At 45.1% G+C, this 228,232-nt stretch overlaps 4 protein-coding genes and 2 pseudogenes across 8 annotated transcripts; 3 read left to right on the forward strand and 3 right to left on the reverse strand.

Annotated features, from left to right (window-relative positions):
• Positions 1 to 11,973: 11,973 nt before the first annotated feature.
• On the reverse strand, positions 11,974 to 18,133 carry LOC309806794 (alpha-globin transcription factor CP2-like; annotated as a pseudogene). Its single transcript has 4 exons — positions 18,125 to 18,133; positions 15,052 to 15,128; positions 14,619 to 14,737; positions 11,974 to 13,085 (listed from the first exon to the last, which is right to left on the reverse strand). The product of its transcript is annotated as an alpha-globin transcription factor CP2-like (transcript).
• Positions 18,134 to 20,355: 2,222 nt separating this feature from the next.
• Positions 20,356 to 29,118, forward strand: AQP7 (aquaporin 7; the record flags this gene model as incomplete). Its single annotated transcript, XM_082628343.1, has 6 exons — positions 20,356 to 20,496; positions 27,052 to 27,175; positions 27,595 to 27,732; positions 27,942 to 28,060; positions 28,278 to 28,495; positions 28,849 to 29,118. The coding sequence occupies 6 exons, from the start codon at positions 20,356 to 20,358 to the stop codon at positions 29,099 to 29,101; spliced, it is 993 nt and encodes a 330-aa protein (XP_082484469.1). The 3' UTR covers positions 29,102 to 29,118.
• A 10,202-nt stretch (positions 29,119 to 39,320) lies between these two features.
• On the reverse strand, positions 39,321 to 118,728 carry NFX1 (nuclear transcription factor, X-box binding 1). 3 transcript variants are annotated; one of them, XM_082627943.1, is made up of 25 exons: positions 118,607 to 118,728; positions 114,070 to 115,035; positions 97,917 to 98,075; positions 96,736 to 96,813; positions 89,937 to 90,042; positions 86,873 to 86,944; positions 85,214 to 85,353; positions 79,906 to 80,005; positions 79,605 to 79,822; positions 74,126 to 74,223; positions 70,235 to 70,265; positions 64,540 to 64,622; positions 62,973 to 63,081; positions 58,735 to 58,854; positions 56,723 to 56,802; positions 53,066 to 53,296; positions 52,094 to 52,167; positions 51,203 to 51,304; positions 50,598 to 50,639; positions 45,097 to 45,195; positions 44,448 to 44,514; positions 43,202 to 43,347; positions 42,420 to 42,524; positions 41,082 to 41,190; positions 39,321 to 40,251 (listed from the first exon to the last, which is right to left on the reverse strand). In XM_082627943.1, the coding sequence occupies exons 1-24, from the start codon at positions 118,629 to 118,631 to the stop codon at positions 41,118 to 41,120; spliced, it is 3,324 nt and encodes a 1,107-aa protein (XP_082484069.1). In that variant the 5' UTR covers positions 118,632 to 118,728; the 3' UTR covers positions 39,321 to 40,251; positions 41,082 to 41,117. The 3 variants fall into 3 exon arrangements, with proteins under 3 accessions (XP_082484069.1, XP_082484070.1, XP_082484068.1); XM_082627944.1 differs by having other exon boundaries at positions 39,321 to 41,190; positions 64,540 to 64,619; XM_082627942.1 differs by having other exon boundaries at positions 39,321 to 41,190.
• Positions 60,639 to 62,370, forward strand: LOC309801787 (heterogeneous nuclear ribonucleoprotein A1-like; annotated as a pseudogene). The gene is made up of 2 exons: positions 60,639 to 60,712; positions 61,155 to 62,370. The product of its transcript is annotated as a heterogeneous nuclear ribonucleoprotein A1-like (transcript).
• An 8,804-nt stretch (positions 118,729 to 127,532) lies between the features above and the next one.
• Positions 127,533 to 141,499, reverse strand: CHMP5 (charged multivesicular body protein 5). Its single transcript, XM_082602226.1, has 8 exons — positions 141,185 to 141,499; positions 139,860 to 139,964; positions 138,175 to 138,221; positions 136,298 to 136,391; positions 136,074 to 136,145; positions 132,427 to 132,535; positions 130,467 to 130,579; positions 127,533 to 128,093 (listed from the first exon to the last, which is right to left on the reverse strand). Exons 1-8 carry the CDS (start codon positions 141,251 to 141,253, stop codon positions 128,043 to 128,045), a joined length of 660 nt encoding a protein of 219 aa, XP_082458352.1. The 5' UTR covers positions 141,254 to 141,499; the 3' UTR covers positions 127,533 to 128,042.
• Positions 141,500 to 141,535: 36 nt separating this feature from the next.
• Positions 141,536 to 160,611, forward strand: BAG1 (BAG cochaperone 1). Its single transcript, XM_082602128.1, has 7 exons — positions 141,536 to 142,100; positions 143,647 to 143,775; positions 145,615 to 145,697; positions 147,223 to 147,336; positions 156,854 to 156,961; positions 157,902 to 157,964; positions 158,466 to 160,611. Exons 1-7 carry the CDS (start codon positions 141,551 to 141,553, stop codon positions 158,520 to 158,522), a joined length of 1,104 nt encoding a protein of 367 aa, XP_082458254.1. The 5' UTR covers positions 141,536 to 141,550; the 3' UTR covers positions 158,523 to 160,611.
• Positions 160,612 to 228,232: the final 67,621 nt, after the last annotated feature.

A 228,232-nucleotide genomic window follows, 5' to 3' on the forward strand; every position in this document is an offset into this window, starting at 1 on the left:
TGGAGGAGGCATAGATAGGAGGCTTGGGTTTGGATGGGGAGAGGAAAGGGGATGGATCCTGCTGGATTCGTGGTTTTTCTCCTTGGGCTTCTGTATTTAACAGCAGAAGTCTGATGGGAGCCCTTGAGGCACAGTGACAGACAGCTAGCTCAGCTGCAGATATATATATATATATATATATATATATATATATATATATATTTGAAAGGACTAGAGGTGCCTTTCTGGCTGAGGGTGTGGGCAGGAGATAATAAGGGTGGAAGTGGAGTGTTACGGGGGTACTGTGGGTTGGTGGCAGGGCGGGCCCCACATGGGGTGTTGGTCCCTCAAGTTCACAGCCGTTAGCTTGGGACTTTGCATCCTGCTGGCTCAGCAGGTCCCACGGGTTGACAGGTGACTCACCCCTCACCTTCACATGACCGTGGTCCAGGTAGGGGCAGCAGGGGTATGTAGAATGGAACTGTGTATTCTTCCATATGGGGGTACACGCTGTGTTACATGCCTGAGTCTGAGATGTGTGCTCATATCTGACTGTGCCTACAGGCCATGTGGGATGTCCAAAGATGTGGGCCACAGGTGTGGAGGGCGTCCCACGAAGACTGAGGGGGTGGTGAACACATAGCTCTTCCGAGGGCACGTGTGCACGGGTTCAGGTGTCTCCCTGAAAGAGGGATGCGGCTTTGGAGCGTGGTGAGCCCTCAGAGAAGGAAGCCTGGGTGGGAGGCAGGTGAGGTATCTCCCTGATGATGCTCATCCTCCCCAAGGAAGGCTTGGCTGGACCAGCTGACAATGCCAGGCACTCTAAGCCCGTGCTGATGGCAGCGGCTTCCCTGAGCTTATCCCTTAAGCCCTCGGCTACAGGCCAGGATGGCTCCCCCATCCTAACCCTGAGAGGGCAGGCACGCTCCACAGACCACAGGCAGGCCAGGAGCAGTGAGTGTGGGCATCCAGCCAGAACTTCCTCTCACTCCCTCCGTGGGTGGGAAGGACATAAGGGTCCGAGTGGTGTCTGGTCTGCTGGGATATGGGGAGAGCATGGCGGCCCCAGGTTGCCCATGCCCCTGGTATGTGTGCTGGCACGCAGTGTGCGTGCGTAGCCACGTCTGGGTGTGCTGGCCCCTGACCGAGCACCCGGGGCTTGGTGCCGCCTTCCCATTGTGCTCCATGATCTGAGAGATGCTTGAAGTGGGGCAAAGAGCTTGGGCTAGGAGCCAGGAAGCCTGAGTTCTACCCCAAGCTCTCTTATTGACTTTGGAGAGGTCCCTTTACCCTCTCTGAGGCTCAAGTTTCCCTTTGTAAAATGTGGAGGGGCAGCAATCCCTGTGGTGTCACCTCACAGGCTGTTGGGTAACAGAATCTGACGGAGGTGTTGAAAAGTCAGGAAGGCTTGGTTCTGGGGGCTTCACAAGGGGAATGTTTGGTTGAAGGACTAGGGGTTGAAATCAGGGAACAACTTCCAGAGAACCTGCTCTCTTCCTTACAAGGGGTGTTCAAACCTCCTGGAGAAATGAGGTGTTTAGAGTTCTGGGGTTGAACTTCAAAACAACTTGACGTTACAAGCCAAGACCTGCCTGCAGTGAGGCTGGGAAAGTCTGTCCACCCATCCTTGCCCCTCCCAACCCGGCTTGCCTGTAGTGGGGTGAACAGCAGATTCCCCCAGACCGAGGTTGGGAACCAGCACACAGCTCTCCCTCTCTCATTCTCCCCCGCCACCGCCCCACTCCCAGCTTGCTGTCTTTCAGGCTCAAATGCCCTGAGTTCAGACTTCTCATCCTGGGGCTGTAGGCTTAGCCAGAGCAAACAGACAGCAAAAAGTCAACAAAACAAGAAAGGAAGCAGCACAGGTGATGTGGAACAGAAAACTTGGAGGCCACAGTGAAGGTGTGTGGGTTGAGCTGGATGGAGCCGTGCGTCCCTCCTAAGAGCAGGACCCTGGGACTAAGGCTGGCCCAGCCAGTCCCTCGTGGGGCGGGGCTCCTGGGGGGTGCCTCCTGTGGACTCTGGCCAAGGTGTCAGCTTAGGCTGCCAGCAGGGGTAGCTAGTGCCGTCTCATAAGTCTTGCAAAAAGGGTGTGATTGGGAGGGGGATGGGTTTCAACATCCCCTCCCCCTCAACCGCCCCCCTGAAGCCTAGGCTAGGTTGCCTCAGCTGCTGTGGAAAGCAGTTGAGAGGCTAACTGAGGGCCAGGGCTGCAGGTGGAGCAGGAATGGAACAGCCTGGAACTAGAGCCGGAGTGAGGACCTCCCGGCTGTACGCCCTGCCTGGCTGTTGGCCCCAGGGCTCAGGGTCTCGGAGCCATGAATTCCTGGGGATGCCCAAGACTTCCCCTCACCCCACCCCACCCACAGGCCTAGTTGCCCTTCCTGACAGCCTATTTCTCTCCCACTCGGGGCAGGCGGAGCTCAGTTCTCTTAACATACATTTATTGTGCACCTGCTCTGCACAACATCCTGTGCAGTCCAGGGCATCCCCAGGAGGCTGCCTGCTCAAGGCCCTGTCACCCCTGGACTTGACTGCCTGTTGACTGAGCTGGCAATTGCCAGGTGCCTGGGGCAAGCCCCGCCCCCAGACCCTGGGTTGGGTGGCGGCAACCGGGAAGTCAAGTCCAAGAGCTGAGCGGCCGAGCTGTAATGGGAAGCGCTGGAGACCAGATGCACCCAGCTGGCTGGAGCATCTTGAGATCTGGGCGGAAGTCCATGGGCTTTGGTTTTGCTGTCTGCCTGTGGAATGAGCACAGTATCCTTTCCTACCCCATCCCCAGGCCCCGCAGCCCTTCTAGCTTTGGCCCTGGAGTCAGGCAAGAGTCAATCAGGGCAGAAGGGATGGGGTGCAGGGTTCCTTTCCTCGAAGAGGCATCCTCTTGGGAGATTGGACTGACATATATACACTAATATGTATCAAATGGATAACTAGTAAGAAAAAAAAAAAGAGACGTCCTCTCCACCACAGAGTGTTTACTCCCTACCAGGCACTCACCACCAACTCATTCTCCCAAAACACTGCAAGGTGAGGATTAGTATTTCCATCATACAGATGAAGACACCCAATTGAATATCTTGCTCAAAGGTACCCAGCACCAATTAAGAAGACAAACTGGATTCAAGCTCAGGTCTGCTGGCTATAAAGTCTGAGTTAGGAACCACAGCTCACTACCTGGATGGGGGTAACCATTCCTGAACAGCCAAACCCCAAAACAGCCCCACACTCAGGCTCCCAGCCAGGAGATCCCTGGGGTTTTCACTGCTCCTTTCTGCTACCACCTCACTCTTTCGTCTTCTCATGAAGCATCCCTGATCTGGACTCCCTCTTTGCTCTGATTAACTCAGTACCTGAGATGCCACCATTATTAGACACATTTTAAAAAACAAATTTATTTATTTTATTTATTTTTGGCTATGTTGGATCTTCATTGCTGCACGTGGGCTTTCTATAGTTGTGGCGAGCGGGGGCTACTCTTCGTTGCGGTGCGCAGGTTTCTCATTGCGGTGGCTTCTCTTATTGTGGAGCACAGGCTCTAGGTGTGCGGACTTCAGTAGTTGTGGCACACGGGCTCAGTAGTTGTGGCTCATGCAGTCTAGAGCACAGGCTCAGTAGTTGTGGCACACAGGCTTACTTGCTCCACAGCATGTGGGATCTTCCCAGACCAGGGCTCGAACCCATGTCCCCTGCATTGGCAGGTGGATTCTTAACCACTGCGCCACCAGGGAAGCCCTGACTCTGTTTTCTTGTGGGTTAAGAAATTGCTGCTCAGAGCTTCTCCTTTAAAATGTTTTACTGTAGAAGGATTTTTGATATTGATTTAGGCAGAAATCAAAGGATGAAACCAGAAGGTGAATGGCTGATGGGGAACTTGACGGTGGTGGGATCAGGCTGCCACCCTCTGAACCCACTGACTGGTCAGCATCACTAAGCATGGGGCAACTAGACATTATGTGTCTCTGGATGAAGTACAGTAGGAAGCATACAGGACTGTCCACAAAGGATTCCCTACCCCCCAAATTGATCCTAAATAAAATTACACGATTAGAGCTAACTTCCTATATATTCTAAGAAATACAGGGGATGGAGGAAAATTTAAATGACACCACAAGGAAGCAAACACAAACCCAGAACTGTGACTTCCTATGGAACCACATTTACTCAACAGTGACAGTGACAGGAACAGAATGTGAACAGAACAGAAAGGGGAACTGGTCATGTTTAAGACAACATTTAACCCAGTGCAATGTGTTTGGATCCTGACTGGAACAAACCAACAAATGAAGATATTTGGAAACAATGTGAGTACTTGGTAATTCCATGGAATTGTTCATTTTGTTAGGCATGGGATTGTCATTATGTAAGTAAGTGTTCATAGATTTTAGAGATGAATACTGAAGAATGCAGGAGTGAAATGCTATAATGGCTCGAATTTGTTTTAAAATACTTCATAAGAAAAAAAAAAATCTGTGACACCAGAGTGTCAAAAGGTTGATGATTTTATTGGGTGAAGGTTATGTGGAGGTTTGTACACTACTTTGGTGCATGTTAGAAATTTTCATTTAAAAATGCTTTAAAGGGGTATGGAGCCTGCTTTCAGGCGTTGGGCTTGGGCATCTGAGCTGGCCTGACTGCTGAGAACTCATCTCTGCCCAGTCCACCGCCTCCATCTCAGCTCCTCTGACATCTGCGTAGCTGGTGGAAATCCTTGTTTGGAACTGAAACAGCGCATTGTCCCCAAGACGCGGCAGGCTCTCTGGGTCGGCCTAGGCAGACATAGGCAGCCCTTCATCCAACTCCACTCACTCTGTAATCAGTCAAGCCTTCCTGCCCTCCATCCTCGTCTCTCCTGCCATGGAAACCTGACCAAAGATGCCCAGTCTTTGGGCTGAGGGACATCAAGAGGAGAGCTCAGAGTTGTAGGCAGAGGAAGGCCTCTGGCACTGTTACGGATGGTGAGGGGGGAGATGAGGGCCGAGCTAGTGCCCCCAGCCAGACGAGATGGGAAGGGGCCCAGAAGGCAAGACCAGCTCTCTGGATACCCTCCTTGGTGTGGGACAGGGCAATGGAGGCACCTAGACCATCACCAGAGCTGAACAAGTTGTACTCTGTCTCGGGAGGGTCTCTCCCCCAACCTCTGCTGACTCTTCTAAATTCACTCAGCAACATGTCCTCATCTCCTTCCTGCAATTCCATCCAATTACAATGTCAACCACCATCATATTAAACCACCCCTTCTGCAGTCACTGCTGCTAATTCTGCACCGTGGGGAACAACATGCTGGGGTGGTCCTCCTCCCTGTATGCTCCATCCTTGTCTCTCCCATGCAGAGATGCATTAGGGAATCCTCAGGCCGGGCTAGGAGCCAGGACACCTGGGCTTGACTCACGCTGGACCTTCGGCTATACCGAGAGCAGAAGAGACTGTGTCTACCTGCTCAGTCCAATCTGGCTCAGCTGGTACTGCAGGGGAGCAGCCTGGGCATGAGAGGAACCTCCATTGATACTGGGAGAGGCCCGGGAACTGGGAAGGCCCCACCTCGCCTTGGGCCCCTGTGTTCCATCAAGCCTTCCTGGGCTCAATGCCTGTGGGTGCCAGGGCCCAAGTTCCTGCCCACACAGACCTCTGAACAGCCCCCTGGGCAATCACTGTGTGTCTGGGAAGCTGTAAGTCAAATCCCACCTTCCCGCATGCTAGCATGGTCATTTCAGAGCTGCTTTCCTGCTGAAGGGGGGCACCTTGTGAGCATTTCCTCGGGGTCGCTATTCCCTCTTTGTCCTCAGTGGAACATATATATGTGTGGAGAGGCCTCGAGATTTGGGCAGAGATGACAGGTGGGGAAGGTATCTCAGGGAGCAGCTGACCTTGCCCACCTGGAAGGAAGTAGGGAGACCGCTCCACTCGGGGAGCCGCCAGTGTGATTGGGGCGATGGCGTAGTCACATCACACCCCGGTAGCCAGGCCCTCTGGGCGTGCCTCCTTTTTCAGGCTGAGCAGGAGAGTGGAGAGAGAGTAGCTTGCCTGGGGTTGCTGAGATAGGCTCTCTGCCCACACTCAGCCCCCTGTTCCAGATCAGATAGGGCACGTTTCTGCAGTGAGTTGCCCGCTGACGGGCACCGTGCTGACGCAGACAGGAAAATATTAACCCAGAGGAATGGGCGCATGCTCGTGTGTGCACGACTCTGTGTGTTTGTGTGAGAGAGAGTGAGTCCACAGAGAGGTTTTCACATTCAAGACCAGACATAGACACGTACATATACACACACACCTACTCATTCACACATATGTTCACATACAGATATATACAAAGATACAAATGCTTCTCACACATGCAAATCTCTTCAGTGTCATCTCCCAACTTCTTCTGTCAATGAGACCCCCTCCTCTAGGAAGCCTTCCCTGATAGCTCCAGCTCATACTAAAAAGTGACAGGCCTGAGCTCTATGCCTGGTTTCTGATGCCAAATTAGGTAGCCTGATGAGGGCTTTAGAGAGGAGCAGGCGGGGTTTGAATTCTGGTTCCATGACTTATAGGATGTTTGTCCTTGGGCAAGTGGTGGTGCCTCCTGACCCTGTCTGCCTCAGTCTCTGTCCACTCTTCCCTGGAGGCCCACGTATGACTCTGAGAAGGAAGGATGAGAGCCTGGGCTCGGGGGAGGGTCTGGTCATTGGAGAGTGTCAGGGTTAAAGACCATCCTGGGTCCTGCCTGTGCCCCCAGCCCTCGCCAGCCCAGCCACCTAGCCCCCAGTTCTCCTAGCTTTGGTCCCTGGCCTCCTGGGCAGATCTGGATGTTCTAGTTCTGGGTCATCTTGGGTAAGTTGCTACCTTGCTCTGAATCTCAGTTTCCCTACTTGAGTTTGAAAGGGGACACTTACCTGGGTGAGGATTAAGGGTCTTTTCTTTTTTGAGCAGTCTGAGAATTTTCAAGGTGTCAGGTGATTTCAGAGAGACCAGGGTTTGTCGAGGTACAGGCACTGCTCTCCCACCCCGTTCCCTGCTCCTTCAACCAGAGCTTCTCATTTCTTACTGATTGATACCACAGTGCCTGAGTTATATGGACTCTGGCTCCACGCTTCCACTGCAGGGGGCATGGGTTCGATCCCTGGTTGGGGAACTAAGATCCCATATGTTGCGTGGCGTGGCCCAAAAAAAAGTTCTTAAAAAAAAAAAAGTCTGGAAAGTCCCAAGTGGAAAACAATTTGATTGAAAGCCAGTTTACATGATAAATAAGTTAATCAAATGGCATGTTAGTGGAAATAAATAGTTGAAATGATTCATTTTTTACACATTGATACTTTGGGGGGCATTTGAGGGAAGTTCAGAGAAGTTTTAGTGTATCTGGGCATTTTTCTTTATTCTGATTTTTTTAAATTTCTATTTGCATTTTTATTCCTAACTGGGTTTCAGACAATTGTGTCTACCCCATGTTATTCATAATAGAAGAGAGTTGGATACATTTAAAATTGGAGACATTCTGTGCTGTACAGCCACATATATGACATGGATGTGGACCTACTGGCATGGAAAAGATATTCTTAATGTTTGAGTGAAAAAAGTACTTTACAAAACTTTACAGAAGTTTCATTCTACTTATTGTTGACAAAGTGCGGGGTGGGGGAGGAGAATGTGTGTATGTGTATACATTAAAAAAAGGATTAGAAAGAAACCTACCAGAATTTTTGTAGTTGTTGTCATGGAGGGAAAATGCTCTTTTCGCTTATTTCTATTTTAGGTAATAGAAGAAGTAAAAGAAAAGAATCTGAGATTTTTTTCCCATTTTTTAAAACTTTCCACTCCAATGATGGACAATTATATCTGCTTGACTTGTTTGGCTATGTGTTCATAAACATTTAAATTTTCAGCTAGGTTGAACATTAATGTCCCCAGTCACTAGATCACATTAAAAGATTTTTAGTGTAGTGAGTAAGAAAGGGGAGGTTGATGAGCACTGGCTTATTTCCAACCTATTTACTAGCAAAAGTAGTGTATTGCAGGCAAAATTAAAATAAGAAAACTGAATGACTTCTGAAAGAGGGACCAAATGCCTAAAGATACATCAGAGTCTGCAAAAATTGCCCTGTAGCACACTAACATTACCAATTCATTTCAACTGATTTATCATTTCAACCAAATTAGTTTTTGAGTTAATGGTCTGCTGCTGCCTTTGTAAACCTTTTCCTGGATCCTTTCTGGATGCCAAAAGTAGTGGGGTGAGAGGACTGCATACCCTCCAACCCCATTTCACAGGTAGGGAAACAGAGGCTCAGGGGCAGGGACAGAGCCAGGGTTGGGCAGTGAATCTGATGCCCAGCTGGGACTCAAACCCAAGTAAACATGCAAGGCATCTGGCGGGGTCTTCACTGAAGCCAGAGCTAGGATATTTGGGTAAATTTGAATTTCAGAGAAACTATGGGTAATTTTTTGTTTGTTTGTTTTTCCTTTTTTGTTTGTAAATAATGGTTAATTTTTTTAGCATAAGTATGTCCCAAATATTGCATATATTGTTTCTCTGAAATTCAAATTCAAAACTGAACGTTGGGCTTCCCTGGTGGCGCAGTGGTTGAGAGTCCGCCTGCCGATGCAGGGGACACGGGTTCGTGCCCCGGTCCAGGAAGATCCCACATGCCGCGGAGCGGCTGGGCCCGTGAGCCATGGCCGCTGAGCCTGCGCGTCCGGAGCCTGTGCTCCGCAACAGGAGAGGCCACAACAGTGAGAGGTCTGCGTACCGCAAAAAAAAAACACAAAAAAACAAAAAACTGAACGTCTTGCGTTTTATTTGGCGCTCTACTCAGAGCCCACCCTGTGCAGACAGGACCCCGGGTATTCCCTGTCTGCCTGCACCATTCCCCTCGGCCCTGGAGATCCCCCCAGGCTCTGTCTAGACCCACCTCTGACCCTAGTGCCCAGCCTCGCTGACCCTCTTGCTTCCTGTCTTCTCTCCACGGTTGAACTTTCTGCCGCCTCAGCCTCCACTTCTTCAGCGCTGTGACTGTCCTCCATCCTGCCAGTTCACCAAGGCTGGCCTCTCCTCAGCACGCACCTCTGGGGCCACAGCCTCCCCAAGCTTCCAGTGTCCTCTTGGCAGCCTGGTGTCTGGGTTTCTATCTCCCTCCTCACCTGCTCCTTCTCAGTCACCCTCCTGTCCCCAGAATCCTGCCTCCATCCCTTGCCCCACACCCTCGTGCTTCCTGGCGAGCCCATCAACTCCTGTGGCGGATGCCCATGGGCTGACATCTGTTCTCTTCCTCCAGCCTGAGCCTGGGCCCAATCATGCCCCTGCCTGCTGGGTGCTCTGAGGCCTCAAGGACCCCAGACTGAATACTTCACTCTTCTCTTTGCTTAGCACCTTTCAAGGGCTCCTCAGGCCCTTGGGATAAAGTCTGCCTCTGTGTCCTGGCAGACAAAGTTCTTCATGGTCTGTCCCTGCCCGTTTCTCCAGCCCTCTGCAAACCGCTGACAGTCCCCAGAACATATTAGGTTTTCTCACAATCCCACTGGGCTTCAAATGACTTAAAATAACCACTACCGGGGCTTCCCTGGTGGCGCAGTGGTTAAGAATCCGCCTGCCAATGCAGGGGACACGGGTTTGAGCCCTAGCCCTGGAAGATCCCACATGCCGCAGAGCAACTAAGCCCGTGAGCCACAACTACCGAGCCCGTGTGCCACAACTACTGAGCCCACGAGCCACAACTACTGAGCCCACGAGCCACAGCTACTGAAGCCCGCTTGCCTAGAGCCTATGATCCGCAACAAGAGAAGCCACCACAATGAGAAGCCAGCGCACTGCAACAGAGTAATCCCCTCTCTCTGCAACCAAAGAAAAGCCCGCGTGCAGCAACGAAGCCCCAACGCAGCCAGAAATAAAATAAATAAAATAAAATAAAATAAAAACCAAAAAGACCACTACCACCCCATCCTCCCTCTCTCATTTTGGAGGACTCAGTGCCCATGTCATCTCTTCTGGAAGATTCTTGCCCACCTCCAGGCTGGCTTAGCTGTTCCATAGTCTTACACATGCACACACACAAGAGCACACAATCACAATCAGGAAGAACTAAAGTATATGGTAAGAATGCAAACAGGACGGGAATGAATTTCTTGTAAAGCTTATATAAAAGAACACTGCATGAGTAAAAGAGCTTTCTATGCCAAGAGAAGATGCAGAGAGGGGAAAGAGAAAGCAGAGGTTAGTCTAACTCATTAATAAATAGTTTGAGAAGGTCATTCAAGAACAGTGAATTTGGGGAGTTACAGATAATCCCTAGTTTTCACCACCTCAAATTCTGTGAGGGGCTTGCCTGGTGGCGCAGTGCTTGGGAGTCCGCCTGCCGATGCAGGGGACACGGGTTTGTGCCCCAGTCCGGGAAGATCCCACATGCCGCAGAGCGGCTGGGCCCGTGAGCCATGGCCGCTGAGCCTGCGCGTCCGGAGCCTGTGCTCCGCAACGGGAGAGGCCACAACAGTGAGAGGCCCGTGTACCGCAAAAAAAAAAAAAAAAAAATCTGTGAATCTGGTAACTGATGATGCTTTGAAAGTGTCTATGTTTTCATTTTTTTGTAGGTCTTGATTTGTTCATCATTTTTTAGGTGTGGTTTGTCCCTTTTGGTGTTAATTCCTCAGTTCTCGCTCAGTGTTACATCCAATTCACCAGAAGAGCCACAGTAAGAAACAATGGCAAGCACAGAGGACTGCAAGGGTGGCAGTCACGGATGGGAGTTAATAAGAGCTAGACGGCCTGGGTTTGCATTTCAGTGTCACTAGCTGCTAGCTGCCTGTTACTCAGCAAGCTCCTTGGCCACTCTCTGTCTCCATTTCCTCATCTTCAATTAGGGATCATTATTACCTACTTCATATAGGGCTATTAAGAGGATTTAAACAAGATAATCCACTTAAAGAATTTATCACACTGCCTGACACAACTAAATGTGCAATAAACGTTACCTAAAATTACTATTAGTCATAGAATTACAGGGGAATCAAAAGAAGAATTTTCTTCTTTCTCCATATTTCTCTTTAATGAGGTTTTCAGAGGCAAAAAAGATTGAGGATCTAGTCTTATGAATATAGATGTTTGCTTTTATGTTAGAAAAAAAAATTACATGGCTCCATATCACAAAATTTAACATCTTTCCATTAAACATCACACAATCCTCATCATCATTATGCCCTACACACACCCTAAGTGATGTGGAGTTTCTATTGATATTCAACAGCAATAGGGTCCAGAAATTTTAAATAAGAAATAGTTGCAGAAATGCATGTTGGGCAGTAATCTGTGGGTGCCCTAAGAGCTTGGGCCAACACAGATGCCTGGGATTCTGCCTCCAAGGCCTGGACCCGCCCACACACAGTCAGATGGGTCAGGTTCCTGCAGCCCTTCAAAGCTCCATTTGAGACCCCCTTCAAGAGGGGAGTTCCCAATAGGTGAAAGCAGCAGCAGCCACTGAGGATGGAATGCCCCACACCTACTTCAGTATGATATGATAGCTATCACTGGTTTCTTTCATTGTGTCCAGAATAAAACAGGCTTCTTCCTGAAAGTTCTGTATCATCTCATCACTAAAGAGCACATAGATTCCTGTGGGCCCCTGCTTGTGGACCTGGCTGATCTGACAAGGGGAAATGCTGAAAAGCTGAGCAGTTTTTTCTGTCAGTTCAACAGCTGTCAGTTCTTCTAGGTAGATGGCATGGTACACGAAGAAAGTACCATCTGAGTCTCCATCCTCATGCTTCTGCTGCTGTTGCCGCTGCTCCCTCAGCTGCAAGGATTCCTGACAAACATAAATGGTTAGCCTTGGGCGCATCATCCGGCCTTTTTTTTTTTTTTTTGCAGTACGCGGGCCTCTCACTGCTACGGCCTCTCCCGTTGAGGAGCACAGGCTCCGGACGCGCAGGCTCAGCAGCCATGGCTCACGGGCCCAGCCGCTCCGCAGCATGTGGGATCTTCCCGGACCGGGGCACGAACCCGTGTCCCCTGCATCGGCAGGCGGACTCTCAACCACTGCGCCACCAGGGAAGCCCCATCTGGCCTTTTAATGCATTAAAGTCTGATTCCATCTGCAGGGCCACAGATTTGAATCACGTCATCTCTAGTTAGTTTCAATAAATCTGCCCCTGAGAAGTTTGTAAAAAGCCTCGTGAATGTGGAAAAATGGTTTCCATGCAACCACTGCTGAAACTCCTGAGGTGTGCTTGTCGGCAAGAGGTTATCTGTGACTGGAGGGGGCAGCTCTGGCTGGTGACTTGGTGAACCATTTCCTTCCCCAAGAGAAAGACTGCTATGGGAACTGCTGAAGCCAGGTGATGGGGAATTATCATATTGATCTCGGGCCATGGAGAACGCTCTGTGAGTATAGCTGTCTCATAAGAAGGTTGATATTTCTCCTTCTCATGAGGTGTTCTTTTCTCCATTTTCTCCCTGTCTGTTTTTTGTTTTCTGTCTGCACCTTTGGGCTTGAAGACTTTGATCTGGCAGCTGGCTGAGTGTAAGTGCTTAGTATATTCCCCGTTCTCATCCTCCTTGAAGGTATTGATTTGTACTTGAAATGGCACTCTCTTCTCTCCACCATGTTTCCGCATAGTGAACTCTGTGCTAATACAATGCACCTGAATAAACACAGGTGCCCTCTTTGCAGGGTCCCACAGGAACTCCACTGTATTTAGTTGGTTTGGATTAGCTCTAGGATCGATTATACCCACAGACATTGGGATACCTACGTCAAGAATTCTATCTCCAGGTCAGTTCCACCTCCAGCCCTCCAGCTGCTGATGTTCAGTGTATTGTAGCCGTCTGTCATGGAACACGACACGGAATATACTCTTCACCAGCTTGCCTTTAATTTCTGGAAGTTCTCCAGGTTTCCTATTGTCTAGAATTCGGATTTCATAAGACTGGCCTTGATTGAGATATGTCAGGGTTTCATCATGGAGTTTCACTGCTGGAGAGGTGGCAGCACAAAGCACGTACTGAAAAGGGAGGATTTTATTCTCATTATCTGGAGGCAAACTTGACTCTTCTTGCTTAAAAATGGGCAATGCTAGGACTGTCACCTGCACTCCCACGCTGCTTTCGCACCTTTTCCCCCGCCCCTTTCTGTGGGAACCACCTGCTGATTATCTGTCTTGTCCCAAGACACAGGCAGGAGGGTGTCTGCTCTACCTCTGGGTCCTCAGCGTACAGCCCAGTAAATGAGCCCAGGGCTGGATCCTTGACTCCAACATGGATCCCATTTCCCTCCCTCACCAGCCTGATCCCAGCCCAATCCAGCTCTGCTCAAGTTCTGACCTCATCCAAGACCCCAGCTTCACTTTTGACTCTTACCTCGCCCTGGCCTCAACAGCACACAAAGGAAAGGAATAAAGGCAGGAGCCCCTCACTACCAGGGGTACATCTCTACCTCCCTGAAGAAGGACTCAGCGTCCTGAGCCCTCTTCGAGTCTGCAGAGGGGAGTGAGGGGCACAGCCTCAGCCAAGGTGCTGCAGCGGAAGAGTTCGTTCCTTCAGGATGGTCTCTGACTGGGCAGCCTACCTCTGTCTCTCCTTACAGAGGGACCTGCTTCGTAAGTAGGCTTGGGGACCCGGGCAAGTAGGGGTGGGAACCTGGGCAATGCAAGTTCCAGACCTGACCCGGTCTATTGGCACCCTCTAGAGGACAGTTCTATTACCAGAGCTGGCTTTGCAACTAGATCCTATACCACCTCTCCACAATGAGGGGCTGCAGGCCTCAGAAGCTTCTGGACCCACTGCCCACCATCCACGACTCCACCTGGCGGGTCTCCTTACATTCCGCAGACCAGCAACTCCTCCCTTGTTTCTCAGCACCAGGTCACCTGCTCAGATCCCAAACTGGCCCATCTTTGGAGGCTCAGCCATTCCCTGGCTCAGAAGTCCTCTCAGATGGCAGCTGGTGCCCTGGTTTGCTCCTGACCCCTCCTTGGTCACCCCACCTGCAGCCTCACATTCTGGTCCAGCTTGGCTCCTTGCCAGAGGCCTTGTTTGCTGTTCCCAAGGGAGGCGTCTTCCTGAGGGTGGGGCCTAGGGTTCCCCTTCCCCCACTCAGATGGGGGCTCCCAGAGCACGAGGCCCAGGCTCTTTCGCCTCCCCACCAGACTAAGAACCTCCAGAGAACCAGGCCTGGCTTTCTACCTCCCCTCTTAGACTGAGGTTTTCCTGCAAATATGGCTTATGTCTCTTCCTTCCCCTCAGACTGGGAGGCCCCTGAGTCCAGGGCATGAGTCTCCCCTTCTTCCTTCGGGACGGGCTCTTCCTTAGGTCTGACCCAGGGTCTTCTCCCCAACCCTTCCACCTGGCTGTGGATCTCCAGACTTTTCCACCTCCAATCCCCATTCTGTGCAGTTCTGCCCACAGCGGGGGCACTCAGGAGCCTCTGGAGCCTCTCCCAGGTCTGGGGCCCTGGGAGGGCTTCCTTTGGCTCTGGGCTGGACCCTTGGCTTGGAGCACAGGCCCTTCCTGTGGGACCTGAGGCCCAGAGCGCTCACCCGAGCTCCACCTCTGACCTCACAAAGGCTGCCTCAGAACCTGGTCTCCATGGCGCTGTTGGCAGGAGAAGGGATGCTATTTTGGGCAGTGCGTCCGGACTTGGCTCAAGTGACAGGGGCCAAACCCCTGCCCCACTGACCTCTTCCCTGGAACAGCAGAGCAGAGCAGTGCTCGGGCCACCCCAAGGAGGGCCGAGAGGCGGGCTCTAGCTTGGGGACGCAGGGACAGAGGAGCCCTCGCAGGGGCTGCAGCCAGAGCCTGAGACAGTCACGGAGGAACAAGTTCAAGACCTGCTGTGACTGAGAGGCCCCCAAGGCAGACGCTGGGAAGCATAAGGCACTTGGGCAGAGTGAGTCGGGTTCCAGGCAGGGCTGGGACAGGGGGCCTCCCCTGGGACCCAGGCCTGGGAGTGCCACTCCTGGGGACCACATGGGGAGGAGGTGACCATGGGACTGTCTGGGGAAGGAACCCCAGCTGGGAGTTGAAGGCCTGGATACCCATTCTGGTTTAGTCCTGAGTTGCTGCGTCATATGGGCGCATCACACTTCCTCTCTGGGCTTCAGTTTCCTCACCTGTAGATTGAATGCTGGGAGGCCCAGTGGTGCAGCAGAGACTGGGAGGATGTGTGGGACTGGGCTGCCAGCAGAGCCTGAGGGGGTGGGAGTCGGGGGGCGAGTAGAGACTGGCGACACGGGACCAAAGCAGAAGGGATGCAGATCAGAGTAATGGGTGGATTTCTGGCTTTGCTAGAGTGTTTCCTCCCTCTGGAGTCCCCTCCTTAGAGGCTGGGGCTAGAGGGTTTCTGCCATCGGGGCTAGGGATGTGAACTTAGGCTGCAGTTAGAGGGAAGCAGGCTAGAGAACAAGGGAGCATGCAGGATGGGGAAACTCCAGGGTTACCTTTGTGCTGTCATTTGTCAGGAAAATGGGGATTAAAAGGGGGGAATTTTCAGGAAAGGTGAGAGGGTAGATTTTGTTCTGAGGTGGGGGTTAGGACTAAATGAACTTTCAGGACCTCATCCTGTGTGTGTGTGAGGCAGACAAGGCCCTGGAAAGTCACAGTTTAAGTCAGCAGCAAGAGAGCTTGAGGTTAGACTGAAGACAATAATACCCGCATATGTGAGGGGTGGAGCTGCTGGGGGGGAGGCTGTGGGCATCTCCACTGTCCAAAGCTGGGCTGCAGACTTGGGAAGGTCAGGAGGACCTCTGCAGGGCCTGGTCCGGGGGCCACGAGTCCGGGGGCCAGCAGGGGTGAGGGGGTGGGGCTTCAGTGCCACTCCCCATTGGCTGAAGACACCGACCCCTCCTTCTCCCTCCCTGCCAGCTCGGCTGGGTTGAGGGGTTGGCACTGGCAGCAGCTGCCCCTGTGGCTTCTCCTCTGAGGGAGCTGAGGTCTGATGAGAATGAGGGGCGAAGTTCTGAGCCCCCCAGCCCTAGTGACCTCTCTCTGGCTCCACAGCATCTAAAAATCTCAAAGACAGAATATGACTCAGGCCGACAGGAAGAAGCGGTAAGCATCCCACCCATTCCCCTACCCCAGCCCTCCCGTCCTGCACCCAGCACACCCCCAGGGCCCTCCCTGCCCCTCTCTCAGCCTCTCCCTCACAGTAGCTGCCTCTCTCAGCCTCTCCCTCACAGTAGCTGATCCTCCCAGACTCCTTCCTTCCCACCCCGTACCAGCCCATGGGGCCCAGAAGAAGGATCTCTCCCACCTGTGCCCATAGCCAAGCATGGGCTGGGCCCTGGGCTGAGGGGAGGCTCAGAAAGACCCAGATGAGGGTCAAGGTGTTGGGCAGTGGGTTCCAGCTGCCCCTGTATAGGTTGTGCTCAATTGAACTGAACTCACCACCTCTTACCCGCTCAGGCTCAGGTCTCTTTGGGGTGAAATAAAAGCCAAAGTCCTTGCAATGGCCAAGGCCCTGCCTATCTAGTGCCCGTTTCCTCTCTGACCTTCCCCCACCCCACTCTCCCCTCCTTTCCTTTCCTTCAAACATGCTGAGTCCTTCAGTGGCCATCCCCCCTGCCTGAAACATTCTTTCCGCAGTTCCCCACAGGGCTCGCTCCCTCCCCTCCTCCCTGTCTTTTTTGTTTTTAAAATAAATTTATTTATTTATTTATTTATTGGCTGCGTTGGGTCTTCGTTGCTGTGCGCAGGCTTTCTCTAGTTGCCGCCAGCGGGGCTACTCTTCCTTGCGGTGCATGGGCTTCTCATTGCGGTGGCTTCTCTTATTGCGGAGCATGGGCTCTAGGTGCGCGGGCTTGAGTAGTTGCGGTGCACAGGCTCAGTAGTTGCGGCTCGTGGGCTCTAGAGCGCAGGATCAGTAGTTGTGGCACACGGGCTTAGTTGCCCCGCGGCATGTGGGATCTTCCCGGACCAGGGCTCAAACCCGTGTCCCCTGCACTGGCAGGCGGATTCTTAACCACTGCGCCACCAGGGAAGTCCCCTCCTCCCTGTCTTTGCTCAAATGGCACCTTCTCAGTGAAGCTCACACTGACTGCCCTACTCAGTCACTGCCCACCCCCTTTTCCTTGCTCCACCTTTTCCCGTAGGATGTACTACCTTCCACCACACAGATGACCTACTTAGGACGTTTCATCTCTGCCTGTCAGCTCCACATGAGCATGCATGTTGGTCTGCTTGTGTGCTCTTGGATAGAGAGCATGAATGGGTCCCTTCTGTGCCGATGACATCGCTGTCTCTGCCCAGGACTCTCGTAGGGCTTTAGACCCTTTTTCCAGAGACTCACTCGTTCTGCAGGCAGCTCAGTCCCAGCTGAAAACAGCCTTCTCCACTCCTCTCCCGCCACTTTCTGTGGTCTCAGCTCAGTCAAGGATCCCCTCCTCCTCTGACGCTCAAGCCAGAAGTCAAGGCCTTGTCCTTGATATTCTATCCCCCACGCCTCACATCTAACCACCAATCTGCTAAAATATGTAAGATATCCTCACTCCCACATCCCTACTCCCTCACAGCCACTTTAGGCCACCACTTGCCCATTCTTCAAGTCTCTTCAGGCCTTGCCTCCCACCCGGGGGCTTCTTGCTCTGACAGTGTTATCCATCTCCTCCACTGGATGAAGCCATCCAAGGGCAGAGACTGGATTTTTACTTTTACCCCTTGTGCCTGACTTATAAGTAGCTGCTCGACAAACATTTGTTAAATGGATAAATATTGGTTAGCCGGTTAAATGGTTGGCTTGAGGTTAGTTGGATAGTTTGCAGCTGGTTGGTTGATCAGATAATTAAATGAGCTGGTCAATAGGAGAATCAGTTAGTTGGTTAAGTTGCTAGGTTGATGAGTCGAAGGGTTGGTTGGTGGGTTGTTAGATATTTAGTTCCTTGGTTAGCACATATTACTTAGGTAATTACCTCATTGGCTGTTAGTTTCTTGGTTTGTAGGCTAGTTTTCTTAGATGCCCTTTATCATTCTATACCCTTCCTTGAGCTCTCTCATCTATGCCCATGGGTCAGATGACCATCTATGACATGGTGACCTCCAAATGGGTATCTCTAAACAAGACCACATGACCAGCAGCCTCCTACTGGTCACCACCACTTAGCTGTCTAGTGAGCTCCTCAAACTCGCCACACCCAGAAGGGGACCCCTCATTCTCCAGCCTAAGCCTGCAGCTTCTCTCATGTGCCTCACGCAGGCCATCGTGCTGCTCTAGCCAGAGCCTGGGGTCATCCCTGACACTTCCTTCTTCATTCTCCTCTCTAATAAGACACCAAGTCTGTCGGTTTGACTGTCTTCCTCTCACCACCGCCACTGCACCTTCTTGGCTCAGGCTGCCATCACCTCTCAGCCTGTCTGATTGCTCACCATGCCTCTACTCACGCTCCCTTATTCCTGCCTCCAAAGAGGAGACGGCGCTTCCGCTTAAATCCTCCACCCCACGGCCTTCTGGGGCGAGGTCAGACTCCCTAACGTGGGCCATGAGGCCATCTGCCCCTCTCTGCCCATCTCGTGCCACTCTCCCTTCTCTCTCTGCAGCCCATCCTTATAGAATTCCTCTATACATCACACACTGTCGTAGCTGCAAGCCTTTGTCCAAGCATTAGCCCAGAACCTTCCCCAGCCTCCTTTGATGCTCCTTCATCTGGCCGGTCTTGTATTCTCGACCTAAATTTCCCTTCCTCTGGGAGAGCCTCCTACTCCCTCCTCTGGGTCATCTGCTTCCTCCCTGCAACCCCACAGTACCCACTCTTCACTTGTGGCAACACTCCTTACACTTTTAAGTAACTGCTTAGTTAATTGTTCATCTTCCTAAGAGCAGAGACCATGCCAATGTTCTTTACTGCAGTCACTGAACACAGTAGGCATGCTAGGCATTCAATAAATCTCTGGTTCATTGGCTCCTTGGTGGTTGTCACTCACTGCGTCCTGCCTGCTTTGTGGTGAGGAGGAAGGGGCCAGGGTTCCAGAGCTCTCTTGGTGTCTGTGACTTCCTGCTTTGTCTACCGCTCCTCTGCCTCTGTGGTACCTTCCCAGGACTGTTCTTGAATTCCTGCTGTCTCAGGCTCTTCTTCAGGGCTGAGGAGGCATAGGGGCAAGGCGACCCTTATATGATGCCGCATGGGAGCTGCAGCTGGATGGGAGCCAGTGGACCGACCATCCAGGCAACTCTACCTCCCCCTCCATGTGCTCAGTCCTGGGTTTGTTTCCCTGAAGTAAGGAGACAGCAAGGACTAGGGTGGGTGAGAAATGAACATGGGGTCTCAGCCAGAAAAGTGGAAGGGGTTCTATCCATGCCTGGTTTACATTTCTCACTCCCTTACTCTCTGTTGCTGTGAGGCTGGGGAAAGTCAGCAAGCTGAGGCGGGGTGTGGGTGATGTTGCTGACCCCAGTGGGGTGAGGAAGGTGAGGGTCACTCAGCGTGGGAGGCGGGGGAGGGTCACCAGTCTGAACAAGCACTAAGGTTGCACTTACAGGCATCTGCACCCCACCTCCTCCTTACCCTCCGGACACCGTCTCCTTCCTCACACTCAAGTCCTATTCCCCCACCACCAACAGAAGATAGAGCCTCTAACTCACTTTTTCATCTGTCTATCCATCCAATCATGCACTTACTAAACAAACGTTTATCAAGCCTCTACCATGTGTCAGGCACTGTGGGAAGTTCTGGGGATCTAGTGGAGAGTAACAGATGAATTCTCAGTTTTCGTTCATTCGACAGTGTATATTGCACACCTACTATGTGCCCGGCACTGTGCTAGACAATGAGGAGACACCAGGGAGTAAGACAAAGTCCCTCCTTTCCTCTGTCCCTCCCGTTCATTCGTTCATTCATTCACTCACTCACAAGCATTCATTTGAGTTGACCTTGCTTCAGAGCCTGGTATATTCTGCCATCCCCGTCATCTCTGGCAGAACCTAGGGCATGCTTCAGTCCTCGGTGCTGTTTCTAGAGCCCGGGAGCAGACTTTGCCACAGCCTGTGCTGTTTGCAGAGCCTCACTGCTGCCAGCTCCTGCCTGATGCCTTACCTGTGTCCCCAGAGCTCTGGCCCCAGCAGACAGGCAGACAGACAGACAACTGAGCTCCACTCTCCTGCCTGCTCTCTCGCATCTGCTTCTCCCCTGAGGCTCTTTGGCAGCACAGATGGCGCTTACTGGCTTCCCAGCTGCCCCCTCTGCAACCTGGCCTCATTAGCGCGCCCTTCCCAATGGTCCAGTCCCCATCAGGAGGAAGAAGGGGCATGATCTGGATACCCCCAGTCCTTCTCCACATCCCTGGGACTCTCACATGCCTCTGACCCCAGCAGTACCAGCTGCCCTGGGCAAGAGGAGGTGTGTGGAGAAGCCACTGGGTTACCCATTAACTCAGCCATGAGTTGAAAACCCGATGGACTGTAAGCGCGCCTGATCTCATTTCTGCCCATGGGCTCGGGCTGCTGCTTCAGGTCCACCTGCATGTCCAAGATGGTCACATCGCCTGCAATAGCAAGGATGCAAACACTACTGCAGAAGGAGATGGTGCGTGAGTTCCTGGCTGAGTTCCTGAGCACGTTTGTCATGATGGTGAGTGGGTGGGTGGCACAGGGTGAGCAGGCTCTGAGGAAGGGGCCTCAGGAAGGTAGGGCTCAGTAAGTGCAATCCATGACGCCCTTCCCACCGCTGGGCCCTGAGCCACACTGTCCATTCCCTGGCCTCTGAGCTAAGAGCCTGAGGGAGAAGCATAGGAAAATAAGGAGAGAGCTCTGTCTTTCTCACCAAGCCTTTTTGGGAGAGAAAGGGCTCATGGTACGTGGGAGCAGAATGAAATCCTGGGCTGCTTGGGGATGGGTGGGTCAGGGGCATGCCTGGAAGTGAGGAGAAGGGAAACGAAGAGCAAAGAGATTGGAGAGGACATTGAAGCTTTGAGAATTAATCCTGAGGGCAATGGGGAGACATCGAAGGTTTTCAAGCAAGGGAATGATATGGCCAGATTTGGATCTTAGAAGGAAATTCCAGGCGCAGTGTGGAGCCTAAACCAAATGGGCAAAGCTGGAGGGAGGGGAACCGAAGAGTCTGTGGCAATGACCTAGGATAGAGATAGAGACGGTGTGAAGAAGAAAGCACACATCTGAGAGAGTTATGGAAGAGGGAACCTGCGAGCAACAGATGTGGGGTAAGTGCTTAGGGGGCCGTTCCGCGGAGCCTGCGGCCCAGCGCAGGGCAAGGCGTGAGGTCAGTTTTAATGTGACCAGGTGAGGTGCCGGGGAGAAATCTCGGGCGTGGTTGGATATAGAGGTCTAGAACTCTAGAGAGTGGCTTGGGCTGGGAGTAAAGAGTTAGACTACATCAGAATATGAACTGTGGTTATAAAAATTGTCCAGTGAGAATGTACAGAAAGAGAAAAAAACTGAGTTGAGGACAGAGCCTGAAGAATGAAGAGGAGCACACAAAGGGGCCTGAGAAGGAGTAGCCAGAGGGGTGAGAGGAGAAGGGGGGGACCAGGTTACAGAAGCAGCGGGGTCCACAAGGAGGGAGTGGTCAGCAGTGTGGGAGGCTGCAGACAGGCCAGAGAAGTGAGCGCTGACGCCTTCTTGTAGAGTATGGCAACCTGGAGGTTCCAGGGCACCTTGGTGAGGGCTCTTTTAGTGGATGATGGGACAGAAACCATATGCAAGTGGGATGTGGGTTTTCTTGGAAACTCCCTGTCCATCCACCTGCGTCGGCCCTGCCACTTATCCCATCCAGCCTCTGTTCTTAAGCTGTGGCCATGCTTGTTTGCACCTTACGAAGGCCCAGGTCCATGAAAAGAAGGGCTAGCCTCTGGGAAGGGAAGTGAAGGCGTCGGGAGCATGCCAGAGGCGGCAGGGGGCTGGGAGTTGGGAGGAGAGGATGAGTGTGGTTGTGTGTTCGTGTGTGTGTCTGTGCGTTGAGTCACGGTGTAGGAGACAGTGGGATCCACAGAGCCCAGGAGACTCTGGACACCTAGGTTCTTATCCTGATCATCATGCTGGCATCATCATGCCAGCTGGCCTTGGGCAGGTCTCTCTTTGGCTCAGAGCCTGTCTTCTCAGACATTATCAAGTGTGTTGAATCGGGCCTCCATGGGCTTTGGAGCTAGGTTTGAATTCCAGCTCTGCTATCTTCTAGCTCTGTGATCTTACATAAGCATCTTAACTGTTCAGAACTTTACTAATAGCGAGCTGGCCAACTGTGTGAAGAAGGTCAAGAGCCCGACACCCAGCGCACACATAGGACATACGTGTTGGTTGCTTGTCAAACTAACAAGTGCTCTCAGCTGCTCTCCCTTCCCTGCCACTCGCTGTCTTCCCCTTCTCCATTACCTGCCCTCCTGAGCTGTGACGACAGCATCTGGATCCACTCTTGCCTTAATCCAGGGCAAAGTAATTCATTTATGATAAGACATTCCAGCCCTGTGAGGGCTGTTAAACCTTGGAACTGTGGAGGCGGGAGGGTGCCTCCTCAGAGAGCTCTTAGGGAAAGCAAGCACTGACCACATGCATTCATGCCTGCCTACTGCCCACGTTTGCGTTTTTCTTCCTTTTATTGAGATTATTATTGAGCACCTACTGCATACCAGGCACTATAATGCTAAGCCCTTATGTGCAGCATCTTCCCAAATCCTCACAACAGCCCTGTAAGGGAGGTACTATTATTATCCCCATTTCACAGGTGGGGAGACTGAGGCTCCGTGAGACAAAGTCACTTGCCCAAGGTCACATTTTAAGTTAAGATGAAATCCAGTCCAGTCTAATATCCCTGTCTTGACCCTTCATCGCTATGCTCTGTCCCTTAGCTTAGCTGTGGATTTCTGACTGTCCCCCAGCTGAGGTAAGGCCCTCACTTTGGGTAGTTCAAGACCACTCTCCAGGCCTCGGTTTCCCTTGGGAGCAGAAACATTCGCCATTCAGTTGCTGTGAGGATCGAAGGGAAGTTACCCTTGTAAAAGAACTTTGTGAGGTTCATGCTCACAGAGGACATCGTGTTGTTGTTATTTTTAGGTGTCGGGCCTTTGTGCCAAGAAGTGGTGGCTTTTTCAGTTGATAGGAAGCTCAGTGAGTCATCAGCGCAAAGCTTTCCCCAGAAAAGCTAGAATGACCTTGGGCCCCATTTACTGCCGACAAGATAAGGGAAGCAGACTGTTCCACTCGGTTCCACTCTGTAACCTCCGGGGCTGTTGTCCTCCGGGCTGGGCCCATGGCTATTGGAGGGACCTGGACAGGCTGGGCCACGTTCACTGATCAGAGCGGGTGGGTGCTGGGCTATCAGGGCCCTGGAAAACCAGCTGTAGTTGTGAGTAGTAGGGCAGGGGTTGCAAACTCGTGCTGTGGGGGGCCATAAAGAGTCACCTGAGGATGGCGGAGATGGTGGCTAATGGCAGAGTGCTGACCTATGCGAAGATGTGGCTGCCACCACTCCAGCCGACCGTTGCCATGCCACGTAGAATGCGGGCCACTGTTGCAGAGCTTCTGATTTTGCAAGAGAAGCTGAAACTTCTGTGTTTGTGTCAAAACCAGGTTACCCAAACAAAACGTGTGCTGGACGGCTTAGGTCCAGGGGCTGCCAGTTGGCAACCTTGACACAGGAGATCACGTGGGGTTTATTCAATCATTCATTATTTTTAGTAAATGGTTTTGAGCTCCTACTTGGAAATGGGGACCCTTGGTCTTCAGACCCTCCATGCCTGCTCCAGCCCCTGCACCTCCTGACCCCCCAAGCCTGCCAGCCTGGCCTGGCCTGGCCTTGCTCCCCGCCCCCAGCGCTACTCAGACACTTTGCTCGTCCTTTCCTCTCTCCTTTATCTCCAGCCCCTCCCTCTCTCAACCTTAACACACTCAGGTCTCTCGACCTAAAACAGCAGAACACAGAACATCCCTTCATTTATCCCACTCGCTCTCCCTCCCTCCTCAGGTAGGTTCTCAAAGGCATGTCTACCCTGGTCCTTTCAACTGTTTACCACGCTTTCTGGAACCTGGTTTCATCAGACCCCATGGCCTGATGATAGAGTGCTCACCACGCTACTCATGACCACTGGATGGTCACACCCAAAGGGGTGCTTTCCAGGCCTTCTCACGCTTGACCCAGAGTCTGCACATGACTGTGTGGGCCACACCCTTCTTGGGAAACTCTGCTTCTCCCTGGGGTCCAGGGCACATTCTCTTTGTTCTTCCATTTCAACAACTGCTCCAGCTGGGGTTTCTAACGCCCACCCCTGAGGGCTGACATTCTGCCCTAGGTTCAGCCCTCAGATGCCCACTTACCCTGCGCCCTCTCCCGGGGGCCTTCATCCTGCCTGACGGCTTCAACTGCAGCCCTTGTGTCCACAGTTCTTCAGGTTTTCTTTTTTCAAAAACTCTAGAACTGTTCAAAGGAAATACAATATGAGCTACATATGTAATCTAAAATTTTCTAGTAGCCACATTAAAAAGGTGAAAAGTGACAGGTGAAATTAATTTTAATAGTTATTGTATTTAACCCGTATACCCAGAATGTTACCAGTTCAACATGTAATCAATATACAATTATGAATAAGATCTTCTACATTTTCCTTTTCCTACTAAGTCTTTGAAATCTGGTGTGTGCCTTACACATACAGTAGATCTCAATTTGGACTAGCCACATTTCAAGTACATAATAGCCACATGTGGCTCATGGCCATCATATTGGATGACATGGGTCTAGACTCTGATTTCCAGCAGTTTGGACATCTAGAGGTCCCTCAAAGACAACATATCCAAAACGCATAAACTTTTCAGAGGAGGTGCCGTCTGAATGTGGTCTTCTTAAAAGAATAATTAATTAATATTTTGGGCCGCATCGGGTCTTAGTTGAGGTGCGCGGGCTTCTCTCTAGTTGTGGTGCATGGGCTCCAGAGCGTGTGGGCTCTGTAGTTTCTGGTGTGCAGGCTCTCTAGTTGAGGCATGTGGGCTCAGTGGTCGTGGAGCGCGCGGGCTGAGTTGCCCCGTGGCATGTGGGATCTTAGTCCCCTGACCAGGGATTGAACCCGTGTTCCCTGCATTGGAAGGTGGATTCTTAACCACTGGACCACCAGGGAAGTCTCTGAACATGGTTTTAGAGTATCAATTTTTCAGGATCTAGGATCAGGTATTCCAGAGGGAGGGAGTGGCGTATGCAAAAACACAGAGGCATGAGAAAGCAAGGCATGCAGGGAGCAGTGTGCTTGTTTGCTCTGAGACTGGTATAGGTGACTGCTTACATTCAAAAACTGGCTTACCATGTGCAAGATGTGTACTTCGGACAAGCCACTCAACATCTCTTAGCCTCTGGTTGCCCATCTCTCAAATGGGGAGAATAATAGTACCTAATGCATAAGTTGGTTTAAGGGTTAAAGGAGGTGACAGACAGAACTTGCTGTCATATAGTAAGTGTTCAATAAATGGTAATTTTTCTTAATAATAGTAGTAATGCTATTATTAGTAATACTAGTGCTCAGCATAGAGAACACTGGAGCAGATAAGAAACTGAGAGGTAGAAGGCATGAAATCAAGGGTCTTAAATGGTGGCTTACTGACTTTGGACTTCATCCTAGAAATGGAAGGGAACCAGTGTACGTTTGCACAAAAGGCAGACATGGTCAGATTTTTGTGTTAGGTCACTCTGGCTGCAAGGAGGAGACTGAGTAAGATCTGGGAGAATGTAAACTGAGCTGATTGTGTGTGGGGGAGGAGGGAGAGGACATCCAAGTTTCTGGCTTGGCCAACTGGGATGGGGGAACATGGGATGAAGATCACATTTTCTGAGAGATGGTGAGCTTTCAAAATAGAGCTGGAGACGCTTGTGAAGCACCCCGGAGACTTCCAGTGGGTATCTGGAAATAGGGATCTGGCTCCCAGTTGGAGGTTTTGGGAATTAGTGCATCAGGCATATATGAAGCTCTAGCCCTGGTAAGAAAACGCAGGAGTGACTGGGGTGAGATATGAAAAGGGCCAGGGATAGAACCCTGGGGTCATCTGTATCTTATGAGGCAGATGAAGGAAGAAGAATGTGGGAAGGAGCTGTGGACCGGGGGAGGCTACAGAGGGAAAAGGAAAACCAGGAGAGGGAGATGTCATGGAAGCCAAAGAGGAGGTACTTTCCAGAAGCACAGTGTGGTTAAGGGGGTGAAAGTCAGCACAGTCAAGTGAGACGATGCCTGAAGGGAACTTTGGGCAATCTGGAGGTTGGAGCCCTTGGACAGAGCACTGGTGTCCGTGACAGTTGGAAGCAGAAGCCGGGCTGAGGAGGGAGGGCAAGGGAAGGGATAAAGGAGCCAGCCAGCGGGTCCTTCCTGGAGCCTGACTGACATGGGAGGGGGCGTCCAGGAGTCCACCGGTGGACAAGGAGGCCAGGCTGAGGTGGGAGGCTTCACTTTCAGGAAGGAAGAGACCCTAGCGTGTGGCAGCCAGTCAAGGGGAGTGCGGAGGATACAGGCCAGGGGAAGGTCTCTGCAGAAGGAGAGAGAAGTGGGAGCAGGGGCCAGAGCTGAAGGGGAGGTGAATATAGGGGCAGGTGGGTGTTGTTGAGTGAGGGCCTCCTTTTAGGTCTCTAACCTCCCTGTGAAGGGGGTCAGTGGGCTGTGTCACCTGCTGAAATCTGGTGCTGGGGGATGGGCAAGTTCAGGAGTGATGCCTGAGGGCAATGGGAATGAGGCTGGCTCCAGGGCTGAGTGTGTGGGGCTCTTGATGGTTGGAGGTTCCTGGCAGAGTCCAGATGTGAGGCTTGGAGATTCCTTGAAGAAACTCCCTTCAGGCTAGGCTGAAGTGTGAGAAGCTCTGAGGGGTCGAATCCACACCAGCCCTGCCCTCCCGGAAGCCCTGCCTCCTCCAGGCCCTTCAGGTGCGCCTGGAGTCTAGGGACCTGGACATGCCCGTGAGAGCCCCTCACTCCACTGCCCCACCCCGGCTCCTTGCACAGCCCTCACCCAGCTCTCACTGGTCATGTCTGAGCGGCCTTGGCAGGGGCAAGGGGGAGCGGTCACGAGGAGGGAAGTCTCTGGAGGAGGGGGGCGGGCAGAGGGTCCCCAAGGGCAATGCCGGGGAGGCCTAGCGCGGGAGGGGCGGAACGCCGCTGTGAGGTTGGGGTTGCTGGGTGGGCAGCTCCCTCAGAGGCCCTCTCCCACAGGTGTTTGGTCTCGGCTCCGTGGCCCACATGGTTCTAGGAGACAAGATGGGGAGCTACCTCGGTGTCAACTTGGGTTTTGGCTTTGGAGTCACCATGGGAGTGCACGTGGCAGGGAACATCTCCGGTGAGTGGGCTGGGCCCCGCCTGACAGGCACGGCCAGGTGTCCCCTGTGGGCTCCTGCTGCCCCCTTCCGGCCGTCCCCTTCTCCAAGTCAGCCAGCGCCTTGCCCTCACAGACCGCTTGGAGGGAGAACACCCTGAGCCCTTTTCCTCTGCCCAGATGCTTCACGAGCCCCCTTGATCCCTTGGTTTTACTAGCTGGGTCAACTTAGGGAAGCGATTGAACCTCTCCATCGCTCACTTTCCGTAACGGCTAAATGGAGATGGTGGTGCCTGCCTCGCCGGGTCCTTTTGAGGACTGAGTGACTAGCGCTCGTGGCTAGTCCACGAACGCTAGCTGTTATTATTGTTGCTCTTGTTGCTCTCAGTATTACTGATTATTGTTGTTTGTTTCTACGCCGACACACTTGACCCTCCCTGCAGGGGCCCATATGAACGCGGCCTTGACCTTCACCAACTGTGCACTAGGCCGCATGTCCTGGAAGAAGTTTCCCGTGTATGTTCTGGGCCAGTTCCTGGGTTCCTTCCTGGCTGCTGCCACCATCTACTGCCTCTTCTACAGTGAGTGTCCCGCCCTGGGTTGTCCATCTCTGGCTTCAGCCTCCTCCCCTGAAATATGGGTTGATCCAACCGAGTGTCCTAGCCTGTGAAAATGTCTGGGAGAGAAAAGTCTTGAAGGTGCTCCCTGCCCTCCATCCTACAACCTCATCTCTGAGACTGCAGTGGGGTTTGGCTGGGGGCAGGTTTATACTCAATCTGTGTTTCCACAGCCGCCATCATCGACTACTCGGGGGGAAGGCTGACAGTGACTGGTCCCACAGCCACTGCTAACATTTTTGCCACCTACCTTCCTGACCACATGACCTTGTGGAGGGGCTTCCTGGATGAGGTCAGTGGTCCAGAGTGGGTGCCTCTCCTCAAGCCCTCCCCAACTCAGGAGGGGGCCAGCAGGCAGTCCCTCATGGTGAAGAGGACAAGAACTCTGGATGGGGACTTGTCCTTGTGCCAGGACATGTTTCTGCCAGTGGGTTTGGGCTGGGGGCACTGCTGAGGCCCTATGGCCTGGTTAGGGGTCCCAGGTGGCTGCCACGGTGTCTGCTCCCCAGGTGTTAGTGACAGGGATGCTTCAGCTGTGTCTCTTAGCCATCACGGACAAGGGGAACAACCCAGCACTGGAAGGGACACAGGCCTTGGTGATTGGCATCCTTGTTGTCATCATTGGAGCGTCCATGGGCATGAACTCAGGATATGCCATCAACCCCTCCCGGGACTTGCCTCCACGCTTCTTCACCTTCATTGCTGGCTGGGGCACACAGGTCTTCAGGTACTGCCTTGTCCAACCCATTCCTGTGAGTCTTCCGTGGGTTCCCTACATGTGGAGGGGTGGAGTAGCCTGGGAGCATCCTGCAGAGCTCCCAGTGGCCTGGGGAGGCAAGAGTGGGTCCTGACTGTCCTCCAGACCCTGCTCCTGGACTGAATGTCAACCCTGCCCCAGACCCGCCTCTGTCCCTGAATCAGGCTGAAGCTGATAGGTGCCCCAGGCTCAGGGGCAACTCCCGCGCTAGGGTGGGGTTTCTCCTCTACTCTCAGGCCCTACTCTCTGTCTTGGCCTGAGGTAGACGCAGGTGCCATGCTGGGCATCGGCCCCCTAAGCAGGCCTCTGCCTCTTGCCTGCAGCACCAAGAACTGGTGGTGGGTGCCAGTGGTGGCCCCACCCCTGGGTGCCTACTTAGGTGCCATCATCTACTTGATCTTCATTGGCTCCAGCATCCAACGGGAGCCCCAGATACTGGAGACTCCCTCGACATGTGAAGACCACAGAACACCTGTGTTGCCCAGGACCATGTCTCACCCACCCGTGACCTCTTCCCTCACCCCTGTCTCTGTGTCCCCGACAACAGACCTTCAGTCCTCTCCCACCCTTAAGTGACTCCATCTGCCTAGAGCACCTCTAAGTAAGACTATTTGTGACCCCATCCCCATCCCAATAAAGAAAGCCTTGTCCCACAGTGGCACCCCCGGTTTCTGGGTGCCTCCTGTGGTTGGGCTTCCCTCCTGGATTCTTCTAGAAGCCCCAGGGTTATGCCGTAGCCCAAGGCTGAGCATAGAGCTGAGAGGCCTCTGACTCCTTCCGGCCCTGGGAGCTGGGTCGCCCCTGGGGAAGAAAGTGGAAGGGCCAACCTGTGGCCTCAGTAAGAACAGGATCAGATCGCAGGACACTGGACACAGAACAGTGGACTTTCAGGCACAGGGTAGGAGGAGATAGCTTGGGGGAAGGGACACCAGCTAGCAGGTGGGGGTCAGTTCTGGGTATACCTTGAGTGCCCTGGGATAGGACTCTACACTCTCCCTCAGTTCTGGCCAGTCCTTGGACCAGGCAAGCAAGTCCCAAGTGTGTAGGACAGAGTTTCTCAATCTTGTTTTCACTATCGCCCCCTCAGGAGCCTTTTAGACATTTTTTCCTTAATCACACAGTATTTTAATACCACAGATATACTGTATATCTGTTTATGTACTGTACATATATCTTTGCTTTATACAAAAAAAGTAAGATTAAAAAAATCTCTACCTTCCAAGGATCCATTTTTTCTCCCATGGGAGCAAAATCTCCGCCACCCTTGAAAACGCCTGATGAAGACTGAAAGGAGGTAAGAGACTGGGTTCCTCTTCCTTCTTCCTGAGGCCAGAGCTCTCCCACAGGAAGGAGCTCCAGAGTTGGAAAGGAAGATGTGGAGAGGAAAATCCTTCCAAAGGGCACAGGAAATGGTCTCGTGGGGTGCAGGGGGACAGGTGCAGAGGTTGGGTGGCGGTAGGGCAGTCAGAGTCCACTGACCCCGGGTCCCAGTGGAATCATCTGTGTTCTGGGACTCAGAAGGCAGCATCACCCATGGCTCCTGTCACTGCTCGTGCATTTAGCCTTCCAACAATCATGGAGGAGCTCCTGGGTGCAGGCCCTAGGGATGAGGCTGGGTCTCTGCCTTCGAGGGGGGCGGCCCCTACTGGGGACAGGCAATCACAAGGAAGGAACTAAGTGGTGAAGAGGAGGCTCGTAGCCCAGCCTCAGGAGGAGACAGAGAAGAATGGGGGCTGGGGGGTGTCCTTCCTGGGGCTGGTTGCCACACTTTAAGGTAGGAGGAGACAGCGGGCAGAGGAGGCTGAGCTTTCTTCTGGAAGTGTGGGCATGGCGAGATGAGGTTTAGAAAGCCCACCTGAGCTGCAGTGTGCAGGATGCTGGAAAACAGGGAGACTGGGACCTGCAAGGGAGTGTGGTATGAGGCTGCTCCAGAGGAGTGGCAGGGCAGCTAACAGGTCAGTGCTGGTGGGCGGAGAGGAGAGAAAGGATTCACCTAATACCAAAGAGGTAAAACCTGCAGAACCTGGGCTTGGACTGGAGGAAGGAGTGGGTGAGGAAGAGGCGGGGGCCAGGGCTCACTTCCAGTTTCTGGCTTGGGCCCAGGGTGTTAGAGATGTCCCCACTAAGCACGGGGCGTGGGAGAGGAACTGGTTTGAAGAGGAAGATGATAAGTTATATCGTGGACACATTGACTTTGAGGTGCCTATGGGACTTGGGCAAGAGGTGTGTAGTCTTGGGCAAGTTACTCAGCCTCTCTGGGCCTCGGTTTTCTCATTTGTAAAATGGGTCTAATAATATTACCTGCCATTTGTGTTGATGTGAATATTCAATGAAATAAAATATGTACAATGCTGAGGATAGTGCTCGGCACAGAGCAAGTGCTCAATAAACCATTATGCCTTTTGTGTGGTCTGGAGCTCAGAAGAGAGTTGAAGCAGAGATTGGGGAAACTGTGGTTTTGTGGATATAGCTGGGGCCGAGGAAGGGTGAAAGAAGGGTCAGTGAGCAGGGTCCTGGGAGCACAGCCAAGAGGCAGCTGTGAGGTGGAGTGGGCCTCTCAAGAGGTTTGGTTGACGAGGGGCACAAGCTGGGCGGTCAGGGGACACTGGAAACATCCCAGATGTCCATCAACAGAGGAACAGATACACTGCAGTCTAGTCACATATAGTGGAATACGATACATCAGTGAAAACTAAGGCACAACAGCTACCTGCAACAACACGGGGAAAGTTTGGAGGCATAAAAAGTGAGGGAGTACGACACCTTATACCATTAAAAAACAAGCAGGGGCTTCCCTGGTGGCACAGTGGTTGAGAGTCCGCCTGCCGATGCAGGGGACACGGGTTCGTGCCCCGGTCCGGGAAGATCCCACATGCCGTGGAGCGGCTGGGCCCATGAGCCATAGACGCTGAGCCTGCGCGTCCGGAGCCTGTGCTCCGCAACGGGAGAGGCCACAACAGTGAGAGGCCCGCGTGCCGCAAAAAACAAAACAAAACAAAACAAACAAAAACAAGCAAAAAGGAATATATTCTTTGGGTGTACGTATGTGATAAAACTACTTAAAAAAAAAAGAAGGGATGCTTCCTCCATGGAGACAGAGATGGCTGATAAGATGGGGAGGAACATGGGGGCAAAAGCTATTAATAATTTTCTAGTTCTGGAGTTCGGGTAAATTTTGGGGTTTATTATGTGATTGTGCTTATAACATACAACTGTGATATATATTCATTCGTAGGTGTCATGTATTCTAAAAGATGAAGAAGAAATAGCAGTAGCATGAAAACAGGTGGTGGGAAGAGTGACAGGTATGGGTCCCACTGAGATTAGGGGGCTGGGGGTGCAGGGGGGAAGGAGAGACTTGAGTGTGTCTGACATCCCACAGTGGGAGGAGCTGAGCCAGGGAACCAGGGCTGGGAGTGGCTAGGGAGGGGCCCACAGCTGGAAACTCCAGCCAGCTGCCTCCCTCCGTGACCTTGGATGGGTCTCTTCCCCTCTCAGCCTCAGTGATCCCGTGAACACAGGGTGGGTAACCACACTCATTCCTGGTGTTCCAGAGCAGTGTGACCCTAAGGCCTTAGTCACAGATGGGAGGGGCATATACAGGCCCCAGGGTTCTGGTTCCTACCCTCCTCTGCCCCACTGACCATGTCAGCCTTCTGGCATCCTCATGTTCCCGGGAGGTGGCTTTGGAGGCAGGCCAGACAGGGGGGGGTCTGTCCAGAACCCCTCCTACTGTCCACTGCTCTGCTACAGATCTATACTAGGCCCATTGCCCATAACCTCCTGCAGACGCTGGTCCCAGTGTCAGGCTCAGATGAACCCTGACCCTGGTCACAGAGCATTTCTGTGCACAGGGCACACACTTCTTTTGTTCTCTTGGCTGACTTTGGTTGACAGCCTACAAACGTGTCAGACACCATTCCAGAGCCGAGGATGTAAGCACAATTAAGATAGAAAATGTCCTTGTTTTCACAGAGCTGACATTCTGTGCAAAACATGTGGTGTGTTTGTGATACATACTAAGCAGAAAAAGCAGGAAAGGAGGATAGGAATTGTGTGTGGGAGTGAAGACTGGAGGGCTGAGGAGGTAAATGGGTAAAGAACTAAGGGGGTGAGGCAGTGAGCCATGTGGACATGTGGGGGACGAGCATGCCAGGCTGAGGGAATAGCCAGTGCAAGGAACCTGAGGTTTGAGCATGGAAGGACCATTGCTGGAATGGAAAGAGTGGGGGAGTGGAAGAAGACAAGGTCAGAGGAGTGGGGGGGTAGGGTGAACCCAGTCCAAGCCTGTGGAGAGGTGAGGCCAAGGCTTGGGGCAGAGGTGAGGGAGGTATCTGGAGGAGAGAGGGAGGTGCCACTGCAGGAGGGAAGGAAGAAGGGAGGGAGGGAGGGAGGGAGGGAAGGAAGGAGGGAAGGAGGGGAGGAAGGGAGGGAGGGAGGGAGGGAGGAGGTGGGGCAGGTGTCCTGGCAACTTACGGGTCCCTGATCTGAGTTCTGCTCACACACACAGTCCCTCCTGTAACCACTCCCTGGCTGGACTCAGGAGGGACATTTGTGCAGCTCAGGGGGCCAGGCTGGGATGTGAGCTATAGGGGCTCTGGCTCCTCTCCCACTCTCCTAGTCCCAGACCAGCATGGACTGGCTGTGTGACCCAGACAGGACCCTTCCCTTCTCTGGGCCTCAGTTTCCCTGTCTGTACAATGAGGCTTGGATCTGTTGGTGTCTGGGGAGCCTCCCAGCTCTGACTTCTTCCAGTGCTTCGAAGCCTCATGTCATGATCCCATTACTGTCCCCTGCCCCTATGCCAGCTGAGGCTGTGTTTGAGATGGGGACAAGAATGATCCCCCCAGGCCCAGGCCAAGCCCCTCCAGGGCTTTGCCGATGAAGGTTGGGTCCTCAGCTCGGTGGTCCTGGCCTTGGGAAGAGCCCCTAACTCCCTGTGCAGCCTGCTGCTCTCCCACTCAGGGCCTCCGAGGGACAGACACACACAGGCAGCACCTCGGTCTGGCTGGTCTCATTGTCCCTCCCTCAGATGAGGTCTTGCAGCCCCGAAGAGGTGGGAGAAGCCATCTCGGGCTGGACCTTGGTGTTGGCACCCTCAGAGGGAGAAGGCTGTGGCCACTCAGAGCCACGCAGCCTGAGCTCGGCTCTGCACGCACCCCTGTGCTTAACCCAGAGCGGGAATCGGTGTCACCCCACCCTCCCATGTGCTGCAGGGCTCATAACCATGGCACCCAAGAGCACAGACAATGAGGCCAGCTGGCCCGGATCCAAATATCCGCTCTACCCAACTCACTAGCTGTATGACCTTAGGCAGGACAGGAGAATAATAGCTCACAACCCCCAGGGCTGCTGGGATGGTGAAATGAGTTATGCCTGGCACATGGGGAGGGTGTGTGCTGTTATCACTCTACACCGTCTTGTGGTCCTCATGTCACCACGCCCACCTGACACCCAAGGAATCTGGGAGCTGGGGAGGCTGGCTCAGTAAGGGGTACAGAGTAGGGCGTCCAGTCCTTTGTTGATATGATCTCTGCCGAGTTTTGTTTGGTCTTTAAATTGTGAAATATATTCTGTAAACGTATGTATAAAACATACAGGTACAGGGCCTCCCTGGTGGCGCAGTGGTTGAGAGTCCGCCTGCCGATGCAGGGGATACGGGTTCGTGCCCCGGTCTGGGAGGATCCCATATGCCGCGGAGCGGCTGGGCCCGTGAGCCATGGCCGCTGGGCCTGCGCATCCGGAGCCTGTGCTCTGCAACGGGGGAGGCCACAACAGTGAGAGGCCCGCATACCGCAAAAAAAAAAAAAAAAAAAAAAAAACATACAGGTACAGTTAAAATAACAGTAAAACATTAAAAAACAAAACCAAAATCTCTAAATAAACAAAAAAGCCCAAACACTCAAGTGCCCCCTACCGAGCTCTGGCAGGTTATTGAACCTCTCTGGACCTCAGTTTCCTCATCTGCAAAATGGGGATCATGTGGCCCAGAGGAATGAGGTGCTTCAGGTTTCAGTTTTGCCATCAGCATTCCACTATGATGGAACAAGTTTACCAGAGTTCACGGTCTCCCCTTGGGTCTGTGTTCAGGAGCCGAGGTAGTGGGGGGAGGTGCTGGAGGGTGTGTGCAGGGGATGCTCTGGGCTCAGTTGGGGGCCTGAGTGAGTGATGGAGCTCAGAGGCTGAAAGATGAGACACACGGTTCAGAGCCAGGTACGCCCAGGCACAGAGATGAGGTTATAAATCTAGGGCTGAGACTTTGAGTCCTCCAGGGACCCAACAAAACCCTTGTTGGCTGATAAAGAGGATTCCTCAGATGAGGGTTCCAACAGGCCCCTAGAACAGCCCTGCCAGAGCCAGCAAGAATGTGTTCCTGCCCTCACTGCCCCACCACATCCCTCCACCTCTGTCCTGGCCTCTGGCCCCAGGTCAGGGGACATTAGACCGAAGATAAATTCCTAACGGAGGCCCAGTGCCAGGGCAGGGGAGACTGGATGGCGGAGACTGGTTGGAGACACAGGAGACAGTCTAGAGGTTGGATGTGCTGAATTAGAGGGACTTGTGGGACATCATGGGAAAGGCACGGGCCTGAGCTAGAGAAAGAGCTTTGAAGCCCAGGGTGGTAGCTGAAGGCTTGCAGTTGGATGAGGTGCCCAGGGAGAAACGATGGAGCCCTGGGGAGCACCCATGTTTTAGAGACGGCTGAAGAGGAGGAAGCAGCCAAGGCCCATGATCTCCCCAGGCTCCGGGAGCCCGAACATTCAGGGGCCTTAACTGACCTGTGCCTTGGGGCTGGTTCCTTCCCTCAGATGGTTCAGACGGTCAGGGCAAGTGAGGGAAGATCATGGCCTCCTGGGCAACGTGGAAAAAAGTCCTAGAGACCCTCACTCCACAGCACTTCCCCGTATCACTGAGTCTTGCAGCTTCAGGCCCCAGCTCTGGCTCTGGCAATTTCTGATTCCTGCCCTGTCCTCAGCTCCCTGCCCTCTGGATGACAGAGTGCCCAGGGCAAAATCCTTGGACCTCTTCTCTTTCACCCTCCCTCCCAAAATGATTTCACCAGCCTTTAAATACCACTATATGCCAACAGCTCCCCAAATGAGATTTCCAGCTCAATCCTGTCACCAGGCTTCAGACTCCCACAGACAACCGCCTACTGGACAGATTCTCATCCTGCAAGCCTGCTCCTCCCACACTCTCTCCTATCCCAGTAAATGGCAAATCCAATCTTCCCATTGCTCAGGCCCAAAACTTTGCAGTCATTTCTGCTCCTCTCACACTCCACATCCCAGCTGCCAGCAAATCCTATAGGTGTTATCTGCAAATTGTATCTAGAATCCAACCACCTCTCAGCATTACAGCAGTGGTCTTCTGACTGCTCTCCCAGCCTCTCGGCTTGCTCTGACTCAGCCCTACAGTCTAGTCTCAATACAGCAGCTGGGATGATCCTTTCCAAAAATGAGCCAGATCTTTATCATTCACTCCTCTACCCGAAGCCTTCCAATGACCTCAAGGCCCCTGCTCCTCTCTCCTTTATTCACCCCCTTTTGGCCTGGTGGCTTTGCTGTTCCTTGAAGGTACATGGCATTGTTTCTACCACTGAGCCTTCGCCATGGCTGCTCCCTCTGCCTGGGATGTTTTTCCTCCTGTGCCTATACTGTGTCTATCAATAAGCAGAGAAAAAACAGTATGAAAAAAAGAGATGAAAAGGTGACAAACTTAAAAGATATGGGTTATAAACTCATCTAAAAAGTTTTAAAGAGTGTTTCCCTGAGGCAAAGTGTAAGTACTTCCCTCGCCCCATTCCCAGGCTCCTGGTTTGGGGATACACACTGCCCCCTCGTGGCCACCGTAGGAAAAGGTCTCATCTTCCGGGGGTATTCTCTACACTGGGACATGGTATAGGCTTCCGGACTCCCACGTGTCCTGACCTGCTGGCCCACGCAGTCTTAGGGACTCCAGGATGAGCTCTGTGAGCTGCCACTTGCTCTGCCCGTGGAGTGGGAAAGACACAGGTTTTGGGGTCAGACCTGGTAGGAATTTCAGATCCCCAATTCACTGAGTGGTCTTGGGCAAGTGATCTAACTTCTCCAACCTTCAGTTTCCTCATCGGGAAAATAAGGATACATACTTTATGGGGCTTTGAGGAGTAAAAGAGATGAGCACAGTGCTTGGTGTATCAAAAGTGCTCAAAAGCTATTAGAAGCTATTCTTCTATTAGAAATTCTTGGGAAACTGTGGGTAGGTGAAGACCCCTGACTCCCTCACCCATGTGGCAGGCTTGGGGTAGGCGGGGGCAGGCAGGGGGTAGGGGGGGAGGTGACTGAACGCCCCAGCCCTTGCCAGAGCAGCTTGACTGTTCTGTTCCTTCCCTCCCTACACGCTGAGAGACAAGTCCTGGGACAGGCTCCAGAGGCTTGACCATGCTGAGATGCCACATGACACTGGGAGACCCTCCCTACCCACTACCCTCCCAAAGGCTCAGGGCAGGAGGCAGAAACTATCACCAAGCTGACAGGTGGGAAAATCAATGCCTGGACACTGGAAGCAAACTGCTCAGGTACAGAGCAAGCTGAGGCAGCCAATCGGGGGTCCTGGCAGTTCAGCCGGGTTCTCTGCAGCAGGGTCTCCCAAGAGGCTGTGTGCATGAAACCTGGGGCTGAGGGCAGCCTAATCCACTGGGAAGGACTCCAAGGGAACTGTGTGGGGAAGACAGCTCCCCCTTTCCTGAGGACGCAGCCCCTCCTGGCCTAGGTTGGGAAACCCAAGGCCTGGATTCCCGTTCCGGCCTGACACACAGCCCTTAGAGCCCTGTCCCTTCTGGCTGGGCCTTTCTAGTCTGGGGTTGGTCTGGCTTAGAGAATGCCCTGGGGATCTGTGAGCTCTCAAAGGCCATGGGAGACGGTATGGGACACCTGTGCTGAGGCCACATGGGGAGTTCGGGAGGTAGAACTTTCCCGATGGCTGTGGCAGGTGTGTGAGTGAGGGGACTGATGAAGAAGGCAGGTCTGTGAAGGGGAAGGAGCTCTGCCCTGGCTTGGCCATCTCTCCCCAGTTCTGGAAGAGGAGGCACACTGGTAGGTTTTCCTTAGAGAACAAGATCTCCAGGCTCTCAGGCATGAAGCAAGGCCGGCACCACATGGGAAGGACTCCCCCAGACCTAAACCTCAGGACCCGCTGTTTGAGACTCTGCACCTCCCCCACAAGACTGACATTCCTTCCTCCCCTCCCCTGGCCTCTTCCCCCACCTGGCCAGGCCCTGTCCAGGACAGGATCCAGAGCGGCTTCACAAAGACCCTGCAATTAGGAGGGCTGCTTTCATCTCCTTCCTGCACACAACCTTCCACCACACGCCAGACTGTACCACTGCTGAGAGGAGCCAGCCCTGCTAGACAAGCCAGAGGGAATGCCAGAGTTAAGAACTTGGCCTCTGGAAAGCTCTGGCCCCATGAAGAAACTCCTGGTGGAGGAGACTGTGGGGCTGGAGGGGTAGGAAGATACCACCAGATTCTTAGGGAGCAAAAGTAGGGTCCTGATGCCCACTGGCTCCCTCCATGTAAGGGGTGGAGGTGTCTTTCCCTTTAGGCCACACTAAATGTAATTTACTTTGACGGGTAAAATTTTGTCTAAGGCTGCTGCTTAGTGAAGAATCCACCAAACACATGAGAAACAGCTTCCCCTTGCTGAGGGGTCTGAGGTCCCTTTGGTGATCCAAGGGGGGCTAGCTCCCTGCTGAACCCGGCAGCCTAGCCTACCCCCTGGATCTCCTGAACCTCTTCCCTCTTTGCAGCACCAACTCCCACCACCCTCTTCCTCTCGCTTGGATCACTCTGGCAGCTCTTGGCTGGGTCTCTTGCCTCAAAGTTAGCCCTCCAATCCCTTTTACACACTCTGCCTGAGTGACAACTCTAGGAACAGGATGGGCAAACTAAGGTCATGGCCAAATCTAGCCTGTTTTTGAACAACCCACAAGCTAAGAATGTTTTTTTTTTTTTTTTAATTTCTAAAAGGTTGGAAAAAAATAATTATTTTGGGACATGTAAAAATTCTATGAAATTCTGATTTGGTGTCTATAAAGTGTTATTACAACAGAATCATGCTCATTCCCTCATGTACTGTCTGGGGCTGTGTTCACACGACAGTGGCAGAGTTGGGTAGCCACAAGAGAAAGTCTAAAGTATCTGGCCCTTTACAGAAAACCTTTGCCAACTCCTGTCCTAGGGCATCAATCCAGCCATGCTGCTCTCTGCTTAGGATCCTTCAGTGGCTCCCTGTGGCTCTCTACAAACTGACCCCCGTCTACCTCTCCAGCTTAACAACTGTCTAGTTGTCTGCCCACTCTGGACAACTAATCCTTCCTCAAACCTCCCACAAACCACAGCCCTGGGCGTGTCTCATGCCTTTTACCTTTACTCAGCATGCCTCTCTCCTCCAAATGGCAGTCTACCATCTCAAGACTCAGCTCAAATGCTTCCTTCTGTTTTTGTTCCCCATCCAGGGGTCCTTCCCCTAAGCATGAGGGCTAATCCGTTCGTAGCATGCCACAAAAAACTCCTGGTACAGCCCTTCAGCTTTTTTTTTTTGCGGTATGTGGGCCTCTCACTGTTGTGGCCCCTCCTGTTGCGGAGCACAGGCTCCGGACGCGCAGGCCCAGCGGCCACGGCCCACGGGCCCAGCCGCTCCGCGGCACGCGGGATCCTCCCAGACCGGGGCATGAACCTGTGTCCCCTGCATCGGCAGGCGGACTCCCAACCACTGCGCCACCAGGGAAGCCCCCTTCAGCTTTTAATAAACGACTAATGACCTATTTGTGCCAGTCCAAACAATTTCATTTTATTTGTTCAGGTATGTGTCCCCCACTGGATTACTAACTGTAAAAGAACAGGCCATGTCTGTTTCCCACAGCCCTAGCACATGCTGGCATGGGTAGGGACACAAGCATTCACCAGAAGTGGCCTGCTTAGCATTCTGATTTTTCACTTGGCTGGTATTATGGAGAAAGAAGATGCCTATATATTTTCTAGCTACTATAAACTTTCAGCACCTGTAACAGACCAGGCACCTCCATGTACATTATCTCATTTAATCCTCACAACCCTGGTGAGTTAGGTGGTATCTCCACTCCACCAAGCAGCAGCAAGCTGTTACGTGGCAGAGCTGGAATCTGAGATCAGGTCTCCTGCTTCCTGCTGATTTTGAGATGCTCTCAATGTACAGTTCACCCACTGAACTCACTGCTTGAAAGAAGTAACAGATGCTCATGAGCTTCCTGTTGGGTGTGGTGCCACTGACCCTCTGCTAAACGGGCTCAGATAGAGGTGGTGTGTAGCTCTCCGTCTCTTCCCTCCAGTCACCTGTTCCCATTGCTGTACATCATGTCCTTCAAGGCATATCATCTGGGTCAGGACCAAAGGGCAGCCCTGCTCTTCCTAGTAAAATTAAGTGCCAGGTTTGTGATGTCACTTCTCAATTCTCCTTCTGTTGCTCTGGGGCTTGTGGCTTGTTCTGGAGCAGAAGGAAGTTGTTGGAAGTCTGGCCTCCATGCTGGAGAAGTGCCAATGCAGAGAGTCAAACTAACGTAACTATGGATGTACCTGCCTTAAAAGGAGCCTGAAGAATGCTTCCAGTGGGCTGCTGACATAAGCCCTGCACTGTCCACATAGTTTTTTGAATATTCAGAGGTCCAGAGCTCAGAGACAGGGAAAGCCAATACGGCTGCTGCAGGCCTGGGAAAAAGCAACAGAGGAAAGGTAAGTGTCCCAGAGACTCTTTCTCAACCAGAGAGGAGTTAGGGCTGCACTGGTCAGTACACAGAGGCTGCAGTGTGAACCTGGTAGAAGGAGGAGCTTGCTCTATGTCCTCCACCACCACAATGGATAGGCTAACCTGTCTGTCACCACACAGGCTCAGCGATGTGCTATGAGAGGCCCTCCCCCGGACTCCAGAAGATGGAATTCTGTAAAGTCACCCGACCCCTCTCCTACGTCTGGAACTGATGGTATTGAGGACCACTAAAATAAATTCAGCTAGGTAGACCTACGAGAATTTTTGACAAAAGACTCAGTTAAGACAGCTGGGTTTAACCACATGTGTGATTCCAGCTGTGGTGTACCAATTCAGTGTTTGGTATTTTGGATTGAGAAGTTAGCCTTTGTCTTTCCAAAGATGGTGATCACTTCGGATTAAAAAAACGAGGTGCACCTGATGCTGCAGGCATTTTTAGGAGGAGGATGGATAACTGGGACAACTGAGACCATGACTAAGTGACATTTTCAGGCTAAAATTCTGGTTTGACTAAATCAAGCCCCATGTTCCCCCAACCATCAGAGCGATCACGGTGGTGGTGTGAGGAGCCTCTGCAAATACGACTGAATCACTAGTGACCGTCCAGTCAGAGACACACTGAAACACTTTAGACAGACAGAAGAGAGGACAAAGGGATTTCTGACACTCATGCTTTGGATGTATCAGTTCAAGACAGTATGTGAGCTCTGAGTCCACCAGGCAGTTGGGAACAAGCATGAATTATCTGCTGGCAAACGAGTCTCCACCCCACCTAATCATTCTTTTTTCTAAGTGCATCTTGATCGCCTCAGTCCTGGACATCAAAGTAGTCAATTACTGGCTCCTTGGCTATTTTCTGTAAATTACTGCTCCCAGGATTCCTGAAAAGCAAACACAGAATGATCAATCTTTTCTTGCTTGGGGGAAACAGACTCAGGTCTTGGAAAGTTCAGGATCAGCTGATTTACCATGTGTGAAGCTTTGATAAGACAGTGGGGTCCACATGAGCTGGTAACTGTTGCAATTTGGTGATGGGCACACAGGGGTTTATATTAATATATTATATTAATACCATTCTCTCTACTCTAAACATTTTCCACAATTAAGTCTTACCAAAAAAAAAAATACAGCAAGCAAATGAAAAAAAAAGATAGCATGTCATAAACAGGCCAGTAACTTTACGTCCCCCAGGTGGTACTGGACACAGCTGTGGAGTAACATGAGGAAAGGCAGCTTGTGCTGCTGGGAGTCCAGGCCGCCTGCTTCCAGGGCTAGAGCAGGGCTGGTGCTGGGGAGCTACACGGCCCCAGGTGCTCCTGGCTGAGGCTGTGCCCAATGGGCAACACCTAGTTGTCCCATCCAGTTCCAGGGGAACATAGATGGCTAGGATGCTCATGGTGACCTTGCAAACTTCCCTACCCAGAGGTTCTGTGTAGGAGGTACTGCTAGGCTTCTGTGTGGAAGGCCAGAACAGGAGGAGGGACCCCACTGTGTTTCCCAGCAACTTCCAGCAGTGTGGCCTTCTCACAGCAGGGCAGCTGGCCCCCTCCTGGGAAGGGAGAGGAAAGGAAGGAGGGATGAAGACCCCTCTCTGCTCCTGTCTGAGAAAACACTTGCCAGATTTGCTGCTTGCCAATGTGGTTTTCTTTTCTCCTTAAATCACGAACATATGCTTTTGTTGTAAAAATGCTTCAAACCATATATAAGCAGACAGAGCAAAACATGAAAGTTCCCCCCCTTCACTGTCAACTCCCCCCTAGAATCCCACTTCCATGTCCAGAGTAACTGTTGTGGACCACATGATGTTCCTAAATCATCTGGTGTGACAGACTGAATCCATTTCCCAGTGTCACCACCTACACTGTGGAAATTATGGCCAGTGACTGTGCTCCCTGGAGGGGAAGTGGGCATTATAAACATCAAACTTGGGACCCCTCTGGAATGAGCATATGTGTCTAATATCTCAGTCAAACCTTATGTATCTGAACACAGCACCCCAAAGCCAGGCCCAAGGAGGCCACCAATGGCTGGTGCAGCCCAGGGCAGTTCAGCCCCTGCTGGCTTCTCTGAACAGACAGGGCTCTTTGGAAAGCAGCTGAAGAATCCTTACTTGTCTGTCTGATGTCTATGATGAGGAATCGGTGGTGGAGGCCGTGACTGTGTCTCCTTTTCAACTACACCTGTCAGCGTGGTAGGAGGACAAATAGACTTCCCTCTGATAAAAGTAAGAACACAAAGTATTGAAAAGTTAGAACTGTCTGTGGAGAGAGGCAGACAGCTGGAAATCCAGTCTGAGACTTTCACTGTGACACTGTGGAGCACTCTCTGGTATGACCCGTCTCCTCTCAGGCACGGTCAACTTTGTTTAACCCTTGTCCCTTTCACCCACCTCTGCTGGGCCTGCTACCTGCTTCCTCTCATCTCACACTTGAGTTTTCTTTGTTGGGAGGTTCTTCCGACTCCCCCTGGTTCTGACAGTGATCTTAGGTCCTACTGTCCCCTCCTGGCCCACATGACCGCCTTGGTTTCCTCTAATGGCAAACACTGTTTACAGAAGATGCCTTGAGTCACAGGTCAGCATTCTTTCTGTTTCCATCATGCCAGGAGGACACAAGGGAAAAAGGGACAGATGTGATGGGCAGGTACCCACTCCAGGCCCTCAGGGTCTGATGTGGATTGTATCCTTTAGGTGTGTCTGGCCTGAGGACTGAGGCATGGGCTTTACTTTCTGGTCTGGACCTTTAGATCAGTCATAATGGCTGGCCCAGAGGCAGACTTTTCACCTCATCTTCCAAGGAAGGAAGTAAGGAAAGCAAATATTGACTAGCCCCGTTTCCCAGGTCCAGCTTGCTCCACTGAGCAGTTCCTTCTGTAATGGCAAGATTCACCCACCTGAACGCAGTGACCACGACGTTGCGCTTTGGTTCGCTGTCATAGCTCATGCTCTCCAGGCCGTACACTTGGGCCAGGTCGTGGATGATCCGGCGGTGGTCTCTGTTCATGGGAGGGAAGCAGTGGCTCTTCTTACTATTCTTTCCCTGTATTGAGGGAAAAGATGACTGATTGATAAAAATCATCTTGAAAACATGATATGTCCACAGAGGTCCTTCCCACCATCCCAGAACAGCCTGGGTCAATAAAGAGACAGTTGAGTTTTGGAGGCCCACAGCACACAGCATTTCACTGACTGCTAAGCAAGCGAGGCTGTGGGAGGATGAGGGCTGATGCACTTCCTTCATCTCCTCTGTGAGCCACATGGTAGCAGTTGGCCGGGGTTAGAGGAACAGAGGGCAAGTAAACTGAGACTTACACGGACAGTGCAATGGTTCCTCCCGTGGGGCCCGTAACTGGGGAGTGAGTGATGTTCCCAAGAAATGACTAAATAAATTGAAGACTTATAAACAAGAAAATCTCACTTCCTATAAAAAGTACATTCTACGCTAAAAATCATGAGTGTACAGATACAGACATGCAAGCACAGAAATACATTTGCTCAGGCTTCCTAGTTAGGAGGGGAACAATGGTCCCATTTTCTCCTCTGTGTTAGTATCCTGCTGGGAAGTGGGAATAGAAGGGAAGGGGATGACGGGATGGCGGGAAGGAAACCCATCTTACAAGATGTAGAGCTAAAGTAGCCACCTTGCCCTCACCCACAGGCCCCTGAATGAAGAGGGAGCCACCGAGGGGCTGGCTGCCTCCAGGACAGCTTCACTCTCTTGAAGGAGTCTGTGCCGCTACCCATTCAACTTTTCATCCTCGCCCAACCGTTTCTCTCCTGCCTTTGGGGCACTAAGAACCAGTGTGTCCCATTATACAACAGCCCTTCAGAGATCTGAGGACCGAGCATGTCTTCCTAAGTATCCCTACTGAACCTCTTTCGTCCAGAGTTTCTTCACCCATTCTTAGGCATGGAGCTAGGATTTTTATTTACATTTAATATTATTGCAGGTATCTTTTCTGAACCAGGACAGGGTTTCCATGGATGTTATAAATGGATGGGCTTTTGGGAAAGATAAGGATCCTCAAGGCAGCTGTGACTTTTTCCTATAACTACTTTATACCGACAGTGTTTCTGGGACTTGACATTTTTATCAAGCTGGCCTTAGAGACATGTACAGCTGGATGTTTTGACTTCAACCTTATTCACGGCCTCCACAAGGGCTTCCATTTCCTTCTCAATGTCACTGACAAACTTTAAGTCTTTCCTGTAATGAGAAATAACCACAGTTAATTTCATTTGTTTCTGATCTTCTGAGAATCCCTTCTACCCACCCTCTGCCTATAAAGTGCAGGCAGTGGACAATGTGGGCAGAAAACCTGCAGAGGTCAGGAACTGTCAGATAACAGAAGGTTGAATGTGATGGAACAAAGGAAGAGAAAGTAAGAAAACAAATATGAGAAAAGGGAAGATGGAAGGAGAACTAGCCACCAGAGGGCCAGGAGACTGGAGGAAAATAAGACTTTTTACCACCCAAGTGAGGACCACCCATGTGATTAAGACCTGGGCAGACAGAGGTGGAATGTAACCAGAGATCCTTCAATTCAGGGTAGTCCAGCCCTTGGGGGGCCCTAATTCCTACTACAGGGCCTGCGCGCACACACACACACACACACACTCTCTTTCTCCCAGTTTTGAGAGACCAAGAGAAGGATTTTTATTAAACATCATATAATCCCTTACAGATATATAAACTGGCTCAGTCACAGAGGACTGCATATTAGTTACTACATCTTAAAAGATCACTCTGGTAAGCCACAATTAAGAAAGTAGGTAACAACTTACATACCTAGCATCTTCTTTCAAACTGTCACTGAATTTTGACCCTGAAGAACGTACGTTGAAAGGATCAGAATCATCACTGATATGAAATGCCTCTGCTAACCGCCTGAAAGTGAGGGAGAAGTAAGTAAATGAAAGGAAAGGAGGGGGAAGAAAACTATCTCATAGCAACAGAGTGCCCCCCAGGTCCTAAGTTCTTTATACGTTAATGATCTCATTTCAATAAACCTAATTATTAAGGAGAATAAGAACAACTTGGGACAAGATATTGAACTGTCTTCAAAGAACAAAACAAATAAGACAGATCTAGATGGTTCTGAGCAAGCTGTAGGCTGACACTGGGGACTTAGATTGTAAGGTGAAGAGAAGGCTGAGGGAGGGAAAGCACTGGGGATGGTCAATGGGGGATGACTTCCTCTGAGGTTTCACCTAAACATCAGATACATAGACAGATAATATTAAAATTAATATCACTTTAGAAAATAAAGAATTGCATTTACAACATAAGCTCTGCATTATTTTTAATGTATTTCCTTTCAGATTTTTCCTCTGTAATTTTAAGTAGTTGCAATCAGTGTATATAAAACTTTGAATCTTTTTTCACCTTATTATTATGTGATTAGCATTTCTCATATTACTATTTGATTTTCACACTCCCTGTATTAATAGCTGCATAATCTTCTAATTATATATATCCCACAATTTACTTAAACAGTCCCCATTTAGGTTTCTTTTATTTTTTTTTCTTGTCTTGCTCTTTTTCTTTTTTCATTTTTTTTAAAATTTATTAAAAAAATTTTTTATATCCCATTTAGGTTTCTTCAACAGTTCTCCAGTTTCTCAATATTATAAGTAACACAATATCTCTGAAGAAAAAGCTTTTGAGATTCTTTTTCTGGAAAATGTTTCCAAGGTGTGAGATAACTGGGTTAAATGGTATGGACATCAGACCCTTGATCATCGTGGTCTAAGGGCTCCACAGCACTGCTTCTGTTTTGACCAGCAGTATGTGAGTTTCGTGGCACCTCACCAACATCCAGGTATGTATGTCGGTTTTTGTTTGTTTGTTTGTTTTTAAAGATAGATAAAATTGAGCTTAGCACTTAGTACAATTTTCTTTTACACAGAGATAGGGGTCTCTTATATGCTTCATGCCCATAAGAATTTGGTTTACTGTTGCTAGATTTTCTAATTTTTTAAGAGGTTTAATTTTCAAATTTTTAAGAGAATTGCTAGGGGGGAGATATTTCGATGTTTTGATTAGTTGGCCACTAATTCAAACACAAACACCAATAAAACATGTCTGTGGGATGAATATGGCCAGCCAGTTTTTCATTTTTGCAATGGAGCATATATTTGCAACTTTATTTTTTATTTATCTATTTTTTATTTTGGCTGTGCTGGGCCTTCGTTGCTGGCTTCTCTCTAGTTGCAGCGCACAGGCTCCAGAGCGTGCGGGCTCAGTAGCTGTGGTGCGTGGGCTCCAAAGCACACAGGCTCAGTAGTTGCAGTGCGTGGGCTTCTCTCTAGCTGCGGCATGTGGGTTTAGTTGCCCCACGGCGTGTGGGAATCTTAGTTCCCCGACCAGGGACTGAACCCATGTTCCCTGGACTGGAAGGCGGGTTCTTAACCACAGGACTACCAGGGAGGTCTCTATTTGCAAGTTTAGATGGCATTTTCCTTTTCAATTCACATTTTTTTTTCCTTAGGTCTGTGAGTATTTAAGAAAGAATCCTTACATAAAGGGTCATTATGTCATCATTCAAAGATCGAGGAGAAATTCAAAAGGCTTTCAGAAATAGCTAGTTCTAATTAATAACTGACATTTGCCAAGCATCTACTATGGTTTAGGCTTGTGCCAAGAGTTTTATGTATATCTTCCTTAATTTTAATGTATAATCCTCATAACAACTCAGGGAGGTAGGTACTATTATTGTCACCACTTCCCCAAATATTTAAGAAAATTAAGGCTTGGAGAGATAATGTGATTTGCCCATGGTCACATTGCTAATTGATTTGTGAAGCTAGGATTCAAATCTGGGCCATCTAAGCTAGAGCTCTGGCTGGCTCAACTACCATGCAATACTGTCTCAACTACACAAAGGTGCATTTCCATGTTTTTGAGACCTTCTGTGTATTCACCACAGCATTTCTGAATATTCAGGACTCTTAGTTCACATTTTGAAGTGGAGAACAATGTTACAGTCCTTAAGGGACAAGAGTTTTGAATAGCAGTTATTACAAAATTACCATAAGGGTCAAACCAAGGGAATTTGGGCAGTGCTATTAATCATCATATTACCTTCTATATATTTAGCCACCTAAAGAGGTATTGTTAACAACTGTTGAAGGTCAAACTTCTAGGGAAAACAAGACTGCACTTTGTCTGCATTTGTCTGTTTCTGCTTAACTTTTTATCTTGAAAAATTTTCAAAGAAAGGTAAGTTACAAGAATATCACAATGAACTCCTACATACTCTTCAGCTAAATTCTCCAAATGTTAGTATTTTCAGAGATATACCTTTAATCTTTGTTGGAACCAGAAAATTTGCCAGTCATTGAATAAATGCCCCTTAATCTGATAAGGAGTATACTCAAATAACTTACAGCAAACATCATACATAGTGGTGAAATACTTAAAACTTTCCCTATGAGACTGGAGATAAGTTAGAAATACCTATTATCACCACCCTTCATTCAACACTGTACTGGAGGACAGCCTTGGTGGCACAGTGGTTAAGAATCTGCCTGCCAATGCAGGGAACATAGGTTCGAGCCCTGGTCTGGGAAGATCCCACATGCCACGGAGGAACTAAGCCCGTGCGCCGCAACTACTGAGCCTGCGCTCTAGAGCCCCTGAGCCACAACTACTGAAGCCCACATGCCTAGAGCCCGTGCTCCGCAAGAGAAGCCACCACAATGAGAAGCCCGCGCACCGCAAGGAAGAGTAGCCCCCGCTCACCGCAACTAGAGAAAGCCTGTGCACAGCAATGAAGATCCAATGCGGCCAAAAAATAAATAAATAAAATTAATTAACAAACAAACAAACAAAAAACACTGTACTGGAGGCCTAGCCAGTGCAATAAGGCAAGAAAAAGATAAAAGTTAAGAATTAGAAAGAAATTAGAAGAGGACATGATTGTGTAATGCAAAATCTAAAAGAAGCTAAAGATAAACTACTAGAAATAAGTAATTTAGCAAGGTTGTGAATACAGGTCAACAAATATCAACTGTATTCCTATATGCCAGCAACAAGCAATTAGAGAATTAAATTTTAAAAGTGATACAAGAAAAAATACCAGTTATAATAGCATCAAAATACATCAAATAGCAAGGAACAAAATCTACTGAAAGATGTACAAAATCTATATAAAGAAAACTATAAAATATCATTGAGAGAAAACATGACTAAATAGAAGGATATACTTTGCTCATGGATTAGAGGCCTCAATATTATAAAGATCTCAAATCTCTCCAAACTGAACTATAAATTAAATACCAGCTCAATCAAAATCCCAGTAGTTTTTTTTTTGCAAATATTGATAAGCTATTTCTAAAATTTAAATGGACATGCAAATGGCCAAGAACAGCCAAGACAATCTTGGAGAAAGACCATGTTTGAAGAGACATGCTACCAGTTATAAAGGTACAGTAATTAAGATAATGTGATACAAGCGCAATGGAATAGAATGAGCTCAGAAATAACCCATACACAATATGAATACTTGATTTAAGACAAAGGTGGCACTGCAGAGCACTGGGAAAAGGATTTCTTGATAAATGATGTTGGTCAAATGAATATTTGTATGGAAAAAATGGAATCATGAACGCTCCTTATACCATGTTTAGAAAAAAAAAAATTGGTCCAGGTCAACTATAGATCTAAACGTGCAAAGTAAAATAAGGCTCCTAGATAATAACACAGAATATCATCACGACCTCAGGATAGGCAAATATTTCTTAAACAAGACATAAAAAGTACTATTCACTAAGGAAAAGACTGATAAACTGGACTACATTAAAATTAGAAACTTCCATTTATCAAGACACCAGTTAGAGAGTGAAAAGTAAAGGCACAGAGTGTGAGGAAAACAATATATAAAACAAAGGACTCATATCCAAAATATATACAGAATTCCTAGTAATCAATATGAAAAAGACAGATGATACAATTAAAAAAATAAGCAAAGACCTGAAGAGGTACTTCACAAAGAGGATATCCAAATGGCCAACAAACATATGAAAAGGTGCTCAACCTCACCAGTCATCAGACAAATATAAATTAGAAGCTCAATGATATCTAGTTATACATCTACAAAAATGGATTAAAATGAAAAAGACGGACAATTCCAAGGGCTGACACAAGCAGAGAGCAACGGAAAATATGACCCTACTCGTGGGAGCGTAACTGGTACAACCACTTTGGACACTGTTCGGCAGAATCAATTAAAGCTGAAAATATGCATACCCTATTAATCAGCAATTCTACTCCTGAGTTTATATCCAACAGAGATGAGTACATATATATAGCAAGGCAAGTATAAGGATATTCTTTTTTTTTTTTTTTTTGCGGTACGCGGGCCTCTCACTGTTGTGGCCTCTCCTGTTGCGGAGCACAGGCTCTGGACGCACAGGCTCAGTGGCCATGGCTCACGGACCCAGCTGCTTTGTGGCATGTGGGATTTTCCCGGACCGGGGCATGAACCCATGTCCTCTGCATCGGCAGGCGGACTCTCAACCACTGCGCCACCAGGGAAGCCCAAGGATATTCTTAAAAGAGCATTGTTTGTAATAGCCCAACACTGATAACAACACATATATCTATAAACTATAGAAAAGATAAATGATGATAAATTAATACAATACAATATCATGCCGAAAAGAAAATTAACAGAATGTTGCTACATGTAACAACAGGAATGAACGTCACAAATGTAATGAAAGAAACCAGACAAAAATAATACAAACAATATGATTTCATCATTTACATAAAGTCCAAAAGCAGACAAAAATAATCTAAACTGTTAGAAGTCAGGATAGAGGCTATATCTCAGTGGAGTGTAAGAGTGGGTTCTGGTAGTTTTCTATCTCTTGACCTTGGTGCTGATTATACCACTGTATTCCCTTTGTGATGACTCACTCATCACTATAGTTCTGATCTATATGAAGTATATTATACTTCAACGTAACAGTTCATTAAAAGAATTTTAAGTCTCTTGTCTCCATTGGAATCAGGAAGTCTGCCAGTCTCTGAATTAGTATGCTTTGGAGCATGTGATGTTTATACTTGCCTGAAACCACACAAGCTCATGTTTCAGAAATATGCTGAAATCACCTAACTGGTTTATCCTCAGACACTTCAATTCTTGATGATTGAATTTCTCCTGCTCCCCAACAGCAGCAAAAGACTCAGAGCAGGTGCTGAATGAATGCTTGAAGGGTTGCTCCCTCCCACTAATTTCACAGAGCTCAAGGACAATTAGATAAACAGCAGTTGAAACTACTTACTTTCTCCTTTCCAAGGCTGAACACTCCTCATCACACTCCAGCCTTGAGAAGCAAATGAAAAAAAAATTAAGTCAGGGTACAAGTTTCACAGCTCCTACTCAGCAATAAGTTCTTAGATGGTCAACCTGGAGACAGAACAGACTGGCCAAAACAATGGCTGGATGAGGTCCTTCTCAAGGACAGATGCGCAGGCCTCTGAGTTACGGGAGACTAGGAGTTCTGAGAAGGGCTTCAGAGTGTCCCCTGGCTGCTCAGCCCCCAAAATGTTCCCGGCGCCCCCGCGACAACCCCACCTCCCTCTCTCGACACAGCAAATCACTGTTCTCTGTTCTCCTGTGGGTTGGAATAGACACGTCAAGGTCTCTGCTTCCTCTGGCTACTGTCTGCAGTGAGGCCCAGAAAAGCCTCCTCTGGTCTTAGCTGTATCCCGAGTAGGACTCACTGCATTGGAGTGGGTGTGGTCTCTTAATATGAGATGTCTGTTGAACACCTACTGTGTGTGCAAGGCTTTCCTGTTGCAGAATGACACAAATGAATGGTCCCTACCCTTTGGAAATTAAGTCTAACAGGAGAAAGAAGGCAGAGCTACCCATCTAAAAAATTACCTGGCTTGGTGAATTTCCTTCTTAGTAATTAACTTGCTGATTTCCACTGAATCTCCAAGCTGCATGTCTGTTATTTTGGAGGCCATGGAAATAGCAGCTATTCTGAAGTATAAAAAAGAAAGGAAAGAAAGGCATTGCAGTTTCACAAGAACCTCCCCATACCAGGCACACAGAACACTTCTTTCAAGGCAAATCTACCACTCGACAATCTGTGTGGCCTTGGAAGCCCATCTATTATGAACTATCCACAAGTTTATGTGGTATCTCCTCGATTAGATGCTAAGCAGCTCCACAGGAAATGAGGTAATCCATTCCTCAGTACCCCCTTGAGCATCCGGGCCAATGCCAGGCACTCAGTGTGTATTCAAACACAGTCAATCTGATGTCTGCATACTCCTAAAGTCCCATCTCCATGGTGCATCTCTGCATCTATTCGTCCATCCATCCCTAAACACCTCCACTTCTGTACGGTGTGACCACACAGGTCCCAAGATTTCAGGAGGCTGCAAAGACAACTCACAAGAACAGTCAGAACCCCCCAGACCACAGCCAGAGTGCAGGACCTGGTCCAGGCTGTGCCCCAAGCGGTGGAATGCTGAAGCAATGCACGCAGCTTCAGGACATCTTCCCTTCTGATCTCATGGTGTCATAAGACCAGAAGGGAGAGAGAGAGGAAGGAGGAGGAGAGGAGAGAAACAAAAAGGTTATTTCACAGATTAAAGTTAGGGAAGGTAAGGTACATAAAGCAGTACTTTTTCTTTTAACCAGAAAAACTAGACTCAAGAAAATTTATTTTAAAAACCTTCCTTAAAAGTTGCAAAGGTCCTACAATAGACTCCTGTATACCCTTTATCTAGACCCACCAATTGTTAACATTTAAGTAGCACTAACCTTTGATAAGTACTGGATGCTTCAGAGCAAATCATGATTTCTTTTCTTCGTCCACATTCACACTGCAGCTCTATCTGAAATAAGATTAACATGTAGCAACTTTCAGCCCACGGTAAATATGTGAATGGGCAGGTTTCACTTTTAAAGCCTCTCTCAAATCAAACCACAGCAAGAGAATAGAGAGACAGTGAGTGGCTACCCTCCAAGATGGAGGAGCTAACCACATATGCAAACTGACAACGTGGTGCTTGACATGCTAGGAGGGAAATGTCCAGTCGACAGCGCCCCTTACTGGGAATGACTTCTGTCCTTAATCCTGCCTGAAGGGGCAGGCCTAGAATGAAGTTTTTACCACTGAACCAGAGGTGTAGACACTTGACCCAGGACCAGCCAAGGTCTAATCGACTCCACTTCATCCCTCTGCTTTCACCTCCTCGCGGAGGGGAGACACTGCTTAATCCCTTAGACCAGGTAAGCCCCTCACTCAAATGTTCTTGTGGCAGCCCCTACAAGGGGGTAACTACTCCTTCATGACATTACCACAGTCACAGTTAATTATCTGAGGAATTAATTAGTATCTGTCCCTCTAATTAAAGGAACCACGTGTCCACTGTTCACTGGTGGAGCCCCAGCACCTACCACAGCATTACATCTTACACAAAATAGACACTTATGTATTTGCTGAATAAGTGGAGGGGACAATCAGAGTCTCTCTTGAGAATCTGATCGAAGGGAGACAGAAACTGGTCAGGTGGCAGTGGGTACTTTCTGAATTAAAAGACCATCTCAAGCTTGGCAGATAGAAGTCTGTACAATTTACTCCATCCTTCTCTTGTTAACTTAACTTGCAGTTCCTTGCAACCAAAGACCCCTGGTAAGGATGTGTGCCCAGGTGCCACTGTAGGCAGTTCTGGACTCATCAGCAGCCCCAGAACCATAGTCAGTGCCCCACCAGGAGCCAGGATTACTCACCCTGGCTTTGCAAGCAGTCACAGGGCAGGGTGAGCTGAGGTGGCAAGATGCCATACATGGGTGGCCACAGTCAGCTCTGGAGATGGTGCAGGGCTGCTTGCAGACCTCATCCACAAGACACTCTCCTTTGTGACAGAGTCTCTGACACCTGTGCATCCCACACGGTAGCATGGCACCGCAGGGTAATCCGCAAGAGATATCAACCAGGTGACAAGGGATGTTGCTTCGTAACTAGGAGAGACAGAAGTAGCCAGATTCTCATCTCCATGCAGGATTTGGGGTGGATTTTTAACTTCTTACTTAAACATTTCTGAACTTTCAAAAAGAGCATGTTTTTAAAAAAATTATTTTTATCTGAAACAAAAATCAGGCTGTTTTTCAAAGTCTGAAAGGTTAGTTTGAAAAGAAAACAAACCTGAATCTTATTTAATAATGCTTGTTATGGGACTTCCCTGGTGGCGCAGTGGTTAAGAATCTGCCTGCCAATGCAGGGAATACGGGTTCGATCCCTGGTCCAGGAAGATCCCACATGCCGCGGAGCAACTAAGCCCGTGCGCCACAACTACTGAGCCTGCACTCTAGAGCCCACGTGCCACAACTACTGAAGCCCGCGCGCCTAGAGCCCGTGCTCCGCAATAAGAGAAGCCACCGCAGTGAGAAGCCCGCGTACCACAACGAAGAGTAGCCGCCGCTCGACACAACTAGAGAAAGCCTGCGCGCAGCAACAAAGACCCCATGCAGCAAAAAAAAAAAAAAAAAAAAAAAGCTTGTTATGATCTAAAAGGATTTGTTTTAGCAGCCGAGTGTGACTTGCAACATAAACTTCCCAAGGCGGGTAACAAGCATGTGAAACCAGATAACTAGGGAGTTTCTGAAAATTTTATGACTCACTGGGAGGATCAGGTGACCTTTTCCCTCTGCAAACAGCTAGGGCATTGAGTTCACAGAAATCCTGGGGGTGGGGGCACCCTTGGCTCATCGTTTCAAGACTGCTTGCAGGGCTGTTTTATGTAATTAATTACTCAACTCTCCTCACATCTCCCAACCCATGATCTCCACAGTTTTAGACAGCTCTGTCATTAAAAAAATTAAGAGGCAACAGGCCGTGGACCAACCAAATCATTTTTTTTTCTTGAGAAATTGCCTCCATTCAGGATTCTTCACTCCACGAAAAAGATGCTGGAATTTTATTCCTGTGGAACCAAAGGTTACTCTTACATATTCACTCAAATTCTTTTAAGAACCCTCAAAATGAGGAATATACTTCGACTCTGGTGACACATAACTTGTACTTTTGAAAAGAGGCCCACAAAGCCTAGGACGTACATGCTTTGGAATCAGTATTTTGGTAGAATGTAGTTCCCAGTCATTAAACACTCACCTACTCCACCACTGGGATAATTTGTGCACATGCTATGCTCTCTGTTGTCCCCTCCCCACATTACTTGCCTATCTTCTTACTGTCCTTTAGGATGTTACTTATGCTACTTCCTCCAGAAACACCTTTCCTGGGTAAGGGCCCCTTCTATCCCCTTCAGTACTCTGTACTTCCCACACTACTGTACATTTTTTTCCCAGTATTTATTTATTTATTTGGCTGTGCCAGGGCTTAGTTGCGGCATGCAAGATCTTTTAGTTGTGGCATGCATGATCTAGTTCCCCGACCAGGGATTGAACCCGAGCCCCCTGCATTGGTAGCACAGAGTCTTAACCACTGGACCACTAGGGAAGTCCCATACACTACTGTACTTATAATCGACTGTTTACACGTCTGCTTCCCACCTCAGAGTAAAGGCTCCACAAGGGCAGGGGCGGCACCTGTCTTGTTCATTTCTGAATCACCCAAACCTAGCCTGTTACCTAGTACATAGCAGGTACGCAGTAAGTATTTGTTGACTGAAATCCAGCAACACAAAGATGACACACGGACATCTTAGAATGGTTACTCTCAGAGGAAGTGAGATTTTTAGAGGAAGAATAAATACCAAGGATTATGACTTGAGAACCACTGACAGGAAATAAGTGGAGAAAAATATGTCCATCAAGATAAGAATACCGGGGCTTCCCTGGTGGCGCAGTGGTTGAGAGTCCGCCTGCCGATGCAGGGGACACAGGTTCGTGCCCTGGTCTGGGAGGATCCCACATGCCGCGGAGCGGCTGGGCCCGTGAGCCATGGCCGCTGAGCCTGCGTGTCCGGAGCCTGTGCTCCGCAACGGGAGAGGCCACAACAGTGAGAGGCCCGCGTATCGCAAAAAAAAAAAAAAAAAAAAAAAGATAAGAATACTGAAAGCATATTGTCATAGTTGTCAGGAGTTTCAAGAAATGTTGGCCAACATGTTACAAAGTAAAAAAAGCAGGTTACAAAACAGTATAACCTTCATAGAGTAGGGGAAAGAGTGTATCACACATGCCTGGAAGTCTATACACCAGGATGTTAAGAGTATTTCTTTCTGCATAGCAAAACTGTATTATCTTAATCGTCTACAATGAATATGCATTTTTAAAATAAACAAATCTTTTTAAAGTGTTTCAAAGTGTCTGTAGTCAGCGGTGCCAAATATAGCTTAGAAACTAAGAATAAGGATGAAAGTCCTTCATGGTAATGGCAGCGATTAGCCTGGAGGAAGGTGTATGGCCGATCAGTCAGGATGGAAAGCTGCTTAGGGAGTAGAGAGAAGGAATGGTGGCAACTGGTGGAGAGCCCACTCTCACTCTTGGGACATTCTCACTGTAACACCTTTCCCCAGACTAGCAACCCCTCCCCATGCTGGCTAACCTAGAAGTTGTCTCTGAACACGGCTCATGCTCTCAAGGCCAACTGGCTGAGTTTCATTTGATTGTAACCAGATTAAAAATGAGAGCAGGGACTTCCCTGGTGGTACAGTGGTTAAGAATCTGCCTGCCAATGCAGGGGACACGGCGGGTGTGAGCCCTGGTCCAGGAAGATCCCACATGCCGCGGGGCAACTAAGCCTGCGTGCCACAACTACTGAGCCTGCACTTTAGAGCCCACGAGCCACGACCACTGAGCCCGCACGCCACAACTACCGAAGCCCGTGAGCCTAGAGCCCATGTTCCGCAACAAGAGAAGCCCGCGCACCGCAACGAAGAGTAGCCCCTACTCTCACCGCAATTAGAGAAAGCCACCACAACGAGAAGCCCGCGCACAGCAATGAAGCAGCCAAATAAATAAATTTTTTTTAAAAAAATAAATAAAATAAAAATGAGAGCAGAATAGATTCAGAATGCTACCTACTGTATGATTCCATTTATGTGATATTCTGAAAAGGCAAAACTACAGGGGCAGACAACAGATCATTGGTTGCCAGGGCCTGGAGGTAAGGGGAGAGTAACTATGAAGTGGCCCAAAGGAATGTTTGGCGGTGAATGAATGCTCACATCTTGACTGTGGTGGTGGTTACGTGACTGTACAAATGCTTTTGTCAAAACTCATATACTTGTACACTAAGAAGGGTACATTTCATTTTATGCAAACTATACCTTAATGAAAAGAAAAAGAAAAGAAAAACAGTGGCAACAGCAAATCTCTGCTTCTTGGAGTATATTTATTTTGAGAAACAATGAGGCTAACACTCTAAACGAAATCCAATCATAAATCTCTGGTTGGAACAATGAACACTTGAGAGAGAAAACTTACCTCATGTTTGCCCATGCACCACTTCTGAGTTAGAAAAGTACAAGGGGGACACTTGTCCTCACTATGACAAGAATGATACACTGTAGAAAGAGAAAGGTAAAATTAGGAGTAATGTTTAAAATTAGGAATAATGTTTAAACATAGACTACTACACATATTATAATGGTATATGACATGGAACTTTTAAATTTCAGAGCTGAGTACTTTTTAAAATGGTCACTGGAAAGTAAAAGTAGTTGGCTTTATATTAAAGTGTTGAAAGATGAACATGAGTGAGAAAAAGAAACCCAACCGAGGGGCGAGAGGCACAGAAGCAGAGTAGGAGGCAGTTTTTCTACTCTGTCTCCTGTGGCACTGCCACATGGTCTGTCCACATTACTCAGTCATTCTTTTGGTCCTACCTTACACAGCAACTGCTCCCTTTTGTTCAGACATCTTTGTTATCTCATCTAACATGCTTCCTCTGACTCCTTTCAATTTCCTTACTGCCTGGAAGAGGCAGTTCATTCAAACTCATCTCCTACAACAAAGCCTTCCTTGGCTGACCACACCCTGCCCTGAGCGCTCTTGCTCTCCCTGACGTCTTAGTTCTTACACAGATGGCTTGCTGCCATGCTATCTGGCCCTTCTTCATGTATTGGCTGGTTGTGTCAAATGTTTTCAACTACCATCTTCTTCCTCTCAGAAACAACAGAACAACCTCAAGGTCATGGGCTATTTTTCCTTCCTCTGATCCTCCCTCTATGTCTGACACCGTGCTGGATATACAAGAAACACTCAAGAAAAGTTAAGTGAATGCTGAATGAAAGCAGGCTAAAACAAAACAACTCACAAATAGTTAAGTCCTCACTATGGACATCAATCAGCAGGATTTGGACTTCATTTGTAACATCTGCAAGTGACTATAAAGGAAGTGAGTACAAGCGAGTGGGTGACATCTGTTTGGACATTAACTTCATGCTGGTGTGAACACCATAGCAAGCGCTTGCAAACTAAGCTGGGAGGGCCGCCTTAAGGTCTCCAGGAAAGGAGGGACTTTTCACTTCATGAGGAATTTACTTAATTCTTTTTCACTCTATTAACTTAAAAAATTGAGAACTGCTTGTCTATTTGTCAGACTAAATCATATGGCCAGATTTATTGTAAGTATCAAATCCAGTGACTTAAATTATATCAGGTTTGCCTCTGGGACTTGGTAAAATGAAATGATAGGGCCAATATGGTCCTAGAGGAAGCCAGTGACTAGACTGGACAGAAAATGGGTGACGTCAAGTAGCTATTTACCTGGTGCCTACAGCAGTCTATCACAGAAAAACTGGAAACAAATGTCCAGCAACATGAAACTGACTGAATCAGTTATGGCCCATCCATGTAACAGGACACTCCACTACCATCTAGAAAAATATTCACTGATAAAGAGAGAGATTAAAATTACAATAATAAGAGGGAAAAGTATCTAGTTAAAATAAATTCATTAGGATCTCACTTTTATTTTAGGAAAAAAAATGCAAATATATATTTTTGCCCATGGAAAAAGGCCCTGAAAAGTATACACTAGAGCGTAATTCCTAAAAGGTGACATGAGAGATGATTTAATTTCAATCTTTTGACTTTATCTCTATTTTCTTTCTTTCTTCCTTTTTATGTAATAAACATATATTGCGTCTACAACAACAACAAAACCGAATTACTTTTAACTTTACAAAAAGATGCTTAACTTTGAAATATGCACCAGAAGTGGAGGCCACAAAGAAAGAAGACAAGACCAGCTAAAGATTCTCCCAACCCTTTGGGTGTGTTTGACATCCACAGAGTAAAGCACTGGAAGGCACTGTGATTCCCAGCTGTGGCCCAGATCTCAGACCCATCTTCACAGAAGCAGCCCCTGAGCACAGGGAACAAGGAGGGGCTACCACAGTGTAACCTCAGAGCAGTGAAGACCATCATGCAACATCCTAAATGACACAATGTGAGCAGGCTGTGAGTTGTGGAGGCAAGGAGACAGGACCCACCTGGATGGTCACATTCATGGACTCTGGCACAGGTCTGGGTACACTCAGGGGGCCTGGTACCACAGGGAACTGGAGGGTAGATCACTGACGCACCACAGTGGCAGGTTAATTCATCAAAACCTGGTGAAGCAGCAGGTGAAACAAAACAACCCTTCATGAATTTGAAATGTGCACAAGATAATTACACACATTTTTTTTTTGGCTTCTATTTTTAAAGGAGAATTTTTGGGGGGGCTGTTCTTTTTAAAAAGGTTTTTATTTCATTAAAGTTGAGCTGCTGGCAAAGTGTTCAATTTTTACTTGCAACAAACTTTAAGTTCATGAGTATCCCAAGACATTTTTACATGTATTTTATAAACAAAAGATCTACAGACCATCTCTTTTGACAGAACAGGAGACTTCCACTAAAAAAACAGATTCTTTTTTTTTTTTTTAACTTTTTGGTTAGGAAAATGGATAGAGACTATGAAAGACACAGGTAGTTAACAAACACAGAAAAATATGCTTTTGAATATAAACCTCAGAGAGCCACTGAAGCCATTAAAAAAAATTCTTATAAGTATAACTGACATCATGATAAAAATATGAAGTTGAGATGAAGCCGAGAGCTACATCTGAGTTCACTAGGCACAGTTCACAAGCCCAATCAAAATGAGAATTCACATGGGGCCTCCAACAAGTGGCCCACTTTGTTAAGAGCTCTCCTAACCCTTAGACCCAAAGGGGAGCTGGTTCTTCAATCCTGGTCCTTGGTAGAGGCTGGGTCTTCGGCCATGGTTCTCAACTAGGGACCAAGAGTCAGAAAGCCGAGGCCCTCCAGGATTCCTCTACCCACTGCTCTTCTCCAGTCAGCACTCGCCAGAGAACTCTTCAGAGGCTATATAACATGGTGGAAGGAGCCCTGTAAATATAGCAGGAGACTTAGGCTTCTAGTCCTGGACCTACTTCTCACTTGTGCAGTGACTGTGGGCAGGTAACTTAACGAGTCTGAGATTGCTTCCTTTTGGTCAAATGGGGATACCAAACTTTGACCTGTCCACTCAAAAGTTTATTGTGGGGGGTGGGCTAATATATGTGAAACAGCTAGGGAAAGAGTAAGAGGCTACATAACTTGTTTCTACGGAACTCCATGTGTGTGATTTATAACAAAGCACTTAACTCCTTTTTGAAATATGGTAGGCCTAGTATTCCACAGAAGGTATGTTGGGAAACCCTGCTCTAGGCTAATCTTTTAATGTAGCAGTTCTCAAAGAGTGCTCCGTTGACACCTAGGACTCCCTGATGCTTTCAGGGAGTCCACAAGGTCAAAATTATTTTCATAATAATACTTAGATACTATTTGCAACATATACTATGTTGACATTTGCATTGATGGTGAAAAAGCAACAGCTGGTAATACTGCCACGGCATTAGTGCAAATAAGGCAGTAGTGCCAAACTGTAACCATTGTATTTTTCACTGCCACGTACTTAGAGTAGATAAAAAATGACAATTTCACTTAAGAAAGTCCTTGATGAAGAAGTAAAAAAAAATCTTGACCCTTAAATACATGTCTTTCTAATATTCTGTGGAACAAAATAGGGTATCTGCTTCAAGCACTTTTGTTGCACACAAAAATACAGTTGTCCCTCAGTATCCTGGCAGGGAGGGATTGGTTCCAGAACCCCCATGGGTACCAAAATCTAAGAATGCTCAAGTCCCTTATATAATATGCTGTAGTATTTGCATACAACCTATGCACATCCTCCTATATACTTTACATCATCTCTAGGTTACTAATAACACCCAATGCAATGTAAATGCTATATAAATAGTTGCCAGCAAAAAACAAATTCAAGTTTTACTTTTGGAACTTTCTAGAATTTTTCCCGTTGAACATTTTCAACCCACGGTTGGTCGAATCTATGGATGTGGAACCCTCAGATATGGACGGCTGTCTGACCTCTGGTCATCCTAAAGAACTGCAATTTTCTGAGTCGTGAGCTGAATTGTTGAATTAACTTTTTTCATAACATACCGTTTTACTTGAAAAAGTGACCGACAAACTATGATTATTCAGACTTGGGTATTTTGGCAGACATTTATCAAAAATTAACAGTGAGACCATCACTTTAAGAAAACTGACTTTGCTGCCAACGATAACATTCAAGCTTTCAAGTGAAAACAGAATTTTGGAAAATATGCATTTATCACTATGAGCTTGACAACTTCCTAATACTTTTCCCCAGAGTTTTCTGATGGGATTGGTAGTATATTAATGAACGTGAGTTTTTAATATTGTAGCACAAGCAAACCCCATCTTAGGATCACTGCTTACATCCCAAGTTTCATACATTCAGGAACAACAGAGGAATAACTTCTTTAAAAGTCTCAATAGCTTTTTCTGCCTGTGGATGCTGCCGAGTAAGCAATTGTGGAAGCCTCCCCCCTCTACTGCCGTCGTGTCTAAGTCAGTCTCCCAAAGAGCCTGAACAGCTGCGGAAGCTCCTCATCAGATGTTTGAGCTTTGAAACAACCGATGAGAGTCTGAGGAGCCACCTGAGCAGCGGGCAGCGCTCACAGACTGTGTGGTAACGAGGGGTCCAAACACCAGGCGCTCTAGAGGCTTCAGGTTTGTCACGTACGCCATTGCAGAGGAGGTGGATGCAGCCAGGGATGCGAGGCCACACGAGGTGGATGGAAGAGTTGGGCAACCAAAGAGGGCCGTCTCAAGAGAAGATTCTCAAAGACCTAGCGCCCAACTGTGAAAAGGATTTTTGTTGATGGCATTAAACAAGACACTGAAGAACATCACCTAAGAGATTATTTTGAACAATGTGGGAAAACTGAAGTGATTGAAATCATGACTGACTGAGGCAGTGGCAAAAACAGAGGCTTTGCTTTCGTAACCTTTGATGACCATGACTCTGCAAACAAGACTGTCATTCAGAAATATCACACAGTGAACGGCCACAACTGTGAAGTAAGGAAAGCCCTATCTAAGCAAGAGAAGGCTAGCGCTTCATCCAGCCAAAGAGGTCAAAGTGGTTCTGGAAACTTTGGTGGTGGTCATGGAGGGGGTTTTGGTGGGAATGACAACTCTGGTCGTGGAGGGAACGTCAGTGGTCGAGATGCCTTTTGGTGGCAGCCGTGGTGGTGGGGGATATGGTGGCAGTGGGGATGGCAGTAATGGATTTGGTAATGACGGAAGCCATTTTGGAGGTGGCAGAAGCTACAATGATTTTGGCAATTACAACAATCAATCTTCAAATTTTGGACCCATGAAAGGAGGAAACTTTGGAGGCAGAAGTTCTGGCCCCTATGGTGGTGGAGGCCAATACTTTGCCAAACCACGAAACCAAGGTGGCTATGGTAGTTCCAGCAGCAGCAGTAGCTATGGCAGTGGCAGAAGGTTTTGATTACTGCCAGGAAACAAAGCTTAGCAGGAGAGGAGAGCCAGGGAAGTGACAGGGAAGCTACAGGTTACAACAGATTTGTGAACTCAGCCAAGCACAGTGGTGGCAGGGCCTAGCTGCTACAAAGAAGACGTTTTAGACAATACTCATGTGTATGGGCAAAACTCGAGGACTGTATTTGTGACTAATTGTATAACAGGTTATTTTAGTTTCTGTTCTGTGGAAAGTGTAAAGCATTCCAACAAAAGGTTTTAATGTAGATTTCTTCTTTGCACCCATGTTGCTGATTGCTAAATGTAATAGTCCACTCATGAAGCTGAATAAATGTGTTTTTTAAAAAAATGTGCTGTGTAAAGTTAGTCTACTCTGAAGTCATTTTGGTAAACTTCACCCCAACAATGTGAAGTTAGAATTCCTTCAGGGTGATGCCAGGGCCCATTCGAAATTTATTTACAACCCGCTTGGGTGGAGAAGCCATTGTCTTCAGCTGAACTGACAGTTACTGTGTTGTGACCTGGAGTTCACCGTTAAAAGGGTCACCCAAGCAAAGTTACGAAGTTTTCTGGTTATTAATGATTGTTGGCACATCCTATGCAATATATCTAAACTGAATTATGGTACCAGATAAAGTTATAAATGGGAATGAGGCTTGTGTATCATCCATTATCATGTGTAATCAATAAATGATTTAATACCCTCTTTTAAAAGTCTCAATATATCTGAAATACTAAGGCTTATTAATTCAGTAATCCATACCAACCTAAGAAAATCAATCACTCAGAATATATCATTTAGACTTTCTAGAAAACTCTAAATAATAAAGTATACAGTGAAGACACTCACTAGCTTGCCAGCATGTTTGGCAGTTCCCACGATGACAAGGTTCTTCACATCTATGAAGGCCACAGCGGAGTTTCCTCCCACAAATCAAAGGACACTTGTGCTCCTTATCCTAGGAGGAGAGATACTGATTGATTGATTGATTGCATGCAGGATCTTAGTTCCCCAACCAGGCATCGAACCTGTGCCTCCGGCACTGGAAGCGCGGAGTCCTAACTGCTGGACTGCCAGGGAATTCCTGAGAGATTTGTATATGTTTACAAAATTATCTCCATTTTATATTTTCCATAAACAAGATTAATAAAGAAGCTCTCCACAATTATAGATCGCATGATTATCTGGAATTAGCTTCAAAATAATCAAAGGAGGAGGAGTAGGTGGGGATGTGAATGAAACAAGATTAGTCATGACCTGATCACTACTGAAGCTAGATGTTGGGCATATGGGACTCATACTTGTCTCTCTGCTTTTATATATGTTTGAAATATTCAGTGATAAGAGGAAGTCTTTAAGCTTTCAAACACTGGTTTATAAGTAAGTCTTGATACACAGAACAATTTCATCACTCTTCACACTGTCAATATAAATGCTAAAAATAACAATTGTATATTATATATGTGTGTGTATATATGTACTACTTTACTATTGGTACTGTGTTACCTTGTTTACACACACACACACACACACACACACACACACACACACGATAACACAGTACCCACTGCCAGGTAGTGCTTCCTTTATTTAGTTCCACAGAAGTGAATATTTCAGATAACTGAAACTTGTTCTTTAAAAAATGCCACACTCGGGACTTCCCTGGTGGTCCAGTGGTAAAGAATCCTCCTTCCAATGCCGGGGACGCGGGTTCGATCCCTGGTTGGGGAAATAAGATCCCACATGCCGCGGGGGCAACTAAGCCCATGTGCCACAACTACTGAGCTCGTGCACCTCAACTAGAGAGCCCATGTGCTGCAAACTACAGAGCCCACAAGCTCTGGAACCTGTGCACCACAACTAGAGAGAGAAAACCTGCATGCCACGACTAGAGAGAAGCCCGTGTGCTGCAACAAAAAGATCCTGCAAGCCTCAACAAAGAACCCACGTGCCACAACTAAAACCCGACACAGCCAAAAAAAAAAAAGAATATCCAAGAATGGAGGCCTCTCTTCTAGAAAAAAAAAAAAAAGCCACACTCATTTTGCCTACTGATCTGACCCATGGAATACATGAAACTTGAAGCCTGAGTTGCTAAGGCCAAGCCAGTCTGTGGGCTGGGACAGCATACAGTCTCCTGCAGATGACTACATGCTCATCCAGTGGTCTTGAGCTCTGGGGCCTGAGGCCTTCTGTCTTTCTTCTTTCCCTTCCTCCATGTTGCCATCAGCTGACTTCTTGACCTGGCTGAGACCTAAAAAGGACCAGTCTCTCTCTGGGCAGCATTGTGACTGCTGCTCAGGGGCCTTTTCCAGTGATTTCCAAATCTGGGCTGCATTCTAGATGGCTGAGGCTTCCAGAAGCCCAGCCCCTAGATGAATGCAATCTGATAGTGCCTAATGATAGGTCCACTTACCACACAGCATATCTCATTACATTTATGCCGTCCACATAACCGTTTCTTGTTACACCTCTTGTCACACATAAATGTAGCATCTGCTATGAACAATTAAGAAGAAAACAAAGTCAGAGGATATGAACATTCATTCAACAAATATTTGTGTGACTACAGGCTGAAGAAATACAAACGTAATAATGTAAATAAATTAGTTATGGTGAAAATGCATACTACTTAAATATCACTTTTCACTTGCCAGTCAAAAAATAGAAAAGAAAATAGGAAGACTACCCAAGTGCCCACTGATAGATGAATGGATAAAGAAGATGTGGAATATATACAATGGAATATTACTCAGCCATTAAAAAAAAGAAAAGAAAGCTTGCCATTTGTGACAACATGGATGGGCCTAGAGGATATTCTGCTAAGAAATAAGACAGACAGAGAAAGACAAATACTGTATGATTTCACTTATATGTGGAATCTAAGAAACAAAACAAATGAACAAACATAACAAAACAGAAACAGCATTGTGATACAGAGAACAAACAGGTGGTTGCCAGAGGAGAGGGGGGTGGGGGGAAAAATAGGTGAGAGGTACAAACTTCCAGTTGCAAAACCAATGATTCACGGGTATGAAATGCAGTGTGGGGAATATAGTCAATAACTAAATAATATCTTTGTATGGCAACATAATGTAACTAGACTTATTGTGGTGCTCATTTTGAAATGTATAGAAAAGAACACTATGCTGTGTAACAGGAACTAACATAGTGTTGTAGGTCAATTATACTTCAAAAACAGATAAATTCATAAAAAAGGAGATCATATTTGTGGTTATCGGAGGTGGGGGGGTGGGTAGAAGGGGAAGTGGATGAAGGCAGTCAAACGGCACAAACTTCCAGTTATCAGATAAATAAGTTATTAGGGATGTAATGTACCACATGATAAATATAATTAACATTGCTGTGTGTTATATACGAAAGCTGTTAAGAGAGTGAAGTAAGAGTTCTCATCACAGACAAAAACTTTTTTTCTATTTCTTTCACTTTCCATCTATATGAGATGATGAATGTTCACTAAACTTATTGCAATAATCATTTCATGATGTATGTAAGTCAAATTATTATGCTGGGACAGGAATAAAGACGCAGACATAGAGAAAGGACTTGAGGACATGGGGAGGGGGAAGGGTAAGCTGGAACGAAGTGAGAGAGTGGCATGGACATATATACACTACCAAATGTAAAAGAGATAGCTAGTGGGAAGCAGTTGCATAGCACAGGGAGATCAGCTTGGTGCTTTGTGACCACTGAGAGGGGTGGGATAGGGAGGGTGGGAGGGAGACGCAAGAGGGAGGAGATATGGGGATACATGTATATGTATAGCTGATTCACTTTGTTATAAAGCAGAAACTAACAAACCATGGTAAAGCAATTATACTCCAATAAAGATGTTAAAAACAAACAAAAAATTATTATGCTGTACACTTTAAGCTTATACAGTGCTATATGTCAATTATATCTCAATAAAACTGGAAGAAGAGGGGGCTTCCCTGGTGGTGCAGGGGTTAAGAACCTGCCTGCCAATGCAGGGGACACGGGTTCGAGCCCTGGTCCGGGAAGATCCCACATGCTGCGGAGCGACTAAGCCCCTGCGCCACAACTACTGAGCCTGTGTGCCACAACTACTGAAGTCCACACGCCTAGAGCCCGTGCTCCACGACAAGAGAAGCCTGCGCACTGCAACGAAGAGTAGCCCCCGCTCACCTCAACTAGAGAAGGCCCGTGCGTAGCAACAAAGACCCAACACAGCCAAAAATAAAAAAAAATAAATTTTTTAAAAATTTATTTATTTATTTATTTATTTATTTATGGCTGTGTTGGGTCTTCGTTTCTGTGCGAGGGCTTTCTCTAGTTGCGGCAAGTGGAGGCCACTCCTCATCGCGGTGCGCGGGCCTCTCATTATCGCGGCCTCTCCTGTTGCGGAGCACAGGCTCCAGACGCGCAGGCTCAGTAATTGTGGCTCATGGGTCTAGCCGCTCCGCGGCATGTGGGATCCTCCCAGACCAGGGCTCGAACCCATGTCCCCTGCATTGGCAGGCAGACTCTCAACCACTGCACCACCAGGGAAGCCCCCCAAAAAATAAAAATTTTTTAAGAAGAAAAGGAAATAGGAAGACTGATTAATGTATGGAACAGGTGAAGGTGTGGAGAAAAAGGCACATAGTGGATGGGAGAATAAACTTTTGGAGTACATATGTATCTATCAAAAATTTAAGTGGTAATTCCATTATAAGTAATGCTTCCTACAGATACACTTTCAAAAGTAGCTAGGACACCAAAAGCACAATCAACAAAAGAAAAATAAATTTGATCAAAATTAAAAGCTTTTGTGCATCAAAGGACACCATCAAGAAAAGACAACAACATAATGGGAGAAAATATTTGCAGATCAGTTATCTCATAAGTGTCTAGGATTCAAAATATATAAAGAACTCTTTCAACTCAATAACAAAAAGACAACCCAATTAAAAAATGGTAAAGGAATAGACTTTTCCAAAAGAAGATATACAAATGGCCAAGTACATGAAAAAATGCCCATCATTAGTTATTAGGGAATGCAAATCAAAACCACAATGATTTATCATTTCATACCCACTGAGGATGGCAATAACAGTAATAATAATAATAGTAGTAATAAAAAACAGAAAATAACAAGTGTTGGAGAGGATGTGGAGAAAATGAAACCCTCATACATTACTGGTGGGACTGTAAAATAGTGTAGCTACTATAGAAAACAATGTGGCAGTTCTTTTAAAAAAAATTCTACCCATAACCAACATATAATCCAGCAATTCCATCTCTAGGTACATAACCAAAAGAATTTACAACAGGTTCTCAGATAAAGGCTTGTGTACAAATGTTCATAGCAGCACCAGTTGCAATAGTCAAAAGAAGGAAACAAACCAAATGTCCATCAACAGATGAATGGATAAACGAACTGTGGTATATATATACAACAGAATATTATTCAGCCATAAAGAGGAATGAAGTACTGATGCGTGCTACAAGGTGGATGAACCTTAAAAACATGCTCAATGACAGAAGCCAGAGACAAAAGGTTACATATTATATGACTTCATTTATATGAAATACTCAGAATAATTAACTCCACAGAGGCAGGAAGCAGATTAGTGGTTGCCAGGGCTGGTGGGGAGGGGTGAGTGGGGAATGAAAACTTAGTAAACAAAGGGTTTCCTTTTGGGATGATGAACCCATTTTAGAATTGATAGAGGTGATTGTTTTAAAACACTGTGAAGGTACTAAATGTCACTGAATTGTACACTTTAAAATGTTTCACTGGGGACTTCCCTGGTGGTGCAGTGGTTGGGAATCCGCCTGCCAACGCAGGGGACACGGGTTTGAGCCCTGGTCTGGGAGGACCCCACATGCCGCAAAGCAACTAAGCCTGTGTGTCACAACTGCTGAGCCTGTGCTCTAGAGCCTGCAAGCCACAACTACTGAGCCCGCATGCCACAACTACTGCAGCGTGTGTGCCTAGAGCCTGTGCTCTGCAACAAAGAGAGGCCACCACAATGAGAAGCCCACGCACCACAACAAAGAGTAGCCCCCACTCGCCGCAACTAGAGAAAGCCCGCGCACAGCAACGAAGACACAACGCAGCCAAAAAGTAAATAAATTTATTAAAAAAAAGAAAAAACAAAACAAAACAAAACAAAAATATGTTTCATTGTATGTTCTGTGAATATTATCTCAGTAAAGGTGCTGAAGGCGCTGAAGTGTTTATGGGTAAAATAACGTTTGGGATTTGTTTTCAAAGTACTTCAGTGAAAATTAAAAATAGGAAAGAGAGGGATGGATGAAGAAAGAAGATGGGCAAAATGCTGATAACTGTTGATGACTGGTGATAGGTACATAGGGATTCACTATGCTAGTCTCTCTACTTTCACATATGATTGAAAATTTTCCTCATAAGCTAAAAAAGTAACAGGATGGTTACAGCACTATCTATAATGGGGAAAAATTGGAGACAACCTAAATGACCAACAAAAGAGCAATGGTGAACTATACTATGGCATATCCACATAAAGAATGTTCTCAAGAGGGAGAGCTATACACACTGACATGGAAAAATGTCTTTGATATATTACTTAGGGGAAAAAAACAAGTTCCAGACAGTATGTTTAGTAAGAACCATACGAGCACATGTATACACCTGTATGAATATAGAAAAAGATCTGGACCCACACCCAACAAACTAATGATGTGGTTTTATCAGGGGAATGGAACTAGGACGGGAAAATGGGGTGAGGGTGTATTTCTACTTTTTACTTTATATTAATTTATTAATTTTTTAATTATTAAAAATTATGTATTAATATAGTAAGTCTTTCAAATTATATATTTTAATTACCAAAATTTTGACTGTGGTTTTGAGGAAGATATTTCTGGTTATGTCAAATATTCACATATTTGAAGCAGATATTCAGCCATTCTCCACCTTCCTCAGGCTAACAGATCCTTAATTTTGTTCAGAAATTGGGCACCCACATGTTCCCCCATTACAGGAGTGAATGCTGAATAGCGTAGCCTGTCATGGTAATTCCATTCCCCTTGTTAGTGAAGGGTTTGGGCAGGAATATGTGATTAAAAATATACTGAGGGTCTTTCAGGACTGTCTTCCTTGCTCTCAAGAAGGAAGAGCAGAATCTCTCCTTCTTTTCTTTAGGTGTTGCTGGGAGATGACTCAATGCGTGAAATTGCTGTAGCTAACTTATACCCATGAGGGGAAATCCAAGAAAATCACAGGAAGCTGGACTGGAGTCCTAGAATCACTGGGTTTGTAATTAACCAACCTTGGACTTGTTCTGCCTCCAGACTTCCTGTTATGAGAGACAGTAAACCTCCTTAGAGCTAAAGTCATTTTTCCTTGGGTTTTTTGATACCTGTAGCCAGAAGCACCTTAACCAATACAGCTTTCTTTCTGACCAGAATAAGAGCTTTTATTTTGTATAAGTTTATCTTCTATCACTTTTCCAAAACAGTTTTAAGGTGGTTTAAACAAAGACTATGTGACGGTTGGTAAAACAAGGACAGAACCATAATAAAGTGGAGTATCAGGATCAAGGACAAAGGAAGAAACAATATTCTAGGCCTAAAGGTTAAGAAGGCTGCTGGCTGAGTGCCCCTGTTCTAGGTATCCAACAGTCCTATCAAGCCATAAGGGAATCAAGCATCAGAGTCAGTTTTTACAAAGTTTGTTTCATTAGATATTATTTACCTTCCCTTCCCATACCAACATTTTATTATGAAAAATTTCAAACATATAAAAAAGTTGAAACGAGTTTATAGTGAACACCTATATACGCCCACTACTTAGCCTCTACCAGTAGTTGCTTTTTCTCATAACTCTCTATTCTTCCATCCAACTATCGGTTTATCTTAATTTTGGATGCTTTTCAAAGTAAGCTGCATACATGAATACACTTCCCTAGTATTTTACAGCATTTCATTAACTAGAATTCAGTTTATGGTTCTTTTTTTTTTTCTTTTGAGGTAAAAGTTACATACAGTTAAATGCACAAAGTACCTTCACTGAATTCTGACAAACACATAACCCATCCCCCTGTCAAGATGTAAAAAATTACCTTCACCCCAGAAAGTTACCTCATGCCCCTTCCCAGTCATACCTTCGCTTTTGAGACTGGTACACGGAAGCTCCTATGGAGAAAGAAAAGGGAATAGTAACTACTTTAGGAATAAATGAAACAACATAACTGCAGTATAATGCTAAATGTAACATGCATATCCCAAATACCCAGTACTTCTCTGGCAGTCACTTATTCACCAACTTCACCTATCTGGAGCTACGTCTACCCAGTCCCTGTAAGCTTTACTCACAACAGAGCGCCAGGTCTAATGACTTTTCATGCAAATATAACATTCTTTGTGGTCTGACCTCCAAACTCACAGCAGATTACGTATTATAAAATCTGAATGGAAAGAAGGACCGACTGCTAAAGTATGCAAGGCAAAGAGAAATAACTGTCTGGCAAGGGTACAGACAGAAAAAGCCATAAAAAGCAGATACAAGAATTGAAAATATGTAACAATCAGTACCATCTGATGCAGGGTCAAACAGCTCTACACACTCAAGAGTATCCCTGGCAAGCAGCTGAACTATAGCAGAGTGGAATACAGAAGTCCTTTGCCACTCAAAGTTTTGCTACCCTGGTTTCAATCATGTGTGAATGGCCTCAAAGGTCTATCACATGTAATTTTGCTGATACATGTTCCTGAATAACATGTGTGGGGAGGCTGCTGTGTGAAGGGCGAGTCAGTCACTTGATAGAGAGTGAGGCTGGCTGGCTGCCCAGCATCTACATCCGAATTTGGCTTTGATGTCATGGACAGGTTGCTATGTACTCAGAAATAAGCAAAATGATAAAAACATTTCTTCTCAGTGAAAATGACCCTGAAAAAGGGGGGCAGCTGCTGGAGTTGATAACAGACGTGAAGATGTCTAAGAAATTGAAGCTTCTTAGCTAGAAAAATGTTTTCGGTAAATCAATGAGTTGGCTCGGTTCTAGGACATGAAAAAATTCCCCATATGTTCTCTAGAGATACAAAGCAAAAGTGACTCATGAAATTGCTTGAATGAGTGCTCCAGTTAATACAAACACTGGATTGTACACAGGAAATGCTGGGAGTTTGGGGGTTTTGAGCACAAGCCACCATTCTCCTTGCTTGGCCCTACGATAAACCCTTCTCTGCTCCAAACCCCGAAGTTTTATTCGTTTGGCCTCACTGTGCGTCAGGCGCATGAACTTGTGTTCGGTAACAATTCTGACGAAGCCAGCCTAGGGGTCTGTGCTCGTGCCGGGTCGACCCTGGCCAGAGGCAGCCCCTTCCCTGAGTGCCCAGCAGCTAGCTGCCGGAGCACATTCATTCCAGGGAACTGGAAGGGACTCTCCCTGACAGGCGCCAGTCACCCACAACATGAGGCTGTTTGGAGTTGAGAAAAAAGAAAAAGAAAAAGAAATGACATGCTGGAGTGGTATGTACACCTGCAGGGAGACAGAACTCCCATAAATCCCTATACTAAATATGAATTACCAATAAAAACTTAAATACAGGGTTCTTTGTTAATAGGTAGCAAGATAGAGCAAACATTTCTCAAAGACTCTTACCAAAGTGATTAAAAGAGAAGAACTTCTGAAGCTTTAAGAAATAAGTTTTTATTTATCTAGAAAACTCACTTCCCTGGAAAAGCCCATTCCATTACAAAAGATATTTCAGGAAAAATCTGGCTGAACAATGGGGTGATTATCAGTGTTTCAAAGAGATCTTTCACTTGTCAAATTGTTTAACAGAATTCATATTGATAGTGAGCTCCTCCAGCAATTTTAGAATGACTTTTATTTGCAAAAAAATTCAATTTACACATAGCTTTTCAAGAATACACTCACTGCCATGGGATCCACTATTAGGGGGAGTGAGGACAGAGAGTGAATTAGAAGCAAAAAAGCACAGAGACAAAGGGATTGTTGGGGAGAAAGAAACAAACTGACAGTTGTGTATCCCAACCCTGTTTGTAATTCTTGGTCACAAAGAGCACCTCTAGGCACTACTAAATTTATGATTACTAAATCAGAGTATCTCAGTCTTCAAGCTGGTATTTACAAAGCATAAAATGGTCCTGTACCTGACATTCAAAATACCTTTACTGTCCTATGTATTCTGTGATTTCATTCAGGAAAAAAACCCCACACAACCTCACACAACTTTTGTCACATGTAAGTTGCACTACTTTGACAATTTTTTAATTCTGAAGCTTACCTATTAAGCTAGCTCCCAATTTATAGACAATATCCTCAGAATCATTTGCAAGTCAGTTGCTACCCAGACCTTGGGCTGTATTTAACAAATAGAATCAACTACTCAGAATTCTGTCTCTACCCAGGCCTGTGCTCTGCTGGGACAGGTGCCGATATGCACTGAAATGACCAGAAGTACGTCAGAGAGCAGGACAGATCAACATTCAGTATGTTCCCCAAGTTGGATTACCTAAAGACTTCAGAGGAAAGCTTCTTGCCTCTTCTGGTTACAGACACAGAAATGGGCACTAATTCCAAAATGGTAAGATGACTTTTTATAATACATAGTCCAATGAAGTTTGTCCCAGGCAGAAAGCAGAGATTGACAAAACAGTTGTATAGTGAAAAATTATCACTATCTGAAGAGAGGTCTGGCCTTTGCCATTGGCTTCTGGGAGATAATCTTGGAATATCATGCCTAATGGGAGTGTCATTGTTTCCCTGGAGCCTTGGGGTCACCAGACAGTCTAATATGATTTAGGGTGCAGGCTGGCCACACCGAAAGACCAATGATGTGATTTAGGGCGTGGGCTTTGGGTCACACAGTGTTAGTAGACTTCTGGAGGGACTGGAGGCTGAGATCAGCTACATGGGCAGTCAACCATGCCTACATGATGGAGCCCCAATAAAAACTGACCACCCACTCTCTGGTGGGTGAGCTTCCTTGGTTGGCAATACTCCACGCATACAATCACACACTGGTGCTGAGAAAGTAGCGCTGTTCCAACTCCATGGGGAGAGTACAACTGGAAGCTTCGTATTTGGTACTTTCTTGCATTCTGCCCTACATGCTTCTTCCTTTGGTTGATTTTAATCTGTATCCTTTCCCTGTAGTAAATTGTAATCAAGAGTATAACAGTTTTCAATGAGTTCTGTGAGTTCTTCTAGCAAATAATCAAACCTTGAGGGTAGCCTTGGGGACCACTGGATTGCAGTTGGTATCAGAGGTGAGGGTGGTCATGTGGACTGTTCTAATTCAGCAATTGTCTGAACTCCTGCAGTGGGTGTCAGAAGTGAGGGCGATCTTGTGGACTGTGTTCCCTCTAACTTAGTGAGATAACTGCTTGCAACGGTGCTATTGTTCTTCTCTTCTGGCATCTAGCATTATCACACTTGTATTTGGTCAAGCTACTTGTATATGTGCCCTAAGCCTATTACTGGTCTCTGAGCCTTGCGTGCCATACCCCTTCATACCTATCCTACAACTGGTCCATAGCAGATGTCAGTATACGTTGGCTGGATTGAATGAATCATACACAGTATTAACAGGAATAAGCCTGAGGTTATTTTGATTCCTTTCCTCCCACAATCACCAATTTAAAAGGCATTGGGTGCTTCCCCAGTGGCACAGTGGTTAAGAATCCACCTGCCAATGCAGGGGACACAGGTTCGAGCCCTGGTCAGGGAAGATCCCGCATGCCGTGGAGCAACTGAGCCCATGTGCCACAACTACTGAGCCTGAGCTCTAGAGCCCGCTCGCCACAACTACTGAAGCCCATGTGCTTAAGAGCCCATGCTCCACAATAAGAGAAGCCACTGCAACAAGAAGCCTGTGCACCGCAGTGAAGAGCAGCCCCCGCTCACCGCAACAGAGAAAGCCCGCGCACAGCAAACAAGACCCAATGCAGCCATAAACAAACAAACAAACAAACAAATAAGTAAAAGGCATTGGGGGCAACAACTCTAGCATTCTGTAGGATTTACCTTTGTTCTGAAAGAGCATCTGCAGGAAATAACTGATGTGCGAGAGCATGGTCCACAGTCTCCTTCATGGCAGAGCTTTTCACAAGTATGAATGAAATCTTTAATAAAAATGAAAAGAGCTGAGAATGAAAATTGCAACTACTCATTTTCAGACTCCCAAATTAACTAGCCACAATGGTCTTCCACCTCTGTTCCCTGCAACTCCATCACCAGAGTTGAGGGAAGAAGGATGCTATCAATGCCTCTTCCCCTATCTTCCCTTCATCTGGCAGGCTGAGCCTTTTCCAGCAAGGACAGGCCCCAGCATTAGTCACAGCAAGATGCTCTGGAGCACAAGATGCTCTGCCTAAGTCAAAGAACAGATCTTCTGACTCTTTATTTAGACCTCAAGTCTCCGGGTTAGACTCGGCTGTCCTTAAAATTGTAGCCATGGGTGACTTACTGAAGTACTCTTGACTCCGAAAATCACCTGGGGATCATAAGTAATCAGAAACCATCATCCATAATCTCACTAAGTTCTATGAACGTCTGGTGATAGGTGGCCTGCTAGTCATTCTGCTAAGCTAGATTTTAGGACAAGTCCTGTTTCAAGGACCCCATCAGGGATCATCCACAGTCTTTCTCAATGGCTGCTGTTTACATGATGTATTTTTTCCATCCTTTCACTTTCAGCCTAACTGTACCTTTGACTCTAAAGTCTGTTTCCCAAAGGTGGCATATAGTTGGATCTTTTTAAAAAATTCATTTTGACAATCTCTGGTTTTTGTTTAATTCATTGACGGTAATGTTAGTATTGATATAGTTGGATTTATGCCTGCCATTTTACTTTTAGTTTTCTTTACGTCTCAATGTCTTTTTTGTTAACTTAACTCTCCTTTGTTGCTTTCTTTGGCATTAAGTGAATATTTTCCAGTGTAACATTTTTTCCTGGTAATGGCATGTTCCATTATGTTTTGAGTTATCTTCTTAATGGCTGCTCTAGGGCTTATCATATGCATCTTATCAGAATCTACTTCAGATTTGTACCAACCTAATTCCAGTGAGATACAGAAGCCTTACACCCATATAGCTCTATTTTCTCTTCTCCTCTTTTGTGCTTTTATTGTTATACATATTACGTTTATATGTGTTACAAATTCAACAATACAATGTTAAAATTATTGCTTTATATGTTATGCCTATTAAAGAAGTTGAGAAAAGAAAGGAGAGCAAGTATGTATTTATAACTTGTTATATTTATCTTATCTACCATTACCGGTTTTCTTCATTTGTTCCTACAGATCTGAGTTACCATCTGGTATCACTTCCTTACTCCAGTACAACTTTGATCCCACCCACCTCCTTTGTGCTGTTACTGTCAGATACATTTCTATATACTGTAGGCCTAACAATACAATTATATGCATATTTTAAACAATCACTTTTTAAATCAGTTGCAAGAAGAAGAAATATGCACTTATACTTTCTTTTATAATTATGTAATTACCTTTACTCTTTGCTTTTTCTTGTGGATTTAAATTTACATCTGGGTTTGCTTGGTATCAGCCTGAAGTATATAAATACCCTTTAGTATTTACTGTAAAGTACATCTGCTAGCAGAGAACTCTGTTTTTCTCATTTTTGAAAGACTTTTCCTGGATATAAGATGCTCGGTTGGTAATTTTTTTCTTTTAGCACTTTGAATAGGTCATCCCACTGCCTTCCTGTTGTGATGCAGTGTTCTCCACTGTTTCTGATGAGAAGTCCGCTGTGAATCTTATAGTAGTTCCCTAGTATGTAATGTGTCATTTTTCTCTTGCTGCTTTCAACATTTTCTCCTTGTCTTTGGCTTTCAGCATTTTTACTATGTGCCTAGGCGTGGATGTCTTTGAATCTATCCTACTGGAGTTTGTTGAGTTTCTTGGATGTGTAGATGAATGTCTTTCAATAAATCTGAAGTTTCCCACCATTATTTCTTTGAATATTTGTCTGCTCCTTTCTCCTCTCCTGGTGTTCCCATTACACACGTTTGTGTGCTGAAAGGTGTCCCACATTTCTCTTGAGGTGCTGTTCATTTTTATTCACTTCATCTTCTCTATGTTCTTTGAATTATATAATCTCTATAGATCTATCTTCACATTTATTGATCCTTTCTTCTGCCAGCTCAAACTTACTGTTGAGTCCCTTTAATGAATTTAAAATTTTAATTACTGGAAAACTCCAGATTTTCCATTTGGTTCTTTTTTATAATTTCTATCTCTTTACTGATATTCTCTATTTGATGAAACATTGCCTTTATACCTTCCTTCCTTTACCTCTTCAGGCATGGTTTCCTTTAGTTCTTTGAATATATTTGTAACGGCTACCTTGAAGTCTCTGTTAAATTTGACATTGGTCACTCTCACAGAAAACTGAAACAGAAAGTTACTGTTACCTGTGGGTTTTTTTTTTTTTTTCCTGTTTGCATACTTTGTAGTCTTTTGTTGGAAACTGAACATTTTTGGTAATATATTGTTTGCAGCCACTCTGGATCCTGCTTCCTCTTTCCACAGCTTGTTTTTTGTTGTTGTTGTCTACTTGTTTATTTGTTTTGTGACTTAGCTAAGCTATTTTAGTGAAGTCTATTTCTATTACAGTATGAAGCCACTGGTGTTGTTCTTTAGATGGCACAGCCTTGGGCATGTGCACGGTCACCCTGGGATGACAATGGTTTTAGCAGGGCTCTCTGACTGTCTCTTTCCCTGACCTCTCTGTTAAGCTGTCTGCCTCATTTGGTATTACACTCAGTCCTGAGGCTCCACTAATTGCTGGCTGATTGCTCTATTATTTTCAACAATGTCCTGGGGCATAAACTGCTCAGTAGTCTGATCCAATAAAATTTGGGCAGAGGTGGTCTTTGAGGCAAATCTGTGAAGTTTGTTCTGACCCCAGGATGGTTCCTCTTAGTTATCTCCTTCCCTGGGTCTCTCTGGTGAACCAGTTGGCCTATAGTTTAGCTCGTTGCTCTTAATTAAGAGGAGCTATTGTTTTCTAAAGGGCCCTTAGGTCTGAACTTCCCCACACTCTCTTTCAAATTAAAGTCAGTTCCTTTGAGGAATATTTTGGAACTCTTTCCTTATGGACTGCTTCTCCCCCCACCCTGTCATTCAGTCACTACTATGGGTGCTGGGTGAGATAGCACCCTCTAGTTTTCTTAGCTTGCTTATCTCACTGTGAAACCTCTCTCCTACAAGTGAGCTGGGGTGAGGGTGACTGAGGCCCCAGTACTCCTACCTCTTGTGACTAGAGTAGAGCCTCCAATCTATGGGTGGGCTGTGCAGAGGAAGGGAGTCCCCAACCTGTCAGCTGAGATTACCAGAAATTTAGCCTTTTCAACTTGGAGTTGGTGGGGATGGGGGGAGGAGGGGTGAGAAAAGCTGGTGGTCCACTCCTCCTAGCAAGTAACCCTGGACTGGGAGCTGAGGGTAGATGAAGCCCCAATTTCTTGGGCACACCCATCCTGAGTGGAGCTTTTGTTGAGCTGAGCTGGGAAGGGGTGGGGAAGGAGAAAGTAGGTTGTGATTCAAATGACACACACTCTTGCTGTTCTTACTGAGCTTTAGTAGATTTTCTTCAATAAAAATTTCTTCATTTGATGTATGCCCATAGGACAATTTCCAGAGACTTTAAATGGTTGCTTTTTTATAGTTTTCCCCAGCTTTGCTTGTTTTGCCCCTCATGCTACCATCCTGAAAGCAGTAGTCTTTTGTACTAAAGCTATGTGTCTAGGACGGAAATTTCCTACTGGGTGAGATACTAAGACCTAACAAGCTTTCTATAGATAAGCGAGGTCTGAATAAACATGAGAGCCACTGTTACCACTAGCCATGGGCTTTTCTTTGAGATTCTCAATCCAACTCACCTTAGTTCCTTAAAAGTGTTCCATGATTAAAACTCTGCTGAGGTATAGCAGTTACTCTTGAGTCCCTTGAGCTGGTCTTGTCCCACCCCCAGGTCTGTTCATACTGACAATTACTGTCCTTCTCTTGCTCAAGTCTCTTTGTATTAACTATTTCACATTTCCTCTTTCTGTCAATGCCAACAAGCTACCTTAGCCTCTGGGTAGGATTTCTGGTCATTATATATGAAATTCTTACAGAACTGACCCATGTGCTTTCTGAAAAGGGAAGAACTTTACCATCCTTCTTGATTTGAAAGTCATCTGATCTCTATTTCACAGGGCTTATCTGAAGATACATTTTCACAGTAGACACAGAGAAGCAACAGACAACTGATTTTCCTGATGAGGTTGAAATGTATTAAAATATGAGAAGAGGGCATTTCTTCTCTATACATAATTTTAAAGTCAGATTGAGAAAAGGAATTAGGTAGGGTACTCCTACTGGTACTTGAAAGAAATGTGAAATCTCTCTATTTGGAAAAATGCAAACCAAACCTAAAGATTCTATCTTTATCACAGTTAGTTATAGGAACACATCTCTTATTCAGACTCACTTGCCCAATTTCATTTTTCTAAACACACAGCCTTTGAACACTCACTCAGGAAAGAAACTGCCAAGTCACTGCAAAACTGTATATATCCATATCCCAAGGACTGCCTCAAAAAGTCTCTGTCAGAAGCTCAGACTATTACTTTATAGCTAATCCCAACAAACGTTTTCTGGTTTCTATATCCAAGTAATCAGAAGCCCCAAGTCACAAGAAAGGGAAAGTGACTAAAGGTAGGCACATAGGCATACTGAAAGCATTCATAAGAAAATAAACCACCAAAAGCTTTAACAAATAAATAAAACAATTCAAACTGTACACTGCTATGGGGAAATCGCCTGAGAAACCTCAGCAAGCCCAGAGGGAATCAGTGTACTCAGCATAATACAATAACTGAGTTTCAGGGAAATGATGACTCTGGGTCAAATAAGGGGAAAGAAATTATCTTCAGTATTCTGTGTTTAAAGAAAGGAGGGAATGTAAATTTTAGAAAAATGTCCCTCCAATATCCTCAGCTATATGGGAAACCTAGCTGTAGAGAAAGACATTTCTTGAGTGGTTCAAATGAATGAAGTTTAAGTGTACTGAAAATTTCAGTTCTTAAACACCTCACCCCGTTATTTTAAGATGTTTCTATTATATGAAAATGCTTCTAAACACTTATTGAACCCTAAATTAGTAAAACGATACCTGGCATTCATACTAGTGTAGGTTGCTAAGAGAAATCATAAACACCCCAATGCCCACTCCCCCACAGAATAGTATCTAACCACAACTGTCCTGAGTCGGCAATAAAATACCCAAATTAGAGAGAGAGATCGTTTGGGCAAATGTGAGTTTTCAGAAGTATAATCTGAGGAGGAAAGAAAAAGTACCCACACAAATTTGATCATAATATTTAGGAAAACCTCTGATATTGTAACTGGAATTAGGTACTATTTTGTTTAAGTAGCCATTGCTGCCAAAAATTTATGTTCATATTTTTAAAGACAACTTTATGCCTACTAATTACCTAAGGAACCACAAGGCAGAGGCTTGCCGCACACTTTTCCACATGAAGGGACAGGATCCATGCATGTTTTCCGACCGCTACTTCCAAGTTCTAGCAATTGGCTGAGTGGGGTTTGCCCACAAGGGCAACAGCGCACCAGATGGGGGAGCCGTGGGCATGGCTGGCAGGGCTGAGGGTGGCACACCTGTGAACACATGTGGTTCCCACATTTCAAGTCCCTGTTAAGAAAAACAACAGACTATTACATAATTGTTGCATAAAATACAGCTTTATTCTAACTGAGGAAAACATCAAACCTTACTTGCCACATATCTTTAAACAGCCAAAGTCCCCAAATCCATCAGACTTTCCTACGTCTGTTCCACATAACACGTCTCGGGAGGTGCTGCCACAGTAGCATACTTGAGGACATAATTTCAGAAACAAAAGATTAGTAATCTGTACAGGTGCTTAAAATATTCTAAACAATCTATAAGAGAACACAAAATGCTATTCACTAGTGTTGATTAGACCTGATACAGAAATAAAAGTGGCTTATACAGCAGTTCTAAGCCCCACTTAAGAGCTTCACCACAGGAAAAGAATTAAAAAGGCCTTGTTAGACTCTGTCCATATCTCATGGTGCCCCTGCAGCACACCTCAACATGAGCATTAAAGTGAAGCAATCCTTTAAAGTAAAAGACTACTCTCTGGTCCATAAGGCCATGGTTGAAAACCATGGATTGTGAGGCTTTCTGGGGTCCTGTGGAGATGTTGCAGGAGATGGAAGCTAAACTGGTGGTAGTTATGGAGGAGTTGATAACTGGATTCCATCCTCACTGCAACCAAGCAGCATATATTTAATACTTCATATCTTGAGGTTCACATAAAATGCTTGGAAAAAGTCTCTGATGCTAAAAAGAAATTTAAAAATAGGCACAATATAAAATCCTTATTAATTTGTATTCTACTATTGTTAAATTTGAAGTAATCATGTGTGAGTACTGACAATGAGTAAAAAGTGTTTCAAATAACTTGAGACTTTTATTTACTGAATAGAGAACCCAGTCTAACATCTATAGATTTTTCTATGGGTTGAAGAAATAACGGGTTACTTTATTTCTTGAGATCAGCAGTAAGTATGTGTTATATTAAGGAGTTAGTTTCTAAAGCAAACTAAAAAAAAAAAGTTTCTGACTAATATGTAACAAAGTCTGGTAAGGACTAATTTTCATCAACTTAGATAATTTTTCTGATAAGGGCCACTTTACATTTTCAGTTTATAATGAAAACTTTTTGTCAATAAAGACATTAACCAAGACTTGATTTTTAAAATATACATTTACTCTTCCAGTAAATACATGTGCAGTTCCATCCCCTGTTCTAAAACTCATTATCAATAAAGACTTACTAGAAGAATTAATATAGGTGCAGGAAATACAATTAATATTGGTAGAATCAACAAATTGGTAAACAAACCCTAGCAACTGAGAGCTTCTGCAAGCAGGCTTTTCTTTGCTAAGTTTCTGCTCAAATAGAACAGAGGCTTTTTTTTCAGAGACATAGGATAGCTGTGAACCAAAGAATCAAGGGTCAGAAAACTGTGACAATAACATTCTTTTCAAGTACACATGGAACATTCTCTAGGATTGACCACATACTAAGGCACAAAACAAACCTCAATAAATTTAAGAGTACAGAAACGATTTCAAGCATCTTCTCTGACCACAATGGCATGAAACTAGAAATCAACCAAGGGAAAAGAAATGAGAAAAAAACGATTACATGAAGACTAAACAACATGCTACTAAAAAATCAATTGGTTAACGAGGAAATCAAAAAGCAAACTAAAAAATACCTAGAGGCAAAAAGTCTGCAAGTAACAAATGCTGGAGAGGGTGTGGAGAAAAGGGAACTCTCTTATACTGTTGGTGGGAATGTAAATTGGTACAGCCACTATGGAAAACAGTATGGAGGTTCCTCAGAAACCTAAAAATAGAATTACCATATGATCCAGCAATCCCATTCCTGGGCATATATCTGGACAAAACTATAATTCAAAAAGATACACGCACCCCTATGTTCACAGTAGCACTATTCACAATAGCCAAGACATGGAAACAACCTAAATGTCCATCCACAGATGAATGGATAAAGATGTGGTACATATATACAATGGAATACTACTCAGCCATAAAAAAGAACAAAATAATGTCATTTGCAACAACGTGGATGCAACTAGAGATTATCATACTAAGTGAAATCAGAAACAGAAAGACAAATACCATATGATACCACTTATATGTAGAATCTAAAATGTGATACAGGGCTTCCCTAGTGGTGCAGTGGTTAAGAATCCACCTGCCAATGCAGGAGAAATGGGTTCAAGCCCTTGTCCGGGAAGATCCCACATGCCGTGGAGCAACTAAGCCTGTGTGCCACAACTACTGAGCCTGCGCTCTAGAGCCTGCGAGCCACAACTACTGAAGCCCGTGTGCCTAGAGACCAAGCACCGCAACGAAGAGTAGCCCCCACTCACCGCAACTAGAGAAAGCCTGCACATAGCAATGAAGACCCAACGCCGCCAAAAATAAAATAAAATTAAATTAAAATTAAATAAATAAAATACGATGCAAATGAACTTATCTATAAAACAGAAACAGACTCACACACATAGAGAACAGACTTGTTTTGTGGTTGCCAAGAAAGGGGGGCTGGGGGAGGGATGGACTGGGAGTTTAGGGTTAGTAGATGTAAACTGTTACATATAGAATGGATGGACAACAGGTCCTACTATATAGCACAGGGAACTATACTCAATGTCCTGGGATAAACCATAATGGAAAATATAAAAAAGAATGTATATATATGTAAAACTGAGTTACTTTGTTGTACGGCAGAAATTAACACAACATTGGAAATCAACTATACTTTAATAAAAAAAATTTAAGCATGTAGATCTCAAAAAAAAAGAAAGAAAGAAAAGATAAGAAAATTGTGACAATAAAAACAAAAGTAGAGCCCCTGATCAATCAGGAAATAATCTGAGTACAACACTAAAAACTCTACTATGCTTAGGCACAAGATATGAGCTGATGACAGAAGAGTTGGGTGGAGTCACTGCTGGTTAAAGAGTATTAAGGAACCAAAGACAGTCTGCAGAAAGGTCTCTGTTGCCAGCCTGAACCTGTTCAGCATTTTTACCAACACGTGAATGAAGACCCAGAAGGAATGCTTATTAAATCTCCAGATAAGGCTGAAAGCGATCTTAGGAGAATTACAATTCAAGAAGATAAATAAACTACACTGATGGCCAAAATGCTTTGCTAGATATTTAATATGGATAAAAAAAAAGTCTTCAACTGGGTTTGAAAAATCAGCTACATACACAAAAACAAAAAGGAAGAGACAGGGATCCATACAAATCTGAAAAAAAGTGTGATTCAGCCCAATATGTATCAAGAGCTAAAAAATGGTCCAAATCAAAGGGACTCTCCCACACTACAATCTACACTGCTAAAACCAAACTGTCAATATATACTTAACTCCTGCCTTATCTCAAAATGGATTTGAGGCAGCATATAAGGATATATGAGATATATCTAGAGAACGTAAATTAAAAGATGTGAAAAGAAAAAGAAAAACAATGGTAAGGATAGAGAATGAATCACAGCTAAAAAGTACACACTATAAAGATGAATATTAGGTCAGTTATACCAGCTTCCTAAGATATAGTCTGTGAGGAAAAACAACTACTCTTGGAACCAAGACCAGACAAGACTTTCTTCCAAGAGGACCCATAAACAGAATACTGAATAGTATATGGCACAATTCCCTATATAAAATCCTTATAGTGCACAGCACAAAACATTTCATAGGGGTATTTCTTGCTTTAAGTGCAAGCACAGATCAACAGCATCACACCAAAGTAAAATCTAATAAAATAAAACTATATAACCAATACATAGTAGCTCAGGATCCCTGAAGATTAGAGGCAGTCATACAAACAGAGGAACTACACAATATGTGGTCCTCTGAGACTCACTTCTTTCACTTAGTATAATGTTTTGGAGGTTCATTCACTTCATAGCATGTATCAATACTTCATTCCTTTTCATGGCTGAATAATATTCCTTTTTATGGACATATCACATTTATTCCATTCATCAGTTGATAGGAATTTGTATTATTGACACATTTTGACTATTATGAAAAATGCTGCTATGAACATATATTTACAAGTTCTGTATAGACATATATTTTCATTTCTCTTGGGTATATGCCAAGGAGTTGAATTGCTGGATCACATGGTAATTCTATGTTTAACCTTTAAAGGAACTACTGGACAGTTTTTTTCTTTTTTGGCCACACCACGTGGCTTGTGGTATCTCAGTTCTCTGACCAGGGACTGAACCTGAGCCATGGCTGTGAAAGCCCAGAATCCTAACCATTAGGTCACGAGGGAACTCCTCTGGACTGTTTTCTAAAGTGGTTATATTATTCTACCCTTATTGTGGTTTTAATTTACATTTTCCTAGTGTTTAAAGGTGTTAAGCACCTTTCATGTGTTTATTGGCCATTAACATATTTCTTTTGTGAAGTGCCTGTTCAAGTCTTTTGCTCACTGTGTGAGTTGTTTGTCTTTTTTTGTTGATTTGTAGGAGTACTTTATCTTTTTCTTTTTTTCTTTGGTAGGAGTACTTTAAATATTCTGGATACAATCTGTGATTTATCAATTCATTTTCTTAATGTGATAAAGTTCAATTTATCAATTATTTTCTTTTACGGTTAGTACTTTTGCTGCTCTATGAAATCTTTGCCTGATCCCAAAGTCATGAAAATATTCTCTTATAGTTTCGTCCGGAAACTATGTTTCTGGGTTTTACATTTAAGCCCATGACCCATACAGTATTAATTTCTGTGTAAAGAGTGAGACAGGGGTTGGGGGTCACTTTTTTCCCATATATACATCCAGCTGTTCTAGGACCATTTGTAAAATGACTCCTTTTTCCACTGAATTAACTTAATATCTTGGTTGAAAATCAACTGACTATATATATTGATGTCTATTTCTGGACTCTACTGTCTCCCATTGATCTAGTCTACCTTTACACCAATAACCACAATGTCACAATTACTGTAACTTTGTAGGTCTTAAAATCAGGTCTTTCAACTGTTCCTTTTCAAGATCACTTTGGCCTTTCTGGGTCTTTTTCAAGTAATTACTGCAAAAAAATTTCACAAGCAGTTACTTTTAAACAGCATTAAAAAAATCTACCATCCAAATTTTATAGGACAATGACCTATACTGGTATTATGTAACCAAAATAATGAACACCACCTAGGGAGTTCCCTGGAGGTCCAGTGGTTAAAGACTCTGCGCTTCCACTGCAGGGGGCGTGGATTCGATCCCTGGTAGGGGAACTAAGATCCCACATGCTGCAAGGTGCGGCAGAAAAATCCCCCAAAAACAAAAAACTGTCTAATCATTCATGTATCTCCAGTTCTCTCTACCCAAGGTACCAGACCTAATAGAGTCTCTGTGACTACAGGCTTGAAACAAATCCATGTCATCAAGACAATTCCAGAAAAGTACCCAAGTACTGCTGGCTGGTGTGCTCACCACTTACCTTGGTTCAGTATGATCCGACAAGGCTGGCATGGACCCCCATGGCACAGCTCAGCACAGTGGTGCTGACCACAATTCAAAACATTCTCACAAGGGTTAGAACAGTGGACTGAGATGGCCTGACCACAGCGAACTGTGTGCCTGTAAAAATAGATGTAAAGACAGCATTAGTCTAATGTTGGATATTGAGGTCCTATTTGACAGCTAAACTTACCTTCCTCCAAAACCTACTAAACCTTTTCTCTTTGCCCAGTTTCCTCTACTTTTTGTTTCCCTCTTCCAATCATTTCCTCAATTCCTCTTCCCTTCTCCACTCTTTCTTCTTTTTCCTCCTTTGCTTTCCTTATTTCCCATTCTGCCTTTTTTCTCTCCCCTGTTTTCTGGCCAGTGAGGAACTGAGGGCCTAAGTATTTGTTACAATGTGATTTCTTCTCTGAGTTGAAACAGCATGCAGGAGGGGAAAGAGCCTGGAGCTCCCATAGTATCTTACAGAGGTGGGTAGGGAGGTTGGGAGGTGTAGTTGTAATGAACATTCTTGGAATGAAAGCACAATGGCATTCTCCTGGGACCTGGCACTCTGGCATTTTAGGCAGTTATGATACTTAAGAACATACTGTATGTACTTTGATTCAGGATGGGGACATCATTCCTGGCTTTGTTCTAATAAACATCCTGATTTTGCCGACTTATTCGCTAGAGAAGGATATGAGGCTGCTGCTCTTAGACAATTATCTTCAGATTCCTTTCCAGGGTAATGGTTTAGACCTTGGAGTCTACTCTCCCACAAAAAGTTTTATTCTATCCCCCTACTCCCACTTCAACTACATATTTTATTTTAAGAAGTCACTGTTACATACATAGATGATCAGTTTCCAGTGCTCAGCGTCACAGCTAACATCAACCCCTTGAGGAAGACACTATTATTTCTACCATACGATAAGAAAAATGAGGCTCACCAAGAAGAAGCAACTTGCCCAGGTCAACAACTAGTTAGTGGCAGAGCCCAAATCTGACCTGGGCTTTCTGACCCACAGCCCCTTGCATGTGACTCCCTGTAAGGCCACACTGCTACCCTTGTAAGTTCAGTAAACATTTAAAAAATGCTTATCACTGAAAATCTGCACTATCCCATCTCATCTTGTGGTTCAGAAATCATTTTGTGGTCTTAACTGGACCTCTGCAGCTATCAGTGATCCTTGCACTGACTGATAAAGCAGGAGAACTTGCATTGTAATGAAAAGAAAGTGGGCTCTGGGGCTACTTATTCTTTCATTCAACAATATTCACTGAAAACCTAGACACCAGATACTATGCTAGGCACAGATAAGTGACCCTTGCCTCCTGGACCTTAGCAGGCCTGGGTTCAATTCCTGGTTCTTTCACCCACTAGAGAGGTTAAGAAAAAAGTCCCTGTCACCTTGGCATTGCATCTGAAATGGGTAATCTATTTTATAACTTCTTATTCACCTATAAGATTGCAGGATTAAGGCAGCACAGGAAATTACTATTTATGGAAAAGTACTATTTACACCTACCATTTATTAATGGTAGTAAATAAATACTATTTGCACCTACCTACTAATCTTTTATTTTAGAAATTCATACATAAACCATTAATGTAGAAACTGAAGTCTTCTTCGGAGTACAATTCTAACTTTACCTGGTCCGTCCACATTCACATGTTTTAGTCATAAATGCAGGGCAGGGTGGGCAAGGTCCAGGATGGCAGAGACTGAAAAAGAAAGGCTGTGATGAATAAATCATACCCATGTAACCAAACTTAAACAAAGTTGCCCCAGCTGGGCCCTACTATGAATATGGCAACAAATAAACTTCCTACAAACTGTTTTAGTCTTTGTCTAAAGTTGATTAAACTATTTAAACAAAGATACCAACAATGTTTTTATATTGAAAGAATTGATAGCAGTATCATCTTAGAATATTTAACGAGAAAAGTAAAGCCCAAGTCAAAATACTGGTTTTATTTGGGTCTGATAGTCAAAGATAACATTTCTAAATATGGTCTCGGCCCACTTAGTACAGTGAGTGGGGATAAAAAGATCCTGCCACTCAGGATGGCCAATGGGGTCCTTTAGAAGATCATAACCTGAGCAAAGTAACAGAGCTTAAATCTGCTAGATCCATGAGAAGTACAGACATTTTCTCATCAGCTGGTAAAGTGATAACCAGGTGATAGGCTAACAACGGGAACATTGAAAAGAAGGTTGCTTGGGGTGAGGGGAGGCATGCTGGTAAGTAACGAAGGGGAAAGGGACTCATGGAAAAGAACTGTGCCTAATTTTTGCTATAGGTCAGAATTAGGCCTCTGACTAGAACGCTTTTTATAGGAGCTATGCTATAAAGAGACCAAAGAAAAAATGAACAAAATGGAAATAAATTCCAATTCAAATAAATACTGCCCTCTTTGAAGCAGACACCCCTGGTAAATAACACACCTGTATAGAAATATCACTACTTAAAACATTTTGGGAACTTGAGGTGGGGGACGGGGGGACACCTATGGGATGGCAAATCACAATCCTTTGGGAATTAAAAGCCAATCAGAGGGGATTTCCCTGGTGGCACAGTGGTTAAGAACCCGCCTGCAAATGCAGGGGACATGGGTTCGAGCCCTGGTCCAGGAAGATTTCACATGCCGCAGAGCAACTAAGCCTGTGCGCCACAACTACTGAGCCTGCACTCTACAGCTGGCGAGCCGCAACTACTGAGCCCATGTGCCACAACTACTGAAGCCTGCACGCCTAGAGCCTGTGCTCTGCAACAAAGACAAGCCACAGCAATGAGAAGCCCACGCACCACAATGAAGAATAGCAACTGCTCTCCGGAACTAGAGAAAGCCTGCAGGCAGCAATGAAGACCCAACGCAGCCTAAACTAAGTAATAAAATAAAATAAATTAATTTAAAAAATAGCCAATCAGAGCCAAGTGTAATTAATCAGGTGGGTAACAGAATTTGCTATAAAAATCAGGTGTGCCTATAAAGTGGTCTGGTTGGATTTTTTATGTGACTAATAAATCAGTTATAATAATTCTTAAATGAGCTTTAAACACTGAAAACAATCCAGGAACATGTGCCCAGTCTCCTAAGATGATCCATTTTGACATACAGAACCCACAGGAGACATAAGATTAAGTATGCTTCTTTAAGGATGAGTATCATTATTCAACAGTTATATTTCACATGATATACCTCAACCCTTTCAGGTGAAACTATTTTCATGGCTGGACATTTAAATAACTTTTTTAAAATAAATTTATTTATTTTATTTATTTTTGGCTGCATTGGGTCTTCGTTGCTGCGTGTGGGCTTTCTCTAGTTGCCGTGAGCGGGGGCTACTCTTCATTGTGGTGTACGGGCTTCTCATTGAGGTGGCTTCTCTTGTAGAGCACAGGCTCTAGGTGCGTGGGCTTCAGAAGTTGTGGCACGTGGGCTCAGTAATTGTGGCACATGGGCTTAGCTGCTCCACGGCATGTGGGATCTTCCCGGACCAGGGCTTGAACCCATGTCCCCTGCATTGGCAGGCGGATTCTTAACCACTGCGCCACCAGGGAAGCCCTTAAATAACTTTAGACTGATAGACAAACTGCTGGTCAAGTGTGGATGATTCCAGGTTATTTCAAATATCCCTGAGGCCTGGACTTAACCCCAGGTTCTCATAACCTTCAGAGCAGTGGTTCAGAACACTGCCTACATACTAGAATCACCTGGAAGAAGACTACAATGCTCAGACCCACCCCAGGAGATTCTGATTCAATTGCTCTGAGGCAGAGACTGGGCACTGGTGTTTTAAAGTGCTTCTTAAATGACTGACCACCTGATCTGTACCACAGTGGTGTTCTCTGACAGTCATGACAGGGCCCCACTTCTGCTGAAGGCTTCCTAAAGGTAATTCATGTGTAGGATTAATTTCTTGTTACTGAAGTTACTAAAATGCCAACTAAGGGAAGGAACAGATGAGTCCCTGAGTTCTGACCTATGGAAGCAGTCAAAGGAAGAGGAAGGGCTGATTGTCCAGCAGATGGCAGATCATGCTGTTCAGCTCAGTCTGAATAGCTCTCCCCACAATGATATTCCCCAGCACCATCCCTACATCTTGATCACAAGACCTCTGATCCAACCCTTGCTCCATGCAATAGAAGCGAGGTACCAGTGGAAGCAAGTATAACACTCTGATGTCTGTCTTCTCTTAGATTTGGGTAATAAAAGCAAGTGTTACAATTTCTTGACCACTTACCATGTGCCAGGCTCTGTACCAAGTCTCTTTAGTGTGTTAATTAATTTAATATTCATAGAACTCTGTAACTATTTTTTATCTATCATTATTATCTTACAGGTCCAGAAACTGAGGCTCAGAGAAGTAATTTGTCCAACATCACATAACTGTTAAGAGACAAACCCAGGAATTAAACCTTTGTCTGAAGCCAAAGCCCACAGAAATTTGTAACTGATCAACTGTTTATTATTGTGCATTTCTCTCCTCATCTGTAAAATGGAGATGATAAATATCTATATATCACTGGGCTGTTGTAAGGATTCAACGAGTCAACTTTTGCAGAGTACTTGGCACAAAGCAAGTGCTCAGTAAATGATACCACACTGTCCCTCACCCAGTCCTGTTACGTGCTAACCAGATATGTGTACTGAGAGCCGCAAGCAAAGCGTGTTCACCAGGAATCCCCAGGAGTCTAGTGTTCCAACTTACAGGTTACAGGAATGTGGGCAGTCCTGGCCAGGCTGTTTCTTTCTACAGACCTCACCACAACTATGTGGAATTTCATTTCTGCTCCATTCAGGATTCTTTACCTTGCCTAAAACATATCAAAGAAGACAGTCAATGGTATAAACTTCAACTGCATCCTAGACTTCGATGAAATAATACAATATAGCCAGACAGCATGAAACATCAATACGGTGTTCATTAGTTCAGTAAACACATTGTCCTAAAATAAGAAGGTGAATGTAATACTACTCATCAAAAGCTTCACTGAGTATGATAAATTCTGGATTATCTGGAAAAGACAAATAGTCATTTTTACTGATGAAAATGCCACTTTGACTAACAGACACATTTAATCTAAGATTTAAACAAAACCTACAAGATAAGCTTTCTGTAAATGGGTCTTTGAATTGATATGGGAATATCTACTGTAAGGATCAGAAAGAGGGAATAAGGGAAGAGAGCAATGGGGGGAGGGGAGAGGCAGTAAGAAATTTAAAGGACATAAGTCCCCCAGTATAGTAGGAACTCACCTATTGTAAAGTTAAAATATAGGCATAAAAGGGTTATAATTTTTAACATCTTTATTGGAGTATAACTGCTTTACAATGGTGTGTTAGTTTCTGCTTTATAACAAAGTGAATCAGTTATACATATACATATGTTCCCATATCTCTTCCCTCTTGCGTCTCCCTCCCACCCTCCCTATCCCCTCTATCCCCACCCCTCTAGGTGGTCACAAAGCACCAGAGCTGATCTCCCTGTGCTATGCGGCTGCTTCCCACTAGCTATCTATTTTACATTTGGTAGTGTATATATGTCCATGCCACTCTCTCACTTTGTCACAGCTTACCCTTCCCCCTCCCCATATCCTCAAGTCCATTCTCTAGTAGGTCTGTGTCTTTATTCCCGTCTTGCCCCTAGGTTCTTCATGACCTTTTTTTTTCTTAGATTCCATATATATGTGTTAGCATACGGTATTTGTTTTCTCTTTCTGACTTACTTCACTCTGTATGACAGACTCTAGGTCCATCCACCTCACTACAAATAATTCAATTTCGTTTCTTTTTATGGCTGAGTACTATTCCATTGTATATATGTGCCACATCTTCTTTATCCATTCACCTGTTGATGGACACTTAGGTTGCTTCTATGTCCTGGCTATTGTAAATAGAGCTGCAATGAACATTTTGGTACATGACGCTTTTTGAATTATGGTTTTCTCAGGGTATATGCCCAGTAGTGGGATTGCTGGGTCATATGCTAGTGCTATTTTTAGTTTTTTTTTTTAAATAAATTTATTTTTATTTTTGGCTGCGTTGGGTCTTCATTGTGGTGTGCAGACTTCTCATTGCAGTGGCTTCTCTTACTGTAGAGCACGGCACGCGGACTTCAGTACTTGTGGCGCACGGGCTTAGTTGCTCCACGGCATGTAGGATCTGCCCGGGCCAGGGCTCGAACCCGTGTCCCCTGCATTGGAAGGAGGATTCTTAACCACTGTGCCACCAGGGAAGCCCCTATTTTTAGTTGTTTTTTTTTTTTTGCGGTACGCGGGCCTCTCACTGTTGTGGCCTCTCCTGTTGCGGAGCACAGGCTCCAGATGCGCAGGCTCAGTGGCCATGGCTCACAGGCCCAGCTGCTCCGCGGCATGCGGGATCCTCCCGGACTGGGACACAAACCTGTGTCCCCTGCATCGGCAGGCGGACTCTCAACCACTGCGCCACCAGGGAAGCCCTACTTTTAGTTTTTTAAGGAACCTCCATACTGTTCTCCATAGTGGCTGTATCAATTTACATTCCCACCAACAGTGCAAGAGGGTTCCCTTTTCTCCACACCCTCTCCAGCATTTATTGTTTGTAGATTTTTTGATGATGGCCATTCTGACTGGTGTGAGATGATATCTCATTGTAGTTTTGATTTGCATTTCTCTAATGATTAATGATGTTGAGCATTCTTTCATGTGTTTGTTGGCAATCTGTATATCTTCTTTGGAGAAATGTCTATTTAGGTCTTCTGCCCATTTTTGGATTGGGTTGTTTTTTTGATATTGAGCTGCATGAGCCACTTGTAAATTTTGGAGATTAATCCTTTGTCAGTTGCTTCATTTGCAAATATTTTCTCCCATTCTGAGGGTTGTCTTTTCGTCTTGTTTATGGTTTCCTTTGCTCTGCATAGCTTTTAAGTTTCATTAGGTCCCATTTGTTTATTTTTGTTTTTATTTCCATTTCCCTAGGAGGTGGGTCAAAAAGGATCTTGCTGTGATTTATGTCATAGAGTGTTCTGCCTATGTTTTCCTCTAAGAGTTTGATAGTTTCTGGCCTTACATTTAAGTCTTTAATCCATTTTGAGTTTATTTTTGTGTATGGTGTTAGGGAGTGTTCTAATTTCATTCTTTTACATGTACCTGTCCAGTTTTCCCAGCACCACTTATCGAAGAGGCTGTCTTTTCTCCACTGTATATTCTTGCCTCCTTTATCAAAGATAAGGTGACCGTATCTGCGTGGGTTTATCTCTGGGCTTTCTATCCTGTTCCATTGATCTATATTTCTGTTTTTGTGCCAGTACCATACTGTCTTGATTACTGTAGCTTTGTGGTATAGTCTGAAGTCAGGGAGCCTGATTCCTCCAGCTCCGTTTTTCTTTCTCAAGATTGCTTTGGCTATTCGGGGTCTTTTGTGTTTCCATACAAACTGTGAAATTTTTTGTTCTAGTTCTGTGAAAAATGCCAGTGGTAGTTTGATAGGGATTGCATTTAATCTGTAAATTGCTTCTGGTAGTAGAGTCATTTTTACAATGTTGATTCTTCCAATCCAAGAACGTGGTATATCTCTCCATCTATTTGTATCAGTATCATCTTTAATTTCTTTCATCAGTGTCTTATAATTTTCGGCATACAGGTCTTTTGTCTCCTTAGGTATGTTTATTCCTAGATATTTTATTCTTTTTGTTGCAATGGTAAATGGGAGTGTTTTCTTAATTTCACTTTTTCATCATTAGTGTATAGGAATGCTAGAGATTTCTGTGCATTAATTTTTGTATCCTGCTACTTTACCAAATTCATTGATTAGCTCTAGCAGTTTTCTGGTAGCATCTTTAGGATTTTCTATGTATAGTATCATGTCATCTGCAAACAGTCACAGCTTTACTTCTTCTTTTCTGATTTGGATTCCTTTTATTTCTTTTTCTTCTCTGACTGCTGTGGCTAAAACTTCCAAAACTATGTTGAATAACAGTGGTGAGAGTGGGCAACCTTGTCTTGTTCCTGATCTTAGTGGAAATGGTTTCAGTTTTTCACCACTGAGGATGATGCTGGCTGTGGGTTTGCTATATATGGCCTTTATTATGTTGAGGAAGGTTCCCTCTAGGGTTATAATTTTATAATCAATGTCACTCCACAAATTTTAGTAAGCCTATTCCATGAACTTAGTGCAGGGGCAGGATGAGTAAAACGGAGGCGCAGGACTCCTCCTTGCCCTTGAGCTATTCATCCTCACTTGGGCAATTTACACCCTAAATGAAACCTGTTCCCAGTCCTTGGCCTCTGCTTTTCTCTCCTGTCTGTCTCTTTCAGAAATCTTATTCATGCTGTGCAGTTCAATACATCTAAAGGCCTAGGAGTCCCAAATCTACATTTTCTGCATTGCCCTGAATCCTCAGTTTCAGTCCTACATGTCCAACCATCTGCTGAATGTCTGTGCTTGGGGTTTCACAGTCACTTCAAATTGCCTACGTATCTACAGTCAAAGTTAGCATCTTCCCTCTTAGATCCCACCCTCTCCAGGGTTCCCTATCTGTTAGTGACACCATCACTGTCAGAGTCGCACAAACTCAAAAACTAGAGTCATCCTCTTTTTTTTCTCTATTTTATTTAGTCACCAAATCTTGTCAATTTTCCTACACAGTGTATCTCACACCTCACCTCCCCCTCTACTCCTGCTGTTCCTCTCTACTGGCCAGAACCTCATCTCTATAGACTATTAGAAAAGCTCCCCTGCCTCTGTGCTTTCTTGCTCCAATATGGTGCCCAGGTTTTCTCCTACCATCTCTCAATGGCCCAACCTCTTTTCCCTGACTCTCAATGATGTTTCTTTCCCTTCATCTGCCAGAGTTCTGCATTAGACTCCTTTTCACCCATTACCCTTTTACCTACTAGAATCTCATCTATTGCTCTCACCTGTGACTATCATTCCTGATTCCTCATCTTTCTTCAAACATTCCTAACTCCCTGGAGAACATCTTCCACTGGATGTCTTACTCCTCCAACTCAACACTTCAACTTCAACTGAACTCACTGTTCCCACCAAACCTGGTTCACTTGCCCTGACCTTTTCTGTTCTTGGTATCACCATTTCCAAAAGCATGAAACTTTGGAGCCACATTTGGGTTCCTTCCTTTCCCACTGCTGTTAATTCCTGTTTACCTTTGAAATCTTATATCCCTTCCTTTCTATCCCATTCTAAAACCCATTGCAGACTTTTACTATTCTTCATCTGGGTTACTGTAAGTCCCCAAACTGTTTAGGTCCCAAAATACTCTATTCACTGCCACCAGACTAATCTTCATAAAGAATCAGGGAATTCCCTGGCAGTCCAGTGGTTAGGACTCTGCATTTCCACTGGAGGGGGCCCAGGTTTGATCCCTGGTTGGGGAACTAAGATCCCACATGCCTCGGCACGACCAAAACAAACAAACAAAACACACACTGATGCCCTCAGTGGCTTCCCACCACCTGACAAATGAAGTCCCAATATCTAGGCCTGGCATGAAGAAGTCAGCCCTACCTTTCCAGTCATCTCGCACTCCTCCATCTTCATAGACCTTGGGCTCCATAACTGGATGACTTCCTCTTCTCCCAGCAGATCCTAAGCCTTCCTGGTGTTAAACCTAGTTTTCAAGCCTGGTTCAATTCTACCTCCTTCAGGAAGGCTATTAATCCTCCAGCCAGAAGTCAAACTCACCCCAAAGATCTCCCACAGACTTTGTAGTAGAACAGCAAGTTAATTGTGTCTTAAATTTTAGACTGTAAGCTCTGGGAAGTCAGTAAATAGTCTCATTCTTCTCTGCTTCTTCATGGTAACTGTTATATAAATAAGTTCTCAATAAAGTATATTAAACCAATGGTCTCCTTTTTTAATTCAGCTGCGTTGCATGGCTTGCAGAATGTGGGATCTCAGTTCCCCAACCAGGGACTGAACCCAGGTCCTTGGCAGTGAAAGCACAGAGTCGTAACCACTGGACTGCCAGGGAATTCCCGACCAATGGTCTCCTTGAAAAGAAGAGTGGGGCAAAGTCCTCAGGTAAAATCAGGCCATTATTTGCCTTCCCACACCATTCCACCTCACTCAGATCATCGTGACCTTCATCCCCACATTCTTCTGCCTTCTTAGGGTCTCATATCCAACTTGTCAGTGAAGGCTTTTAACAAGATTTTAAATTTCATTATGATGCTTCATGTTTAAAAATCCTTTAAAAATAAGGTAATTAAGCCTGGGTATTCGTCTTATTTGTCCAATTTTCGATTGATCTCTTGCTTCCAGTTTCATGCTGCCTTTCCAGTAGTACATTCAAGAATATTCATTCCTTCAGCTAATACTAATTCAGTATCTATTAAGGCTCAGATTTTGGCAATAGAACATACAGGACCAACAGATTCTGGATAAGACTGGCCAAAGTGGGAGAGGAGATAAGAAAGGGGAAGCTTCCTTTGGAAGCGGATGGTTGGGGTCAGATCCTGAATGACACAGTGGATGAGATTTAACGAAAAGAAGGGGAAGAACACTGTAGATAGTTGAGTTCACAAAGAGATTGAGTCTAGAAGTGTTGATGGTCAGTGACTGACTCTTGGTGAAAGCCGGCAGTTAAGTAACAGGAAAGGAGAAATATGAGCTAATTAGTTAGAAAAATAAGGAGAGCAGGTAGAAAAGAAACAGAAAGAGCTAGTCATTTCAAGAAGTGAATCGTCAAAAGCATTAAGGGATGCTGTGTGGACAAAAAGGTTAAGAATTTATAAATCAGCCCTGGATTTGGTCAGGAAAGGGTCACTGATGATTTCTGAATAAGTTTCAGTGAGGTAATGAGGACAAACATAAAAATGCAATGGTTCAAGGAGGGAGACAAATGGTTAAGAAATAAAATCTGAAAAATCGACAGCCAGATGGTAAAGGTTACCCATTAAAAGACAGGCAGGAAAGAGGGAAAAAAAAAAGACACGCAGGAAATAGGTTAGCAACAGATATGAGCACGTGGATCATGAAAAGTTTTTTTCCTAACACATGGAAGAACTGAGCTATTCAAAACCAGGAAGAAGTATTCCATAAAGAGGGAGGGCACAAGGATAGTTTGCAATGCTGGTTTACAGAAAATCTCTCTTTATTATAAAGAACAATGACTGATTTCTTGGATTAAAATAAAGTACACTTCACCATTACTCTTTACTCATGTTGCTCAAATCCAGAATTTCAAAGCTGTTACCATTAGAGATGAGAAGAAGCCCATGTCTGTACCCACCTCTGCCATCTGGTCGGCTCTGATCTAAACTAAGATCAAGGAGACCTGGTGGGCATGACGAGAAGGCCCATCTCCAGAACAGTCTGCCAAGAACACAACGGCCTGTGACTCTAGCTGTGTGACAGACCACATGCATGTGATGTCTTACAAACTCCTGTAGCTCTGAAGTCTTATTAGTGACTTCTAAAACATGCCCAGCACACCGCCTCTCCTGGGCTGGGAACTGAGGTACAATAAGCAAAGTGGAAGAGACTCCAGTGTATGCAAAAAAACTCACCACAGAAACAAGTATAGTTATTAGGAACATGTGCAGAAACATTCTGACATGCAGGGCACCTCCAACCACTCTGGCCGTCTGTCAAGAAAAATGAGAGGAAATCAAAATAATTTCCTTACAAAAGCACATGTAATTTAAGAATTTTTAAATCTATGGAAAGCCATAATATTGAAGCAGTAATAGTAATTTCCATGTTAAGGATATCAGACATTTAAGAAACAAATTCACAATACTGAAATCTTTGCTTAAATGTTGCATTTAGGCTTATATTTATAAGGACCTCAGATACCGCGAATACAGTGGGTATCCATTTCATTCCATTTTTTAAAATTGAGATATAATTAACATATAACATTGTGTAAGTTTAAGGTATACAACATGTTGATTTGATAAATTTATATATTACAATATGATTATTACCATAGTCTTAGTTAACACCTCCATCACTTCATAAAATTAACATTTCATTTTGTGGGACAGTGTTCTATTATTTTTTTGAAAAAAAAGTAGGATAAAATACTTGGGTACATGCAGGAAAACTCAAATGTCTTAAATTAGAAGAGCCAAAGTTCAGAAAGCATATTTTAAATAACATTTGCATTATCCCTAAATACCAGTATACTTTGGAAAAAGCCCACAAAGTACTATGGAGAAGATCTGTTAAAGGCAAAGCAACTTCAAAATCCTAAGGGTAAATTAAACATTTCTATAAATTTTCTAAAGCAAACTATACAAGAAATGTTTTCTAATGAATAAGCTACAAGGATGTATGGTACGACACAGGGGTATAGCTAATATTTTATAATAACTATAAATGGAATATAACCTTTAAAAATGGTGAATCACTATGTTGTACACCCAAAACTGACATAATATTGTACATCAACTATACCCCAATTTAAAAAAAATCGTTCTTTATAGTTGCTACTTGGATAAAAGCTACCATTTTCAGTAAAAGTGACTGATTTTGTTGTACCCTAAGTATATTTTAATTTGTTATGCTTAGCTGGTTTAAGATTTATAGCTTAATAATGGTCATCCAAAATATGTCATCAGGGCAACATACTCTCCCTGCAGATGAAACACTCAAGAGGAATTAAGTAGTATTTTTAAAGCTAAGTTAAAAACCTGAACATATCAAATGGGTGAGAATAACTACTCAGAAGAGAGAAATGACTGACCTGCTTGAGACGCTGGAGACCTTGCCCATTTCTTTATGCAGTTCAAATGAAACACATGGTAACAGCTCTGACAACTCCACACTGGGGCTGTGACACGAACCAATTCACAGCACACCATGCACTCATATTTTTCTGTGGTTAGCTGTTCAATTAAAGAACCTGTTTAAAAAACAAAAGATAAACTCAAACACAGAAAAACATTCCTTAGTCCACCAAGGATCAGCAAGGCATTTGAGAGGAGAATTCAAATGTAGAGATTTTAAGGGATGTCTGATTCTGAGCAAGGTGACTGTTCAGAGTCTGAGGCCAGGAAGGGGCAGGAATATGCTGAGGTAGAGGACTTAGGAAGCACACATTCAGGTAGGGATTCCCACAATTGAGGAAACATTCCCAAGAAACTGCCCAGGATCCTAGCAGAATAGCCAAACGCCCCTCGTAACATACGGCTTGAGCATTCACAGGAGAAACATGCTGTAGCACCTTGCCTTGCCCTCTCAATCTGGAAGGCTCTGCATCTACCACATTCATGGATTCAGGTTAGGGAAGGGCTCGTGAAGCTACAGTGGTCAGGTGCAAGAAACCTAAGCCTAGACAGGTTCCAACAACCCATGGTGGTGAGATGGTTCTAATAGATGTCCTGAAAGTCTTTAGTTGTTCACTCAAGAAAGACAGGCTTGACGCCTACCACAAGCCCCACGGTAGGATTACTAGACTGAGGGAGACACAGTCTCTGGCTCCAGAAACTCAGCATCTATGAGAGAGACCGGTGTATAAAATCCTAAGAATCCTCCCAGATTTATTCTTCAGTACCTTCACCCACTTCCAGACTTTTCCTTCAAATACGACCTCAGCAAAATCTTTCTAAATCCCAAGTGTACCCAGACCTGAGAGTATGTGTGTGTGTATGTTTTTTTTTGAGTCCATATTTTTAGCATTTATTTCACAATACTATTTTATTTGTTATAAGGTCCAAGTAAGTTATAAGAATAAAACAACTAACCTTAAATACACCATGCCAAGTGTTGTGCTAAAGCACTTTACACATATTTAATTCTCTTAACAAGGATATAATAGAGATACCATTTTATAGATGAAGAAACTGAGGCTCAAAGTAGTTAAAGCACTTACCTAAGATCATATAACCAGAAATTTAAAAATCAAAATTCAAACTCATCGCCATATGACTCAAAAGCTCACATTTTAGTCATTCCATAATATTAGCTCCCTAAGATTACTTTCTGTTTATCCAGTTCAAAGTCAAAAGAAATACACAACATCAAGACTGTAAGCTCTGGGAGGCAGGACCAGAGCCTCATCTGCCTTGCTCACTGCAGTATATCCAATGCCTGGCATATACCAAACGCTCAGTAATATTTATTGAATGAATGGATGAAAGAATAGATGAGTATCATCTAGTCTGCTCCATAACCTCTCTCCTTTGAAAGTTTTAGGCTTTACTAAAGTTTCTGGGATAGCTCTTTCCCTCTGGAGAAAGAATAAAGATACTGCAAGTGACTGATTAAAGGGAAACATACCTGCTTTAGATACAGATGAACACATCATAAAATTGCATTCTATTATAAAAGCCGAGGAATCAGACTTAGATTCTTTCTTAAAAAGTAGGGATACCCTACCCTGCATAGGTTAACATTTCTGAATAACAGAGTCAATTATATTTCCTACCAGTTACCATGCTACATGTGGAAGATTCTGGAGCGGTAAGTTAGGTAAGAGAGAGCTCATTAGAGAGTGAGATTAAGTTTGAGCCATCTATATATGAGGCTGATTAGGGCAGAGGAATAGTCTGTGAGAATTACACTTGTGGTGAATTTTATAGAAAAGCCTATTGACCATTCCAGAATAGAACTGAGTTAGAATTAAAGGACACAGAAAGGTAAGTGAAGTACGGAACCCACCTGAGAACACTACAATTTTTACCCTGAGGACTGTCTTTTTATTTTACTGTTTCTCTTATTCATTAGTTTATTGCTTGTTAATGAAGAACTATTGTGATGTTTCTAAGCCCAGTCACGGTGAAATCTGACCACTAGGATGCACATACATTTAGTTATGTGGTGACAGCTGTCCACTTTGAATAGCCTACAAATTACTGCCTTTACAAAGCTGTCAACTTTGAATAGTCTACAAATTGCAGCCTTTCCAAAGGCTGTCTCTTTCATCCCATGTTCAGTATGTTGGCAAACCCTGCTGGCTCTACCTTCAAAATATATCCAGAATCCAACCTCTGCTGCTAACACTCTGGTCTAAGCCACTATCCACTCACCTGGATTATTACAATGGCCTCCTAACTAGTCTCCCTACTTCAGTCTATTCTCACCACAGCAGCCAGAGGGAGCTCGTCAAAATGCAAATTATTTATTTATTTATTTATTTATTTATTTATTTCAGTACACGGGCCTCTCACTGTTGTGGCCTCTCCCATTGTGGAGCACAGGCTCCGGACGCGCAGGCTCAGCGGCCATGGCTCACGGGTCTAGCCGCTCCGCGGCATGTGGGATCTTCCCAGACTGGGGCACGAACCCGTGTCCCCCTGCATTGACAGGCGGACTCTCAACCACTGCACCACCAGGGAAGCCCAAGATGCAAATTATTAATAGATGATACACTCCTCTGCTCAGAACTTGCCAATGGTTCCTACATCACATGCCTGTAAAAGCCAAAGTCCTTACAATGGCCTTCATTGCCTCCCGGTCCTCATCTGTGATTCCTCCTTCCCTAGGCCACCACTCTGAGACGACACTGCCTCCTTCCCAGCCCTAAACTGGAAGGCAGATTCCTGCGGGAAGGTCTTTACAACTTGCTATTCCCTCTGCCTAGAATACTGTCCCCCAGACATTTGCACAGCTCAGTCCCTCTCCCGCTTCAGGTGTTTACTCAAAATGTGGTCTTCTCAATGAGGCAGTCTCTGGCCACACTTTAAAAACTGGAACCCACCCCTCACCCCAAAAAACAAAAAAAACTGTAACCCACTCCCTCAGCATTCCCTATCTCTCTTATTTTTCTTCACACCACTTAAGTCTATCTATCATATATTTTACTTATTTTACCTTGTTTATTTCCTAACTCTACACATTAGAAGGTACTCAATAATACTTGTTGTATGAATGAATGAAAATAATAAGTAAAATAATAGTAAAAGGTTCTAGAAACATACTAGAAAGAGAAACAGTATAATTCTTTCACCAACATTTCAGTTTTATCTAAGCGTGTAACATATGTAAAACATGGTACTATTCTGGAATAGCTCTCTGCTAGTGAACTATCACATTTCAGGTGCAAGACTCTTGTCCATGCTGGATGCAGCCCTATCCTGACCACTGGCTCTTCTTCAATCCTAGGCCCTCTCCCACTAGGGCTTCTCCATCATTCCCCAGTCATGACTGTATATTCTCTATACTTTTACTTTGATAGTATGTCAGGAAAGAAGGTGACAACCCACTTAAATAACCAGAAGAACAGAGACCTGTCAGGAGAATGCACTACAAACTTTTCAGATACAGCAATAAATAACTGTCTTTAAAAAAAAAAAAAAAAAAAACCTAAAACAATCCTGATTTGAAAAATCCAAGTGTAGGGCTTCCCTGGTGGTGCAGTGGTCGAGAGTCCGCCTGCTGATGCAGGGGACACAGGTTCGTGCCCCGGTCTGGGAAGATCCCACATGCCACAGAGCAGCTGGGCCCGTGAGCCATGGCCGCTGAGCCTGCGCGTCCGGAGCCTGTGCTCCACAACAGGAGAGGCCCGCGTATGGCAAAAAAAAAAAAAAAAAAGCAAAGAAAAATCCAAGTGTAAAAAGACATTTTTGAGGCAAATAGGGAAATTCAATTGTGGACCAGGTATTAGATGATTTCAAGGAATTATCGCTAATTTTGTTAAGCACAATAATGGCACTGTGATTATGTAAGAAAACAGCCATATCTTTTAAATAGATGTAACGTAAAAGTATATGAAGGTGAAATAACCTGATATCTGGAATTTACTTTAAAGTATATCAGCAAAAAAAGGGGGGAGATAGAGATTGTTTAAATATTAATGCATATCTATTTATGGCATATTATATATTAATTTAAAATAAGGTTTACAAAGATTTCTTAATGAGTGGAAAAATATTATATAATAAGCAATAAAAGAATAAAGATTATTCTTATTATTTGATTTCAACTATGTAAAACTGAGCATTGAAAAATTCTCTAAGAAAACAGACTAGGGCCTCCCTGGTGGCGCAGTGGTTGAGAGTCCGCCTGCCGATGCAGGGGATGCGGGTTCGTACCCCGGTCTGGGAGGATCCCATATGCCGCGGAGCGGCTGGGCCCGTGAGCCATGGCCGCTGGGCCTGCGCGTCCGGAGCCTGTGCTCCGCAACGGGAGAGGCCACAACAGTGAGAGGCCCGCATACTGCAAAAAGAAAAAAAAAAAAAAAAAAGAGAAAACAGACTAAAAGGTTAAAGCTGATTATATCTGGATGGTGGGAATAAAGGTAAATTAACCTATCAACTTTAGTAAGCTACCTTATTTAAGGTAAGGCAGCTGTTTTTAAAAAGCTAATACAACGTAAGCATGATCAACGTGTTCAAGATGGTCTTGCTGAGTCTGAAGCATATGTCAGACATCACATTTATTTATGTGAGTCTCAGGCCTATGGCAGAGCTTAGGGGCTGGATGTAAAGGTTTAGAAATCAGTAGAGGCAGTGGTTTCAAAGTACAGAACTGGTTGTAATCTCCCAATGAAGCCTTATCAAGTAAGAAGAGAGGGCTGAGATAAAGCCCTAGGTAACACCAACACTTAGGAAAGAGGTGGAGGAAGAGAAGCGTGAAGGACATAAACAGGGACAGTCAAGGAGAACAAGAAGGACCAGAAGTGTGTGGTATCAAAGGAGTCAAGGAAGTTACATTTCAGAAAAGACCCCTTTATGTCCAACTCAAAGGGAAGTCCAGGATAATAGTAAGGACTGAGTCATTCGTGACCTTACCAGTAGCTCTGAGTCAAGTGGTGATGATGACAGAAGACTGAGACATGAATTAGATTAGGGAAAAGGACACAGAGTGGATGACTCTTGATGAAACTGAATGGAAGGAAAGAAACACTACTGGGACGTCCCGTACGGGGGAAGTGAGGGCAGGACAGACTCAGGAAGAGCTTCAGGTTGAGAACTTGGAGTAGTAGACGTGGAAAGGTTGATGAAAGGAAATAAAAGAGATCTCAGAATGAAAGAAAAGGAATAACAAGCACAGATGTCCCTGAGTTTGCTTAGAGAGAGCAAAAAGTTGAGAAAATTATGCCCTTTCTCAGTGATGACCTCCCCTTTCTCAGTGAAGTAGGAGGCAAGGAGGTCCACTGAGGTTGAGAGATAAATGTTAGGAAGGTTTGAATAAGTGTGGAAAAGGTTTGGAATAGTCTTAGATGAAAATGGGAGGGACAGCTGCCCAAGGTCATATAAGGGGAAAAGGGCAGTGCTGAAAGCCAGCTGAGCTGGAGACCACTATTCAAAAATATTTACTGGGAACTGACTATGTGCCAGACACTCTTTAGACACTAAGGGTATACAGTGAACAAAACAGACAAAAATCTTCTGCCCTTACGAAGTTTACTATCTTGTGGTGGAAGGTAGCCAATAAACAAATAAATAATGAAATAAGTAGTATCATCAAATAGTAATAAGTGCTATGGAAAAAAATAAGCCAGGAAAAGAGGTTAGTGAGGGTCGGCAGTGGGGGAAGTATTATAGTTATATATATATATAACCTATATATAGGGTGATCAGGAAGGCTTTCCTCAGAGGGTGAGTAAATTTGCAGCAGTGCCAAATCTATACTGTTATACGATTTCCTGAAATGGTATTCTGTTATCCAGATAGGGTAGAAAAGCTAGACTGCAGCATCCATCCAGGGATGGGATCCTGCCAAATGTCTTGGCAGAAGGATAATACTTCAAATGACTTAGAGTAAGGCCTAGCCTGAAGAGGGGATGAAGAAGGATGGAGACTGAACTGATAGTGGGTGGAAGAGACTGGGAGAGCCAAAAGGATAGGAGGTTATGGTCAGAAAGCAGAACACAGGACTTTAGAATTTCAAAGACGGGGCGTCCCCAGGGTCATTTCCTTGGTAGTGGGTGTGGAGGTGGAACTGATAAGAAGGTCACTGCAGGTGACAAGACCAAAGAACCTGAGGATGATATAACGCATATGATCATTGAAGTCACCCAGAACAACTGCAGGATTTATGGTAAATCAGTAGTTCTCAAACTTGAATGTGCATGAGAACCACCTGGAGGCTTGTTAAAAGAAGAGACTGCTGGGCCCCACACCCAGAATTTCTGTTTACTAACTCTGAGGTGAGGCCCAAGAATGTGCATTTCTAACAAGTTCCCAGGTGTTGCTGACAGCTGCTGATCTGGGACTATACCTTGAGAATCACTGGGGTAGAAAAAAGATACAGGCTAGATGCATTAATAAATGAGGCTGGGGCTGGGAGATTTGGAGGCTAATAGATGACAAAGATAAGGAGACATGGAAGGGGGTGGAGAGAAAAGGTCATGCAGCATTAGCTTCAAAGGAGCAGGGATTCTGATACAAAGGTAGAAGAATAACAGTTTAGAAATGACACTGGGGAAGGAGTGCGCTCTTCCCATCTTCCAGAAACTAAGGTAAGTCAGATAAGGGAAAACAGCAGGCTCTGAGGCTGTAAGGAAGTGGTGACCCGACAGAAGGCCATAGGTCAGTTAAGAGCAGGAGCAGAGCCAAAACAAACTAAGGATATAGGGGGTTTTGTTACTGCAGAATGAGGGATCCAGGCAGTCTGGGAGGACTGGGCAGTGCTAGGTTCTCTCAGTACAGAGTGAGAGTAAGCAAAGCCCACTCTCAAACAGCCACGGACACTTATATTTGGGGTAAGCCTCTCTTTCTATTCCAATCAAGCTTTCATCTCCACTACTCCACTAAAACTGCTCTTAGCAAGACCAGTAACCTTGAGGAAACATGCTCAAGCTTCTTAGATAGCCTCATCCACCAGAGGACAGAAATCAGAAACTAGAAGAACTAAAATCCTGCAGCCTGTGGAACAAAAACCACATTCACAGAAAGACAGACAAGATGAAAAGGCAGAGGGCTATATACCAGATGAAGGAACAAGATAAAACCCCAGAAAAACAACTAAATGAAGTGGAGATAGGCAACCTTCCAGAAAAAGAATTCAGAATAGTGAAGATGATAGCGAAGATGATCCCGGACCTTGGAAAAAGAATGGAGGGAAAGATCAAGAAATGTTTAACAAAGACCTAGAAGAATTAAAGAACAAACAAACAGAGATGAACAATACAATAACTGAAATGAAAAATACACTAGAAGGATTCAACAGCAGAGTAGCTGAGGCAGAAGAACGGAAAAGTGACCTGGAAGACAGAATGGTGGAATTAACTGCTACGGAACAGAGTAAAGAAAAAAGAATGAAAAGAAATGAAGACAGCCTAAGAGACCTCTGGGACAACATTAAACGCAACAAAATTCACATTATAGGGTTCCCAGAAGGAGAAAACAGACAGAAAGGACCCGAGAAATATTTGAAGAGATTTTAGTCGAAAACTTCCCTAATGTGGGAAAGGAAAGAGCCACCCAAGTCCAAGAAGCGCAGAGTCCCATACAGGATAAACCCAAGGAGAAACACGCTGAGATGCACAGTAATCAAATTGGCAAAAATTAAAGACAAAGAAAAATTACTGAAAGCAGCAAGAAAAATGACAAATAACATACAAGGGAACTCCCATAAGGTTAACAGCTGATTTCTCAGCAGAAACTCTGCAAGCCAGAAGGGAGTGGCATGACATATTTAAAGTGATGAAAGGGAAGAACCTACAACCAACATTACTCTACCCAGCAAGGACCGCATTCACATTCGATGGAGAAATCAAAAGCTTTACAGACAAGTAAGAGCTAAGAGAATTCAGCACCACCAAACCAGCTCTAAAACAAATTCTAAAGGAACATTTCTAAGTGGGAAACAGAAGAGAAGAAAAGGACCTACAAAAACAAACCCAAAACAATTAAGAAAATGGTAATAGGAACATACATATCAATAATTACCTTAAACATGAATGGATTAAATGCTCCAACCAAAAGACACAGGCTCGCTGAATAGATACAAAAACAAGACCTATATATATGCTGTCTATAAGAGACCCACTTCAGACCTAGGGACACATACAGACTGAAAGTGAGGGGATGGAAAAAGATATTCCATGCAAATGGAAATCAAAAGAAAGCTGGAGTAGCAAAACTCATATCAGATAAAGTAGACTTTAAAACAAAGAATGTTACAAGAGACAAGGAAGGACACTACATAATGACCAAGGAATCAACCCAAGAAGAAGACATAACAATTATAAACATATATGCAGCTAACACAGGAGCACCTCAATACATAAGGCAACTGCTAACAGCTATAAAAGAGGAATCAACAGTAACACAATAATAGTGGGGAACTTTAACACCTCACTTATACCAATGGACAGATCATCCAAACAGAAAACAAATAAGGAAACACAAGCTTTAAATGACACAATAGACCAGATAGATTTAATTGATATTTATAGGACATTCCATCTGAGAACAGCAGATTACACTTTCTTCTCAAGTGCGCACAGAACATTCTCCAGGACAGATCACATCTTGGGTCACGAATCAAGCCTCAGTAAATTTAAGAAAATTGAAATCATATCAAGCATCTTTTCTGACCACAACTCTAGGAGATTAGAAATGAATTACAGGGAAAAAACCATAAAAAACACAAACACATGGAGGCTAAACAATACATTACTAAATAACCAAGAGATCACTGAAGACATCAGAGGAAATCAAAAAATACCTAGAGACAAATGACAATGAAAACACGACTATCCAAAACCTATGGGATGCAGCAAAAGCAGTTCTAAGAGAGAAGTTTATAGCAATACAATCCTACCTCAAGAAACAAGAAAAATCTCAAATAAACAATCTAACCTTACACCTAAAGGAACTAGAGAAAAAAGAACAAACAAAACCCAAAATTAGCAGAAGGAAAGAAATCATAAACATCAGAGGAGAAATAAATGAAACAGAAACAAAGAAAACAATAGAAAAGATCAATAAAACTAAAAGCTGGTTCTTTGAGAAGATAAACAAAATTGATAAACCATTAGCCAGACTCAACAAGAAAAAGAGGGAGAGGACTCAAATAAATAAAATTAGAAATGAAAAAGAAGTTACAACAGACACCGCAGAAATACAAAGCATCATAAGAGACTACTACAAGCAACTCCATGCCAATAAAATGGACAATGTGGAAGAAATGGACAAATTCTCAGAAAGGTATAACCTTCCAAGACTAAACCAGGAAGAAATAGAAAATATGAACACACCAATCACAATAATGAAATTGAAACTGTGATTAAAAATCTTCCAACAAACCTAAGTCCAGGACCAGATGGCTTCACATGTGAATTCTATCAAACATTTAGAGAAGAGCTAACACCCATCCTTCTCAAAGTCTTCCAAAAAATTACAGAGGAAGGAACACTCCCAAACTCATTATAGGAGGCCCCCATCACTCTGATACCAAAACCAGACAAAGACACTACAAAAAAAGAAAATTACAGACCAATATCACTGATAAATATAGATGCAAAGTCCTCAACAAAATACTAGCAAACAGAATCCAACAACACATTAAAAGGATCATACACCATGATCAAGTGGGATTTATTCCAGGGAGGCAAGGATTCTTCAATATACGCAAATCAATCAATGTGATACACCATATTAACAAACTGAAGAATAAAAACCATACGATCATCTCAATAGATGCAGAAAAAGCTTTTGACAAAATTCAACACCCATTTATGATAAAAACTCTCCAGAAAAAAAAAAAAAAAAACTCTCCAGAAAGTGGGCACAGAGGGAACCTACCTCAACATAATAAAGGCCATATACGACAAACCCACAGCAAACATCATTCTCAATGGTGACAAGCTGAAAGCATTTCCTCTAAGATCAGGAACAAGACAAGGATGTCCACTCTCACCACTATTATTCAGCATAGTTTTGGAAGTTTTAGCCACGGCAATCAGAGAAGAAAAAGAAATAAAAGGAATACAAGTTGGAAAAGAAGAAGTAAAACTGTCACTGTTTTTAGATGACATGATACTATACATAGAGAATCCTAAAGATGCCACCAGAAAACTACTAGAGCTAATCAATGAATTTGGTAAAGTAGCAGGATACAAAATTAATGCACAGAAATCTCTTGCATTCCTATACACTAATGATAAAAAATCTGAAAGAGAAATTAAAGAAACACTCCCATTTACCATTGCAAGAAAAAGAATAAAACCCTAGGAATAAACCTACCTAGGGAGAAAAAAGACCTGTATGCAGAAAACTATAAGGCACTAAGGCACTAATGAGAGAAATTAAAGATGATACAAATGATGGAGAGATATACCATGTTCTTGAATTGGAAGAATCAATATTGTGAAAATGACTATACTACCCAAAGCAATCTACAGATTCAATGCAATCCCTATCAAATTACCAATGGCATTTTTTACAGAACTAGAACAAAAAAATCTTAAAATTTGTATGGAGACACAAATGACCCCAAATAGCCAAAGCAGTCTTGAGGGAAAAAAACGGAGCTGAAGGAATCAGACTCCCTGACTTCAGACTATACTACAAAGCTACAGTAATCAAGACAATATGGTACTGGCACAAAAACAGAAATATAGATCAATGGAACAGGATAGAAAGCCCAGAGATAAACCCATGCACCTATGGTCAACTAATCTATGACAAAGGAGGCAAGGATATACAATGGAGAAAAGACAGTTTCTTCAATAAGTGGTGCTGGGGAAACTGGACAGCTACATGTAAAAGAATGAAATTAGAACACTCCCTAACACCATACACAAAAATAAACTCAAATGGATTAGAAACTTAAATGTAAGACCGGATACTATAAAACTCTTAGAGGAAAACATAGGAAGAACACTCTGACATAAATCACAGCAAGATCTTTTTTGATCCACCTCCTAGAGTAATGGAAATAAAAACAAAAATAAACAAACGGGACCTAATGAAACTTAAAAGCTTTTGCAAAGCAAAGGAAACTACAAACAAGACAAAAAGACAACTCTCAGAATGGGAAAAATATTTGCAAATGAATCAACAGACAAAGGATTAATCTCCAAAATATATAAACAGCTCATGCAGCTCAATATTAAAAAAAAAAAACCAACCCAATCCAAAAATGGGCAGAAGACCTAAATAGACATTTCTGCAAAGAAGACATACAGATGGCCAAGAAGCACATGAAAAGCTGCTCAACATCATTAATTATTAGAGAATTGCAAGTCAAAACTACAATGAGGTATCACCTTACACCAGTCAGAATGGGCATCATCAGAAAATCTACAAAGAACAAATGCTGGAGAGGGTGTGGAGAAAAGGGAACCCTCTTGCACTGTTGGTGGGAATGTAAATTGATACAGCCACTATGGGGAACAGCATGGAGGTTCCTTAACAAACTAAAAATAGAATTACCATATGACCTAGCAATCCCACTACTGGACACATACCCAGAGAAAACCATAATTCAAAAAGACACATGCACCCCAATGTTCATTGCAGCACTGTTTACAATAGCCAGGTCATGGAAGCAACCTAAATGCCCACTGACAGACGAATGGATAAAGAAGATGTGGTACACGTATACAATGGACTATTACTCAGCCATAGAAAGGAACGAAATTGGGTCATTTATAGAGACGTGGATCAATCTAGAGACTGTCATACAGAGTGAAATAAGTCAGAAAGAGAAAAACAAATATATATTAACGCATATATGTGGAACCTAGAAAAATGGTACAGATGAACCGGTTTGCAGAGCAGAAATTGAGACACAGACGTAGGGAACAAACGTATGGACACCAAGTGGGGAAAGCGGCAGGGTGGGGGAGCGGTGGTGGTGTGATGAATCGGGAGATTGGTATTGACATGTATACACTAATATGTATAAAATAGATAACTAGTAAGAAGCTGCTGTAAAGAAAAATAAATAAAATAAAATTCAAAAAACCCCAAAAAAGACCAGTAACCTTCACATTGCCAAATCCAACAGTCAATGTGCAGTTATCCTTCTGTACTGATAACAGCATTTAGCACAATTATCACTCCCTCCTCCTTGAATTTCTGTACTTGGTGTTTAGAACGTTTCACATCCTAGTTCAGTTTACTCTTTCTCCGTTTCCTTTACTGGATGCTCATTTTCCAGCCAAGCCTAGGTAGGCTCCATCCTCACTCTTTTTTTGTCTAACTACACTCACACCTTAGGTGACCTCCTCTAGTCCATTAAACACCATCTCTACACTGACAATGCCCAAATTTAAATCTCTAGTCCAGATCTCTTCTGTGAATTTTATATCCAACTCTCTACTTAACATATTCATATGGTAATCTAGTAGACAACTCAAATCTAATAAATTTAACCAAATTCTTCATCTTTCCTGAACAAGGAGGAGACAAAGCAAAACATACGCAAAAACACGTTTTCCAACAAGGAAAGGCTAAGAAATTGTCACAGATTGGAGAATAAGGACACATGCTGATTAAATGCAATGTGATATCCTGGATTGGACCCTGGAGCAGAAAAAGGGTATTAGTGGAAAAACTAGTGAAATCCAACTAAAGTCTGGGGGGAATTCCCTGGCGGTCCAGTGGTTAGGACTCTGTGCCTTCACTGCCAAGGGCATGAGTTCAATCCCTGGTCAAAAAACTAAGATCCCACAAGCCTCGGTGGAAGCCCCGTGGCGTGGCCAAAAAAAAAAGCCTGAAGTTTAGTCAGTACCATGGTACCAGTGTTAATTTCTTAGTTTTGACAAAGAAGATGTTAACATTACAGGGAGCTGGGTGAAGAGTGTATGGGAATTCTGTTTTATCTTTGCAAACTTTCTATAAATCTAAAATTATTCCAAAGTGAAAAGTTTAAAAAACAAACACTGCTTTCCCCTCCCATGCGCTACCACTGCACTGTGCGGCAATTCTCGCCTTCCACATTGCTCAGGCACAACACCCTGGCTGCGTCCTGGACTCCTCTCATGCTCCCGCATCCAACATCCAGTCTATCTGTAAATTCTGTCAGCTTTACCTCCCAAATACACCCAGAGTCTAACCAAGTCTTACCTCTTCCACCACTGATACCTTCATCCAAGTCTCCATCAAGTACCTGAATTACCACAACAGCCTCCTAACTCATTCCCTTGCTTCCTTAGGGCCCATTCCTCACACAGTTGACTGAGTGATCATTTTAGAATGCTTGTAAGATCATGCCATCCCGTCTCCAAAAACCTCCCAGCTGCTTCTCATCTTCCTACTCAGAACCAAATCTAAGAGCCTCACATGACCCAGCCCCTGTGATTTCTCTGACCTCCCCTACTGCCCACCTCTTCATTGCTCACAACGCCCCCCTCCCACCCCAATCTACACTTGCTTCTCTCTCTGCCTGAAATGCCCTTCTCCAGAGAGCCACGTGGTGCACTTCTGCACTTCCTTCTGGTCTATGTTCAAATGTCTCATCAAAGAGACCAACCTATGTAAACTGGCGCCCCTGTTACTCTGTCCTCTTAACCTGCTTTATGGGACCTCCCTGGTGGCACAGTGGTTAAGAATCCACCTGCCAATGCAGGGGACACGGGTTCGAGCCCTGGTCCGAGAAGATCCCACAGGCCGTGGAGCAACTAAGCACCCGTGCACCACAACTACTGAGCCTGCACTCTAGAGCTCACGAGCCACAACTACTGAGCCCGTGTGCCACAACTACTGAAGCCCACGCGCCTAAGAGCCCACTCTCCACAAGAGAAGCCACTGCAATGAGAAGCCCGCACACTGCAACGAAGAGTAACCCCACGCTCGCCACAACTAGAGAAAGTCCACACACAGCAATGAAGACCCAATGTAGCCAAAAATAAATTTTAAAAAAACCCTGCTTTATATTTTAGCTCTTATCATCACCTGACATATTAAATACTTAAGTGCTTTCTACCTGTCTTCCCTACCAGAATGTAAATCTCATTAGTGCTGTATTCCCAGTACCTACAACAGTGCTTGGCACACAGCATCTACTCAATAAATATGAATAAAGAGGTCTCAAGAAAATGCTGGGATGTGAAGCCAGAGAGATTTGTTAGGCAGAACTCTAAGATGGCCTCCAAGATTCCCAGCTCCTGGTGTGCATGCCCTGGATAATCCTCCCTCAAGTACGGGTGGACCTGATCTAATCAAGTGAGCCCTTTTAAAAGAGTCTAGTGATCAGAGACAGAAGTCAGAGAGATGTAAAGAATCTGTAGCAGATTCTTTCCTGTAGGCTCTGAAGAAGCAAACTACCATGCTGTGAAGAGGGCCATGTGGTAAGGAATTGCGGGTGGCCCCTTGGAGCTGAGAGTGATCCCCAGCCAGCAAGAAAATGGGGACCTCAATCCTACATCCATTAGGAGCTAAATCCTATCAACAACCAGTGAGCATCAAGGACCCCACACATCAGATGAGACTGCATCCCTGGCCAAATTTCAGTCCTGTGAGACCCTGAGTAGAAAGCTCAGCTAACCCATACCCAGACTCCTGACCCACAGAAACCATGACATAGTAAAGTTGTGTTATCTTAAGCCACTACATTTGTGGTAATTTATGAAGCAATAGGAAACTATTAACCAGCCTTGAGGATTCAAGAACAACTCTGGTATAACATTGCCTTTGTTCACGCACAAGTCGAGATCCCAAGAAGGACTGCCTGGTGAAGCAAATGAGAACTAGAACTATAGGCCTGTGTAAAAACAGGCCTGGGCAGGTGGTGGCTCCCTGTGTTAGGCTGTATGTCACATTAAACTGGAGGGAGACCAGAATGGTGAAGGTCCATGAGAAAAAGCTGGCGGAATGAAGCTATTTAGCCTGGATAAAATATATACTCAGGGTAAAATGAGAAGTGTCTTCAAATACTGCAAAGAGCTGATGTGCAATGAGTGGGAAGGAAGCTGTGAGGAGAGAGACTAGTTGCTGTGTAGTTCCAGAGGACAGAATTTGAACTAGGAGATAGGAAATATTTACAGGAAAGAAGTTTTCAGTTTAATGTAAGAAAGAACTTTCTAACAGTCAGAGCTGAGTACCTACTGTGTTCTAAGAGCTCTGTTAGGCAACAGAGATATAAAACTGAAAGGAAAAATATGGTCTCTGCTTTCAAGGAGCATATAAACTAGTGGAGGGCACTGACACATAAACAAATGATGGTTTCCAGTGGTAAGTGCTATAAAGAAGCATGTATATGTAAGGGAAGGACATATCACAGAGCTGGAAAAGATGAATGCTATCTGTGGACGTGACAAAAGGTTTTCTGGACATGTGACTATAGCTTTTGAAAAATGAGTAAGAATTCACCAGTGAGCTGAGTAGTAGACAGAAGGAGCCACATATGCAACAGCATGGAAAGATGACAGTATACAGTCCAGGGAGTAAAATGTGGTGGGGGGGGGGACTGAGGCAGCAGAAGATGAGGCTGTTGGGTACGGCAGAAGGCAGAATCTGTAGGTGACGAGAAAAAGTGAACAGAAGTAAGCAGGGGAGTGACGCAGGTCAATACGTGTTTTAGAAAGATCACTTTCTGATGCTGACGTGAGAGGGGAACTCAAAGAGAAAAACTGGAGATGGCAAGATTAGTTAGGAACTGTTGCAGATAAGCAGACAAGAGATGATGCAGGCTGGAACCAGGAGAGGCAGTGATGTTACCACCCCCTACTTGTGCTTTCAGAATTCAAAACAACTCTTGTAACCAAACATCTATACCACCCATACCTGCACTTTTAAAATTCCTTATTTGTTAAGAAAAACGTTCCTTACCTGTATTTGCTTATGATATATAAAAACGAAGTAAGTGGTTACCTATTGGGGAGGGGAGCAGGTGGTGGCAGGACCCAAGGAGATGATGAACAAGGAGAGAAAGAGACTTTTACTATGTACCTTTTTATATTTTCTGGTTTCTAAATTGTATGAATATATTACCTATTCAGAAATTTTAAAAAAAAAGAGAGAGAGAGAAAACATTTCCACCCATTCAGATAGGTTTACCTGTATGTGTTTCCACATTCTTTAGCATGTGGTTCTGTTTGTCTCGGGGGAAAGATGCTACCTGAGGATCCTGCCTCCTTACAGCACATTTCTCTGGGTCAACCCTTCTGGAAGACTTGATGGCAACTGCCAAGTTCCCATTGTCACAGGCAGATTTTGCTGGTCTTTCATTGAGATTTTCCTTTTTTGTTTGCCGTTGGCCCTCCTGTTTCGGTGGATTCCTGCCTGGTCGTGGCCTGGCCCCCTCCACTTCCCAGGGAGGCCTCTTCTGTGGGTATCTTCTCTGCTCGCTGCGCCTGGCCCCATAACCATCCGCTACTCCTTTTCTAGAGGATGCATCTGAAGAATCAGGGTGGATAACCCCCACAGGTTTGGTGTTTTCAGGTCCCGCCTCCTCAGGTTTGGGAGTCATTCTGTGACCCCACTCACTTTTGAGTTTCCCCTTGACTTTTGGTCCTCTACCATAGCTGTATACAAATTGGGTTGCCTTTTTGGGTTTTGCTCCCCTGGGATCTGCACCGACAATTTCCTTCTCACTCTCCGAAGGGCTGTGCTCTCTGAGGTTTGTCCCACTCTCTGACTTGGCCACACTTTCTAAGCCAGCTGCATCTGAGGTCTGGTCAGTGAGACCCTGTGCTCTCTTGACTCTGATATGCTGCTTTTCACTCCTCAATTTCTGCCAAGGTTGATTTGGAAGGCCATGGCTCTTGAGTGATTTATTAGTAGCAGAGGATTGGAAAGAAGTCTGTTGACTCTTAGGTTTGCTTCCTGAAGGATAACTGTGATGAATAGCAGAGATGTCATCATAAGGGACTTGCCTGGAAAGGTGACAGGGAGGTGGTGAACTATAATTTCTTCTACCAATTTTATTAGAATCTAGTCTCCTTTGACTCCCACAGTTTAGACCAGAATTTTTTCTCTCCTGAGGAATGAACTCAGCAGTGTCCGTATTGAATTTAAAAGTACCTAGGACATAAGAAACAGACATGCAAGTAAAGAAATTAATTGGTCACTCATGAAGCCCGAAGACTGTAAGCCATATCTAAAAGTTACCTTCCTAGGGACTTTGTATAAAACAGTCTCTATACAAGGTCTATGTTTCCTGTGAAGGTGGTAGGTTCAAGGTGCTTGTGGAAGACTGATCATCTCATATCCAGCAGCCTCACCAACAGCTACTGCTGAATTGCTAAGGAAAACTGCTCATCTGGGCTATCGGGTATTATTTATAAACGCGTTTATCTTTATCGACAAATGTAAGGTCAGCAAACAGTTCGGGGTGAGACATCAATCAGCAGGTTCAATGTGGTCTTTCAAAACTCTTAAGGTAGCATTAAGTAAACAGGCTTTGGAGTCAGCCAAAATCAGTTTAAAGTCTGGCCCTCCAACTTATCGTATGAGCTTAGGGATACCACCTGATTGCTTTTAGCCTTAGTTTCCTCATACATGACAAAAGTTGGTAATACTATTCCAAAGGGTCATTGTGGAATTTAAGTAAGACTTCACACAGACAGTACTTAGCAGATGAGTACATCTCATCTCTTCCCCCCAGGAATATATTTTAGGTTTTCCATACATAATCTCTGTAATATGGTCCAGAATTCCAGAGTCAAAAAAATTAAGCATATGCCCCTTCAACCTACTCATTTTTCCCCCTAACATGCTTCTTTAGAGTCAACTCAGTCCCTGAAGTCAAAGATGAAATGATTTGCCTAAGGATACAAAACCAGTTAGTAGCAAAGTCAGAACTATGTGTAGCATACAGAATATTCTATGAATCCATAGGGCCTGGAATTTGCGTTTAACTCCCTGCCCATCACTTGTGTCTTTATGCAAGTTACTTAATCTCAATAAGGGAATAGTAAGAATCCCTACTTCAAAGAGCTGCTATGAAGATTAAAGCAAGGTTAGTAACATGTATAAAGTGGTTAAAATAGTGCTTTATCATTGCTGTTAGGACTACAAACTACCTGAAACACAGACTTGACCACAGATGGGTGCAGTGCACAGCCTGCGGGTTTCAGGTTTAATAATAAGCCCTAACATTTATTAAGTACTTAACATGTGTCAGGCACTATTCTAAGCACTTTGCATACGTTAACTCATTTAATCCTTACATTCTTGATGAGAAAATTGAGACACTGTAGAGAGTAAGTAACCTGCCCAAGGCCACAGGGGTATTCCAAAGCAGATTCAGGATTCCACCCCAGGCTATGTGACCCTACAGATCACACTCTTACATTACACTCCAATGTGAGAGGCTGGGTGGCCCATACCACAGAAACATATACTTAAGAACTGAGAGAGATCATAAAGGTCACAGGGTAACCTCTCTCTCAATCCACGATTTGTCCTGAAAGCTTTCAATGGGCAGAATTCTGGGGGTGGGGTGGAGGGCTTTACAAAACGGCAAGAGGATTAGACAAATTCAGAAGGTGGCAGAGAAGGTGTTCCAGAAATATAAGAGATAACTTAGAGGGGGGAATGGGTAGATTAGACCAAGTGGGTATTGTGTAGTTTTCTTCTGCTTGAAGAAGCAAGGCTGTAAGAGGGGCAGAAAAATGTCAGTAAAGTTGTCCAGAATAGCCTGGTAAAGGATGGGAAGAGGGTGCTTTCATGTTAAGTAGCAAAGAGTTGATGCAACTTGAGAATCTATACAGGGCAGCACCTATTCAAATAAAGTATGTGTTCCACCAGACATGAGGCAGTGGGCAAAGCCCTCTGAAAGATCCTTAAGAGACATGAGGAAGGGGAAAAGGGCACAGGAAACTCAACACAAAGATATGAGACACCTTTATTTTTTCACTATTTTGAGCAGCTGGAAGTTACTCAATAAACAGGATGTCTCATCCCCAAGGCTTGGCTATAGTGCAAGTGGTACCCAAGATAAGATCAGATCAGATCAAGATAAGATAAGATAAGGTCCAAGATAATATCATGGTAGGTGACCAGTGGATGGGTGGAACAGAGTAAGGGAAAATCCAACTGTAGATTATAGAGTCCAGAGACAAAGTTGGCACTGGAGAGTCTGCCCATGGGCAGAAAGATACCCTTTGGACTGGGCTGGTGTTCCAAGACAATAGCAGGTAAGAGAATTAAACCTTGAGTGGGGATGGAGGTGTGGGTTAGAGATGATGCTGAAATAAGAACATGGAATAGGAACTAAGGCAAAAACAAACTAAGGCACAGGAGACAGACTGGGGAGGTCTTTGGACTAGGAGACTTTGCCTCAGTAGGTGGGGCAGAGGTTGTAACCTGGGGCACAGCACCATAGTCCCAAACTATGACTCACAACTAGCCCCACTCAATTCTGCTTCAAACACTGATCGGTGTAGAAATGGGCCAGAAGTGAGCCTAAGGATAGGAAGACCAACAGACCCAATTTAGAGGATTTGGGGGAAAAATGGGTGGGAGAAGAACAAAACACCAGCCTAACAAGGTCCCTACACTCCAAGATGAATTAATACCTAAATCAGGACTAGGGTACACCAATGCAGTGTGTTATCCAACTTTTCTGACCAAGACCCACAGTAGTAAATACATTTTACCTGCCACCAAGTACACAAATACATATATACTCTTCTTGGTGCCCCAACAGCTGCTAGGTAGCAGAACGAAGCCTCAAATTCATGACTGTTCACAAACCTCATGCTGCAAACTGCTGCCCTGTTTTTCAGAAAGAGTGGGTCATGAAATCAAATCATGCAGTGGGTTGGGACAAGTATTTTTTCCAACGAAATATGTAGTAGAGTGTATTGCATATAGTAAGGAAAACCACTGTTTCTTGAAATTTTTGGTTCGCTTTTACATTTATGTCTGTGTGCACTGAGGTCACCACGTAAAATATTCCTTTTCGGTCACTGTCCAAAGAGTTGGGAAAACAAAGATCTAAGGTACCCTGAAGGAAGTGGAAATGGATGTTTTATTAACAGCCAAATGAGGCTGTCTCTGCACACAAAGGCAACTCCGGGAGGGGAAGTAACCTAACAATTGTGTAACAGGTACAGCAGAGGCGGGTACCTTCACTGTAATTGACTTATTTACTCCCAATTCACAGATGAGGAAAACGAGACTTCACACTGAGAGTTCGTGGCAAGCTGACACTGGAAACCACGGGTGCTCGGCTCGCGCACGCGCCGCTGCCCCAGGACACACGAATACATCTTAAGCGCAGCAAGCAAACCCGCCGCGCGTCCAGAGCCCGACACCGTCACGGGCGGTGACCCGGCCGACGCGTGCCTGTCGGATACCGCTGCCCTAGGAAGGCCGGGCTGAGGCCTGGAGAGGGCGGGACACCCACATCGACACAGCGGGACAAACCCATTTTCCTTAGAAACCAGGTGCCGGGCTTCACCATGCAGTCAAGGACGGTTAAGATCTCGGTTCGCACGACGCGCGTGGCTTGGCCCTTCCGAGCCACTATCTCCAACCCTAGTACGCGCCACTCTCGCGATACGAATGGCCGGTGCCCTAGGACTCGTCACTGACTCAATTTCCGCTCCCTGAGAGGGGCCCAGTCCCGCGCGGGCCAGGACAGTACCTGAGACAGGAGGCGCCTCCGCCATCCCGTGCCGCAACAGCTAAAGCGAGCCCTGCAGCCCAGCGAGCGCTGTCACCCGGTCACGTGCCTTGGACTTCCGGTGCCGCGAGAATGTTCGCTTCTGCGCGCCCGGTAGACGGCCACGGAGTTTGCGCGGCCCGAGTCAACTGTGTGGTGCGTCCGTGACGTCAGACAGGCGCGCCAGGCTCCGGGCTGAAGGAGGTGGCTAGTGGCTGTAGGTGGCTAGGATACCAGGAGGATAGGCGGGCCATGACTTGCGTAATCAATAGTTGTTTCCCTTTTGACAGTCCCTGTGCTCTCCTGCTACCATGCCCTTTTACGCTCCCACCCAACCAGCTTCACCTGGTTTTCTGGAGTCACCTCAGACAGCACCTCCTTACTAGAGTAGCTCAGGTTTAGGATTAAAACAAAAACTAAGTAGTCAAAAGGCGGTCTGGGAAAAAATACCTGCAAAACAAACGATCAAAGTCTAACATACAAATAGCTCTTATAAATCAGTTTAGAAAACGAAAAACCATTTATTAGAAATGATAAAGGACTTGAACGGGCAGATGGACACAACGTGAGGGGGGAAAAGTTTGGAGGCACTGATAATTTTTAAAGTGCAAAATGTTTTGAGTGAATGTGTGGCGTTCTTTTGTTTGTGTGTTTTGTTGTTGCATTACTAACTAGAACACAACGTTTAAGTGTGAAGCATCTGCATTTGTAAAGTAATTCACTGGTCCAGGCTTCCCCAAAAACACAAAATAGAATCATTCATTCACATACATTCTAATGCCTATTTTTGTCTTAGGCATTGCTCTAAGTGCTGGAGGTTAATGGTGAAAAAGACAAACATGGTCTCTGCCCTCAATGAAGTGCATTGTCTAGTAGGGGAGGTTAAAACTAAGTAATTTATATTTACAAACTAATAATTTGCGTTATGAGAGAAATAAGTAGAGTAGCAGTGATAGAGACTGACTAGGATCTGCTCCCGAAAAGGTGGCCGGCTTTCTTTGAGTAAAAGGACAGATGAGAAGGGTAAGCTATGTGAAGATTCAGAGGGAATAGCATGTGCAAAAGCTATGGAGGAAGGAAAGCACTTGAAGTGTGCAAGTTATTGAAATATTTGCTGGAGAGCAGTAAGCAAGGAGAGTGGCACAGTATGAAACTGGAGAGGTAGGTAAGGAGATCACGTGGATCACCTGCAGGCCATGATAATGGATTTTATTCGAAGAGCAACAGGAAGTTAAAAGGTTCTAAGCAAAGAAGTGGTATTGTTACCTAACTGAACACAGGTCTGCTCACTCCATGCGAAGCAAAGCCAATCTACTGACACCAGGTTTTGGTGAAGAAAAGTACAGTGCTTATTGCAGGGCACCAAGCAAAAGAGTGAGAGACAAGCCTCAGATCCACTCCAACTTGGTTTTTGAGTTAGGGTTTTTTTCATTTTGTTTTGTTTTTTAAAGGGGAAGATAAAAGAGGCTGGGATTGATCATCATCTGGTGACATTTCTTAATCATAGTTTCGGGAGTCAGGATGTCTCTGGTTTACAAGTCTCTGGGCTGGTGGTCCATGGCTTGGGAGCTCATCTTGTCCTGAGTTTGTACATTAATGATCCCTATAATAGCGACTTTAGTACATTAACAATGTTACTGACAACAGCAATTGTCGTCATCTGATTCTGGTTGATTAATATTCAGTTAGCACAGGATGGAGGTCAGAAGGAACACAAGAAAGGGAATAAAGTCTTGGATAGAGATTAATCATAAACTCAGTAAGGGAACTTGGTTTTAGGGGCACTCAGTTTCAGTGTCTGAATTACCCTGAAAGATTTCTTATGCTCCCGGGCAAAGAGTGAATTGTGGGGGAGCAAGAATATAAGTGGGCAGAAAAGTTGCATTTTTGTATTATGTTAATACAGAAGATGGTGGCCTTGGACTAGAGTGACAGCAAATGTGATGGAGAGGAGAGGGCAGAACTAAGGTATATTTGAGATATAACCATTATCCAGCTTCCAAATGTTTTTTAAACCAAAAGGTGTTATGAGATAATCTCATTGTTCTGTTAATCTGAGTTTCTCTGACTATTGAGTCTGAACATTTCTTAGTGCCCTTTTGAGTTTCTCTTTTTAGATTGCTTATTCACATCCTCTGCCCATTTTTCTGTTGGGGTTGCTCAATTTTTCTTGCTGATGGTTTCTTGTATATTGTAGATATACGACTTGTATATCTTGTCAGTTTTAGACATTTCAGCTGCCTTCTATGATGTCCATTAGTTTTATCCTTCATCTATAAAAGGATTAAACATAAATCCTTAATTTTGACAGATAAGTTCATCAAACAAAAAACCTTATCATCCCCTTTAGAAATTACCAGTTGTATCAGTCTGAGTCCAGTCAGGAGAGAGGAACCACATAGTAATTTGAACAGGGAAGGTTTTATTTACTTAAAGACTTATTAACTATAACAAGGGATTAGAGTAATAAGGGGCTGACTAGTAAAGAAGTAAAAGAGAACTCTAAAAGAATACAGGATTAGCAATGTAAGGAACAGCCACTTCCTCTAGGGCTGAGATAAAGTGTCCAGTGAAGATCACCCCAGAGCTGAGGTGCAGACTTTGTTAGAGGGGATGCGCCTATGGCTCACTAGATAGGGAAGCTGCTGTGGTGCTGCACTGGTGGAAGTTGCCAGAAATCTACCTTATATGGTATTGGGGAAAGCCATTCTTGGGGACGAGTCTCACAAGAGGCCGTCTACTACAAACCACTTTTCGGGGGGAGGTGCCAGGAGAAATTTCTGGCTGCTGGCCATCATACACTGAAGAAACCAGGTGCTGAAGCACAGGAACCAGAGGCTGGAGAAGCTGCCTACAGCACAGAAGCCTGCCCAACCCAAACACTAGAAACAGGAAAGGAAACCCTTTCCTCCTGCAGTATCTCTCTGTTGCCCTCTACTGACAAAGCTTAATACCTGCCAGCTGGTAAAGGATAAGTATTTAAAGGGCCCAAATCCATTTCACAGAGCAGGCAAAAAGGATAAATTTGGAACTGAAAGTCAATAATTCATAACTGGCATACTAGGGAACCCACTCATTATTTCCAAAACTTGTCAATAAATGGAAGTAAGCAAGCACTTATCCTGCCTTTCCTATACAAACAGTGCTTCACCCAACATACCAAAAGTTATGACAAACAACAAAAGCAGTGCTCAGGTGGGAATTTATAGCTATATATACTTACATTAAAAAAGAAATCCAGGGGCTTCCCTGGTGGCGCAGTGGTTGAGAATCTGCCTGCTAATGCAGGGGACACGGGTTCGAGCCCTGGTCTGGGAGGATCCCACATGCTGCGGAGCAACTAGGCCCGTGAGCCACGACTACTGAGCCTGCGCGTCTGGAGCCTGTGCTCCGCAACAAGAGAGGCCGTGATAGTGAGAGGCCCGTGCACCGCGATGAAGAGTGGCCCCCGCTTACCACAACTAGAGAAAGCCCTCGCACAGAAACGAAGACCCAACACAGCAAAAATAAATTAATTAATTAATAAACTCCTACCCCCAACATTAAAAAAAAAAAGAAATCCAAACAATGGAATATTATTCAGACCTAAATAGAAATGAGCTATCAAGCCATGAAAAACACATGGAGGAAACTTAAATGCAAATACTAAGTGAAAGAAGCCAATGTGAAAAAGCTACATACTATATGTTTCCAACTATTGTATATGACATTCTGGAAAAGGCAAAACTATGGAGACAGTAAAAAAAAAATCGTGGTTTCCAGGGATTAGAGGGAAGGAAGGGATGAACAGGCAGAGCACAGAGGATGTTTAGGGAAGTGAAACAACTCTGTATGATACAATACTATAATAGTGGGTTCACTGTCAAAACCAATAGAATGTACAACACCAAAAGTAAACTCTAATGTAAACCATGGACTTGGGTGATGACGAGTCAGTGCAGGTTCATCAATGGTAACGAATGTCCCACTCTGGAGCAGGACGTCTCTAGTGGGGGAGGCTGTACATGTGTGGGGACAGGGCGTGTATGGGAACTCTCTGTATGTCCTGCTCAATGCTGTTGTGAACCTAAACTGCACTAAAAATATTTGTTTTGTTTTTTAATTTTTTGGCTGCACCGTTCGGCCTGTGGGATCTTAGTTCCCCGACCAGGGATCGAACCCACACCCCCTGAAGTGGAAGCGTGGAGTCTTAACCACTGGACCGCCAGAAAAGTCCCCTTAAAAAGATTTAGTAATAAAGAAGATAGATCTCAAATCAGTAGCCTAACATTCTACCTTAAGGAACTAGAAAAAGAAGAGCAAACTAAACCAAAACAAGTAGAAGGAAAGAAATAATAAAAGTCAGAGCAGGAATTAATGAAATAGAAAAACAATAGAAAAAAATCAACAAAAACAAAGTTGATCCATTCACCAAAAACATCAAAATTGATCAGCTTTTAGCTAGACTGACCAAGAAAAGCAAAGAAAGAGAAAAATTCAAATCACTAAAATTAGAAATGAAAGAGGGGACATTACTCCCAACCTTATAAAAATAAAAAGGATCATAGGTAATACTATGAGCAAAAGTGTATGCTAGCAAATCAGACCACCTAGATGAAATGGAAAAATTCCTAGAAATACACAAACTATCAAAATGGACTCGGAATTCCCTGGCGGTCCAGTGGTTAGGACTCTGTGCTTCCACTGTAGGAGGCCCAGGTTCGATCCCTGTTTGGCAAACTAAGATCCCACAAGCCGTGTTGCATGGCCTAAATAAATAAATAAATAAATAAAACGGACTCAAGAAGAAATAGAAAATCTGAATAGACCTATAACAAGTAGAGATTGAATTAGTAATAATAATAAAAAAAGCTTCCCACAAAGCCAGGCCCAGATGGCTTCACTGGTGAATGCTACCAAACGTTCAAAAATTGACACCAATCCTTCAAAAACTCTTCCAAAAAACAGAGGAGAAAGTAATACTTCCCAACTCATTCTCTGGATGAAAACTCTGCCTTAGGGCAATCATTGCCAATCTCTTCATTGCAGAAATTTATGGCAACAGTCAGACTGCTTGTCCATGAAAACAGGTTCATCCTGATCAGGCACCCTCGGGCAGTGGTTCTTAACGTTAGCTACACATAAGAACTACCTGGGGAGCTTTTAAAAAATCCAAGTGCCCACACTGTCTCTAGATATACTACATAAGAATCTATGGGGGTATGACTCAGGCAGCAATAAAACAAGCCAACTCCCTATGTGATATAGGAATGTATAAAAGGAAAGCTAAGGGATATGGAATGTAGATGTAGATGTAGAAGTGCCAAACTTCTCTCTACTGGATCATTCCAGTCTCCTCCACCCTTGTTAATCTCCTGGGGCTGCTAGATTACAACTTAAGGAGACCACCTGCACTCAATTCTGCTTTTAATGCTTAACTGACCAGTGATGCTAACTGGTGGTAGCTATAGCAGTGATCAGAGCGTCCCTACCACAGGATTTATCCTCTCCACTCTCCTTAAATTCGCTGGGATTGACGAAGACCAGGGCCTGGTTTTTGGTCTTTTCCCGGTATAGCAAGAATTAGCAGAATGACAAAGGTGTTAAGGAAGCTCTGAAACCGAGTACCCCTAAAACCAAGTTCCCCTACCGAGTTTATCCCCTACCTCTCTATCCAAAATTTTATTCCCTTTCTTGTCCCCTCTGACCTCAATCCTGTGCTAACTGAATGCTAATCAACCAGAGTCAGATGACTAAAATTGCTATTGTCGGTAACATCATTAAGGTACAGACTCAGGTTGTTCCTCCAGGGCAAAATGAGCTAACAGACCCAACCAACCCTGGTCACGGACCACCAGACCAGACTCGTAAACCATAGGCGTCCTGACTGCCAAAACTACAATTAAGAAATGTCACAAAATGATGATTAACCCCAGCTTCTTTGTTCTTCTCCTTAAAAAACCCCTAACTAGGGCTTCCCTGGTGGCGCAGTGGTTGAGAGTCCGCCTGCCGATGCAGGGGACGCGGGTTCGTGCCCCGGTTCGGGAAGATCCCACATGCCGCGGAGCGGCTGGGCCCGTGAGCCATGGCCGCTGAGCCTGCGTGTCTGGAGCCTGTGCTCTGCAACGGGAGAGGCCACAACAGTGAGAGGCCCGCATACCGCAAAAAAAAAAAAAAAACGAATTCAAAGGCCAAGCTGGAGTGGATCTGAGACTTGTCTCTCACTTCCTTACTTGGCACCCTGCAATAACCCTGACTTTGCTGCAAACACCCGCTGTCAGTTTGGCTTTCTGTGCCGTGGGCACACGAGCCCATTGATCGGTTACAGCTCCAAGGAGGGGAAACTGTATGAGCAGAGGCAGGGAATGACCGTATGGCAGATACAGGAGAACTAGAACAGGACTCTTACTAGCAAGTGACAGGAACCCAATTCCAACTAGTTTAAGCAGAAAAGGGGGTTTATTGGCAGAATTCTCAGTTCACAGAACTAAAGGAGGAGTTGCAGAGACTTGGAGCACTCTGAGAATCTCAAAGATCAGAAGTCAGGGCTCAGTGCCATGAGGATTCTTTCATTCTGCCTCTTGGCTGCTCTCTCGACTCAATATCTCAAACTTCTCAGACTGATAAAAAGTAAAAAAAAAAAAAAAAAAAAAGGAAAGCATTTCCCCTTAGAAAATTTGAGGGATGAACTTCAATAGGCACAAACCTGGTTACAAGCCCACTCCCATAGTGGAAAAGTAAAGGTAGGGCTACTCTAATTGGTATTTTTCCAATAATCACACATTTGGAATTGGGGAGGCAGTTCTCTAAATGAAAGAGAATGCTGTTCTGAAAAGACTAAGCAATAAACCATTACAGAGAGGCAGGGGCCAATAGGCAGCTTTTTAAGCCCTGCTGGAGGTGTCAGGGAACCAGGACTTTATGCAAGAAGGGAAAGCAGGTCATTTCTTCGCAAAGGCTATGTGAAGGATGTCCAAGCCAAAGAGAGTTGAAAAGAGAAAAGGAGGGGCTGGATTTGAGAAACATGTAGGGGTTAAAAGCAGGGTTTAATGATTAATTGAATGTGTAGGATGAGGCAAAATGTAGGCATCAAGGACAACTCAAGAGCTTTCTGTTTCGAATGATGGAGGATAATGGTTCCATTAGCTGAGGCAGGGAAAACAGGAGGTTAGGTCTGGGGGAAAGATAATGGTTGTCTTGGCCATTTGAATGTGAAGTGTTTGTGGGCTTCTGGAACATCCAGATTACTCTTAGGCAACAAGTGGATATAAAAAGGATTCTGAAACTCAGGGGCAAGACCAGGGATACAAGTATAGACTTAGAAGTCAGCAGTTAAAGCCATGAGAATAGCTGAGATTATTAAATATAAGTGAGCAGAGAAAGAAGTACTGTGGATAAAGGCTGGACTCCTGAGGAACACCAACATTATAGGGTTGGAGAGATGAGAATTTCAGAAAGGAATCTTGGAGGGAATAGTCAGAAGAATAGAAGAACCACGGAGTACTATCACAAAAGCCAAGGGAAGAGACACTGGTAGAATGATTGTTCCCTGGTATCTAATGTACTAAAGTGGTCTAGCTGGAGCACTAAATATCACCCACTAAAACTGGCAATATATGGGTCACTGATTTAACACTGGCAAGATAAGAAATAAAGCAGGAACGTCGGTTGAGTGTAAAGCTCAGGGTAATGAGCTTAATTTGGATGTTAGATTTTAGGTAGTGGTGGGGCGTTTAATTTGGAATACCCAGAACTGAAAATAAGAATAAGGAAAGAGGTCTGGGCTAGTAACAGTTATTTTGAGGCATTAGTTCATAGGTAATAGTTAAAATCATGGGTGTGAGTTATCTCAAGGAAAGTACGAAGGGTAAGAAGTCATCCCAGATTGGAACTATAATGGAAGAAATATTAAAAGGGCTGAGTGAGAACTTGTAAGGAAGCCAAGGAAGGTTTCAAGAAGGTAATGAAGAATAGTGTAATGTTTGCTCCACTGGAAGTCTTCTTCAAGGGTGAGGTTAGTGGGGGTGGGAGAGGGTTACATCCGTGTCTCATTCTCACCTATAACTAGACAGTGAAGTTTTGAAGAGAGGAGCTGTGATTGTTCTTGGTATCCCCTGGGTCGGTATAGAGACTCTACAGGGCTGGTGTTCAATAAATGTTTATTGATCTGCTGACACATGAAAGGCTGGTGCATGTGACACTGTGAGGCAGCCAGTGAGGCTGGCAGAAGGGAGGATGGATCATTAAAGACCCTGAAATCTAGCAGGAATTTGGACTTGCTGTAGCAATCCAGGCACTTCCCAAGAAGGGAATAAAGCCCACTTTTTTTTTTTTTTTTTTTGCCGAGCTGCGCAGCTTGCAGGACCTTAGTTCCCCGACCAGGGATTGAACCCGAGACCATGGCAGTGAAAGTGCCAAGTGCTAACCACTGGACTGCCAGAGAACTCCCAACCCCTGATTTTTAATTGTTAATAACCCCTCATATGAGACATGGCAGTTAACAAATTACTCAAGACAATCAATTATTCCTCACAAAAGCTTGTGAGGAAAGCATGATTTTACTAGTAAGGAAATTAAAATTTAGAGGTGTGAGTGGGCTTCTCAGTAGTTATTAGATGCAGACCCAGGGCCCAAGCCTGGATTGCTCCTTGCTCTTTCCACTATACCACAATGCTGCCAGTTAAATTCGATTTTTGTAGTGGAGTTTTTGGGCTGAGTCGACATTAAAATCATATTAAATTTGGTTTCTGTAGTGGAAGTTTCAGGCTGAGGTAATACTATTAAAATTATATCCTTTTGAAAAATATTTATTGAGTATAAATAAATGTCCTATACATTAAATATCAAGAAATATTCATTATTGATTACAAGTCCACTGTAATACTGAATGAACCACAGAATCAAAACAGCCACCCATGACACAGTAGTGATAATTCCATTCCAGTATTGGACACAGCAACGATTTACTCACAAGACACAACAAAACTCACCAAAAAAAGCCATCACTTTAACCAACCTATAATACCACAAGAGAAAATGGTTTGGGATCATAATATGGACAGTCCCACTAATCTCGTCTTTGTCATCAATTTATTGGGTCAATTTGAGATTGTGGAGATATGCTATCATAGAACTTAAAGATTCCCATTTCCTTGGTTTTATCTCAAAATTATTATTAAGGAATGAAGTTATACATACCTAATGATAATTTTAAGTAAGTTAGTCTTTCATAAGAGAAAAGGAATAAAAATTTAGTATGAAGAAAGCTTCCTTCAAGCAATGAGTCTCTTAACGGAAAAAAAATGAAAGCAATGTAATTAACTTCTCCTCCAAAGAAAGGAAAGAAACCTAAATCTGTTATGGCAAACTTGGAAAGATAAATATTTCCTAGTCCCAGAATATGTGTTTATTTTACATGATGTACTTGAATGATGCAAGTCTACGAAGCAGGGATCTGTGGCAATCCGAATTCATCCACCAAGACTCCATCCTGTGAAAAGGAAGAAATGCTTAGTGCCACTATTTTCCAAATGATAAAAAAAGAAAAAGATTACAAGTGTTTAGTAGTCAAAACTCATTTCTAAGTGTTTAATCAATGAAAACAAAAATCCCACTGATAAGATGAGAACAAGCTGTTTTATAAAAGGTAAAGGGGGAAGTGATAAACCAGGAAAAGAAGTGGAAGGGATCAAAAGGGCTGACTCCTTGCAGAGTAAGGGAAGAGTACAGAGAGAAAGAGAAACCTAAGAGTAAACCCAGAAAGGGGAAAAGGGGACTGGGAATGTCCAGGAGTGAAGGCAGAGGAGTGAGTGCTTACCTCCAGATTCCCACTTTCACTCTGATCCCAAAGTGAACCAATACCTTTTGTAGCCTCATCAATCCTTTTATTTATTTAATTATTTTTTAAAATTTATTTATTTAATTTATTTAGTTTTGGCTGCATTGGGTCTTTGTTGCTGCACGCGGGCTTTTCTCTAGTTGTGGAGAGCGGGGGCTACTCTTCGTTGCGGTGCGTGGGCTTCTCATTGCAGTGGCTTTTCTTGTTATGGAGCATGGGCTCTAGGCACAGGGGCTTCAGTAGTTGTGGCTCGTGGGCTCCAGAGCTCAGGCTCAGTAGTTGTGGCACACAGGCTTAGTTGTTCCGTGGCATGTGGAACCAGGGCTCGAACCTGTGTCCCCTGCATTGGCAGGTGGATTCCTAACCACTGCACCACCAGGGAAGCCTGCCTCATCAATCCTTGAAGGAGCAGTGCCCTGGGACAGGCAGTCACTTCCATATCACACTTTACTACAAACTTACAGGCAGTGACACCACTATCAATTCAGAAACCATACCTCAACAGCACATTTAAGTCAGGAATCTGTGACCTTCTAAAAGTGGAAATAACACACATCTCTCAGGGACCTGTTACTAAGGATTTGAAAAGATGGGCTATGGTAGTGTTAACAAAAATGATTTTAGGTATACTGAGAAAAAGCAGCCTATGTACCTGGTGCCTTGAAATGGTGAGGGTGGCCTGTGTAGTACAGAAAGGTAAGACGACCCCAGGCTCAAGTAAGCGGGGGGAGGGGTACGGTAGGGGAACACACACATTCATCAAAACCAGTTATAAGAGGGACTTCCCTGGTGGCGCAGTGGTTAGGACTCCTCACTCCCAATGCAGGGGGCTCGGGTTTGATCCCTGGTCTGGGAACTAGATCCCACATGCGTGCTGCAACTAAGAGTTCGCATGCCACAACTAAGGAGCTGGCGAGCTGCAACTAAGGAGTCCACTTGCTGCAACTAAGACCCAATGCAACCAAATAAATAAATATTAAAAAAAAAATTCAGTTATAAGGGACCTGAGAAATTATCTACTTTCCCACCTTTTTGTTCCCCACATTGCACAGGTAGGAAAACCATGAGGTTCAGAGAGAAGATACGAACTTCTAATTTGCTCAAAGTCACACAGTGAATAAAGGCAGAGCTGAGACTGGCTCCCACTCTAGGATTCTGTCAACTATAATGTGCACCTCAATGTGCACGTTGGGAGTAGGTAAACACCAGGACTGTAAACGGTCAGTGGCAATAGAAAAAATGACATGTGATACCAGAAACTCAGATGGGGTAAACAGGATTTTATCAGCAGCAAAATTTTATCTATTTATAATGACAAGCATGTAGATTTGAACAGGGCTTTAAGTTCGCAAAGTCCTTTTACATACATGATCTAATTTGATCTACACAACAATTATGTGAGATAATTACAGTTACCTGCATTTTATAGATGCAAGGAACAGAGAAGTTCAAAACAGCTAAGTGATTTGCCAAGGTCTCACAGTTAGTGGTGTCAATCTCAGGCTTACACCCATGTATCCTGATTCTTTTTCCTTGTTGAAGTAGAATCTTTCTACATTAAGTTTTATACTTAAATTATGAATCCCTAGTTCAAAAAAAAATCCACCCTATTATTGATCATCGTGTCTGGAGTGGACCTTTATTTTATACTGCCACCCCGCATGGTTCATGCATATGTTGCTGCTGCTTTCCCAGGAAATGTCTAAAACCCAATAGCACCCAGTCCAAGCTCACAAAAGTGATTATGTATACTATACAAATTGTCATTGAATAAAACCATCCCTGGAACTCAGTGACACTATTTATGTAGCCTATCCACAATCCAATGTGGGAAAACTGGGCTTTCAAGGGTTCCCAAAATAATGACAGTCTTTACTTGTTCTTACTTAAGAATACCTTTTAGATTCCCAGACCATTCTGCATAGAAAATAAAACAGAAAAAGATTTCACCTTATTCTTACTTAAGAATACCTTTTAGATTCTCAGACCATTTTGCATAGAAAATAAAACAGAAAAAGCTTTCACCTTATTCTTTGTGTCAGTGGGAACACCTTCTGGAATTGCAGGTGCAGCTGCTGCTTCATCCAAATAAGAACTGTCTTCATCAGCCAGAAGCTCATCACCCAGTGCATCCAACTCTGAGATTGAAATAGTCAATATTTCAAAAAAATATAAGCAAGAAAATTGGCAGCTAATGTTAAGAAAGTTGCCCAAATTATTTGCAATAAGATGAAAACTTAGAAACAAAGAGAAGGTGATTATTAATTTCTATTTTCAAAATAAAAGATGGCCATTTTAAGAAATTTTCAGGGGAACTGGTGTGGTAAAAATCCATGAAACACAAAAATAAAACAAACAAACAAACAAAACCATTCCCCACAGATTTATAAGGCCCAGTCTTCATGAGTCTTCTATAGTTATCGGTTGGCCAATTCAAATTAGAAAATCCTGATGATAACAAATGTAAAAAATCCTCTCCCATTTATTGATGAACTTGAAAGCAGGCAGCGAAAGGAGGCATGAGATTGTTGTATAGTGAGTGACCACTGCATGAGATCAGGCTTTAAAAATAAGTCTATGGGGGCTTCCCTGGTGGCGTAGTGGTTGAGAATCTGCCTGCCAATGCAAGGGACAGGGGTTCGAGCCCTGGTCTGGGAAGATCCCACATGCCGTGGAGCAACTAGCCCCATGAGCCACAAATACTGAGCCTGCGCGTCTGGAGCCTGTGCTCCGCAACGAGAGGCCCGTGCACCGCGATGAGGAGTGGCCCCCGCTTGCCACAACTAGAGAAAGCCCTTGCACAGAAACGAAGAGCCAACACAGCCATAAATAAATGAATAAATAAATAAATAAATAAATAAAATTTAAAAAAAAAAAAAAGAGTAAGACCATTAAAATAAATAAATAAATAAATAAGTCTATGGCAAAGTGAGTTGGAAGTGACCAGGGGAAATGGCAACAGCAGGTAGAGACTCATCAGAGGAAACTTAAGATGAGAAATAAGAAATAAACGGGGGAAAAAAGGTTCTAGGCAAAACAGAACATGGAGAGAAAGAAGTAGTAGTAATGGGACAGGGGAATCACGCAACAGAAAACCCAGTGTGGGGTGGTCTTGCCATCTACCTAGTTGCTCATGCTAGAAATTGACAAACACCTCTGACACCTCCCTCTCTCTCCACACCCAATCAATCATTAGGTCTTGTCCATTCAACCTCCTAAAATTTCTTCAATATGTCCACTTATCTCTGTTTTGGCTACCACCACCATAGTCTCAGCCACCACAATTTCTTAAATGGACTACAGGAATAGTTTCTAAACAACTCTCTGCGAGGCCACTTAACAACCCCTTCCATTTTGTCTTGCTACCCTCTGCTCATCCTTCAGGTGCAATGCCTGTCACTGACTCCCAAATAGGTTAGATTCACTGGCTATGTGCTCCTATGGTACCCCATACTTCTCCTTCCCAACAGTTTGTGCTCTTATAATTAATGAATTACTTGAAACAAGCAGTTTCTTACCCCTGCTAGAGGAGAAGCTTCATAAATGCAGGGATTGCATTTGTTTTCTTCAAGGCTGAATCCCCAGCATCTAATACAGTGCCTGGCATATAGTAGATGCACACTAAGTATTTGCCAACTACTGTTTCTTGATCTGCTTCGCTGTTCTGAGGGAGAGGACTCCAGCAGGAAAATAAAGAGAAAAAAAATCAAAAGGAAAATGGCAGGGAATGGCAGTGTTTGGATACCAAGCACCAGATCAGCAGAGGCCTTTGTCTAGACATTCCTTCAGAGCTTGTCCATCCCAGAGTTGGTGGGGTATGCAAATCTGATATGGCTGCCTCTCAAGCTCTTTGCCCAGAGACTATACCATAAACTCTCAGGGAACTGTTGCAGAAATTTTCTCTAACATTTGGGAGAAAAGGTCCCAGGCAGTCGCTCCTCTCAGATGCTAAAGCTACATATACAGTGCTTTTCCTATAACTTACCTGCTTCTAGGTCATCTTCATCTAATTCTGGGGTGCCATAACTACGACTCAGTGCTTCTTGGATTTCATTTGCATCTTCCATCATATCCTCTAGCTGGTCTTGTAGATCCTACAAAAATATATGACATGATTTTTATTCATTTCTTACCATTTTTCTCTAACTACCCCCTGTCCCTATTCTCTCCCCTGAATCTCAGAAATGAGCAATGGCCCACATAATCTTATTTTGGGTGGTAAAATGTAAACTTAAAAATAAAGAATAGAATTGGTAATCTTGCATTTGAATTTAAGGTGCTTCACGGAAATCCAAACTTCTATTGCAAGAATAGATGCCCAGTCAGCTCTCTCATTACAGAAAGTTTGCTTGAAACATCAAATCAAGCAATATTTACACTATCAAAATTTTTCTAGTTAATAGAGAAAAGGAGGTAATTCAGACAAGCAAATTACTCTTCTTGAGTCAGCCAAAAACTGACTACGCTGTACAGGGAAAGGAAGCAGTAGCGGAAACAACTGGGTAGTACAAAAAAGTTGTACTGGGCCCACTCCGGATGGGGAAACAGAAATGTAATCAGGATAGGCTTGATACCTGAGACCAGGCAGGTGAAAAAAATTGATTGAGGGCATAAATCTTCTGGGAATTATCTATTTGTACTTAACTGGGAGACTATTACAAGGCCAGAAAGAATGTAAAACCAATCTGAGAAGTGCTATAGCATAATATAGGGCAGTTAGTATAGTGGTTAGAAGAGCAGACTCTGGAGTCAAACATATCCAAGCTAAAATTTGGCCATTACTCAATGAAAAGTAATGTCTCTTAGCCTTTATTTCCTCATCTGTAAAATGGGATTATTAATAGTCATTCTTCATAGGGTTATTATAAGGATTTATTGCAATAATATATGTCATAATATGTGTCAAACACTAAGCACTTAATACTATATATCTTCTACTGAGTTAAGGATGTGCAAAACAATATGTTTTTCATATACTGAAAATTCCACATAGAGGGGAATGGACTAGTGTTGATAACACAGAGGGTCAAAATCAGCACCACTTATCCTTCAGAATTTCTAGAGCAATGCAAAACATTTAAAAACTTCTTCCTGGCCCCCAGATTAGGTTTGTTTTTCCATATAAAGGGTATAAAATAAAGCGGAGAAAAACATTTTTTTAAAAAGAAAATGCTTTGCTTTTCTGCATTTGCAAGTGCCAAACTATTGTACATATGTAACAGTCTGCTATACAGAGAAGCACTGGCTAAAACAATACTTAAAATAGACTGAAAATAACATAAACTAATCAAGTTGAACTTATATTATGCTTTTACACGTCAAGACAAGTCTGCCAAAATCATCTATGGATAGGATTCCTAGCAATAGACTCTAGGAAAGACACAGAAAAGAAAAAAATCATCACAAAGAATTAGCAGGTTCAGTTCTGGGAAAACAAACAAAATCAATACAAAACAAATATAAGCACTACACTTGATGTGCAGAAACTGGGAAACAAAAAAGACAGAAACAGGGGAACATACATACATAGAGGCAAATTTTCTGAATGAGCACTATAAAACAGTGAAAATGTTTTACAAGTAAAGTATTTTAGGAAAACAAATGGAATTCAAAATACCTAGACCAGCCAAAGACACATACCCATACACATCAAAAAAGTTACAACGAAAGGGGCTTTCCACCTGTCATGCAGGCAAATCTATGAGGTGACAGGAGAAGGATAATTAGATGGGGAGAGAGTCGGACAACCATAGGTGAAAGATGAAGAAACATATAAAAAACCAGAAAGATCAAAATTTCTATTTTGTTCATTAAATAGCACTAATTAAAACACAAGGAACCCGAAAAGCAGAAAATAAAATTCAGTTTCATTTTATTTTATTATCAAATAATAATACACAAATAAGACAAGCATACTCAGAACATTTTTCTCAGTGAATCGCCTGGAAGATATCACTAAGCCTAAATTCTTGTAAGTAGAGACTGGTGTGGAGGATTAGAAAGAGGGTGCCGAGAAGTATAAGGAGGGGTGCTGGAAAAGAGCAAGATGGGAGGAATGCCTTCACTAACTAAAGACCAGAACTACCCTACCAGAGAATACGTCTGCAGAAGCAGTTAAAATGCTGGGGACATAGTAAATATTCCACCAACAAATAATGCTTCAATTGGGCAGAACTGCTTTATCTCCATGAATGGCCTCTAGTTCATTTGTTCATCAATCATTAAATACTTTCTGAGCACCAACTATGGACAGGCATTGTTTGGGGCACTGGGGATACAATAGTGAACAAAACTGAGTCCATGCCCTCTTAGAAAGAGACATTCTACTCCGGGGGTTAGAACTATCACATACGCAGAAAGGAAGCCTTTTCCTCAGGCCAGTCACTACTCCTTCCGCTAACCCTGTCTGCCATCTGTGCTGTTCAACTGAGAGAGGCGAGAGGAGCCAAACTCTTAGGGCTCAGTGCCCCAGCCAAAACATGATCTCAAAAAGAAATGCTAGTTTTAAGGACCTAATGACATTATTGTTAAAAATCTAGGGACTTCCATGGTGGGCCAGTGGGTAAGACTCTGTGCTCCCAGTGCAGGGGGCCAGGGTTCGATCCCTGGTCGGGGAACTAGATCCCATCTGCCGCAACTAAGAGTCCGCATGCCGCAACTAAGAGTTTGCATGCACAACTAAGAAGCCCGTATGCAACAACTAAGAAGCCCGCATGCTGCAGTGAAGATCCCGTGTGCCGCAACTAAGACCCAGTGCAGCCAAAAAAAAAAAAAAAAACCAAAGAATTGGGGGTAGAGGATCAAGAGGCACAAACTACTATGTATGAAATACATAAGCTACAAGGATATATTGTACAACAAGGAATACAGTCAATATTTTATAATAACTATAAATGGAATATAACCTTTAAAAAAAAAGATGACTCAAGTTCTGGGGATCTAAAGTACAGCATGGTGGCTACATTTAACAATACTTGCAAGTTGCTAGGAAAGTAAACCTTAAATACTCTCACCACAAAAAAATAGTAATTATGTGAGGTTATGAAGGTGTTAACTAACTTTATAGTGGTAACCATTTCACTATATATATATGTATCAAATCATCATGTTGTATACCTTCAACTTACACAATGTTATATGTCAAGTGTATCTCAATAAAACTGGGGGAAAAAATATAAAGAGAATTACTAGAAGAGGGAATCAATTCTACACCAGGAACCGTGCTAAGCACTTTATGTATATGTCCCCATTTTACACTCGGGACAATCCTGGGAGATGAGCAGCAACACCACTACTTTACAATTGAGGCAACTGACTAAAAATCAAGTGAGTTAGAAGTAAAAGAAAACTGGGTGCTTATTCACTGGGTGCTTATTAGGTGCCAGGCATTGTGCGTTTAGATACACCAGCTCATTTATTTCATCCTAATTATAATTGTATGTGGTATTAGGATCCTTAGGTTAACAATGAGGAAAGTGAGACCTTTGGTACCCTTTCCCAAAGTTACTCTATTAGTAAATGGCAGAACCCAAGATTCAATCCCTCTCCTGTGCTCTTCCCATCACATACACAATCATTTTGATTCTTTCAGAAACAAGTGTATATTCTTGGAGAAACCAGTACACATCTCACCTCAATCTGGTCGATTTTCACTTGCTTGTATGCTTTCTTCATCTCCTTTACACCCAGTTTCATAGCATCAACCTAAAAAAAGGAAAGAGAAAACACCATGTCTTAAGAACCCATGTTGGTTAAACTGTCTTTTAAAAACCATAAGAAAAGAGCACAGAGTACAAAAATAAAATAAAATAAAACAAAAATAAAATAAAACCATGGCAAAAGTGTTTTGGGAGTACCGTGGTCTTGGTGTCCTTCAATGACTGGATGGTGTAATTGGCTTGTTCCATGTTAAATGACTGTTGGGCAAGATTGTCCCGCTGCTGCTCATACCTTTTTAGAGTCAATTGAGAAGGATAAATGTGAGCCAGATAGAAATCCTCAGGAAGAAAGTATCTCTAACACAAAATAAGAGAATTTTCTTAAAAACAATAACAACAAACGTTAAAAAATTAAATACACAGAAAAATTGGGAAAAACAATTTAATCAATCTAACACAAACATTATTTGGTGTCCCTCCAGTCTTTTTCCTTTGTATATATTTTAGTTACAACACTATTTTCCACTTAACATTATTATTATTACTGCTGCTTTCTACATTGTTAAGAAGTCTTAATACATGTCTTTATAATGTTTTAGATTATTTCCTATGCTAAAGTCCCAGAAATGGAATTCCTGGGGGAAAGGGCAAGACTGTTTTTAAGGCTCTTCATACATATAATGAAACTGTTTTTCCAGTAGACTGAACTCCTTGAGGACAGGTATGTTATTTTATTAATCTCGTATCCACAAATAGGTAATCTATCCAAACTAATATAACGCCTGGCACTCCACGTTTTTTTAAAATAAAGCTTTATATCAACTTATAATACTGCCTCAAAGACTTATATCATTATAGTCCTTATACAATATTTCGAAACCATCTAACCATCCAACCAGAAGAAAAATGGTCAATGATGCAGGCAAATGGTGGTGGAACATTATTACCCCGTTAAAAAGTATAATGTTTGCAAAGAGTATTTAGAAGGACAAAAACACTCATGATATAACATTAAGTGGAAAAGGATAACCTATATACATGCCATTTGTTATTTTCTAAAAAATTATATGCACACATACCATGTATGCACAAGCAGAGAAAGGAACTGTGAGAAATCAGCATTTTAAAGGTGGTTATTTCTGCTAGTAGGAATCTAGGTAGATTTCCTTTTCTTCTACTCATGTTTATGTACTTGCCAAGTTTCTACAATGAATAATATCCTTTTATTTAAAAAAAAAGTTACCTAAAAATTGCAATGCTACCCATTAGAGAGCTAACAGTTTTATCACACTCCCTCACCACTCTGGGCATTATAATTTATTTTTCCAATTCTGTCTAATCTAAAAGGAGTAAGATGGTGTCTGATGTCTTATAAAAAGTTAGTTTATAAATAGGAATAGAGATATCAACAATTTTTCTGGTTCTTTATTAGCTGATTACATCTGACCTCTATAACCCTGCAGAGGGTCTCAACAGCTCACAAGGGTAAGTACCAAAGATACTCTTGGGCTTCTGCTCAAACACTGGGACACAGTCACCTAAAACAAATTAAGGACCGTTAAATCTTCTGATGGGAGGGAACAAATATTCAAGATTCCCAATTTTACAGACAAACAAATAAAAATTAAAAAGGCACACTCTAATTAAATAAATGGGAGAACCAAACTCTATAGATCTGGGCAGTCCAATACAGAAGCCACTAGCCACACATGGCTACTTAAATTATTAAAATTAAATAAAATTAAAGCTTGAGTTCCTTAGTCACACTAGCTACATTTCAAGTGCTCAATAGCCACGCATGGCTAATAGCTACTGTACTGAAGAGCAGAGATACAAAACACCTCCCATCAAAGCAAAAAGTTCTATTTAAATGGACAGTGCTGCAACAGATGTTGCTGAACATGCAGGGGGAGAAAAACCCAGCTAACTGTATGTGTAAATGAAATTTGCAATTAACTCAAGAATACTTATAAAGTGGTATGAAAACCTAAAGGTATGAAAACCTAAAGGAATGGAAGACCATTTCCCTTTTGGTTAAACCTGCTAAAGGAAAGGAGGTTATGCTTATAACTTACATCCGCTTTTGCTTTAAAACCCGCAAGGCTTTCTGCTTGACCATATTCTAGGGAGAAAAACAGATTTTAATGAAAAGAAGTAGAAAATATACATATGGTAAAAAAAAATCTCCCATATCCTCACATACCTACTTCCTCTCATCTTCAAGGTAGTAGACACAGGGACTCCTGGACTGTTCACTTCCCAAGCAGGCTTTAAGCCCCAGCTTGTCTCAGTCTTGGCATCCCACATCTCAGTGTACTGAAGTACATTTCCTTTTCCTAGTGCATATTATCTCTACTCCCAGCCCCAAGAGGGCCGATTTTGTATATCTAGGTGCCTTAGGGAGATTCCCAATTTGGACAGTCTGCTATCCACTCAAACTCAGCATGCCCAAGCTCCTCAGCCTGCTCTTACCTTGGAAATGACTAATAATGGCCCCGCCAGTCTCTCACCTCTCTAGGTTGAGAACTGTTACACCAACCTCACCTTTCCTCTCTCTACTGTGTCTTCATGCACTGCCATCTTAGATTTTCAGAACTCACTTTTAAACTGATTCCTCTCATGTCATTCTCATTACTACCACCATGGTTTAGGCTTTCATCTCCTCAAGTCGAGGTGGGCTTTCCTGCCTCTGGTCGCTCTCCATTCCATGCTATCTAACTAAGATGGCAGAGAAAATCCTCCTGTCACTTCCATTTCTATACTGTTTCATAAATCATTTTATTTGTCTCCTCCAATGAAGAAGGAAAAGCAGGTATTATTACTTCACAGATGATAATAATACCTAACATTTACTGAATGTGTCTATGTACTAGACACAGTGCTATGTAGGTCACATGAATTACCTCATTTAATCTCACACTTTAAAGTAGATATCATCCCCATTTTATAGATGGGCAAACTGAGGTTCAGTGATGCTAAGTAACTTGCTCTAGCTTGAATGTCTAATAAGTTACAGGGATGGGAAAAAAGAAGACAGTTCTACATTCACAGTCCATGCACTTAAATATACAACTCTATGTTTCTACCTAACAGAAGAGGAAAATAAAAAATTAACTGGGGACTTCCCTGGTGGCACAATGGTTAAGAATCTGCCCGCCAATGCGGGGGACACGGGTTCGAGCCCTGGCCTGGGAAGATCCCACATGCCGCGGAGCAGCTAAGCCCGCGTGCCACAACTGCTGAGCAACCCCCGCTTGCCACAACTAGAGAAAGCCCGCACACAGCAACGAAGACCCAATGCAGCCAAAAAAAAAAAAAAATTAACTGACTTTATAAAGGTCACAGCTAGTAGGTAGTGATGATATTATTAATAGAACACTGGTACTTTTTTCCCAACATGCCACTGCTTAACCAGTCTATTATACTTACCTAACCTGACTAGCCTGGCAACTCATTATTCCTGAGCAGGCCCAGCTCTCCAGGTAGAATATAGCACTTTCTCAGTAGAATATGCTAATTCCCATGTACATGCTTCTGGACATGTGACCAGCATCTTCTTGCCACCAGGTCAAATCCCAGCCTTCCTCTCATATATGGCTGCAAACTCTCCTCCCTGAAGGATACACCCTCACGTATGTTTTTTTATTAGACTGTGAGCATCTCTTCTGTATCTCTCACCAGCCCTTACCACCAGGCCCTACTTCCACAGGTGCTCAAGTTAGGCTGTCACAGTACCTTCTTCAGGTGCTGCCTACCTTACCTTTGCAGGACCCTCTCTCATCTTCTTGATCTGATCCTTATACTTCACTAGTTCAGCATCCAGCCGAGAAATCTTCTTGTCAATAGATTCTGCCCTGCTGTCCACCTTGAGGGGAAAAACATCAAAGGCAGTAGTAGTTATTGCAATACATTTACATGAAAAGTGGCAGGAGAGGAATGAATATAGAGGAAGAAAGGAAAAATAAAGAAGAGGGACTTCCCTGGTGGCGCAGTGGTTAAGATTCTGCCTGACAATGCAGGAATCACAGGTTCGATCCCTAGTCTGGGAAGATCCCACATGCCACGGAGCAACTAAGCCCGTGCACCACAACTACTGAGCCTGTGCTCTGGAGCCCATGCGCCACAACTACTGAGCCCGCATGCCACAACTGCTGAAGCCCGTGCACCTAGAGCCAGTGCTCTGCAACAAGAGAAGCCACCGAAATGAGAAGCCCGCTCATGGCAATGAAGAGTAGCCCCCGCTCGCTGCAACTAGAGAAAGCCCACGTGCAGCAACTAAGACCCAATGCAGCCAAAAATAAATAAATAAAATTAATTAATTTTAAAAAAAGAAGAGCATATGGTGAAAGGTGGAAAACAGTGATTCCTGTTGGTGGTGGGGAGATTCTCAGCCAGAAACACTGGAGAGCTTTCATAAACTATACTCCACGCCCTAAATTCTAATATTCCAGGGTCGCTCTCAAGTGTGCTTGAGCAGAAAAAGAATTTGAGAATCTCTGGGCTTAGTTGAGATTTCCCTAGAATCAGAGGCTTGTCAGGCTGAGGGCTCAAGCAGGAGGTGTGTGAAATGGGTTAGTGCCCAGTGGACCCCGGCTAGGGCTCAGATCTAATAATGCTATTCGCTTGGATAGAAGGTGGTGGCTTAATGTCAGGGGTCAGAATTCTGAATTTTGTGTTACTGAGATCCAGGATTGGGGTACAGATATGTTGAACTAGGGTATCAAGCCAAGGGTCCTGACGTGGGAGAGGGATGAGGGATGGAAGAGGAGTTAGGGGTCAGGCTGGACGAGGTGGGAAGGCTGCGTGGGCCTATGGCTGGTAGGGGTGAGGAGGTAAGGAAACAGCGAGTGGACGCGGCACTGGGCACCAGAAGGGGTGGGGCGCAAGAAGGGCGAGACAGTGATGGGTTAGGGGTCCCTGGTTTGTGGAGTCAGCAATGACTTGGGTAACAGGAAAGAAAGTGGGGTGGAGAGAGCTGAGATGCAATGGGTCCGGTACCCAGGAGTAGGCGCCGAAGCCGGGGGTGGGTGGGGTTGGGGGGGTGTCAGGGTCCCTGAGCCTAGTTATGTGTGTCTAAGTGCCCACCGTGCCAATGCAGTCAGTCAAGCTGGGCGGCGGAGCCTTGGGTTTCGCTTTCCCGAAGAATCGGTTCATCTTGAGCAGCCGCGAAGACAACCCAAACACGGGAGCAAAACCAGAAACGGAAGCAGAATCACCTCCGCCTCCGACTTGACTTCCGGCCCTCCATGCGCAAGCGCAATGTGCCTAATGGCGTTTACCGATCCTTTTTCCGGATTTTCAGCTCGGTCTTCCGGGGAAGAACAGCAGGAGGTTGGAGGTGAGAGACCGAGTCAGCAGGGGGCGTGGCCTCGGTGGCGGGAGTGGGCGTGACCTCATAAGCCAGGCGGGGCCTCGGCTGAGTGGGTGGGGCCCGGGGGCGGCGGTAGCGGAATGGAGCCTGGCGGAAGCGGGGCTGCTCCGAGGGGCGGGGCCGGCAGGCCCGGGCGGAGCGTGGAAGTAGCCGGGCGGGGTCGCGGAGCGCCGCGCTCATTCTCCACCGCTGGGTGGGCAACTAGCGCGGGTCTGGCGGAGCGCGGCGGCGCTCGGAGATCTCGAGGCGACTGGGAGTGGCTGGGCCCCCGGCGGCGCGCCCCTCGGCTGGGCCGGGAGCCGCGCCAGTCGGTGCCCCCAGCCGAGCGCAGTCCGCCTCCCTCCCAAAGATCAGCCGTCCGGAGTGTGACCAGAGGGCATGCCGGATCCACCAGGGGCGCCGCCGCCTGCGCTCGCAGGCCGCGGGTGAAGAAGAAAGCACTGCCTCTCTCGACCCGGAGCGAAGAGGTGACCCGGAGCGAAGAGGTGACCCGGAGCGAAGAGGTGATCCGGAGCGAAGAGGGGTCCCGGAGCGAAGAGGCGGTAGGAAGCGAAGAGGTGGCCCTGAGTGAAGAGGTGGTCCGGAGCGAGAAAATGGCGGCAGCCGGGCTCAGCGTAATCGTCACCCACAGTGAGCGCGGGCTGCGAAAGTCCGGTGGGGTCTGTGGGTTTGGCCACGTGCCCTCCTGAAGCGTGTGTCCTTGTGTTCTTCTGGCGTCCGGAAGCGTGGGATCTGGTTTATGCCCTTGGGGCCGACTTTTGTACGGATCTTTTGTTCAGCACACCTTTCCATGTGGCTGGTGTGTTTTGTCTCAGGCCATTTGTTAGATCCTCGATGTCCGTGCTTCACATCGTGGTCCTGGTTGTATGTGTTAGTGTGTGCCTGCGTAGTTATTGTGGGTCTTTGTGCCTGGCACTTTTTAGCCATGTTGTGTATGACTGCTGTGTGTCTGGACACCTACGTGTGTGCGAGAGTCTGAACTCTTGTCTGCTTTCTGAGTGAGCCGTGGGTTCAAGCGTACACTCTGGGCACCCTTTGGGTCTGCCTACTTTTGGAGTTGACACAGAACAAAGTTCTGTGTCGAGTTCTCCAGAGAGCTGAGTCCATGAGGTTTCCTCAGGACCAATTAGGGTAGACCCCAGGGCCTCGGAATCTGGTGACCAGGATTCTAGGTAATTCAGGTTTAAGTGACCTTGGGATGTCTCCTTTCTAGGCAGCTGGTTTCTACTTCACATAGAAGCAGAGTTGGTAACACCTGTCCCACTCACTACTTGTGGCTGTTGAGTAGGCTTAAGGCTTGGCATGATGCACCGGCACAGGCTACCTCCTTATTGTCCACATATCCAGAAAAGAATTAGCACCTCTGCCCCAAAAAGGAATTTCTGCTGCTGGAGTTTATTCATTCATTTGTCTGTTTACTGGGCACCAACCATGTATGTGCCAAGGTGTCCCCAGTGGAAGAGACGTGGAGGAAAAACATTTCCTTGCCCATTACAGCAAAGGAGACAGAAATAGTTCCTTGCCCAGTACAACACAGAGTAGAGGACAGTCAGGCCACAGGATACAGATGGCTTGTGAAGAAAAGCACAGACTTTGAAATCAGATAGATCTGAGGTCAAGTTCTAATTCTAGAGTTGGGTCTCATTAGGCAGGTCTTAATTGGACTGAACTCGTAGTTTGCTTATCTGTGAAATGGGGAATAATAGGTAGTACCTACTTCATGGGGTTGTTCTGAGAACTAAATAAGATCATGCATGAAATGAGCCTAGTCAGCTCCTTATGCATGTTAAGTGCTTAAAATGTTAGCTGATATCACTGATATTGTTAGTTACTATAATAAAGGAAACAAAAATCCTTGAGCAAGCCTTGAAGGCTGGGTAAATAAAGTGTCAGCCTATATTGGTTTGTGTGAAAGAGTTTTTTTTTTTTTTTTTTTTTTTTTTTTTTGCGGTATGCGGGCCTCTCACTGCTGTGGCCCCTCCCGCTGCGGAGCACAGGCTCCGGATGCGCAGGCCCAGCGGCCATGGCTCACGGGCCCAGCCGCTCCGCGGCACATGGGATCCTCCCAGACCGGGGCACGAACCCGTATCCCCTGCATCGGCAGGCGGACTCTCAACCACTGCGCCACCAGGGAGGCCCTGAAAGAGTTTTCTTCAACACTTTTCTCTCTCCCCAGGCAATGAGAAGCACGATCTTCAAGTTATCCCGCAAGGGGGCTGTAGTGAACCAATTGTCCAAGACTTGGCCCAGGCTGTGGAAGAGGCCACAGGGGTCCCGCTGCCTTTTCAGAAACTCATATTTAAGGGTAGGTATTTCTCTTCCAGCTTTGAGCCCTCATTGCTAAAAGGCCTATTTAAAACTGCTTAACTTTAATAGTAACTCTCAGTTTCGAAACTAGGACAATTCTTTTTTTTTAAATAAATTTATTTATTTATTTATTTATTTTTAGCTGTGTTGGGTCTTTGTTTCTGTGCTAGGGCTTTCTCTAGCTGCGGTGAGCGGGGGCCACTCTTCATCGCGGTGTGCAGGCCTCTCACTATCGCGGCCTCTCTTTTTGCGGAGCACAGGCTCCAGACATGCAGGCTTAGTAGCTGTGGCTCACGGGCCCAGTTGCCCCGCGGCATGTGGGATCTTCCCAGACCAGGGCTCGAACCCGTGTCCCCTGCATTGGCAGGCAGATTCTCAACCACTGCGCCACCAGGGAAGCCCCCTAGGACAATTCTTATTTGCTTGTTAATTCATTCATCACTTCAACAAATATGTATTGAGGACCTACTATGCACTGGACACTTGCAAACATTTGAACAGGTATTAGAGTTGAAGTCACATGAAGGTGACAGAAATATTACCATTTTTGATGAAGCACATGGGCAGTCTTCCCTGGCCAAGTTAGATACTCTTCCCATTGTGTGTTCAGATGGCACTCCCTACCACTTTTGCATAACTTGTACTGAAATTCCTATTAAATAATTGTCTTCATGGTCACCGAACATCTGATTTCTCTAATACAATAACAAACTCCACGAGGGCAGAGATACTGCTATGTGTCCAATGCTCGGCATAGTGCTGGCACAGAGAAGGTATTGAACAAACTTACCAGGGCCTGGATGTGGCAGGCCCAGTGGATGATGTTGATTTCTGCCAGGACACACCCACTGCCATCCCCATTCTCTGGTCTTCCCATTCCCATGGGAACCCATTATTCTGGTATCTGATGAGGCTAAATTTATCCCATTTGGTGCCAGTTGTAAAAAATTTAGTGATGGGAAGCATTTATATTCGTACTTCATAGTGCAGTTCCTTGTCTTTTCTTTTTAAAAACGTTTCATTTTAGAATTATAAAGGCAATAGAAATCCATGTTTCAAAATAGAGGAAAGCACAAAAAAGAAAATGTTCTCCTGGATAAAACCCCTAATAACAATTCAATATATTTCCGTCCAGCCTCTTTTTGTTTGTTTGTCCTGGCATCCCAAAGTGTGGGTTCTCATTTGTGGCTTTTTTTTTTTTAGTTGACAAAACTAGGATCATTTCTAGTGATCTTCTTATAACACTGGGTCATCAACATGTATTATGGCATTGAAGTTTCCTGAAAAAATGAGCTTTGATGCCTACAAAGTCTTCTGTTGTACTGATGTATAGTTAATCAGTCCCCTATTCCTGAATTTTTGGCTCTTTCCAGTTTCTCACTATTATGAATAATAGTTATTGTAGGGGCCTCCCTGGTGGCGCAGTGGTTGAGAGTCCGCCTGCCGATGCAGGGGATACGGGTTCGTGCCCCGGTCTGGGAGGATCCCATATGCCGCGGAGCGGCTGGGCCCGTGAGCCATGGCCGCTGGGCCTGCGCGTCCGGAGCCTGTGCTCCGCAATGGGGGAGGCCACAACAGTGAGAGGCCCGCATACCGCAAAAAGAAGAAAAAAAAAAAAAAAAGTTATTGTATAACAGTTACTGTGCAGGCACATGTCCAGTTATGTGTTAGGATAAATATCTAAAGTGAAGTTACTGGGTCAAGAAACCTTCTAAAAAGCTTATACCAATTCATCCTCTTCTCATTAGTGAACACACTACTTCCTGTACCCTTGCTGAAATCTATTTTCACTGTTGTACAATTGTTGCAACCTGACATTACTTTCTTCTTTGTTCAGGAAAATCTCTGAAGGAAATGAAGATGCCATTGTCAGCACTTGGAATACAAAATGGTTGCCGGGTCATGTTAATTGGGAAAAAGGTAAATTGCTTTTTCTACCAGAATACCTCAGAATCAAATGACGAAGGTCTTTTATTCATGTTTCTGTTTAGAAGGCCAAATCGGGGAGCCAGGGTTGGCACTGGCGAAGTAGTGCTCTCTAAACAAATGTAGTCTCTTTGTTCCCTGGAGTCACCAGTTCTCACACCCTCCAGCTCCTGTTGGTTAGGGCTTTCACTCTGGGAATTAGGAGTGGTTATGCTGCCTCAGTAATGTGGCTTTTGTGTTGGTGGTGGAATCAGTCTGGTTAAAATAGTGCCTGAGGCAGTCCCTACTCACTTGGAGGGGGATTTGCAAGAGAGTGTTTCGTTAGAATAAACCTGTAGATTTTAAAAATAAGTACTCTGCAAACTTCAGGAGCCTCTCTTCCTTTAACCATTCTTTTTACTAAAATCTCACATAAGGATAAACCCTCTTTGGCTGGAAAGAAAGGTTCAGACTAAAGAGGTGATGGAGAAAAAGCCAGTTGGTGAGAAAAGTAGGCCCTGGGGTGATGAGAGAGGGCCATGGCCAGCCCTGCATTATGACACAGTGGAATTGTTGGTCCTGTGAAGTTCCCTTACTTCGAGCAAAGGTGGCTGATTCAGAGTGGAGAGAGGGCAGAGATTAGCAAAGTGGAGGCAAGGAAAGTCTACTCCAGACTTGGAACTGCCAGGAGACTGGCACTCAGGATTTGGCCACAGAGAAGAATGTGAACAATTTGGGGTAGTGTAAAAGCAGGAAGCTGCTGGCTACCAATTAAGGTGAGAGAAGGGGAAATAATCTAGAGATTTCTTGCTCAAGGGTCAGGGAGAATGGTGATGGGCAATAAGCGGAACCCAAGGGTTGAGTTCAAAGAAGCTTTAGGACCCTCAGTTGGAGCTGTCCTGGAGTATGTGGAGCCAAGTCCAATTCAAGTCTCTTCTACCTGTTTTGGGCTGTGTAACCTTAAGTTACTTTACAGTAACCTCAATTTCATCATCTGAAACAGTACCTCCTTCACTGGATTGTGATAAGGCTTAAACAATAATACAGGTAAAGTGCTTAGGATGATACCTGGCATACAGGGGATGCTCAGTAAAAGTATTCATCATCATCATCATATTGAATGAGAGAGCTCAGGAATTCCATTTAAAGGAAGGGTAGAATTCCGCCTGTCTCACCATTCTGGACTCCTCACAGGCATTCACAGGCATTGTTAATTTGTTAACACTCCAGGCTTCAGTCCGGAATCTGTCGGTAATCAGCCCCAGGCTGAGGTTGAATCTGGCACATGGATCGGCTTTGTTCTCTGAACCCAAGCCGTCAGGGCTGTCTTGCCAGAATGTGTACCTGATACCTTCTGTCTATCTAGTCTAGAGTCTTTGTAGATAGAAAACCTTCATGTATAACCCTCCAGCTTGCCCTCTAAGAAGCAACAGAGTTAAGACGATTTTTTCTAGGTCAGTGGTTTAACCCACTTGTGGTCAGATTTTTTTTTTCCTGACAAAAAAAATTATTGACTTCATTTTATTCTTAAACATTTTAGAACAGTCCAGAGGAAGAAGCTGAAATAAAGAAGTTGAAAGATTTGGAGAAGTCTGTGGAGAAGTTAGCTGACCAACTGAAAGAGTTGAGTAAAGAGCTTACTGGAATCCAGCAGGTAACTCTCTCCGTGGACTTTGTTGTTCTGCCTTCTATGAGAATTCTCTGGAGATACAATTGTCTGGTTACGAGGGCAGACTTTGTTGTCAGACTCCCTGGGTTCAGACCCTGGCTCTACCCTTTCTGTTACTGTGGGCAAGTTTGCCTTTGTCTCAGGTTCCTCATCTGTAAAAAGGGAGTAATGATGGTACCTCCCTTTTAGGGCTGTAGTGGGGATTAAATTACATAATTTGAGCCTGACATATACTAAGTGCTTTATAAGTGTTATCAACACTGTTATTTCCAAACCCCAGCCAGCATCTGTTTGTGCTCCTAGGAGAACACCTGCTATGCTAGGATCATGTATTGTCTAAAATAGAATAAGTAGCTTCTCTCAGTCTAGTCAGCTATAATGTATTTGGCAAGGCAAAGAACATTGTGTTGATTCATAGAAGGTCCAAGTTGACCATAATCTTGGCGTGGGCATAGGGGTCATCTATTCAGTTCCTTATAGTATTAGGGGTGGAGTACTGAAACCAAATAAGGATGAGGAACAGCCCCAAACCACATACTTATTTTTGATCCCTTCATTTTATAACATTTATAGTTGTATGTTTGTGTTTTAATTACAAAAGTAATACATGCTGATTGTACATAGCATTTAAGAAAGCATATGGGCACTAATATGAAAAATAATAATTACCTGTAAGACCCCCAACTCAAAGATAATCATTACTAAAAACTGGAATCTATTTTTTCATCTTAAAAAAAATTGCTATAATGTTAGGTACACTTTGTTTGTAAATTGTTCCTTTATTGGTTTGAAAAATTGAACATTTTCCCATGTTATTATAAATGATCATACGTAACCAAATCATTTTGTTGTATACCTGAAACTAACACAGTATTGTAAATCAACTATACCTAAATAAAGAAAAAAAGTTTTGACTGAAAAAAAATGGTCATACTTTTCAAAACTTGCATAGTATTTATTTCATCATATGAATGGATCATGGTTTACCTAACCAATTCTCTATTATTCATCACCTAATGTTATTTTACCATTATGTATAATGCTTCCTCTTTTTTTTTAACATCTTTATTGGAGTATAATTGCTTTACAGTGGTGTGTTAGTTTCTGCTTTATAACAAAGTGAATAAGCTATACATATACATATATCCCCATATCTCCTCCCTCCTCTGTCTCCCTCCCACCTTCCCTATCCCACCCCTCTAGGTGGTCACAAAGCACCGAGCTGATCTCCCTGTGCTATGCAACTGCTTCCCACTAGCTAGCTATTTTACATTTGGTAATATATATAAGTCCATGCCACTCTCCCACTTCGTCCCAGCTTACCCTTCCCTCTCCCCATGTCCTCAAGTCCATTCTCTACATCTGCATCTTTATTACTGTCCTGCCCCTAGGTTCTTCAGAGCCATCTTTTTTTTTTTTTTTTTTAGATTCCATATATATATATATATGTTTGAGCATACGGTATTTGTCTTTCTCTTTCTGACTTCACTCTGTATGACAGACTCTAGGTCCATCCAACTCACTACAAATAACTCAATTTCGTTACTTTTTATGGCTGAGTAATATTCCATTGTATATATGTGCCACATCTTTATCCATTCATCTGTTGATGGACACTTAGGTTGCTTCCATGTCCTGCCTATTGTAAATAGAGCTGCAGTAAATATTGTGGTACATGACTCTTTTTGAATTATGGTTTTCTCAGGGTATATGCTCAGTAGTGGGATCCTTGGCTTATAAGGTAGTTCTATTTTTAGTTTTTTAAGGAATCTCCATACTGTTCCCCATAGTGGCTGTATCAATTTACATTCCCACCAACAGTGCAAGAGGGTTCCTTTTCTCCACACCCTCTCCAGCATTTATTGTTTACAGATTTTTTGATGATGGCCATTCTGACTGGTGTGAGATGATATCTCATTGTAGTTTTGATTTGCATTTCTGTAATGATTAGTGATGTTGAGCATCCTTTCATGTGTTTGTTGACAATCTGTATATCTTCTTTGGAGAAATGTCTATTTAGGTCTTCTGCCCATTTTTGGATTGGGTTGTTTGTTTTTTTTGATATTGAGCTGCTTGTAAATTTTGGAGATCAATCCTTTGTCAGTTGCTTCATTTGCAAATATTTTCTCCCATTCTGAGGGTTGTCTTTTGGTCTTGTTTATGGTTTCCTTTGCTGTGCAAAAGCTTTTAAGTTTCATTAGGTCCCATTTGTTTATTTTTGTTTTTATTTCCATTTCCCTAGGAGGTGGGTCAAAAAGGATCTTGCTATGATTTATATCATAGAGTGTTCTGCCTATGTTTTCCTCTAAGAGTTTTATAGTGTATGGCCTTACATTTAGGTCTTTAATCCATTTTGAGTTTATTTTTGTGTATGGTATTAGGGAGTGTTCTAATTTCATTCTTTTACATGTACCTGTCCAGTTTTCCCAGCACCACTTACCAAAGAGGCTGTCTTTTCTCCATTGTATATTCTTGCCTCCTTTATCAAAGATAAGGTAACCATATGTGCATGGGTTTATCTCTGGGCTTTCTATCCTGTTCCATTGATCTGTATTTCTGTTTTTGTGCCAGTACCATACTATCTTGGTTACTGTAGCTTTGTAGTATAGTCCGAAGTCCGGGAGCCTGATTCCTCCAGCTCCGTTTTTCTTTCTCAAGATTGCTTTGGCTATTCGGGGTCTTTTGTGTTTCCATACAAATTGTGAAATTTTTTGTTCTAGTTCTGTGAAAAGTGCCATTGGTAGTTTGATAGGGATTGCATTGAATCTGTAGATTGCTTTGGGTAGTATAGTCATTTTCACAATGTTGATTCTTCCAATCCAAGAACATGGTATATCTCTCCATCTGTTTGTATCATCTCTAATTTATTTCATCAGTGTCTTATAGTTTTCTGCATACAGGTCTTTTGTCTCCTTAGGTACGTTTATTCTTAGGTATTTTGTTCTTTTTGTTGCACTGGTAAATGGGCATGTTTCCTTAATTTCTCTTTCAGATTTTTCATCATTAGTGTATAGGAATACAAGAGATTTCTGTGCATTGATTTTGTATCCTGCTACTTTACCAAATTCATTGATTAGCTCTAGTAGTTTTCTGGTAGCATCTTTAGGATTCTCTATGTACGGTATCATGTCATCTGCAAACAGTGATAGCTTTACTTCTTCCTTTCTGATTTGGATTCCTTTTATTTCTTTTTCTTCTCTGATTGCTGTGGCTAAAACTTCCAAAACTATGTTGAATAAAGGTGGTGAGAGTGGACAGCCTTGTCTTGTTCCAGATCTTAGTGGAAATGGTTTCAGTTTATCACCATTGAGAATGATGTTGGTTGTGGGTTTGTCATATATGGCCTTTATTATGTTGAGGTAAGTTCCCTCTATGCCTACTTTCTGGAGGGTTTTTTCATAAGTGGGTGTTAAATTTTGTCAAAAGCTTTTTCTTCATCTATTGAGATGATCATATGGTTTTTATTCTTCAATTTGTTAATATGGTATATCACATTAATTGATTTGTGTATATTGAAGAATCTTTGCATTCCTGGGATAAACCCCACTTGATCATGGTGTATGATCCTTTTAATGTGTTATTGGATTTTGTTTGCTAGTATTTTGTTGAGGATTTTTGCATCTATGTTCATCAGTGATATTGGCCTGTAGTTTTCTTTCTTTGTGACATCTTTGTCTTGTTTTGGTATCAGGGTGATGGGGGCCTCGTAGAAAGAGTTTTGGAGTGTTCCTCCCTCTGCTATATTTTGGAAGAGTTTGAGAAGGATAGGTGTTAGCTTTTCTCTAAATGTTTGATAGAATTCGCCTGTGAAGCCATCTGGTCCTGGACTTTTGTTTGTTGGAAGATTTTTAATCACAGTCTCAATTTCAGTGCTTGTGAATGGCCTGTTTATATTTTCTATTTCTTCCTGGTTCAGTCTCAGAAGGTTGTGCTTTTCTAAGAATTTGTCCATTTCTTCCAGGTTGTCCATTTTATTGGCATAGAGTTGCTTGTAGTAATCTCTCATGATCCTCTGTATTTCTGCAGTGTCAGTTGTTACTTCTCCCTTTTCATTTCTAATTCTGTTGATTTGAGTCTTCTCCCTTTTGTTTTGTTGAGTCCAGCTAATGGTTTATCAATTTTGTTTATCTTCTCAAAGAACCAGCTTTTAGTTTTATTGATCTTTGCTGTTGTTTCCTTCATTTCTTTTTCATTTGTTTCTGATCTGATCTTTATGATTCTTTCCTTCTGCTAACTTTGGGAGTTTCTTTGTTCTTCTTTCTCTAATTGCTTTAGGTGTAAGGTTAGGTTGTTTATTTGAGATGCTTGTTTTTTCTTGAGGTGGGATTGTATTGCTGTAAACTTCCCTCTGCTTTTGCTGCATTCCATAGGTTTTGGGTCATCGTGTTTTCCTTGTCATTTGTTTCTAGGTATTTTTTGATTTCCTCTTTGATTTCTTCAGTGATCTCTTGGTTATTAAGTAGTGTATTGTTTAGCCTCCATGTGTTTGTACTTTTTACAGATTTTTTTTTCCTGTAATTGTTATCTAATCTCATAGCGTTGTGGTTGGAAAAGACACTTGATACGATTTCAATTTTCTTAAATTTACCAAGGCTTGATTTGTGACCCAAGATATGATCTATCCTGGAGAATGTTCCACGAGCACTTGAGAAGAAAGTGTATTCTTTTGTTTTTGGATGGAATGTCCTATAAATATCAATTAAGTCCATCTTGTTTAATGTCATTTAAAGCTTGTGTTTCCTTATTTGTTTTCTGTTTGGATAATCTGTCCATTTGTGTAAGTGTGGTGTTAAAGTCCCCTACTGTGATTGTGTTGCTGTCAATTTCCCCTTTTATGGCTGTTAGCATTTGCCTTTTGTATTGAGGTGCTCCTATGTTGGGTGTATAAATATTTACAATTGTTATATCTTCTTCTTGGATTGATCCCTTGATCATTATGTAGTGTCCTTCTTTGTCTCTTGTAATAGTCTTTATTTTAACGTCTGTTTTATCTGATATGAGAGTTGCTACTCCAGCATTCTTTTGATTTTCTTTTGCGTGGAATATCTTTTTCTATCCCCTCACTTTCAGTCTGTATGTGTCCCTAGGTCTGAAGTGGGTCTCTTGTAGACGGCATATATATGGGTCTTGTTTTTGTATCCATTCAGCCAGTCTGTGTCTTTTGGTTGGAGCATTTAATCCATTTACATTTAAGGTAATTATCGATATGTTTGTTCCTATTACCATTTTCTTAATTGTTCTGGGTTTGTTATTGTAGGTCTTTTCCTTCTTTTGTGTTTCCTGCCTAGAGAAGTTCCTTTAGCATTTGTTGTAAACCTGGTTTTGTGGTGCTGAACTCTCTCAGCTTTTGCTTATCTGTAAAGGTTTTAATTTCTCCGTTGAATCTGAATGAGATCCTTGCTGGGTAGAGTAATCTTGGTTGTAGGTTTTTCCCTTTCATCTCTTTAAATATGTCCTGCCACTCCCTTCTGGTTTGCAGAGTTTCTGCTGAAAGATCAGCTGTTAACCTTATGGGGATTCCCTTGTATGTTATTTGTTGTTTTTCCGTGCTTTTAATAGTTTTTCTTTGTGTTTAATTTTTGATAGTTTGATTAATGTGTGTCTTGGCATGTTTCTCCTTGGGTTTATCCTGTATGGGACTCTGCGCTTCCTGGACTTGACTATTTCCTTTCCCATATTAGGGAAGTTTTCAGCTATAATCTCTTCAAATATTTTTTCAGTCCCTTTCTTTTTCTCTTCTTCTTCTGGGACCCCTATAATTTGAATGTTGGTGCGTTTTTTTTTAAATTAATTTTTTTATTATTTTTGGCTGTGTTCTGTGTTCGTTGCTGTGCGCGGGCTTTCTCTAGTTGCTGCGAGCGGGGGCTACTCTTTGTTGTGGTGCGTAGGCTTCTCATGGCAGTGGCTTCTCTTGCTGCAGAGCACTGGCTCTAGGCGCACGGGTATCAGTAGTTGTGGCACACAGGCTCAGCAGTTGTGGCTTGTGGGCTCTAGAGCGCAGGCTCAGTAGTTGTGGCACACAGGCATAGTTGCTCCATGGCATGTGGGATCTTCCTGATCAGGGCTCGAACCCATGACCCCTGCACTGGCAGGTGGATTCTTAACCACTGCACCACCAGGGAAGCCCTGTTGGTGCATTTAATATTGTCCCAGAGGTCTCTAAGCCTGTCCTCAATTCTTTTCATTCTTTTTTCTTTATTCTGCTGTGAGGTAGTTATTTCCACTACTTTATCTTCCAGGTCACTTATCCGTTCTTCTGCCTCAGTTATTCTGCTATTGATTCCTTCTAGAGAATTTTAAATTTCATTTATTGTGTTGTTCATCATTGTTTGTTTGCTGTTTAGTTCTTCTAGTCCTTGTGAAACGTTTCTTGTATTTTCTCCATCCTATTTCCAAGATTTTGGATCATCTTTACTATCATTCTGAATTCTTTTTCAGGTAGACTGCCTATTTCCTCTTCATTTGTTTGGTCCGATGGGTTTTTACCTTGCTCCTTTATCTGCTGTGTGTTTCTTTGTCTTCTCATTTTGCTTAACTTACTGTGTTTGGGGTCTCCTTTTCACAGGCTGCAGGTTCATAGTTCCCGCTGTTTTTGGTGTCTGCCCCCAGTGGCTAAGGTTGGTTCTGTGGGTTGTATGGGCTTCCTGGTGGAGGAGACTAGTGCCTGTGTTCTGGTGGATGAGGCTGTATCTTGTCTTTCTGGTGGGCAAGACCGTGTCCAGTGGTCTGTTTTGGGGTTTCTGTGACCTTATTATGATTTTATGCAGACTCTCTGCTAATGGATAGGGTTGTATTCCTGTCTTACTAGTTGTTTGGCATAGGGTGTTCTGTTGTATCTTGCTGTATCTTGTATCTTGCTGGTCGTTGAGTGGAGTTGGTCTTAGTGTTGAGATGGAGATCTCTGGGAGTGCTTTCACCATTTGATATTACATAGAGCCGGGAGGTCTCTGGTGCACCAGTGTCCTGAAATTGGCTCTCCCACCTCAGAGGCACAGGCCTGACACCCGACAGGAGCACCAAGACCCTGTCAGTCACATGGCTCAGAAGAAAAGGGAGAAGAAAGAAAGAAAGAAAGGAAGAAAGAAAGAGAGAGAGGGAGGGAGGAAAGGGAGGAAGGAAAGGGAGGAAGGAAGGAGGAAAGAAAGAGAAAAGGAAAGAAAAGGAAGGAAGGAAGGAAAGAAAAGAAAGTTATTAAAATAAAAAATAATTATTAAAAATAAAAAATTTAAAAGTAGTAAAAAAAAGAGAGAGAAGAAAGAAAGAAGGAAAGAAAGAATGAAAGAAAGAAAGAAAGAAGAGAGCAACCAAACCAAAAAACAAATCCACCAGTGATAACAAGTGCTAAAAACTATACTTAAAAAAAAAAAAAGACAGACAGAACCCTAGGACAGATGGTAAAAGCAAAGCTATACAGACAAAATCACACACAGAAGCATACACATACACACTCACAAAAAGAGAAAAAGGAACAATATATATGTACCTATATATTAAAAAATAAAAAAGGAGGAAGAGAGCAACCAAATCAATAAACAAATCTACCAATGATAATAAACTCTAAATACTAAGCTAAGATAAACATAAAACCAGAAACAAATTAGATGCAGACAGATCCCACTGCTCCTGAGGCTTCTGGGAGAGATTTCCCTTTCTCTTTGTTCGCACAGCTCCTGGGGTTCAGCTTTGGATTTGGCCACGCCTCTGCATGTAGGTCGCCTGAGGGCGTCTGTTCTTCGCTCAGACAGGATGGGGTTAAAGTAGCTGCTGACTCGGGGGCTCTGGCTCACTCAGGCCGCGGGGAGGGAGGGGTACGGATGCGGGGCGAGCCTGCGGCGGCAGAGGCCGGTGTGACATTACACCAGCCTGATGCACACCGTGCGTTCTCCCGGGGAAGTTGTCCCTGGATCACGGGACCCTGGCAGTGGCAGGCTGCACAGCCTCCCAGGAGGGGAGGTGTGGATAGTGACCTGTGCTTGCACACAGGTTTCTTGGTGGCGGCAGCAGCAGTCTTAGTGTCTCATGCCCGTCTCTGGGGTCCGCGCTGATAGTCGGGGCTCGCGCCCGTCTCTGGAGCTCGTTTACGCGGTGCTCTGAATCCCCTCTCCTCGCGCACCCCGAAACAATGGTCTCCTGACTCTTAGGCATGTCCAGACTTTTCCCGGACTCTCTCCCGGCTAGCTGTGGCACACTAGCCCCCTTCAGGCTGTGTTCATGCAGCCAACCCCAGTCCTCTCCCTGGGATCTGACCTCCGAAGCCCGAGCCTCAGCTCCTAGCCCCCGCCCGCCCCGGGTGAGCAGACAAGCCTCTCGGACTGGTGAGTGCTGGTCGCACCGATCCTCTGTGCAGGAATCTCTCCGCTTTGCCCTCTGTACCCCTGTTGCTGCGCTCTCCGTGCTCTCCTCCGTGGCTCCGAAGCTTCCCCTCCCCACCATCCCCCATCTCCGCCAGTGAAGGGGCTTCGTAGTGTGTGGAAACCTTTCCTCCTTCACAGCTCCCTCCCACTGGTGCAGGTCCCGTCCCTATTCTTTTGTCTCTGTTTTTTCTTTTTTTCTTTTGCCCTACCCAGGTACGTGGGTGAGTTTCTTGCCTTTTGGGAAGTCTGAGGTCTTCTGCCAGCGTTCAGGAGGTGTTCTGTAGGAGTTGTTCCACATGTAGATGTATTTCTGATGTATTTGTGATCTCCACGTCTTACTCCTCCGCCATCTTGAAGCCATAATGCTTCTTTGAACGTCCTCGGACATAAATCTTTTTTGACTGTTCCCAATTTTTTTGGTAGAATAAATTCTTTGAGTTGGAATTGCCAGCTAATATATACTACATGTTATCAAATCTGCATCTGTAGCCTATGGCTTTGATCCTCAGAGATCCCTGCTGTCCACCTGTTGTCACCAGCTAACTGGTCATTAGGCCAAGCACTGTGAATAAACAGAGAGACAATTTAATAAAAATAATGTAAGTGCTGCCATTTGTTAGCATTCATACATCTGCGTCAGGAATTCTATTAAAGGTCTACATATATTTCTCTTTATCCTCATGGTAACCCTCTGGGGTGTGGGTATCATGATCTCCATTTTAAAAATGAGAACACCAAGGCACAGATAGGTTAAGGAACTTGCTCATGGTCACAAGCCAGTACAGTGCAGTCAGAATTGAAGCCCAGGCCTATCAGACTCTAAACCCTGTGCTCTTAATGTCTGTTTCTCGTGTGCGGGTATACACTGGTGACCGGGGGCTTCACCAGAGCCAGGCCTCCGCAGGCATTTGTGACCCCAGTGGACCATGTAAGATAGACCATGTAATGGCCTGCAGCCTACTACAGTGCTTGGGGTGGCCCAGGGCCGGCTCTTCTGTTTTTCCTAAGAGGTGAAGTTGCGGGCCTGAGGTCTGGCCCAGCCTGTTGGGGAATGTGGACTCAGGGTGTGGCTGCTTCATCAGTGCCTTGGCTTGGAGTTTTCCATCAGCCTCAAGGAACCCTTGCAATAATGCATCATTCCTCCACAGGGTTTTCTGGCCAAGGATTTTCAAGCTGAAGCTCTCTGCACACTCAACAGGAGAGTAAAAGCCACAATCGAGAAGTTTACGAAGATCTTGGAAGAGATTGACGCACTAGTAAGTAAATGTTCAGCTGAGAAGAACTAGTTTCCTTTGACTGTTTTTCAGTCAGTTTCACTCCTTCAGTATCGCACTCACTGCCTGAGGGTATTGAGCACCTATCGGGTACCAGACACTGCTAGGTCTTTGGTGAATACACAGAAAGGTAAGATGGTTCCTGGTTTCTCCTGTCCCACCAACATAGGGCTTTTGTCGTATTATTTATGTATTTACGTATATTTATTTATTTTGGCCACGGCATGCGGGATCTTAGTTCCCCGATCAGGGATTGAACCCATGCCCCTGCATTGGGAGCGCAGAGTCTCAACCACTGGACTGCCAGGGAAGTCCCTGTCATTTTTATTTATGTATGCCAGTAGCATCTAATCCTCAGGAAGCTGGGACCCAAATGGTCCATGATCTCATGGTTAGAGAAACACAGGGCTTAACTTTCCTAACACACATGTGTCTGACATTTCACTGAGCTCATTATCTGTACAGAATTCAGTCAGACCCAGCTCCTGTGAGGCTGTTGGGAATCATTGATGCCACGCTCCCTCTCAGAGATGACACAGTAATGATGTCTCTAGCCTAAACTACTCTGCTTGGGATTCTTGGGGAGGCGTGGTAAAGAAGAAGCAGAAAAGCACTGTGCTTTTCCTGCCACACTGAGCTTATGGTCCAGCCAGGACACAGTATCCATGCACAGGAAACAGTGAGAGGACAAAGTCCATGTTATAGATCTATCGCCCCGACACCAAGAACAAAGGGAGCTTGTATAGGGGTGAGAGCTATGGGAAGGGCCATGTAGGGTACAGATCCAGGGAAGTGATTCCTGAAAATGCACGTCATTCACATTAGTGACCTGTGGCCTGTTCGGTATACTGTAGGTATTTCTGACGTGTTCTTATGTCATTTTCACTGAGGATTATTTATACGTCAACTTATTCTTCCGTAGGTTCTGCCAGAAAATGTCAAAGACAGTCGAATGAAAAGGAAGGGTTTGGTGAAAAAGATTCAGGTGAGTTGTGTGGTAGGGCATCACAAAGTGTAATGTGTTGGTGCATGTATCTGTTCAAAGTAGGGTAGAGTACAAGTGTGGTGTGGCCTCTCTTTGGTTGTTATATCTCAGCATGAACCCAGAACTTAAGAGAAGAGCTCCTTTCATGTCCCTGATTTAAATTTGGATTTAAACTAATTGGGAAGGAAGATGGCCGGAGAGCAGATAGGGCTGACATGTTATACTGATCCGATGGACAGGACCCCCTGAAATCATGCAGTTGCAGTGGCCTGGCTTCCTGTCCTCAGCACCCTTTGGGAGTTGTTGGCATAGATCACTGTCAGAAGCCCTGGCCCTGTGCTTCCTCTACCTCCCCTCCTTCCTCTGGAGCCCAGGCCATCTCCATCCCTGCACACCTGTTTCAGCTTGAGTCAGTCGCCCAGGGGTTCCCCAGAGTGGCTGGGCAAAGAGCTTTCTGCCCCCGAGTGGGCCCTTCCTTACTGCTCTGCATTTACCTTGTAGGCGTTCCTAGCTGTGTGTGATACAGTGGAGCAGAGCATCTGCCAGGAGACAGAGTGACTGCAGTCCACAAGCTTGGCCTTGGCCGACTGAGGGGAGGCGGAGGAGGCTATGCTGCCTTGAAGAACAGCTCCACCAGCTCTGCACTCTCTGGAACAGAAGTTACATGCTTTCCCCGGGGCTGCTGGGGACAACTGGCTGATTGCCAGTTTTCCTTCTCTTATACCTGCTCTCAGTGAACAAGTATTGTTTGTGCAATCTTAGCGCACCTGTCAGTTTCTCGTTCCGTCTGTGAATATCTGTGCTGTCCAGCAGCCCACCTTGTCTGGAGAGGGCCTCCTCTGCCCAAGTCTTCCCAGCTTTTTTGACCTTTGGATGCTTTCTTTGGGCTGGTGAGAGCTCTCAGTTGTCCTGGGGTAGTTCTGGGTTTATCAGCTATCCTGTCTTCAGATACATGAGGCCTTTTTGCCCTTATGATCCCATAGTCCCATCTGTGTAAACCAGAATCACTAGGAGGCTACATCTGGTCAGGAATGTTAGGAATGGCTCAGAACAGGTGTTTGGCACACAGGTAGTCCAAGTATCTCTCATTGTGACCTAATTCTGGAAGAGCTGGCTGGGTTGTGGGTTCATAGACCCTGTCTTCACCCCCCAGTGACCCTGACCAGTCACAGGCCGTGAGGTCTCAGGGGGCCGCTCCTGGACTGGGGCCTGTGGTTGATCCATGGGCTTCCTTGTCCCCAAGCAAATCTCTAGGAGGTTACAGCCCAGAGTTGACTAAGCCTCTGCTCAAAACCGGCTCACAACCATGGCTTAGGAGGGGCAGAGAAGACAGAGTGAATAATAAAGCAGGCAGGTAGTGAGGGCCACCATAAACTTCTCAGGAGTTCCTTCAAAGGCATTTCTGTTAACTGTACCCTTCTGAGATCTACATGTCCTTCGAGTTCCTTCGAGGCTGTTTTTATCTGTTTTGTGGCCTTTTTCCCCTTCATTGTTACTAAAAAAATAAAACAGTTTATATATACGTCAGCAAGCAGAAGAGTGTTTAGACTTTTTTTCCCTTCTGTTAGATGAAGTATGGGAAGCAAAAGCCTTCTGAGGTTCTAGTCTAGTTATGTTATAAAGTTGAGAGTGGCCCTGTGTGCTGGAATCCTTAAACAGGTCAGCTGCCATCACCCCATTTTTTCTCACAGTGCGCAGGAGACAGGCTTCCAACAGGCCACTCTGAAGCCAACCTTCTTTGGCAGAGAGGGAGTCTGTGAAGTCCCAGGCATTTAGGGCTGCGTGGGTGGGACTAGGCCAAGGTGGTGGTTAGGGGTGGACAAGTGGACAAGGCTTGGGGCCCGGTCCGCCCACCCCCAGCTTTAATCAGAGCAGTCCAGTATTTGTCTGTTTCTAGGTAGTAGCTGTGTGGCCTTGGGCCACAGCACATTCCTGTGTGCTAGATACCACTCTAAGTTCTTGAGGTGTATTGGTCATTTAATCCTCACACAGTCTGGGAGGTAGACAGATACTATCCCTGTTTCATAGATGAGCTCAGGTAATTTGCTCAAGATCACAAAGTGACAAAGCCAGGACACAGACTGGGCAGCTTGAGTCCGAGCCCAAGTCCTTAATCTCTGCCGGTTTGCCTCCCAACTGACATGGAGTTGCTCACACCCTCTCATTTTCTCTTTTCCTTCTATTTATCTCCCATGTTGGCCTCCGTAGCTCCCCTCTGGCCCTCTCCAGTTCATTCTCCATAGAGCAGCTGAGTGATCATGAAGTACACAAATTACCATGTCAGTTCCCTGCTTAAAAACCTTAAAAACCTCAGAGGCCAAGGTCCGTACCCTGCTCCCTTCTCATCTCAGGCCACTCTCCTGTTTGTTCTCTGCTGTCAGCCACTCCGGTCTAGTTCAGGCCCTCAGGTGCTCTGTGCCCTGTCCCGCCCTGGGGTCTTCACACACACTGTTCCTCTGCTTGGACAGCTCCACGCCATCCTTCCCCTTCCCCTACCCCTGTCCTAGGTGACTCCTGTTCATGCTTCAGAACGTAAATGTCTTTTCATGGAGAAACCTCACCTACTACTGTCAGAGAACATCAAGCCCGCAGGTGATATCCTCTCACAGTTTGTCATGACTTTTTACAATAAACTTGGTAATAATAATCATGGTCTATGATGATTTATTTGTGGGATTATTTGATTAATATTTGCCTTTATGCTAGACTGTGAGTTCCTTGGGTTAAGGAGCTTCTTTGTCTTGTTAACAGTATATTTCAAGCAGATTGTTTGGTTTATATTAGATGCTCAGTAAATACCTGGAGAATGAATGAATGTTGACTGCACACATTAATAGTGAAATTTCCACTGCTGCACTCACCCACTGAAGCTCTGTCAGCACTGGGATTTACAGCATCCGCTAGCCATTGTCTTATTTAAGGGTGGGCTGCCCAGCAGATGTGCAGGGTAGTAACACGGCCCACTCACATAGATCTGCACATCTATAGGGCATCTCTACCTATGAACAGGGAAAGAGTACGCTTCAGTTTCCCACTTGCCCATAACATGATCAGTCGTGCCGCAGGGGAACAATTGGGGCTCTGATCCCACAAACATCCTTCAGCCTTACAGAGTTGGAAGAATTCTCCCACACATTTTCTGTTCAGTCAATTATTTGTGCTTATCAACTTCAAGGCACAGCTTAAAGTTTATCCCCTCTGAGAAGCCCTGCTTCATCTTTTAGTCAGGACTCTTAGTTGAAAACACGGCAAACCTATTCCCGAGAGATTGTTGAAATAGAAAATTTGTTGATAGGATGTTATCTCATGTAACTTTGGGAAGTTCAAGGGCAGTTGGACTTCAGGAACACAAATGCTGCCTGAAATTTCTGTATCTCATTGCATGTCACTACCAGAGAGGAACTGCCTCTGTTTCCTTTCTTTTTTTTTTTTTTTTTTTAACATCTTTATTGGAGTATAATTGCTTTACAATGGTGTGTGTTTCCTTATTTCTGATTTGAAAAATCTGGAGAATAATTTTCTGGCCAATCAGCAGTGGTCATGGCAGCAGGGTCACATGCATAGACAGGCCTTTGGGGCCCACACTTACCTTTCAGGGTCGTTCCCAGAGATAGGGCCACAGTTTCCACATCTGTAAAGTGGGGAATTAGGTCTTTCTGTGTGGTGTTCTGGCACATTGCTCAGGCTTAACCTTTGTGATTCCTCATCATGTGAGTGGAAGCCTTGGAGGGGAGGGTCACTGAGGAGTAGCTGGGCTGAGCTCTGCCACTTGGGTCTAAGAGGGGCTTCCCACTTAGGGCAGAGACTTAGATGTCACCAATATCCACTCTTCCTACACTAAGTGAACTACTAATTTGCAGCTTAGTATGTGGCCAACCAGATAAAGTAATATTTCCCAGTCTTTTTGCACTAGCATGGCAAAGAGACTACATTTTAGCCAATGGGTTGTGTATACATCTTAGGGAAGCATCGTCAGATGCAGTAGAGCGCCCTTTCCCCCTCTCTGTGGGCTGAGTGTAGACATGATGGTTGGAATTGAAGCGGCTATTTGGACATTGGGGTGGAAACTGATAAGGATAGCAGAGTATAATATAAAAGTAACATGAAGTTAGCATACTAATAGGTCTGTGTGTGAGAGAAATTAACTATTATCTGTTTAAGCCACTGTTATTTTGGCTTTTTGGTCTCTCACAGCCAGACTTAATCCTATACCAACCCTATGCACGTGGGAAACAAATTTCTATTGTCAATAGCCATAGAAGGGCCTTACAGGTGACCTCTCAGTTCCTGCTACCTGCAGACCTATCAGCAACAATTCCTGCCCAGGTGAGCTGTGTGTGTCCAATGTCAACATATTTAACAACCAGTCAGAATGGATGTTGACTAAAAGAGCAGAGCAGGGTCTGGACATGATCTTGCTGTGGTGGCCAGGGTGCAGGGGGACACTCAAGGGTTTGGGGCAGTACCTGTTGTCAACAATTACAGACCTGGTTCAGTATTGTAATGAACAGTCAGATGTATGATGAATACCACCTGAATATCAGCCATGATAGTGTCGACATGTGTGGGGGTCTGTGTGTGTGTGTGTGAGTGAGATTTGGGGTGCTGGTACAGCCCAGGGAGAAAACTGTGAGGGGTGTGGGACCCTCCCAAAGGCTGTTCGAGGCTGGGCCTTGCAGTGGCAGAGGGTACAGATTTCACTTAGGTTCTTGACCTCAGTGACAGGCCAGGCTGGGGCACACAGGAGCACTGCATAGAGCCCTGGGGACAGGGACTGACTCTCAGAGTCCTGACCCCCTCGAGAAGGCAGAAGATGCCTGGGACCTCTAGGGGAACATGTGACAGGGTTGAGGAGCACCAGAGTGATGGAGAGGACATCAGATTCAGAATAGGGAGGACTGCAAAATTCGCCCCTATGCCAGCCTCCTCCCCAGGATCCCCAAAGACACTGACCTGCTTGGCCAGGTTGTGCTGAATCTTTTATTTCATGTCACATCCTCTCCATGCCCACCAAGGATCTCCAGCCTGAAGCTTCATGGCTCAAAGGGCTCCTGTGGGGTTAGCATTTGCCATCGTTCACGATCTGGATGTCCTGTCTTTTTTCTAGGATCATAGCAGACAAGGATGAGGCCACCTCCTCAGGAACCGTAATGTACCCTCAGGAACCCTGGCCCAGTCCAGACCCCCTGCTGAGTTCTGTCCACCCACCCAGTGTACAGTGCGGGGGAGGTCCCAGGGCTCCCTGGGCATATCCTTCTACAGCTTTTCCCTCTGTACACCCTCCCCCGGGGCGGTTTCAGCATCCTGGGCTTTCAACCACCTCTGCATGCTGTTGGCCGCATATCTGTCTGGCCTGGACCTCTGTCTTAGGCTCCAGGCCTGTTCATGTGATTGTCCATTGTACATCGCCGCTGGGATGTCCCAGAGGCTCCACTGTCCACGAACATCATCGCCCCACAAGCCTGCCACACACACCCTGCCCCCCGCCACATGGCACCACCAGCCACCCAAGCCTACAAGTTAGAAACCAGCGTGTTGCTCTTGCTTCCTTCCTGCCTGTCAACCCCTCACATCCAATCTCACAGCTTGTCGATTCTACGCCCAATGTAACCATGAGTCTTTAATTATCATGATTGTTTTCCAAGTTAGGACAGTGTCCATCTGTCTAGAGTATTGCAGCTTCCAAAGACTTTCTTCTCTTCTGTGTTCTCACTTAGCTCTGGCCGGCTCAAGGTCTAATGAATGAAGAAATGAGACCAAGTAGGAGATCCGATGTACCAAGGTCATGTTCTGGCCCTGCTCGCTCTAGACTCATTTCTTGCCTTTCCCCCATTCTCCTTTAAATGAGAATGTACTCCAGCATACCCACCTTCTTATATTTCCTCAAATATAAACTTTCTTTCCCTTCTAGATCTTTCCAAACTCATTTTTCTACTTGGAATTACCTTCCCTTGTTTCTTCTTTTTCCTACCTAATTTCTACTTATCCCTCAGGGCTGAGCTGAGGTGTCACCTCCCCTGGGAAGTCTTCTCTGCCTTGTCCTTGCCTGGTACCCACAGTACCCTGTGCGCCCCCATCTGGGCCTTTAGCATTCTGTGCTGCCGTTGGCTGACCTTCAGCTTGGCTTCCCCCTTAGACTGACTGTTTGCCCCAGGAGCCGGTAATGCTGTCTAGCTTATTATGCCCTGTTGTATCCCCAGTGCCCAGCACACAGTAGGTGTTCAATAAATAATTGTTGGCTGGAGGAATAAATGAACAAATAAGGTCACCTAGTCAGTCGGGGGCAGAACAAGGAAAAGAGCCCAGAGTTTCTACCTGAACCCCGAACCCCCAACCAGTGGGCTTTCTGCTTGGAACCATGTGCCTTCTTTTGATTTATACTTGCACTCACTATGTTATGGGCAAACGTTGGAGGACTCTTCCCAGGCCAAGTGTGAGTGAAGGAAGAAGCAGGTCAAGTCCTGCTCCTTTCAGACTCATATGCACCACTGATGGGGCCCACCCAAGCCAACCCAGGGGAAGGTGGGGGGTGGACTTACATGCGAGCCAAGCAGAGCTTGCATTCACTGTCATACGTGACCCCGTCAGTGCCACAGACCGTGTCATATATCTAGGGGCAGACTGGAGATTCTGCCATGTGCTCACAGATGGGCTGTGGAAGAGAGGAAGGGGGAGGCGCTCAGGGATTCGGAGGCAGAGAGGAGGGACGTGGGGGCTCTGCTTGCAGCCAGGTGGGGATCTCCACAGAGGAGCCAGATTCAAGAAGGCCCCAGTGTGGATCCAAAGAGCATGAAACCAACCACTCAGGGCCCTTTGGCACGTTTGCTTATGTGTGTGTACACGACCGTGGACCATGGGTGTGTACATAAGTGTGTACCTATATCTGCTGAGCCCAAATATGCGGGCATCCAGGTGAGTGCCTGTCTTTATGGGCTCACACACTCCTCATGGGGTCTAATAGAACCCTGCTTCTGGTCCTATTGAGGACCCCGGGAGACGGAACCACCCATCATTCCTAGGAGGCCCCGCCTCCCTGGGGGCTCCTGAACTCACCCTGGCCCGCATGACCTATCAGGCCCCTAGTATGAGAAGGCTGGAGAAATAGGACTTAATTGAAGCTCAGCCTGAAAGGGTTTCAAGCCAGCCCTGAGGTCAGGGTCAGGACTAGGATTGGGGTCTGGGGTAGGAATAGGGTGAGGGGGGCAGTGCCCTGCAGCAGTGAAGGCCCCAGGCCCGAGAGACCTGAACTCTGCACTGATTAGCCATGAATCTTTAGCGAAGTGGGTGGGCCTGCTCAGCCTGGAAGGGCTAACCTGGGGAGCATACAGGCTCAGGAGGCCACCCTGGTCACTGCGGAGGCATTGAAGGTGTATGAGCAGGAGTGTAAAGAAGAAGAAGCCTGGTTTCCCAGCATGGATGAGAGGGCTCCCCTCTGCAGAAGGAAGGCCGGATCAGCAGCCCTGAGTCCAGAACTGCAAGCAGCTGCCTTACCATTCTTGAGAAAATGAACTTTGCTGCCGACACTGGCACTTCTGAAAGGCAAAGAAGCAAGAATTAGGTGATACTGGCTCTAGGCCCCAGGTCCAGGGGCCTGAGGACAGCTCCTTTGGGGCATCTGTCCAGCCCCCACCCAATCTGGAACTCCTCAAGGAAAGGTTGTGAGTTACCAGACAGGTGCTCCCAGAAAGCTCATGTGACCTTGTATTATAAGAACTGAGACAGAAAGTCTAGAATTAGGGAGATGAAAGTCCAGCCTGTTAGTTATTAGTCAGATCCCATTGGGATTGTTATGTTCCATACAATAGCAATGAAAATAATTCAGTTACTGTGTACCAGGCCTTGACAACACGTGATCTTGACTGCTATTCACAGCTTTCTCAAGCCTGTGTAACAGGCAGGAGAGGAAGCAGTGGTCTGCGACCCCCAGAGGCACTCATTTCCTCAGCTGCCAGGAGTATTGGCTGCTCATGGCAGAGTCCTTTCCCGGGAATTACCCTCAGAGAATGGAGTTGGCTTGCCCAAGGTCGCATTCCCTACCCAGAAACAGCTCACATCCAACGTCAGGGTGATGTGGGTACAACGGTCTGAACTCCTCCTCTCTACTCAGAATGATGCTAATGGGCCATCCTAGCTCTACTACATCACAGTCAAGATCCCTCATCCCTCATAGGTGTTACCCCGTGAGCACTCCCCAGAGTCTGCTTCCCGGGGAACTTGACCAACTTATGAAAGAGACTCACAGGTAAAGCAACACAGTTTGTTAAGGGCAGAGCTTGGATTTGCACATGGATCTATCACTCCACATATGCAGTCATGCCCCATGGCCCCTCGAGGTCTGGACGAACTTCTTACAGGACACAAGCAAATTGCGATGTGACTGGCGAGCGTGACAGGTGGATGAGGGAACGGGAGCTGTGTTTAAGACCACAAGTGTCAGGAAAGGTATCCACGTAAATTGAAGAAGGGCAGGCTGCTTCCTGAAGTCTCTGAAGGGCTGTCATGGGGCCGTGGGAGAGATGAGCTCTTCTCAGCCTCACAGGGCACAGCTCATCTGTGTGAGGAGGCTGCAGAGAAGCAGGTGTGGGTTCCAGAATTTTCTCTCAGTGGGAGCTATGCCTTAATGAAGGAGGCTGTCTCCAGAAGTGGAGAGCTCTCTATCCCTAGAGGTGGGCAAGGCGCTGTGGTTTTAGCTTTTCCTGGAGATGCTATGACAAGAGATTTCCAAGGCAGAGAGGAAGAAGGGAACCAAAACTGACCTCTGATGCACTGTTGAAGTGTCAACATGCAAATCTAGCTTTGTCACCACACTGCTCAAAACCCTTCCATGTCATAATCACCCAAACTGGATATTATCCAAATGTCCATCAACAGGCGAATGGATAAACTGTGATACACACATACAGTGCAATACAACTCAACAATAAAAACAAGCCAATAGGGCTTCCCTGGTGGTGCAGTGGTTAAGAATCAGCCTGCCAGTGCAGGGGACACGGGTTCGAGCCCTGGTCCAGGAAGATCCCACATGCCGCGGAGCATCTAAGCCCGTGCGCCACAACTACTGAGCCTGTGCTCTAGAGCCTGCGAGCCACAACTACTGAAGCCCGCATGCCTAGAGCCCGTGCTCCACAACAAGAGAAGCCACCACAGCGAGAAGCCCGCGCACCACAACAAAGAGTAGCCCCTGCTCGCTGCAACTAGAGAAAGCCTGCGTGCAGCAACAAAGACCCAACTAAGCCAAATATAAATAAATAAATAAATAAATAAATAAATTCATTTAAAAAAACCCAACAATCCAATAACTGATAACATGCAACACCATGGCTGAATCTCAAAAACACGCCTAAGAAGCCAGACACAAAAGAATCCACACTGTATGGTTTCATCTGTGTGACATTCTAGAGCAGGCAAACTAATGTATGGTGGAAAAAAGAGCTGTGGTTACCTCTGGGGCAGGGGTGGGGTAGGGGCAGGGATTGACTGTCATGAGAGAAATTTCTGGAGTGATGGAACTCTTCTGTATCTTGGTCAGGGTCTGGATTACACAGGTATATGCCTCATCAAAACTCATTGAATAGGGCTTCCCTGGTGGCGCAGTGGTTGAGAGTCCACCTGCCGATGCAGGGGACACGGGTTCATGCCCTGGTCCGGGAAGATCCCACATGCCGTGGAGTGGCTGGGCCCGTGAGCCACGGCTGCTGAGCCTGCGTGTCCGGAGCCTGTGCTCCACAACGGGAGAGGCCACAGCAGTGAGAGGCCCGCGTACCGCAAAAAAAAAAAAAAAAAAAACAAAAACATTGAATAGGATTCATTGAGTGATAAGACTTGTGCCTTTCATGGTGCATAATTGTTAATGGGGGGAAAAAGCATTAAAAAAAATATAAAGCCCTTCCAAGGCTCCCTATCGTGACCACTAAGCCTCTTCATGTTACGTTTAGGGCACCGCATGAGCTGATCCCAAACTTCCCCTGGGCTCACTTCCTCGTACACCTCCCCATGCCCCTACGCCCCCGCCATTCCCCTCTGCTCACTCTTCTGGAACAAGCTCTGTGTTGGCTTGTGCTGGTCCCTCTGCCTGAAATGTCCTTTTTCTCCTTCTCCTCCTATTGATTCAGACCCTCCTTTCAAGACACAGACCACCTCCCAGTGAAGTATTCCCTGATATCCCCCAGGGCTTCCTGAGCAGGCCTGGACTTAGGCTTCTGTTTTAGTCCGTTTGGGCTGCTATAACAAAAATAGCATAAACTGGGTGGCTTATCAACAACAAACGTTTATTACTCATAGTTTTGGAGACTGGAAGTCTAAGGTCATGGTGCCGGCAAACTTGGTGTCTGGCAAGAACCCTCTTCCTGGTTAGTAGTCGGTGCCTTCTCACTGTGTCCTCACGTGGTGAAGGGGTGAAGGAGCTCTCTGGGGCCTCGTTTATAAGGCACCAATCCCATTCATGTGGACTCTGGCTTCATGACCTAATCACCCCCCAAAGGTCCCACCACCCAATACCATCACCTTGGGAGTTAGAATCTCAACATATGAATTTGAGGGGCCACAAACAGCTAGACCCTAGTAGCTTCTTTCACACCACCGTGTGCTCACCCACTCACCGGGTCACTCCTACCTTCCGATGGACCTGAGCGCCTTGGGGTTCCTTTGTCTCTGCCTCCAAGTGGCAATGCTCTTCACACAGTGAGTGTCTAGGATTTGACTACTAATGTGCATTGTGGGGGAGAAGTTCAGAACCCTGTGGTGTCAGAGTTTCTTCCTGGATGATGTGGGAAGTTGCATTTACCCCCAGACTGCCCTTGACCTTGGCCCAGTGTGCCCCTTCCTCACACAGCCCAGGCAGGAATCTGCATTGGGCAAAAGGACTCTCTTTAGGGCAACCTCTTCAGTGTTCCCAACAAGAGAGCTGCTGAGGGAATGGATGCCAGGCTGGGAGTAAGCAGGCTGTGCCAGGCCAGAGTCTGCAGACCCATTCTCTATTGTGTCAGCCCCTAGTCTATGACCCCAGCTGGGGAAATGGGTTTGAGACTGGCCATGAGGCCAGTGTCCCTGGGGTCCTGCTGGGCCTTGCTCTGTAACATTATGACTTTGTCCAGGTGTGTCCTAAGTAGTCACCCTGCTTCCCCTTTTAGTCTGTTCTCAATTTAGCAACCAGAGCAAACCTTTTAACACATAACTCTGCTCATTACCCTTCAGTGTCTCCCATTTCACTCAAAGGAAAAGCCATGTCCTCACATTGACCTCCAAGGCCTTACCCAATATAGTTCCCAGTTGCCTGTAACATCTCTTCTCCTATCTCTCTGCACCCTGCCCCTCACTCTCTTCTAGCCCCGCTGGCCTCCTTGCCGTACCTCAAACGCTCCAGACATGCTCCTACCTCAGGGCCTTTGCACTGCCTGTTCCCTCTGCCTGGAACCCACTTCTCTTAGATACACCCATGGCTCACTCCTCTGCCTCCTTCAAGCTTTGCTCAAACATCAGCCTCTCAGAGAGAACTCCTCCGATTTAACATTGCAACCCCCTCTCAATCCCCATCACCTCAGTATTTTTTTCCTTAGCCTTTATCACCTTCTAACATACTGTTTAACATACATTGCACCTATCTTGTTTACTGTCGGTTCCCCTCCCTCAGACCCCACTGGATTTAAAGACCTATCAGGACAGTTCTTTTTCTGGTGTGCTCACTGGTAAGTTCTAAGGGCTCAGAACAATGCCTGATACCCAGCAGGTGCGAGACTGCAGAGGCGCCCTAGGCCTTGAGCAGGCCCCACTCCTACGGGCATGTGTGTAGCCAAGGGTGAGGGCTCCCTTGTGCTCACAAGGCTGCTTTCAGCCCCACAACCACAGCCTGTCAGAGCAGATGGGAGCTCAGAGGACCCAGGCTAAGCTTTCTTCAGCACCCACCACCCTACAGCCACCAGACTTGCCTATCTCGCCAGAGATAAGACTTCTCCCTTCTGCCTCCCCGATCTCTAGCCCATTAGTTGCTCAGTGCAGCTTTGAACTAGAACAATCTCCTAATTTATAGCTGGAGAAACAGAGACCCCAAGAGGGGAGGGGACTTTTGCAATTCTGGGACAGAGATAGGATTTGAACCCAGGTTTCTTTTCTCCTAGCCCAGGGTGCAGAAAGAAGGTATATGCAGAAAACCAAGGCCTTAGAGGGTGCTCCAGGCCCTGCCTCTGCCCCATGCAAGCTCACCTACCAACACCAAGCCACAGAGAATCCAGGCTCTGCCTACTCACCCCTGTCCACAAGGAAGAGGGCGGCAGAGGCCAGGGTGACCACCCACAGGCAGACAGCCATGCTGATCCTGGGCTGACATGGCCTGAGTGAGCTGGGGCCTGGGCCAGGGACAATGGGGCCTGTTTATAGTGCTGATCCCCACCCTTATCTTACCTGAGATCAGATGGAGAGGCCGGAGGTGTCACCTATCTGCACCTTGGCGTCTAGATAGGGTTTGTTCTCTGCAGAGACGCTGAGCTTGTGGTGGCCTGGGGTGGGGGCTGGGGCTATGGCCAGCAGATTTTGGAAGTGAGAAAAAGTTTGGACAACTTGCAAAGCTGACTCCAGCCGGAGGGCTGAAGCAAGAGGCAGAGGGAAACTGAAGTAGAAAGAGGAAGACAGGGGCTTCCCTGGTGGCGCAGTGGTTAAGAATCCTCCTGCCAATGCCGGGAACACGGGTTCGAGCCCTGGTCCGGGAAGATCCCCCATGCGGTGGAGTAACTAAGCCCGTGAGCCACAACTACTGAAGCCTGCATGCCTAGAGCCCGTGCTCTGCAACAAGAGAACACACCGCAACGAGAAGCCTGCACACCGCAACAAAGAGTAGCCCCCGCTCACCACAACTAGAGAAAACCCGCGCACAGCAACGAAGACCCAACACAGCCAAAATTAATTAATTAATTTTTAAGAAGAATTTTAAAAAGAAAAATCGGTATCTAAAACTTCCCCTTACTTATACAGGTATATGACTAAGATATTTGGTTATCCGTTTTCAAAGAATTTCTTTTTTTTTTAAATTAATTAATTTATTTTTGGCTGCGTTTGCTGTGCACAGGCCCTCTCCAGTTGTGGCGGGTGGGAGCCACTCTTCGCTGCCGTGCATGGGCCTCTCACTGTGGTGGCCTCTCCCCTTGCGGAGCATGGGCTCCAGGCGCGCAGGCCCAGGAGCTGTGGCTCGTGGGCTCCAGAGCGCAAGCCCAGCAGTTGTGGCTCACGGGCCCAGCCGCTCCGCAGCACGTGGGATCCTCCCAGACCAGGGCCAGAACCCCTGTGTCCTGCATTGGCAGGCTGATTTCCAACCACTGCACTGCCAGGGAAGCCCCAAAGAATTTCTGATTTATAAAGAGAACAACAAAATTTTATTTATATATGCATTTCTCTAATTCATTTAGATCTGTGATTTTCAGCTCCATCTGGGGATAAATTTCCCTGGGGAGAACTTTAAACTACAGATGCTGAGCCCTACTCTGAAATATTTGAATCAGTGTTTTGTTTTTTTAAAAAACCTTTTTACTTTGAGTGATTTCAAGCCTACAAATAAGTCGTAAAAATAGTTAAATGAATCAATGGGAAGGATTTTTGTTCGAGAATAGCCCCTTTGGGGGCCACAGGCAGCCAGACAATCACCCTCACAGGCTGATAGAAGCCTGGGATCTACAGCCAAACCCACCTGAGGTCCATAACTCAGTGTTGAGATCCTCCTGCCCCTTCTCAGGAATGCCTCTGAGGTGGAAGGACAGGTGGCAGATGTCCTTCCATTGCCCAGCTGGGCAGAGCAAATATTTAACCATGATTTCCTGTCCTAAGGTAAGAACACCATCTCATAAAGGAAGGGGAATTTTAAAGGTCATCTAGGTTCTCTCTCCTTCTCCACTCAGACCTTCCTACAGCAGCCCCACCAAGAAGTCATTCATCCTCCAGTGTTGGGGAGAAGTTTCATTGTTGGATGGGTTTTTCTTAAGGTTTGATTTTTAAAAATATTTTTAATGAGGTATATTTGATGTAGAATGTTATATAAGTTTCAGGTGTACAACATAGTGATTCACAATTTTTCAAGTCTATACTCCACTTATAATTATTATAAAATGTTGGCTATATTCTCTGTGCTGTACAATATATCCCTGTAGCTTACTTATTTTATCCACGGTAGTTTGTACCTCTTAATCCCCTACCCGTATCATGCCACTCCCTTCCTTCTCCCCACTGGTAACCACTAGTTTGTTCTCTATATCTGTGAGTCAGTTTCTGTTTTGTTATGCTCATTAGTTTGTTTTATTTTTTAGATTCCACATATAAGTGATATCACACAGTATTTGTCTTCATTGTTGGATGGTTTTGAACAGAGCCCTTCCTCACACAAGAGGTCTGCTTCCCTGTCTAGCCTCCTGTACCTGCATGAACCCCAGATGAGCACCTCCAGGATAAGCAGGTCCAGCCCCTTGCCTGCCCCCACCCTTGCTTTTGTTTTTTTGGCTGCGCGGCATGGGGGATCCTAGTTCCCCAACCAGGATCGAACGAGTGCCCCCTGCAGTGGAAGCGTGGAGTCTCAACCACTGGACCACAAGGGAAGTCCCCCGACCCTTGCATATGATGAAGCTCCTGGGTCTCTCAGCATTTCTCACCTGGTCCCCAGGTCTGTCTGCCAGTGTCCCAGGTTAGAGTGAGAAGGGGACAGAATGGAGCAAAGGAGCTTGTCACCTCCCTTGTTTTGGACCTTAGACCTCTATGATTGTGGCAGGAATGGCTGCTAATGGTTTTAGCTGTTCAAGGGAACAGAAAGCTTGAATTTGCATCCTCCAAAGTCCAGAGTAAAATCAAGGGCAGCCTGTGGGCTGCTGAGCCCACCTACCATTCCCCGCTGCCCAAGGTCTCTTTCCTCAGACAAACACCTCCTAGATTCACTCACAGTAACAAACTTCCTAATCTGTCCTCCCACCAAAGTGTGAGCCTGACTCTTATATCCAACTGCTATTGGACAACATCCCTGTGGATGTTAATGTACCCAAATAAACCTCATTCATTAATTTGAAATTCACCCATTCATTCAACAAGAGTTTAATGAGCAACTAGGTGCCCAGCTCCATGCTGAGTGTTTGGCTACAGCAGGGAAGAAGTTACACACAGTTCCTGCCCTCAAGGAGCTTGTGGTTAAGTGAGTGATTGGTACTAAATGAGCAGCAGAACTGTATCATCACTGTTGGGATAAGTCCCATGAATGAGACACGCTCAGTGCTTTAGGAGGATCCAAGACTGACCTATCCATCTGGGAAATCAGAGAAGGCCACAGGGTGAGTGGGCGGGGCAGGCTGTAGCAGAGTGGAACAGTGTTGCAGGCAGAGGGAACAGAATGTGTAAAAGCCCTGAGGCAGGAAGAAGCTTGGCACATCCAGGGAACAGAGAGGCCAGTGTAGCCAAGGTGACGTCAGTGAATAGAGAGGGGCATGAGATGAGCCTGGAAAGGTCAGGGATGCCAAATCACTGGCCCCCACCTTCCAGCTGTGGAATCTGGGAGCCAAGCCTGCGGCCTTCTTTGCTTTTCCACTGAGTGTATAGGTTCTGCTTCCTCGATAGCTCTTGACGCTGTCCCTCTCCACCCAATGCCATACCCTGGGCCTGGCCACCCTCATCTCTGACCTAGATTATCTTTGGCTACCTCAATAGTCTCCTAGCTCATATCCCTGCCTCCTCACCTGCCACTCCAAACCACTGCACACAGCGGCCAGGACGAGCTTCCTAACATGAAAATTGGACCAAGTCACCCCTGCCCAAAGTGCTGTAGTGGTGCCCCCTGCCAGCAGGACAAAGCCCAGGCTCCTCAGCTTGCTGTTCAAGGCCCTTCAGCCTCTGATTCCAACCTACATTTTCAGCCTCATCTTTGCCCAGCCCCACTCTGGACCTACACTTCTTCAGTTCTACTGAACCCTTTGCATGATTTATTCTCTCTGCCGGCAATGCTGGGTCTCCCATCTCTGTCCCCCTCAGCCCCATCTTATAAAAACCAGCTCAAATATCCCTCTCTTTTGAAACCTTTCCTATTGCCCTCCACCAGCCTGGGCAAGGTCACTGCTGTCCTCCTGAATGCCCTCCTCCCACTGCCCCCTCCTTCCTCCACCAGTCTTTGCCCTGTGCTCTCATGGCATTTGCTTGTCCACCTTGCTCATAAAGCTCCCTGGGTGCCCAGTCCTGGGCCTGGCACACAGTAGATGCCCAGTAAATATTGAGTAACAGTTCCAAAAGGGGGCAGAAGACAGTGGGTCCAAGGACAGAGATGGTCCCAGCTTTGGAAAAGAGGGAGCAGTTAAGTGAAGGCAATTGCTATCCCCACTGGTCCCTCCATGCTCCTGGGAGGTTGTGAGAACCTTAGAGAGCCCGCTGACACATGCCAGACCCCAGGTGGCACAGCCTGGGTCAAAGTGCCTGGTGCATCTCTGGCAAAGAGGCTGTCTCCCTCCAGCCTGAGCCAACCCCTCCCTCACTACCTTCCTGCTCTAGCTTCTCTGGGATGCAGAGAGGTACAAGGAGAGAGTTCTGGACCTTGAATTCTCTCCTTGTACCTCTCTGCATCCCAGAGATCTGAGTTTGTTCATTCCTTCAACAAATATGTCTTAAGTGCCTACTATATTTCATGCACTATTCTAGTCACCAGGAATTCAGCTGTGAATAAGGTGGAGAAAGTCCCTGCCTTCCATGTGCTTATATTCTAGTGGAGTGACAGACAACAAAGAAATACAAAATGAGCACATGATATGTTATACAGAAGAGAAATTATATTGTAAGGGGAGAATGTGACAGAAGGGGAGGAGGCTGCTTTTAGATAATGACGTGTGAGCAAGAAGGAAATGGTCCTGCAGAGATCTGGGGAAAGAGCCTGCCAAGCGAAGGAATGGCAAGTGCAAAGGCCCTGGGACAGGAGCAAGCTTGGCATATGCTCAGGAAGTAAGCATCAAGGAGTCCATTGTGGCTGGAGTGGAGTGACTAAAGAAGTGAGTGCCAGGAGGGGAGGGCCAGCTCGTACTTAGGTCTCAGCACAGCCACCAACTTATTGCATGAACTTGGGTGCCTCCCTTCCTCTCTTTGGGCCTGTGCATGTGTTCCCATCTGAGAAATGGGCCCTCTGATATGTACCACCACCAGCCTGACTCCCAGGGCAGCTGTGAGGGCCCTGAGGAGGAGAGTATAAGGGGAGATGTGTGCAGCCACTGTGATGCCAAGGAAGTGCCTTCAGTGGGGATTCCTGGGAGCAGAGCCAGGGCCAAGCCCTCAAAGCCCTGGACACCTACACAAGTGCTGGGATCAACACAGTAAGGACAGAACTGGGCTCAGGCAAGGGAGCCGGTGATTCCTCCATCTCCTGCTCCAGGTCAGAGTGAAGGCCTGGGACATGCACACTGGCTGAGCTGACACACCCCAGCCTCACCCAGCAGACTTCACCCCGACTACTGAGACTTGGACTGGCTCCCAGCTTTTCTAGGAATACAGCCCCTCCTTGATGACGGCAACCCAGGATCCATTAGGTCTGAGTCATGAGCCCTGCTGATGGGTGGTGGGGACAGAGGTCGTGTTTGGCTTAAGGTGAATAAACCGAACTCAGTCAGGTCTTGGGCCTGCCAGATGGCATGGCCAACACAGACAGCTTGTCCCTGGGCCATCTTACCTGGCCCCTCAGCCCACATCCTGCTCCACCCTTCCGCCAGCCTCAAGTGCCCCTACCAGCCCATCTACCTGTTGTGAGCAGCAGGAATGGGTGTGGGCACCCACTCCAGGGAGCCCTGGTCTGGACACAGCCAGCTCCACAACCTGTCTTATCCTGGCCTCCTCAGCCACCCAACATGTCCCAGGTCTGACCACTTCCCATTCCACCTGGCCCAAAGCTGCAACACCCCACACGAGGGCAGTGGGAGGAAAGGACACCTCTCTACTCCTTTAAGAGGAGATTTCATCTACTAGTCTGGGATCTGACTTCAAGGAGGACTCAGTGATGGGAATGGGCTGAAGTCATCTCTCCATGGGGACACCCAGCCTGCCATTCAATGGACACTAATTGAGCACCTACTGTTGGGTGTTCCTGTTGTGCTGGTCCTGCAACCACAGAGATGAGTAAGACTTGGATCTCTATGCTCAAAGGGCTTGCAGTTCACAAGTGGTGGGGAGGTGGAATGGACACGTGGACACTTGAGCTGTATTTATGAAATGCTGTGGTTGGGGCAGTGATAGAAATAGTGTGAGAGAGATTTCACGGACCCCTCACTCAATCTGTCCAAAAGTCCACTTACCATCTCCTCTCTACCCAGAGATGTCCTACCTCCCAGTTCCTCCATCTGGGTAAAGAGCACCATCATCTAAACCCACTTACCTATGGTCAACTAATCTATGACAAAGGAGGCAAGGATATACAGTGGAGAAAAGACAGTCTCTTCAATAAGTGGTGCTGGGAAAACTGAATAGCTACATGTAAAAGAATGAAATTAGAACACTCCCTAACACCATACACAAAAATAAACTCAAAATGGATTAGAGGGCTTCCCTAGTGGCTCAGTGGTTGAGAGTCCACCTGCCAATGCAGGGGACACGGGTTCGTGCCCCGGTCTGGGAAGATCCCACATGCCGCAGAGCGGCTGGGCCCGTGAGCCATGGCCGCTGGGCCTGCACGTCCGGAGCCTGTGCTCCGCAACGGGAGAGGCCACAGCAGTGAGAGGCTTGCGTACCACAAAAAAAAAAAAAAAACAAAAAAAAAACTGATAAGAACCTGCTATATAAAAAAATAAAATAAAATTCAAAAATTCAAAAAAAAATAAAATAAAAAGGGCACCATCATCATCCAAGTGGGTCTGGGCATCCTGCTGAACTTCTCCCTTCTCTCTGCATTCAGGGAATCAGGTCTTACCAACTTCACCTCCTCCCCATTGCTCAGAAGTCGATTTCACCTCCTCCAACTCATCCTCTATCTGCTTCCTGAGCAATTTCTTTCTGAAATGCAAAAATGAACACGTGATCCCTCTCTTGAAATTATTCAATTATTATTATCAATTCAATTAAAATTATTCAATCTCATTGACTTGAATATGAAAACCAAAACCTTTGGTATAGCATACATGTTCCTCCATGACTGGGCCTTTGCTGGCCTCTCTAACTTCATGTCTGGCCACTTAACCCTTCACTGCATCAGACAAAACCACTCACCAGGGTTTTATGCCTCCAAACCTTTGCTCATGCTGCACCCTCTGCCCAGATGCCCCTCTATCACCTCCTTGGTACTCTTTTCCCAAGCTCTCAGTCCTCCTCAGTTTGGGTCCCTCATCTGTACAGAAATACATCCCAGTAGCACCTGTAATGTTCCCTGGCCCTTTCTTGCTTATGTGACTGTCTCCAATATTTCCTAAGAAAGAGGAGTGGAGGACGTCTGATTCGCCTCTTATCCCCAATGCCCTGCACAGGGCCTGGCATATATATTGATTATAGGAATACATTGGGACTGAATGCAACTTCAGGACAGCAAGGAGCCCAACTTCAGATGCTCAGTCAGCTGGGCTTAAGGGCTTCAGAGAGCTCTGAAAACCAAGCTGAACTCCAGTTGGCCCAGTGGGTCCAGCCACTGACCACACTGTGCTATGTCCATATGGGAACAGAAGTGGCACTCTATTCCAAGGGCCACACTTTTTCTAGTTCTTGGCCCACCTGGCTGGGCTCCCAAGAACCCAAAATCTCCTCCAAACCCTAGATGTGGTACTTCATTCCAAAAGCTATCCTAAGCCCATCTTTAGTGCTCACAGACAGCAGCTTCAGTACCTGCCTTCTCTCCTGGTACATGGAATCCTGGCTTGATTGCCATCAACTAGAATAAATTTTTAGGCCAGTCCTCACCCTAGGAGTGACCTGGGGTCACAAGAGATCTGGTGTTCTGGGACCATGTGTCATCCAAGCAATTCCATTTACAGGCATAGCTCAGAGCTCAAGTCCTCTGAGCTAACATATAACAGAGCTTAGAACAAAGACTCATGAAATTCTCCTTCTCCCCTCCCAGAGCTCTGATGGTCTTTAGAAAGAAGACCATAGGTTATTATGGCCAGGTGCAATGTGACACCACTCCAGATCACTATTAATCTGAGTCCATGGGTTGCAAGCAACAGAAACAGACTGCAAAATGGGGATTTTCCAGAAGAGTGTGTGGTGGTCTTAGGTTGGACTCACTCAGGAATATATCACCCTGAGATTTTAGATTCCAAGCTGTTTCCTGGGAGGTGATCCCAGGAAGCACTGGTAGGGGAGTGAGGCTATGCAAGGTGGGAAAGGGAAGGGAACGAGCAGTGTGCATTACTGAGGTTCCATTGTGGGAAACTGGTACAGCAGTACAGCAGTCCCGCCCCAGGCTGGGACAGTGTGTGGAACACATCTCAGTTATTTTCACTGAAGGGGGAGGGACCTGGGATATATATTCACCAACTATCATCAGTCACTGAAGGCTGCTGGAGGGAGGTCCTTAACTCTCCGGCCCTACTGGCCTGCCTCTCTTGTGTCTCCAAGCATCCAGAGAAAGCCTTCTGTCAAAGGATCTCAGTGGCTGTGAATGAAGCACAGATATGCACAGGTATGGTGAGTGCCGAGGAGATGTGTGTGAGGCACTGACAATGCCTGCTACCAGAGCTGCACGAAAAATTAGAGAAAAATCTGAAGAATTGGGCCCTTAAAACCTGCCAGAGTTCACTTCCTAACCAGGGAAGGTGAGATATTTTGATGAACGGTCCCACAAAGATTGGATCCAATGGGGGACAGTAGGTCTCCAAAGCAAATTGGAGAAACTGTTACCAGGAGAAGGAAGAATGTTGCTAGTCAGACAAAAGCCACAGATGTCACTAAATCTTCCCCATAGGCTGATCCCTCACCTGTAGCATCAATTCACTCTCAGGAGCCCAGGACTTCATAAAGTTGGACCCACAGGGAAGTGACGAAGTCTCCTGGATATGGGAGTACTACACAGAGGTTCACTTGGGTCTGTTGGAGTGCTGATTGCTGAGTCCCCTCTGGCCTGTGCAACGCCTTACAGGTGAACCAGGAGGTATTGGTGCCATCAGGGCCTGGACTCTGGAGTCTGAACACCTTGCCTGTGCAACCTTGGGCAAGTCATTTAACTTCTGAGTGACTGCATGTGGGTGTGTGGAATGTGGTCATCTCCAGGGGTTGCCATTCATGTCATATTCCATGGATGCTGTAGTGTGAACTGAATTGGAGTGGTGGCAGGTAAGTAGCCAGCATCCTCAGTGGCAACCTCCACAAGCCATGTGACATGTTTTCAGGACCCTATGGTGTGCTGTGGAGCTCCAGAGCTTTGTTCCCTATCTCCCATTCCCATGTTTCTCTTTGGGGGCTGCAATCACACTCTCCTGAGGTTACATTATCCCGGATGTATTCATACAGTCTCCTGCTATAGACAGGCTTACTCTCCAAGGTCAGAATGCTGTGTGCTTACATCATCCCAACTTTGTGGCCTAAAAAAACTGAGAGGGCTTCTCTCTCCACAGCCTCCTTCAGTGTATAAAAACCCAAGAGAAGACTGACAGGACTGGATAAGTCATGAGCTCATCTCCTGGGCCAATCAATGTTGCCAGGGGATTGGGCTTCTTTGGTTGGCCAGGCTAGGGTCACATGCACCCTGCTCTTACCAAAGGAGCAAGATAAAGCCATTAGCGATCCAGCTTTTGGCCTGGCGAAAGACAGGAGCTGAGTCCAAAAGGCTGAAGTCCTCACTGTGGGTCCTGGAAATTCTTTCTTTTGTGAGACCCTCCCTTCCATGTCCAATGTCCCCCTGGTGATGGTGCACACCCTCTAGATGCAGTGCGCTCACTTCCAGTCAGGGGCTGTGTTGGGCTGCACCCCACAGGCCTGCAAGCCCTGTACTTGCCCAGCCTCAATGAGACAGGAGGGAAGGGGGCAGGGCACAACCATTAAATGAATGACACAAACATTAAGGAGAATAGGATATAACAAAAACTAGGCCCAAGAAGGCGGAAGATTCAACTTGCAGTAGACCTTGAGCCTCAAGAAGGCGGAAGATTCAACTTGCAGTAGACCTTGAGCCTCATTAATACATTCTCATTGTAATAGGTCAGCATATGCCAAACTACACACCCACAGGTGCCATGACAGTTCATCTTTTCTCTGTGTCCTCACATGGTAAGAAGCAGCAAGGGAGCTCTTATGATCTGATCACCTCCCAAAGGCCCCCTCCAAATACCACCACATTAGGGATTAGGTTTCAACATAATAAATTTTGGCAGGACACATTCAGTCTATAGCATGAGAGAAAGAACAGTTACAAGGGCCTGCCCCAATATATGTTTCTGGCACCCTCAGTGGCCCCATCCAACTGATGGAAAACATCAGTTTTATCTTCTGACCAACCATAGTCTATGTGGGAGGGGCTTCCCTGGTGGCGCAGTGGTTAAGAATCCACCTGCCAATGTAGGGGACACAGGTTCGAGCCCTGGTCCGGGAAGATCCCACATACCACGGAGCAACAAAGCCCATGCACCACAACTACTGAGCTTGCGCTCTAGAGCCCGCAAGCCACAACTACTGAAGCCCGTGTGCCACAACTACTGAAGCCTGAGCACCTAGAGCCTGTGCTCCGCAACAAAAAGAAGCCACCGCAATGAGAAGGACTCACACCACAACGAAGAGTAGCCACTCTTCGCCACAACTAGAGAAAGCCAGCACACAGCAGTGGAAGACCCAACGCAGCAAATGAATAAATAAATAAATTAATTAATTAAATCTATTTAAAAAAATAGTCCATGTGGGAATGTGCAAATCCCATGCTGAATACTTATTTTGTAGGGCTGGTGGCCCTAGAGAGTTGTTGTCATTCACTCTTGTCTGTGTGATAGCCAATAGCCTCCAATTTCTCCATAGCCTCATTTTAGTGAATGTAAAATGATATCTCATTGTGGTTTTAATTTGCACTTCCCTAAAGACTAATGATGTTGGACACTTTTTCATGTGCTTTTCGGCTATTTGCACATCTTCAAGGGTCTGTTCAAGCCTTTTACCCATTTAAATAAATTGGGTTGTACATTTTTTTTAAACAACAGGAATTTATTTATTTTTAAATAAATTTATTTATTTATTTTTGGCTGTGTTGGGTCTTCACTGCTGTGCATGGGCTTTTCTCTAGTTGTGGCGAGCAGGGACAACTCTTTGTTGCAGTGCGTGGGCTTATCATTACGGTGGCTTCTCTTGTTGTGGGAACACGGGCTCTAGGTGCGCGGGCTTCAGTAGTTGTGGCATGCAGGCTCAGTAGTTGTGGTGCATGGGCTTAGCTGCTCCGTGGCATGTGGGATCCTCCAGACCAGAGCTCGAACCCATGTCTCCTGCATTGGCAGGCGGATTCTTAACCACTGTGCCACCAGGGAAGCCCCAGGAATTAATTTTCTTACAGTTCTGGAGGCTGTAAGTCTGAGACCAGGCTATAGTCTTACAATGGGATAGTACTCAGTGATTAAAAAGAATAAACTAGTGTAGTTCATCTTTGTAAACAGTTGCTGGTGAATATGCAGAATGATACAACTGCTTTGGAGCATTATTTTAGGGGTTTCTTAAAAAATTACACATACATCTTCTTTATGACCCAGCAATTCCACCCAAGATAAATAAAAACATATGTCCACACAATGACATATGCATGAATATTCATAGCAGCTTTGTTTGTAGTAGCCCCAAAGTGGAAACAACCCAAATGTCCCTCATCTGGTGAATAGAAGAACTGTGAAACATCCATACAATAGAATACTACTCAGCAATAAAAATGAATTAACTTGGGCTTCCCTGGTGGCGCAGTGGTTGAGAGTCCGCCTGCCGATGCAGGGGATGCGGGTTCGTGCCCAGGTCCAGGGGAATCCCACGTGGCGCAGAGCGGCTGGGCCCGAGGACCATGGCCACCGGGCCTGCACGTCTGGGGCCTGTGCTCCGCAACGGGAGAGGCTGCAGCGGTGGGAGGCCTGTGTACCGCAAAAAAAAAAAAAAAAAAAAGAATTAACTCTTTATATGTGCTATAACATGAATGAATCAAAAACATGATACTTCCCAAATGAAGGCAAACATAAAAGAGTGCACACTGTATAATTCCATGTATATGAAGCTCTACAACAGGCAAAGCTTATTTATAGGAACAGAGAGAAATGGATCAGTGTTGCTTTTAGGGAAAGGTGTGGAGAGGATTTCCTGGGAAGAGCAGAAGGGAATTTTCTGGGGTGATGGCAATGCTCTATATATTATTTAGAGTGATTACACTGAATGATTAAATTCATCAATTTAAACATTTAAGATCTGTACATTTCACAGTATATAAATTATATCTCTTTAGAAAACTGAATTAAGCCTCAATTTATTTATTTATTTATTTATTTATTTGGCTGCGTTGGGTCTTCATTGCGGCGCGAGGGCTTTTCTCTCTAGTTGCCTCGAGCAGAGGCCGCTCTTCGTTGAGGTGTGTGGCCTTCTCATTGTGGTGGCTTCTCTTGCTTCTGAGCACGGGCTCTAGGCTTGTGGGCTTCAGTAGTTGTGGTGCACAGCCTCAGTAGTTGTGGTGCACAGGATTAGTTGTTCTGTGGCATGTGGGATCTTCCTGGACCAGGGCGTGAACCCATGTCCCCTGCATTGGCAGGCGGATGCTTAACCACTGTGCCACAAGGGAAGTCCCTATACCTCAATTTTGGATTGCTATCACCAGGTGGCAGTGGAAACTAATTTCTAAGAGTCCAACTGTAAAGTAGTGTGCAATGCCTAAGATTTGTAAATCATTCTATTAGTGAGTGTTCTTGAAAGCATGAGGCACAGTTCTGTAAGCATGAATTTTAAACTTCAATCAGTAGTATTGTGCTGGAGGTCTCTGTGTTTCTTACCCTCCCCCTGCCCCATTCAGCACCATGTTTTAAAGATTTATTTACTCTGTTGTGTGTCTATCTAGCTCATTGCTCCTTACTGTGACAGAACATTCCAGTGATGGATGCCTCATTGTGTCCAGCCCTCCAATCACCACAAATAACTTTGTGATAAAATATCCTCTTACATGTTCTTTATGCACCTGTGTGAGAATCTTTCTAATGATATAGCCAGGAGTGGGGTCCTTCCCAGCTCCACTTATAATATTTATTTATTTGTACATTTTTATCCCCTCTACTTCATAAATTCCCCCAAAATTCTTTGTGCTAGAACAGCTGAATCCAGGCAACATCCCAAACTTTAAATTAAAGGAAATGTATGCTGTGAGTCGTTTTATTTGTATGTCTCTCTGCAAAATGTGTAGTGCTCTTTGTGATGTCATTTAAATTTACAAAATAGTATTGTTGACTAAGATTTTTTTTTATAATTTATTTTTTCATTTATTTTATTTTTGGCTGTGTTGGGTCTTCGTTGCTGCATGCGGGCTTTCTCTAGTTGTGGCGAGCGGGGGCTATTCTTCGTTGCAGTGCACGGGCTTCTCATTGTGGTGGCTTCTCTTGTTGTGGGGCATGAGCTCAGTAGTTGTGGCTTGCGGGCTCTAGAGCACAGGCTCAGTAGTTGTGGCGCACAGGCTTAGTTGCCCTGCGATCTTCCCGCACCAAGGATCGTACCCGTGTCCCCTGCATTGGCAGGCAGATTCTTAACCACTGAGCCACCAGGGAAGTCCCTGTTGACTAAGATTTGAACCTCCAAATTGATAATCGTGGATTACCTTCTACTGAATAAATTTCTCCTGATTCTTTGTGGTAAAACAGCTGAATTTAAGCAACATTCTAAATTTTAAATTACAGGTGATGTTTTAGAACAAGAAGTTTTCTCAACAGTGGCACTATTGACATTTTGGGCCTGATAATTCTTTGCTGTAGGGGGCTGTCCTGTGCATTATAGGATGTCCCTGGCTACTACCCACTAGATGCCAGTAGCATCCCTCCTCCCTGGTTGTGACAACCAAAAATGTCTCCAGACATTGTCAAATGTCCAATGAGGGGGCAAATCACCTCCAGTTGGGAACCATTGTTTTATGGTAAACAGACTCTGGGATTCACTTGGAACCCTTTTGCTAGACTCTCCCCCCACCTTTTGATTTTTAATAAATTTATTTATTTATTTTTGGCTGCATTGGGTCTTTGTTGCTGCGCGTTGGCTTTTCTCTAGTTGCAGCGAGAGGGGGCTGCTCTTCGTTGCGGTGCACAGGCTTCTCATTGCGGTGGCTTCTCTTTGTTGCCAAGCATGTGCTCTAGGCGGGCGGGCTCAGTAGTTCTGGTCATGGGCTCTAGAGCGCAGGCTCAGTAGTTGTGGCGCACGGGCTTAGTTGCTCCGCGGCATGTGGGATCTTCCCAGACCAGGGCTCGAACCCCTTAATCCTTGCAGTGTCAGGGGCTTGTTAGAAAGGCAGAATCTCAGGTTCCACGTTGGAACTACCAAGTCAGAACCTATGCTTTAACAAGGTCTCCAAGGGATCTTTATGTACATTACTATTTGAGAAGCACTGCCTTAAAATGAGCACACTGTCTGACAAGAAAGTAAACAGAAACAAAATGCAGTTCTGTGTGATGTCTTGGCCAAAGGCTGACCTAGCAGCCTCCAGGCCAGGCCAGTCAGACAGGATAGGAAGGGAAGATGGGCAGAGGCAATGAGTGTCTTCTTTCCTCTCCTCACCCTCACCCAGCAATGACTGATTCAGCAGATAAGGCTACAGGCATGTCATCCGGTAGCAGGGACAGGTGATGAGGCCATACCTGTGGTCCTTCCTGCCTAGATGTCTACCATGACTGGGTAGGCATAATGGGTTTGACTGGGAGGAAGGGAAAGAGTAGGGTTTGGAGGGGAAGGGGATACTTCCTGTTACCCTCCCAGAGATACCATCTCTGCTCTGGACTGGACAAATGGCCAGCCACAGAGCCCAGGGTTCAGGGCTCAGGCTCAGGGCTCAGGAACTTTTAGCTTCTTCCTCTTGATCCTCAACATTTGTTGAGGGAGGAGGTACAGGGAGGGTTCATGGCAGCCCGACCCACTGGGAAGGAAATAAGTTCAGGGTGAGCGCACCTCAACGCTGAGCAGGTGGCCCAGTTTTGCAATCTCTTTCCCTCCACAGGTCATGCGCTTGTCTGGGTGTAGCCCTGGGCACTGGTGGGGCGAGCTCTGTGGGCTACAGTGAGACTGAGGGCAGGCTGGGCCTTTGCTAGGGGCCCTGGTGAGGACCCGGGGGAAGGCTTTTCCCACAGACTAGGCTGTGATGGGTGGAGGGCGACTATCCCCAGGGAGGGGGTAACTAAGGGGAAGGAAACGGAAAACCACAACATAAATAACCACAATGAAGGGGAGCAGAATATGCCACCCCCAAATAAATGCTTTGATAAATTGATTATTTTGAGCTGTAAGCACTTGAAAAATAGCAAATGTAGGGAGAGACTTTCTCTGAACTCTCCTTATCTGCCTAAAGATAGATCTTCCAGAAGAACTCATTTGTCTTAGAGTCCCTCCCCGGTGGTATCATCAACTAGGGAAGCGTGACTCATCACAAGAGAGGAGACTAGAAGTTGATAGTACACCCAGAAGATAAACTTTGTCATGAACCACCATATCTTCAGTCTAAGGGCCCATTCATCTATCCTTAAAATCATTTCCTCTCACCTGAGAGTCCTGCGTTCCCTGCCCAACCCCCCCCCCCACCTTCTCTATTAAGATGGTATTTAATCCTGAATTCTAAGCCACCTCAGGGCATTCGTTATGCATTTCCCCCTGGGTATTTCCAATGAGGTATACAGGTTAATCAACTTCTGTTTGTTTTTCTCTTGTTAATCTGTCTTTTATTACAGGGTTCTCAGCTAAGAACTCAGAAGGGTAGAGAAAACATTATTTTTTCTCCCCTACAACAGCAAAACAAAACAAAACATCAAAATACCAACACCAGCACTGCCCGTGCCCTTAGGAGGTCTTATGTGTGATGCATCTCCCAGCAGGGGGTGCCTCTCTGCACCCTCCAGGGGCCAGAACAGATGAGGTGAGCACCCAGTGCCTGAATACACCAGGATGAAGACTTCTTGCTATTCTGCCTAGATACTCCAAAGGTAAGTCAGGCGGCAGTAGACAGAGATGGGATAGGGAGGTGGCATTTGAAGCAGAGGGAAGGGCCCACAGAAAGGCCCAAAGGCAAGACCACACTCACCTGGGTGGGAAGAGGGATCAACTTACATATCTCCATCCAGTTCTGATGAAGCTGGCCTTATTGTGTTTTCTACTCTCCAAGGACACCATTCATACCCTGTGCCTGTCACTGTTGGTAGAGTCCCTGTTTGTTCCCCAAGGACGGGACTACTTGTGACTCACTTTGTTTCCCAGCAGCCCACTACAGGTGGCCCAACCTAACCCTGACTGTAAGACTAAGAGCTCCCCATAGCTCCACGGTAGATGCTCAGCACACCTGGGTCCATTGTAGCAACACTTCTCCTGCAGGCAACCTCCTCAGAAGGGTACCTGCCTCACCACCTCCTACTCTTTTCTGAAGAAAGCGTTAACTTAGAGAGGTGTTTGCTGAGGTTTCTGACACGAACCAGGCCAAGGCATATCTGGGGGCGGATTCCTTGGCTGGGACTTGCCAAGGTCAGTCTGGTTTGTTCCGGATGATGTATGTGTGCTCTAAAAAAACCAAATAAAATTCTGGCTGCAAAAGTAATTCATGCTCATTGTAGAAAAATTGGAAAATAAAGAAAAATATAAATGAAAAAATAGATATCACCTTTAATCTCACCACCTAAAGGCAACCTCTTTATACATTTTGGTGAATTCCTTCCAAGTTTTTTTTTCCCTATGTATATATGTGTACATATTTAACCTAGCTGAGATCATACTGACTCTGAGTTTCATGCCTTCCTTCTTCACTTGGCAGTACATTATAAGCTCTTACTCATTTGCTGTAATCATCGTTAATATTCCATCCTACCCATATATAATTTAGTTAGCTATGTCCCTGTAGTGATTACAGATTTATATCACACTTCAACTGGGAATGTGCAGAAAACTGTGATTTCTATATTCTTCGTCTCTAGCTGATCTAGTCTCCTGCACAACTTCCTACCTCCTTAATAGGGAAAATTAACAGTGGGTCTAACTAAAGAATAATCTGAAGAAATAATCTGAATAGCCTGCCTTTAAGGGTTTTATCTTTCTATGTGATCCCATTTTGCATGTCAGAAACCTGTCTTCCTCTTTGCATCTCTTCTGTAACAAATTCTAACCCCTGCTCCTCCTGCCTTCTCATGGATACGGAATCGGCCAGGGTCTCAGCAGAAAACAGATGGCTTACTCAACGCAGACACTGAAGAGTTCCATAATGGGACTACCTACAAAGATGCCAGCAAGCCTAGGGTAACACGTAAGAAATGGCGAAGCACTCAGGACCAGAGATGTGTGAGGGCGTTACCACCCCTAGTCCTAGGAGCAACAGCAAAAGCTGCAGCTGTGCGAGCGAGACCGTCACAGAGGAATTTAGGGGGAGGGATGCAGCCTTGGCCTCCCCCGGGGTCTGGCTGAGAGGGAACTAGGGGAGTAATGACTCTGACATCTCCCTCCACCTGACCTCTATCTCTTTTCAGGGCCTCCCATTGGCCCAACTGAATGCGAAGGCAGGGGAACAAGTATTCTGCAGAGGTCAACCTCCCAGTATACAGAGAGACTGGAAAACGGTGGACAAAGGATTTGAAGGGGCAAGTGAAGAATAACTAGCCCACATGATTTGTGCTGAGGAGGAAAAAACCAAAAGAAACAGGCACATTAATACTTTTCAAATCGTATCTATTATTGGACTTTCAAGTTGCTTCTTATTTTCACTTTTATAAATAATGTTTTTTCAAATGGGGACATCTCTCAAACTCTAAATTTTCTACTGAAGTTAATATATAATGAGAAGAGGTGTAGGGTCTCCCAGAGTCCATTTGTATTAGTTAAGTCTCTCTCTCTCATTTTTTTTTTTTTTTTGCCACACCGCTCAGCTTGTGGGATCTGAGTTCCCCGAATAGGGGTTGATCCCGGGCCCTGGGCAGTGAGAGCACAGACTCCTAACCACTGGACTGCCAGGGATTCCCAAGTTAAGTCTCTTTTGTTTATAAGTTACAAAAACACACCAGAGCTAGATTAAACTGAAAAAAAAAGAGGGGGACATTAATTATCAGGATTATTAGGGTACTAGAGAGCCTCCCAAGGCCCAGTGGACTTCAGGAGTATAGGAACAGCAGCTCCAAGGAGCAGCTGCTCCCCCGAGGGCTGAGGCAGCCCACACTGCCATCCCACCCTCACAGCTAAGACCCAGACCTTGTAGGAGAGGGTGTAGCTGTGGTTCACGGGATGGTAGAGAAGTCACTATGGTGCTGCACTGGCAGAGCAGAATATGCTGGAAATCCACCCTCTAGAGTGCTTGGGATGTATTTACTGGGGTCCCTCTTCTACAAAACCACCTGTAGCAGTAGTGCGAGGGGAAGCTGGGGCGTTTGGATGATGCTGGCCACTGTGCACTGTAGGAGTTGGATGCTAAAGAAGCCATCTGTCCTGCAGGAAGCTGATGCAGGCAAGTCACTTGCATCGCAGGAACTGGATACTGGAGAAGCTGTCCAGGCTGTAGGAGCCAGGTCCTGCCTGCCACAGGGGCCTGCTGAGCAGAGCACACCGGAATCCGGAAGGAAAATATCTCCTACAATGTCTCTCCAGTGCCCTCTACTGACAAAGCTTAACATCTGTCAGCTCGCAAAGGAAAAATTTTGAGATGATCCACTACATTTTTGCAGGGCAGACAATGAAGATTGAATTTGGAGCTGAGAGGCAATAGATTGAGAACTAGCACAATCCCAACTCCATATGCCCATAGGAGTGACGATGACTGATCCAGCTGGTGCCACCCCTGGATTGGTCAGTCACCTGTGCTGAGAATGGAACTGCATTCATAAAAAGAGAAGCAGTGAGCATGGACAGGCAGGTGCAAGAAAGCCAGCTGGTCACCAAGCAGACTTCGGGCTCTCCAGGGGAGAGAAGCAATCATCTTAGTCATTAGAGAAATTGTCTGTCCTATAGATCAAGGACATTTCATCAAGCTTCACCATGGTTTGAAAAAATACTCCTCAAGACTACACATTTTCTTTTATTCAAACATGCAGCTCACCAAGAAACCTTCTGATGTTTCCTCCCATCTACACAAAACCAGATGAGGGACAGATTTTGGGCAGTGGCTACATATTCTGCTGTTTGAAAAGGGATATCATCCACCATAATCTAATAAATCAGTCTTTGATGTTATCAGCCATGGGTGTTATTAGTGAAAGTCTGTCACCAAGAATTTGCTCTTATGTGGTGCAATAAGAAGTAAGGTTCTGACCCTGAGGAGCTGAGAACCAGGTTTTGGACTCGAGGGACTCAGTCAGGGTGTTCTCCTAAAGGACCTGCAGCCTACATCCTACACAAGATCGCTGCTAGCACATTCCCCAAGGAAGAACCCTGCAGAACACATAATTGGACATGGATATATCTAATTCTATAAATGTCCAACCAACAACCAACCTTCCTTCCTCCCTTCCTTCCTTCCTTAATAAACAGCATATTTACTACTGAGCCAGCACTGTTTTGTTTATTTTAATTAATTAATTAATTAATATTTTATCTTTGGCTGCATTGGGTCTTTGTTGCTGCGTGTGGGCTTTCTCTAGTTGTGGCGAGCAGGGGCTACTCTTCATTGTGGTGTGTGGGCTTCTCATTGCGGTGGCTTCTCTTGTTGTGGAGCACAGGCTCTAGGCACACGGGCTTCAGTAGTTGTGGTGTGCGGGCTCAGTAGTTGTGGCTCATGGGCTCTAGAGCACAGGCTCAGTAGCTGAGGCGCACAGGCTTAGTTGCTCCGTGGCATGTGGGATCTTCCTGGACCAGGGCTCGAACCTGTGTCCCCTGCATTGGCAGGCGGATTCTTAACCACTGTACCACCAGGGAAGTCCAACAACCATTCTTTAGTTGCTGGACTTTTGGGCTGTTTCCAGTCTTTCACTAATTTATATAACACAGAAATGAATGTCTTTGTGTTTAGTGTTCTTTTTGCTGTTGTTTTGTATTTCAAGTGATTCCTTTAGGATAGATGATCAGATTTGGAAATAAATTGATGTCAAATCGCATCCTCCGCTTTTTTTGGGGGAAGAGCATGAACATTTTATAGACATTTGAGACCTAATTACTGTCCAATGACTTCAGAAATGTACCAATTACAGTCCTACTAGAGGCCATTTCAGGACATCCTGACTTGGAGTATTACAGTTTGAAATGTGTGCGTGCGTGTGTGCGCATACATATGAAATCTTGCTTTCTTTACACTTCTTTAGTTAATATTGGGGTTGGACGTTCATCCCACACTTGTTATCTCTTGTCCTCTTTTGAGAGTATTCTGTTCAAGTCCTTCACAGTTGAGAAGTATTTTATTTCAATCTCTGGGGAATTTCATGTCCCAGATTCTCTGTTCTGCCCTCTTTTGGTTGGAGAGGGGCTCTTTTCCCACCTGTAAATCCTTTGGAAATTCCCTTCTGAAGTCAAGTTCCTTTGGCATAGGAGGACAGGCTTGGGTGGCTAAGAGCTGCCATGGGGCTGGAAACAAGTGTACGGAAGTCTGAAGCCTGCAGAGCCAGTTGAACTTTCATCCCTGGTTGGAGAGTTTTCAAACGGAAGGAACTCGTCTCTATATAATTTTCTTTTCACTTTCCGTTTTTAAACACCCCAGAGGGACCCTGGGTGATTTCCTTCTCCTTATTTAACTCAAATTGAATCTCTGAATAAACTATGTCCCTCTTAGGAGCCTAAGACACATATTTAGAGGAAATGTGTCATTTAAAGTGCTTTTTTTTTGAAGTCATGTGAGGAATTATCAGAGTAAGAATCTCCTCACCACCCTCTGTGCTCTGTGTCTTCTTTAGCTCAGAGCCAGGAGAAAAACTTTCTCCTCTTCCTCCCCGCCCAGTCCTTTTCCCTTCTGAGTCTGACACAGAAGAAACTTGCACACAGGTGGTAAGTGGCAAGCATAGGGCAGTTGCGTGTGTTGAAGTAAATGTGGCATGTGCGGGAGTGTGAGAGGTGATAAAACGCATTCATGTGGGAAGTGAGACTGAGCAATGATAATCAAGGGAGCTCTGGGGAGAAGGGGTCATTTGTGGTCACCTTAAATGATGAATAGGATTTTGAAATACAGTAAAGGAGTCAGCTAAGTTTCTATCAGTTTCTATTCTGGCCTCACTGGTAGGTAGAGAATCCTGGTTCTCTGTGTTGATGCCAGAGACAGTTATCCATCCATCCACCATCCATCCTTTCATCCATCCATCCATCCACCATCCATCCTTTCATCCATCCATCCATCCACCCATGCACACATGCATACATCATCTGACATTTTATTCATTCATTTGTTCATTCTTCCAATGCTCCCTCCATCTTTCCATCCATTCTTACATTATCTTTCAAGGCCCTACTCTCTGCAGCATGCTAAAGGCAAAATTTTTTTTTGTCTTTTTTAAAAATAACTTTATTTATTTATGTATTTTTGGCTGCATTGGGTCTTCGTTGCTGCGCGTGTGCTTTCTCTAGTTGAGGCGAGCGGGGGCTACTCTTCATTGCAGTGCGTGGGCTTCTCATTGCAGTGGCTTCTCTTGTTGTGGAGCATGGGCTCTAGGCATGTGAGCTTCAGTAGTTGTGGCTCACGGGCTCTAGAGCGCAGGCTCAGTAGTTGTGAGGCATGGGCTTTGTTGCTCCGTGGCATGTAGGGATCTTCCCGGACCAGGATTCAAACCCATGTCCTCTGCATTGGTAGGCGAATTCTTAACCACTGCGCCACCAAGGAAGTCCCAGCAAAAATATTAATAAGACAAGAGTTTAGCTTTCAAGGAGAACATAGTCTAGTGTTAGGATGGACAACTTAAAAATAGGTCATAATACTGTGCAATAAGTCCACCCTATAGGAGTTTGTTTAAAATACGCCTCTATGAATGTCCCTTTTCCCCCAAAAGCCTTACCTGACCACTCAATCTAAAATAGGTTCTTGTATACTTACCTGGCAGGGGAAATACCACGATCAAGAAGGTGGTATTTCCCAGGGCGACACTCCTCCGTTGCACTCCGAGTGTCCCGACCCTTGCGATTTCCTCAAATGTGTGAAAGAAACTCAGTTGCATAATTTGTGGTCGTGGGGGACTGTGTTTGTGCTCTCCCCTTTAAAAAAAAAAAAGGAAAAATATAAAATAGATTCTTGTTACTATTCTTTTTCATGATATTCTTTTTCTTTTCCTTTAGAGTGTTTATCACAATTTGTTAATATAATAGTATGTTTATTTGCTTAATTTCCGTCTCCCCAGTTGACTGTATACTCCATGGGGGTAGGTTCTATGTCTGCTTTGCTTACACTGAATACTCAACACCTGGTCCCGGCTGGCACACAGCAGGCCCAAAGTAGACATTTATTGAGTGAATTAACAAATAAGCACTGATCGTACCCAGGCATGATGATTTCTTATACTAAACCAGTAGTTCTCAAAATGTGATCCTTGGACTAGCAGCATCAACAACACCTGGGAACTTGGTTTGGAGTGAAAATTCTTGGCCCTACCTGTTCGTTCACAAACTAGTCCCATACCCAGAGGGCAGGGAGAGACCAAAGAAAGAGGCAGACCACTCCAGATTGGTAGGTGGCAGATTTAATAAGCAAGGGTACTTACTTACGAGGCTTGTCTTTGGTGCCTGCAAGACAAGTAGATCCCTGTACCTGCCCACCAAAACCTTCAAGTTAAAGAGACCTTAACTGGATTCAGTCATATATTCAGTCCAGATAGTCTCAACAACACCTCTCTCTCTCAAGGCTACGTCCTTGAAACAGCTCCCACTGTGGGAAAGTAGGCTGAGCGTACATTCTAAAGACAAAGGGTGTGAGAGGAGCCTGCGACTGCCTGAGTCCAGCTGGTGGGTCAATCAGTCAATCAGTGGTCATGCCCTCTCGATTCTTCCTCCAACACCAGCCCAGACCGGAACAGAATCAGAAACTCTGGAGTCAGCAGTCTGTGCTTTAACAAGCCTTCTGGGTGATTCTGATGAAGACTGAAGTTTGCAAGCACTGTACTAAAGTGATAAACGGCCATTCTCGTCTACCGTAGACATCTGTGGATTTTAGCACAGAGATAAGACTAATTATGTCTGGGCTGGGAAATACTTCATGGAGAAGGTGATTTTTTTTTTTTTTTTTGCGTTACACGGGCCTCTCACTGTTGTGACCTCTCCCGTTGCGGAGCACAGGCTCCAGACGCGCAGGCTCAGCGGCCATAGCTCACGGGCCTAGCCGCTCCGCGGCATGTGGGATCCTCCCGGACCGGGGCACGAACCCGTGTCCCCTGCATCAGCAGGCGGACTCTCAACCACTGCGCCACCAGGGAAGCCCGAAGGTGACTTTTAAGGAAGCCTCAAGCTGGATAAGCCAGAGAAAAGCAATTCAGGCAGAGTACTGTGTACCCAAAGGCACATGGGCATGGATTAGCCTGGCCTTTGGAGGAGTCTATAAGTAGTTCTGCGGGAGGGTCCCGGGCATGGCAGGGAGATTAGGACGGAGATGGAGGCAGGCGCCTTGAATGCCAAGTTTCAAGCAGGTAAGTAACTTGGTACCCCGTTTCCTCTCCCCACGGCTGTCCAGACTGGCCTGAGTCAGACTTCTGCGGGCTCACTCCCCGTCCCCGCCTGCCTTTTTCCTCTCTCCCTCTTCTCCCAATTCTCCCACCTCCTCCCTTCCCCTGGGGGTGAGACGGCCCGGCTTCCAGGCCAACTCCACTCCTCCCCGACCCGTCCAACTCGCTGACGTCAGCTGGGCTGGGCGCGCCTGGTTGGCGGCTTTGGAGCCAGGGCGGGCCCCCCCGCCCGGCTTTGGGGGAAAGCCTAGGACGCTGGTCTGCGGCGAAGGAGGCGCGCAGGCGCACTTGGTACAGGGCGTCGCGGGGTTTTCAGGGCTCGAGAGAAAGAGTCCCTTCCTCCGGAGACACCTTGCTTACGAGGGAGGGGTCCGTGGTGTCAGTGTCGGTTGCTCGGGACCCACGCTTGCGTCATTTAGCGCCACCCCGCCCAGGGGAACTGGCTTCCAGTCTGCGCCCTCTTCTCCGCGACCGACCGCGCTGGTGACTCACAGCAGGACTGGTCTCCAGGGTCCTCAACCCAACGGTGCCTGGAGGCGATGAAGGGTGATAACAGACTTCCTAAAAATAGGTACTGTTTACCGAGCACTTCTTAGTGTGCTGGCTGAGTCACCTACACCTTGTAGTTCTCAACTTTATGCAACCCAGTGCCCTTTTCTTATAATACGTTTCAGTGCCACTTCAGCATTTATAGATAATGTAACCAACCTACATCCCAGTTCAATAATATTAAACCACAAAATGCCACAATTAGTGTAAAGGGGGAAATAGAAATAATTTATAATAATAGAACATATAGTTCATGCTCACTTGGGCAGCACATATACTAAAATTGGAACCATACAGAGAAGATTATATATATATATATATATATATATATATATATATATATATATATATATATACATACATTTGTTTTTTTCAGCAGGGAAATGCTTGGGCAGACCCTCACTAGAAGATATAATGAAGTAGTTATTCCCCGCCAATCTGCAACAACTGCAAATGCAACCCTCACTGATACAGATATGTTATATTAATGACTCAAACACAGTACTGTTGCCATTGCATTATGCTTTTCTGCAGCGGTGGACTCTCCTGCTGAAAAGTTCCAAGTAAAACAGAATCCAGCCTTCCCTTGATTGACATGGTGCCCTGCTGTCTTTTGTTTGCCTCTCCAGATCCATTGTCCCTCATTCTCCCCAGGGCAGAGACCACTGGCACATCATATCTTACTGAATCCTTACAAGCTCATTTGGACTGGGTATCATTATTTTACACATGTGGAAATAGGCTCAAAGAGATCAAGAAAGCTGCTTAGGTCTGTCTGTGGTGGGTCTTGAGTTCAGACTCAAGATGTGTCTGGATGTGACTGGATTTAAGGCCTCTTCCTAATTGCAAAGCTGCACTGCCCCTTTGCAGTTTGGGTCTTTGTCAGAGTCAAAGGACAGAGAGAGTGCTAGAGGAGGTCAGGTCTAATTCTCCATAGAGAAGAGGGCCTTCACCAGAGATGTACTAGTCTAGGTATGCTGGGCTATGGATGATAACATATAGCCTCAAAATTTCAGTGGCTTGGAATTCCCTAGTGGTCCAGTGGTTAGGACTCCGCGCTCTCACTGCCGAGGGCCTGGGTTTGATCCCTGGTTGGGGAACTAAGATCCTGCAAGCTGTGCGGCAAGGCCAAAAAAAAAAAAAAAAAAAAAAATCTCAGTGGCTTAACATACAATAAAAATTTATTTCTTGCTCCAGTAAAGTCCACAGCAGATCTTCTTGGTAGGGTGGCTCTCTCCTGGGCAGCTCTCCTTCAAGCAGTGAAATGAGAGATTCGGCCTTCTTCCGTTAGGAAGCTTTGCCACCTCAGAGCCTTTTGCTTCCAGCCTCACAGATGAAAGGGAGAGGGTGTGGAAGATTACTTGGAATATTTTATGGGCAAATGTGGAGGTGGCTTGCATTTCTTCTACCCTTCTCCTATGGGCTGAACTCAATCACATGGTCCATACCTAGATGCGAGGGGGCCTGGGAAATGTAGTCTGTGTTTGGTGAGCACAGCCATGTCTCTGCAGAAGTGTCAAGCTCTTCCAGGCCCTATACTAAGAGCATAAAAAAAGGAGGCTTAAGTTCAAGTGTCACCTTTTTTTTTTCTTGCTATGAATACCTTTTACTGAAATACTGTAGGACTCACTTTCACAGTAAGGTACCTAAGCTGTTTCTAACACAGGAGCCAAGTAACATCCAACTTTCCATGTACAGCGTCTTGTCATTTCTAGAAAAATCCTTTCACATTTTTAAAAATCAGCTTCGGCTGGAAGGCCTGGGGTAATAGTTGAAGCCCAGAGTGTCTCTGGAGATGCTGCATGAGAGTTTTCATTGCTGCTTCGGAGGCTGGGAGCCCCACTGACCAATGAGGAGGCCAGAGCCCCACCGACAGATGAGGAGGCCAGGCAAGATGAGCTGGAACATGTGGGGGGAGCTGGGTTCTGCACTTATTCATATTATGGGTTTCTCATCCTTCCTAGATGGGCTCTGGAAGATGGTCTCTTTATGTCTACATGTTGTGCTGCACCCCACAGGCCTACAAGGCCTGTGCTTGCCCTGCTTCAAGACTGAAGGAAGAGCCCAGAGTCAGCAACAGAGACATCAATGGTTTAATGGATGGGGGAGCTTATATATCTGAAGCAAGGTCCTGGAGCGACACCCACCATGTGCAGCAGGCGGCAGGCAGGACATGGCGGCAGTCTTCACTCCAAGTGTTATCTTTGCTGTTGATCTGCTGAATGACTACGCCTCGTAGCCTGCCCCCTTTCAGGGCCTTAGTTTCCTCATTTGTTACATGGTTATGGAAGCGGAGCCCTCAGAGCTGCATGATGGCCAGAAGTAATTGGTAGGATAGAGTGCTTGTTGGGGGAAATCATGGAGAGAGCTGCCTCCTCCTGAGGTCTGACCTTGCCTAATGACTCTCCTGACTCCACTTTCCACCTTCTGCAGCCAGGAAGGCCCAGCAGGAGGCCTTTCCTGCAAAGCCTCAAGTGCCCATGGTCCCTCTGAACACTGGCATTGTTGGGGAAGAACGATTCTGAGTAATTAATGAAGAGTGAAATCCAGATACTAGAATCTACCAGAGAACTCCAGCAAGCACCCTGGAGACCCAGTGGAGGCCCCAGAGAACCTGGCATGAATCCAAGGAGATGCTGGAGCTGTGGCTGAGGAGCTGGGCTGGTGTGTGTTGGGGAGCCCATGCTCACTTCAGTGGTCGTCCACAGTTTGGTCTGCCCCAAACCTCTCTTCCAGGAGTCAACTCTCCCACACCCAAACTACAGGGTTGCAGTGGTAACTGTCATGTTTCTACAGTAGGCCTCTGGCCCCTCGTCACTTGACTGGTCCAGGGTCAGGCATTTGACCCACACTGGAACAATAATTTTTCTGCTTGGGAATTTTGGAGAGAGAAAGAGCTATCTTAACTTCTCTCCAGCTGATTGGTCCAATAACATATAACTCAGGTTCTCTTGACAGTCATATTTTTCTCACTGTGTGAAAGTAACAAGCAGGGGAAGCTGGTCTCATGAGAGAGAATGAAAGATGAGGAGGCTTCCAGTGGTGTTTGAGTTTCTGATTCTGCTCCATTCCTGAGCCTAGGCTGTAATCTAGACTCTGTGATATCATTAAAATTAAGTTTCCCCTTTTTGCTTAAGCTAGTTTAGATAGATTTTGTTGTTGTTGTTGTTACTGATCCAAAGACTAAGGAATAGTATGAACTTCCTTATCAAACACGTTTATTAATTCAAGAAATATTTCTGGTGCATCTACTATGTTCCAGGTACTGTGCAAAGTACTGGAAATTTGGGACTTCCATGGTGGTGCAGTGGTTAAGAATCCGCCTGCCAATGCAAGGGACACAGGTTTGGGCCCTGGTCTGGGAAGATCCCACATGCCATGGAGCAACTAAGCCGGTGTGCCACAGCTACTGAGCCTGCACTCTAGAGCCCACAAACCACAACTATTGAGCCCACGTGGCACAACTACTGAAGCCCGTACGTCTAGAGCCCGTGATCTGGAGCAAGAGAAGCCACCACAATGAGAAGCCCGTACAACACAACGAAGAGTAGCCCCCGCTCGCCGCAACTAGAGAAAGCCCACACGCATCAATGAAGACCCAGTGCAGCCAAAAATAAATAAATAAATAAATAAATAAATTTATAAAAACAAAACAAAAAACGCCCCCAAAACCCTCAAAGTACTGGAAATTTAACGATGAATAGGATAGACGTGGTATATACCCCCAGGGACCTTATACTTGGAGGCTAGGGCAGGACAGACCTGGAACAAGTACTGTACAGGTAAAATCCAGGTTTATGAGAACTGTCAAGAAGGAAAAAAATTTTCCTCTACCTTTCTCGGCTCTTCTGGCTGGTCTAAGAATTAAATTGACACGAGACGGACTAACAGGAGAAAATCAAATTTAATTATTTATGTACAAGAAATCCACATTAACATGAGAGATTCCAAATACAGGCAGCATGAGGTATATATGTCATTCTGGACTAAGGAGAAGGGAGCACGTGTCTGGGACTTCAAAGGGAAGGAAGGCAATTTGTAGGAAGATGAAAAAAGATCAAGTATTTGTTAAATGTTTGCTGGGCTGTGTAGAAACAATGGGACAGAGAGAGGAATTTTAACAAACAGACTTTGCTAGTTTCCTGCCTGTCTACCACACCTAGTTCATATTATACTATAGATAGCTCTGGTGATAGTTCTCTTTCCTGGAGAAGGCCCTCTCTCTGAATTCTTTTAGGGGGAGGTGAAAGGAAAAAAAAAGAATAAAACTTCCTGAGTCTTTTGTTTCTTCCTCATGCCAAAGAGACATATTCTGGGGTGGCAAATTTTGCTCCCCTACAAAATATATCACAGGGTTGTGAGAACATACAAGCTGAGAACTGAAGGATGGGGCAGGGGTTGGGTGGAAGAAGATTGGAATTAGGATGTCAAGGAGGGAGAGCATCCCAGGCAGGAAGAAGAGCACGAGTGATGACAACTCCATCATGAACCAGCATCCTCTGGAGAGAAAACAACACTCTAGCTGAGCTGGACCAGCTGAGGGGCCTGATTTTTCACCTCCCCCCATTTTGAGCCCTCAGGTAATACATTGGTAAGAAGACTCTTTCCTTTTCCCCAGAAGCAGCCTAGCAGGGACCACTCTCTCCTGTCCAGACTGTTCTATTCCTTATTTATTTGTTTTTCTAAATTTATTTATTTATTTTTGGCTGCGTTGAGTCTTCGTTGCTGCACGCGGGCTTTCTCTAGTTGCGGCAAGCGGGGGCTACTCTTGGTTGTGGTGCGCGGGCTTCTCATTGCGGTGGCTTCTCTTGTTGCGGAGCACGGGCTCTAGGCGCGTGAGCTTCAGTAGTTGTGGCACATGGGCTCAGTAGTTGAGGCTCGTGGGCCCTAGAGCGCAGGCTCAGTAGTTGTGGCGCAGGGGCTTAGTTGCTCTGCAGCATGTGGGATCTTCCCGGACCAGGGCTTGAACCCGTGTCCTCTGCATTGGCAGGTGGATTCTCAACCACTGCGCCACCCGGGAAGCCCTGTTCTATTCCATATTGAGCTGTTCCATGGGGAGAAACACAAAACACTTCCAAGAAGGCCTTGACACACTGAACATGATCTGTATGTGCATTCTTCCCTTTCATTCATACCCCTTTTGTCAGAGAATGCTAACTTTCATCCTAATAGCCATTATCCCCACCTTACTTACTCCTATGTTGGGGGCACCATGTATCTGGCTAATAAAACCACATTTCCCAACCTTCCTTGCAAATGGGGGTGGCTAATGAGAGGTCAGTGGAACTGATTGGGTGGGATTTGGAGAAAGCTCTTTAAAGGAGTTAACTCAGCAAGCACCCCTTTTCCCTTTCCCCCTATTCTTCTTTCTTTGTCCCTGGGACATGAATTTGATGGGTGGAGCTCCAATAGCCATCTTTCACTCATGAGGTGATCTTGAGGATGGATGTCATGTGCTGAGGATGGCAGAGCAGATGACAGATTCCAGCTTCTGAGACCTTGTAGAATCCCCATACCAGCCTGACCTGCCTGCAGATGGTTTATCATGTGAGAGGAAAATAAGTCCCTATCTTGTTTAGGTCACTGTTGTTTTGAATCTCTTACCAGCGACTGGACAAAATTCCTCATTGGTGTAATCCTAAAAGCCCTCTTGTAATTCAGTTTCTCTCCACTAAATTGTCCCCAAGTCATCCATTCAATCATGTATTCATTCGCCCACTCAAACACTCTCTGATTGAAGATAGCCATCCCATATTCTAGAATCAGATGAGATTATGTGGGTATAAAAGAGTGTTGTAAATACCAAAGCATTAAACACATATTAGATTGTGTTATTATTTTAATTAATATTATGATTGTTGTTGCTCAAGTGTCACAATTAAGGAGATTTTAGTGTGTAGCAATTTGCTAGAGGGAAACTCCCATTAAATGGTGTGAAATTCAGTTCTATTTGATGTTGTAAATAAAAGAAGCAAGGGGTAGGTAACCCAGTGCAAGTGCTTCTCAAACTTTAATTTGCACAGAGAAATACTTGAGGATCTTACTAAAATGCAGGTTCAGACTCAGGGGGTCTGAGGTGAGGCCTCAGATTCTGCATTTCTCACAAACTCCTGGATGAGGCTGCTTGCCGCCCTGGACCTTCGAATAGTGGGGACTTAGGAGATCTTTCCCCGTGCTGGGGAAAGAAATGATGAGAGAGGAGAAAGGGAAGCTAAGGGCAGAGAGGAGAGCATTTCAGAAAATGGGAAACAGTTTCTTTTAGAGGCTCTATCTCCAAGCAGGTTGGTAACTTAATAAAAGCCAGGAACTCTGCAGACCTTATTTTGTTTAATTCTTACAACCGTATATAAGGGGAATTCTATTTTTTTTTTTTTTTTTTGCGGTACGTGGGCCTCCCACCGTTGCGGCCTCTCCCGTTGCGGAGCACAGGCTCCGGACCCGCAGGCTCAGCGGCCATGGCTCACAGGCCTAACCACTCCGCGGCATGTGGGATCTTCCCAGACCGGGGCACGAACCCGTGTCCCCTGCATCGGCAGGCGGACTCTCAACCACTGCGCCACCAGGGAAGCCCAAGGGGAATTCTAATTCTTAGTCTACAGTTGAGAAAGCAAGTGGAAGCTCGGAGAAGTTAAGGGATATGACCAAAGTCACACAGCAGGTCAGTGGCAGGGATGGGATTGCCACCCAGGTTTTTCAGAGGCCAGAGCCTGTGTTTCTTTCCAGGCCCCTTGCTAAAATTCCAGGGGGACGTTTACTCCTTTTGCTGAATTCTTCCTCCTCACCCAGGAAATGCTGGTCAGGGGAGGAGGACGAGGCTACCCTAGGGAACCAGGCCCCCGGTACTTGAATGTTTGGCTCAGCTCTAATTTATTTGAAAGGCTTTCTGTGGCTGCTAAGCTCTGTATTTTTTGAACACCGGGGCCCTGGTAGTGGGAAGTAAGGCGGGTACCGGTGGGATGTTTATAAGTTTTGCTGGACAATTTCCATTTCGTAAGCCCAGTCTCCTTTCTGGAGGTCGCCGTGGTCCAGAGCAGCAGGAGTATGTCCTGGGAAGTGGAGGCCACAGAGGTGAGAGCAAACCCTGCTCCAGCTCTGACCTGGGACCGTCGCTTTCTCCCTGGATGCCCTTGAAAGACTACTAAAACCTGACAGTTTGGCCCAGCAATCAGCAAACCGGCAAGTGCCAGGCCCCAGTGAGGATCCTTGCTTCCTCCCAAGATAGGAGATAAATGGGCAGTTTGTGTCCCCATAAAAGTTCCGCCACTCAGGGTGGAGCCTCTGCCATATGCTCCCACTGATGGTGCTGTTCCCCAGGGCTCGGGTGTAAATCTGAGCCATTTCCTTCTCCAGTTTCCCACATGTGACTAGCCTTTGTCTAATTTCACCACCATGGGCAGCTGGGGAGGGTTCCCTGCACAATAAATCTTTCATTGGGAAGGTGGTTTTATCATTAGAAAGGATGATGCTAGAAAAAGAGAGGATGTCAGTGACTAATGTGTTCAGGGCTATGAAAGGAAGGGCTCAGGGTGAGAAGAAAGGGATGAGGCTGGGATCGCAGAGCAGGGTTGAGGAGGTGTGGGTGGAGAGAGTCATGGAGACATGCCAGGAATGCCAGTGCAAGGCCTGATGGCAGAAGAGCATGAAAGAGCTTCCTGGTGAGAAGAGAAATCAGGATACGTGGTGTGGTTCCCTCTCCTCTCCTGAGGACTGGCTGTGGTCTGCTTGGACATTAGCTCCACCGTTGTGTGGAGGCTACTGGATGCACTGGTTTCAGGTCTCAGATCCAGTCACAGCAGCAACACCAGAAGTGGGGATGGAAGGGCAGCAGGGGCAGTCGTCTCCTGGAAGGATGTCCAGGGCACCCTAGTGTGTAGTGTCTGAAGGGGAAGGACTTAATTAATAGCATCTACTCTGACTGATCCCAAAGCATCCTCCAGCCTTCATTCCTGCAGGGACCTTTCCTGCTCCCAGGCTCCCCCTCAACGCTCATTTTTGAGGCAGCATCAGCATTTCCAGGGCAGTGAAGGCCAAAGCCACCAGCTGGGCTGCAACACTGAGTGGTATTGGATATCCCAGATTACCCTAACTCTGGCTGGTCTAGTCCTAGAAGCAGAGGAAGGCCAGGAAAATATTCCCTGGAGCCCATGGCCTCCACGGTCTCCTGGCCACCACTCTCTTCAGGGCCATGCTACTCTAAATAGTTGATGATCTTGCTGCCTCCACTTCCTTGATTCCCATTCTTCTGGCACTCTACAATGTAGCTTCTGTCCCACCTCACCCCACTGCACTGAAACTGCTCCTACTAATGGCATCAGCAATCTGAAGCCAAATCCAGGGGCCATTTCCCAGTTCTTACTTTTTCTTTAAATTTTTCATTTACCTGTTGATTACAATTGTTTCTTCTTGAAAAATCTCAACTCTAGGGCTTCCTAACTAGGGATCCATGAGAGATTGTCTTAAGGAAGAAACAACATGCAGTCTTAAAAATTTTTATACCAAGTGTTGTACAAATCTGCATCTTTCTAGGGAGGATGGTCCAGGGCATTCATTGGATTCTCAAAAGGGATCAGTGATCTGCCAAAATGTCAAGAACCAGTGCCCTTGAAATCTGTATTGGTTAGAATTAGGTTCTGCTGGCAGTGATCCAAGATAACCGTGGTTGATTTGTTCTTCATGTATACAGAATCAGTCATCAGAGCTGGAAGGGTGACTCTTTCTAGCTCTGCTCTGCCAACACCAGGGAGTAGTCCTCAACTTCATAGTCCAAGATGGTGCTCCAAGCAGCATGTTGGAAGGAGGGACAAAGAAGAATATAAAGGACATGCTCCTGCTGTCTCTCAAAGATTCCCAGGAGCTGCTATGTGACACTTTCGCTTTTATATTATTGGCCCAAACTTAATCTCATGGGTCACATCTATCTGCAGAGAGGCTGGGAAATGTCCTTATACTGGGTAATCTATTGCTATGGATGAAAGGGAGAATAGATATTGGGGGGCAGATATCAGCACCTGTCAGAGCTTCTGTGACACCACCAGTGGTGGATACTGTGATTCACACAATATCCCTTTCTACTTCCTTCTAGTTTAAGCTGGGAAGACACACTACCTAGATTCCCTTGCAGCTGGCATTGCAAATGTGATTTAGGAATTGCTAATTAAATGAACTTGCACAGGACTTGAACCTGGAGTTAAGTGGAGAGAAGGGGCAGGTGAGGCATCAATTTTGCAGGTGTGGATTGTGGCAGACTTGTTTTCTGGTCACTACCTTCCTGGTTTAGCAGCTTCCTGTAGCAGGGTGGTCGTGGCTTCTTTCCTGATCGTGATGACAGAGGCATGATGATCCTGAGGGCTTACAGTTATCTCTGGAAACTTCATTTTAAGTCTACTCCTCCAGGCCTTCCAGCAATATTGTGAGCCAAACCTTGGCAAATTTTAATGTTCATATTGGCCTGAGGATCCAGCTAAAGGGTAGATTCTGATTCAGTAGATCTGGAGTGAGATCTCAGATTCTACACGTTTCACAAGCTCCTGGGTAATATCTGATGGTTAGGATGAATTTTTTATTTCTGCACCTCGCAGCTTGTGGGATCTTTAGTTCCCTGACCAGGGATTGAACCTGGGTCCTCGGCAATGAAAGTGCAGAGGCCTAACCACTGGACCCCCAGGGACCTAGGATGGATGGTAGCTCAGTCCTAAAGTGTCCTCTGCTTACCTACATCTGATTGTAAATTCATTTCTGCTTTAACTACCTAATGATGGTTTCTGATTCTCGTAATTCTGTGACTGTTTCTTCCTTGCCTCTTTTAAGAGATCTTCTTCCCGTGTATTTTTAAAAATCTTTATTTATTTATTTTTTATACAGCAGGTTCTTATTAGTTATCTGTTTTATACATATTAGTGTATATATGTCAATGCCAATCTCCCAATTCATCCCACAACCATCACTCCCCACCCGCCCCCTCTTTCCCCCCTTGGTGTTCCTACGTTTGTTCTCTACATCTGTGTCTCTATTTATGCCTTGCAAACCGGTTCATCTGCACCATTTTTCTAGATTCCACATATATGCATTAATATACAATATTTGCTTTTCTTTTTCTGACTTACTTCACTCTGTATGATACTCTCTATGTCCATCCACGTCTCTACAAATGACCCGATTTCGTTCCTTTATGGTTGAGTACTATTCCATTGTATATATGTACCACATCGTCTTTATCCATTCGTCTGTTGATGGACATTTAAGTTGCTTCCATGACCTGGCTATTGTAAACAGTGCTGTAATGATCACTGGGGTGCATGTGTCTTTTTGAATTATGGTTTTCTCTGGGTATACGCCCAGTAGTGGGATTGCTGGGTCATATGGTAGCTCTATTTTTAGTTTTTTAAGGAACCTTCATATTGTTCTCCATAGTGGCTGTATCAATTTACATTCCCACCAACAGTGCAAGAGGGTTCCCTTTTCTCCACACCCTCTCCAGCATTTGTTGTTTGTAGATTTTCTGATGATGCCCATTCTAACTGGTGTGAGGTGATACCTCATTGTAGTTTTGATTTGCATTTCTCTAATAATTAGTGATGTTGAGCAGCTTTTCATGTGCCTCTTGGCCATCTATATGTCTTCTTTGGAGAAATGTCTATTTAGGTCTTCTGCCCATTTTTTGATTGGGTTGTTTGTTTTTTTAATATTGAGCTGCATGAGCTGTTTATATATTTTGGAGATTAATCCTTTGTCCATTGATTCATTTGCAAATATTTTCTCCCATTCTGAAGGTTGTCTTTTCATCTTGTTTATAGTTTCCTTTGCTGTGCAAAAGCTTTTAAGTTTCATTAGGTCCCATTTGTTTATTTTTGTTTTTATTTTCATTACTCTAGGAGGTGGGTCAAAAAAGACCTTGCTGTGATTTATGTCAAAGAGTGTTCTTCCTATGTTTTCCTCTAAGAGTTTTATAGTGTCCAGTCTTACATTTAGGTCTTTAATCCATTTTGAGTTTATTTTTGTGAATGGTGTTAGGGAGTGTTCGAATTTCATTCTTTTACATGTAGCTGTCTGCTTTTCCTAGCATCACTTATTGAAGAGACTGTCTTTTCTCCACTGTATATCCTTGCCTCCTCTGTCATAGATTAGTTGACCATAGGTGCGTGGGTTTATCTCTGGGGTTTCTATCCTGTTCCATTGATCTATATTTCTGTTTTTGTGCCAGTACCATATTGTCTTGATTACTGTAGCTTTGTAGTATAGTCTGAAGTCAGGAAGTCTGATTCCTCCAGCTCTGCTTTTTCCCTCAAGATTGCTTTGGTATTTGGGGTCTTTTGTGTCTCCACACAAATTTTAAGATTTTTTGTTCTAATTCTGTGAAAAATGCCATTGGTAATTTGATAGGGATTGCATTGAATCTGTAGATTGCTTTGGGCAGTATAGTCATTTTTGCAATATTGATTCTTCCAGTCCAAGAACATGGTATATCTCTCCATCTGTTTCTGTCATCTTTGATTTCTTTCATCAGTGTCTTATAGTTTTCTGAGTACAGGTCTTTTACCTCCTTAGGTAGGTTTATTCCTAGGTATTTTATTCTTTTTGTTGCAATGGTGAATGGGATTGTTTCCTTAATTTCTCTTTCTGATCTTTCATCATTAGTGTATAGGAATGCAAGAGATTTCTATGCGTTAATTTTGTATCCTGCTACTTTACCAAATTCATTGATTAGCTCTAGTAGTTTACTGGTGGCATCTTTAGGATTATCTATGTATAGTATCATGTCATCTGCAAACAGTAACAGTTTTACTTCTTCTTTTCCAATTTGTATTCCTTTTATTTCCTTTTCTTCTCTGATTGCTGTGGCTAAAACTTCCAAAACTATGTTGAATAATAGTGGCAAGAGTGGACATCCTTGTCTTATTCCTGATCTTAGAGGAAATGCGTTCAGATTTTCACCATTGAGAATGATGTTTGTTGTGGGTTTGTCATATATGACCTTTATTATGTTGAGGTAGATTCCCTCTATGCCCACTTTCCGGAGAGTTTTTATCATAAATGGGTGTTGAATTTTGTCAAAAGCTTTTTCTGCATCTATTGAGATGATCGTATGGTTTTTATTCTTCAATTTGTTAATATGGTGTATCACACTGATTGATTTGCGTATATTGAAGAATCCTTGCATCCCTGGGATCAATCCCACTTGATCCTGGTGTATGATCCTTTTAACGTGTTGTTGGATTCTGTTTGCTAGTATTTTGTTGAGGATTTTTGCATCTATATTCATCAGTGATATCAATCTGTAATTTTCTTTTTTTGTAGTATCTTTGTCTGGCTTTGGTATCAGGATGATGGTGGCCTCGTAGAATGAGTTTGGGAGTGTCCCTTCCTCTGCAATGTTTGGAAGAGTTTGAGAATGGTGGATGTTAGCTCTTCTCTAAATGTTTGATAGAATTCGCCTGTGAAGCCATCTGGTCCTGGACTTTTGTTTGTTGGAAGATTTTTAATCACAGGTTCAATTTCATTACTTGTGATTGGTCGGTTCATATTTTCTATTTCTTCCTGGTTCAGTCTTGGAAGGTTATACTTTTCTAAAAATTCGTCTATTTTTTCCCAGTTGTCCATTTTATTGGCATAGAGTTGCTTGTAGTATTCTCTTAGGATGCTTTGTATTTCTGCGGTGTCCATTGTAACTTCTCCTTTTTCATTCCTAATTTTATTGATTTGATTCCTCTCTCTCTTTTTCTTGATGAGTCTGGCTAAAGGTTTATCAATTTTGTTTATCTTCTCAAAGAACCAGCTTTTAGTTTTATTGATTTTTGCTATTGTTTTCTTTGTTTCTATTTCATTTATTTCTGGTCTGATCTTTATGATTTCTTTTCTTCTACTAACTTTGGATTTTCATTGTTCTTCTTTCTATAGTTCCTTTAGGTGTAAGGTTAGATTGTTTATTTGAGATTTTTCTTGTTTCTTGAGGTAGGATTGTATTGCTATAAACTTCCCTCTTAGAACTGCTTTTGCTGCATCCCATAGGTTTTGGATCATTGTGTTTTCATTGTCATTTGTCTCTAGGTATTTTTTGATTTCCTCTTTGATTTCTTCAGTGATCTCTTGGTTTCTTAGTAATATATTGTTTAGCCTCCATGTATTTGTGTTTTTTATGTTTTTTTCCCTGTAATTTATATCTAATCTCATAACGTTATGGTGGGAAAAGATGCTTGATATGATTTCAATTTTCTTAATTTTACTGAGTCTTGATCTGTGACCCAGGATGTGATCTATCCTGGAGAATGTTCCATGAGCACTTAGAAGGAAGTGTAATCTGCTGTTTTCAGATGGAATGTCCTATAAATATCAATTAAATCTATCTGGTCTATTGTGTCATTTAAAGCTTGCGTTTCCTTATTAATTTTCTATCTGGATGATCTGTCCATTGGTGTAAGTGAGGTATTAAAGTCCCCCACTATTACTGTGTTACTGCCGATTTCCTCTTTTTTTTTTTTTTTTTTTGTGGTACGTGGGCCTCTCACTGTTGTGGCCTCTCCCATTGCGGAGCACAGGCTCCAGGCGTGAAGGCTCAGCGGCCATGGCTCACGGGCCCAGCCACTCTGCGGCATGTGGGATATTCCCAGACCGGGGCACGAACCCATGTCCCCTGCATCGACAGGTGGACTCTCAACCACTGCACCACCAGGGAAGCCCCGATTTCCTCTTTTATAGCTGTTAGCACTTGCCTTATGTATTGAGGTGCTCCTATGTTGGGTGCATATATATTTACAGTCGTTATATCTTCTTCTTGGATTGATCCCTTGATCATTGTGTAGTGTCCTTCCTTGTCTCTTGTAACATTATTTTAAATTCTATTTTATTTGATATGAGTATTGCTACTCCAGTTCTCTTTTTTTAAATTTATTTATTTATTTATTTGGCAGAGTTAGGTCTTTGTTGTGGGGCATGGGCTTTCTCTAGTTGCAGTGAGTGGGGGCTACTCTTTGTTACGGTGCACAGGCTTCTTGTTGTGGAGCACGGGCTCTAGGTGTGCAGGCTTCAGTAGTTGTGGCTCACAGGCTTAGCTGCTCCACAGCATGTGGGATCTTCCCAGACCAGGGCTTGAACCCGTGTCCCCTGCATTGGCAGGGAGATTTTTAACCACTGTGCCACTAGGGAAGCCCTCCAGCTTTCTTTTGATTTCCATTTGCATGGAATATATTTTTCCATTCCCTCACTTTCAGTCGGTATGTGTCCCTAGGTCTGAAGTGGGTCTCTTGTAGACAACATATGTATAGGTCTTGTTTTTGTATCCATTCAGCGAGCCTCTTTTTGTTGGAGCATTTAATCCATTCACATTTAAGGTAATTATCCATATGTATGTTCCTATTACCATTTTCTTAACTGTTTTGGGTTTGTTTTTGTAGGTCCTTTTCTCCTCTTGTGTTTCCCACTTAGAGAAGTTCCTTTAGCATTTGCTGTAGAGCTGGTTTGGTGGTGCTGAATTCTGTTAGCTTTTGCTTGTCTGTAAAGCTTTTGATTTCTGCATCGAATCTGAATGAGATCCTTGCCGGGTAGAGTAATGTTGGTTGTAGGTTCTTCCCTTTCATCACTTTAAATATATCGTGCCACTCCCTTCTGGCTTGTAGAGTTTCTGCTGAGAAATCAGCTGTTAACCTTATGGGAGTTCCCTTGTATGTTGTCATTTTTCCCTTGTTGCTTTTAATAATTTTTCTTTGTCTTTAATTTTCGTCAGTTTGATTACTGTGTGTCTCAGTGTGTTTCTCCTTGGGTTTATCCTGCCTGGGAATGTCTGCGCTTCCTGGACTTGGGTGGCTCTTTCCTTTCCCATGTTAGGGAGTTTTCGACTATAATCTCTTCAGATATTTTCTTGGGTCCTTTCTCTCTCTCTTCTCCTTCTGGGACCCCTATAATGTTGGTGCGTTTAATGTTGTCCCAGAGGTCTCTTAAGCTGTCTTCATTTCTTTTCATTCTTTTCTCTTTATTCTGTTCCGCAGCAGTGAATTCTACCATTCTGTCTTCCAGGTCACTTTTGCGTTCTTCTGCTTCAGTTATTCTGCTATTGATTCCTTCTAATGTATTTTTCATTTCAGTCATTGTATTGTTCATCTCCGTTTGTTTGTTCTTTAATTCTTCTAGGTGTTTGCTCTTTAATTCTTCTAGGTCTTTGTTAAACATTTCTTGCATCTTCTAGATATTTGCCTCCATTCTTTGTCCAAGGTCCTGGATCATCTTCACTATCATTATTTGGAATTCTTTCTCTGGAAGGTTGCCTATCTCCACTTCATTTAATTTTTTTTCTGGGGTTTATCTCATCCTTCATCTGGTAGATAGTCCCCTGCCTTTTCATTTTGTCTATCTTTCTGTGAATGTGATTTTTACTCCACAGGCTGCAGGACTGTAGTTCTCCTTTCTTCTGCTCTCTGCCCTCTGGTGGATGAGGCTATCTAAGAGGCTTGTGCAAGTTTCCTGATGGAAGGGACTGGTGGTGGGTAGAGGTGGGTGTTGCTCTGTTTGGCAGCGATCAGTAAAATTTTAATCCGCTTGTCTGCTGATGGGTGGGGCTGAGTTTCTTCCCTGTTGGTTGTTTAGCCTGAGGTGACCCAGCACCTGAGCCCATAGGCTCTTTGGTGGGGCTAATGGCAGACTCTGGGAGGGCTCACGCCAAGGAGTACTTCCCAGAACTTCTGCTGCCAGTGTCCTCGTCCCGTGAGCCACAGCCGCCCCCTGCCTCTGCAGGAGACCCTCCAACACTAGCAGTTAGGTCTGGCTCAGTCTCCTATGGGGTCACTGATCCTTCCCCCGATGCACACACTACTTCGTGTGTGCCCTCCAAGAGTGGAGTCTCTGTTTCCCCCAGTCCTGTCGAAGTCCTGCAATCAAATCCCACTAGCCTTCAAAGTCTGATTCTCTGGGAATTCCTCCTCCTGTTACCAGAACCCCAGGTTGGGAAGCCTGATGTGGGGCTCAGAACCTTTACTGCAGTGGGTGGACTTCTGTGGTATAATTGTTCTCCAGTTTGTGAGTCACCCACCCAGTGGTTATGGGATTTGATTTTATTGTGATTGTGCCCTTCCTACAGTCTCATTGTGCCTTCTCCTTTGTCTTTGGATGTGGGGTATCTTTTTTGGTGAGTTCCAGTGTCTTCCTCTCGATGATTGCTCAGCAGTTAGTTGTGATTCCGGTGCTCTTGCAAGAGGGAGTGAGGGCATGTCCTTCTACTCCACCACCTTGAACCAATCTGTTCTTCCTGTGTTGGTCCCTTAATACTGGTGTATCCCAAGACTCAGGATTAGGATCAAACTACAAACTCTTCCTGCATGATCCCCTTCATTCTCCAGGCTTCAGTCACTATCTGTATGTTTCTCAAATCTTTATTTACAATTTGTACTGTCTCTTGAGCCCCAGATTCTAGTATCCACAGCTGACAAGAACTGAGTTCTACAGACAAGTAGGACATGAAAGAAAGCTTCCATGGTCAAATAAGTTTGGAAAATGCTGGGTTAAATAGAATGAAATTGACTTTTTTGCTGAGGTGCTCCTAGAACTGTTAATGTGCTATTATGCATTGCAAGTGTTTAAGAGGGAGTGTGGGAATTCCCTGGTGGCGCAGTGGTTAAGAGTCTGCCTGTCAATGCAGGGGACACGGGTTCAAGCCCTGGTCTGGGAAGATCCCACATGCCGCAAAACAACTAAGCCCATGTGCCACAACTACTGAGCCTGCGCTCTAGAGCCCGTGAGCCACAACTACTGAAGCCTGCGTGCCACAACTACTGAAGCCCGCGTGCCTAGAGCCCGTGCTCTGCAACAAGAGAAGCCACCGCGATGTGAAGCCACACACTGCAACAAAGAGTATTCCCCGCTCACTGCAACTAGAGAAAGCCCGTGTGCAGCAACAAAGACCCAACGCAGCAATAATAAAATATAAAATGAATAAATAAATCTTAAAAAAAGAGGGAGTGTGTAATACCTCATATTTCTTAAACTTATTTGGCATCTGTATTGAACATAATCAATACATTTCCTCAGATTCTCTCAGCTCTGCCTGAGACCTGGACTCCTGACTTTTTGCTTTTCCTTAACTGTTTAACTGTAGCCAGTGGTGTAGTTCTGTGGCCAACCAGCTGCTGCTGCCTGCATCTCGCATTGATTTCCATCCCTCCATGCCTCTCTTCCCTTTTATATCATTCTTGAGGCTTTGGTTTTGTGCCTCCATAAAAAGCCTGAGCATATAATCTTTGCCTCAGGCTCTGTTTTCTAGGGAACCTGGGCTAGTACAACCTGCAACAGACCCCCCCCACACACACATTTTTCCTGGAATATTAACATCTCCTGGAACTTGGGGTTCCTAGAACACACTTTGGAAATGCTGCATTGGTTATTTTATTTTTCCCTGGATATCTGCAGGCACCTGAGACTCAGCGTGTCCAAGTCCGAATCAACCTGTTTTCCTTTATATCTGTTCCTCGTTTGGCCTTTCCTGTCTTAGTGACTGCATCACATTTGCTCATCACCCAAGTGACCTGGGTGTTGTTCTTCACTCCTTCTTTTCCTCTTCCATCCAATCTGTCACCCCCTCTTGCTTCCTCCTTTCTTCTTCTCATCTAATTAACAATTATTCATTCTTAAAGAGACAGTGTAGATACCATCTTTTTACCCTGTCTCCTCAGTCTGTTGGGGTCTGGGTGATGTACCGCTCTGAGTTCTCATAGGCCCTTAAGTTGTCTCTCTTACAGCACTTATAACACTGGATGGTAATTGATCTTTTAAAAACGAATCTGTTTCCCCCACCACCTTTGGTGTCTTATTCAGTTCTTAATCCCCAGCACCTAGGATAGAGAATTTACTGATTTATTGATTAATGGGAGTGGATGAGGCAGGTGGGAGAGAGAGAACTCCAATTTGTAAGTCCTCAGAGGGAGGAAAAATAATTTCCTCTCTAACTTTCTGAGTTCTTTGCTGAGACCTCTGTAATAAAAACACAGATTAACAAGAGAAAAGCAAAGAGAAGTCTATAAACATGTATACCTTATGCATATATGGGAGATCCCCAAGGGAAAATAAGTGACTCCCTGAGGTGGCTTAGAATTCAGGATTATATACCAGCTTAGTAGAGAAAAAAGAGGGGAAATGTAGGACTCTCAGCGGAGAGGAAATGATTTTTAGGAAAGATGAATGGGCCCTTAGAAGAATAGATGGGAGGTATGATAATTTGTGACAAAGTGTGTCTGGATGATTTATGGCCTCCTCTCCTCTGATAAAGAGTCAGTCTTCACTAGCTGATGCTACCCCTGGGGAATAGATTTATGACAACGGAGTTCATTTCGGAGGTTCTGTCTTCAGACAGATAAGGGGAGTTCAGAGAAAGCCCCTCCTTGCATTTGTTGTTTTTCAAGTGCTTACAGCCCCAAATAATCAATATATCAAAGCAGCATATTTTGGAGTGGCATGTCCTGAACTCCTACAGTCACATTTTGGGGTGGCATATTCTGCTACCCTTCAACCTCCATCTTAAGCAAAACGGAAGTATTCTGAGATGGTGAGAAGTATGCTCTACCCTGGGTTAAAGTGGCTGGAAACTACACTTTATAATTAGCTCCAAAGCACCAGTCAAAGATTTTAGATAAAGCGTTCAAGCAGGACTACTGCCACACACTCCGACATAGCCAGAGGCGGCCAGCTCTCAAGGAGGCACCCCCCGCAAGGATCGGCCCTTGCAGGAACTTGAGAGTGATTGCATCCACACATGGTGGGCCCTGGCACCTTATGTGCCTCACCCTAGTCCTTGGGCCTGCGAGCAGTTAAGCTGGGAGATTCACTGACTCATGATGAAGATCAGAAATTCATGCCTGTTGTAAAATAAAGTTCCATTTAGGGGAGTGTATTAATTTCCTCGGGTTGCCATAACAACGTTTCACAAACCAGCTGGCTTAAAACTGAAGAAATTTATTTTCTCATGGCTCTGGACGCTAGAAGTCTGAAATCAAGGTGAGGGTAGGATTAGTTCCATTTGAGGTTCTGAGGAGGAATCTGTTCCATGCCTCTCTCCTAGCTTCCCACGATAGCCAGCAATCCTGGCGTTCCTTGGCTTGTAGATGCATCACTACAATCTCTGCCTGCGTTTTCATGTGGCCTTGGCCCTGTGTCTTTCTGTCTTCACATGACTGTCTTCTTCTAAGGGCACCAGTCATATTAGATTAGGGGCCAGTCCTACTCCAATGTGACCTCATCTTAACTAATTACATCTGCAATGACCCTATTTCCAAATAAGCTCATATTGTTGGGATTAAGACTTCTACTTTTTTTTTTTTTTTTTGAGATGGGATGACACAATTGAACCCATAATGGGGAAAAAAAAAGAATTTTATTTTACATAAATTTTGAGAGCTGCTTTGTACTAATTACCCTTATTTTTGTTTAGAGCAGCGGTCACAGGCTGGTGACCCAGGGCTAAATTTGGCTTCCAAGAGTGTTCATTAGGTCAGGGTCTCCACCATTCTCTAGTGTCTTAAGCTGGCCACTTCACAAATTTGCATTACCTGAGGGGCCCTTGAAGGCATCTGCACAAGTGACCCTTAGTTTAGATTTTGCTATCTCAGAACATCTTCGTTGTTTTATCATCTTAGCCTGAGATCTACCCTGAGAGGCAGAACAAATGTGTTCCCATTTCACTGACCAGGAAACAAATGTGTTCCCATTTCACTGACCAGGAAACAGTCTCAGAAAGTAAAGGTGATCTGCCTGGATCACACTGATCACACAGTTGGAAGTAGTGGAGCTGAGTCTCCAACCCAAGTCTCCAGGCTCCCAACGCAGCTTGAACACTGATCAGGCCCACATCTCCACATCTCCAACCCTGCAAGGCAGCAGTGGACTCTCAGGACCCGCCTTCCACCCCATTTCCCCAGCTAGATTTTCAGAGTAGCAAATGCCACTAGTATTCTTGAGTCTTAGAGACTTTTTAAAATGCAGGCACATTCCTGGAGGAAAACCTTTGTAGATGTTCCTCTCAGAGAGAAGAAAATATAATAATGTGCTGTCTGAGTTAAGGGCAGTCTGGTTTTGAGCTTGGTCAAATTTTCCTTCTGCAGGTATGCAAGAAAAAGGAGTGAAAGGGACCACACCGTCTCTTCTCTTATTCCGGAATTCCTATTAAACAGGATGGCAGACATTCTGGATCTATCCTCCATGCTTCCTGACCTTTTTTTTTCTTTTTTTCCCCTATGGCAGCATGAGGTTTTTTTTTTTTTTTTTATTAAAGATCCAGATGTGGAACAACCTTTGGGGGAGGGTGTCACTTAGGGGTCAAGCCCCGTTTCACCAGCCCCCCTGTTTGGAGAAGTTGCCTTCACAGAGGCCATTGGTTTTTCAACTTCCTTTTTGGTTGTTCTTTTGAGAACTTGATACTTGTTCTGGGCCCCCTTCCTAGAAATATGCACTTACAAATGTAAGGAGATGGAACAGAACTTCTTGGAATTTCCCTTATGCTCAGTATTTTGAAATTTCATCATAATTAATCCAGGTGTAGGTCTTTTTAAAAAAAATTATTCTTGGTGCTCAGTGTGCCATTTTACTGTGAAAACTTACTCCTCCTTTCTTCACCTCTAGGAAATAGGACATAATTTACTTCTTTTTTTTCCCTCCTCCATTCCCTCTGTTCTCTCATTGTGGAATTCCTATAAAATAGGATGGTAGGACTTCTGGATCCATCCTCCATGCCTCCTTCTCCCCCCTCCCCCAACTTTTTTTCTATGCCAACATGAGGTATTTTTATTAAGAAATAAAAATAACTAAATGAAATCCCTTAAGTCCCTTTAAGACTTGGCCCTGCTGTGTGCACAGTAGTGCTGAATTAAACATGACCTCCGGGCTTCCCTGGTGGCGCAGTGGTTGAGAGTCCGCCTGCCGATGCAGGGGACGCGGGTTCGTGCCCCGGTCCGGGAAGATCCCACATGCCGCGGAGCGGCTGGGCCCATGAGCCATGGCCGCTGAGCCTGCGCGTCCGGAGCCCGTGCTCCGCAATGGGAGAGGCCACAACAGTGAGAGGCCCGTGTACCGCAAAAAACAAACAAACAAACAAAAAAACATGACCTCCTTCTTCATTCTCAGCACCTACATCAACAAGCACATCAGCAACAACAATAGCTAACATTTATTGGCACCTTAGTGTGTGTAAGGCAATGAGCAAAGTACTTGACAGAGTACCGTATTTAATTCCCAGAACAACCCTATGAAGTAGGTATAATTATTGTCCCTATCTTACAAATGAGGGCACTGAAAGCCATAAAGCAGAAGTTGGCAAACTACAGCCAGTGGGCCAAACTGGCTGCTGCCTCTTTTCTTTTTAGTGTTATTATTATTTTTATTATTTTTTTAATTTAATTTTATTTTTTTGGCCATGCCATGTGGCTTGCGGGATCTTAGTTCCCAGACCAGGCATCAAACCCAGGCCCCAGCAGTGAAAGCACCAAGTCCTAACCACTGGACGAGGAAGGAATTCCTATCTAAATTTTCTTTTATACTTCCCACCTCTGGTCTTTTGAACTGCATTTTGGGAGAATTTCTCCACTTGATCTTTCAACTTTGTTTTTCACTCTTCAGCCATATCTATTTTGTGATCAGTCCATTGAATTTTTATTTGGAAAACTGAGTTCTTAAATTTCCAAAATCTCCACTTGATTCTTTTTAATATGTGAAATACCCTTTCACATTTCTTGTGAACCTATTAATTACACTTAATCTGAAGGCTTGTTCTTTAGTAGTTATTAATTGTTATTAATGTTATTAATGTTAGTTACTAATGTTAGTTATTAATGTTAGTTTTTCTGATGGTGGATTTTGATGGCCCTCTTTCATAGTCTTGACTTTACTCAAATGTGTAGTTTTCTAGACATTTGTCCATGTTTTAACTGTGCATTCTTGTTCTGTTTGTTTACTGAGCTTGTTTACTGTTTACTTGTCTGTTCTGTTTACTGAGTCTGCATGTAGCAACTTGGTGGGAGGAGTGGAACGTGCTGGTTGGGTATCGATGGGGTATGTAAGGAAGAAGAGGACCTGCCTTGTCTTTTGGGTACGACAATCCTCTTCCCTTCCTGGGCATTAGTTTTTTGGGACAAGACCTTGCCTCTGGTCCAAGAGCCTATGCTCAGTGGTTTGGTCTGGGGTGAATCCCCCTGCAGCTGGCTGATTAGTACAAATGTGAAGAGAAGGGGATAATTTCATTAGATACTCCAAATTCAGTTTCCAAATTAACCATCCCAAGGAATGGCCCAGGGCCCATTAAATCTGAAAGTCTGAAATTGAAGTTCTTTCTTAATATTTCTACTTTTGTGCCAGGCTTCTTGTGCATGATTTTTTAAAAAAAATTATTTATTTTTTGGCTGCATTGGGTTTTCATTGCTATGTATGGGCTTTCTCCAGTTGTGGAGAGCAGGGGCTACTCTTTGTTGCAGTGTGCTGGCTTCTCACTACGGTGGCTTCTCTTGTGGAGGAAAACGGGCCCTAGAGTGCGTGGGCTTCAGTAGTTGTGGCACGTGGGCTCCATAGTTGTGGCTTGTGGGCTCTAGACCGCAGGCTCAGTAGTTGTGGTGCACGGGCTTAGTTGCTCCGTGGCATGTGAGATCTTCCCAGACCAGGGCTCGAATCCTTGTCCCCTGCATTGGCAGGTGGATTCTCAACCACTGCGCCATGAGGGAAGTCCTGATTTTTTTTTTAACCAATGTCAATCTTCTCTTTATTATCTGCCTTTGGTGTTAAACTTCTGTACTCCCCTTCCCCTGCAAAATGATAAATATTCATCTATCTTCTTCTTTTACTATTTTTATGATTTTATGTTTTACATTCAAAGCTTTCAGCCATCTGGAATTTATTCTAACATCAGCCATGACTTGGAGCTCTAACTTAATTTTTTTCCTAATGGTGAGCAAGTTGTACCCACCATGCTTTCCATGTGTGGGCTTTTCAAAGGCAGCTCAACCCCCAGAGCTCCATAAAAGCCTAAGAGCTAAGAATAGAAAAGCTAGGACTATAACTCAGTCAGATCCTAATCTCTGGTCCATTACTGCTCACTCTGGGACTCTGGCAGAGCTCCATTCTCCTTAGGGAAAAAGCTCTGGCCAATGATGTAAGGCCGAGAGGGCTGTGGCAGTGAGAGAAGGATTTGCAAAGTACCCTCTAGAGGAGGTTAATAGTTGCTGCGTCCCTGCCACTGGGCATGGCCTCATGGGAAACAGTTGCTCAGCCTTGCCAACTATTGCAAGGGACCCCAAGCTCTACTCCTTAACTGTATTTTCTTTCTTTAACCCCCATGTCCTTTCCTGACTCAAAACCCATCTCATGCTGCTCCTCTGTGAAGCATAAGTGCTCCTTCTCCCGGTCCCCACTGCATTTTCCACAGATCTCTAGTGCAACTTTTGCAATTGTTTGTTGATATGTCAATTAGTTAACAAATAAACTAACTTACCAGGTATGAAGGATGCTACCTGCCACGTACAGGAGACAAAACCCAAAACACCAGAAGATAGAAGATGCTGCTGCCCCTGTAGTATTTGCTGGGGCCCCAGGTGTTTGTGGTACCGTGGTTGGCACCATGGGGTGGCTGTGACTTTGATTAGGCTGCCTGAAGCTAAGGAGTCCATTCTTTTTGACAAGTGTCAGGTCCTGGAGAGAGCAAGAAGAATCAACTTTTTCTCTTTCCTCAGGGAACTGATAACCTGGTGTATAAAGTGTGTAGAGAGAATCCTGGAAGAAACTTCAGGAAAGGAAGAAACAAGGCCATCAAAACCTTCAAAGCGAAAAAGGAATAAAGTTGAGTTGGAGAATGCTCCCTCATCTATAAAATATGTGCACCAGCAGTTCTTGTGTGCTGAGTGTGTGTGAGGCTCCAGACTCTTAACACACCTTATCTCATTTGATCTTCATGAAACCCGGTGGCATTATCAGTTGCATTTTGTCGATGAGGAAGCTGACTCTCAGAGAGGTGAGATGATTTACCTGTGGTCACCGCGAGGAGGCCACAATCAGAAGCCCAGGTAAGGAGGGGGTTAACTTCAGAGAGGAGAAGGACCCACCCTTGGCTGTTTGTACTCCCTCTTCCTCTCCTTCTCCTTCTGCTTGGCAGTATCTGGTGGGGCTGAACAGAATTTTCAGTTTTGTTCTCTGGGCCTTTGCTCAGTGGTTTCCTCTGCCTGCACTGCCCTTCACAGCACTTCTCCTCTGGTGAAATCTTAGCTTTCTCTTAGAGGCCACCTCCAATGTCCTGGTCCTGGTAGGGCCTCTTCCCCCTCCTCCTCCCCTTCCTGTAGCCCTTCAGGCAGGGTCCAGCCGGGCTCTGGTTCATGAGGTACATATCTCCCCAAAGCCTGCCTTTCCCCAGGCTGTCTTCACTGAGGAGAGACAGACTCAATACTTTTTGGTCTCTCCAGGGCCTAATACAGGGCTTGGCACACATGCTTGTTGACTAAGGGCAGGAAGAAAACCAACATTTTTTTGAGAAGTGTCAATGTGTCATTCTCCGAGCTTGAGCTGTTCAGAATTTACCCCTCTAAATCCTCCCCTGGAGATTATGTGAAACTTAGACAATAACCACAGAAATGCTCATTCCTTTGACTTGTCTTTTGCACTATTTCCTTGGGAATTATCCTTTTTTTTTCTCCAAAAGATATTTTACACTTTGAGAATTAGCTAAGAGAAAGTTTCTTAAAATACGTATAATATAAAATTTACCATCTCAACCCTTTTCAAATGTACAGTTCAGTAGTGTTTAGTATATTCACATTACTGTGCAAAATATAAGATGAATTTTTCATTTTGCAAAACTGAAAGTCTATACCCATTAAACAACTCCCCATTCCCCACTCGTCCCAGCCCCTGGAAACGACCATTACATGTTGTTTCCAACGTGGTGTGTTAATTTGACCGCTCCAGATACCTCAAGTAAGTGGAATCATACAGTATTTGTCTTTTTGTGGCTGGCTTATTTCACTTAGCATAATGTCTTCAAGGTTCATTCATGTCTTAGCATAGGTCAGAATTGCCTTCATTTTCAAGACTGAATAATATTCCATTCAGGTGTAGTTTTTTGTTTGTTTCTTTTTGTTTAATTTTCAACTTTTCTATTGCTCTTCAGTTTCTGTTTTTGCTATTACTTTCTAGTTTTACTGCATTGTGATTAGAGAATGTTATCTGTATTCATCCTACTTTTTGAAATGTACTGAGATTTTGTTTGTTTTTTGTGGCCTTTCATGTGGTCATTTGTTAATGATCTCATAAAGAGTATATTCTAGGTTTTCAAGGTACAGAGCTTGATATCTTTTAATTTGATCTACCTTACTAAGTTAACAAATCAAGTCCTCTGTATCCTTACTTATTGTATGATTTATTGATCAGTCATGGGCTAAAAGAGGTGAGTTAGAATTTTCTATTACTGTATTTCTGTCCATTTCTCCATGTACTTCCTAATTGTTTTAACATTATAAGTTCTGATACTATATTTTTGGTGCATAAATATTGATGACAGATCTTCATCGTGGCTCTCAGCAGCCTTTATCATTACAACATTTTCTCCTGTATCTTGTTTTCTGATTTTCTGTGAATTCAACCATGTCTGATGTTAATACTATAACCCTTGGGGTTTTTTTGTTGTTGTTGTCATTGCTTGTATTTGCATATGTGGTATTTGTTTTGTTTTCTATTTTTTCCTTCTCTTTTACTTTCAGTCTTTCTGAGGAGCACTATTTTAGATGTGTCTCTCACACATGGCACTAGTTAGGTTTTATTTTATGAGTCCATGAGCTGTTTCTAAAGAGTGAGGTGATCAGGTCAAAGAAAGCTTTTAAAGCTCTTGACCCTCATGGCCAAATAATTTTTTCACTGGTTGGACCGCTTTGTCCTGTTGCCAGCATTTAGAAGCAAACCATCTCCCCACCGCTGCCAGCATGACTATTACATGGCTGCTTAGATATTTAATAGGTGAAAATGGGACCTCATTGTTCTTTCATGCTTTCCTTGGCTTCATCTAACTCTACTTTAAGTAAATAAAGATGGAAGAAAAAAGAAGTTAAAATGAAACATTCCTTTTCAGATATCTCCAGTGAGATTAAGATGGGTGGTGGTGTGTCTTATTCCAGATTTCCATGACATTGGACCAATCACTTTCCACAAGCTCCTCAGCTCAGGCCTTGGATCTTCCCAGGAGAAATTGTGTAGGTTTCTTCCTCATAGCCCTACACCTTGCTTTCTCGCCTTCTGTAGTGAATAGGCAATATAAAAGAACAGGAAGATATAGGGTCTGGAGCTCGATTGAGTAGATTTAAATCTCAGCTCCATCTCTGCTATTTACTAGCTGTGTGTTCTATGGCAGTTACTCAACCTCTCTGTGCTTTGGTTTCCCGAGGTAATAATTCTCAAGGGTAACAATGATTACAATAGTAACATAGTAACACCTGTTGGGGTTGTTGTGAGGAACAGTTAATTTATGCAAAGCACTCAGACAGGATTATTACTGTTGGCTCTTCCTCTGGGAAATACCCATTTACCACTTCAGCTAGGGTGGTCTTGGTGGAAGCATTTCCTTCTTCCATGGCCCTGCTTCCGGATTAGCCAGTGCATTTAGTCTTAGGCCAGGGGCAGGCTCCTGACACAAGCAGAGCCAGTCAGAGTCCTTTCCTGGGAACTCTGAAGTTGGGACATGAGAAAAGAAGCCTTTGGTGCCTTTCTGGTGGGGAAGCTCCCCGAGGTGAGACCCAGGCTCCTGGTAGCCATGTTTCCAGCCTGTGAAAGGAGCCCAGCTTCGAGAGTGAGGCTGACTGACCAGTGGAGAAAAGCTGACATTAGAAATGGCAAGAGTCTGGACATTACCGGAACCCTTAGTTTTGGCTGTCTCCAAAGGCACCGTATGAGCCAATGAATGTCCCATTTTCTCTAAGATTGCTTGCATTGAGTTTCTGTCACTGTAGTCAAAAGAGTTTTAATACATTTCCTAAGGCACCTTAGGACAGTATAGATCATGGGGTCTCCTGTCCACCTCTCTCTGAAAAGCCCTCCCTAGACATATATGCACACACACACACACACTCACACAGAGTCATGGCAATTGCCAGCTCCTAGGAGTGAGCTGTAGTTCCTTCCTCGCCTGCACTGCCCGCGCAGGCCTCTACTTCTCCACACACACCAAAAGACAGCCTCGCCAGTGCCCAGGCCCGAGGAACTGCACTTGCTAAACAGGGTGTTATCCTGGAAATCTGTGCCCTTCTCTGTACGCTCCTTGTCCTTTTCTTCACTGCCCTATTCAGTAACTTTGCAAATATATAAGGAGCACCTGCCAAGAACCAAGTCAGGCCTGGGGCCCCAGAGAGGCAGTTCCTACTGTCAAGGAACCCGCAGGCTGTGGGGGCCATCAGGCCATCAAAAGACTGCTCTGAGAGAGACAGTGGGGTGAGTGTTGAACAGATGTGCTCGCCAAGTGCTGCAGGAGCTTAGAGGAGGCTCTGTCGCTGGTTGCCTAGGATGGTCGTCTGGCTGATCTACCCGCCTCGAGGTTCTTCCCACCCCGGCCCACCCTGCCCACTGCCGCCAGAATGTCTCCCCGAACAGAGGTGCGACCGCCTCTGCCCCCCGCAGGCCTGAGCCCACATGCCTTAGCCTGGCAAAACCCTAATCCAGATATTGCCTCAACTTACTTTCTCAGCCATGTTGTCCACTGTTCCCCGTTCACAAACCTTACCCACGAGTCTAACCGCGCCACTCACCTTCATCAGATGCATTCAGTGTTTTCCCACCATGGTGCCTGTCCTCACTCTGTTCCCTCTGTCTCCCATTCCTGTATGTCCCAGCTGTACACACCTTCCGAGGTGTGGGATGGCAAACGCGTTTCGTGTGCCTGCTCTGATCGTCTGGCTGTGTTGCTGTGTTCAGAAGGATTCTGTAGACATACTTGGGCTCAGTGAAAGAGTAAAGGATCCGTCAGCAAAATCTACCATGGCCACCAAATTGGGTGTGTGCTGGGGATGGGCGTGGGAGGCAGTGGGTGGTGATGAACAGCACACTTGCGGTGCATGTGCACTTTATTTATTTATTCTTTGCAGTACACAGGCCTCTCACTGTTGTGGCCTCTCCCGTTGCGGAGCACAGGCTCCGGACGCGCAGGCTGAGCAGCCATGGCTCGTGGGCCCAGCCGCTCCGTGGCATGTGGGATCTTCCCGGACCGGGGCACGAACCCGTGTCCCCTGCATCGGCAGGCGGACTCTCAACCACTGCGCTACCAGGGAAGCCCGCATGTGTACTTTGTTCCAGGTCCAGGTCTTATGCATCTCCCCATCCCCATAAAGACTTCCTTGCTCCTACAAGTGAAATTAACTTCTTTCTCTTCTGAACTTTTATAGCCTTCTCTCTGTGCCACTGTAAGAGCACTGGTTTCTCCTACCTTTTTATGGGTACATCTGCCTTTTTTCTATTTGAGGGGACAGATGGTACCCTATGGAGTATGGTACAAGGGAGAGATTCAAAGCACATTAACTGAATGGATGGAACCATGTGGAGCACAAAGATGGACGTACAAAGGGCTGCAAGGGGCCCATCCTGAGGAGCTGGCCTTCCCCATGGCCCTCGGCTGACTCTGGAGATGGTGTTGTTACAGATAAGTTCTCACTCCTGAACCAACTTCCTGCACTGCTGCTTCTGTCTGACCTGCCGTCTGCTGTTGTCTTGTGCGTCTGTGACCATGAGGTCTGAGCTTCCAGCTTCTCTAATTCATTCCTTTACTCACTAAACCACGGTGATGCTTCCTTGGTGGCCAGTTCTGTGCTCGCTGTTAGGGGCCCAGGGACGAGGTCCTGCCTTTAATCCTATCACTGACTTGGGGAGAGTGGGGCAGAGGTGGTGGAAAGACGGAGACCTGAGTCGTGGGATTCAAGGAGAAGAAATGTGTGTCCTAAGACAGGAGTAGGGAGGGTGCTGCGGGAGAAAAACAGAGGCTTCTGGGGCGGGGTGGGGGTGGAGGTTGTTGATACATCCACAGCCACCAAATTGCCTCTTTATGCTCCTCAGCACCTCATGACTGGGTTGCCTGATTGTCACTGCAAGCTCTGTGCTCCCAAGTTTCAGGGCCCGTATAGATGGAGTCAGGAAAAAAAATGTTTTTTTAACATTTACTTATTTATTTATTTATCTGGTTGTGCTGGGTGTTAGTTGCGGCAGGTGGGCTCCTTAGTTGTGGCTCGCGGGTTCCTTAGTTATGGTTCACCGGCTTCTTAGTTGCAACACGTAGGCTCCTTAGTTGTGGCATGTGAACTCTCAGTTATGACATGCATGTGGGATCTAGTTCCCTGCCCAGGGATTGAACCTGGGCCCTCTGCATTGGGAGCGTGGAGTCTTATCCACTGTACCACCAGGGAAGTCCCAGCGTCAGGAGAAATTTAAACAGCCTCAGTGCATCCTACCACTCCCCATCCCCCACAAACACTCAGACCTCAAGGGCCCCGCGCTGATTACGATTCCAGGCCTGAGATCCTCATGCCACCCCCTGGACTCCCTTGAATCTCCTTTGCTGCTGTTCACACCTGGGACTCTGGGCCCAGGTAACCACCCGGGCTCCTGAGCTGTGTGGGGACCCTGGTGCGCCTGTGCCCTGGTGACCACCATGGGCATCTGTGATGTCCCCAGATTATTATAGGGGCTCCAGAATGATTGGCAGATTCACTCAGGCTGCTCTGTCACTCTGGGTTTCTGGTGCCCACCTCCCTCACCCTCCTACCCACTTCCCCTGCTCCTCACCCCACAAATGTGTTTAGGGTGCAGAGCCAGCTGCAGAGCTGTATAGCACTGTTGGCAGGAGATGGGCTGGCTCGAGAGCTGCCTGGAGAGGAACGTGGCAGATCACATTTCTTCAGCTCGTGCCAAATATTATTCAGATGCAGCTTTTCAGACAGACACAAATTGCTCATCCAATAAACACAGAAGGGCTATTCCCAAGACATTTATCTGAGTGGGGAAAGATGAGAGGAAAGACAAGCACAAGAGGCCTTTAAGAGCTGGCCTGGTGTGGCTGGCCTGAGGGGAGGTGGGGAGACCTTCAGGCACTCCTGGGGTTTTCTTCTTAAGGGCCTGAAACCCAGCACCAGGGCTTTGGGATTTGCTTTCATCGTGACATACAAAGCCGGCGTTGGTGCATACACTTCCCCATGGTGAACAGAGTGGAAGAAATGAATACAGGCCAGGGTGCCTCTGTGGGTAGTCAGCTCCCACCTCCAGTTGTCAGTGGTCGTGGGGATTAGCTGTCTGCAGAGGCTCCATACGCTACCCCACCACGCACACAGAGAAAGTCCTCAAGGCGTGCTGTGATTGTTCGCAGAGTTCTCAGGGGACAATGCTCCTGGCCTGGAATCTCTTACTTCTAGCTGACAGGTGTGAGGGCACAGCTGCTGAGAAACAGGTTGAGGGACGCAGCTGACCACGATGGCAGGGGACCAGAGACATGGGGGCCCCCCATCCATACCAGAGCGCTGGCCAAGCCATTGAGATCCTTTGTGCATCCCTTTCTGCTAGGACCTTCTAACGGGCCCCATGAGCGTTCCTCTTTAAGGATTCTGCCCAGAAATGAAAGAAATCAGGCCCTCCTCTGAGGCCCCATCTCAGAGCCCAGGGAGAGGAGGACCAGGTGAAGCCTCTAGAGTCAGGCTGGTCCTCCCACTGTCTGTGCCAGGGTCCGTGCCAAATGTGCCCAGCGGAGAGGTGGGAGTGCCCATTGGAGGGAGGAGGCACTGACTAGGTCAGGGTGAGGGCATGGGAATAGTTGCCAACGTTTACACAGTCAGGGACTATTCTCACTTTTCTCACAGCAACACGATGAGCTAGCTGTACCATTATTGGTACTACTTTCCAGTGGGGCACTGAGAGGTTAGATAGCTGCCTAAGCTCACCCAGTTAGTGAATGGAAGGCCTCAGAATCTGTGCACTTAACTTGCCATACTGCCTGCAGGCCTATGGAGAGATGCGGTGGTTTCAGAAATGCCAGTTGTATGGGAATCCTTAGGAGAGTAGGATTTGGAGGCTGGAGTCCCCAGACCTGGGGTGGTGCCTTTGAGGCACAATGCTAAGGCAGGCTTCCACTGAGGACCTGGGGGCTCTATAATTAGGCTGATTAACTTTCCTGGTTTTCCCACAACTGAGAGAGGTCCTGGGATGTGGATTTTCAGTTTTAAAACTGGGGCCACTGTGGGCTAACGGGTAAGTTGGTCATCCTACCTGTAACGAAAGGGCTGGGCTTGGATCATTGCCTTTGGGACCAACCTGCAGGCCAACTTCCTCCTCACACTCCCAGGCTAGAGACTGACAGAGTGACATGCTGATTGGGAAGGTGAGCAGAAGCAGCTCTTTCCAGACACTTAGGAGGGGAGGACTATAATATCAGGTGGCAACAAAGCAGGGACACTGTAGCCCTCAGAACCTAGTGGGAACAGGTGCCTCTGGTGTGGTCAGTCTTACACAACTAGGGAGACTGGGAAATTCCCAGGTGAGGACTGGCAGGCAGGCCAGGTGGCTTCCAAGGAAGTCTGGGCAGGGCCCAGCTCACTCTGCCTGCCGGGAACAAGTTTCTATTCTGGTTCCTGAAACTCCATTCCTGCCAGGATGGCCTCTCCTCTACTCACCTGCTCGGTGACCCACGTTGACCTGCATTCCTAGGCTCAGCAGCCCTTACCTTTCACCCTCTCTGATTTGTCCCCACTTGTTATATGACCATGGCTTTTTGTCAGTCTCTTTGATTGTAAAGATCTGAAATTCACTCGTGCAATACCTGGAAGATTCCAATAGAAGGAGAATGGATCCTGAGGCACAGAATCCATGGGCAGAAATGCTATTAGGTCTCAGGAGGGACAAATGGGGCGAGAAGCCTCGGGAACTTGGGCAGTAATCACTCTTCACTTCTGGGCCCACTTCTCTTTGTGGTCTGTAGAAAGCTGGAAGACATTGCAAGAGATTGTCCAGCTGCTCAAAATAAATTTGTTTCCTGGCCAAATGAAGTCAATCCAAGGCACTAAGAGAACTTCCAAATGAGATTGCTCAATCCCTGTCAGAGATTTTGGAGGATGAGTGCAGTAGGAAGAAGTCTGGAACATTGGTCATGTGCAAATGATCTTCCAGTTTTGAAAAAGGAGGGGTGATAGTTTCTTTCTGTTACTTCAAACAGATTTAAGGGGAAAAAGGGAAAGGGGATTTGCCAGTTTACTTAACCGATCAGTCCAGGGAGAGTCTGATATGGCCATAGCAGGGCACACCCCCCTGCCTCCTTTTTGGCTTCTTAGGCAGGCTCTTTCTGCATGGTAGCTGTAGGGGGCTGAAAGTGAATCCCCCAAATTCATGTCTACCCAAATCCTCAGATTTTATTTGGAAAGAGGGTCTTTGCAGATGTAATTACTTAAGGCAAGATGAGGTCATACTGGATTAAGGTGGGCCCTATTTACAGTGATTGTGCCCTAATAAGAAGAGGACGCATCAACAGAAGAAAAAGATACACACAGAGAAGGCCATATGAAGACAGAGGCAGATTGGAGTGACGCAGCTAGAAGCCAAGGAATGCCAAGGCTGCTGGGAGCCACTGAAGATAAAAGAGGCATGGAAGGATTTTTTCCTTAGAGCTTTCAGAAGGAGTATGGCCCTGCTGACATCTTGTGTTTGGACTTCTAGCTTTCAGAACTGTGAGAGAGTAAATTTCTGTTGTTTTAAGCCAACAAGCATGTGGCAGTTTGTTACAGGAGTCCTAGAAAACTAATACAATACCCTCAGCAACTCCAGGCTGGCCACCCTAGAGGAAAGGAAGAGCCTTTTTTCTCAACACATACAGAAATTTTGGGATGGAGGGGATCTTTGCTTCCTGAACATATCACTGTGGCCAAAGGGAAACTGCTCTCATTGGCCAGATATGAGTCCCACATCCATTAAGGGGACCGTGGTGAGGTTAGACTATCCCAACCACATGGGGAAGAGTGGACATCTTTTACCAGAATGAGGAGTGAATACAGGGAAGACAAAATTAACACCTGTCCATTACAGGGCAAAAAAGTTGATTCTGCAGACTATGCTCTCATCCAATAATAGATTTTTTTAAATATAAAGGAAGTAGAGGGACTTCTCTGGTGGTGCAGTGGGTAAGAATCTGCCTGCCAGTGCAGGGGACACAGGTTCGATCCCTGGTCCAGGAAGATCCCACATGCCGGGGAGCAGCTAAGCCTGTGTGCCACAACTACTGAGCATGCGCTCTAGAGCCCCTGAGCCACAACTACTGAGCCCGTGTGCCACAACTACTGAAGCCTGTGCACCTGGAGCAACAAGAGCAACAAGCTCCTCAACAAGAGAAGCCACCACAATGAGAAGCCCGTGCACCGCAATGAAGAGTAGCCCCTTCTCGCTGCAACTAGAGAAAACCCGCGTGCAGCAAAGAAGACACAATGCAGCAAAAAATAAATAAATAAATAAATAAATAATTTTTTAAAAAAGTAAAGGAAGGAGAGATTTCTCAGAACAATTCAGGGCAAGGACAATCAAATTTCTTTTTTGACAGGTCCCTGAACTGACAGATCACAGAGCTGCATTTGATAGCCTGTCTGTTAGTAAACTGGGTCTTCAGTAAGGCTTTTAACAATCTCTGCCATGATATCCTTGTGTGGATAAAATGGGAAATATGGGTTAGATGACTAAGATGGGTTAGATGATTAAGAGGAAAAGTAACCTGCTAAATGACTGGAGTGAACCTATGTGAACCTATGTCATTACATTTGTCCACTCAGCATGCAAACCCCTATCTTATTTTGCAGGAATTTTCTAATAACAACAATTTAGTACTGGAGGCCTGTAGTGCCCTGGCTCCCACCATAGAAGCAGAAAGGGGAAGATTTTCCTTTTCACTTCCTTGCAGCCAGGGCTCAATCGTGTGAATTGGGCTCAGCCACTCCCACCAAGGACTTTTAATTTTTAGGAGGTGAATTTAAGGGGCAGATGTAGTGTAGGAAGTGTTCATGGCAACAGCAGCAGCAGCTTGACCAGTCCTGAAGTGGTGATGTTGAGTGTTCCCTG

The sequence above is a fragment of the Mesoplodon mirus genome (assembly GCF_964341445.2).
Source record: "Mesoplodon mirus genome assembly, chromosome: 1".
Classification (NCBI taxonomy): domain Eukaryota; kingdom Metazoa; phylum Chordata; class Mammalia; order Artiodactyla; family Ziphiidae; genus Mesoplodon; species Mesoplodon mirus.

What these genes read in the sequence shown, in the direction of transcription:
- CHMP5 (XM_082602226.1), bottom strand. Translation starts at nt 141,253, where the DNA reads ATGAACCGATTCTTCGGGAAAGCGAAACCCAAGGCTCCGCCGCCCAGC. An exon ending in TGACTGACTGCATTGGCACG is followed by an intron (nt 139,965 to 141,184) that starts GTGGGCACTTAG and finishes TTTCCCCTCAAG; the next exon opens with GTGGACAGCAGGGCAGAATC. An exon ending in TGAAGGACACCAAGACCACG is followed by an intron (nt 136,146 to 136,297) that starts GTACTCCCAAAA and finishes TCCTTTTTTTAG; the next exon opens with GTTGATGCTATGAAACTGGG.
- BAG1 (XM_082602128.1), top strand. Translation starts at nt 141,551, where the DNA reads ATGGAGCCTGGCGGAAGCGGGGCTGCTCCGAGGGGCGGGGCCGGCAGG. An exon ending in CAGCGTAATCGTCACCCACA is followed by an intron (nt 142,101 to 143,646) that starts GTGAGCGCGGGC and finishes CTCTCTCCCCAG; the next exon opens with GCAATGAGAAGCACGATCTT. An exon ending in GTTTGGTGAAAAAGATTCAG is followed by an intron (nt 157,965 to 158,465) that starts GTGAGTTGTGTG and finishes TTTACCTTGTAG; the next exon opens with GCGTTCCTAGCTGTGTGTGA.
- NFX1 (XM_082627943.1), bottom strand. Translation starts at nt 118,631, where the DNA reads ATGGCGGAGGCGCCTCCTGTCTCAG. An exon ending in TCTGCCTTGTGGTTCCTTAG is followed by an intron (nt 74,224 to 79,604) that starts GTAATTAGTAGG and finishes TTTTTATTAAAG; the next exon opens with ATTTCATTCATACTTGTGAA. An exon ending in GCATCCAGTACTTATCAAAG is followed by an intron (nt 51,305 to 52,093) that starts GTTAGTGCTACT and finishes TTTATACTTCAG; the next exon opens with AATAGCTGCTATTTCCATGG.